This window comes from Anomalospiza imberbis, chromosome 4 (genome assembly GCF_031753505.1).
Source record: "Anomalospiza imberbis isolate Cuckoo-Finch-1a 21T00152 chromosome 4, ASM3175350v1, whole genome shotgun sequence".
Lineage (NCBI taxonomy): Eukaryota > Metazoa > Chordata > Aves > Passeriformes > Viduidae > Anomalospiza > Anomalospiza imberbis.
The window spans coordinates 21,048,306-21,323,705 of NC_089684.1; the positions used below are offsets into that span (position 1 = coordinate 21,048,306).

The following is a 275,400-nucleotide window of genomic DNA, read 5'->3' on the forward strand; positions in this document are numbered from 1 at the left end:
GGCATTGAGCTGCCAGCAGGTATTACTATGCCATCTCCTTAGGCTGAGGTCATCCTGAATGGCACATAAAATAGCTGAAGCAGTGTAGCTGCTGTAGCACAAGAACTCTGTGCCAGCAAGTTGTCCAAATATTTACCTACCTTTACAGGCAGCTTTTACAACTGTCATGAACTGCTTGCTGCCATGGCTACACTGTTTCCAGTAGCTGAGCTAGTTCATTTGAATCTAGTTTGAGTTTCTCTCTAAAACTCTGCAGATATCTCTCCATATCTCTACAAGGTTTGTGACCTTAGTTACCAATATGCAAATTTTTCTGTTCACTTTCTGCAGCATGTAAAACATTGGATTAGGATTAAATTAAATATATCGCAAAATTTTACATATAAAACACTATTACTGTGTGACAAAGGTAAAGCTGAAAACCAGCTGAATTTAAAGGTGTTTCTCAAGATGTCTTGACACCATTGACTTCTCAGGATTTCAATTTGTGCTACAGAGAGTCTTTCAGTGTTTAGAATCTGCAAGTGTAGTCTGTACTGTTCCATTTTGTTGGTGTTTGGTTGTTTTTTTTTTTTACTTTCTTGTTATGTCATGCTCCAGATCTAACATAACCCTCTCTACTACTTTAACATAATACAATTCATGTTACTATAATTAAAGCTGCACTGTTGAACTGGTGAATGGATGAGATGCTGGACATAGAGTGCTTGATTTCTGTTCACTACTCTGTACCAAACCCAACTGTTTTTACTCACCCTCCATTTCAGTGAAGCATGTTTGGAAAGACCTGCAGGAGGGAAGAGATGAATAACATTTATGTTAATTACTACAATACAAACCCCCCTATTTTTCAGTTACTTCATAAACTCCTATGTAACTTGCCTTTAGATAGATCACATTTATAAAGATAAAAATAGATCAACCTTATTCAAATTGTTATGGTTTACTCTTTTACTTAAATGCCCTATTGCAAACTTCTCTTGGATTGCCTGGTTCTACATATTCTTAATTCTAAACTAAATATTTATATATTAAATATTTTTATTTATTGTTAAATATTTATATATATACAGACAGACATTCATGCAGCTAACTCTTGAAGGATTAAAGCTGTGTTCCAAAATTGTTACTCTTCATATGAAAGAGATTCAGCCAAGCTGCAGACTATGAAATTCATCTTGTCTGGCCTGGCTTTCAAAAATGTTGGTATTTACTGTAGGGCTTTCTCTACCTAATGTAAAAAGATTGAAATTAACACGTGCCATTCAAAAGAAGCTTAGAAAAATATTTTCTCTTATCTTTCTTATAACTACAGCATAAGAGCAGGCAACTACTTTAGTTCTGATCTATTCTCAACCAAAGTTAAATGAGATGAAACTTACTCTATCAGACAGATCTGGGTTTTCTGAAGAACATGTCAAAAGCAGTTTATTTTCTTTGTCCTGAAAGAGTCAATGAGGTACAGCTTCAAATTAAAATAATCTGGCACTGAAATTAGTAAACAGTAGCAAACAGTCTCTCATTTTGAATTGAGTCTTATTTTTATCTCACAGTCTGTAGCACCCACTCAATTTTTGGTATTCAGAGGGGACTCTTGCAATCTGGATTGCTGTCAGTGGTGTCCTTCAACACAAAACATTTCTCTTGACTGTTTTTAAAGTAGTTCAGTGTGCACATAAATAAAGTTTTGGCTGCACCAATTAGCAAGTTGAGAAGTTTTTAGGTGGGATCAGTATTTGGAGGAGTATTGCATTCAAAAAAATACCTTCTTCAGCCATCTAATAAGGAACATTGAAAGACATAAGGAAAGTATTATTCCTGAAGTCTTTCTTTGAGCTCCATAGAGAGTCATCTTTGTTTCCTCTTCATAGCTACATTTATTAAAGTTCAAATATTCTCAATAATTTTAGATGGTGTTCTGATATGCAGTATTAGTAGCATGCCACAATTCCATTAATTCAGTGTTGAGTTTAATATATACATGGTATAGGGAGAGCCATACTATTGGAAAATTCTACTTTCTTCCCTGGCAACTGAGAGCTGAGAACTCCTGATGGGTATGATAAATCCTAAGGCACGTTTACAAGCACCCACACTTATGCTCCTGAATAATCTCAGTAAATTATTTGAGTAATTGCAGTTTGTTTAGTGGTTTAAACTTATTTAGTATTACTCCCTTCTTTTCTAAAATTGCAGAAGAGACAATTTTTGTGCTCTTTGCTAGCTGCAACTTTCCATTGCAGAAACACTAAACTTCAGGTTAGCTTGCCTAAAAATACCTCCTTTTAAAAAATACCATGATACACAGGGATGACATGTCTGCATGATATGTCTATCAATGCTGCCAAATACCTATGCACATTACACTAAAATTTTAGTAATTTTTAGATTCATAGTACAAATTTTACCTGCAGAGACAAGAGACTACTTGTCAGAACTACTTGAAATGCAGCAACATAGCTTCTACTAATATTAGGAAGAATTAATAAAATACAGTAGAATTATTTGCACTAAGAATTCCTTTAAACCCATAGTAACATTATGATGGAAACATTTGAAATTTACTGTTACTGCATTTCTGTAGATGCAAGGCTTCAAACAGGCATCACAAACTCATTGTGTTTTTTTCTGTAATTAAAAATATTTTCATTGAATAGCTAAATATTTTGTTCTTGTTCCAAGAACACACTACTGCAATCCAGTGTTTAAGCCAAATGTTTTCTTTTAGCTTTCCTCAAATCCTTAGCAGCCAAGCTTCACATGACTTCAGTGGATTCTACTCAAGCTTTTCCTTATGAACCAAAAAGCTTTCTTATAAATGTAGCAAAGAAGAAAAGTTGTGTCACACAGTAAATATCAAGTCCTCTCCTGCTGGAAAACTTTACCATTTGTACGAGAAATAAGCATCCTTCAGCCAGCACCTTGCTGAGATAATTCAGATTGATTAAGGTGTTTCCATAAACTTCAGTAGACCAAAGAGCTCTGAGATTTACCTCATATTGAAGTAAATATGCTGATAATATTCTAAAGTGAAATCACAACGTAGGATGTTTATCTTAAACAAGAGTGCAAATTTGCTTAGGCTGGGAACATCACAGAGAACTGCAAATGAGATAAACTGTGGAAAAAAACAGATTAAAACAGAAAGTGGGCAAGCTGAAGATTTTCTAACACAGCAACAACAGAAATCTGGTCTGCAAATATAATTCTATCAGCTGCAATATTAGAATCTGGTTTTGGAAGACATGACATGCTACAGTCTGGATCATAGTGAATTTAAACAGGGAAAGGAAAGGAAACCTTAATACTCAGTTTTGCTTTATTATATAATTTGGTTAAATTAGATCCCCTGTATCAACTGCTGCCTTCAATGTGCTCCTAAATGAGCAGAAGTACTACTAGTCTGTCTTTTTTGTGTTTTGATTTTTTAAATAATGGGAACTGAGGTAAAAATTACTTTTAAAATTTAAAAGTTTTTTGGTGCAGTCATAGGAATAACATCCAGTGTGAGGAAAAAAGGAGAAAATAGGTGTATCAGATCAAAGGTTTCTCTCTCCCCACCAAAAAAAAAATAGATTAAAAATGTATTTTATCATCCAAGTACAAGACAAAAAGTGCAAGCCAAAAATACTTGTTAGCATGAAATTGCTTTTGGTTACTGTTTTTGTAATCCAAGTAACTTGAAAATACAATTGCCCTTAATACTCTTTAGCTATATAGCAAACAAATGGATTTGAAAATTTGGTGAGGGAGTGGCAGGTGGCTAAATAAATACATAGAAATACCAGTGTTTTGTCATATAACAAACTATAATAGCACTTCAATGTTTTGGACAGATTTCCTTATATTATAGGTTTAGGGCGTAGCTGTGTGGAAAATTGTAAACGTTGTCTTTTGGTATTTACTTTACAACCCTTTGTAATCTTCAGCTGTATTTATAGCTTCAAGTGGGAAGGAATCAAAATTAAAGAGGCCAGCTTGAGCATCCTTTGTAATCAAATGCTTTTCCCATTTCTCCTTAAAATAAATGTGCAGCCTGCACATTTGGCTGCCTGAGGAGACCACCCGAAGAGTTTACAAGCCGTGACCTTGCAGTGAAATAGTTCTGTGGAAAAGCACATGTTGCTGGAACACACAGAGAGGAGTCGTGGATAAACCAGCCGATGTTTTGAGGGGAGAACGAGTAACTCGGCTTTGAGTTGGAGGCTTTAACTAGCGATAAGAAGGAGGGGGTGAGGTTCTCATTCCTGAGGCACCGCGATCGCCACTCACTCTCTTTCAGCGGCGCAGGCCGCCCTTGGCCGGGCCGGGCACGGGCTGCGGCCCCGGCGGTGCCCCGGGCCGGGCACGGGCTGCGGCCCCGGCCGTGCCCCGGGCCGGGCACGGGCTGCGGCCCCGGCCGTGCCCCGGGCCGGGCACGGGCTGCGGCCCCGGCGGTGCCCCGGGCCGGGCACGGGCTGCGGCCCCGGCCGTGCCCCGGGCCGGGCACGGGCTGAGGCCCCGGCGATGCCCCGGGCCGGGCACGGGCTGCGGCCCCGGCCGTGCCCCGGGCCGGGCACGGGCTGCGGCCCCGGCCGTGCCCCGGGCCCTCTGCCCGGCCCCGGCCCCTCTGCCCGGCTCCGGCCCCTCTGCCCGGCCCCGGCCCCTCTGCCCGGCCCTGCCCCAGCAGCCGCCGCGGGGCCGCCCAAGGCGGGCCGGGAGCAGTGGGGTCGGGCCGGCAACGAAGCCAGGTGAGCTCGGCCAGAGGTGCCCCCTCGAGCCGCTGCCTATGCCAGGACCGACCCAAAGGAGTTCTGCGTATCTTGGGCTGGAGAGGCGGGAGGAAAGGCCGTCCGAGGGGAAGTGACTCCTGTGAGGGTATGGCTGTTGCAGGGGGATGAATCCAGTGCAACTGGCAGAGCAACTGTGCCAGAGCGAAAAGCACTCAGGGAAATAAGGGCACCAAAATGCAGAGCCCAAGGCCGAGGGTGAAAATTTGACCAGGAGTTACCTAAGAATTGTTTCTGTTGTTAAAAAAAAGGTAATTTGAGAACTGCTTTTAGGTCTCGACTTTGCCCTGTTGTTTACTCAATGCTCAAGGCAAGGTTTAGAAAGAGAATTGCTTTTTATTGGACTAACTGCACTTCTTTGCAAAAACAGCTAAGCTTTGGGGCAAACAAAACCTTCAGACTTGTGCAGCTGTGGAAAGGGTTCATGGGTACATAAATTACAGGATCTCCTCTCCGTGCTGTCAAACACGCTTGGTCTAGGACTTGAAAACTGTTGCTACATGGGGAATATCCCTGGGGAGCAAAGGGAGTTCAAGGTATGCAGGAGACTTACCGAGAGAGGTTTTGGCTTTGGACTATCCGTGTAGTGAAAACACTGTAGCTGAAACAAAAGTAGAACCGCTAAGAGAAGACAAAAATTTATCTCCCTTAGCAGCTTTGGAAACATCCCAGAGCTGTAGTTGGAAGAGCAGCAGGGTATGCTGTGAAGGAAACAGAATAGGAGCATTTTCCAAAACTCCAAGTAAGAAAGTTTGCCTTTTTGCCAGCTAACTTAGGTTCAGGTGATCAGATCACAGCTACTTTTCATTTAAATTTTGTTCCTTTATGTTTGGAATGAAATGTCCATTTTGCCTTGTGCTTCCTCTGTTGCTGAAGCCTTCTCATCTGCTTTATTTCTAAACAGAACACAGGATAAGAAAATATTTCATGGACGATGGAGTCTAGTTCCTTCCCCGCAGCAGTTAAACAGGTCGTACAACCCGATTTGTAAATTTACTAAGCTTTCATCTTAAAACAGTTTTGGGGATTTTGCCCCATACTCCTGTTGGGAAGTTGTTGCACCACTTTATGTCCCCAACAACTGGAAATCTTTTGAATCTCTGTGATGAATTTTCTTGGCAATTTTGTCAGATGGTTACATGTTATGACAAAGTTCTACTTCAAGTATCTTTCCTTTTAGTGTTTCTCTTGCCTTCCTTTATCCCCAGTATAACTGAAGAGAAATAATAAACATTTTCACAGATTTTCATTAAATAATGATATTGTAATGTATAATAATGTAATGTTTGATAATGTAATGATATTGTAATGTATAATAATGAAGGAAATGAAGGGAACAAGCTAAATGAAGTAAGGTAATAAACTAAATAAGATAAATCCTTTTTAGGGGAGGGCTTCATAGCTCCCTCGTAGTATGTAGTTTTGCTGCAATGGATGTATTTACTAGGTTTTTTACCTAATTATCTTTTCTAAACAATAAAATATCATCTGGTAATAGAAAATTCCTGTTATTAATTAACTGTGCACTTTGTACACTCTAACCTCATCCCCTTTCAGTAACTGAAGTTCAATGACCTGTATGATATTCCAAGCCTTTTCTAGTTTGACACTGCCTCCAGACTTTGTCATCAGAAAATGTCATAAGCACACACGCTGTACCAAAATTAGCCATGATACTATCTGCTATTTTTAGTCTCCAAGCTAATCCTAGAAAATTCTGCTGGTAACTTTACTCCAAACATACACTTTCCTTTCAATGCAATAGATTGAATCTTTGTATTTGTGAAGACAGTAGAGTCAGTCCAACATTGAGGAATTTGTGGTTTTCTTTGTAATTTTGATCTGATTTCAGTTAATTTCCTTAATCTAAAATATTATTTTCTCTCAGAGTGAAGCCTTTCTCCCATTGTGGGCTAATATCTGATGGGATAATGTATAAATGGTTTAATAAGGTAAACTGGAAAAAAAAAAAAGGCATTGTTTTTATCTGGTAGAATGCCACTAGGTAGATCTCTCATAGTCTGTTTGACATAAAATGATTTTTTATCCTTCACTGTTTCAAATTTCCATTTCCATGGATATGTTAATTGTTCTTTCATAATATTAAAGTCATCTTAATAGGGTTGTAGTTTAATTAGTTACTTCCTTTCCTCTTCCATACTCCATTTGCTCATCTTTAGTAATATGATGTAATACTTGCCTCATTCACTTAGCTACCCCTCTGCTGTTCACCATTTCAGGCAAAGGAACACATTTTTTAAAAATTTTGTCATTACAAAAATAAGCTTTGTAAGGAGTAATGTGCCATTAGGAGCAGAACTGGGGTTCCAGAAGCAACAACCATGCAGACCTCACTTGGCTGTGTGCCAATGGTCAGCAGATTCACAGGGGTTGTATCTAAACTGGGGAGTAGAAGGAGGGGCCTCGCTGTAACTGTATCTCACTTAAGTTAATTGCTGAAATGCCTGGTTTTCCTAGTCTGTGTTACTTGAAGTCACTGTGATTTACCATAACAATGACTAATTAGTTTGGTCTGAATCATTCTTCACTATTATATGCTATGTTCTTAAAAAGTAATACTTTTTTTGGTTGTTTGTATTATCTTAACCTTCTCAAATATATTCTGTAATTAACATGACATTTTTTTCCTACACCAAAACAGGAAAGATATGCAGTGTTCTGACTGACCAGCATTCTGGAGAATCTTGTTGGAATTTCTAAGGAGCACAAGTGAAAATGAAGCTTAGGGTATTCTCATCAGCTGTACTACATATGGTACAAATCTTACTCCATAGCAGATATTTAAAATTAAATTTTCTGTGTTGTCAGACCACTGCAGAGCTCAGACATCTGAAACTGCCATCCTTATATCTTTTAATTTAATGTGAACAGTAAAACTTTTCATTTAGATTATTACAACATATATCTCAAACTTATATAAACATGCTATTCTAGGATAAAACAATAATTTCAAACAATAATAATTGCCTTATGCTGTAAAAAAGGAATGAAAAAGGAGAACTGCAAAATTTTCAAGAAGGAATCTGAACTTCTGCTCCTTGCCTTGAGAACTGGATTTTTCTTTGTGATACCCACTGTAAATGATGCCACTTAGCATTACCAGTGATGACTCCAGAGAAATCTGATTTTTGGTTAGCAAAGAAAGCATGTCAATTTAGAATTTCTAAAAATCATGTGTTTAAATTTTGACCATTATCTGGTAATATGGGAGGCCTTAGTATTTTTTACTAGGTTCTGACTCTCTCATATATTTGTCTGTCTTACTCTTTTAACACACAGATCTGGAGCTGTCTTTCCTGAAGCCAGAGAATATGAAAAGGAAGCTCTCCTGGTCTGATGCCTGCCTTTCTCTACTGTGGTGTTCAAGAAGATGCAGTAGCTTATTCTATATCTTTGAACACCATGTCTTCTGATGTTTGGTTTCTTTGGTTAATGTCCTGAAATGTAAATACGAGGTCAGTGTGTACCGTGTCTGCTATTTCAGGGACATAGCTATTAAGATGAAGAAGGCCTCTGCTTTGCTAGGCACCAGACAAATGGATCAAAAGGGCCCAAAGCCTGTGGGTTTCCTCATTGCCAAAGAATGCAGTTTGCTTCAAAGTCTCATTTTAAATCACAGTTAATCAAGGGCTTCAAATACGAGCTCTGAAGTGAGAGATTATAGATTCTGAAGAGAGGATTGGCTTGTATAGATATATCACATGAGTTGCTATAAATGTTAGGTCTACAAAAGAGCCCTTCAAGCCAGTGGCCTGAAAATTATAGTCTTAAAATGGAAAGGGTGAGGCTGAAGTGGGGAGTAAAGAACATTATCCCAATCTGCTAAACTGTATAGACTCTGAGGAGCATGGATTGTGGAGGAGGGTGTGAGTTACATTGTATGGAGACTGTTGATCTCATGTTTTACTTCAGTCAGAAGATACATCACTGTGTCACCCTTGGTACACGATGCTTGCTCTTTTTGTTCTTTGCAGTATGATTCTTATGTGGTGTGAGGCCATAAAAAACCACCTGCTGGAGCTCAACTGCATTTTTTCAGAGTAAATAACTTGAAAAGCTTGCATTGTTTAAAGTGCAGGGGAAAGTCTGTGACAAGTTGTGTTTTACATGTCGAACAAATTATTCTTCTTTACGAAAGATTTGTCAGCCAACCTTGTGGTTTGAGCCCTCTTATGTCACAGTGTCTGTAAAAAGAAATGACTGGCTTTATAGTTTGGTTTAATGCAAAGTTCAGGTTCTACACTTCCCTAAAATACACAGACACAGGACTTTCTTGGGATTGTTTAAAGGCAGGTGTGTGAGTTGCTTATCTTTGCTTTTTCCTTTCTTCTCTTCTGTTTTTGACAGGTTAACCCATTCCTCCTTAGTTATAACTTTGGGAAATTTCCCAAGAAACCTAAAAAATTCTCTGAGAAAACTGTATTTTCTGAGCTAAAAAAAGATGCATTAAACTATACTTCTATGCTTTCAAATTTTACAGGAAGATTATGAAGGTCATACTTATATTTCAGATCTGAATAAAATTTTATATGCTGCTGTGTAAATATACACAGAGTAGTTCTTATGTGGTTTCTCGTAATAGTTGCTCTAGGCTTTCATCTGGTGCAATTTTCACTGAGTGCCATAATGACAGGTTCCACAAAGGCCCCCTCATTCATTTTTAGCTCTACCAATTCAAAACAGAAAAAAAAAAAAATCGGGACAGAACAGCCACTATGTAAACCAGACTCAGAAACAAGAACTTCTGCTGGTAAATCCTTTTTCCCCACAATGGGGACTGGTCACTCTAACTCTATTGAAAAGCTGTATGTGTAGACAAATATTTAGAATGCAATGGAATAGAGATGGTTACCAGCACATTAGGCAAGGTGAATGTTGAGTAACAGCAAGAAATCAGTTAATTTTATGGGACAGGTTAGTTTAACCAGATAAAAGGGACTAAGCACAAAGGCTAAGGATCAAATGGAGCCTGCCCCATAGCAGGTAGCCAGCTTTGAAATCATGTTCTGGATGAAGTCAAATAAGACCTTTACCAAGCTAAGCAACTAAAATCATTGTGGGTTAAAACTAAGTCTAATGAGTGTGCTGGGAAATACTATTCTTAAATAAAAGAATTTTAATAAAGCAGTAAAGATGCTCTAGAGGATAAATAAAAGCTTATTAAGCAAAATTAGAATGATTCAGTTAGAAGGCACTTCATCTCTGTCCAAGTATATTTTTTATTTTTGGTTAATTGAAGGAGATTACAATCATAAACAGTAACGTAAACAAGAAATGTATTTCCTGTCACGATCCTTCCCCTGTTCATTGCAGGTTCCCTTTCTATGACAAAATTCTTCAAATCCTCACCCCCACCAACTCAAAAAAAAAAAAAGTTTATTGAAATATGCATGAAACAGTCCTGTGGCAATACTCTACCTTGTTCTAGTAAGATCATGGTCTCCACTCTGCTCTGCTAGCCAGTTCCTACAGAGAAAGATTTTAAAGCTGCCTTATTTCAAGGTGTAATTATTCATGTAAGTTATTTAAATTAAAACTCAACATAGAAGCCTTTGGCTTAGAACCTAACCAACTAATCCTCATCCTTCTGCCACTCTATATGGTAGATTGAATTTAGGTAGCACTCTATTAACTGCCAATTGATATATATAGATGATATTTACATGTGGCAAGCTAAACCTCGGTGTAACCATTTTTCCTAGTCAAAACAACTATGGTATTTAATCATCAGTGAATATGTAAACACTGGAAGTGTTGAGATGATGTTTATGGAGCACTGATGTTTGTCTCTAAAATTAGTTCAGGAAGAACAGTTTTCTTGAAAGGATGATTCTGTATATGAATACTTGCATTCCAAGTAATTTAATATTGATCATCTGCTATTATTTACAGACTAACAAGATGGGAGGGTTTCTATAAAGGAAAATTTGCATATGAATACAGATATGATTCTGCAAAAGGTACATCTTGCTTTATAAATTCAAAACTTTCTTTGTTTTTTACTTATTTCTTCCATTTTGCTTCCTATTCAAATATTCCTTCTATTCAAATGTTCTCTTTTTTTTTTCAAATTACTGTGACCTTTATTTTTCCTTCTCCTGTAACATCTTGAAAAATTGTTCTGCAGCACACTTTTCTAGAGAACAAAAACACTGTGCTTAAAAATTCTTTTTCCTGCGTGACTGTATTTTATATCATTAAAGCCAACTCTGGGCAATAATGTTAATGTGATAAATTATTCACCACAATAAATAGATCTCATGAGATTTCTCTAATTACTATTAGGCATTCTGTTGAACATTACCAGAGTCCTTTATGGGAATTAGCTCGCCAGTGAATACATTTTAAACCGTGGATTTCAAAGGCCATATATAGACATAACCTTTATAAAGATTCAGAAATGAACAAACTGCAGGCTCACCTGTCATGACCAAATGAAACACAATATAACACAGGAGTTCATGCTGCCACAAAGCAGGTCAGTCTGTCCCTTGGACACTCACCAGATTATCTGTTTGCTCCCTGTCCACTGCCACTGGGCCTGGTATGTATTAAGCTTCTGGAGTCTAAAGAGAGTCCAGGTGCTTCATTTGTGTTGGTATTGTGAGGTACAAACTTTAGTGCTCCCCTCAGAAACTGAACATACAGTTCAACAATCTGACTCCCATCCCTGTTGTTGGCTCTTCAGGCCTTTTTTTTTTTTTTTTTTTTTTTTGTTATTGTTTAAATGCACTTTCAAGAAGAATTTGACATCTGGGGCTATGTTTCTGTTCTTTGGGCATACATAGATGTGAAGGTAAAGACTTAGTGACCTGCAAAAGAACTAAAATTAGAACTCTCTTTATTTACAAGGTAGCAGATTTATTGGTAAAAAACCCAGTATCTAAATGCAATTCACTTAAATTTCAAATTATTAGAAGTCTGTCTGTTCAGTGTGACAGGACTTCTTCCTGCAATTTCTCTACCTGCTTTGGGTGAAAATGCCCATGTAGGTTAGTTCTTAATATTCTTTATGTTCTCAGCCCCTCTTCCAAAAACTTTATCTTAGTCATCACCTTAGGCAACCAGGTAATTTGTAGCTTAAATACCTCATCCTTTTCTCCTGCTGCAGACCAGAAAGGGTGCCCTGTAAAACAGGTATCTCCTTGTATAAAAGATAACACTCATAATGTTCCAATCTTAGGCCAGCTTCCCTTGGAGTTCTGCTTCAAAATGCAGGTATAAAAATGGCATATGGGCTTGCAAATCAGTGTTTTAAGTTTGAGATAACACAGTTCATAATCAGGTTACTCTAACCCTTATAACAGGTACATGAGTACAAATATTTTCCACATAGACATAGTATATTCAGTATATTCAAAACAATTTTTAACAGTCATCCAACTTATCTGATTGGATTCTATATTAAATGAACCATTTTATGTTGGGAGGAAGCTTGATATGATTAGAACTGTTTAGGGCAGAAAGATATTACAAGAAAGAAATATTCATGATAAAGACACATGATTACAGTGCTCATGAAGTGATGATTCATTTTTGCTGAGACATTTTACACATAGAAATTTCAGGAAAACTTTCCTGCCATGTATAAATATTCTCTCCTAGTTTTTGCCTCCTTTTCTTTCCATTCTTCACATGGTAATGAAAGGACCTCTTTTTATTCTTCTCCTGGCCCAGTATATCCTGAATACCTCCAAGGCATCATTCTTGGTATTATATTTTTTTTTCAGGATTTCTTCCCTCAATTCAAAATTTAAGCTTTTCTGAACAGGCAGGCACTAGCCTGGAACCATTAGCTGGTGTTAATGAATGAAATGTTAGATTCTGGATCTGCTCTACTTGTTGAAGAGTTTGTCCAAGATATTTCAGTCTTTTTCAGAATAATCTGTGATCTTTTTCCACAGGTGTCCCTTGACATCTCATTTAGCTCTACAGTTAGGGAATACTAGTGACACAAAAGATTACTCCAATGAGTTTTAAAAGTTGAAAAAGTTTGTAAGGTCTCTGTTTCCAAGACCTTTATAAAACTGTTTCTCCATTTTTTACGTTGTCTGTAGTCACAAGAGAGAATTTTTAAGGAGTTAGGGAAGAGTCAAGGTCACTATACAAATGGGTCTAACCAAAACTGACTGTGGAAAAGAACAGTTAAACTGTCAGCTCTTTTTTTGTTGTTTTTCTTCTGTTTCAATTTTGCAGGTCAGCGTAGCAAATAGTATTGTTCTTGGACATCAAAAAGAATAAGAGGAAATAAATTATTACTGTAGCATTTAGAGACTCATCTCCTGTTAGCTGCTGGGCTGAAAGCCTCTTTAAAAAGGCTAAAACCTTCAGCTCCTTTTGATTTGATTAAGTGCACTAATCATCTGTTTAGCTTGAGTCAGTGTGAGATCCAAGTACAAGCACTTCACAAGCTGTTCCCTGTGTCACTCTGACCAGAAAGCCACAGTAAAGTCAGGCTGAGACCAGCACCTGCCCAAGGCACCAAGGGGAGAAACTGCTCCTTGGGAACCAAGTCAGCTCTTGGTTAACAAACCAGACAGCTGAATGCTGCTGCTGCTGCTGCCACCTTTAACCTGAAGAGGGGACACAGGAAGTGACCAACTCTAGGGTCAAAGTATCACCAAGACAACCTGCAGCAGCTCTGCTGTAAACTCTGGTTGGTTTTGTATCCCACTGGGGATTGACGCAGTTATTCTGGGAAAACATGAATTAAAAGTTCAGTAGAGATGACTCAAAGAAAGTATTTCAGTTAAAGTTGCTTCACAGTTGCACATCTGGCAAATAATTCAATATTTTTATCTTTCAGGAAAATGTCCATAGTTTAATTAAATATTTTAGATTAGAGAAAGGTTTTCCCTGCTCTTGAGTTGCTATATTTAGGCACCTTTTAAACTGAATTAGGAATGTGTTTTGAGTCTCTGGTAACTTTGGCCTTTGGGTGTTCTCCACCAAAATACATTTTATAATTCTGTACTAGTAAATGCCACCATGGTAGAATAACTTTATTGCATATATATGATATAGTGATACTTTAGGTGTATAAGGAGTCTTTGGTTTCAAAGCATTTTCCTCAAATTAAGCAGCTACGGTAAAAAAGAATGATTATTCATATGTTACAGAAGGAGAAATTGAAACACAGGATGACAAGCCAAAAAACTTATAAAAATTAGTCATGTAGTAATTTTGCAGACCTTTTTAAAGCATTCATTTTTCAAGGATGTTTGGCATCTACATGGCTTCAGTAGTTCTGTGTAGTCCACCAAAACTTATGTCAACAAGTCTGATACTGAACAACAAATAGTGGAAGTATAATGCATAAATTACTTTTTTCCCTCCCAGTAGGCATTTCATGATCCTAGTCCTCTTTTCTAACAAGCAGACTATTATTTTCTGGAAACCTTCAATGTTTCACTTTTTCAGTGGTGATTCATACAAAGCTACATTTCAAAGTTAATGGTTCTGCAGCAACTCACCAATTTATCTTACAGTATCCACCAGTATAACACTTCTAACACTTTACTACAGAACATTTCTCCCATCATTTCAAGTTGTTGTGGGCAACATTTTACTTAAAAATTATCTTGGAACTTGCTAACTCCATTTAGAAAAAAAGTACAACTTTAAATTACGTTGTTTTTTTTTTCCAAAACTGCTAAAGGCAACTAAAGCAACCTTTCTGAAAATTTCTTTAGAATAAATAATTCCTGGGGTAAATATCAGTTGGATGCCTAACATATGCCACGGTTGCATTGACGATTAAATAGTGTGGCTCCTACAGCTCTTTCCAACAGGTGGGTGTGCATATGCTACAGTCCTCCAGTCAGCAGTCCAAAGGTCTTTTCAAGACAAGATACGTATTTTTTGTCCTAAACATATTGTTCATAGAAAGTGGATTCTCATGTTGAGAACAATAAATTATTGAAAAGCACTCTAATAATTCAGTTCCCATTTGTAACAAATCAAATGACTGAAGAAGAAATTATACTACAAATACTTCTGAGAAAGGGGTCTTCCTCATTTAAGAAAATTTGTTTCAATTCTAATGACAAAAACTATCATTAAGTTAAATTATATATGAAGCGAGTAGCAAACAAAGTGGTAGAATACTTCTAGCTGGTGAGAAAGCAATTCAATAATAGAGAGTCATTATAAATTACTTTGCAAATATTTATATACAATACATTTACTTAAATTGAAAACCATCTACTCTTGGAAGGAACTTTCTTTTCAACAGTTGGCAAAAACAGCCCTGGGGACATTATGTCCTGACATTGTTGACAGCATGAAAATCTTCTGTATATTTTCATTCCTAAGATAACAAACTGATAGCTCACATTCACTTTCATTCTCAGCTTGAGTCTCCTTGTAGAATCATAGCTAAAAAGTGCTGGTCCTTCGGCTTTAGGATAAGCACTGCCACATATAATTTCTTCATCTTTTGCTCATCTGACAGGAGCTTTAACTGCTCATTCTTCTTGTTGTCTTCCCTAAGCAACTGCAGATCTTCCTGCCTGAAGACCAGATCCTTCTGTTCCACTCCTACTTCAGAGATCCCACCAGGTTTAGCTTATTTACAGATTTGCCACAAGACTTTTTCTGCCCACCTAATGTCATGGGCAGAGATGTGGAAAAAGAAAGGAAAAAGAGTAGATTTCTTCAAATGTTGAAAAAAGGCTTTAATAGAAATAGGGAGAGAAAACACCTTCAAAGTTATACTGTCTTTAGTTCTGCTTCACTAGAGGTCCCTCTGTCTAGAGTTTATCAGTTTTACTCCTGTTTAAATAAAAAATACACATTTCTTTTCTTGCACCTGCCAAAGACAGGGTGACTATATAGTACGTAAATTCAAAATAAACCAAGTCATATGGAAAAGAGACATCTGTCATACTGACAAATATTTTTAAAGTTTTGAACACTGGAATTAGGATTTTTTGGGTGTTAATTGCATCAATACACAGAAGAGGACACAGCAAAGTATTCAGGTTTCTAAGTGTATGTCTAGTTCCCAATCAAATTCAATAGCACTTGTGAGTGTCAGCAGTGACATAGGGCTACCTAAAATCCTTGTGTACCTACAGAGCACACGGATAGTCATTTACCTTCAGAACTGTACTTCTTATCTCTCTTGAAAAGTTAATTCTTTATGTTATTAGTGATAAAGAACAAAATAAAATAAACCCATGTAAGAACACCCAACTGAAAGCCTGGATGATTTCTTAATCATTGAATGACCTCTAGTGGTCATTCATCACGGCTTTTACGGCAGTTGAAATGACAGCTCAGAACATGATGAGCATTTTTTGGTGAAATATAGAGCATGCGAATCAGTTGTGTTCAAAACTGTGCAAATTTTTCTCTGCATCTAGCACTGTCAAAATCATATTTAATTTCACTTTATACAGTGAGCCCTGGGAACTCTTCAGGAGTTTTAAGCCAGAGTTCTAGCACCTGCATTGCCCCTTGCTGTTTTCTCTTTACTAGCCAGTGCCTCCCTCAATCTTTGAAATATCCCTCAGCTGCTTTGAAATTTGTCAGAGACACCCTTCTGTCGTCCAACACAGCCTTGAGTGTATTCTGTTACCTTGATAAGCTCTGTTCAGCTTCTCATAACATCATTGTATTACCTCAAAAGGGCCACCAAGCATCACCTCTCACTGCTGGTCAAAGTAGACCACTTCATTCTGAACACAGATGGCACATGCAGTGAGCTTATCTGTCTAAAGAGCAAACTCAGCAGATTTAATACTTGCAATATAATTGGGAAGAGAGCTCTAATTCTCACTATTGTGGGACATTAAAAGAAGTCTGAATTAAACATTTAGCAATATGTCAGAAAACAAATGGTATTCTCATCACTCAGGGGTTTATCAGCATTTCTGCTGATCTTTCTGTGGCTTCTTTAAACAGTTGGGCCAGATTGTTTTGCTGGACATGCATATCAGTCCAGATATTAAAGAATTTATTAAAAGCTTTTGCAAAAGACAGAAAGTAGGTTCTGAGAAATATCTCCTCTATTCCTATTTTTCTCAACTATGGAGGTTACACAGAACTTCTTATATTTTATTTTTTATGTAAATGAGCATATTATATCTGCAATGCAAACTGCATTACAGGTGAAGTATCCACATAATTTTGTTAATCTCAGGCAGCTTTTGATAGTCATCTTTTCCACTACACAAACCTGGTAACAGTAAGAATAGCACCTCCAACAGAAGATCAGTGAATAAGGAATTTATGGTTAAAAGCCTTTAAAGATTGTTTCATAGCCCTACTTCCAGTATTGAGAGATACTTGAGAGGAACTTGAACAAAATGTTTAGTCTGTTTAAAAGGCACTCTGAAATTCTTGCTTACTAGAATAGTGTTAAAAGAAGAATGGTTTATGTGAGAAATAGAGTTTGGAAACTATGGTGACAGAACAGAGATGAGCTTTTCTATGTAGGTAGCATAATCTACAATGACCATGGGTTTTTCTCTCAAAAAAATTAAAAAAGCAAAACTGTGAACAGCCTGTATGACTGCCTGAGTTTTAGTGCTCTGGATATTTGGCAAGGAAAAAAACCAAAAGAACAGATCTGTAGATGAGCATGAGATGTCATCACAATTTATCAGAATGCTTACTAGAGGAGAGGAGCAATTCCAGTACTGAAGGAATTTCTTCCCTAATTTCTCATTCATTTTATGTAAGTGACAACAGTAGATGGATTCTAGAGAATGCTTTATTAATTTTTTTTTTCTTCCTAGAAATAAGAGAATATGCATCTTAAAGGTAATATTTATAGCTAAGACATTTCTGGGCTTGCATACCAAGTCATGTATATGTAGATGGTCAGTCTTTAATCATTAAACCAAAGTATTAGAACATACTTTGTCTCTAGTCTGTAGTCAAGTCTAATTCAGACATTCTTCTTATGTTAGAATTAATGTCTAGAAGCTACTCAAAATATTTGTTTCTAATACCCAATATTTTTGAACATCTAAAGCTTGATTTATCTCTCTTGAAATAGCTTGATTTATCTCTGTTGTATGGTGAAACACTAGTAAAAAGTATCAGACAAAATAATTTTTAGTATTGTAATTAAATATTTTTTCTTTGAAATGCTGATTTTTCCACTGAAAATTTCCACATTTCTTTGGAATATAACCTAAGAAGAAATCTTCTTGTCTTGTTCCTAATATCATCAGTTGCTCAGATTTTAGTGGAGATTGAAACTGTATGGTACCATGTGTCCTCAGTAGTTTTAAATGATACACATTGGGATTCTTACTATATGTTTGGGATTAACTAGTATTAGATAGTATAATTGGCTATGCAAAAGCTAACTCAGCAGAAAATTATGTTCTATGTAAGTGGCCCTATGTAGAATTGAAAGGATTTCCCTGAGTTGGTCTGGTCAGCATGTCCATGTGTACAATTTGCTCTGGGCTGAGAGTCCTTCTTCGGGGGTATTATGTGCATGTAAAATGCTTTGCCTAAAACTTCATCTGTGCTCAAAGACTATTTTTTTCCCAACCTTCCTATCAAAATCCAACATAGTTTCTTTAAGTAGTCCCTGTGCTGGCTATGAAGATCCTAGTATTTTGTTTTTAAGAAATAACTCTATTTTAATGTAATTTCCCTTTTTGAAGCTAAGCACAAACTCAGTGGATATTTTGGGTTTGTTGCTCCTGCAAGACATAAAATCCAAATTTATTATTGTCATTTTACAGAGTAGCTCTTTCCTGGTGGTTCTTTCAGAGGTTGAGTAGGTCTTCTTTTTGGGGGTTCAGACTAGCCAGAAGTATAGCTTATGAACTTTTAGCTCAATTCTGCCTTCATTCTCTGAGCAGAATTTAAAATTTAGCAATAGCACAGCCTTAGCTCCATATCCAGCTCTATTAGCTCCATAGAGAGGGGTTGCAAGAGCACTGTTATAAGAAGAGTTTTTGAATTCAGCTTGGATGAAGATTAAGAAATAGCAGCAATTCACATTGACCAGCATTTCCCTAAGGCTTCCCACAGAAAAGTGCTTTTGAAGTTCAGAAAACACCCAACTTGCATATCAAAATCAATCCAATCATGAAAGATTTCAGGAAAGTGCAATTGGAACCTACCCCTTAATAGCCCTGCAGAACTTGCACATTACCTTACAGAGAATTCATAGGTAAATAATTAATTCCCCAAATCTTTGTATAAATTAATATATATTTGCTCCCTATGTTTAAAGAAAGCTCTTGTAATCTCCCACTTTAATAGTCTGAGGAGGTTAAGAAGTTAAAGATGCAAAATGCCCTCCATCCAGGGCAGCACTGGATGGAGTTACATGTCAAACTTCTGTACAATAAAATTACATTTACATTTCCACTGAAACTGCTTTGACAAGAGCTGATGAAATGTGACCTACGCTTGTGACATTAGCCTCTGTAAAGTATGTAAAAGTTGGTTATTGTCTGATATATTGTATTAGGAAGAGCATTGGCAGCAGGTCAAGGGATGTGATCCTCTCCCTTTTTTCAGCCCTGGTGAGGCACATCTGGAGTACTGTGTCCAATTCTGGGCTCCTTAGCACAAGAGAGACATGGAGCTCCTGGAGCAGGTCCAGTGGAGAGCTGTTAAGTTGGTCAAAGGTCTGGAGCACCACTCCTATGAGGAGGAAGGGCTGAGGGAGCTGGGCCTGTTGAGTCTCGAGAAGGCTCAGAGAGGTTCTCATCAGTGTCTCTAAGAATCTGGAGGGAGGGTGCCGAGATGATGGATCCAGGCTCTCCTCAGTGGTGTCAAGCAGTAGGACACAAGGCAACAGGCAGAAACTGATGCACAACAAGTTCCACTTGAATATGAGCAACTTGGTCCCTGAAAGGTGTCTGTGCCCATGGCAGGGGACTTGGAAGTAGATGATCTTTAATGTCCTTTCCAACCCAAGCCATTCTGTGATTCTGGTTCTATAAGGAAGAACTTAATTATTGTGCAGGTGAACAGTGATCAGATTGCACAGGGAGGCTGGGGAGATCCTTAAGAATCATCTAGATGCAATCCTGTGCCATGTGCTCCCTGCTTGAGCAGGGAGGTTGGACCAGATGAGCCCACCAGTATTCCCTTCCAGACTTACCAGTTTTGTGATACACCTCATCCAAGTGTGTGCCTTTACTATAATATTTTATTATATTATATATGCATATGTATACACATTATTTTAGAATGTTAGTGTAATCATAAAAGGTGATTTGTTTTAGGAATTGCTGTTCAGAAATGGCTTTTTATTACCTCTAAGATTATGTCATCTGTCTGACCACTAGTGTCTACATTTGTAGTCATGCTTCACATTTCACTTGTATATATATAGTTCATTCATCACGGTTTCTTCAACAGTTTCTGGAAGGAATCTTGCAGCTTCCCACCTTCAGTGTGTTTGGGCAGTATTGTGTATACATGCTGATCAATACAGTTGCATTTTCTTCTCTTGTGGTTTTTCAAACTGTAAATACCATTGCCTAAAACTTCACCAGTGCTCAATGCCTTGTATTCTCAACCTTCAAATCAGAATGCAACATTTCTTTACAAAGTAGGTAGCAGAAAAGATCCTGTGATAGGATGGGACTTCTTGCTGTTGAAGAGCTGATGAAGGCTAAACTCCTATGCAGACTATTTTTAAAAATACAGTGTTTTGCTCCCAGCCCATGTGTGAGTATTACAGGGGAGCCAAATGGACCTGTAAGAAATCACTGCTGCATAGTTAATGGGCTGCCTTTGTTTTTGGATTTAACTTACAACTCTTGCAAACTACTGTTTTCCCGCTATTGTATGGCAGAGTGCAGAATGAACAGTACCAACCTATATCAATGCAATCAGAATAAAATAACAGTAGAATTTAAAAAAGATCGTGACCACAAATAGCACTGAGAATTACTCTTAAGCCATGTAAAACAATGTTGTGAAAGCACACTAACCCAGCACACCCTAGACATAACTGTCTAGTCAGCAGGTGGAAGCTCTCAAGTCACTGTTCCACAGCAGTGTGCTGGTTCTCTTTCCATAACTGGGAGAGCATTGCATGGGAGATTTTGCCCTAGCTCTGTCCCTGTTTGTCATGATCAGAATACAGCCAGGGACCATCAGTTGAACAGTTACTTGCAGAGCAACATGTGGTATAACATTCAAGTCAAGCCTAAATAATTAACTGCAATGTTTGAGTTTCTTAGTTACTTTGTATTAATTCCATCAGACTTTCAAATTGGCTGAGAGCATTTCTGACTATTTTTCTTGATTTCAGAGACATTATCTACTTTGCATAAGGATTTTAATCAGAGTATTAATACCCGCTATTAAGCCAACACCTTCTTTTCTTTGGAAGGATGTCTTTCTGATATAGCAGGAGTAAACACTGATCCACAAAGAGAGCTTTTTTATTTCCTGTTTAAACTGTCAATGAACAAACACGCTCCAGATGTTGATTAGCCTAATGGTTTTACAGTAAATGCAACTCCTGTGATTACAGCACCATTTCCACCCATAACACTTAAGTGCTAAAATACTTCCTTTCTGGAACTATTGTAAATTAACTTATATTTATACAGTAAATGCCACTCCTGTTAGCATGGCATCGTCTCCACCTTAAGATTAGCACCTAACTGCTAAACCAGTTCCGTTCTGGAAATAAGAACCTAAGAACTTCTAGTTCTAAATCCACTGTAAGAGACATTTCCTAGAGCGCTGAACGGGATGAGCTTTGTTTGCTGGAGAAATTTTTGCCACGGAATAATGCGACAGGCACTTCGCACATTCCCCGTCCCGAGTTTCTCCCAAGGGGCGTAGCAGCCTCTCCTCTGTGCGCTAAGTGGAGAAGGTGGGGATGACACACTCGAGAGAGAACATCTCCGTTGTGCCGGGCGAGCGGAACGCTGTAGCGCAGAGCGGGTGGGAAGTGCACCACCAGTGAGGCTGGAAAAGACCTGTGCGATCATCGAGTCCAACCTGTGACCGAACACCTCCTTGTCAACCAGACCACGGCACCAAGTGCCACGTCCAGTGTTTCCTTAAACACCTCCAGGGACGGTGACTCCATCCGTTCCCGGGGCAGCCCATTCCAGTGTCTCATCACCCTTTCTGTGAGATTCCTTCTAACGTCCAACCTACGCCTCCCCTGGCGCAGCTTCAGGCTATCTCCTTTCGTCATAGCTTAGGACTGTGTCCTCTTGAATGAAGCGAGCTGCGTTCGTGAGCGCAGGGCCGGGCCGCGGGGGCTGGCAGGGTCATGGATATGGGCAGGGACAGGCGCAAGGACACGGACACCGACGGGGTCAGGAGCAGAGGCGGAGGAGGCGGAGGCGGCGGAAGTGGCGGCGGCCGCCCCCCCGCGCACGTCACGGCGCGGCGCAGGCGCGTGGCGGGGCTGCCGTGGCTCCCCCTCCTCTCAGCCGCCTCCCTCCCTCCCTCCGGACCTCCCTCCTTCCCCCCATCCCTCCCTCCCTCCGGCCGCCGGGCCGCGGCTCCTCCCTGCACCACCTTTGGCCGAGTCGCGGGAGTGCGCAGACGGCACTGCTCCTCGGCGGCAGCGGCTTCATCCGCGCCGAGCATCAGTCGGGAAGGCGCGTCCTCCTCCCCTGCCTCCTGTTCTCGCTGCCCCCGCGGCCATGGAGCTGCCCGAGAGCCAGTGCAAGAAAGTCAAGCTGAGCAACAGGGTGCCGAGCTGGGTGAGCGGGCGGGCGGTGGGCAGGTGGGCGTGCGGGGGCGGAGGAGCGGGGAGGAAGAAGCGGCCGAGCGCCCTGGTGATGTGGCAGTGGGCGGCAGCGGGAGCCGGGGCGGGGGGCTCCGTGCGCCTCTGCCCGCCCGGGCCGGGGGCTCCGTGCGCCTCTGCCCGCCCGGGCCGGGGGCTCCGTGCGCCTCTGCCCGCCCGGGCCGGGAGGGATGCGCGGCGGTGCGAGCCCGGTCACGGAGCGGCGGCGCCGGGGCCCCGAGGGCAGCGCGGCTGGGGAGCCCCGCGGGGCGGCTGTGGGGAAGGGCAGGAAGCCCCTCCGGAGAGGACCCGGCGTCTGTAGGATTCATCCCTGCCTCTTCCGCCGTAAGCCCTCGGCTTCCAGCTTTTTGGAAGAAGCAAGACTTAAGAATGCGATGTACAATGTGGCCATTCATAAACCTGGGTTGGCCGGAGACTGGGGTTCTTTGTATGGCGGGTGTTATGTGGAGAAATGTCGAGACTGAGCTTAAAAAAATCTAACCAAAGCCTTCATTCTTGTTCATAAAGATGGGGGAAGATCGGTTTACAGCAAAGACCAAAATGCAGCTATTTAGAAGAGACATTGCAGGCCTTTGAGAACATTTGAGACCTCTGATGATGCAAGACAAGTGAAAAGAAATGAAAAAGAAAGTATGATTTCTTTCAATCAATGCAGAGTTGAAACAGGCAAGACATAAGATCCAGAAAACATTTGATATGAATGTAAGAGTGTAAATCAGTCTTTGAAGTCTTGCTGTGAGTAGTGCAGGCCACAGCTTTCTTGATAAAAACAGCTGTTGCCTGAAAAACGGGGAAGTTCTGTCATACCGTTCGGTAGATGTTTTGCCTGTCCAAGCCTCTTCCACGGTGTACAAGCTCAAACTTGTTCACATAAGAGAGTAATCAGCAATTTACATTCTTTCAATTTCCACTAGGAAAAAGCAAAATCAGATGTTTAGAAGATAGTGAAATAGACGATGTCTGTGTGGGGTTAACAAAGTGTATGCAAAAGTTGTTCTGTATCATTTCCTTAGTCATAAGCAAAACCAAGATAGATTTGTCCTGACTGGGGCAATTCCTTAATGCACATCAAGTGTTTGGTGAGTTCAGCTGAGGTTGGCAACCCCCTCTATGCTACGTGGCAAGCAGAGGAAGTCTTCCACTTCTCCCTTTTTCTTCAGAAGACCTCAACTGAAATTCTCTCTATAAACCAAGAAGCTTCACCAGGAATAAAAATGCTGCTGATTCACATGCTCCGCAGGCAAACGTTCTGGCACTTCTGGCTCTGCATCTGTTCAGCTGAGAGCAAAGTCAAAGCAACTTACCCTGATGGAATTGGCAGCCCCTAGGAGAGTAGGCAGAGCCCTGTCTTTCAGAGTTTCTCTGTGCTAACAGTGCCATTCAAAATACATCTCTGCCTGTGGAAATGCTCTTGCCAAGCCCACCTCTGAGCACAGCAAACAGTTACTCCCCATTTCCAGAGCACAGCACAGCCACAGACGCTGGCATTAAGTGTGGAGAACGTGGCTTGATAGGGAGGCGTGTGGAACACTTTCTTTAGAGTGGCTTGGATTCCTAACACGGCTGAACTGTTGTGTCAGTTTGCAGGTGACTCCGAATGAGAACTTGCTCCAATTCTTGTTTCTGAGAGCATATTCAGTAGGGCAATTTTGGCTTCATTTCTTATCCATCCCCTCTGATGCCAGGCAGTGAGTCCCCTCCAGCACTGGTCAATGAGCTGTCTCTGCCTTTGGTCATACTGGTACGCCAGCAGGTGGCAAAGCAAAGACACGCTCCTTAATAGTATCTTTAGCACTGAATTTCTTGTATCCATGGTACTGGGGAAGATTCTGGTTGATTTCTGCTGCTGTGATCTTTCAAATTGTCCCAACTTTAGGGCACTTGGCAAAGGGGAGTTAGTCTGTGTCAGTGACAGGAGAGCATACATTTGGCAGCTCGAGTGGTGCTTTATGTAGAGCTGTTTAAATGCCTTATTGTATTGGTATCACTGTGGCAATCTGCTTTCTGGTGGGCTATTGTAAGGATCCAAGTAAGAATTCTTGTTGTAGATGGGAGAAAATGTAATGCTGTAGGCTATGGCAGAATATGGATTGTGGAATTGTTATGTGTTTAAAAGCGTAAAAGATATTATTGCTCAGATATAATTTCTGGGCTTGCCCTTCCTTCCCAAGCACATTTGTCTGAATCAAAGCACAGATTTTCAAACCAGAATTTGATAAAGTAGCTAATGGAAAGTATTCCTGACAGATCTTTTAGTCCTGAAATCTCATATAAATATGTAGGTATAACCTCTGTCGTAGCTGAATTTTTGTGTTGGAGCCATGTCTGCTTTCCTTGCTTGTATTTGTATGTAGACAAAAAAGATGGGCACTGTTCCATGTGTTTGAATTGCCGTTTGGCTATTGAGCAGAACACTTTGCAGGGAATAAAAAGAAAACCACCAATTGGTTATCAGTGCTGACTAATAAATGTCATAAAAATGTGTTGTTATCAGGTAGTCACTGGTTCATAAGAGGCATATGGTGAGCAAGCTAACAAATGACCTAAAGAACTTCTGTTATGACTGGGAAATGAGAAAGGCATTGAAAGTAGGACTGCAGTTCAGAGGGGAAGCTGCTTGTGTTGCTATTGCTAGCTTATGGGAGTTCTTAGCTTGGGGACCCAACACTGTTATCTTAGAGCAGAAGGATATGGAATTAGTCACAGTTTCTTCAGTGTATATGGTTTGAAAGGAAACCATGTCTGTTTCCTGATCCTTCCAGCTTCAAGCTGTCCCAAGTTTATGATGCAGCCTGGGGAGTCTCAGCTTGCCATGGAAAGATTTACTTCTTTCCCCAGAGGTCTTGCTTTGTGAAAACTTAAAATTTGATATTGATCATAGAAGTACAATATTTTATTGTTGCTTGGAAGTAATGAAGAAGAAATTCGGCTTATACCAGTGTATGTGCCATTTGTCTGTTAACCATAAAACAATTAAGATATAATCTCTTCTTTTGGCTTTCTTTTGATCTTGGCATTGCAACTTGGGTTTGCTTTCCATTGTCTGGATGCCTATCTGTGTTCTTGCATCAAAGGTGTTTGGCACTGATAGTCTGATTTGGCTTTGGCAATAAAAAAATATAGCTGTAACTGGGCAAAACATCAAGAAAAATAAGAAAAAAAAAGTGTCATCTCAGGAAGTCTGTACATAGAGAAGTTGACAGAAGTTAGTATTTCCTTTTGACCCCCATCATCTTTCTTTCTTTCTTTTGTTCCTGTGGTTCCACGGTGTCTGTAATCATTAATTTCCTTGGTCAACTACCTGCAAAGCTAAAATTTACCTTCATGCCAGGAGAAGTAAACAGCGGAGTTATCCTTCCTTCTTTATCATTGCAGCTCTCCAGTGCGCATCCAAGAAAGGATTTCTTTAGTACCCCTTTTTTAACTCCAATACCAAGATGTTTGCCTGTTGGAGCAATTTAGATTTCATGTGAGAAACAAACCAGCATAGTGGGGGAGAAGAAAGGAGGGCTATATCAGCATTCTCAGCTGACAATACTGCTATAATGAAACACAGTGGACTGAAGCACTATTTCTGTTTAACGTGGTGAAGTAGGAGGGAAAATATTAAGATGAAGTGTTTGTCTACATAATGCAGAAGCAGTGTGTTGCAGGGTGGAAGACATATTTTTGTGGGGATGTCAGAGTGGAAATATCCAGTGGCTGTTAAAAAAGCAGATAAACCTTGGTGATTAATGCCCTTTTTTTCATTAGCCCCTTTACAAAAATGTAGTGTGTCCTTACAGCAGTGACTACTATAGTGAATTAGGCTTAGAATTTTACATCTTTTTCAAAGAGAACTTGCTCATCACATTGAGTTTTTCTATTCCATGTTTCCTTAGTTTCATTTCTTTTGACATTGTTTATATAGATCTGCCGAGGTGAGCGATGCTTTGATATAGTGTGAAAGGAAATTACTGTTCTTTATGTCTGGTATAATTTTGGTTGGTCATTTAATTTCATCAGTTTAATTTCATCAGTTTCATCAGTCATCAAATTTTATGTACAAGAATTTGAAGACTGGCTAAATAACTTAAGAGCAAAACAATATGTGCCAGTGAGTATTACTTTGTGCCACATCAATATTTGTAGTGTGTATGTCAGGGATAGTAATTAAAAACCTGGGTTGTTGAAGATACATTGTTCAGCTATTTATGCTCAGTGATGTGGGCAAACCATAGGGAAGCAAATTAATTAGTCAGAAAGTGAACATAATTTGGGAACTTCTTTTTTTTTTTTTCAGCAACAGAGACTGACTTGCTAAATTATTAACTTTTTAGAGCACCTCTATAAAATTGGTTTTCTTTCAGAAGATAAAAGGGAGGTTTGGGTGCTGCTTTGCCCAGGATTAGTACTGAGCTGCCTTGTTTGTGTGCCTGTACACAGATACAAAAGGTGGGGCAGCTGGTGACTGGAAGGTGTGTTTTTGAGTGCATGCAGACTCTTGGGGCACTTCAATCTTTAGTCTTAAGTGCCTGCTTCTGAAGTACAGGTGGATTACTGTCCCTCTGCTCAGCTCGCTGGCTGCTCCACTGCACATGTGTGCCTTGTCCTCTGGCAAGGCCTTGTCCTTGCTGTGATTTCTCATCTCTGCTAAGTGGGTATTAATATTTTTTTTCATTAAAATTGTGTCTTTTTCATAATTTCAAGAATCCCTCCAGCCTGCTTCCTCAGGGTTCCATGTGTTTTGTAAACCTAGTGTAATATGCTAATTAATTTCATCACTGCTTTTCTAGTTCCTAGTTTCCTAGAAAAGAGAGTAAGCTGATGTAACTTATGGAATATGGACGGGAAGAAGTCTTCTTGAATGAGATGTTTGACCTCCAATGTATGAGTCTGATAATAGACTCGTTGCCAGGGATCAAAAGCAAAGCATAAGTGGGTTTATATCTTAATGTAAGAGAGTTTACTGGGACAGTGGCATGGGATTTGTGCTTTGAGACTGCTGTTTATCCAGTGCCTGGTACAATGCAGTACAGCTACAGTTAATGAGAGAGAATGTAGCTCTTACTGTGTTAGTTTGAATGGCTGTGTACATTCATTATGTGCTATATAGCTTTTAATTGAAGCACTTCAATTATTTTTGTTGGTTTTAATTCCACAGTTTGCTTGCTGAGATCTCCAATTTTATGAAGTTCCTACTATAAGAAGAAAGATTTTGATTTTTTGACTTTTTGACTTTTGGTTTTAGTAAGCTGTATTGCAATGGCTTTGTGCACAAAACAGCTTTGTTTTGAGAGAAATTATTTGAAGGTAACATGATCAGCAAGGATAACTTCATTTTGTATGGTTATAAGCTGTTTGCAGATCGTGGTTTCTTCCGGGTTGATGTTCAGTGTTCATCTAATTTTAGTTGCTGGACTATCACCACTGAATTACAGAGTTATTGTGCTTAAAACCTGAACATAAATTATTACCTTGAGCTTCTGTTTGTATTAACTATGAGCCCAGCCATGTATAGAAGTGGGGACATACAATCACACAACTTCATGATTTCTAAATAAGTTATAGATAAACCTTTGAAGAGAAGAATGATGTAGCAGCAGTCCTTGAAGCCACAAGTAGATACTGTATTTTTGTTAATTCTACTTTGTGGTGTCCCTCTCTGAAACTTTGAACAGCTCTTTGCTAGTACTCCGTAGAGGAATATAGTCCCTACTTTCTTTTATTAAATATTAAATATACTATGTGTTTTCTTTTTCAACTGGCACTGATACAATGATGAGGAGAAGATAGTGCAATACGTTTGCAAGCAAGGGAAGCCAAAGCAGCATTACAGATGCCATTAATCCCTCTCATCTCCTGCCTCCCTCCTCTCTTTGTTTAAAGTCTTCTTTTTTGTTTGATTGTTCATGCATGTTCTGATAATCTAAGGTCTTTATCTTTCACAAACAAAGCTCATATAGCCAGATACCATTAAAGTCTGTGATGATGCCAAGGCTGAACTTCCTGTGGGCTCTCTCACTTTAGATTGTGAAATATATTTGACAGCAGGGTCGTCTTACTGAATTTATTTGTAGATCAGGTTATTATGATGAATAGTTTTAAGAAACTCGGTAACCAGCTTTAATTAAAATTATATTTAAAAAACCCATTATTTTAAAATAAATTCTTTAAAAAGTTCCTTGAAATAATACTTTCTTTAAACATTTAGAATCTATGATTACTATCTCCTGTCTGGAGACTGATGATACCATACATAAAGGCATTTGCTTAACTGAAATTTGGAAGAGACATGCATAGTTTGTAATGAAAAGGCCTCTAAGGACTTAAAAATTAGCCAAAGAGCCGGTGCCACCAAATTTGACAGGCATGATCTGCCCTTGATGGAGCCAAGTTGGCAGTCACAAATCACCTCCTTATTTTCTGTATGTCTTAGCATAGTTTCTTCTGCTCCATGATCTTGGTGGGCAGAGAAGAGAGGCTGGTGGGTTTGTAGTTGCCCAGGTCTTCCTTACTTTCCTATTCAAAAACAGGCTTATGTTCCTCATTTTTCAACATCCCCCGAGTGCTGTGACTTCTCAAATATGGTGGATCGTAACTTAGACACATCCTCCACCAGTTCACTCAGGAGCTGTGGATGCATCTCATTGCATCTCATCAGGTCCTATGGACCTGTGCACCTTCAGGCCCTGTAGATGGCTTCAAACCTGGTCTTCTCCTACCTTGGGCAATGGTTCTTCATTCTTCCAGTCCCTCCATTTGCCTTTCATGACTTGGGTGGTGTGACTGGAGCACTTGTCAGTGAAGATTGAGGCAAAAAAAGTCATTGACTACCTCAGGCTTTTCCATGTCTCGGGTAACCATGTCTCCCATTTCCATCCAGAGAGAGCCCACATTTTCCCTAGCCTTCCACCCTCTATAGGGTTCCTTTTTGTGTTTGAGTGTGTCTGGGAGTTCCTTTTTCATCCATGCAGGATTCCTGGCTGTTTTTGCTTGACTTTCTCTTTGTTGGGATGCATCGCTCCTGAGATTGGAGGAGATGGTCCTTGAATATTAACCAGTTTTCTTGGGCCCCTGTTCCATTCAGGTCTTTATCCCATGGTACTCTACCAAGCAAATCCCTAACATTACTTAAATAGAAGTCAAGTCAAGCAGCTCTAGCAATTCATCTCTCTTTTTTATAGTTGATTTTTCTTAAGCTAGTTTTATTTGAAAGTAATAGTTGATTAACCTGTCAGTCCCAAGATTCACTGAAGTAGCACAAGGGGTGTGGTTGTCTCTGGCTGACTGTTCTAATTTCCTCTGCCTTCTTTGATCCATGCTGCAGCTGATGGAATGGGTATTGGTTTTACTTCCATTTTTCTGTCCTCAAGTCTTTCTTTGTGCCTGTGGATGAATTTGTTTGCTTTGCCAACTCACCTTTTATCAAAGACTTAACCGACTTCTTCTTTTACAGGGAATGCAAAGGGCAACCAATGTTACCTACCAAGCTCATCATGTCAGCAGGAATAAGAGAGGCCAAGTCGTAGGAACAAGAAGTGGTTTTCGTGGCTGCACAGTCTGGTTAACAGGTACAGCCATGGGTTTCTGAGGATCCTTTTGTTTTAGTTACTCCTTTGAAAAGCTACTTAGCTGTAGCTCTTTTTTGCATGCAAAGTTGAATGTTTGTGAAATCTAAGATCTTGATGCAATTTTATTACTATTTTTAGGTAGACTAATAGGAAATTGTTTTGGAACAAGTAGTAAACTGAGAATATGTTTTGTTAGTGCTCTGAGAGGGTTGTTTTTTGATACTGTCTGCTACTTAATTCTGGTTTTCTTTGTGTGTGTTGTTTTTTTCCCCTTTTTGTTTTAAACACCTCTCTCTCTTTGTACTGTCCATTTTATCTATTTAGAAATTAAATGTAACTTTGTAAGAGTCTGTACTTCTGGATCTTTTCTGTAAAAGCCTCTTCTCTTTGGATTGTTATTGTCTCCTTGGTTTGAAATAGCATTTCAGCATAAACCTGTTGCATTGGACAGCAATTGCATGTTTAGGCGATGCATACTGGCAGTTATTTTTGAAGTCTGCTCTGTGGTTTTTTTTTTTTTTTGGCAAATAGAGATGATAAATACATTCTGGAAGATGTTTTTTGTTTCATAACAGTGAGGAAATTTTTTCTGTCTTTCAAAGTTTTTGGAAGCTTTAAAATATTTCCTGTAAAGTTATTTTTTTTTAATTTTAGTTAAACTGGTAATTAAAAAAATAGCAAAATATGTCATTAAATTGGCTTGTAAACCATTTAGAACACTGTTGTATTGCAACATAAAAGATCCTCACAGAGTATTAGGGAAACTTACTACATTTACATTAAGTAATACTGATTTCAACTAGTGTTAGTAAATGTGGGTGAAATGTAAATGTGAAATTGCTAGCAAACTGCTGAGAGCCATTCCAAGCAGATTTGCTTGCTGTCATGTATTTCTTTGAGAAAAGAATGGAGCCTTTTCTCTCCCTGTTTCCATCACACAGCTCCAGCCTCTCTCAATGCTTGAATGATCTGGTGGGCTGCCTTTCTGTTTCTTTTGGTAATTCATTAATCTAATTTTGGAAAAGGTCATGATAAAAATGTGTTCTCAGTTATCTACATGGCAACATTTTCCAGTCAATGTTCTTTTTAAACAAATGTAAAATTAATGCCCGATTTCCTTTTTTTCAGGAAGGAGGGTGGTGGTAAGATATCAAGAATATATGTGGGAAACTAGATTATTGAATATGTTTAAGCAATAATGTGAAAGGGTGAAAAGGAGTCTAGACATTCAAGTAAGCAATATTAGCCATTCTAGAACTGTGCAAACATGAGTTTCAGAATTTGAATAGGTGTTAGAATAAAAGCTGAAATATTGGTACACTCCAAGATTCTCTCACTTTGTCAGCACTCATGGAGTGGGAGTGTACAGAAAGATCTTTCAGGGATCACTTTTCATTTTTCAAGGTAACCTTTATTTGAGAGCTCCATTTTAATGAACATTGAGTCAGAGGGTCCTAGTAAAGAAAAGTGAGGAATTTATCAAAAATGTGGAAAAAACATTGCTTTCATGTGTAAAATAATTTGCAATTTTTAGAGTGTAAGTTATTTTAAAGACTTGTCAGCTTGCGGAATGTTTTTAAATTTGTTAATGTATAACCTTAACTTTTGCAATTCATTACATGTTGGAGACCAAATGATGTGTGAAAAGACAGAGTGTTTGAGTGAATAGCAAGCTAGTTGTGGGGACAAAAATGGCAAGTCAAAGACTGCATCAGTGAGAAGTAAATGATGAAGTTACTGACATCTTCTTTTGGACTATCATGCCTATTTTCTCTGATAGGGGTGTGCTTAATTGCTGCCAAAAGAAGACCGTTCGTTTCCTGCCTTGTGATCCTTCTCTTTCCTTGCACAGACTGTACCTCTTGCCCAACTCAGCGCTGAGCTGATTCGACTTAGGAAATCATCAGTGAACTTGCCACAGCCTCCCCCCAGATACACAAGAGGGAGAAAAAGGGAGAAAATCCTATGAGTGTGTGGGGGGGAGAGATTAACAGACTGAGTTGGCTGACGGGCACCAGAGGAAGCAATGCAATGACTCTGGTCTTTGCATTTTCTTTAAGTTGCACCCCAAGCTGTCAAGGTTTCCTTTGCACTTCGTGTTTTCTTAGGACACACTTCCTAGCATGATTGCTTATCATTTGTCATAGATGTCTTGGAAGTAACACTAAGCTGCTGTTTTGTGTGTTTTTTTTTTTTCTCCATTCTCTGAAAGTTAGAATAAATCTTAATCACCACTAATAAAAGCATTTTTCTTCACCCAGTAGTGCTACTCTTTTTTATACTACCATTACCCTTTTATTGCCCCCTCACTCAAAGCATAAATGTCATCTTATGAAGATCTGAGTTTGTGTTCCATTTACAAATTGACTTCTTCTTGCTGGTATAAGCAGAAGCATGTACTCCAGATAAATTGAAATCTTGTCTGGAAAAATTATTTAAATAAGTTTCCAAATGAAAGTGAACAGTGGACTTTTTAGGGCCAGCATAGGTTTGTTGCCAAAGATTCTCAATTAGACCAGACTTTGGTAGTACAGTTTTCTTTTCTTGTTGCTAACACATGCCATTTAGTGGAGCATTACTGCTGTGTGTGAGTCCTGAGTGAGTCAGTGGTGTCTAATTCGGTGCTGCTATTCTACAAGGAGTAAGAACAGAGTGCGAGTTTGGCCTGATCCCATTTCTTTTGTTGACTGAAATTCACTTCAATGTGAGATCTTCCCCTTCTCATATAAATGTAACATCTTAACTGTGTTTGGTTTCTGAATTAAGTTTACTCAGCTAGTAATAATTGCCAGCAGCACTGGGGAAAAAGCATCATCTCTATAAGAAGCAGCAGAGCTCAAGGCCATACTCTTAACCTCCTTCAATTCTACACTTAACTTTTACCTTACTGTCTATTTATCTAATGTCTGTGTAAAAGCCACTTGGCTTATATTCCAAGTAAGCTTGTCCAGAAGTCATTGCTGCTGATGCCTGTCACTTTGGAGTTTTCATGATATGCATGCACTACAATTTGCCTGAACTTGTTCCTATGCTTATATGTTTATATTGCTATTGAATAGGTCTATCTGGTGCTGGGAAGACTACAGTGAGCATGGCACTGGAGGAGTATTTAGTGTGCCATGGTATTCCATGCTACACATTGGATGGTGACAATATCCGCCAAGGCCTTAATAAGAATCTGGGTTTCACACCAGAAGATAGAGAAGAAAATGTGCGTCGTATTGCTGAAGTTGCTAAATTGTTTGCAGATGCTGGTTTGGTGTGCATTACTAGTTTCATCTCTCCTTATGCTCAGGTAAGCATGAAAAACATCTAGATGAAATGTAGGGAAAATGCAAAATATCATTCAGAATCCTAGTTACAGAAATCCATTTCTGAACTTGGCTAGAATCAAATACTGGTGGGTTTTTTTTTTTTTTTTTTTTGGTGGTGTTTGTGCTTTAGGGAAGTGATTACTCAAAACAGAAATACTGATTTTGAATATAAAATGTTTACATTAGTTCTATAACTGGAACTATCCTTCAGTCCATTAGAAAGAATTATTACTCTAATAATGCAAACAAGCTCAAATGATGTTCCAAGAAAAACTTTTAAAATTGTAGTATCTTGTTTGATCCATGTATATTCCAGTACTTTATAAATATGAAGATTAGGTGTATACTTAACCTGAAGGCTTAGGTAAATTGCTTTTAAAAGCAATTTTCCCTTTAGTGATTGAACGGTAAGGACTTTATTTTTACAAAGTGACTTAAAGGGAAAAGTGTTTTAATTGCCTGTATATTCTTTTTTACTTTATTTCATGTTGTGTATAAAACATGATATAATACTGAGAATTAATATAAATCCACGTTCACATTGTTGTATGAAGACTATTTTCATCCGTCCATAAGAACCTGGAGGGGAGAGACAAAATGGATGTGTGAACACCCAAGTATCTTGCAGAATGACCCAGGGACTTTAAGCTTAGGTGTTTCACAGCATGAGAATGTGTTATTTCTTTGTTAGAGTGATGCAAACAGTTCTTCAGATAATAATTTGGGGAACTCAAACCCTACAGTAGAAGAGAAGTTTCTAGATATGAGATAAATAACTAATAAAATAAGCAATATTTAGTAAGAGAAGATTGTAGTGATTTTGGAAGGCTTTTTTTGTTCTTTCAATGAAAGTCACCAATATTGTTCCAATGCTTGGCAAGCCATAAAAATAATACGATAAAGTACTGCAAATAATACAATATTTTGACTAAACAACTATTGTCAGATTAAGGAATGTAGGGAAAACTGTGCTTAGGAGCGAAGGATGCTTTTTCAAGAGCAGCAGATAACACCTTCTCCCTGCTGTACTCAACTAGGCAGGTGTAATTCCTCATACGTGTATGTATGAGTATAGAAAACCTTGAATTCTATTGGTTGGGTTTTGTTGTGGGTTTTTCTTAAAAATCTAGTTTAATGTAAAATATCTCGCATCTTCCGGTCAGCTTTTACCATGTGATGTACTGTAGCAAAGTGATGTAGCTTGCAGGGCATCAGTTAATCAAATCACATTTCTTTTTTCAAACTTTGAAAGCTTGTTTACATTGTGCTATCAGCTTCTTTAAAATGAACTTCAAAGGCAAAAACCAGTAAAAATATGTGGGGGCAACATTTTAGGATTTTTCTTCTGTTTTCTTTCAGGATCGTAATAATGCCAGACGAATTCATGAAGGGGCAAGTTTGCCTTTTTTTGAAGTATTTGTGGATGCTCCATTGCATGTCTGTGAGCAGAGAGATGTTAAAGGACTCTATAAGAAAGCCAGGGCTGGAGAAATTAAAGGTGAACCTAGATGTAATCACATCCTTTCTACATAAGTGTAATTATTGGTATAATTAGTGAAATTGGTGTAGTTTGACTCCATGTAAGTGGATGTGCTCAAGTCTGAGTGTATCACCCTTAAAAAGAGCATGGATTCAGGACAGGACTGAGAAGAAAATAGAAGTTGACTTCTAACTCATGGAACTGACTAGTTAAGTGTGTAGGATAGTAAAAGGGTAAAAGTGACTAACCACACACAGAAAAAGCCTCGAGCACATTAAAGGTTGCAATAGAAACCATGTAATTATTGAGGGTTAGTCTGTCTCATTTGTGTGTCCATTGGCCAGTTAAAAACAGCCTGATTCTTTCTAAAGTCTTTAAAGAACTGCATTCATAAAAGTTAGTTTCTTCCAAAAAGTAAAACAAGGCCACTGCCTGCCTGTAAAGACCATTACAAACACTTCTGAAGACACTAACTTTTACTTTGAAATCTGTGTTCTGTTTTAGTGCCCATGAACATTATTTCCTATTCTCAGCCTCAGGTCAAGACTTAAGTACAACCTGCAATAAAAAAAGCTTAGTTATGCAATCATACATTGCAAGTATTGTTTCAAATGCTGCTTTGCTCTGTTACATTATATTTTGCAGAGGCTGATGACAGAAAGCTCTGTATTTTGTAGCAAAGCAGGTTTTTTTAAAGTAATCACTTCTGGGGGTGGAGTTTGCAGATGCTGTATGAATTCACTTTAATCAGAAGTGATATAAAATTCAAGAAATGGAAGACATTCTGTATGAGTGGTTGCTTGATACTTCTAGTACTACACAGTATTTTGTGCAGGCACCAGGAATTAATAAAGCTGAACTAAGATTTGTTCAAAATCAAAGCAAGACGGCTTGAGCTGACATGATACAAAGATACAGTTCTGTACAAAATCCTTGTTTGTGCCTATTTTGTGAACATCCCTAATAATTTGTTACTTTTACAAGCCACATAATGAAATATGTTCCTGAAGAAGTGGTAGTGAAGTAAACAGTGCCTGAGCAAGATACAAGTGGGTGTAGCAGTGGCTGTATCTTATGACCTATCTGATATATGCAGAATGAAAACTAAATGAACTTGCCAGTTCACAAGGAATGTCAGCAAATGTTATATTCTTTTTCTGGAAATAGTAATGAGACACTTTCTGTTCCCACTCTTCCAGTAATCTCATCCTTGTAAAGTATACAGGTTTTGGAAAAGGCCTTTCTTTATCACATGGGGTACTGCAGTAATTGATATTTTTGTTAGATGAGGAACTAAACTACTAATTTTGAGGGTATTAAATCCAAAGGGAAAAACTGGAGTTCTAATGTTTGCATTTGCACTTGTGGAGGATGGAGATGTTGAGTTGCTGAAGCCCAGCTGATATTCCTGACACAGATCTGACTTGTAGTGCTGGTAACTCTTTGCCTTTGGGTTTGAATTTTCCTCCTTGTTTATGCACGTGTGGTAGAATCTCCATGATTTCAAAGCAGACTGCAAGCTAAGTAGGCCCGAACAAGTGTCACTGCTAGCTTGTACAGTCTGTTACAGCTATTATAATAAACACAGTCATCAATCTTACATTAGCAGCTATCTTGAGATGAGTATATTAGCAAAACTAATGTAAAAGATGTTGAAATTCCTTACTTCAGAGTACTGCTTGGTGATATGAATGTAAATTTACATCATACTAGATGTTCATAATATTTTTTCATCTTTTATTTTTTTTAAGAGAAACAATCAGCTTATAGTGGAGGACAGTGGATGCATAACTGACTATGGGTTGATGTGCACAGTTCTTCTGCCAGTGCTCTTTTTTTTTTCTTCACAGTAAAAACCAAATAGCTTCACCAACAAATAAATGTTATGTATGTACTGCTGAATGATGAAGTTTGATGCTGTCAGATACTACGATTAGCAAAGAGTCTGATAAAGAAAAAACCTGCAGATTTCCCTAAGAATTCCTGTATTAAGGAAGCTAAAACTCCATGTTCTTGCCTGTTGTGTTCATTTATATATAGAAAACTGTCTGTGAACACCGTTAATGTGGAGTCATCTTTTGGAAGAAGTCGCCTAATATTTTTGTTTTATGTTCTGTAGGTTTTACAGGGATTGACTCTGAGTATGAAAAACCAGAAGCCCCAGAGCTTGTGCTGAAAACTGATTCCTGTGATGTAAATGATTGTATACAACAAGTTGTGGAACTTCTTCAAGAGAGGGTGAGCAGAATTGGAGACATATCTTAGAAACTTTTTTCCCAAGTATTTGTACATGCAATCTGACTGTAAGTGCTGGGAAAAACAAAGACAGTTTTTGAGACATAAAGGCTTATGCATCTTTCAATTCAAACTTTTAAGCTTATTCTATTGTGTGCTTCCTTTTTAAATCTAAAAAATGCACAGCATTGATCTCCAAATGAAATAAGATTTGGACAAGTGGAAAATTAATTTATATCAATAACTGGAAGGGAGAGGAGGCTGTCTCAGTTGTTACACAACCAACAGTGAATGCTGACTTAAAAATGCTAGCACCAATTTTAAAGACTCTGAATTTTTACATTGTCTCTGTAGTATACAAATTAATATATACTGCAGATATGAAGAGACAGGGTGCACTTACACAGTGATTTGATCTCACTTAAATAGGGGCTGCTGTGCTTGTATCTGCTTTTCCTTGTTTCCACTGTTTTTCTTGTACTAGTAAAAGTAGTCCTGCAATTATGTAATGACCAGCTCAGAAAGCTGATCTTCTTGACATGGCTGAGTTGAGTTTATGGTTCATAGCTTCTGAAAAGGTAGATCTCTTTCCTTGTTCATGCCTGCAATCTACACCATCCCTTTTGAAGTCTCCATGCCTTCTCCTGTTGCCTGAGAAGTACATTTGGCTCATTACCCAACCTAAAAAACCTCATCCCCAGCAAATGCTACATGGCAAACAAATCAAACAGAAAAAAAAAAAGGCCAACCCCAACACTAAAAGTGAGGGCAGTGAGGAGATGGCTTTATCCTCTTGAAACCCTACCCCCAGATTTGCTAATCCGCATGTAGAAGAAATGTGTTTCCTTACATTCTTCTCTGTAGTAACATTCTTATCTGTAGCGACATTCCAGGTAACTATTTCTTTTTAATTGAGATACTCTTGCAGATAATAACTCATGGCTTTTTATGTGAGTTGGATGTTCTGAAAATTTTGAGTATAGTCAGTAGTTTAAGTAAATAAAGCTCCACCAAGTTTTGAAGTTGATACAAGTAAAAGATCTCATTGTCCAGCCAGTATGAGTTAATTTTAACCCTCTGTGTAAGTACAGCTTTGGAGAGATTGTACTGAAATTCTCAAGAAAATTTCTCAAGGATGACTGCTTGCTCAGAGTTGCTCAGGAGATAAGACAGGGCAGAAAACCATAAAAGAATTTTTGCCCAAATCCCCATCTGAATATTTTTTGGAAGAAAATAGGAGAGCTGTATAGGAGTCCTACCTATGAGAGGTGACAGTTCCTGACTGTGGGGTCCCTGTGCCTCCTGCTCAGAACAATTCATAGTTATAGAAACCTATGTCACACGTGCCAAGATAATGATCCCTGAAGGCTTGCATTGGTACACGGTGCTGACTGCTGACTCCTAGCCCAGTCAGCTTTAAGGCACATCTAGCACTTTTTTCCTTTTCTTTGAAGATAACAGTATAATGAATGGCAAGATACCTTAGTGGTTGCTTAGTTCATTGAGAGAGAATGAAATCAAGGCAAGGTTAAACAGGCATGTCTTGGTTTTAGACCATATTAATGCAGTGCTATCTTGAGAATACAATTTCTGTAGATTTCCTGTAGTATGAACAAGAGGACATATAAGAGGGCTAAAGAAGAACTTTTTATAAGGGCATTTAGGGAGAGGGCAAGGCTTTAAATTCACAGAAGGTAGTTTAGGTTAGCTATCAGGAAGAAATTCATTACTGTGAGCCCGGTGAGACACTGGAACAGGTTGTCCAGAGAAACTGTGGATGCCCCATCCCTGGAGGTGTTGAAGGCCAGTTTTGATGGGGCTTTGAGCAACTTGGTCTAGTGGAAGGTGTCCCTGCCCACGGCAGGGAGGTTGGAACTAGATGATCCTTAAGGTCCCTGCCAATCCCAACCATTCCGTGCTTCTATGATTCTATGAAATAAATTGTTCAGCATTATAAAAACATTTTTCAGCATTATAGAAACATGTGCCTGTGCTGCAGAGAAGACTACCTGCATGCTCTACTGTAAATAACAAGAGCATAGCCAGGAGCTCGAGAAAAGCAATTTTGCTATTTTATATGGCACTTGTAAGACCTTGTCTGGATACCTTGTCCAGGTTTGTGCCCTTCTCCTTCACCCAGAAGAAAACAGAAATTGATGTGCTTCTGTGAGCTGAGCAGAAGGTCACCAAGATGATCAGAGGCTGAAGTATGTCATTGCACAAGGAGAGGATGAGAGGAAGTAGATTTGTTAAGCCTGGAGAAGGCTAAAGGAGTTCTTGTTGCAGTTTCTGTCATCCAAATGGGAGGGTTTAGGGAAGACTGATGAAGACTTGTTTTAGAGGTGTACGAGGGTAGGATGAGGGCAGCACGCATGAGTTGAAATATGGGAGATTAAACTTAGATATCGGGGGAAAAAGCCTTTTGCTATAAAGATGGTCAAATATTAGAAAAACTTGCTTTGAGTGTTTGTGGATGCTTGTCCTTAGAGATACTAAATGCTTGATTGGCCAGGGTCCTGAGCAGCCTGCTGCAGTGGGACCAGTTTTGAGCAGGAGGCTGGACTAGATGATCTCCAGAGACAATCAGCATCAGCAAAGAACCCACCACCCCAGTGTGAGGAGGCACATTTCCATAACGCATCTAGTTTATTTTTTATTATTTTGTCATTTTTTATATGAATGCCTTGAGAAATAATAAATAGTGCAGAATATTCTGTAACTTGTCGTTTGGTAGAATTAGGCTTTTAGTAAAACTGATGCCTTAGAATGGTCACTAGATGGCTTGCTAGCCTAACATTTTCTTAATTCCTAAAATTCTTGCAGTTTAAAGATGCATGGATTTCTTTTGTTGCTGGTTTTCTTGTTTTGTTGTTGTTTTTTAATCTAAGTTGATGTTTTAAGTACTACTTTCATGTATGCAAGGGAGTTTAGGTTTACTAATCTTACAAGTTCTCCAAATGTCAGACTCAGTTGCTGGAACTGTCTTCAAGCTGTTTGCATTTGTATCATGAGGTAGATTGTTGGCAGAAATTGCTTTGTGAAACCTTTGTTTTGCCAGTTAAACTGGGACACTAAAACCAGGATAATACTTGAAGAGATCTTTTTAATTGGCACATTTATTTTAAGCTATTGATGGTTTGTAAAATTAGGACATCCTAGCCTGGTAATGAGCCAGGGTCCAGAAGGAAATCTGTGAAGCAGCATGATGTGCACTCCATCATTCTAGTGCTGCTTACAAGAGGCGATACCTTCATTTGATTCTGAGGTTGTTGTTGTGACAGGAGTCTGCTGCAGCTTTCCTGGGCTGTAATGCTGCTGCTCAGGCAAAGAAAACAAAAGGATGATTTTGCCTAACTTATAATGTAATAAAATCTACTTCCAAAATGATGTCTGATATGTAATGGACCAAGCTTTTCCTTATAAAACACCATTTCTAAGTGCTAGTTTAATTTGTCTTCTTTTGATGCATCTTTGAGGATGTGAATTATGCAACAGGCAGTGAGACTCATCACATCTTGTTACTTCCTTAGTCATTTTATCTCTCACTTGCCAGCATTCTACTGCCTATATTTTACTTTGCATGGAGGTAGTGCCTAAAGTCTGATAAATACATTAAAATTCCTGATCTAACTTTGTGTTTTCTACAAGCATACCTATTTAATCGGCCCTGCATATACTGGAAAAGTAAACACAATTTTATTATTTGTTGCTCCAAGTGTGAATTTTTCTCCAAAAGCATTATTTTACAAAGGTTTCTCAAACACTGAAAAGTGTGTTTAAAAAAGAATAGTCAGCCTCTTTTCACTGATTTTTTGCTACTGAACATCACTGGAACATTTGACTAGATTTTGACATATTACACTATCCTTTGTTGGTGGAGACTCTTAACAGTTTTATCATGATGACCTTCTCTCTTTTAATTATGTTTTTATCTTCGTGTTGATCTCTTCTAACAAGTTTAAAGTCTTAACCATTTTGGAGTGAGAATATCTTGTTTAATACACATAGAAGAGTACTGAACTTTTTTCAAATAAAAATATGTTGGTTATAGAGCTAGATTTTGGTTCATTGCATATATATGCACAGATGACATCACATTTAAATATTCTAAGAATTAGTATATAGATTAAAATACTGGTGTTAGGTCATTAGCTGTAGGAAATATTTTTAATGTGTGCTTCTGTATTAATTTTCAGTAGAGAAGGAGCTTTATGTATTTTGCCTTCATGTTACCATTTCTAATGTGTCTTGTGTAGTGAATGACTTAAATTCATAAATGCTTAGTCTCTGAATCTTTTTTTACTTCTTCAGCATGTGTAAAAGCATTGAGTCTGCCTTTCTAGTCTAGATAATGTAGGCATTAAGTTATAAAAATTTCATTCAATTCAGTAGTTAAATATTTACTAGATAAATGTTATATGGATTACTTAATGTTTACAAAAAAATCTCGTCAGAATGTTTCACTTTGGCCAATCTGCTGGCTTGAGTAACTAGCAATATATCATAATCGTGGAACAGTGTTGGCTTTTAGATGAGTAAAAATTGCATAATTAATAAATTCTTGCTGTTGTGTAGTGCAACGTTAGAATTTTACTTCTTGGTGTGTGTTCAGTGCCCAAGAGGCATTCTGAGCAAACATTAAGTTCTGTTTATTCCTTTTATACAGGACATTGTACCAGTGGATGCTTCTTATGAGGTGAAAGAGCTTTATGTGCCGGAAAACAAGCTACAGTTGGCCAAAACTGATGCTGAATCTCTGTTAACCCTGGAAATAAATAAGGTATTGTGTGTTCAGGTGTCTCATTGCTGCAGTTGAAGGACATTCTGATCTGTTGCTTAGTGTAAGTAGATGCAGTTGAAATACTTGCACTGGTTACAGAATGCACCTTGATAGACTTTTTCCCTTTTTCCTTGAGTGCAAGCAACAGCATCTGTGGTTTCTTTGTTTACTTACCAGAGATAATTAATCTTCATACTTTCATGAATAATGTCTGGTATAGTGTTACTTAGTTTATCCCTGGAGAAAAAATTTACAGTGATTTCCTCCCATGCTCCCCCCAGATCCATGGACAAAACCATGCCTACAATGTCATGTATAAGAAATTGTTTCTAGAGGGATTGCTTATAGAAACCATTTTGTTTGCTTGTAGAAACCATTTTAGTTTGCTTATAGAAACCATTTTGAATTGTGAATTGGGATTGCCTACTTCTTGATTCTTCCTGTTGGTAGTCTTCAGCTAAACAACATTAACTTTTAATATACGTACCAAACTCAAACAGTTGCAAAGATATGATCAGATCTACTTTATTGCTTTTTTTTCTGATTAGAACATACTTGTGCTATGTTTCTAGTTTCAAGCAGAGAGAATATGGAAAAACATGGAACAACTTGATCAACCCTATTCTTATTTTGGTTAAATGCATTATTTTTCAACTCAGATCAATTAGATGAAGCTGCTTCTGGCTGTGTTTTTGTTCTACCTCATTAATTTTTCTGAATAACTAAGCCTAAACACAGATGGAATGCATGAGTTTTTTCACTGGCTTTTTGATGGTATTACTAGAACTTAAAGGTAAGCATTTGATCTAGGAGTTGACTAAGCTGAGAGTTCAGCATCTGTGAGCAGACTTTGAAGGATTGGGATGACACACTAAGCATTGAACTAAGTAATTTTGAAATTTGTTTGGTCTTCTACTAGTAATGAATATTGATTCTTCCTTTCACCATGTTTTACTATTTTTTTTCACATATATCTGTTTAAAGCTATTAACTGCTTTGTTGAGGAATAAATGCCTAAGGTCACCATTATTAAACTTCAGTAGTGTCCCATTCTAAATTGCTCCCTATCTAGAAAAACAAATAATTTCTCACTCCATCCCCAACCACTGGCTTGTTAAATATCAAACAACTGTCTAATGTAAGTTCAGGAATAAACTGTGTTTTGTACTTGCCTCAGTAGAAATTAAACAGTGTAATAGAATTAGTCATGCCCTTTACAAAAGAGACTTGCACAAGCAAATCCTGTCCTTGTCAAAATCTTGACCAAGTCTTAATAATGCACTTGCAGAAATAATGGAGACCACACACTAAGTCATGGTGTGACTGAGTGCTAAGGAAGGAAATTCTGTGTAAACTGATATCTTATACTAAAATAAGTACTAGTCCAGAGAGAATTTTACTTCTGGATTGTGTCTTAGTTTATGAAAAAAAATTATTTCTCATTTGTTTAAAGATTAGACCTCTTAATATTTACACCCATAATTCTGATATTTTTGTATCAGAAATAATATATGAAATTATATGCATTATTATTTATTCTTTTTTTTCTTTTTAGCATTTTTGCTATCTTGTTTTGTTAGGTAAAGGCAAGTGGGATTCTCTAATTTTGTTAAGATGAACTTTATCAAGATTTACAAATAAAATTTGTTGTTGTGTGATTGTTGGTTTGGTTTTTTTAACACATGGAAATTTGATCCAGTGTAGGGTCTGGAAAATAGCCAAAAACATGAACAGTCAGGAACAAGTTGGTTTTTTTTTCCGTACTTTTAGAAACTTTGAATTATTTGTGATTAAAAACTGTAATGCTGAGAAATCTTCCATTTGTACTGTCCTGCATTTTAGAATTAAAGCATGATCTATTACGATTAATACCTGATGCCAGTAATTAAGCAGCAACTCTTATCTGCTCTGTTTCTTCATTTCTTTACAAGGTGGATATGCAGTGGGTACAAGTGCTAGCAGAAGGTTGGGCAACACCCCTGAATGGCTTTATGAGAGAGAGAGAATACCTCCAGTGCCTTCACTTTGACTGCCTCCTTGATGGTAGGGTAAAACACACCATTTATAAAACCAAGCAAACTAATCATACTTCTAAAATATTTTCGATGCTTTGCTGCTTAGTGGTGGTGTGGTAACACATTATCAGGCTTGTGCACAGCTTCAGGTCTGGGATAAGGGAATAGAATATTATAATAACCAGTTTTAAATGAATGGTTTTATTCTTTTTATACCTACCATCATATTAGAATTTGAACATTTTGTGGTTTTCCCTTTACAAAATTTTTTCAAATATCTTAATTTTTGAAAAATGTTTAATTCTAAAATGCACACTTCTGATTTGTTTTGAAGAAATTGATATTAGAATTTGGAATTGCAATTTATTTGTTGTTTAGCTCTGTGACCAAAAGATTTGTTTGGTGTTAGTAGTGAAGCAAAGGACAACAAACTGACTTGAGTTCTGGAGCTGTTGCAAGTGTGACATCAGAATCTGAACAACTGTCACATGTAATTGAATTACTCTGATTTAGTAATTTCCTGGGATGATTTAAATGAATAAATTTTATTTTGCATTACCAGTTGGCTAAAACTTTGTTAAGATAGTAAGTCATAACATCCTCAGATTTTGGAGTTTGATTGTGAACCTCTGTCATTTTTCATTTATTCCTCTTTGAAGGCTGTTTTACGCTAGCCTTTTTCCTATATTCATGCTTCCTTTTGCATCACTCTTGTCTTGCTAGAGACCAAATAGCAGAACAAAAAGAAGTCACTTTTCTCTCAATTCTGTAATACAGACATCACGTACAGAAGATACATGTCATCCTTCTTATATTTCTTAATTTCATTTTGTCTAGATGCTGTCCTAGACAGCATAAAGCCACCCTGTTACTTTGCAGTACAGTTTTGGGCTGCTAGTTTTGTTCTTATTTCATTTGCCTTCTGTACATCCATCCAGGTGAAAAGTCCTCTACAGATGACATGCAATGCATTCAGCTGCTAAAAAAACTTGTAGTCCTGTCCTGTAATTTTCTGTAAATCAGGATTTTTATAAGTCATTTAAGACCTTGTATAGGTGAGTGCTTCAGATATAACAATATAACAAATTTTTAAACTTCTTTTGCTGTTCTCATCTGTACTACAAAAAATACAAATAATGAAAAACAGCAACTTATTGATGGAAACAATTTTCAGTCCTAAGCTTGGATAAAATCATTATGTTCCTCTAGATGTCCTGCTACTGATTTTCTCTTTTTAGAGATCTACTACAGCATGTACATGTGCAAATCTTTTTAGAAAAATGTGATTGCCTTAAAGCTGCTTTGCTACTTGCAGCAATGGCAGCAGTTAAGTGAAAACAACATCCTCAAAATTTCCTCCTTGGTTGGTATGTTAGTTCTGGGTTCTTACAGCAGCTGTCATTTTGCAGGGCTTTGATTCTGAAGAGAGGGAAATAGTTTATTACCTGCAATGCATCTCATCCTTTGGGCTTTAAAAGTAGTGTTCATACTGACTGACTTCCAAGCTATGGAGATCAGTGCAGATGTGTTGATAGTGTCCCTTTAAAGATTAAGTTGTCTGGAAAAGTCTCATCCTGACACTGTGACATCTGTGATTTAAGAGACTTGCTTCACTCCCTTTCCTCAGTTTCTTATTTATGCAATCACTGAAGAAAAATGTAGAAGATATTATGTATTTATTTTCTGGTCATGGACAAAATAATCAACAGGTCTGACATCTCTTCATATATTGAAATATTTATTTACCTGTCTGCAAAGCAAAAGTTTTTTTTTAATTATGAATTTTGAGGTGTCAAACCACTCTCTGTGACTGCTGCCAAATTCAATTTTATGACCTAGTTGCTTTGAAAATAACTCTGGGCCCCAAGATTGAACTTTGGAGGAGATGCACAGTATGCATTATACATTTTGCATTATGAAAGAAGGGGAATCTATTTTTCTCTGACAAATTTTCATCTAGCTTTAAAATTTTTTATTTCCTAAGAAATTTAATTCTGTAATAAAAATTGTATTGCTTAAATAATAGCAAAATTAGCCTTATTTTAGAGTCTTGGCAAATGCTAAAACCTCCATTAACTTTAAAGGGTCCATGACTTTTCTCCTGGAGGCCACCCAAAAGTTTTGCACTCAGGCATATACTTATTAGAACCCAAGCCTTTGTAGAAGACTTAGGATATTTACTCCACTGGATTACTCAAATCTCACTCTTGTAGAAAAGAAAAACAAGACTTCGGCATCTGGCAGTGAAGTAGGTGCTTAAAAAGGAGGACCACACATAACCTTAAAGTTCAGTTACATTGGCATAGTTTTAGGAGGAAGGTAGCTGGTAAATTTCAGCTGAACAAACTATGCAGAATGTTTGCCTGACTCAGCAGTTTTTTCTGGAAGGTAAATGCTTGAATCTTAATACAGTTTTAAGTAAACAACAAAAGTTACCTTTTGAAATAGTTCAGTTATGTGTGTTAACTACTTGGGTCCACTTGTCTGCTCCTATTGCATGGGATTTTTTCTTAGGGGCCAAAAGTATGGCTACTGAGAATATAATTTCCTTTTTACTGATTATCCACTCCAGTAGCAACCTTGTCTGATATTTCAGATCATCTGTTTTAAAATGTTATTTGTGTATTTCCACTGTCTATATAGATTCTTAAGAAAGGTATTAATTTGACATTCCCAAAATAGTATCCTCACAGTTCAACTATTTTTGTGCAGCTCTAAGTACTTGCTGTGTATTATGCTTGTGCTGTATTTTCACTACCATGATGACTCTTTCTCAAACCTCAGTGTTTGCTCACTTTTATAGCATGTGTATCTTACGGAAGCATGAGTTCATTCTAAAAGTTGTTTAATCCCTGTTAAAATAAGTGTTTCAACTACCTGTCATGTAATGCACTTACAGCATTAAAAGTAACCTGTTAATTAGGTAGATTTTCATAACAACATTGATGGCTGTTACTGAGGATAAAGGGCTTTTTTTTCCCCCTCTGCAGGGGGAGTTATTAATCTGTCAGTGCCTATAGTGCTAACAGCTACTCAAGAAGACAAAGAAAGGCTCGATGGGTGCACAGCAATTGCACTGGTGTATGAAGGTCGCCGCGTTGCCATTCTCCGTAATCCCGAATTCTACGAGCACAGGAAAGAGGAACGTTGTGCTAGGCAGTGGGGAACGACATGCAAGGAACATCCCTATATCAAGGTGTGTGTTTAAAAGTTGAAAATCTAGTCCTACTCACTGTACTATTGTGGAGCTGCACATTTATTGAAGTGTATGTCTATGATTGATGTACTTTGACAAAAAACTACTTTGAAAATTAATTAAAATATCTGAGCAGAAACAAAGGTAATTTTTTTTCTGTGCAGCTGTTGAATAGTCTGTACTTAGTGTGAAAATCTAATGTCAATATGTACACATGAAATGAATTTAGAGTGTACTGTAGAATCTGTGCTACAGAAGAGGGAAGTTTGCCCTTCAGTGTGCCTAGGAAACACATCCCTCTGTGTCACCACATGGATCATCAAAGCTCCTTAATCAGTGGATGTATGCATTGTGAAGGATAGAAAACTTTTTTTCTGCCTGCATGTGGTGCACGTGAGACCTGCCTGCTTTAGATGTTTTTCAAACAGGCCCTGTTCCTGGAGAGTTCATCATTTAACTCTCTAGGGAGTAATTTCCCATCCGTTGTGTTTGTTATGTTTTATTATCTTGGCCTTATGTGTATGTCACACTGAAATGTTCTAATTGTAACATACTCATCACAATACTGTGCTGGCTTATGCAAGCTGATGTGAATGTTACATCTTAGCTCTGCAGAGCCAAAATATGTTTATTTCCCCATTTGTCTCTGAAGTATTTTTGTTAACAGGTATAACATAAAATTAGGTAAAGAGAAATTAAACAAACTTCAAATTATGAGCTTGCTCTCGAAAAAGGAAAGCCTTTGAAATGTTGTGAAAGTATCTGTATGACTAATAGAGGATTTTGAAAACCCTGGATGTGTTCTTGAATGTGATGTTGAAGACAAGATTATCCCTTTATTGAAAATTTAACACATCTAATAAATTCTAAGAAAATCTCATGCAGACAAAATTTGAATGACTTCTTATGTAGAAGATAAGGAACTATGTTCTTATGCTTGTACTGGGGTGTATAGTAGTAACATAACAGCACATGAATTTGGTGACTGTTCTTAATCAGAAATATTTGGGTACCTAAGAGATTCTGTAGTGCAGAGTGTTCTCATCTTCGTATCATTATCACACCTTCCCTCCACCTTGGGGAGATGTCAAAGTCTGGCATTCTCTTTGGGAAGGGGATGGTTACTGTGGCATCATTTAATTCCAGCAGGTCAAAGGAAAAATAAATTGAAAAATTCACACCTGATTTTTGCATCTTGGCTTTTAGGTTTACTATGTAGTATCTTCTGTTATGTAAAGATTTATTGTCATTTCTAAATTACATAAGGCTAAAAAAGTTATAAGAAATGTGTATGAAACTTGAAAGTTTTTTGTGATTTCATCTTCAAAAGAAAATGCATTCTTAAAAATTAAAAATTTCAGAGTAATGTCTATGGCAATTTGTAGAGTATGTTAAGCAGCTTGCCAAAATTAGTTTTTGATAAAACGTGAGGTGCTATTTAAAGATATAAAAAGAAGTGTAGTGACTGTCCAACATCTGTTACTTGGGTAAACTGCTACCATGAAACAAGTCCAAAAGCTATTCTACTTCAAAGATTCTGATTTTATTTGTAGATTAAAGTGGGTGAGTAGTTAATCAGAATTGTTTTGTTTGTTACTTTATTTCTGACGAGAATCTTGAAAACTACAGAGTGATATTGCAATAGCATTTGCTTTGACCAATAACTATAAAGTGTGCAACTTCATTGTATTGCTATATTGTAATTAAATTTTTAAATATGTTCTAATAAAAATATATGCTGATATATGCTAAATAAATTGTAATAGACAAGGCTTTCCAGATGCTATCTGTGTTTGTCATGCATTGTTGGTAAAGAGAATTGGCTATGTGCATTTCTGTATGTTATCTCAATTTTGAAAGAAAGGTATTTGCCTACTGAAGATTTGTCTATCTCTCCTGCATCATGATATATAACATGTCTGGACTATGCTCCAGTGATTTTTTTTTTCATTTTTTTAACACTGATGCTTGACTTCTGACTGTCAAATAAAATTAACCTGGAACACAATCCTTGGTAAAGATGTGTCCCCATTGCAATGCTCTTGATACTCAGGAGAAGCTGATAACTAATCCTGACATGGACTTTGGTTTTTTTTTTGGTTTTTTTTTTTTTTTTCTTAGATGGTTATGGAGCAAGGGAACTGGCTTGTAGGTGGAGATCTACAGGTCCTTGATCGTATTTATTGGAATGATGGACTTGATCAATACCGCCTCACTCCAGCTGAACTAAGGCAGAAATTCAAGGAAATGAATGCCGGTGAGTAAATTTTTTTTGCTTGCTTTCTTTCTGCAAAGACTTATCCAAATGTCTGCTGCCACCACTGTGGCTGGCATTGTTTCAAGGATGAAAATTTTGAGTGCTCTGGTAGGTGGCATTCTTTGCTTTTAATAGTAATAATTTTTATGATCTCACACATTGCATTGCATAAATACATAACAGAAGCTGGTAGTGCCTGAATTTTATCTTTCCATGCACTGTAGACATGTGGGTAGTGTGAGAAGAGATAATGTTAAAATGTGGTAAGATGTGATTTAAAGATCATGTTTGGCCAAAACTACAGAGGTATGGTTGAATGCTGAGCTTTCATGCTCTGCTATTTTTAAGTCTGTTGCACGCTGCTTCTGGGAACAAGGCTTATGAAAGTAGTGCAGGTGCCAAGTTTCTTTACAGCACAAGAAATAAACCATTTTTTTTTTTCACAAAAGTGGCTGGGTTAGGCAGATAAGTAAGAGGCTGAGGAATGTCATAAAGCAGAGAGCAAACATGCTGGCAGGCAGCTGCACTTGTAAATGTGAGGAGAGAGATTATCATTGAGAATGTAAAGCACAACTGGTCCTGAGCTCCTGTCGTTGTTCTGTGTGGTCGGTAGGTTCTGTGTAGGAGCCATATATCAGTCCTGCAATATCAGTCTTTTGGTTAACTTCTAAACAAACATATATTTGAGATCTAAACTATCCCTGTTCTCTAGGTTTCGTTGGTTCCATATTGGAAAATCTCTCGTTACAGTGATTTTGCTGTCTTGCAGGGTAGTTTAGTTCATTGGAATTTGCAGGAGACAGAAATCCTGGTTGTGGCGGGATTTTTCATTGAAGGGTTTGTAATACTCTGGAATAGCAGTTAGTCTTGCTCTGTTCTTACCGTGCTTAAAATCTACCAAACTAAGGTGAAGAATACTTAGTAAGGAACATTAAATCCCCTTTTATTAGTTTTGTTCCAAACGGGTCCATTTGTTCTCTTGATGATATATTTAGCCTTTAAGATAAGTAGAATAGTTTTATTTCCTATTAGAATGTAATACCCTTATGCAAGTGAAAAATCCAAATAGAAGTTTATAGCTCTTGGAGAAACTAGAATAATTCTGCAGAAAATTCAGAAGTTAACTGGGGTTTTTTTTGGTATGGTTGTTTTTTATTAGTTTTGCTTATTAAGTACAGTGATTTTGTGATAATTGATAATTCATTAATGACCTGTGAGCACTGCTATTACATTTGTTTAATAGAGCTTAGAGGAAAGCATATGCTGAAGATTTTTCTGTGGCTGTACAACTACTGATAAAATAACTTGCTTTCCTTATATCTTTTATATTGTTTTTTTCCTCCACAGATGCTGTCTTTGCATTCCAGTTACGCAACCCAGTGCACAACGGGCACGCTCTTTTAATGCAGGATACTCATAAGCAGCTTCTGGAACGTGGCTACCGGCGCCCGGTTTTGCTCTTGCACCCCCTTGGAGGCTGGACGAAGGAGGATGATGTTCCTCTTATGTGGCGCATGAAGCAGCATGCTGCGGTACTGGAGGAGGGAATCTTGAATCCAGAAACAACAGTGGTAGCTATATTCCCTTCCCCCATGATGTATGCAGGACCAACTGAGGTAAATACATCAAGAGTTTAAAGTAAATCAAAACCCTTGTGGTGGTGCACTAAAATATTTTGTGCTACATCTGATGTTTGTGTGTTGCGTTGTTTTAATGGAGGGACAGAGGAGACTGATTTGGCTTGGGAAAGCGGATTATCAAGTCTCTGTCACCAAACAAAACATTCTCTTCTGAAAAAACTTCTGTACTGGAGGATTTTGCTGGAAATGGTGGGAGAAAATATTAAGTTTGTAGGTTCCTTTCCTTACAGCTACAAGGATATAATAATAATTTAATCCTTCCTCCGTTTTTTACGGTGTTTTTCAGAAGGAATTAAAAGATCTGTTAACATAACGAGTGATTGTCCTGAATGTTAAAATACTTAAGTTTTATGATTGTTAAGCAAGAAGTTTGTATGTTGGAGGGGCATTCACATATTAAGAAAAAAGCAGTCTTTTTATTTTTTGGCAAACTTAATTCAGAGAGAATCGTTTCAAGGATTTTGTATGAAATAGTTCTTTGGTAACACTTTATTTAGGAGGCAGGTCTTGGGTTGGAGTCCCTAGAGATTTGTGGGAGGCAGCAGAAAGAATAAATGTTCTCAGTTGAGGACAATTGCTTGAGGGGATATTGATTCTCCATCTCATTCCTTTTTTTTTTTTTTCCTTCTTTTTTTTGTCCTCCTTGCTTGCCTCCACCTTGACTCACAGGAAGTTCAAATTCTGACCAGGCTCCAAGGTTGACTCTGGGGTAGCTTTTTTCAGAGATAGGGGATCTTTCTAGTGAAGTTAAATTAGGCAGATGCCGCTTATTTTCTGCTGGCCAGTTGACTGGTCAAACAGAGCTTCCACTGCCTTTCAGTCCAGAGAAAAAACTGCAGTCCAGATCTTGCTGAGGCATGTGGGTTCATGTGGGGAGTCTTCTGCTGCTCTCCATAGGCCTTTTGTGAGAATTAACAGCAATCTTCTACCTCATTCTTGTATGTGTGAGGAGAAACAAAATCCGCATTCCTTATTCTGAACAGGATAAAATTTTTCTCCTCCTATGACCTATGAGGTCATTTCCAGTGACCTCAGAGTTCGCCTGACAATAATGTTTGTTCAAGTAATAAGAGAGATTCTTTCTTTAATAATTTTCCATAGGTTATTTAAAAGTCGTTGGTACTAGATCTGTTTCTGTAGCACAGGTGCTTTACAGAAGAACAAGCAGCTGGTAATATGGTTATCTGCAGGTTATCTATCCAGTCTGTAAAAATCCTAATGGACAAGTCTAATAAATATCAGTTGAGCATTTTTTGTGTTTTTAACATTCCTGAAAAGTGCCTTGGAAGAAGCAGTTCTATAAGGCAAAGCTGTATCAAAATGCAATAAATTCACCTGCTTAGGAAAGTTAATCTATTACAAGCATTCGTGTGCAGTGTGCACCTAGTTTGTGTCCTTCGGGTTTTAATGTTCATGCAGACAAACTCTTAGTTCTGCCTTGAACAGCATCCTTGCCACAAGTCGAAAATGCTGAACATGGGTGGTTTTTCATTCTGAATGTGTAGGTGGTGCTGAAGTAATTTTCTGAGTACCTACTGTGCAGACAAAATGGGGATAGTATGTTTTAGCTGTAAGTTTTATGGTGATCAGCTTACCTGGTTCTTTATTATGTTGTGGCTCCATCGTAAAAGTCACAGGGAGTGACTGTCAGCAGCTCTGACTAAGGAGAACATAGTAGTTACAGAGTGCATGCCCATTTTGAGAGCTGAAGTTTTGGAGCATTTTCTTCTGTTAATTGTTTTTCCTGTCTCTGTTTTAGGTTCAGTGGCACTGCAGATCACGGATGGTTGCAGGAGCTAACTTCTACATTGTAGGCCGAGATCCAGCAGGGATGCCACACCCTGACACTGGGAAAGATCTGTATGAACCAACCCATGGTGCCAAAGTGCTCACAATGGCTCCAGGCCTCCGAGCACTGGAAATTGTACCCTTCAGGGTTGCAGCCTATAATAAAAAAAAGAAGTGCATGGATTATTATGACTCTGATCAGTAAGTTGTATTTTCATTTTAGGAAAATTTTGAGCAATAGCTGCCTCTTACCCCGACCACATTAAAAAATGTTTATAATTAAATTCATATTGCTCAAATAGGGCAACTTAGATGTGTTTTAGATCTATGTAGCTTTTAGACAAATGTAGCTTGAATTCAGCATGGTTTGGTTCACAGTGCAACTACCTGACCTAACTTTAGCTGCCATGTGAAGACTCCCCAGGTACTGGGATTTCTCTAGTTCTGAAACATAATGGCACAGATTGGTAAATCCAGAGAAAGATATTATTATTTATTATAATGGTAAGATTAACTTTCTGCTGCTTTGGCTTTCTAAATAAGCTTCTCAGGTGTCAGGTGTGCATCAGATAGGAGGGAAGAGATGCAGGGAGAGTGTGAGGCATGGAAAAGAAAGTGGACAAGATGGGGTGACAATTAGCTATTTATTTTCTGTTAGTAATAAAGCACAATGATGCCCTAAGAATAGTCTATGTCCCAGGGTTTTCAGCTGTTTTTGTTTTGTTTGGTTTTTTTTAAATCCAATTACGGAACAATTCATTTCACCTTCTGTATGCATATTTCAATGTTATTTTTCCTTTGTGTGGGATAGCAGTGTCCAAAACTTAGTGTATGTGTTTCTCTGATGACAATGAATGATACTGGCAAGATGACTTGACATTTTAATTTAATCCTCTTTATTCAGATTATTGAAATGTACTTTTGGTTTACATCAAACTGCAGCTAAAGTTGGTAATGAAATCTAAATTTCTCTGGACAACCTGTTCCAGTGCTTCACCACCTTCACAGGAATGACTTTCTTCCTAATATCTAATTTAAACCTACATTCTTTCACTTTGAAGTCTTTCCTCCTTCTCCTATCACTACAGGCCCTTGCAAAAAGTTCCTCTCCAGCTCTCTTGTAACTTCCCTTAGGAACGCGAAGGTGCTATAAGGTCTCCCTGGAGCCTTCTCTTCTACAGACTAAACAACTCCAACACACTCAGCCTGTCTGCAGAGGAGAGGTGCTCCAGCTCTCTAATCAAATTTTTTGCCCTCCTCTGGACTCACTCCATCAGATCCATGGACTTTCTATGTTGAGGTCCATAGGTTTGGATGCAGTACTCCAGGTGGGCTGTCACAAGAGTGGGGTAGAGGGGAAGAATCAACTTCCTGGACCTGCTGGTCATGCTTCAATACAGAAAGATCAAAGTGAAGTAGTTTTATTGGTATGTCAATTTTTACTAAATTAGAATAGTAAGGGAGTAGCAATGTGACAGGCCAAAATTCAGAATATTGATTCTCTGATCATCAAGACTGTACTCTTAGCGGGAGAGATGTGATTTGAATCAAGGCAAGTAAAATTATACCTCTGTCATTAACCTTAGTAAGTGATTAAAAAAACCTCAAACAACTCTTTGAGATTTTTTTATGAAAAGCAGTGGGAACAGATTTTGCCTTCTGCCACAGTCTGCATTATGTGCACCCTTTTATCCTTTCACTGTGTCTATGAGGCCTTGGTTTGGGGCACTTTTTCCCCTGGTTCTATAACTGTCATGGAAAAAAAGCCATGCTGCCACTAATGTGCAGTTCTGCCCTGGTGCTGTAGGGATGTAAGCCCATTTGTTTTGTCCTCCTCTGGATACTGTTTGCAGATGGATTGGTGTGTGGCAGCAATCCTCTAGATGGCAATGCGGACACGTGGAGGCTCCCATCACTGCTCCTGCCTGCCAGACGGAGCACTGTGGTAGGCTCCAGACAGAGTTAGAGCCTGGGTGGGTGCAGCTGGCTGCCTTTCAAGATAGTCTGTGTAATGCTGAAAATGTGGCAGACTCCTGGACCATGTGGTGTTTGACTCTGCAAGGAGGATGGCAGGGAAGAGAGGATTGCCTGGAAACATTAGATGATCAGTACTGGTGGAAGACCCTTGGATGTGAAATAGTGATGTCTGTGGAAATATTTCCTGAGCTCACTTGGTGAAAAACACAGCATGAAAATGTGCCGTGACTTGTTTTAGTAAAGGGTAATTTGGTATCTCTTGCACCTTTTTCAGTTTTCTGAGGCTTAGACACTTGACAGCCAACTAGACAATTCTAGAATTTACAACACTAATGAATGTATGAAAGGTTGTGGCAAGGGAGTTTCCCTTGGTCTGACCTATAGACGGCCATGTGTCTTAGCTGCTGGGTATAGTTATTCTTACCCTGTGTGGTCATATCTTCTGTTCTTTCAGGCCTCCTGGACTCCTGTGTTTGGGAAGGTGCTTGTGAGAAGCCATAGTAGAGCCCATCTGCTACCTTGAGTGTCTCTGTAGTTTGGTAGAGTCACACCTACACCTGGCTTGGCAGCAAAGACATGCAGAAGTTATTGCAGTTGGGCTCTTTGCTGCTATTACCTTTTGGCTTCTGAGAGAAGTCCTAACACGAGGATGGTGGTAGATGAATCTTTGGCTCATGGTGAGAGCTTACCAAAAGCTTGGTCCAGCTGCCAGAGGGATATCTGAAAAGCTGTGGCTGCAGAATTAGCAGTGGCAGAGAGTTGCTTTGCTCAGTTTTTATGAGAAAGGTGTAATGCTTACTGATAGCATTCCTTGTATGCCTGTGGGGGTGGGTGTTCAGAGGCTGGGTCACCACTGGTGAGCTGCCTACAGTAAGGTGCTGGGCAACTGTGTGAGACCAAGCTGTGCCTGAGCTGCTCATGACCTTGCTGAGAAGCACCAAAAAGCCTACAGTGACCCTGCCTCCAAATCAGTACCAAAGGCCCTCACTTCTCTGGTATGCTGTCTGTGATTCCAAGAGGTTGTTGTGCTTAAGGTCTTCTGCTCCCAAAGATGACCATACAAGCACAGTTTTGTGGAATTGGTATAGAAGGTCAGTTTGTTTCTCACTTCTGTTAGTACCCTCCAGAACTTGTGCTGCTCTTGGAGATTTTCAGTTGACCCAGTACATGCCTGGGACCAGTCTGGAGTCTGCTGACTTGGTATGCAGGACCTCATGCTGCTGGTTAACAGTGCTGAGCTGCTGTGCTGCTGCGTGGGAGCTGAAGTCACTTGGCCCCTGTTAGTAAGGAAAGGCAGAAATATCTTTAACTTTTAGACATTGTTTAAATTGTTTAAATAAACTTACCCTTTAGAACATTAAGACATATGAACAGCCAATGACTTGGAATTATTTTCATGTTTTACCTCATGAAGCCAGTACAATTTAAAATTTCTTGGATGTCTTAGAACTAGGTTTAGCACCTCATGAAACTGAGCTCTTGAAACTTATTTTTTGAAAAACAATTTATCTGAAACTTAGATCTAGGAGAGTGATTTGAGGAATGCATTTGAAGTGATGTATAGCAGCACAGGTAGAGCTAATTTCATTTTCTTGTCCCTTTGGTCAAAATGAGGATAATAAAAAATTGCCATTTTTGCTGTTGTTCAAATCCTAAGTTTGTGTGGGAAACTTGAGCGTTTCCACTTGCATAGAGTTCTGAATTAATGCATATAAAAGCTAGAATGAATATTGTTACAGTCCTTATCAAAGTTTTTGCACTTTTAGATTTCATAAGATTCTTGATCTATAATTTAATATATCCAAATGTGTTTTGGAAAAGTTTATAGTAAGAACTCTACTTATAATGGAGTAATTAAAAATGAATATCTGACCTGGTAGAGTGAAGTGTAAAGAAAACAACCAAAGAACCAAGAAACCAACAAATAACACCACTACCCACCCCCCTGCCCCCAAAACAGTTTACCCAATGCTGAAATTCCTTCCAAAAACCAGTTAGTGTGCTTCTTCAGCCAAAAAGGCCTCACAAGTTACCACAGACAAGTGTAATTTGGGATTAGTGGCTTAATAATAGAAGCTGGTTTTGTGAGCAGAGATTCCCAATTCTTTATGGAAGATCAGTCCTATAAAATGCAGCCACAGACTGCTGCTGAGAAAAAAACTCAATTAAGAAAGGAAATTAGTCTGGCAATTAAAAAAGCCACAGCAGTGTCTGGAATTAAATTACTTTTTTTTTTTTCCTTGAAAAAAAAAACATAGAGAACTTTTTTGGCTGAAAGAAACCCATAAGTAAGGTGACTGGAGCAGATTGTTCCTGCTATCTATAAAATGTAAATGAAGCATGGGTATCTGTGAAGAAGATAGATTTTAACTTTATATATTTTTTCCCAGGACCTGTAATATGGTTGTCATTACTGCTTTAATACTATAAAATCATACTTATAGGAGAGCTGTTCCAACTAAGTACATACTGTTCTCAAATTTGTTTTTTAAAGTGATAGTAAGAGGCTGAGATAAGCACACTTGACTGTTCTCCTTAATTTAGTTATGTGAAATATGATTATTTAATTACCATTAGTACATAATGTAGGATATGCTGAAACTCTGCATCAGGAGACTTAAACCCTCCTGCCAGTCAGAAAGGAAGCAGGAAAGGATTTGCTTTGCATATGTTGATATTAATCACAATATTGTGTTCTAATTTCACAAACAGTTTCTTCCTGGCTGGTTGGGATTTGAACCTAGCTGGCACTAGCTGGTTCATTCAGCATCATGGGACATTCATTCCCAAGGCAGGATGACTGCCTGTAAGAGTTACACTGTAAGTCATGACTTGATGCTACAGAGGCAAGTTTTAATTCAGAGAAAGTCTTTCTAAAAAGGGTTTAAGGTTAGAATTGGACCCCGGATAAGGAGGCTGTGATTTGTCCCAGAAATTAGTCCTAAGTCTGCCAGCTGAGTAGAACATCACAGCTGTTTTGAAGACAGACCAGGGTGAAAAAGTCATGTTATTGTTTTGTTTCCCTATTGTTCTATTTGCCTAAAAAAAAAGGGGCAAACCTGTGAAGGAACGGTCTGTGCTTTTATAATGAATCTTGTATTTAGGAGTAATTCTTTAAGACCTTGAGAGCACCAGACATTCTCCACAGAGAATGGGAATTCCTAGAAGATGATTTGCAGGGTGCTAAATACCTAAGAGGAGGTCAGGGTTCCCAAGATTATAGCTGATCTTTAGTGTTCCCAGGTGAAAAATCTACTATGTAATGTGGTCTATACTTAGATTAAATTGGTAGGGAGTAATGCTGAAGCAGAAGAAATGTTCTCTCCAGTTATAGTATCAATGCACTGTATTGACACCTCAGAGGTACAGCACGGGAGGTTTCCTGTAGGCCTGTGGCAGTCACTTCCTACTTGCAAACTAATGTCCTCCTTGTTTTCTCACAGAACATGTAAGATCTCTGAAATCCCTGTCCTCCATAAGTAAGAAAATTTCATAGTGTGTGTAGGTATGTTTTTTTCCACACTGTGAGTGTAGTAAAGTTCTAGGATGCTATGGCACAGAGCAAATACCAGTCCTCAGTGTGAAATGTTCCAGGAGTGTTTTTCTGTTGACAAATTTTTGTTGTGGTTTTATTTCTGCCTTCTTTTCCTCTTTCTTTTTAGAGAATGCTTTTAATTGCCGTGGCACAAAGTATTGTGTTAGTACCAGTCAAACTCAATTGGCAGTAAAAGGTCAAATCAATGTTACAAGTATTTAGTAGCATCCAGTGTGGCTAAAAGAAAGCTGATTCCAGCAGCTACTGAGTAAAATTTTCAAAGGCACTTAAATGCCATACTCAGAAAAGGCTTGTAGTAACTTTCATTGAGGGTAATTTCAAATCTGACTGGAATGGAATTTGAATGGCTTTGGCATTTAAATTTTATAGCATCTTTAATAGTCAAATGTTTCCCCCTCTCATATTCCACTCAGGTCTACCTTATATAGAGGACCTTAACATCCTCAAAATTCACTCTGCGTGAAATTACTTGGTGACTCCTTTTACTATCTCCTTCTACTAAAGCAAATGACTCATACTGATGTGCTTTGTTTCAAAATGCTTGTGAGTGACATCATGGCACAGTGGTCACTGTACTGATAAGGTTTTTCTCCGTAGTAGGAATCTCAGTTTCTGACATTTTATTGGAAGTTGTAAATGCAGTAATTTTTTTAAAAGGCAAAAAATACTGTCTTGTGTATATATTGCCAAGGCTCCATTTGAGTTACTTTAGCAATTACTAATTTAAGTAATTTTTTTAAAAGAAAAACCCTGTCAAAATAGACCTTCAGGATAATGTGAGGACATCATTAGTACTTTTTAAATTTTTAATAGTATTTTGGAAACATTTCTAGAAATATTATGACATGCTATGTACTATGCTTCTGATATGATGCTCACTCACTTTTTTTCTTCCATTTTAAAATAATTTCTGTAGATCTCCTTAGCTTCGTATTTCTCTCTTCCTTGGTATCTCTGCTTCTTACTTGTTTTTTGTGCAACTAGGGATAAGAAGCAGCTAAAGCAGTTGTATGTGTTATTCAAGCAAACTTCTATGACATATCTAAATGTAGTAGTTTAGTAGCATTATTTCACTACGACGGTATGGGACAAAGTTGAGTGCTTTTCTGAAAACTTAAGAAACAAGAGGGAATAAAGCCCCTTTCTTTTTTAAATGCTCCAACTTTTGTGTGGAGAAAACACACATTGAGAAACTTCATAGTACTTGCTTTACTTTTCTCTTCCTGGTCATCTGAAGACTTGGTATTTTTTTGACATAATTAATCAGATTTATCAATTCCCCACGTATATTTTATAAAAATAGGTCTTTGCAAAGAACTCAAGTTGCCTTAAGCAGTGTTAGCGAACAGCAGACATCTCTCTGGTAAGGAATAAAATTTTCAGATGTTATAAATAGCAGTGCAAACTTTCCCATGGAGCTACATCAAGTTTAAATTTTCATTTTTATTTAATTTATATTTTGCTGGAGTAAAGTACAGTAGGGTTTTTTTTGTCTTGTGACACTTCAGGAACCCACAGTCCCAAAGTTAGAGCAACAAGAAAAGAGCATGTATGACAGTGCTGGTGTGTAAATGTATACAGTCCAAATCAAAAAGTTATGGGGCTAGTGTTGTTGTGAAAGGGAACTGAGGAATGCTTTCTGCATCTTGCTGACTTCCATACCCTACTGTGCATAGACCAGTACTTAGAGCCAAGTTCTGCCCTCTGATGTGCACACTTGGCTCCTGTTTCTGTCTAAGGCATGTACATCTGAGATCAATACTTGGTTTTTATTTCAAACAGACAAGTAAAGAATGAATAATGCATGCATGTTGCAAATTGAGTGAATGGCATAAGTAAAATTGCATATTTAATTTAGAAATACGTATTTTTTTTCCCTTGGAACATTTGATAGAACTCTGGCATTCTTGTCTTGCTTCTACCATTTCAGTCCTGTGAGGAATAATTTAATTCGTTTAGCTTTTGCTGCTTATGACCACATACCTGAGAAGTTAATAATAATTTAGATTCTTACGTTAATAATGGTAAACAATCTGTGTTCAGTTTTGCATTTGTCCAACTGAATTTTGTTTTTTAGGAGAAAGGTATCTTTAGGGGAGGGTATTTTTATTTTTCCATTGCTTTTCTTTTGAACTGTATATGCCACGTTATTGATATGCATAAATATGTATATGTGTGCTCAGGGTCTTGCAATGGCACAGCTGGGAAGCTTGCCTGTAGATTCTGAGGCTTTTACTTTCTCTCTTCTCCAAACAGTCCCTCACTAAGATGTTATGCAAATTTTTTTTACACATTCTCTAGTGGCTCTGAAATTACTTTCTTGAACCCGCACAAGAACATTCAACCAGCCCATCAGGCTGGTCTCCTGCCCTGGCAAGGGAAGATGTAAATCAGGATGGATGCTGTTGCCTTAGCAGAGGGCTCCGACAGTAGGTAGAGTAGATGGTTCTCCTTCAACAGGAGTTTGTTTCCTCACAGAGAGCAAGCCAGGCTCAATGGAAGCATAGACTGAATTCAGTCCACAGTGGCTCAGTTGCACCACGCTGCTGAAACCTCAGGAGTTACCAAAGCTGAACATTTTAGAGGATGTATATTCCTGAGATTTACTGCCATTGCTGGCCTTGAAATGACACCTGCTATACAACATTATACTCCCAAGAAAAAATGTGTGAAGTATTAAGAAAGTAGAAGGAATATGAGCAACTTTGCCTGCTTTTAAAGTATGTTCTTCTTTCCCTTCCTTTTCCTCCACCCCTACTCTCTCAGCCATGAAGACTTTGATTTTATATCGGGGACCCGCATGCGCAGGCTGGCTCGAGAAGGACAAAACCCGCCGGAAGGCTTCATGGCTCCCAAGGCTTGGACTGTGCTGACAGAATACTACAAATCCTTGGAGAAGGCTTAGGCCTCTTATTAACTGCAGATCAACCTTTGACGCCTGATTTATTTACGAGAAGGGGACCACACAGTCACCATTCATGTTGCTTTGTTGTGGTGTCTGTCAGGAAGTTCTCTGAAAACAGACTCTTTCTTCCTAACTTAGCATCATTCTTTGCCTGCCCTTATGGATTCTATTATGTCCTGGCACCTAACTAGCTGCTGGTTTTAATGTCTTCTCTTTTATTACAGTTAATATTCTTGCAGTAGGATTTTTAACTCCTGTATTTTTTTATATTTTACTGCCTCTGTCCTGAGTTCTGCAGCTGTTAAATAGATGCAGCTTTTTCATATGTTATTTAAGCTGCTGGGTAGTGTCTGGTTTTAGTAGTTTGTAGGAGAAAATGTAAGAGTTAATCCCTTAAGTATGGATAGATTATCTATAAATCAAAAAAGTAAAGAATGTTTCAAAATATTTGTTAAAAGTGTCTTCATCTTTATCTCATCATTATCATCTCCAGAAGCACTTGAAATTTATTTCTGGCTATATGTAATCAAAGAGCAGCAGGGTTTTTTTATGTAGCATAATTAAAATTTTGCTTTCTTTAATTTTGGCGTTTATTGAGTTGTACGTTGATTCTCTTCTGCTGTGGACCTGTAAAGATGGCCAAGTAATGAATAAAAGAAAATATCTAGTTTTCAGTTGTTAAATTCACATATTGTTTTTGTATATGCTTACTGCCATAGGTGTCAGTAGGGTATGTTTTATTTCATTTGATGTAACTTACTGTTTTGATTCCAGATATACTTAATCAGCCTACTACAACTTTTTTAAAAGCATGATAGCCCAAACTTAATTTAATGTTTAATTATTACAAGAAAAATAAAGAAAATACTTAGATTTTGACATTTCCTGTGGTAAAAATGCTTTTTTCAGATAATAATTTTCTGTCTATTTTTCTAGGTCTCCAAAGAGTAATCTTGTGAGTCAGCTTTGCTTGCTTTAAAGACAAAGCACATGTTCTTTTAGGATTCTTCAAAAATCATGAAGAAACATAAGAAATGAAAAGTAAAACACTTCTTCACATGTAAAGTAACACTAACCTATTGGTGTCTTTTCAAGCATTTGCAGGTAATCAGTGGAGCAATCATAACCTCTCCTAGCTAGAAACCACCTCATATCCTTGTCACAGAAACTTATATTTTCTTGTTAAACAGGGTATATAGCAAGAACCAGCTCAAAATTGTTGTTTGAATGTTGATACTGGATGACGCATGTGTTCATCTAGATTTTTCTTTTTGATGCCAGGAAGGTTGTGATGAGGGGACCTGTGTAATGAATGGGATGAATGCTACTTGTGGTCTTTGTTTACTTGTTCACAGTAGCATTTAAGACAAATTTTTTGAGACAGGCTTCCTCTCTTCTTCCTCTGTGTCTGAAGAGATGTAGAATGTATTTTTTAGTGGAATTCTTTCCTCTGATAGGCAGTAAGGTGGAATTGGGAAAAAATGAGAGGCTTGTTTCTCAGCACACCACAACAATTGCTTGAGACTGTGTTTTGGTAGTGTCAAGCTTATTTCTTCAGAATCACTAGGCAGATTTTCTTGAAACTTGGCTTTCTTTTCAGGTTATATCAATATATAGGATGTATAAAATCCCGAAGAAAGAATCTTTTCATCCATGTGCAGTTGTTCATGCAAAACTTCAGGTTTAACAATGAAGGTGAACTAGAGTTGTCAGCTGCTAAAATGGGATTATCTGTTGGAAGTTGCAGCTTGGACACTTTGCTGTCAGGTTTGATTCTTTTGCTAGCTATGATGAAAGATAATATTTTGACAGAATAGCAAACACAGGTGAATGTCTACAGAAGTTAATGTTTTTAAAATGCTATATGAAGCCTGGAAAATAAATGGGAATGATGAATGTGAATTTGAATCATCCTGTGAAGTGAATTTAGAATCAGGAATGCCTTCAAGCAGATTAATACACTGGTAACAAGCAGTTCTAATTTTCTAGAAGTAACCCATATTGTTGTTATAGTGCTTCTGCAAAGCATTTCTTGGAGGGCTCTGTATTAAAGAAGCTGCAGTCTTTTATGAACTTGAAGACACAGCATTCCCAGCATAATGCTAATTGGGAACAGGAGCATCCGATCAATTTATAGGCAGGACTTGCTCTATACAACAATATTTTCCTGTATTATGTGAGTTTTCACTGTAGAGTTCAAATTTTTCCTCCTGTCTGCAGCTTCCTTGTTTAAGGAAGCCATACTTACAAGAAAGGGCTATCCCACCAAAAATTTTTCTTTTGCCAGTGTCTCTTTAGCTTTTCCCTGACTTCTCTCAGTGGATACCATTATCAGTGGACAAGTCCTAACATTCTGCTTTCAGCAGTAGGCTCAGCTTCATTAAGGGTGCTATGGCATTAGAGGTACCTCTGAGACAGCAGTTGGGATTCTCCAGAGGCAGCAGCAGGACTAATGAGGCAAGGGTTGTTGCACCAAACAAGTGCCTTCCCACCTGCTCTGGCACCAAAGAGCAGTGACCTCAGGACATGAAACAGAAATAATGTGATCCATGGATCACTATGTGATCTCATATGAGGATAGGACCTATCCTCAGGATTACATTTGATCAATGTAAGCAGGACCTAATTTTTCATCTGGAAAAATAAAAAGCTACATTGTCTTACTTCTTCATTTCCTAAAACAATATTTTTTTTTTTAACTTGAAAAATACTCATATGTATGGGAATCATGAATCTAAGCAGTTGTATAGGTGTGTTGTTACAAAGAGCAACAAAATGAGACTTCCAAGCATGTAATCTTTCTAAAGGTTATTTAGCAGTCAAGAGGAGTTTTACTCTGTTCATTAAGATGAGAAATGTCAAAAAGTGTTACCCCTGCCTCATATTTTCTCCCTCTATACTGCTTTACCTTATAAATGGTTCTTTACCTGCTCCTGAGGATATTTTATGGCAATTATCCTTTACTTGTTGTACAGTCTCAAGATGATTATTCTTTTCCAAAGGATTATTCTGATGTATTGGGCATGTGAAAGTAGTAACACTCTTGATCGCTATGGCTGATACAAACATAGTCAGCTTTTCAAATTACAAGATGAACAAGCTAGGTGGAAATTACCAAATCTTAAAACTTAAAATAAATGATACACAATTACTATATCTCCTAGATGAAGTAAATCCTGCAGTACCCATAAGCAGCTTAAGAGAATGGAAAATTTTTCTGAAGGACCTCATAGCTGAGAATTCTTTTTTTTTTTCCTTTATGAGTTCTTTTATGCCATTTTTTGACTGACATGAATAGTCAGGGTAACTTTTCACATAAAGATCTACAGGTTGTGATGTAAAACTAGTAGATAAATGCTGAGGATGCTGACTTCTGTCTGATTTTTTTTTCTTTCAATAGGGAATCTGAGCATTAGGAATTCAGTAATGCATCAGAGATGCAAAATGGAGAATGCAGACTGGGTTCCAGCTTGTTTTTCAGATGCTGTTTGGAGCTAATCAAGCTTCTATATCTGGAATAATGCAGTAGAAATCGGGAGGGGAAAGAAATGTTAGGCTGTCCTGACATAGTAGTTGTGGAAATATACAAGGCTATGACCTGTGTAGTCAAGAATGTAATTTTTCTGAATTTGACCCTCTTGCATTTCATATTTTTTAATTTTAAAAAGTTTCATAAGTGGGTCATTCAAAGCATTAAACTTCCTGTCTTTCCATGCTAGAAAAAGAAGAAAAGTTACTTTGAACATCCTAAACAAATATTAATGGTGTAGTCCAGATTATTTTCACTTCATAACAGTTTAAAGGTGATAACCAGCATATTACAGCCTTTCCCTGTAAATGTTGGCAGCTTCAACAAGTGTGTGTGTGTGTGTGTGTGTGTGTGTGTGACTTTCAACATTCCTTTTATCTCTAGTCATGAACCTTAAAGTTACCATGCTAGGGATTGTAAGAACACAGAAACAAACCTCTCATCTCTGCTTCCCTGTGAGTCAGAAGTTCTGTTACTTCAACTATAGCACTATCTCCAAAGACAGGGAAAGGTAAAACTAATCCTTCACTTAATATGGGAGAATTGATAGGGAAAAAAGAAGATGGAAACTGGATCTTCATCTAACTTTGCATGTATGTCTATAGGAATGAGATTTAGAACGTTTTTGAGAAATGCTTGGAGATGGTATTCTACTCAAATCTGACGTAGAATCCCTTCCCCGTCACCTGTAAAACGGCAGGGACTTCAGCCTGGAGTGAGTTGGCCAAATTAAACACTGCAATGAAAGCAACTGAAAGCTCAGAATAAGTATTTTGTTTGTCTTACTGAATTGGTCTTTGAAACTTACCAAAATTCTTGATTTAAATGCTATTAAAGAGAAGAGTGACTATGGTTCCTTGTTTTTTTTTTCTTTTTCCTCATGCTTAGTTTTTTACAGATGGAGCTGAGAAGCTAGACTGATAAGGGGAAATTTAAAGCCTTCAATGGCCAATTTGATGTATATGAGAGTTTCTTGACAGCAGCCAAACAAGTGCCAGGTAAACATGTGATTTAAGGGGTGACTGTGCAGAGGTTTCTGCTCATTTGTGTTGTTTTTACCTTGAAGAAAGCCTGAGGGCTGGAATACCAGCACCTTTTTAAATTAGCTTTTTTATTCACAAAAAACGTTTTGAATATGAATATAGCTGGATTTTTACTAGGCTTTTGAAGTGTCCATTGAAGGGGTTTATTTATTTCTCCTTCAAGCTCTGTGTCTGTTCTTGTGAAATAATTTTTTTTTACCTGTATCCCTTTTCATTATTTAGTCTTTATTAAAATCACTTTTTTCTTCTCTATGGAGGTTATATATGCTTATGAGCCAGAATCATGCATTCAGTATTTCCAAACCTGTTTGCCCTAGAAACCTCATCTTGATATAATTTTGAAGTTGAGGGGGAAAGGCAACTACACTGAAAGCTAGAAAACACAACTTTAAAGCCACATCTGGAATTCTTAGACTGTTAGTGGCTCCAACTTTAAACAGAGAGTACAGAGATTTTATATGCCATAAAACTCAAGTAGCTTTGGATCCAGTATAAGAGTAGTCACCCGACTGTCATGTTAAAATCCATCTACACAATGCTTTGAAGAGTGATACCTGTCTATGTATAAAATGAGGAAAAAAATATCAGTTTCAGTATAAACTTTACTGGGCTGGAAATAGTGCCCAAATCTTGCTTTTATCCTCTGCAAGCAAAGCTGTTTTTTTCTGTGGAGTCCTATGTTCATCACTATAAATTTCATCCTATGAAAGGAATACAAATATTTTGGCCATATCAATTTTTTTTCATCTCATAGCAGCAGTTACGGTGCATGTAAAAAAAACCCCTTTCAGTCCAAGCTGTGAGTTTTTATATTTTGCTGAGCACCTGCAGATATCCAGGCTTTCTACATAAATGACTTGTGCCTGAATTGTTGTGGTGTGCTGTAATGATTGGTAGTAAAGTTCATTGCAACAGTTGCAATGAGAAAGATGAGAGACACCAGTATCCATGTGTTAATGTTCCCTGAACATTGTTGATACATTTTATGTATTATAAAACAAGACAAACTTTTCAGGACAAACCTACTGTTAACATGGAAGCATTTCTCTGGTGTCAACAGTGCTTCTTAGGGAATGAGAAATTATTTAGGCTTTTGTTTTATTAATTTGATTTCATTGACAGCTTTCTCAAAGACTTAAGTGGAAGCAGAAGAAACTCCTTTACCCTTGAAGATTGGGTTCAAATGAGCTGCCTGCTGTAGAATGGAAAACTGTAGTTGATTAGTCAATGGAAGGTTATTTGCAGGATTGCTCATGTGTTATTGAGTTCTGCCTTGTTTATAGTTCATCTACAACCTGTGAAAAACAATATTTAATGATTTTATTCAATTGTTTCCAGACAATGAAGACAATTATGAGGCAAATTAATGTTTAACTTTCCACTAGGAAAAAGTTTAGTATTATTACTGCATCCTAGTTTAAATATAAACTGTCTGAAAGATACAGTGTTGTAGTTACATAGCAAAAATTTCCTGTCATACTATGTGGCAGCAGTAAACATACCATTAGAGCCAACATCGTAAGTACATTGCAAAATGCTAAGTATTATTGACACTTCTTCATTAGAGACAGTTATTTATAACTCCTTTGTTTCTAATTTCTTCAAGGAAAAATACTTCCTCTTTCTGAAAACAAGATATGTGTATTCCTTACTTGGTAGTTAGAGAAGCTCAGAATAGCAGTGATTCTTTGTAGCTTTTCTGATTTGCTGTGAGTATTTTTAATACATGGACACTTCTGAGCTGTACCATGAAATGGATTTGCATAGAACATTTAAGTTTTACAGTTTTTCTACAGCTTTTAGTAATTATTTTTGGCTATTTTGCTTATTGTAGTTTGATCATTTTCCCTTCTGTATGAAATTGTCTTCTAAACATCAATCTCATGTAGAGATGTACAATCTCATGTAGAGAATTTTCGTCAACTATTAAAACAACTCTAACTCTTTCCTTTTTCATATTAGCCTTTGGTTCAGGGATTCATTCGTGTTGTGAGGATTTCTTGTCAAATACTTTATGGGCTGGAGAAAAGTGTATTTAAAGACAGTGATTTGGTGGTAGAGGATTCCAGGATAACCTTTTTCAAGCACTGACAATAAAAACCCACATCTTGTAACATGTGGTTTAACCCCAGCTGGCAACTAAGCCCCACACAGCTGCTCACTCACTCCCCCCATGTCTGGATGGGGGAGAGAATCAGAAGGGTAAAAGTGAGAAAATTTGTGTGTTGAGGTAAAGACAGTTTAATAGCTAAAGCAAAAGCCACACAAGCAAAGAAAACAAGGAATTCATTCACTGCTTCTTATGGGCAGGCAGGTGTTCAGCCATTCCCAGGAAAGCAGGGCTCCATCCTGTGTAATGGGTTCTTGTGAAGAAAACCACCATCACTGTGAATGTAAACCTCCTTCATTTCTCTTCCACTAGCTTTTTATGCTAAGCATGCTTCCATATGGTATAGGATATTCCTTGGATCAGATGGGGTCAGATGTCCTTGGCTGTGTCTGCTCACAGTTTTTTGTGCACCCCCTAACCTCCCTGCTGGTGGGGTGAGAGCAACCAGCACAACTTCAAAAGAATATTGTGCTTTTTCTATAATCACAATTAAGGTTCAAATGTAAATTTAAAGCAGCATGTTCTGCCTAAAACGTGCACATTTTTAATGTGATTGGAAAATTAAAAATAAATGTTCTGATTTATGCAAGTGTCCCTCCTTGATGGGGACCAATGTGTTTTCTCTCTCTTATTCAACCATTTGCATTGTCTTCAGTTTGAGAACTTGCTGAATGAGAATTGGCAAAGAACTGAAAATCCTGGTCAATCTAGACCAATCCTGCACTAGGCAGATTCAAACAAGCAAACTCATGTTTTTATTTGCATATAAATAATTGACTTTTTTCACCTGTGTGCAGTAATTCCTCATTTGAGATTTTCCTGTGTAACCATGTAAGTAATGAAAGAAAATTCAGCCTCTGTATGCTGGTTTGATTGTAGACCTTGAAGTTTTTGAAGATTGTAGAACTATATGTTTGTAGACCTTGAAGTTAGTGCTAAGGAAGTAAGTTATTATCCATTGGCTTTCTGACTTTAAATCTGGAAGATATATTTGATGTTCATCAGTGTGAATTTGAAGAAAGATCTGTCTGCCTGTGAAAAAATGGATCTGACTGTATTGAGAGCCTCCCAAGCTTCTCCTTTTCAGTCTGCAACAGAATGTTGGCCTACATAGAGCTTTTATTTTGACAGAAAAGGAGTGAGCCAGTGCTTTTTTAAAAATGTGACACAGTTGGGTTTTCCAAAGAAACAGACTTATCTTAAGAAGCCAAATAAAGACAAAAATGCAGCTTACAAAATGATCAGTACAAATTAAAGAAGGTCTGCCCACTAAAACCCAGAGTTTTGTGACTGTGTATACTCCCCAGGGAGCCTACCACTAATGTCAAGAATTACAGCATTAAAGAGGATTTTTTGCAGTATGAATTTATTATGCATTTCGTGATTCCTGTGGAATTTTCAATGTCTGCTCCATCTCTGCGTGCAGTTTAAACGAAATGTCGTACATTCACACAATATTGTAACAGCGTACATTCCCCTCTTGAATCTTTTTCTTCTTCTCTCCTAAGATACTATCATTGTTTCAGGCTGAAAATTTTCTCAGCTTGGGTGTTCTGAGGGAAACATCGCAATTTAAAAGGGAACTCATGCAGTTTCATCAGTCAGCTGTAGAAACAGAGAGAAAGAACTGGAGAGTGTTCTATGGCAATGGAGTTTCTGATGTTGGGCAGGGTCAATATAAAAGGAACTTGCAGTTTCTGTTGTGTTTGCAGTCTGTTACAGATGTGTAGGGTTGTTCTTGTTTGTTTGGGGGTTTTTGTTTGTTTTAGTAAACATCAGTCAGCCTGTCATCTTGTAATGATGGTCTGTGAGCCTTTCTGGGAAGTGCAGCTCACAAGTTTTAAACCATTGTTCTACAAGAACAGCTAACAAGTTGTCATTAACTTATTGTAAAATTGCAAAGTACAGATGCATTCAAAGAAACAAGAATAAAGATGAAGAAAATAAAAATATTATAAATTGAGTAAGCAGTATTTGAGGGGTTAGCATGTTTGTAAAGAGGAACAGAGACCCTAAACTCTGGGATTGAATCTCTTGTGCACTACCTACTGATTTGCAGCCAAAGCAAATACCATTATTTCTCTGGTAGAATCTTAATCTAGAATAGTCTTGTCTACACAATATGTTGAACCTTGTCTGTGTAAGAAGAAAATGTAGAGTATTAATGTTCTTCTATTTGCCTTTCTCTTTAGAAAAGCAAGCATTGTCTGCCATGTGGTTGTGCCTTAATCTGGGCTGTTTTGAGATTATTGGTCTTGGACCTGGTGGCCTTGACCTTTCATACTTTGGGTTTACCTGGACTGTAGTGGCTCCAGGAGCTGCTTCTCTTTGGACTCATCTGCTTCCTAACTGGCAGTTGCTAAGTCACTCTCACAGCCAGAATTTTTGGGTTTCCTGAGCATGCTTTTCAGTGATCTTTGCTGTTTTTATTATTTCTGGAGCATGTCTTTGTGGTCTGTGGTTTTGAGCATGTGGTTTCCCCCTCAACGTCGTCATATATGTGGAGCTGAAAACAAGATACTGCAGTATAAACCAAAATGTCCTAATTTACCATCTCTCTGCTTCTGCTGCTGTTTTTTATGTCACAGCTTCCAGTCAACAGTGTACTTGCTGAGAAACAGTGAATGCAGACAATATCAAGTAATAGCTGGATAGCACTGGTGTGCTACCAAAGCTGTTTAAGTTACAAATACAAAATACAGTGTCATAGGAGCTACTGTAAAGAAAGGTATTTCCCTCCCAAACAAACGCAGTAAACCTTTGTTTTCTTCATAAGAGCTGTGAAGGTTGGAACAGCTTTAGCTCCAGATATCCTGGAATATTTCCATACTCGGCAGAAACTGCTCTTTTGATGTGGCCACATAGTAAAGACAGTTGCAATAGTTGTGACTGCTCTATTTCCATTGCTTCTAGTTATAAAAGATTCTGTGGAACACCAAGTGGCAATGCACAGGTGAAGCCTGCTGAAAGAACTTGTTTCAGATCTGGAAACCAAATGTTGCATTTATTTGTATTTTTTTTTATCCTTGCCGTGTTATATTATTTTTGTTGGTACAACAATCAGAATGGTTTCTCCCCAAAAATGAGGAAACACACTACAAGCTCAAGTGACATGGAAGCAGCTGAACTGAAGAAAGTGAGGAGCTCTGAATTACCTTTTTCTCTTAATGTGTCTAAATAATACATACTTCATCTTTTGACCTCATCTCTTCTTTGTTCTATATTTTGTTCTCTCTAATACTTCTCTGATAAGCAACATAGATGAAAGAGATTAAATCTTGTATGCTACTAATCTGACATAAAGGCCATGATTCCTCAGTATTTCAAGGTAAAATGATAAATAATCATGGTAATGAGGAAAGCCTTTTTGTTTGCAGTATGACATAATTAAGCTGCATCTAGTAGTAATTAATTTTCAAAATGTTCACAGAACTGTTCCAACACCATCTGTGGTACTGATGCAAAACCTAGGGAATTGTCAAAAAGTCTTTGTTTTTTACAGGTTTCATTGGAAACAAAGAGCAAAAGAGAAGCCCGCTCTTTTCCAAATAGAAACATGCCAATCCTGCAGTGAGTGCTGGGGATGGGAGAATTCAAATCAATATAGACAAAATACTAAAGGAATTTAGTGTTTTCACTGATATTGGTTTTAATCAGATTTCTTTATTAAAGAGATGATTGCATAAAAGCTGAAAGATTAAGCTTGCTCAAAGAACTGATTATCACCATTTTTTGTTTTTAAACTGATTTTCAGTTATCCAAGAGCTACTTAATTTGTTTTAATTAATAGCACTTTTAAATTGTAGGAGGATGGAAAAGTGCATTTGTAAAGTGGTAAATTTCTTAATGCTTCAGATTTTTCCTTTGTCTCTGGTACCATGACTGTTTTCAACCCAGCCTGAAAATACAACACTTAATCTGCACATTGATGGTTATTACACATGAGCATGTCTCTGGGCTTTGTCAGAGCCTCTCTGAGGGCTGTTGACCTTACACTAATTAGAAGATGTCATTCCCAGTGGGCTAACAGCAGATCTGCCCTTAGCGCTCATGCTCTGGGATTAATTTAATGGGTGAAGTGCAAAATGCTACATAGATTTCTGTGAAAACAGGCTACTATGGGAACAGCTGTTTAAGCATGTTCTTGCTTGGGGAGGCTTTCAAGCCATTTGGGCTTTCTTTATGTGGCAGTCAGTGCTGGTAGGTGCCCTCTTATGTTCAGAGGTGAATCTTGTCCCTGGAAAAGTAATTCTGTAAGTGCAAAGAAAGAGCATTGTGGTTTCACTGCAGGAGTCAGTACTTGGTGTTTTCCTGACACTGCTGAACAAGTCTTGCTGTCCTGTATGTTAGACTGACTTAATTGGAGGATTAGAATATTGTTGAAAACCTAGTGGTTGCTGAGGGATTTATTTTTCCTTTTCTGTCTTAGTTAGTAAAACTGAACATTCTCTGTTTTTTCTATTCTGTAGAAGAACAAAAATCTTCCCTTTGCAAAGTTCTGCTGAATAAGCAGGACTGTATCAATCTTCCTCAAAATTAAATACCAGCCAGACCTGCTGTTCATATGTGGCATGCTTATTTGCATTTGCTCTGATCTTTTGCCTAAATAAAAAAGCAGGAACGGAATAGGATTTAATTACAGGCTTATTTAAGCTTTGTTTTATGGAGACAGTCATGAAGTGTCATATTTATCAGAGTAGAACTTTTGAAACATGGTGCTTTTTACTCTCCATTTTATCTTCTGAAGGAGGAGATATCTGATGTGTGCTTTTTTGTGTTTTGTTTCATTTCCTTCTGACAGAAGCATACATTTAATGTAATGACATTAGGGTCATAAAGAAAATAATGCATTAAATTAATAATTTTTTTCTCATTGTAAGTACTAAGCAAAATAATTTGCATTTTCATTTTTAGAGTATGTAGTTTTATAGGGTTCTATTTCATCAGAGCATGAGTTGGATAATATTAGACTAGATTAATCTTTCTAAAGTTTGATAGAGCTTTTTATTGCTTCTCAGAAGAACATGTCCAATCTAACTTCTGTCATATTTTGGTTTATTGGTTTCTCTGGATTTCTACTAAATTATATGTATCACCCACAAACCAAACTATTTTACTTGTGGCTTAATCATTTCAATTAACATTAAAACCAGACAAAAATATTCAGCCATTTTTAAAAGAGTTTTTTTTTTCAAACTAAGTTTGCATGAATTTTTTCATGTTGGGACGTTTTTCTCATTTCCTAGAAAAGTGCACTACATATGGTGGTCTGTTTCCACTGGACAAGGTGCCTGATGGGTGAGCAAGATGTACTCAGTACAGTGAAATCATGTTACTAGATTAGTTTTATCCTAATTTGTGATCAAGAGCTGAGTTTGTTACTGATGCTTTTTGGCTTGCATAATTAGTTCTGTAGAGTTCTAGTGCTAAGTGTTATTTAGAAGAAATCACATATTGAGAAATACAAGCGACCTTCTTTTAAAATAAATTTTAATATTTTTTTAGATAAAGTGATAACTAAGCAGCATTTTTTTTCCCTTCAATGTTGTTCCCATTCAAGGAATACCAAGGTATTTTAAGTGTTTGTGTATCCATGTAGAGAGATAGAGAGAGATTGGGAAAAGAGAGAAAGTGTTTTAGCCACACCATATGTTTCTCTGGAAATTCATCTGTTTCCTTCAGTGACAGCGCCACTTGATTACCCTGTTGGGATTGCAGGCTAGCATAGCTATGGAAGAATGAGCTGGATGCCATATCGCTTAATCAGCCAAGAGGTTGGTTAGTCTAGTTATTTTGTGAGGAGGGCAGATCCCATAGTCTCTGGCAGAATTTTCAAATTCTGTCATTCTTTGCTAACAGTTGGGAAAAAGACATTTGCAAGGCAACTGAGCTTGTAGTATTGCAAACCGGTAGTATGGAAATCAGTGAAGGAAGGGCAAACAGTGTCTTTTCCAGGGTTGGAATGTTTCTTGGATATTAAGGGATTGTGCAGAATATTATTTTAAGCAATTTCAGGTTACTCGCTTCAATTGTCAAAGTTACCTTGACAAACCTAGACCTCTTAATATGACCACTACAGAACAAAGCCAACATTTGACACACAAGGAAAAAATTTTAGAATTTAAGATAGCATTATCCCAGCTCAGAGAAGCACACTCAGTGTGGGTTTGCAATAGTTCATTTTAACTTCTTGATGCGTGTACAATGACACTGAGAGAATAGATAATACCACTGAAAAAGCTTACCCTGCTAAGCCAAAAGCAAAAATCTTTCACCACTATTCAGTTTTATTATTGTTCAGGATTTCATAAACGCTTCAAGCAAAGCTCTTACCACTTTTTCCTTTTCTACACAGAATCCTGGTTTGAATTAGCTTGGTATTCACTGAGAATATGGTGAGGAAAATGCATAGCGTTAACTTTCATTTAATCATTTGTTATAATTCAGTTTGGTGTCATTTAGAGGGAGTAATTCTAGTCTATAATGCGGAGGAGTTGTGCAGGAAAGGGTTGTCAAGCATTGGAATGGCTGCCCAGGGAAATGGTGGAGTCACCATTCCTGGAATTGTTTGATAAACAACTGGACTTGGCACTTAGTCCTATGGTTTAGTTGACATTGTGGTGTTCAGTCAAAAGTTGTACTCAATGATCTTGGATGTCTTTTCCAATCTTAATGATCTGATGATTCTGTAATTGACTTTTCGAGTAGGTATAACTTCATCCCATGCTTAGAAATGGAAAATCTTGAAGACATTATGTCCCAGATGATACAAGGGTTTTCTCCCTGTCTGTTTTTTTAATTAAGTTGCAGCACAAATGAATACTCAAGACTTCATAGGGCTGGAATGTCCTTTTCTCCTATGCTAGAGATTATGTTGGCTATATTGACGTGAAATGTTTTATACCTGGAGGCAGTAGTGAAGGAGGAAATGGGAGACTGATATGAAAGAAAACTCACGAATATATGCACTTGTGCATAAAAAAAAAATCTTGATCTTTTGTTATGTAATAGAAATGTTGTTAATTGACAATAATCTATTAACTGAAATGGAAGATCATAATGGAAAGAAAAATCATGTAGAATAGTCTGTAACCTTTTGAAAAAGAAATCAATATAGTTTCCAGGAATTAGTTTATCTCTGAATAAACCCATCCATGACTTTTTTCATCATCTTTTCTTGTTACTCTTCTGTCAGTCACATTTGCCTCTCTAATTTGATCTTCTTGCATTTTGTTCTGATGTGCTGCTATGGTTCTGTGTTCAGTGCTGTTGTGGTTAAGAGCTACAAATCTTGTTTTTTGTGCAAACTTATTATGAGCTGAAGTAAAGCATTCTGCACTTGATTGTGCACTAGCATTTTATGTCCTTGACTCTACTTAATACTTTAGATTATTAGAACCTGTGCTTTGAATACACTATTTTTGCAACTATGTCATCTATTTTAATTTTTATCTATGTGTTAAACTTTGGTATTAGATAATCTCATAGGGAACCTCATTTGTTGAGCAATGATGGCAACAGAACACTTTTGGAACCAAAGTGTAGCATGACAAATGGCTGTTAGATGGAAGTCTGTGCTTTTTTATCTTTAAGTGCAATGGTAAAATCTACCCCTGGACAGAAGTTTCTGCTCACCGCTTGAGCAGAAAAGACAAACTGATGGAAGTGGGAGTTGTTGCTCTTCTGACTTCATGGGAGCATTACAAACAGGCACTTTCGGATTTGGCTCAGAATCTTGAAGTGATGTGAGTCCTTGAAGGTTCAAGTGGAGAACAGGCCTTTTAGTCTGGCCTTTGCACAAGAGATTCATACACTCTGGGTATATGGATTATCCTACATGAAAGGTCTTCATCAGTTTTTGCCATATGGTTAAAACATATATACATATTTTTGCTGTTACATCCAGGCACTGTGAGGCAGCTGGTATTAATGAATAAAAATAGCCAGCAAAATCCTGGCATGTGGTTGCTAGAAGGAACAATTTATAGCCAAGGGTCTTTTAGATTACTAGAAAGGAGAAAAAAGGAACAACCCCAAAACACATGACCTCTGAAAGTATGTATGAACTTGAAGTTTCATCTGCATTTTAGGCACCTGTATTGCTCAAGGCAATAGAATATGGAACTGATTATAAGATATTAATTCTATCTATTGCTAAAAATTATAGGAAGGCAATTGAGGAGTGTGGTGGTTTGGGTTTATTTTTTAAACACCATTGCTCTAGTTTGACTTTTAGCTGATATTAGTATCAAGACATATGAGGCATCATGAAGAGCTTGGGAGAGATACATTTCTCAGAATAAATTAAAGTTACAAGGTGAGCCTTGGAAGGTGGTCTTACTGTAATGCAAAACTATGAGTTCTAGTAATTTATTTCATAGCCCTGATTTAGATTTTTGTCTTCTAAAAAAATAAAGCTGACCTTCGTTCTCCACAGAACAGTGACAAAATGCAAAATCCTTATGTTTCAGAAAATGACTCTTTGGTAGTCCGAAGCATTTCATAATTGATAGTTAGCAAACATAGTGAAGCTCATCTTTCGGGTTTATGTTGCTGGATTTTTTTTTTGTCTGTTTGGTTATTTTGCCTCATAAGCACTGTGTTTCAAATAATGGGATGATCAATATAGCATGCAAATGCTGTAGAGTGTGATCACTAAAAGCTATTATTGTGTTGTAGTGAAAAAAATGTTGCAACTTTATTTGCAGTGTGACTATATTGGCTGCTTCAGTTCTCAATTTCCATAAACAGGTACCAGGAGCAATATTAGGATGGGGAGTGGGATTCTGGTGTTCCGCAGAACCATGAAGACTGGCATTAGATTCTATCATGGGTTAGCAAAGGAGAGAAAAATTTTTAAAAAAATCTAAACAAGATCAGAATAAATTTAAAACTGGCAAACGTGATATGGAAGTACATTTTAAGTGCTCTGTAATTCATTCAGTTAATTCAAAAAGAAACTGAGTTATGCCCAAATTATGCCCAAATTATGTTAAAGTTGTGAAGGAACAGAGATCCTGTCTAGAGAGAAACACAGCACCAGCATGCTGTGTTGGTCAAAGAAATTAAAATGAGAAATAGGAATGCATTTTTTTAGTTAGCATGATTATGGGTTGAAACAGATTACCTAGAGATGTGATGGTTTCTTTTTCTCTTGTTTCATAAAAAGGCCATAAGCCTTTGAAAGGCACTTTAGACAAAACAAGGATTGATACAGGAGAATCCAGGTGAAATACTGTAGGTATGAGGAGGAGTTATACAATGGCATAGAGCTGATCCACAGGAAGGACTCTACAGAAAATATTAATCTCTCCTAAAATTTGTCCTGAGTGAGAAGTTCCCAGATTGCTTTTGTCATTCTGACTGCAGTGACAAAGGAACAAGACTTGCAGCAACAATGAGATGTGACCAAATTTTTCTTCCCTATAAGGCTGAGGGGATCATAAGCAGGATACTGATGTAAAAAGTGGAACAACTTATTTCCTGATTATGCATCTATGAATACTCTAGAAAAAGCCAAGAGGGGTAAATGCCTGGTGGTTTTGTGGTTTCATTACAGAAAAACCCTTGGAATATGGAAGTCATAAACAGCAGGCAGGCAGTTCTAGTGAGAGCTCATTTCACAGTTAAAACCGCTAAACTGCGTTTTAGCTCTATTTTGTTCAAAAGATAATGCTGCTTACCATTGTTAAGTTTAAATTTTTGTTACCCACCATTGTTGGTAATGGCTTGTTACATGTTTGAAAATGTGCATATTATTAAAGAGTAATATCCGTTCTACATTTCTGTTTGGCAAGTGTGAAATGCACGTGTGTGGATGGTTCTAATACACTGCTTTGGCTTTGTGTTTCAAAGCTATCACCTGTATTTTTTGCTGTTTTCCAGTGACTATTGTCAGCAACCATTTGCTGTGAATATAGAAATGAGAGAACCTAGGAGAGGTACGCTTTGATTTTTCAGCAAGAAATATGTGAAGATGGAAGGTAATTCTAGGCTGGATGTTTACCTAATTCTAACAGAAAATGTAATTGCAAATTAAAAAAAAAACAAAACACAAAAAACCTTTAGGAAAATTAGTGTTTCTTGTAACAAAGTATGAATACCAGCCTTGAACAAAAAAATTTAGGTTCACTATATTTTGTAAAGAGGGAAATAAATGTCTGTGGTAGTGAGGTACTTTAAAACCTCTTAGAACAACTGTTTGTATGTAGAATTTTAGCATTTTTGCCAGCCAAATTCAATTCCAAAGCTCCCACATGTGAAGCATTTCTAATTTTACCCAGCTGAAATTTATCATGGGGGCTGCCAGCCCTGAGTGCTGTGTTGTTTTGTTGCTTGGAGAGGGTTGTAACTCTTCATTTTTGGAAAATTCTTGCTCATAAACTGCAAGTGATTCTTCATTGTGGCTGAAAAAAAAATAAAAATCCTTGAGTGTTTTATATCAAATAGTGTACTTTTAGCATACTGTTCTTACTAATGGTTTTCCATGGAACTGCTGCTTGACAGCTCCTGGTGTACAGAGTGTTTTCAAAAGGAAAGAGTTGATTCACTCCCAGAGGTCAGTGGTGCAAACTCACAGTCTGGTAGAGGAGTGATTTTATCGCAGAGAGAACAACCCTGGAAATTGCATGTGTGTCCAAGTTCTTACCTCTGCCACCTCGTGGTAAGTTACTTCTCTTTCCAAAGGAATAACCCAAGTTAAGTGTGCACATCCAGGGGCTTTTTGGAATAGTAGAGTTGCTGGAGCCATGCGGTCCAGCCCCTACCTAGAGCACGGTTATCTGGTGGTAGGAAAATGTGTGGAAAGTAAATATTTCTTTAAAAATCCTGGGATGTATGTGCTCTGTTATGCCAGTGTGATATTATTACCGAGAGTAGTAGCAGTATAAAATAGGTGCAAGACAGAGATGAGCAACAAAGTAACTCCTGTCCTTGCCATGGTCAGAATAGCTTTCCTGATTAATTAAACCAAAAGCTTTTTTTTTTTTTTTTCCCATTGTAAGCATTATTTACAAGGAACTGAAGCATTTCCATGGCTAACCTAACACTGTAATTTGAATAAATCCTCAATTACAGCTCTTTATCTAAATCCTGAGGGTTCTGAAGAATGGATTCTGATGTCACCATTAGACAGTTGTCTCACGCGCAAATTGGTACCAACTGTACTGTATAGAATACTATGATGTTTAAATGTGCTGTTAATTCTGAAAAATAAACTTATTTTGCCACACACTATTCTCAGTCATCTTAAAAATGTGGAGTCTTAGGATACATATAAAATGTCTAAAAATATATAAAAGAAGAAAAATCTATGTAAAATCTCTCTAAAAATCCAGATAAACTATTGCGTACTTTTGATGTGAAGAACTTAAAACACCTCTTCTCTGTATTCTGTATACTGGGGATTCCCTTCGTATGTATGGGTTGTGATACCTACTGGTGCCTTTAAATTGACTGCAATGAAAATAACTTCTTAAAATCTTATGGTCTAAAGTGTGCTGTTACTGCATTCCATTATTGAGGGTGATAAGAATCTCAGGGCTCTCAGGGGCTGTTTTATTGCTGGCGTACATTGCACATGCCTGCTGAAATGATCACTCTGCTTTAGAGTTAAATGGGAAGCAGTCTGCTTCCAGACCTTACAGCCTTTAAGTATCATACAAGAGGAAAACATGGCAAGATAAGAAAATGTAATGGTAATAAGACATCCTGTGATGTAAAACAAATGTAGAGTACATTTCTGATTTATAAACTTCTTGGATTCCTCTATTTTTTTTTCGTGCCTGAAAGAAAACTGTGCTGTTGTTTACCCTCAGAACAAGGCCTGAGGTGGTAATTTGATTAATTTTGATAAGCAGTGCTAGGTACAGTTGTGGGAGGAGGTCAAAGGTTCATATGAACACCACCTGGCTCCATTAGTTTTACTACAAGTATCATAGTTTTTTATGCAAGTTAACTCTGGGAAGACTTATCAATGACATGGAAAATTGAATAAGTGAACACAGGAATGCAAATGTTCAACATGTAAGATGAAAATGTTTAAAAAATACATTGTAAAGGTTGCCTAAATATTTTAATAAATAATAAATGCTTTTTCTTTTTTTAATGTATGATGAAGATAGCATAATCTTTTCCCCAGAAGGCCTTTCTGTCAAAAGAGTTTCTTTATAAATTCCTCCTGTGTCTTGGTATTATGTAAGCTAAAAGTCCCTTGGCTATAATAAATATTGGTTAGCTGACCTTTTAAATCAACATTTTGAGTAGTTTTGTTTCAGCCCAAAGTTATTTGTAAATGAAACAAATGAAATTATTGTCCTTATTTATTACTCACATTGAATCTATTCAATTTTCCATAGAAATATAATTATTAAGACACGATATTGAACTGAAAGTAAAGATATCTGATTCATTACACATCATGCAAGGTTATGGTAGAATAGCCCCAATAACACATGCAGGAGTGCTGTTATTGTAGTTTTTGTATTCTAAGTGCATTTTTGAGACTCTTTGAATCCTTGCCCAGGCATCTTTCCACAATTTCAGACCAGATACAAGCCTTTCAGGAAGAGGACTTACAGAGTTCTAAGACCCTGCTAAAGAAAAGCAGTAGGATCTTTCACAAGAGTGCCTACCTAAAATGATGAATTTTTTGGGGTTTGTTTTTGTTTGGTTTTTGTTTGTTTGTCTGTTTTTGTTGCCTTAAGGTTAAGTGATAACTATTCCAAAAAAGGACCTGAGATTCCTATGAAACATGAGGGAGGACATGAAGCAAGTGTGGCCATGCACTGCAATGAGCCCGTGGGAGGGCCACTGGTATCATTAGAGAGCTGTAGCACATGAAGCACAGGAGTAGAGAGCAGGCTTTGTTCAGCCTTTGGGAAGGCTAAAGGGAGACCTTGTGTCTGTCCACAGCTACTTGATAGGAGGGTTTAGAGAAGACAAACAGGTACATAGCAAGAACTGAGAGGCAGCAGACACAAGTGGCAATAAATGAAGGTATTAGGTACAAGGTATTAGAAAAAATCATATTCACAGCAAGGGATAGTCAAATATTTAAACTAGTTGCTCAGAGAGGAGGTGAATATCCATCCTTGGGGATATCAAAAATTCACCTGGACAAGGTCCTGAGTAACCTGCTGTGAACAGGGAGTCAGATGAACTTCAGAGGTCCTTTCTGAATTATTCTATGAACCCTGGGGGAGAAAAGGGAAGAACAAAAGGGTTTATTTAAAAAAAAAATCTTATGACTCTGATGTGAATTGTGTGTTGCAGTGTTAAAATGCAACATGGAAGAAAATCTGGACCCATGGTAGAAAATCTGGACATTTTGAGAGGGATGTTTTGGAAAAACAATTCAGATGAACTCTCCCCCCCTCCTATAATTCAACTAAGTTATTTATCTTTGTACTTCTTTACCTTTCTTAGCTGTAGGGAACATCTGTTCAATGGGAGTTACCATCTCTTCATTAATTTATATCTGCAGATGGGAAAAAAAGGGAAAAAAGATAAGAAAAAATGAACTTCAGGAAAAACCTAGGAAAAATAACATTTTCTTGATTGTTTTCTCATTGTAGCCTTTCTCACACTTAAGAAAGTTATCCTTGCAAACTGTAAGAAAACACTTTGTGACCAAAGATTGCTTTATACCTCCTATAATTGCCATAAAATGGACTCCCATGCTTTTAAGATCAAGGCAGGGTGTTACTACAATAAAATAAAAAACCCAACTAATAAAAATAGAGTAAATAACTTTCTGAGTATATGAAATATGGTTGGTAAGAAGAAGCATGACAGGCTTAAAGGTTTCCCCTGCTCCCACTCCCTCTTAGTCCTTCTGTCTGTTCTGTTTTTACAGGCTTGTCCCTACCATTGTCAATTCAGTGCCTCTGTCCCCTATATGAAGATTTGTGCTGCAACTCTTTGGCCTGCTGCATCTTGTAATCCCTCTGGCTTTCTTCCACTGATCTTGCCTTGTGTCTGCCAAGCATGGTCTTTTACACCCCTCTTCATGTTGTCCACCTAATTTCTTAGAGGAACAATGAAATGTAGAAAAAATAAAAGAAAATAATAATCTTGTCTATCATACAATATTTAGGCATAAAACCAGTTTCTCTTGTTACGAGCTCTCTGTAAAGAAGAGCTTGCAAGAGGGCATGGTATGGTTCCCATGGAGAAGGAGAAAGGATATTAAACTACTATCTTGATCTGTGGGCAGAAGAAGGAGCTTAGATTTGAGGATGATTTACTTATGTTGTTGGACAACTGAGTTTCTAGATTCTTGCACTTGTAAGTCAAGAGGGAATTAATATTTTGCTACTTCTTTTCCACTATAAGCTCACTGTACTCAAGAGATAACTCCTTTCACCTGTATTCTTATTTTTACAGGAAAGAGAACATCAAGTGTATTTTGTGCCAGAGCCCAACTGTGTTGAACAACTGTATGCATGTTGTTTTATTATTTTATTTTTCTCTTAACCTTTTTTATTATTCTATTGTTCCCTTATGTGTTCATTCTAAATAAATATCTACCAACTTTCCTTGAAGCAGTCAGAAGCCACTAATGAGCTGTTACATAGCAGCTGTGTCAGATTACTACCAGTTTTCAACCAAATTCTCTGCCCTTCTTGCATCTGCTCCAAAGCAGCACTGGAGATTTTTGACTGACAATGAACTCAAGGGTTGCTAAAGCACGCAGTGCCTCGCAGATTCAGCTTTATGAATATATCCAAGATGGGCCTTTGCTAATGTGTCTTCAAAATATCAATTATGGACACATTCATTCCACAGAACAGCCAAAAGCTTAGGTCTTGTGCAGGTTCATGCTATAGAACAATAGGTAAAATCAGAATGATCACATCTAGCATGACTGCGCCAGATTAGGATGCACTTCTCTTTTCCACTTCTGTCTGATGCTTTGAATGTCATAAATGGGCTCCTTGTTGAGCTGTCTTTGACCAACTGCTGTCATGCCTGTACTTTTTTCACTGCCACTTTCTTCTTCTCATCCCACAGACAGCTGAGCAAGTTGCATGCCAGAAGCTCAATGGGAGCTGGAAAGAGCATTAAAGTGTCCTTCTGGCTTTATTTCAACATCTTTGCCAGATCCTTATGTTGGGTGGAACCTGGAAAGTATTCACATAAAAAAAAAAACAATTGAGAAAATACCATTGATAGTACTAATTTGGTTTTTAACAAACTTGAGACTGTCTTGAAACTTGGAGTAACCTTCTACAGTTGTTTATTTGCTTGATGTGGTTACTTATTGATAATGAGTAGATTTTTTTTTTATTTTTGGCATAGGAAGTATGAAGTCTGGAACTGAATTATTGTACTTTTTAATGCTTGAAGTCTTCTGGATCAGATGCATTAGTTAAAAAACAAATTAACAGCTCACACCATTCCTTCAATCTCCACTCCCCCCCTGCTAAACTGAAGTCCCAAAACAAAAGATCCCCAAACTTTTTGGCTGCAATTATGACTGCTGCAAGGGGAGGTGGGGAACTGCATCTGTGTCCTAGCTCTCATCCTTCATGTCTCAGTGTTTTTGGTACACTGCTCTTATTCTAAATATTTATTTCTAGTAAAAATTTACTAGTAAAATAGTTAAATAGCAAATATTTAATATTTATTTCTAGTAAATTCACCCTCCAAAAGATGGGCTCTCTTATGGTTAAGAGCTAGACTGTGTCTTGGAAGAATGGTGGTGCCACTGGTGCACCTCCACCGTTGGCTGCACTGCCTCCTTCCTGTGCGATCTGGAGCAAGTAGCTGTGACCTGACTTTCAGAGGTGTCCAGCTGAGTGGGTCGCAGCTTTTCCAAAGCCTGGAGACCTCATGCTTCTCTGTTCTACCACAGCTATTGATTCTGCCTTTTTGGTGAATCCACCCCTTCATAGGCTTCTAACTCCTTCTGGTTTCATTGTTCCTAGCCTTGTATTATTTATCTCTTGATCTTTTCTCTAGAAGGAATCTTTTCCTTTCTATTTGCATGTTAAGTTTTATTGTAAGCCCAACACCACTTTCCTGTAGCTGTTAGTGAATGGTATAATACAAATAATCATGTCTTTATGGAGTTGAATTAAAAGAAATCTCTGTCAAAATTGATGCAGAGAATAAATGACTGTACTATTTCTGGCTCTTCAATGTATAATTTTTAACTTTTCTAGACTCTATTTAATTACATTTCCAAGGTTATCAAGTGTGAAGTAGTGTTGAAGATCATATCTGTTCCTAGTCTTCAATGACTCATGTTGGAATATGGGACTCATGTTTAAGCAGAGAAAATCATAAACAACATTATGGAAATTCAGAGCCGTCTCAAAAACTGTATAACAATGCAATGTGGATGACCAATGAAAAACTAAAACTCTGCCATGCAAACATGTTTAAGAGTGGTACATGGTTCTTAACATTCCTCAATGGTTGAACTGAATGAGTAAGAAATAGAGGGAAAAAAGTCATTTACTGATGATGCATAGCAAGCAGTTGAAGGTCAGAATTAATACCAGATAATTTTTGCTTTCTAATCCATTGGCCTAATAATTATTACTTCAGAGTATTAATAAAGGACATGAAGAGTAGATTAAAGGATCAGAAAGTTCATCAGATACTGAAGTGTTCTTCAGAAATTTGACAACACTATCCATGGCCTCAGAAAGCCATCGATAGTCTTGTCAGTGTTTGAGATAAGGCAGATAATCCCCACTAGTTTTTAACTTGTTATGGATCCTAAGAGCAGTAATAATTACAATCCTACTTTTTCAGACAAAATTTCCACTGAAGTTCCTCTTAGTGAAGACCAGAGGATAGGACATCTTTTGTGTTAAAACTCTACACTAAAAAATCTCTTCCCCTAATTTTTGATGTCGACTTCAGAGTATTTCTTACAGGTTTTCCTCTTAATAACATGCTTGCATCAGAATGGCAACTTTGGTTGGATAGTTCATTGTATTCATGAAAGATTATATCAGAGTGTGGACCTCACTGAAATTTTTGTACCACTGGCAATTCAGCAAATAATCATCTTTTATTTTCACTCAGTCCCGATCCAAATTGTTGGAATAAACTTTTTGTTGGAATGGCCTTTGCATAAAGACACTCAACTAGCCAGCAGTAAACTGTACTTTTAAAAAAATTCTGTCAGTGGTTTGTGTTTTAAAAAATTGTAAAAATAATCTCTATCTGTAGTCAAAAGAACTGCACTCAGATGTATTACAAAAACAATTTGCCAAATAATCAGCTGAAGCAGGAGGTTCCAGTTTTTCAGAGCTTTAAGGGCTCCTGACAGAGAGGAAAGCTGTGTTATATACATTCTGACAAGTACAAGATAAGCAAGCACTTGCTGCAATGTTGTTGGTTTAATTACCCTCCAGTGCCTAATTGTGATCCCCCCTTTGGAACTCAGTACTGAGGATACATGTTTAAGTCAGGCTCTTATACTTTCTAAATAATTGCACATTCAGGCAGAAAAAAATAGGACCTGGCTTAAAAAGGGTGAAAACTACTGTAATGGCAGTAAAACTCAAAACTCCCTCTTTAAACCAGTGTCTAAGTCTATGATGAACAAAATTCCAAAAGTGAGTGAACAAAATTTTCAAAGTGAGTTAAAACTACTTTGGCATTAAATAATTGTATGTTGTTTGTAAAATAGACAACTAAGCAAAGCTTCTTGATACCTGCTTTAATACACATAGGAACAGTGAAAGGAATCTATAGTAGTATTGAAAAATGCAAATTTCTATTAATATACATTCTACTTGATGTTCTGTGGATTGAGGCAGATTCTGTAACATTTTGATGTTTTCTTTATTCCAATGATGAAATAATATGAGGAAATGTTACTTATCTGGTAAAGTGATTAACATTTCCTACTCTTGGACATGAAGAAGTTGATCTTCTTGCACAAGGAAAAAAATGCAATCACTTTATGATATGCTAATACTGTAGATATTTACCCCTTAGGGTAGCTGACATTACATTCATGTTAATAATATATAATTGTATTCTCTCTGCCCTTGAAAAATATTGCTAATATTTATTTCAGTTCCATGTTTTCCATGTTATCACTGTCAGTAATTGAAAAGGCCTTTTAATCAGGCCCTATTTTTAATATTTTAATTATTATTGATTTCTTTGTAATTATAATATTTAAATTTTGCTCCCATTTAATTATATTTTTCCAGTAGTCTAACTGTAAAGGGCACAGTGTAAGAGCACATTGTTAACAGCTGTGACTTTTTACATAACTAACAGCAGAGGACCACCTCTTTGGTCCTTGACATGATGTAACTTTATGTCATGCTTTCCTGCTTTGCTCTCAGAGAAAGAAGTCTTTGGGGACCAAGCTCAAGCTGTTTGTTTTGCTTTGTTGTGTTTTATTTTATTTTTCCACAACTCCTAATACATTAGGGCAATGTTCTCACTGGGTCTTCCAGGCACTGTTGCAATATACTTACACAATAACATTAACTCTATTTGATAAATCCTTCTTCCAGTTGACCATTGGTGTTATAAATTATTTTTTATACAAATATACTGAGTTACCTACCATTCCCCTTCCATATTTATTTTGTTATTTGTAAATGATTTTTTGTAAATTATATCTCCATTTTTAATATTCAGAATATTTCCCAGATCAGTATAATATTTCATTTTTTTGGTGGTTTCAATTATTAAGTGTAAAATTGAGATATAAAACATTCTTATTGTCTGTGATACTTTGTGTAGTTGTTTTTTATGTTTCTTTGCTCCTTGAAAACTTCTGATTGCAGCGATAGAAACTTGCTTAGATTGTCATTTAGACTGGAAGTTATGTGCTTAAGAACAAGCCTTACTCTCTTATAATGGAAGAAACAGCATAAAATCCAGGCTTGTGATGTCTGTACCATGTAAATAATATATGACAAAATTTTTTCTCAGCATAACTATTGAGCAAATTACTTGTATTAGTCAACAGGGCTAGTAAGTCTTCGTCATTTGCTGTAAACCATAATGTAACTCATGAAAATGCATCTATGAAGTCTCTGAAGCTGAGGAGCATTAGCAGCTGAAAGCATGCTGTGGAGCAGTGTCCCAGGCTGCTTTGCTGGGCTCTTGCACTGTTTCCTTGTCCTGTGCCTGACCACTTTTGGAGACTGGGGCTCAATGGGCTGTTGATGTGCCCCCTTTTGCCTGTTCTTACACTCTACCAGAGTGCGTTTGTCCTCCGCACGCTGTCTGTAGATCTCTGCTCCCCCATGGACCTCCAGAGGCTTCAGGGACACTGCTGCCTCACTGTGGTTTGCACCATGGGCTGCAGAGGAATCCCAGCTCCGGTACCTGGAGCACCACCTCCTGCCACTCCTTCTGCACTGACCTTGGTGTCTTCAGGGCTGTTCCTCTCATGTGGTCTCACTCCTCTCTTCTCTGGCTGCAATAACTTCTGTGCAATAACTTTTGTTTCCTTCTTCTTCAACACCTTATCTCAGAGCTGCTGCCACCATCACTGGCATGGCTCAGCCTTGCCAGCAGTGGGTTTGTCTTGGAGCCTGCTCCTGGTAGCTCTGTCAGACATGGGGGATGCTTCTGGCAGCTTCTCACAGAAGCCAGCCCTGTACTCCCGTACCTCCCTCTAACACTGCTTTGCCAAAACCTTGCCATGCAAACCCAATCCATCATTCCAAAGTAAAGGATAATTTGAAGGTAAGTGAAGAATGGAATTAAGTAAAAAATGGGTTTACCAAATGTAGGTCACAGCCAACTAATCTGATAGAGTTTTTAAAAATTATAGTATTTGCCAATGCAACACACTTGGATCCTAATAACACTCTTCCTGAAGTCAAATACTGAAATTTAGTAGACATCAGACAGAGTTGAATCAGCCCCAGAGCTTGTTTGACAATAATCATGCAGTTCTTTCTGTTTGTCATTAACAAAAATAAAGTTGTCTGGACAGTTTGCTATTTTGCTGATGTTGGTTTCATTGGCTTTCTAGTGTTATGCTAATAAAACCTTTTGTCAGCAGATGCAAATTAGACCTTATTTAGCAACAGCAAAACTTTTTGACAAACCTCTTTTTTTTTCCATGCAGTTATGTTTTAGTGCTGAATGGAAACCACATGAAGAAGGCAGATATAAATTTCTTAATGCAAATCTGCATTGCTGTTTTTGCTGATTTTTTTCCTCCCTCCTGCTTTGATGTCCAGCCAGGTATGTCGTATTAATGTAAGACTAGCTTTTTACAGATTCTTAGAAAATTTAGACGAGATCTGAGGAATAAAAAGTTTGATACTTTAATTTGACTAAGGTCAGTTGGAAAGAAAATGCAAATTAATCTAAACGAAGTACAGGATCTTCCTGCAGTAAAGGTCCAAATTTGATTGTTTAGGTCCTTACTAAATGCTCTGAGACAGCTTGGAATGTTACTTTTTATGTTAAGAAAACAAACAAAATTTTCTTACTTTATATGAGAAATGAAATCTAATTTATTATGTTTATAAAGGCACAACATTACTGATATTTGAGACTGAAGTTCTGTTGAACAGCAGGAAATTATAGCTGGGCTTGGATACAACTATGTAGCTGTCACATACTGACTGGGATTCTGCATTAGCTGGAGTAGTAAAGGTTTGTACTTTAATGAAGGAAGTCTTATTACTGTATCACCATAAAGTTTTTAGTTGTAATAAATTTATTACAATAAATATGTTTACCAACATGGTGCAGTATAATATATAGAAAACTGTCATAAATGAACTGTTCTATACATGATGGCATGGTGAAAAGAATAATTCCCCTTAAATATCAGAAACTGAGCTGATGAGAAGAAGAAACATATAAAAAATGAAGAAGTGGATTCTAGTCACCACTTCTTTCACTTTATCCAGGCAAGAATAAAAAAAACACCCACCATATCTCCCTTTCATTTGATTAACTTTGTAATCTGCCACGTGCCAGAAGCACTGAGTATATACACTTGGGAAGACATCAGAAAGATATGAATATATTTTATTCTTTGGAAGACTACCAGAATTATACTAATGTATTTCTGTTCACAGAGTATGAAGTTAAAAGGTAACAGGCTCAAAAGGGAGCATTAGGGAAGCTGAAAAATTGCAAGGATTCCCACAAATCCTGTTTGAATGCACTGACTTCCTAACACAACTCAGGCCATAGGTTGAAAAAAATGATACCAAACAATGCATATGAGCTGCAAACTGCTAACATTTTCTATTTTATGCAGGTAAATCTGCCACTCTGGAGATTAAAAAAATAATCTAGAAAATAGAAATGTCTTTAAACCCCAGACAAATTCCTTAATTAGGATGTTCTTTAGTTGGTATATGTTTAATGAGAAATGAGACCTCTATTTATATTTTCTTTGCTTTCTGCATGTCAGATTTCAAGACATTTAGATTACCAAATAAATTTTAAAAACAGGTCCTGCAGTAGGAGAAGCCTTTTGTATTCTTTAAGATTCTTGTGTTTTTAAGTACCTACAGGGAATGCTTTTCATTAGCTGGAGAATGAAAGGAGCAAATGTTATTCTGCAGGCTTGTGTTTGTCATTTGTTGATAAGCAGTCAAAAAGTCAATGTGACCCATATGTCCAAACAATATGCTGCTGGACATATTTTTCCTAATGCACTGCAAATGAGATCATGCATTGTTGAGCTAGCATATGCATTTGTTCTCTTATATTTTCCTTTGTAGAAAATTATAAAATAGTATTTGGCACAGTAATGTAAGCAATTTTCTTCCTTTATTAGTCTTTTGCATGAAGGGCAGAGGTAATGCAATTGGTCCCCTTCCATCCAGCTATTCTCAGCACAATGAATGAGAAATTATCATTGGGAATTATTATCCTGGTTCATATTCTAGACTACCTGTGAACAGGGAAGCAGATGGTGGATAGCAGAAGGGATGTTCTAAGTGTAGTTGTGTCTGTGGTGTCGCACAATACATGAGCACTGGTGAGGCCACACCTCAAGGACTGTGCCCAGTTCTGGTTCTCTCACTTCAAGAAAGATAGTGAGGTGCTAGAGCATGTCCAGAGAAGGGCGACAGAGAAGGGAGAGGATCTGGAGCACAAATCCTATGAAGAGCAACTGAGGGAAATGGGGCTATTCAGCCTGGAGAAAAAAAGGCTCAGATGTGATCTTATCACTCTCTACAACTGCCTGAAAGGAGGCTATAGCCCGGTGGGGTTGGGTCTGTTTTCCCAGGTTACAAGTGCTATGACAAGTGGAAATGGCTCCAAGTTGCACCAGGAAAGGTTTAGTTTGAAGATTAGGAAAAAAATTCTTCACTGAAAGGGTGGTCAAGCATTGGAAGAGGCTGTCCAGGGATGTGGTGGAGTCACCATCTCTGGAAGTATTTAAAAGATGTGTCAATGTGGCACTTAGGGAAATGGTTTAGTGGTGGATTTGGCAGTGTTAGGTTTACGGTTGGACTTGATGACCTTAAAGGTCTTTTCCAAACGAAATCATTCTATTACAGATGCTGGCATCTGATTAAAATACTTAATTTTAATTTAATTTGATTTTACTCCAGGGACTTGAAATTGAACCTTTTAGTTAGGTATCTTAACATGGATTAGAACAAGGAACATTTAATTCCTGAACAAAGTTTGATGGACATTGTTCAGCATTGCCTTCTGGTACTTTCTGTTATTACACAAATATTTGTAAATGTGTGCCCATACATCAGCATATAGATAAGCTGTCCCCAGTGTTTTGCAAAACTTGAACATAAAAATCCTTCCTCAGTGGCAGGGATGGGCATGATTGAAGGTCGGTAATTCATTCACATGGTCAGCAGCTTTCATACTCACACTGAGAAAAGCTGAGTAGGATGGAGCGAGATCTCGGAAAACAGTGGCTAGAAGTAATGTGTGATGTGCTAAAATTGGCCAAAAATGTTGATTTATCTCTTAGTTGTATTCTACTTTGGACTAGGAAAGAAAAAAAAACTGCTTTCAGTTTTACTTATGCCTTTATGAACAATTTTGAAAAATGTAGAGAAAACATGGATAGCAGAAGAGGATGAGGTGCTCCCTTGTGCTTTGTTCCATGCAGAGCTGAGATCCTGTCTTGTCTCTCCCCTGCATTACCGTTGTAATACATCTGAAAGGCATGACAGTTTCTTAAGTCACAGCATAGCTTTGAGAAATTGGTTTTCATTGATTCAGTCTTCTCCTGATTGTTGGTCACTGTTTTCTAGGTATGGCCTGCATGCCTAGTCCAAAATGCATCACTACATATTTCCCATAAAAGAAATTAATGTAATCTGAAAGGAGGCAGGTTACTAGGAAATTCAGGACTGTTTGTCTTGAAAGCCTGTCATCCTTGTAACTGTTGTATTTTACTATACCTACTGTCATCACCACTAAGGACTTCTGGAGTCTGTAGACAAGACTTATTTGAGCATCATTTAATACTGCAGAACCCCACATGAGTTTGATGTTTTTTCTAACACTGACATTAATACTTTGCTTTTAAGCCTTCTAAGGTGCCTTTCTCTTGCTCAAGATTTAAACTGAATGTGATGTAGAATGAAATCAGAGATGTCATAAAATTCTGTATCTGTTTCATCCATGCAGTTACATTTCCTAGAATAAGAAAGAATTCTTTATGTCTTTATTAAGATTATTCCTTTCTCAAACACTCTCAACTGGCATTTGTTACCTTTGTAAGTTCAGTAGCTGTCAACTGTACACAAATTTTTAAGACAGCTTGCAAAGAGGGACTAAGAAGAAAAAAAAGCACCTTTTTAGGGTCTTAGATTCTGAAAGTCATTGTAAAATATATTTGGATATGAAAATTAGAAAAGGCAGAGGACTCCTGTTAGCTCTGTATTAAGTTAATCCACATAAGTTTAATGCCCTGGAGTCCTCTCAAGATATCTGGCCTACTGATATCTTGTCTTCTATATACTACATAGTGAATGAAGTCTTCAGGGATTTTTTGGGCACGTATCATGATCCCAAGATTAATTAAAAATATGTATATATAATTTCACTGTCTCTTGAAGGATTCTTTAGAAATAATTTTTTCTTTTTAATTCTTAAATGTTGCTTCACATTATCCTTGATTTCTGAAGTAGTGGATGATTAAAAGGCAACAGTGTAATCTGATGATAGTTTCATTACATCCATCTTTTAAACACTTCACTCTTATTTTGTTCTTTGCCCATGGCAGAAGAATATCCTTTACAGTTTATACTAATAACTCAGCTTCCAAAAGCCCCAGTTATGATATGCTGGTTCAATAGCTTCACATATATAATCTCTCTTTTGATAGAATATTACCAACTGTATTTTTCTTCCGCTTGTATACTCTTTGCTTTCAAGTCTCAGCTGAAGATATTTGGTTTTCCTTTCTTGCTTCTAATTTCCTGTTTTAATTTCTTATGACTTTATAAATAGTGCAAAATGTTTGGAAATATTAGTAGATAATCCCAAAACATATTATTTTGATTTTCATCATGGTTAAATTGCTTGTTTGATTATTTTCTAAATGAATATGTCTTATATTTTATTATGTTAAAATGTCAAAATTTAACTGAGAACTCACACCCTCCTACCCCCCACCCCCATTTAATCCAACCAGATACTAAGTTTTCAGCTGCTCAGTGATGTTTGAATAGTCACTAAAAGCAGTACCCTTGGAAAATTTGCCCATTATGACAGAGAAATAAGATCAGGTATTAGTAGATTTGGAGAGCTTTCTCATTTTTTTCCCTGCCAGGCCCTTTCTCTCACCCTTATCATCTCACTGGTATGTTTTCTCCCTCTTTATTTTCTGGACTTATACTACCAGAAAACTATTCTTTTGGATTCTCACTCTTGGTTGTGAATTGCACAACCAATTGTACTTTCCAATTTCTTTTGTGCCTGTACTCAGCTGAGGTTTGGCCTGATGGAAGCTGCTGAAAATAGAATGTTCTTCAGCTAAGGACAGTACAGCAGATGTAATGTGCAGCCCAGGAAGAGGAGATTAATGTGGCAAGAATAGAACATTAAGAGAGAGACAGAGGGAAAAGAAAGGTGAGAAAGACAAAGCAGCTGAATGCCTTCTCCAGGTGTGCCTTCATTAGGTCTGGCTAGAATTGGGTCTGGCATAAAACATTGAGTGTTTGGACCTGTGTTCATACAGCATTGGGCAAAAGATAGAAACACTGATAAAATAAAAACTATAGAGACAGACATGCTAGAGGTGAGATAAACAAGCCTCCTTCTGAAATGGAACAATGATGTGCTTTGCTTGTCCCATTCCTTAGACAGTTTGGACCTCCCAGAGATTTATTTACCACTCCTGGCTACAGTGTCCATGTTTTACAGTTGTTTTTTGTTTGCACAAAAAAAGCATGGTTTTAGAAGATGAAATGAACTCCATAATGTAGGTCCTTAGTTTAATACAAAGACAAAAAGGTGCCATGAACCATTTTCTGACTGAAACAACATTCCAACAATGAATGGTAGGAAAAAAGAAAAGCCTCTGTTCTGGCAATTTTTCGCTGCTAATAGTAAATCTGTTTGCAGTAGATATGTTAATATCTACTATCTACAGTGGCAGCACTGTGATTTTGCTTAGTTCAGATCCCACATAAAGCTATTAAAGAAACATTGCCTTTGTTTGCAGTTGCTCTAAACATTGTGTTTTTATTGTTGGAATATACTGGTTAAAGAGAGTGTAGTGTTTTTGTGGCCATCTGTTTTTTAAATGTCTGTTCTGGTGATATCTATATATAAATAAAAAGTAGTATCCTTGTAAGCTGAACATAAAAACCAAATTCAAACGCCAAAAATTATTTGTTTTCCTCCAGTGAGTGAGTCTGTTATGTCTTTTACAACACTGATAGACTTTTTTTTCAATATTATTATATTGCAGATAAATATTGATTAAGTAGCTACCATGCAGTCTTTGTCAGGTTGTTGCAATCCAGTCACTGAAAAACTCTTTGCATCCATCTTCATGAATAATTCCCACTTCATAATTTGAATGGAAGGGTTGCACCTTAAAAAGACCCATCATGATGTGCCAGATTAGTTCCAGTTGCACTGTCTTGTCTTACTGGTTTTACTTTGGAGGTGCTGAATGTAAAGGCTTTTGGTTTCGCAAAGTGATTCTGAATGCCTTGCTAAGTAAGAGTCTGCAAGTTTCCTGTGTGCTTTAAGTTTTGGACAATCAAGTCCATATAATTTCTGTTACAGACTGCAAGCACACTGAAGAATTCAAAATTGGAGAGAGTTCTTCACCTTTTTTTTATGTGAAAGGAAAATATATTTAGAAGGATTTTTGTTTTCTTTTTTTTAAATGTAACTACATAGTGGGAAAAAATTATTGGTGCTAATGAGTGTTTTTTCCAGAAAGGTGGAGAAGGGAAATCTCTGGGTGAAGAAGGCTTAGTATGAACCACAGCATTCTGAAACAATGAAGAGTGAGTGAATTCCTGCATCTATCTCTGACAATGAGTATGGTTTGGAATGTTTTTTTAAACTTTCTGCCAGGTATCTTTTAGAAATCACTAGTAAGTCACAGTCACTCCTGCTCAGTTTCTGACTTGTTGAGCAGGGTAACTGCATTCAAGGGAATGGAAAAGAGCTGAGTTGGAATGCTAGTGATTTTATGTTTTAAATTAGACACAGATCATACAGAATGCATAAGTAATTCAAATGGAGCATATACATTTGTATCTATAAATAACCTTGAAAAATAGATGTGTTTCCAGTTTTATCTGGATATTCTTCCAAAATATTTGTTTTGTGAATTTGTGAAGGAACATATCTTCATTTTGTTATGGAGTCTTAAGTTTCTTAATTGTAAAAACCCAAATTTTTATAGAAGGAAGGATTTTTCTTTATGCTATCCACAATAAAATTGGAAAGAGATCTATCCTTATTAAAACTGTCTCAGGCAAAACAATTTATTACAACCATAAAAGTACTATTGGTGCACCAGTTGTAAGGAATAAAATTTTAGAGACATGTCCTGGCTACTTTCACCAGCCACAGAGTTCAGGAAGAGGCTAATGTAATATTTTCTTCTAGTTTGGAGGTGCAATAGAAAATGAGGGTGAGTTTTATTATTACTGTTATTATTATCATTATCATTCATCTTATGAGAGGTTGAGAAAAAGTGATGTTAAGCCTAAAAAATGTTGATACTTTCTTTCAAAAGAATGAAATGCAACCAGAAATAGTCTTTTTTTTTTTAAGATATTGTTAATGGATACCCTCATGAAATAATACAAGCACCTTCAAATGGCTGTTTTTATTTATTGAATATTTAATATTGCTGAAAAATGAAAGGGAGTGTTTGTGAAATCTTCATAAAGTGAGGTTATGAGAATTGCATTGTGTTCCTTTCACAATGAAGTTCAGTTTTCTAGTTGTTTGTTTTTTAGGGTCCAGTGAAGATCTCCAAACTTTTTTAGGTCTAAACCAGTCTCAGTTGCTTTTAGTCCACTTTTACTGTACATGCAACACCTCAAGATCAAACAAATCACTACAAAATTCAGTGAGACTGAAACGAGCTTGCATGTCTGCAGTTATGACATCCCTTCTTCCAAACTGCTTCCACTTTCTTTAACAATAGCCTCCATGTCTGAGTCAATAAGCTAGCATAGAAAAATATGTCAAATTTAGATGATATAGGCATGTCTACCTTTATTTTTATAACATTTTTTTAGATCTTCAGAGCCTTTTGCCTTTACTTACTGCAAAAATATTCTCTTTGATTATGGTTAATTTTATCATCTTGGTTAGAAATAGAAGGAGAGTAAAAAACTCCGGACTGGTAACACTTTAAATGATCCAGCAAGTGGAATAAGATCACAGGAAAAAAAGAGGAATTCTGTAGCTCAAGTTACTACAGTTTTAATAAAAATGGATTTATATAATTCTTGGTCAGAGTAAATTGATGCTGCCACTAAGAAGTCACTATATTTAGACCTTTTAACTTCATACAGGAGTATTAAATAATTGCTTTCTATATATGAAGTGTCACTTTCAAACAAGTGAACCAACATCAACCCACCAAACACACAGAAAACTCTATCTCAAAACAAGTCCCTCTTTTCCTTCTCTAAATTGCTGGTTTACTTCAGAAGTGTTCTTCAGGTCAGTGCCATGCACTTGCTGCTCTCCACATGTGTGAACAAGCTTCTGGGTGGTCTCAGACCCAGGCATGTCTGTGTGGCTCCCAGCCTCGCTGCCCCCATCCTGCCACAAACTGCCCCATGTGCAGCAGGGAACAGGGCAAACTCCCTCCCTGCTGCTCCCAGGTGCACCTTGCCCCTACAGGCAAGAGAGAAGCAGATGAGAGGACAATTTAAAGGTTTTTGGATGCTGACCCACCTACCATGCTTTGAGGTGACATGCTTGGCTTAATGAGTTAATTGCTATACACCCATCTGGGATCTTGTTCTGGTTTTGAGACAAAACTAATTTGACAATTCAGCTGGGCTTTCCCCATGCCAGACCAGGCTTCCCTGTGATCCATGTCACAGAATTCACAGAATGACTGGGTTGGAGGACACTTTAAAGATCATCAAGTCCAACCCACGTCCTTAAACCTCAACTAAACCACGGCACTGAGTGCCATATCCAATCTCTTTTTAAACACATCCACGGATGGTGACTCCACCACCTCCCCGAACAGGCCATTCCAGTACTTTATCACTCCTTCTGTAAAAAACTTTTTCCTAATATCCAACCTATATTTTCCTTGACGTAGCTTGAGACTGTGTCCTCTGGTTCTGCCTGGAGAAAGAGACCAACCCCCACCTGACTACAACTACATTTCAGGAAGCTGTCCTACTTACCCATCACATTTAGCTTTGTGTTTATGTGTGTAACATTCCTTGCTGAAGCTATGTAGTGTCACATGTCTCAGCATGGCAAAATAGTGGAAAATGATAAGATTGTTGGATTTTTTAATTTAATGTTTACAGTTGAGAAATCAGAGGTAAGTGTTATGTTACCACTAGGCTAGAAAGTCACCCTGTTTCCATCAAACTGCTGTTTGCCATGTGGTAAGGACCATTGTTCAGCTCTTGGGACAGACAGGCAGTTTAAAGATAAAGCTGTCATCCACCTTCTGTCCCCTGCTGCAGTGTGTTAAAAAAATGCATGGGCAAGGTTTCTGACCATGAGCAAGAGGAAGCGTATTTAAATGGAATTAGAGTTCATCAGATCTGACAAAACTGTGTAGACCCCTAGAACTAAAGTGAGTGCAGCTGTATTCTCTGCCTTTTACCTTATGTTGTATTTCAGGGGTACACATAACAATAGGTAACAAAGTTTGTTTCAGTTATACTGGTAACACTGAGTGTGTGAGAATTAATAACATGGCGATGAGTGAATCTCAAAATATCCAGAGGTTTGTTCCAATTTGGGTAGCTGTAAAAAGTGCAGATGGTGATCTGAATGTATTGGAGCTCTCAAAACAGATTGAGGACCCCAGTACAGAAGAATTTTGGCCACTGTGAGAATGAATTTTGGAACTGAATGGAGCAATGCGCAAGGCAGCTGAAACCAAATGGTAGCAATCAGCGGCAAAGACAGTGAGAGAAAAATGCAAAAACTACACAAGTTATGTAGCTAGTTTCATTTCTGTTTAACTCTGGCATGTTTTTTCTTCTTGGCTCTGAAATCTCTTGGCATGTAGATGAAGATATCCAAGCAGTTTAAGCAGAGATTTACTCTTCATCTCTTTGAAAATGGTTTATGTCTGCAGTTAAGGAAGTTCAGCAGAAACCTGCATCTTCAAAGTGAGAAGATGGCATCTCCAATGTCAAAGTTTAGTCTGTCCCATCCATACTACTTCCACTAGAGCAGCCTGGCTCCAGACATCATGCTCCCTTCAAAGTTTGAAGGCACCAAAGGAGAGTAATCTGCTGTCCAGTGTGGAAGTCAGAACCTGGGGTGGAGAGCTGGCATAAAGAGTTTGAAACACAGTGAAGTTACAAGATGAGAGATAAGGAGCTTAACTACAGATTTCCAGATTTTTTTACATGTAAGAGATGTATATTTTAAAAAACAATGTATTCTCAGCCTTAATTCTTTTTTACCTAAGTATTTTTGTTAAGAAATAACATTACTTTTACTAAAATGCCACTTTGACACTAAAATGACAAAAATGACTGAAAAGTTTACAATTCTAGATGTAGTGAGACCTTAATTGCATCAGAAATTCAGGTGAGGTTGACAGCTCTCTAAGAAGACTACCAAGAGCCTGCAATTCAGTAAGCATGTTTCATGCCTAACTAGTCAGAGTTTTAACTTATTGTCAAAATCTAGGCTTAAAAGGCTAAAATATATTTCATCTATTCATCTAATATATTTCATTTATTTCATAAAACAGCCATTCATTGAAGAAACTCTTTCTTATTCTGTGATACTCAAGGATTTTAAATGGGGTTTTTCAATGTGGTAGTTTCTCTATAATGAAAATCAGGACTAAAAGTTCATTAGAAAATTGATTTGCCAGTATTTATCTTGTATATCTCTGCTGGCAAAATTCTTTAGCCTAAAAATTCTGCTGTTAATCTCTGGGTGAATAAGATTTATTTTTGGGTTTCAAATAAATTGATCAACCCCTTATTTTTTTATTACAGAACTCTGTAAAATTTGCCAGATGCTGCTGATGAGGGGTGGTTTATGAGGATGCTTATCAATGGTCCAAGGTAGCATAGAAGTACAAGGTCAACTAGGTTGTTTTTTTGAATGTGCAATGTGATATTTTGTGTTTCACATTTATTTTAAGAGAGATAATGGACTATGTGAGGGCATTTTAAGTCCCCAGCTTTTTCTCTTGATAGTTTTGGGTTTTTGTCTTTAAACAAAATTGCTTTGTTAGGTTTGTGTGTTTTTTTTTTTTCCTTTATTTGTTTTATTTTGTTCGGGACAATGAGCAATGATTGTTTGAAACTTGTCCTTTGTGTCTATGAGTACAGATCCTTTTGATCACACCCACTCTTCAATAAGTACTAAACATGTGGTAACTGTCCTGCAAGTTTATCAAAAAACTATAGAACTTGGGCTAATTTCTTAGACTTCATTCAGTAATGTTTGGTTTTGGTCACTTGAATCATCTGTGGTTCTTAGGGGAAATTAAAAAATCAGTGACAGGTTTACAAGCTGTGATGCTGGTTGTATGATATAATTTACTTCCATAATGAAAAGTTAACAACAATATGAAAAATTTTCACAAGGCATGGCAAAGACTGTAATTTTCACCAGTTGAGTCAGGGAAGCTCTTGAACTCTGTGCCAATCATTTCACACATATCCAAATCATTAATTTTTTTGGAAATAGCTCTCTGTGCCCATTGAGGGCTCATTTGCATAGTAAGTTTTTAATCTCTGAATTCTTTAGCTTTTGAATAGGAAAGAGGGGAGAGAAAGAAGAAAGAGAGTATAACTTTGAAACAGCATCCCCACAACTTGAAAAGTTCAGATTTTTCAGTGTCCTACAGTTAAAAATTTGGTTGTCTGATTGTTTTGTGATAAATATCATCCTCTGGGTACAGTCTAGACAAGAGATATTTTACATGGAAAGGTGCCCTTCCTTCCCTCTATTACAGGAACATAACAATCCAATGTTGGGGTTGTGGATTAAAGGAAACATTTACCTTTTGACTATGGAATTATTGGCATGACCTCCTAATAAAGGGTTGGAAAGGGGTTTTACAGTTCTTACATCCAGGAATTTTTCTGGTCCCTCCACTTTAGGGAAGGAAGTGAGGTTGCTTAGGTAACTTGGTGATTGCAGTGGAGGAGTTAGTGGAGAAAGCCCTCATCCAGTTTTTCTGGCACATCCATTAGCAGTAAAGGATGCAAAAGAGACATTCCAAGAAGAAGTGATAAATTTGACAGCACTCATATAGCTAGTCTCAATGAAGGGAAACAGACATCAGAAAGCAGAGCAATTTTATTTTGTCATGATTTAAATAATAATCCTCTAGTTCCATTAATGTAAATGTAATAAAAAAATCAATATGTACCTTTTAGCAATGTAAAGCCACCATCTACATTTTAGCTACTCAGTTTATATATTTGAGTGATATTATATAGAAAAATTCATCTGTATTAGGTTAAAAAGGGGAAAATTGTTCCTTACCTCGTTCTTTATGGTGCAAGCTGACACAGTTTAATGAAAGCAAAGGAAGTTATCCAAGGAATTCAATTTGGCTCTACACACAAAAACCAGAGAGGCAGATCTGTAGCATGAATTTCAAATCTACACTTCAGAACATCATTTATGTGCACCTTAATGAACAAGAATTTTTATTGACAAGTGGCTGGTTTTATGTCCACTAACTGCACATAGTGTTTGTCCACTCACCTGTGTACTCCTCTTGGGAGATGGCATAAAATTTCCAATGAAGCTGTTGGTTACTTCCAGAAAGTTGATTTGAAAGTATGAGACAGATAATGTCATCCTTCGAGGAACCTGCATTTTTTTACTACCGGTAAAGTAAAAGATACCATATCTTGCTTAGGAAATAGCACTGTGGGTTTTTTCTTTCTCTTTGCAGCTACCTGCGCTATATAGCTGTAGTTTATTGATTTGCTTTTATTACAATGTGGCTGTGCTTTGCCTAGATATTGTATATTCAAATTTCATCTTAAATTAAAGCTGAATATAGTTTTTTTTTTTTTTTTTGTCTGAGCTTTGACGTTTTCCACTTTGCCCAGGATTTGAAAAGGAGGGCAAATGCTATTTTATGAGAATCTGTGGTCTCAGGTCAAAAAGCAGGATCATCTCTAGAATGCAGACTGACAGCACATTTCTTTATCCTTAAATTCTGACTACTACATAATAATTTCAAATTAAAAATGGATTCAAATCCAGGTCACTGGAAATAAACAGCTAACATTTTAGTAAAAATGATCATGTAGAAATTTACTGCACTTTGTTCTGACCACTTTAAACAATCTGTGGTTGCAAGAGTCAAAGCAGCTCTGAACTATACAGATATAAATGTTGAAGCAAATCAGTGACAACATTAATTAATAAATATCTTGTTAGCGAGATGGACAAAGAATGTTTATTTTACCACATTCAACTGAACTATACAGATGGATTAGTGATTCCTACTGAAGTATGATCCTCATGTGAGCTGAGTTTTAGGATTGTGTGTTTATCTATATAATGACAGTATTCCAGAACAAGTTCAGTTAGTTCACAGATAACTAAAGTAGTAGTAGGTGCAGCATCCTGTCAAAGGATTATATTCTTGTTACGTGTTCAACAATAAAAATTCTAAAAGCATGTAATATTCAAATACATGTATGTTCAATGCCAGCACTGTAAAACTTCTGCTTTTTTTTGTATTTTGCCTTCACTAAAACTTCACTAAAGGATGATTTAATAGAAATATATTAAAACTACATTGTTATGATCTAAAATCACTGGGCGAGATTCTGTTAGTTTGAGATGCTAATTTGAGACCATACAAACAGTATGAACATGTGGATGTTTATTGACAACGGGAGATAAAATTGGAGCATTTACTTGTCATACACTCTTTTACATTTTTTAGGAGAGAAATATGCACGGCTGTAGCTTTTGAAGATGAAACAAAAGGCTGATACTAAAAATTGAGTTTGTCCAGTAAACCTGTCTGTGACCTGAAGGAAAGGTAGGTCTAGTCACAAGCAGCTGTCTTAACTGGATTTTAACAGGCTTTTGATCAAAATCCCATAAATCTTCATTGTATTCATCAGCAATTGTACTTTGTCTTGTATGAACCTGAGGCCTTTATGTACCTGAGATTAGGGAAATGGGATTTCTGTCCCACATTATTCTTGGACACTGCACCCCGCTGTGTGCTGCTGCAACAATAAAGTCTAAAGAAGAATCCCCCAAAGTTTGGTGAATCCATTTAATAAATCATGTAAAAAGGGAAAAAAGAATCCCCTAAGCCAAAGGGAAGTGATGGGGAGTGTGTGAGTTCATCTGGTCAGAGTCATGTAAAGCAGTGTTTACTCTTCATTTTACATATCCTCACTGTGTTGATATGACATCATTCTCTGTAAAGTTAGGAATACAGTGCACACATAACCATGAGTTTGTATGAGATGCAGTGAATATCCCATGAGAGAAGGAACATGACATAATTTAAAGTTGGAACCTGGAGTGATTTATGAAAGTCATTGTCTTACCGATTTAGATACTTTCCATATGCTGCTGTAAAAACTCAGTTTTGTATTGTATGTGTAAAATGTGTAGCAGATTGGTTTCAATACAACTTTCTTCCTCCAAAATGATTTGGTTTTAAAATGTTGATGTGTTTTTTATCTCTAGTCTGTGCTATACCACAGTATTTTTATGGAAAGAACCCTGTAAAGTAAAAGATTTTGAGGTGACTTTGGTAAAGTTTGGAATGGTGGACGATAAATGCTGCAACTGTTTTTGAAGCTAAAACAACCTATTGCACTGGATTTATGGCTTGACTTATGTGCCATACTTAGCTGATATGCCCTGTGTCATGCTTGAAGCCCTGAAGGTACTGTCCTAGTATGGAAGGAAGAGAAGAATTTTTCTCTTACCAAGTGCAGCCCATTATAATTCTATCTCATTTTATTTTGGAAATTATTTAAAGATGGATCTAGTTACATTAAAATTATGTGATGGTAACATGATTTCTAAAAAGACATTACTGCCTGAATCATTAAAAGGCTCAATTTATTTTACCATATCATATAAAATAATTTTATTGCAGGGAGACTTTATTCCAGTGTTTGCTTAGTAAGTGAATGAACATTTATTAATCAAATAAATCAACACCACCCATGGCAACCTGCCCCAGAAGTACCTGCTGAGGAGAGATGGATGAACAAAGCATGAGGAAAAAGTTATCTGGTTTGTGCTGTGTGTTTCTGCTTGCAATTTTCTGGAATGTATTCATTGTTCAGCATTATTCACCAAACAGCATCTGCAGAGTAGTTTGTCTTGTAGCTTGTTCAGAAGCAATTTGTAGTGAATATTCAACATACACTTCAAGCAGAGATTATTTGTCATTAATATGGGGGTCAGGTTTTTTTCTTTGCGTATGATTCTTTACTCTAAAAACGTTTGTTGATGACAAATGAGGCTCCTAAGTATTACTGGGATACAAATTAATAATAGCATGAATTATGATATCCTTTTAGCTTTGTTTTAGACCCTTCATAATGATCTCTATAGACTTCAGTGGTATTCAGACCAAGCTCTAAAGTATTTTTTTCAACACTGACATTTGGGACAGACACTTTAAAATACATTAGGCACACTTTCTGTACTCTTTTCTTATCAATCTTTGTTTTGTGTCTTTGTCTGTCATTAAAGTATTTACTAAGATATCCATGGAAAGTGGATTGCAAAGAAGACATAAATCTGCCTAAAACAAACAACTCAAATACCATTAGAAATTGTGAACTTTCTTTTCCTGCAAATGCAAACCAGGGTATATGTTTTTAGACCTTCTCCCACCTACCTATCTTGTAAGGCTTTTAAATGTGAAGTTGTGTGAAATAGCATAAACCAGACTCATACGTACCGAGAGCTCACTTTGCAATTGTTTAAAATGTATTTTTAGAAACATAAAACACCACCAGTGCTGAAAACCAGCAATTCAGTCCCTTGATTAAATGCATCACAAAGAAGCATGCAGCTGGAGCACCAACTGCGTTTCTTTGGTTTGTTTCTCTCCTTGCTGTGCAGCCACGAAGCTGGGGCGGGTGCAGGGGGCTGGCCTGAGCATGCTGGTGAATGGCACAGTAGCAATCCTTTGGACATTCTTTATTGAATCCTCTGCACTGCTAATGTGTGGGTCCCCCATGGCTCTCCAGACCCCCATGCTGCGTGAGCTTGCTGCTGGGAGGGCAGAACAAATGTGGCTGTAAAGCTTTAACATCTGCGGTAGCCAGGAGTGGTTTGCTGGATGAGCTCTCCAGCAGGTAGGACAGCCTGTTCCTCAGCTCTGATATCATTAACCAGAGCCACTGCTGCTCACCCCCTGAGGATTGCTAATGGATCTGTTGGGGCTTGGGAAAAGCTAGCCAGACAAACAAGTATTCTCAGAGCCTAAAGAGCAGGGCAAACAACTCTTTCTGAGGCAGCTGTGGAAGCTGCTTCTCCATGCCTAGGGATACAAGGCACATTTGCTTGGCAGAATGAAATTTCTCCATTGGCAGGGGACTGGAACAAGGCACATGGGATTCCTCCACTCTCAGGAGAGTATCTGAGGTGTAAATGAAGTGAAGGGACAGAATGCTGACTCTCTGAGTGGGATGAAGTGATGCAGTGCTTGTTTTCAAGCCTGTTTGACAGAGATCAAAGTGTTATGAGCATGTCAGACAGCTAATTCAAAATGAGTCTATGGTTGCCTCTTCCATCTTTATCTGGGTGCTTAAAGTAATTTATCATCAGCTGCTTTCTTCTGCCTGTAGGAGCACTGGAAATCAAGTAGGAGCACTCGTATTCTAATATCAGTCAATTTCATTTTTCTCTCCATGGGTGATATGTCTAATTAGAAAAATGGGAACTACTCATGACAGCCCTGGGAGACCCTCTTCTAAGTGCAGTCCCCCCAAGGCAAGGACTGCACCTCTTCTTGTCACTAGTTTGATCCTACCTTCTGCTCGATATTTCTGTTTAAACGAGTTCTCTGTTGCTCCTCTCTTTTTCATTGAGGCACAAAAGCATTATTTTTTCTGATGCTGTAATGAGTCTTTTCAGTGGCTTCATTCAGGTCCTCAGGCGAAATGAAAGTGGCTCCAAATGCATCCCCAGCATGGAATAACTTCAATTGTCTCAGCTGAAGAAATTGTGAGGTGTGTTTTTTTTTTTTTTTCTTTCTTGAAGGTGCTCTATTCATTCATGAACCCGGTGGTCATTGTTTGAATCTTTGCTTTGACGCTTTGTCCCTGGAAGGAAAAAACCAGTTAAAGCTGTGCAGGCCACAGAAGGTTATTTTTTCCAGCTCCATGCCCATATTCGCCCCTGAATTCGCCCTTCTCCCGGCGGCAGGGCGCGGTAGCCCCGCGGCCGCAGCAGATGGCGCCCGAGCCCCTGAATTCGCCCTTCTCCCGGCGCCAGGGCGGATTTGCGCCACGGGGAGCGTGCCCTGCTACCATCAGCGTCCTCAAGTGGTTCACGAAGCGGGAGAGATGGGGAATAAATAAAGAGAAGGAAGGAAGCCTTGGCATCAGCGAAGTTAGACTGGGGATAGATTGGTTATTCACTTAGAATGTCTGTGATCCAGGAAAGGATGTGACTACTATTCCTAATGTCCTGTTCTCAGCAGGAAGCCCTTTCCACTATAGGGAACTACATACCTAACAAATGCATTCAATTACAACGAAAAAAATTACATGGAGTGATGGAAATCCACACAAGAAAATAACTAAGCCATAGATGAGCATAATCGTTGCAGCTTTTTACACAAAAGCCAATGGTATAACTGAATTACAGTATGCTTCTTTTGATGCTCTTTTCCTTTTTTTTTTTTTTTTTTTTTTTTTTCTTCAGGAAGGGTGATCAGTTCTCCTGTGCCAAGCAGAAAAGGCTTTCAGGAACACATTGCTAACTTTTCAGTTCAATCTATCATGACTTCATTTTACCCTGTTTATCAGAACACAAGGAATTTGGCAGTGCTTTTATACTGATTTCCTCCTCTAGTGCCTAAAACAGGGTTAGGCAGCTCAGATATTTAGGGCCCTAATGAATGATTTGCAGTATTAATAATGCAGACCTGATAGGCTTTGGCTCTCTGTGCAGTCAATGGAGAAAGGAGATGCAATTCCTCAGGCACAGAACACTGTGCACCACGAATGCATATTTCATAAGCATTATTTTGGCAGTAGCTTTCTGTTCTTGGAATTAGCACTCACTGCCTCCCAGTGCTTGATAATCCCCTCCCATCTTTTTAATAAAGATGTTCTGAAATAACTGGTGGGAAGAAGTAAATGCTAATAGAGAAGTCCTAAGAGAATGAAATTAGACATCTGTATAAACAGGGTGAAGAGAGAGGGTGATCTGTCTTTCTGGGTCTAAAAAAATAATTTGCAAGCAGGGTCAATGACAAAAGCACTGACAGGAATGTCTATCAAATGTCCATTCTGGTGCCATCCCAAGCATTTACAAAGCCCCTGTAGTCATGATTCACCTGTGTGGCCCTGGAAAGTAAGGAAATTGAGTAGACTGTAAGTGCTGTAAAGATATGAAAAATGAAGTGACTCATATGACATTAGCCATAATAACAAAGAGGCTTCCAGCTATAAAAGTGCATTGCAGGATTATTCTTGCAAATCAAGATACAAAAAGAGTTAGAAAGAAGTATGTTTAACCATGTTTTGTGTGAGGGTGTATGATTTATTTGTATGTCAAAGAGATTTTTACCTGTGGTTTACATTCCTTACTGTCACAAGTGCTGGTTTCTAGTCCTATAGTCAAGTCACCAGAAAACAGGAAAAATATGTTATAGAAACATACAGAGCAGTAAGAGAGTTTCTACTGATGAGTGAAAGAGCTGTATTCAGTTAGGAGTCTGTCTTCTAGACAACCTGTTTGCAAAAATATTTCTTCCTTTCACTTATTGTTGTATAATTACTTCCCGAGAGCCATTTAAGGTCATTACACAGCCATCATCATAAAGTCTGATTTTTTTCCAGAAAGATATCAGATATCTGGTTGATGGTCAAGCATGTTTTACAAGATTTGATTAGTCTGGTATCAAAAAGTACACTGTGTACTTTTAGACTGGAGACACACAATACTTTTTTGTATCTAAATTTGCCATACTTACTCCTGTGTCCTCTCTCATGACTTGGAATGAAGGCAGCCTGGTCTCAAGACACTGGACACTCTGCCTGAAGGGACATGGTCTGAACCCCAATTTCCTGGATGCATTGTTGGCAAATGTATGCTAATGATCTTGCCAGTCCATTGAAAACAAATTATGACTTATCATTCTCCTTTTAGAGGAAAAGGAATTAATAACTTTGACTTTTCTGTATTTTAGAGAATGGCCTTAATACCTTTTCCTGGCCTTCCTTCATTGGTGAGTATCAGGCTTGATTCTCCCCTTGATTCTTCCATTCTGTATAGATATTACCTTTTGTCCTGAGAAGCTGCAATATATTACCATGTCACAAGAATGACACTTAAAATCTATTTGTTAAAAAAAAAAATAATGGATGTAACTTTGCTCAAAGTTCCTGCTCAAAAAGCACTTCACCCAGAGCCATAGTATTGAATTAATGGTGTAAAAATAATTACAGAATATACAACCCTCAAAACTAAACTCAAACAAATAAATGGCATTGTACATGTTCTATTTACTAAAAGGATATAGAATTTAAAAAAAACCACCCAGACCCCAAAATCTGTGCCTGTTTTTTGTTATCAATGAGCATTGCCAGTCAAGAAATGCTTCAGCATACAGAATGTTCTAAGTCTTAATAATTAAGTCTGTTCTAAGGAAAAAATAGTATTCTATGGTGTACAGTTGAAACTTTGAGCCTACCACAAATCCCAGAAGCTCACATTCCCAAAACAAATGCTCTCCAGCAAATGCCAAACAAAAATAACTTTTCAACAGAAGATGTCTCTGGAGTGTAGAAAAATACCAGCTCTCTTAGGATAGTCATGCAGGAGAAAGTTAGTAAATAGTCGTCATAAACTCCAGCTTCTTCTGTGAACTCAGCCAATAACCATCAAGCCTGGGTGGTGGCAAGAAGAACAAGATTATTTTCATTTTCTCTATGTGACAAATTCCTCTGTTCCCTAGATTAAATGAAATAAAGCCTTCCACTGCATCTGGTGTAATAAAATTATTCTACTACCCCCTTCTAGTCCAGATGAGGCAATCAGAAATGAACACTTTTCCCTTACAGCTGCTGCTGCTTCTTTTGATCAAAATTGCTCTGTGTTCTCAGTGACTGTAAATCTGAAAGAGGAAGTGTTTTTAGGAGACAGAATAGACGTGCATCACCCTCTTTGGTAAGCATTCAAGGCTTTCTGTACTCTGGGGATTGCAAAGAAATCTCCCAGAATATTTCAAGGTCTCAGATGTTGCTCTGTATTAATGGGATTTTCCACATCAAAATCTCCAAGCATATCATGGATATTATTCAGCCCAAATGAATTAATAATTAAGAGTTCAAACAATTCAAAATCCAGGATTTTTTTTTTTTTTGAGAATCTTAATAGATCTCACATTACTAGGCTGTTACCAGCCCAATCCAGAAAGGAATGAATAATGCTTAAACCATTAAGTCATTAGGGTTTTTGAGGAAATGGAAAGCATCCACCCTATCTAAGAAATCAGCTCCATAGAAATTGTTCCATTGTCAAACACTCTGGGAAAGCAAGTCCATAATTTTGTTGTGTTTTTTTTTTAAGTTTGCAGGGTTTCATCAAGACAGCTTCTTTTTTTAACTGTGCAGTATTATGTACAATGTTTCAACATAGGCTGAAATATAGGATGCATTCATGTCAAGTGCTGTCACATGGGCTGCCTTTCCAAATGAGACCATTCTTACAAACAATTGGTGACCATGAATTCTCACTACCTGAAACAATAACACCTCAAGCTATTTTTCTGGCACTCTGCCATCTCAGAGTATCCAGCAAGGATACTGGGTACATGCTGCATGTGAATGGAGGTAGGATCACAGGTAGACAGGAGCCTGGAAAGCTGAAGATGAGGAGACATTATAGCCTCATGGATTCATAGTGAGTAGATTGGACTTCATGAAGTCCCAGTTTAGAAGGAAATTTTAAAATATTTTGCCATATCTCTGGTTTATCACAGGAGACACACTTCACTCAAATATCCATTTTCAAATCCAACCACTTTGTATAAAGAACTTCAAACCAAGCAGGAGATTAATTCAAGGCAGAAAGAAAGCAATACTTGAGGGTCCTGTAGTGACAGAAACCCAAGTGAGCACTATATTCCTCAGTGATCTGTGAGGCAGAAGAACTTTCCCCACAGTCTTTCACAGTCCAGCCTGAGGGGAAAATAATTTTATGACATCAAACTTAGTGATTGCCCTGGTCCCAAGAATTCAATTGATATAAGTTTCCATTTGAGTCTGTAAGATCAAGTGTGCTTTACATCTTTGCCATGTGCTTGTAGATTTCTTGGCTAATGCAAGCCACTAGAAATTTCTTTTTGTGCATAAGATTCTTGGGGTACCAGCTCGAAAATCAGGCAGTACAGATGCTATTTTGTTAGAGCCTGCTAGATTTTAGACAGCCTGGGATGATGTGGAGGGAAGATGAACACATGCTAATAGGTCCAAATTCACCCAGTTTCAAACCTGCCTGAGTTTCATACCACTGGCTGAAGAATAAGTAGTTTGGTTTGTTATTATCCTTATTATCTTTAACTCAAACTATGATGAAGGAATATGCAAACAGGATATTTGAAAGAGACAATACATGTAAAGACTTCTTAAAAGTGTAGGTTGAGGAACATAAGAAAATCTCAGGTATTTTGTACCAACATAAAACCCATTTTATGTTGGTACATCTCTTTCATTTGAAGAAATTGATGTGGGTAGTCAGCAATTCTCTCATCTCAGAAAAGAGCCCTTCCTGATGGAATTCATAGCCAGTATTTTTTTCTTAAAGTGATTTAGAGGCATCATGCACATTCAGTCTCCTCTCAGTCCTCCCTCAGCAAGGAAATTGTCTCTAACTTATTCAGGAAGCAGTTTTGAAATTCCTCCCATTAAACGCAGTCCCTGTTTTTGGAGGTGTGAGTGCATTGACAGCTCTACATCTTCTGTGCATGACTGGCCTGCACCAATCATTCTCTGGCTATGATTTTCCTTTTGCTTATCAGAAGTGTTTTCATCTAGGTGCAATATTATAATTAGACAGTTAAATACTGAGGGCTTAGGGAAGAGCAGCACCCAGTATTTTTTTCTGAAACAGAAAGCGAGACTAGAGATGTACGTAAGAAAATTCCCTATTCCCCTCAGGGAACCTGGTTTACCTGACTCAGTGTCTCATCTCCGGCAGTATTCCACATCTGGTGCTTTTGATGAAGATGGAAAAAACCCCTATGCTATGGAGTATCTGGCCAAATACGTATATTTATATCACTATGTAACTTAGGACAGTGAAGTTACAAACTCTTTGAAGGTTGTGGGAAGAAGGCTAAGTGGTGTTCCCCAGGGATGAGAGTTTAGAGAGTCAGAAAGTGAGATAGAGGTTTCTGAAGAAGTCTGGGTTTTGAGAAGCATCAGACTTGAAAGGACGACACAGAATTTGGTCTAATGCCTCTCAGTGAATGTCCTGTCTCACCTGCTGTAATCTTTGTTACCTTGGAGACAGTACTTTTCATCTTTTAATAGAATTTTTAAGGCAGTTAGGTGAAATAATTGGTAATCTTTTTCATTACTAGAAGCCTTTTAAGTATTATCTTCATTACAGTATAATTTAGAACTTCAAGACCTTTAACCTGTGTTTTTCAGATGGGAACAGGATTTCTAACTCTAAGGTCAGAAATACCTGTAAATTTCCTTAAGATTTTCCATGTTAAAGGTTTTGGACTTGAGATTCTAACAACTACAAAAAGACAATTTCCATCCAAATTGTCCTCCTTTTGAAGTGCATGTCAATACTTCTGGATTTTTCTATTAAAAAAACCCCAGCTAACTATTTCTGATTGAGTCTGTTCCAGTTTCACTGTCAAAAAATATCCATATTCCATAATTGCTGTCTTGTATTCTATAAAAACCCACCTGCCTTCCAAGCAACAAAACCTCTTAAGAATTGTTTAGCTATGGATTTTGTTTTAATACCTCATTTATCTCATGCTGTCCATTTGAAAATCATGCTGCTGGGTTTTTTTCCCTATGGTTTTACAGTTAACCTCTAGTGATTGGATCTATTTCAAAATCATTCTTATGTCTAGAATACCAAGGAGTTTCCTCCCTTTTCTGTGTCAAGGAGTGATTTATACCTGTGCTTTCCAGGGAGCAGTGTTTAGGCTATACCTCCTTTTCCTGCTGCTCCAGAAAATAGGAAATTTCTACTTGTTTCTAGTCCAACATTGTTCAGGGTTAGATACGGTTAAAAACATGTATGATGGAGCAGTTCACAAATTACAGGATAGTTTTATGGATAGTCATATCATAAAAGGCAAATATTTAATATGTACTCAGTTTTCACTGATGCTTGTTAGAATCTTCTTTAGAGCAGAAGAGAAAAAACACTTTTGAAAATGACAGTGTTATTACAAGAACGAAAAATTGATCTGAAGATTTGTGGCAGTGTCCTGATTTCAACTAGGGTAGAGTTAATTTCCTTTCAGTAGCTGTTCCAGTACATGTTTTGGATTTGGAATGAGAGTGGTGTTGGTAACACTGATGTTTTGGGGTTTTTGCTAAGTCATGTTTATCCTGAGTCAAGGACATTTTACCTTGGCTTGTGCTCTGCCAGTGAGGAGGTACACAAAAGAAACTGGGAGGGGGCAGAGCTGGGAGGTGACCCAAACTGACCAGTGGGATGTTCCACACCACGGCATGGCCAGCATCAGCTGGGGGAGTTACCTGGAAGGGCAGCAGGGTCCGGGAAGGGGGCCTGGCATTGGTCAGTGCCTGGTGAGCAATTGCACTGTGCATCACTGGGTTTTCCCATTTTATTACCAATATTGTTATCATTTACCATTATTACTGTATTTTACTTTATTGTCAATTATGCTACTAATCTTATCTCAACCTACAAGTTTTACTTTGATTCTTCTTCCCAGTCCACTGAGGTGGGGGGGAGAGAGGGAGGCTGAGTGAGTGGCTGCATGGTGCTTAATTTCCAGCTGGGCTTAGACCACGACAGGAAGATAGACCAGGAACTAAGTTTATCTTGTTCAAAGCATTCACTAGATTTTAGGATTATGGTGGCTGTGTCAATTCTAACTTATGAATATGGTAAACTGGGTACAAATTGAGGTGTGTATATTTGCTTTGTTGCATCTTATATGAATGAGTGTTAGTATTTATGGAGATGTGTACAGATTTTGGAGAAAAAGAATAATACAGCTTTCATCCTTATGAGATGTGAACTTTGGACATTGAAGGAATGAGACAAAAATAATTAAGTTGCCTGTATATTACATGGATTCTAGTGTAAGATAGAGTCTCTGTATTGGAAAAACACCGGCATATTGAGCTGAGAAAGCTTTACATTTGCTATATTATTTGCAAAGAGTGTAAAATAAATAGCTTGAAAAATATGGATTAAATTAACAGGAAAAAGTCAAAATCCCCAAAGGAAGTATTTTTTATTATAATCAACACAATCAAGATTTCAGGAAAAAGTATGTACAACTGGCTGCAACTTCAAATTATAAAAGAATAAAATATCCTGCAAAATGTACTGTTAAATGTCTATTATAACACAGCACATTATATAAATGCTACTTATTTTTTCTCCTCAAAACAGAAGAGGAGCAAATATAAAATGTCTTTTTGTCTTGTTCAGGCATAATGCCACTGAGAAGATGGAAAGCCAAAGAAAGCTCAGCTCAGCTCAAATTTTATGCACCTATGTGGTGTCCTATGTTAATAATAATGATCTGTAGTTAAATAATTTTGCAGTCTTGTACATTGTGCTAGGAGAACGCTTATTATTAATGGTAATGTCTGCACAAAAATGGTTTTAAGGAAACCGTTAAGGATGATAAATGACATTGGAAACATAGAAGATAACTACTCCTTTCTCAGTGAGCAGTTGCATCTCTATAAGAACCTAGCTTGTCCTCATTGCTTAGTATGAGAGTATGGCTCAAGCATTTGTGTGTTTGGGAAAAAAAAATTGCCATTTTGCAGAAATGACACTCGAGGAAGAATGTGCCCTGTTTTACTGTTACAGTGTTTTAAACCAAAGGAATTTTCAATTTCAGTGTGATCCAGAAGGCAGACACTTTCAGTGTTAGTGGAGACTCAACAAATGTAATTTTTATATCAGAAGATCCTGCAGGTTAAGGGGATGTTTATTGGTTGTAAATGGCCATAGAAAACTGAATATGTAAGCTGGTACAAGAAAATTTATTCTGTGACAAAAGAGAGGAGTTTCTCCATTGCACTGCAGGTAAAGTTTCAGTGGTCTAATCTGAGCATTATTACTGCACAGGGAGGAAAAATGGAACTCTTTCACACGTCTCTAGTTTTCATTTCTTCCTTCTTTTTGCATTTATTTGTATTTCTGCAAACGTTTTTAATAATATTTTCCTTTTTTTGAGACCATTGGTTGAGTCCTGGAGATGCTTCTACAGTCAGAGACTTCCATCAGGGAGATGTTTCCCCCTCTGATGTTGTGAGGCAGCAAATGATGAGATAGGCAGTGGTTTACGTGAGGACAACACTGCTGAAGGCAGCAGATGGAGGCAAAGTGCAATAAAAATCTCTTATGTTGTACTTTAGTCTCCATTCCAGGGGCATCCCTGACTATTTGCTGCAGGCAACTTCTGAATGCCCCGTGGAACAAAGTTGCAGCTTGTCCCAGTGGCCAGAGACAAGTGGAAGGCTGGAATTGAAGATTTTTTTCTTGGCTAAGCAAAAAGGATACCCTCTGAATTGGCTTGAGGTGCCTGCTATCTACACATGCCTCTCAGAGGTACATACAGAGAATTTGCTGAAAGCAAGAGATGGCTGGGGGAATAAAAAGTTCATGTCACGAGTGCCTTCTTCCTATGACTTGACTGTGGAAGGACAAGCTGGATGCTCCACATGTGGAAGGATTTCAGGAACACTGGCTGTTATTTGGAACATTGCTGGAGTACACAGTCCCGAACAAGAAAACTAAGAAAGTATAGGCTAATCTGTGCAATATTTGTATTTAGAAGATACTATATATGACAAAACATATATATTTGAAAATGCCTTGTAAATGTCTTCATTGACTTTAGATTTTGCCCAGATATTGCAGGTGACAGAAAAGAGCATTGGAGCAATTAAAATAAACTTTTTTTCATTATTATTTTGGTCAGAACTTCCAAAGAGCAAAGGAAACGGAGGTTTCTCAGACCAGCCAGAGGAAGAAGGGTTGTCATCATTCTCCTTTTGCCAAATAGCTCACAGGGTAAGGAATGCTTTGAAGATGCTGTCTCCTGCAAATGTGATGTAGCCAGAAAGCTGAAGTAGACTGACTGGATTACAAACATCTCTGAGAAGCTGTCAGGGTTTCTGAAGTGTAGGAGTGGTGTGATACCTCCTATCAGATAATACTAATAGAGAAGAGAGTACCACCCTGCACTGACCTCCTTAAACCCTCCTGCTCAATCTTCTCTCTCTCTTGAGAACTCCCAGGATGTGTAGTCTTGGGTTAGGAAGGTGGGGGAAGAGAAGAAAATACCCAAGTCTGAACACAGAAAGAATCTCTAAAATGTTTACAAGACAGCAGCCAGGTGTCTTTGCAGACAGGCTGCATGGGGTTCAGCTGGGGAGGGGTGTTCCCCATCCTCTTTCAGGACTTTCAGCTGCAGCAGAGCAGAACAGTGCAGGAGGTTGAGCTGTGAGGAGGAGAGGCTTCACCCCTGTGCTGGGAGAGGTCTGTTCGTTTCCAGTGTTACTTTTCTTCACTTCCCCTGTGATTCCTGTGGGGTGGTGGAAAGGTGGCTCTCTTTGTGCCACTGAACTGAATAAAGCAGCTGTCCTTAAGACTTGCTCCGGCAGGACAGCACAAAGAGGGGCTGAAGTCTGGCCTAAACCTGGATTTTGCTATGCATTTCTGAAGTTCAGGTTTTGTCCTCTTACATCTGTGTAAATTATTTGGGCCTTTTCAGTGTTTGGATATGACACAGAGGGGAAGTTAGCTAGACATTACACTTTATTTCCTTTCTCACCCCATCTTTTGACATTTTTTAAGTGATTGACTGGAAGGAGCGTAAAGAGGATGCATTCATATTTAACTATGCTGCAACAAATAATTGATGTTTTTAAAGTTTTCTTTCATTCAGACTGGTCTGGAGCTCTCCAGCCTAGTTTATTTTTGATTATAGAAATTCATTTCACTTAAATCATTCTATTATCAGCAGGATCTGCCCACACTTGGTTAGACTAAATAGCTCTAGAAACCACAGTGTTTTTTCCAATTGCTTTGAATCAAAGTTGCATTAACAAAAAAACCCCACTTTTGCTGAGGTTGGCCTGGATCTTATTAATGCAGAATAGTCATATTAAGTGGTCTTTAATGTGTATCTGTGATGCTGTGCTAGTCACAGCGTTATCTTAGTTTTGAGAAAAGTTTAGTGAAAGTCTCTAGTGTTCCCACTTACAGTCTTGTTCATGCTCATTACTTGGAAGCTTCTACTGTTCTTTTCTTTTACCCCTCTCTTGATCAGCAGTGTCCTTTGGTCCTTTGGTGCTTTACAAACTCTTATCTTCTGGCAGGTAAAGCTTACAGGTCAGAAATGAGAAAAATCTGTCTTATTTTTTCAAACAGCTACATTTATGTTGTTGATACATCTGCTTTTACTGAATGGCTTCATACTGCTATGTAAGACATGTTACATTCATTTTATGAATCCTTCATGGGTCTTGTCTGATCTCGTAATTGTATATGCCATCAAATATTGAGGGGGTCTTGAGGGGAAGGGGTAAGTTGCTGGGTTGTAAAATTGGGGTGGTCTTCAAGTTTTTTGATGCTGTAATATTGTTTTGTGAATTACTCCAACAGTACAAAAAGAGGTACAAGTAGATTTCAAGGTTATTTTCTGTACAGCTCTTCAAGAGAAAATTGGTAAAATACCTTAGAGCCAGTGAGAGAAGGACCTCTGAGTGACACTAAAAAGGGTTTTAAATCTATGCTTAACACTACAGTCCTGTACATGATGCTGAGATGGGAAAAGGTGATAAAAGCCTTCTGTAGATTTACAAGGCTATTTTTCAACACTGGGTCATGTTCTGAATCCCTCTGCTCCTGCCAGTAGTTGCATTCAAGTATTGTGATGGATTTACAGAACTGCATCGTATCTTTTAAGAGCATTAACCAGATGTCAAAAGTCAGAGAATCCCCATGGTTGTGTTTATTTATTAGTGTATTGTCTTCTAAAGTGTTTTTGTTGTTCTTGGTAAATAAGAGTATTGTCTGTGGTCTGATCTTCACAAATCTCCCCTGTTCTATTTGTGTACCTGATTAGCTCCTGTATGAGAATGTATTAATATGTTAGTTGCTCTAGAAGTTCCTAACTTGCATGCCATGTGTTTATCCTGTTGGTGGTCTTAAGTTTGGAAATGCAGAAAGTTTTTTTACTGCTTCATGGCCCTGCAGATCATATCTTGTATCTTTTGAAATTACTCCTCCTCATTTTATACAGTTGTTCCTACTTTAATTGGCTGAAGTACTGAATTAACACACTCTAAAAATTTAAAAAATTTATTCCAGGTGAGACATAAATGACATTTAATCTCTTTGAGACTGCATCTGTAGTGTATTAATAGACTGAATTCAGGATCCTGTCATTCAAAATATTATTTATAAAGTACTTGAAGTTGTCTTATCTTTATGGACTTCTGCTTCAACATAAATAACCCTTTATTTATTTATTTACACAGTGCTGAATGTCTGAGGTTGGTGCTCAGAGAGAGGGCCATATTAGATGGTAAGTACCTAAAATAACTTGCTTTAAAATATATTTTATATTGTATATTGCTAAGTACAGTCCTCTTATCTCTGGTTATTACTTTTAATGTGGGCTTCAGGTTGGGAAAATGACTAAGAATCAATGTGCACTATACTTCATGCTGAAATGTCATGTTCTGCAGGCACTGGCTCTGTCTTAGGCTACCAGTGTAATGTGGCCCAACATCCTGGGGTTAAATTCTGCCCTCTGGCAAAACAGTCCTGTATCATGCTGGCAAATGTATTGCTGCATAAAAAAATACATGAAGTGCAGTTTTCTCTGTGGTAATCTTAACATTTCTAAGACAGGATCAATTTAGATGTGGGAAGCAGAAATCCCTGTGTTCAAGGAAATTAACTGGGGTATGGGAATATTTCTTGTGCCTCCCACCATGTAAAGGATGTGTTGTGGTTTTATTGGGAACTGGCTGAAACAGCAGCTTTTCACAAGCAAGCTGGATCTGAATTGAAATGGACAGCTGTTGGGAGAACACACATGGCACCTGCAGGGCATAGCTCCTCAGTTTGCTCTTTTGTTTAAAAGATCAAAATGGCTATTCCTTAGTTTTAATGGGAATATGCCTGTCTTCTTTACTTGTTCACACAAAGTTCTTGTTAGTTTCAGAACCTCTATCCATATTGCTGCACATTAGAACTATGAATCCACATCTTTCTTGCACCCACTTTCCCATATGAAGCATCTGGAACCAGATTTGGATTTGGTACATGGAAATTCCAGGGAGGGCAAAGAAGTAAGCCTTGGATAAAAGGGAACTATAACTGGGGAAAGCGGAACTGAAAAATTCTAGCTAAACCGTTTTTTGGGAAAAAACAAAAAGAATCCTAGTTGTAGGGGAAAAAGAAGTCCTACTGATGAGATATATATTATGCTGTGGAATAGTTTCTCCTGATTAAATCCTATCATTGAGGTTTTCCTTTATTTAAATAATAGCTGTAAAAATGTGTTTGGAAGAAATCCTGTGTGACTGAGGATATGTTGACCTGAGTTTCAACCTTGCTCTGAAATTTCATATTTAGAAAATCATCAATTAAAAAAAAATAACAGTTGAATTTTCCCCTAATTGGTAGATTTTTAGGAGTTCCAGATTGGGCTGATTGGTCCAGTTGTTCAGTTGCTTGCCATCATTCTCACAGGGAATATGCAGTTATTTGCACATGTAACAACTTTGCAAACCTAATTCCTGAGAGTTCACTGCTTGTGCGTGTTCGATGGTTAAAAGTGCTTTATTTATGCCACAGTTAATTAGCTGTGCTAATTTTCAGGACATTAGCCCCAGTGCTTGAGCTAGGAACACTCCTTTAATATGTCCTTTAATGTTATTGGGAAAGGTGAGCATAGCTCCTGGCATACATTATTAATATGCTCTTATGTAATCTCTGCAAAGGACTTTTGTTTTGACTATCAGACCTGGCTTTTCTGAAGAACTCTGCACCTCATATGTATTAATTATCTAGATGTTGAAGTGAGAAAATGTTCCTGCATTTTAACAAGAACCCTTTTTCCATAAAAAAATAGATGTTGCCTGCAGTTAAATATCAATAGTATGATCTTTCTGAAGATTTGGTTTAGGAAAACAAAAGAAAAAATAGCAGCTGTCATGGCAATAATAAGATTGACTTTTATAGTAAGGAAAAAACAGTTTGTGTCCACATTCTGTGGGCTGTGTTTTTCTTTTTCTTCCTCTCTCAGTTATGACTCTCATGCTACGTGCTGTAAGCAGTCCAACCTCGCTAACAAACCACATTTTGGGATTGATCTAGGAGTTTCTTCTTCAATGTCATTTACAATAGGAGCAGGGGAATAAAGCACACTAATCTCCAGATGAATTTGGCATCTCTTCCTCAAAAATCCTTTTATTTTCCTTTGGACCCCCTTAAAAGTCAAGTTTATATAATAATGAACTCCAGGAAGGAGCTGGAGCTCATTTACTATTTGAATAGTACAAAACCTTTCATAATAGGTTGACATTATTCAATACGCAGAAAAAGAGAACTGGTATAAAACTGCTTTTTTCCTTTTTTTTTCATAAATACTTCAGTTGTTTGTTACCATGAGAAGAAGAGATTAATTTATAAATTGTTCATCTTTCCTATTCACAATTCCAGAATTTTTATTCCACTTTTCTCTAGCTACTGTGTGCAATTACTGTGCAGGCTGCCAGGAAGTGAGACATAATGAAATAGAGTGTCCTTCAGTTAACAGTGGCAGGTTGAATGGAAAATATTACCAAGAAAGCATTTCACAACCATCCTTCTGCAGAGCACACAAGTGTGATTAGGGACTGAGACATCCATTCTGCTGCCTGTTGTAAGGCCTAGTTATTTGAAACAACCTGCTTAGGGTGAGAAATAATCCTTTACAAAATGTAGCTCACTTTTGAAATGCAAAGCAGCCAGCCTGGAACTCCTGGATTTACCATGTTCTAATAACTGACACACAGCATATTCTAATAAAGTCTTACCAGATTATTGTCTTCTGCAGTTAGATTAAATCACTTATCCTTTGTTTAAAAAAATTACACCATTTCATAAAACAAAAAGATTCCATTTGTATTTTTCAAGAAACTGTTTTAATCTGCAGTACAGAAGATTTACATAATTTTCAGTGACAAAACTAATCTGTACATAAATTTCTTTCTTTAAGAATCCCTGCACCAAATAACTTAATTATTGAAGATCCACAACCACCTCTAATTATTTATTTGATTCCTTTGGATCAACTGATGTTCCAGTTTGCTTGAATACCACCTGAAATGTGTGGAAATGGCAACATTCCAGTTTCTTCACAACCATTCTCTTAGCATCACCTGTATTCCTCAAATGCTTTTATTGTCTATAACAAACAGCTTACACAAGGGATACACCTTAGCTCTATCTTAAGATGCCTGGTCCCTGATGAACAGCTATAGGTCCATTTTGCTGTCCAATCTACCTAATTACCAGTCACGATAATGAAAAAAATTAAAACTACTAATGATTAATCAGAATTTTTTTTAGCAAAATCAAGCAAAGGCAACCGCTTAAGTCCAAAGGTTTTCATTGTCCTTGAAGCTGTTGTTTTTACTTTATTTCCTTTTTATCATAGAATATTGTATCTGCAAAGATGACAATTCAGCAAGATTCAGGAAGCAGTGAAACCTCACTTTCTAAGAAGTCTCTGATTTTCCATTAATAAATGGCATACTGTCTTCAGAAAAAAAAAATCTGCTTGGATGTGTACACATCAGAGGATATCAGTAATGAAAAGCCAAGAACAAATGTGGTTGCTTCCCTGAGTGAAGAGAATGAGTCTAACACACTTACTGATGTTTTCTTTATCTCTTGAGACCTGAATATTATTGTTATCAAATCTGTGTTCCTCTCTTTGGTTATTGCAACAGTAATAGTTCAGCAACTGAACTGGGGATTGCTTATGTTGTGTATGGCTTTTGGGGTTTTACTTTGCTTTGGGAGATCCTTCCTGGGTTTGATGTTAGTTGGAGAGAAATGCGTGCAACAAATAATTTATGGATCTGAAAATCAAAATCTCCTATATATTTCTAAGTGCAGGAGCTGATATTTGGCTTCTACCGCTTAGGATCACATCTGGTCAAATGTATTGAAAAAAATTCTTATAAAGCTAAATTTATTATTTGTTCAGATTTATGTTCTGAAATAAATGGAGTCATTTTGGTCAGTTCCATGCCTGCAGCAGTAAAATTTCCTTGAAAAAGGACCTGCTTAGTGTCCATTACTGAGGAACAACAGGAAGAAATAAGCAAGAAATTTGTTGGGACTGGGGAGCAGAAACGAGTCATGGCACAAGAAGCTGAAGTCATAGGGTATCACAAGCCTGATTGGGTGAGCTCTAGGAAAAAGAAAAAGTGGAGAGTTTACTGATATTTCAGTATTTATGGTAGAGTAATAAAATTGAGCACAGGACCAAAGTACCAGCAGTATAACTTGTAACTAAACCTGTTGTCTTGCCTGCTTATGGTTTTAGAGTAGCCCAAATTGTAATTGAGTAGCTCAGGTAAAAGAGAACATGGTCTTGTACCCTCTTTAGACATTTATCTAACTGAGTGCATTCTCTTCAACTTATCTTGGGTAGTTTACACCTTTTTTTCTTACACTGATATTTTTCAGTAGATTGATTTATTAATTTGTGTTCCACTTATCTGTATGTCAGATGACTAACCACTTCACAAGGAAAATAACACAAGTAGAATCTGGCTTTAGCAATCTACCAAAGTAATGTGCTTCCAAAAGTTTTCACTGTTCATCTAATTCTGTGTGACTGATTTGAATCCAGTAGCAGCACATGTGGTGGTCTGAAGGGTAGTTGCTTGAGTTTTTAGTTTTACTAAGTTTATGGCATTTATGGATCTGTAAATTCCACTAGTTGACTGAATAATTTTCTTTTACACATCTTTCCCATAGATGTTCACAATTCTGGTAGGTCAGGAATATGACAGGCACTTCATCCTTTACAGAGAGTTTAGAAAATTCTTATGTATGATGACTGTTCTAAATATACAGAATTTGGGGGCACTGGTTTGTCTTGACTATGGTATAGCTGAAAAAATTAGTTGCAAACAAAACATTTATTTCTGGTTTTGAGAGCATGATAAAACAGTAAGCATGGTTACGAGTGTGATGCCTAAAGGTTCCATACAGTTTTTACTCTAGCTGGAATTGATACATCCTTTGTTAAAGCTCTGGCTCCTGGCAATGGGGATTTTGTGAAAAGTGCTATTAGCAGCTGAAGTCAGACATAAAAATCCCTCACTTTCTTCTAAGCCTTTCCTCAAACTTTTACAAAACCAGCTGTTGCAATAATAGACACAGTTATTTCCCAGTTCAGCTCAGAACTCTCGTTGTTCTCCACCTATGAGCGTAGCAGGGAGGGCAAGTTAGGCTTCATTTTGGTCTTTGTCCAAGACATTTATTGCATGGAGCTCCAGGACTCTGAAGGGCAGACATGGCAATAGCTCCTTCTGTTTCATCTTTTCTGGACTTGAGAAAAATGTTATACTTCCTAGTATGCCCTTCTCCAAAGATTTTTGTCAGTTAATAGCAGCTGAGGAGCAAGTGGGTCTTCCCTCTTTGGAGTGGATTTCATGTCATTCACCATTTTCCATTGAATGTTTGTGTTTTCCCCATATCTTTGAACATGCATTTTCAGCTGAATATGCTTTACATAATTTATTAGCCTGATTCTTTGTTTAGCTGCCCTGTGGAAAAGGGTCAGCAAACACAATTGTAATGGCTCCTGAGGAATTTCTTTGACGATTGAATAGCTTCAGAGTGGCACAAACCATTCTTTCATCCCCTGAGTCCTCCTACTCTGTGTGTTTCCAGTGTACAAGGAACACAGTTCTATTGCTTCTGGGATTCAGCTATTCTCTTTTCTGAAGCAACATTATTCCATAGGAGATTTCTGCTTTTAATTAAACATTTGCAGCCTACACATAAAGGAGGATTAATTGACTGTCCTTCCCTTTCCATTTACACTTCCTAATGGATGTATATTCAGCATAACAAGCTGACACTATGTTTTTTCAATTGAATTCTATGACAGAGACCAACAGGCAGAGTGTGGTTGTACGATAGCGTGGTAAAATTCAGTTTCTGAGGAGATGAAGAAAAACAAAACATGCAAGAAATATAGGCATGAATGGATTAATTAATGAATCTGATCAAATACTGAATGTTTCCCATTCTCCAGAGAATTATAACAAAGTTTAGCTGCACCCAATACATGTATTAATAGCTTGTGTTAGTTAGTCTAGGGACATCAAGGTGTCACTGTAGGCAGTTTAGTGTGCAGCTGTGTTTTAAAATGTAAGTTATATGCTAGAATGTATAAGGGTGAAGTATCATATGGAAAATATTAAAGGCCTTTATAGAAACATATGATGCTGTATCATTTAGAATAATTCTTTGAGCTAGTTATCTTGTGGAAAAAATTACTCATGCGAGTAAAAGAAATTAAAATGGAAAGGCTAGAATTGTTTCCTTAGACAAGAGGGGAAAAGCTGCCATAAAACTGTAAAAAAAGGTTTCAGAGAGAGTAGTGCAACAAGGGCACATTCATGACAATTCAAGGAAACAAATTCAAAACTGATGAAAAGAAATAGCAACAGAATGTGTGGTTAGACTGGAAACTCCACCATAATAAGTCAAGGAAAGCAGGAATTGAGTGAGAGTCAAAAAAGGAATGGAATGCTTTATATAGATGAAAAATTAATTTTCTGAACTGGTTTTAGTAACTATAAAAGTTCTGTTTGTTCTGTTCCATGTTCCAAAGATTATTTCCAATTTTGTATGAAAGAGTAAATGGATGGAAAGATCCTGGGAGCATGAACCTTGACTGGGGCACTGCGCTGCCATCTGTATGCCCAGTTATTGTTTTTTCTTTTTGCATGTCAACCTCCTGGATGTGTTCTTTACTAAACAGAGGTCCAGATTGAAAGTGTGGCTAGATGGCACTTTTTTTCCCTATTAGCTCCTAATTTAAGTGTTTTGACACTTTGCTGGGTGATGGGAAGTATAAGTTTGAATCTTCTCAGTCTAATGAGTGGATTTAAGAAAGGTTTCCCTTTTTTTTTTTTTTTTTTGGTAATTTCTCTAACTTTTCTCCTTTATAGTGGGATGAAAGCATTCCTCTTTTATAGAAAATATTTTAAAGCTGTTAAATCGATCTTCAGCAGGAGTGGACTTCAGGTTTTGTGAATGAAAAGCCTCTGTACTGTTGTTTCAAATATCTCAGTACAAGAGACAAAGAAATCAGAGTGTAAACAGTTCCTAAGTTTAGATTCTGTCTTAGGGCAGAGACAGAGGAGCAGATGCTGCAGATATCATCTGTGACTCTGAATGTTAGGATAGAGGTCTACTGGACTGTGGGTCCAATTCTCCATTTCAAAGTCACCTGCTAAGTATATACTGCAATAAAACTGAATGTAGCATTTTGCTATTCATGTACTATGACACTAGAACTACATACAAAACCAAAGTCATAAATCAATTGTTTCCTCTTAATCAAAATCAAAATAAGGTGAAGTCCTTGGTATGGGATCTCATCCAACTTGAGTCTTTCATTTATTTATTTACTGACAGTCTTTCATTTATTTCAGAGACTGTTGTAGCACCTAAGGATACAGTAGTAAGAGAATAATTACACTAACATTTTTCAAATTAAAAATAAATAAAATCCATAGTTCAACATTTTTTTAATTTCATGGTAACAAAAGTGATTATAGAGTTGAATGATCTCAGTAGATGCTTGCTTGTTAGGCTTTGTGCAGCACAAACAAGGCAGCAATGAAAAGACTAGAATCTCAATTCACTTTTTCTTATTGCCTTTTCTAAGAACATTTATTATTTTTAAAAGTTAGATCTAAACTGTGAAGATTATAGCTCCTAGATATAAAATGCCATAAATTAAACTCTGTAGTTTACAACAGTGATATCTTTTATGTAATCATTTTCCTCCTTGAGCTAATTGTTTTCTCATGTAATAATATTGCTTAATGTCTGGGGTTGTACTTCAAGCACAAATAAAAATACTGGACACAAATGAAAATACTAGAGAGAAAAAAAAGGAACCAAACATCAAATTAATCAAAAAGCAACATGAATAAAATAAAAGCTCCATTTGGGAGTTGGCATGTTTCTGCAGCCTCAGGGCTGCAATATACATTTCTGTCAGCACTGTTTATGTGAAAAATAGCATTGATATAATGTAATTGGTACAGTAATGTAGCACTTACACAGTTGTGTATGATCACTTAAGACATAAAATGGAAAGTTTAAGATATTTTATTTGAACAATCCTGGTGCATATGATACACCATTTCTTTTTCATATAGACTTGTGTGTCTATCTGTGATCACCCAAAATTACCAGCATGTGGTGAGCCTCTGTCTGGGAATGAGCATATTGCAGGTTCATCAAGAGCAGGGTGGATGAGCAAATGACCAACATTTGCAGTCAGATTTCAGGGGTTCTAAATGTTCATCAGCTCAGAAGAAAACCAAGTAGAGAAAAAAAAAATACTCTTTGGTACAGAATATTCATAAAGTAATGCTATCTTTATGATGAGCTTATTATCCAGCTAATCTTGCATTTCTATTTCAAATTTAAATGTTAGTGAAGAAAGTGGTATGTTCAAAGATAATAAAAGTAGAGCAACGTATTCCAGTAGGTGTTTCTTCATCTGGTTGGTTTTGGGGGTTTTCTTTGTTTGTTCTGTTTGGTTGTTGGTTTTTTTGGAGGGTTGACTTTTTTTCTTGTTTCCTTTTAACTAGCACTATATATCACTATATAGAATGCAGAATAAAACTTGGCACATAAAAATAATGCTGAGAAAATAATCTCTTTTCAGAAGAGTTATTTAGCAAATTATTGTTTTTACATTTTTAAGCAACCAGTTGCAACTGGTACCTAAACAGCAAGACTTGGAGCTTGCAAAACTCTAGGTGTAAATTCTGCATCTTAACTGGTGCTCATTTCTCACTCTTCTCATTTATTTTTAATCCTACTTCATACTGTGGATTATGAGGTGTAGTTTACCACTTCAATGATATGATTCCCAGTCTTTCCTTCTTCAAATATTCTCTCAACACCAAAAGAACTGGTGGTTTGCTGTATTGTCTTTATCATTTGAAGTGTATTCCTTTGTCTGCCTTAGGTCCCTTATAACACATTTAATCTGTTTTGCACCTCCTTCTCCACTCCTTCATTAATCTTTATAAAAGTAGGCGCTGTCCCAAATATATTTACTGTTCCAGAAAAAAAAAGAAGAAACCCCCATTAATTTTTTCACAGGGGCTGTCTTTTTCTCCCATAAGAGTGCAAAATAAGAATATCACATCTCTGAAGTTTTGTATTCTTAGCGGAGTTTTTGAAAAGTACAGATCTTTTTCTTTCAGAGTCTCTTTTTCCTAAAGTTTATCCCCGGTCATTACTGAAGTACTCCAGAGATATTAAGAATACATGTATATAGTCATACTTTTTGACAATTACATTGATTTTATTGAGTACCCATGTAATTCTTATCTGGCAAAAAGAGGCATATGTGCTACTCCATTTTTTTCATGGTATCACATCTGTACACCTCCTTAGCATTACCTATGTACTGCTATTTTTGGTCCAGTTCTGTTCCACTGATTTCAGTCATTACTTGGCCAGCTGTAGAGGGATTAGGGAGACAGTTAAGAATGTTTGTCAGCTATGTTTTATTTTTGTCTATAGGAAGCACATGTGTCATTCAGCATTGTCAATACATTACTCATATTATTTAAAAATGGCTCATTATATTTACAATAGGTTGTAAATGCTGGAAATATGTTTTTAATACACAACAGTAATATATTACATTAGAAATTCATATTTCTTTCACATGCATCCTTGAGGAGCTGAATGGACACTCTATACATCAGGATTCATCACCATCCACATTCCAGTGTCCCAGTCAGGCACATATGCCTGATTTGGCTGTTTCCTATAGGTAAATGATGCTGAAGCTGAGTGAGGTGCACATATATCCAGCTGGATGTCACACTGGCATTAACACAGGTGTGTACCCACAGGCATATATCACTTTCTACTTGGATGGATGTTGTGCACTCTGCGTTAAAAACATTCTTTGTGTATTTGTTTCCATGCAGACAGTCTGATTTTTCATCCTTCCATAGTTTTCCTTGCTTAAAGCATATAAAAAGGGCTCCCTGTTCCATAAGGAAGACGCTGAAAATGCATAATAGTTCACTTTACCCTAAATCTTTCAAGTTTCATCAGGAGAAGGGTGGTCCATTTGTAGTAAGAAATATGCAAATGTTGCCTTTTTTCAGTTTGCAGTCTATTTAAGTGCAAGGCATGGATTTTTATGCATTTTTTCTTTAGTTTGAAATTGCTGAGAGAATGTTTCAAGCAAAAGTTTTGGGATTATAAATTGTTTCCAAATAATTTATTTAAATTGTCTTTCAGTATTCATTATATATGAATTGTTGTTAATTCATACTCACGTGGATAAAACCTTCAAAAACATTGGGAAGAAAATCAATGGCATTTCTCAAGGGTGTGCAACCATTTTTGGGCTGAACTTTCCCACATATGGGTATTTATGATTTTGATAACTTTGCAGAATCTGTGTGTATCTAGTGTGTTCTGGTTGACTTCATGGAGTTATAAGACTTTAATTTTTTAAAAAATCTCTTTTGAATGTGTTTCTGATGCTGCTGACCAGGGCTTAACTACATTCCCTGCAGACCAGGGATACCTTGTAGAAGTTAGTTGTTGAGACAGAAATAGCTTGTGACAATGGGCTAAGAAAGCCAAGGCTTTTTTGCTTCCTATCTGCAGGCAGGAGTTTTGAAGTAGTGGAAAATTAATAAAGGCAGAACAAAGAAGCCAGATGTTGTAAGAGGTACTAGAGGAGATTCAAAAAATACTTTCAGCAGAATGAGAGAAGATATAGTCATGCTTATAAGATGGGAGGTGGTTTTGTTGACCGAGGTCAAAGACAGTGAGCTAAAGTGGGCTGAACTCTCATTCTGAGAACTAATTCTAAATATTTGGGATGGTTTCACATTATTGGTGGACTTTCTCAAACATGTTGAAACATAGTGAGTTAAGACAAATGGTGTTTTAATCCTGTGTGGAGCCCGTTTGGATGTCTGGCTGTCTACGTGTGCAGTGCCCTCCAAAAACATAAGTGGCACAGAGGAGAATAATTCAGATTCTCCTTCAGGCATAGAGTTATAGAAAAATGTTAGCTTAAATTATGAAGTTGCCTCAAGGACCTCCCTCAGGTGAGATCTCAGGAGAGAATCTATGCCCCAGAAATGTTTATCATTTCATAAGTACCAGAGTTTGGCGTGTTATGTGCAACATGGTGATCGGCCTAACTTCACAGAGGTTGTAGCATTGTCAGCTCTACATCACCCTTTATCCAAAAACATTTGGCTAAAAGCAAGGGACCAAGGGACACAGCAAGGGACCAACACAGTAATGACTAGGATCTTCTACCTCTAGCCCAAGCTGAAAACAAGTCTAGAACAGTGGAAAAGACTGTTTTACTGTTTTTCAACTGTTGTCTGCTTGAGCCAGACAATTTAAGCTGTTTCATCACTGAATAGAGTATAAATTTTAGATAATTCCTTAGGGAAGACAATGCAGTTTTGGAACTGCAAGCCAATAACATCTATTATAGGTGCCATGGATCTTGCAAGACATTTTACTTTGACATATTAAATTATTACTTTCAAAGTAATCTATGTTTATTGGCCAAACCTTTTCATTAGGTGAAAAGCATTTACTTGTATAATTAATTTGTGCCTGAGTAATCTGTTTTTCTATAAATTACCAAAATAAGATAGCTTTAGGAACTTTTGAGATTAACCCAGTTAAGGTTTTGAACGAATAGCAGCTGTGAAACTGAAAAATGAAGATAAAAAGACCAATGCAGTGGCATGACTTTGCCATCTCTCAGGTATAATCGGTGGTGTATTTAGCAAGTAAATAAATCTGGACTAAATCATTCCCTGATAGAGCAGTAATATCTGTGGGACTCCTGTGTATTTACACAGGTTGTAACATGAAAAGAATTTTTGCCAACATTCTGTTAATGTATTGAATTGTGGGAATTAATTAATGTGTTGAACTCTGTGAATTATGTACTTTTTACATGTGTTTTAAGTAAATAAGTGGTTTTCTCATGCACCTTGCAGAAGATGGAAATGGTTCTTTCAGGCATTTATTTTTGTTTTGATATGAAAAAGAAAAGAATTTTCAAACAACCATTCATCTTTTTATGTAATTTGCTCTATTTACTATGTGACACATTGTAGGAAAAACACATTTCTGTAGTGTCAGGATATATTGTTTATTTTAATCTGAACGATTTAGTACTCTAACCACTTAAAAAACTCTGTCTCTTAAATGAAACTTGGAAAAATAATCAAGTTTGACAATAATTTGAAATCTCCTTTTTCCTACAAAAGTAATTTCTGGATATAGATAAGAACTTCTAGCTTAACTGCTCCTGTCCTATCACCTTTTTCTTTCCTACATAGTAGTGCATTTCCATTTTTTATGACCAACAAGCACTGAAGGAACACAAGGGCAAATGCACAGTAGAAATAGAAAATCCATTCAAACAGATGGGAAAGCCAGATTTCTTAGAAAAACATTATTTCTTTCCTCCCTATTAAGCAAGTCTTGAGGAGAATGGGTGTTTTTAAAACATCAAAGGACTTTGCATTCTTAAGAACAGTAAATATGTATTGTATGTCTACTTTGTTGGTATCTGCTAGTAGTATCAGCCTTCCAGAGACCAAGGTCTCACTTTTTGGTCTCATGTCCCTTCCAGTCCCCTGGTAACCTACTGCCTACTATACATTGCCTTATGGGGTCAGAGGCAGAATGTTTCCCCAACATGCCATAAAATTATGAATTGTTGAAAGTACTATCTGCTAATAATCTCTTATTAATGGGGTGAGGAAAAACCCTAAGGTTAGTATTTTGTGCTTTTCCAAAATGATTACAAGCGAGAGGGCAGCAATTCAAAGAGCATTTAGTAGACTTGGAATGTAACCTTGAGATTTTTCAATGCAAAACCTGTTGCTTATTCAGAAAAATGGTTCTTTTAAAAATACAGTTATTGTCTTGTTTTCTTTCTCTAGGCAACAAACTATGAGAATAGAGAACTGAGTCTGTGATACACAAGAATTTTGTGTTTAGAAATTACTGTGGTGCCAGGGAGAGGGTCCTAGAGTCTTTCTCTGTAGCATTCAGCATTTAGCAAGCACCACCTCTTCCACCTTCCTCTGGAAACTTGAGCTGTGAGAGGCACAGAAATTATTTAGGCTCCAGCTCCTTTCAAATGCTCATCATATGACAGTAGAGTTCCTCGTGTAGCAAAGTTGAAAAAAATAATCTGTGAAACTTGCAAGTGAAGGATAAGGACACCATATTCTTAAAGCAATAAAAAAACAGGAGCATGAAACATTTACACAGTGAACATAAACAGCAACAATTGTATTAACAAGAATAAAATATGTAAGGAATTGTAATGTTTTGCTTTATGACATGGGATAAAGGCAGCAGCAACAATGTGCGAACTCAGGATTTACCAGCATAGCAGTCTGAGGTATGTCTCAAACTGTTGTCTGCCTTGTTGGTTGGGACTAACACCCTGCTCCCGACTCTGCAGCTGTAAGAACATGTGTTAGATGCCTTGTACATGGAATGGAGTCTGATCTCCAATGCAGAATGAATTTCCTCTCAGCCCGTTTCATGCTGGGTCCCCCAGCCATGCACAGGGAAGTTAACCTTGAGATAACCATGGCTCTGAGTGACAAGGTGGGCTTGTTCTGGATGGAAAGGGCTCTGTACACTGAGCTCCAGCCACTCTCCTAAGCCATTCCATCACTAATTACATTAATGAAAGAAACCTGGAAATTATTGCTAATTTTTGGAAGTTAATAGGAGATAGAGCTGCTTACATGTGACTTTATAAGATGAACAATGTTAGAGGACTTCTTTTCTGTTAACGCCGTGTTGTCTGCAGTTAATTGCATGGCAACTTATAAACTTCTGGACTACTATCCTAGCAGTGGAAAATCACATCTACCATTCCTGTCGGGCTAATGGCAGATATACCAGTTTGTGCTTTTAAAAGAATCCACCACTGTGATATGTGTTGTGTTAACAAAATTATTTTAGTGTATGGTTATTAACCAGTAATACAAGACATAAGCTGACAGCAGAACTGATATTATGTTTTACTGAGGATAACAGAATCTCCTGTATAGGAGAAAATGCCAGTGGTTTCAGAATTTTTTTTTGTTTATACTAAAACTGGTGTATGTGGAATACAGAAAATTTCTTTCATTCTGTTCCATGAAAAAGAATTAATATTATAAGAAAATCTGCTGCTTGGAGCTTGTAATAACTACATTTATTTTCCTATCTTACTTGATAATTCTTGTATCAATGAAATTATTGTGAAATTCTATTTCTCACTCTTTTCCTACTAGCAAAGAATTTGGGAAAAATGTTTTCTAGAAAATAACAGCCTACTTCTAAAAATAGTTTTATGTGGAATGTTGGTCTCTTGGTTTGGGATCTGCAGCTGATAGGTTCTATATTGAACTGGTGGTTTCAACTGATCCTTGCTAGAAATTTCTGGAAAAAAAACTGACTTAAGTCAGTGCCCTCAACTAGTATAAAAATGGTATGAATTCAGATGCACTCTCTGTATTTTTGTTTATATTCACCTTTAAATCATGTTTGAATATGTGATAAGAGAAAGGAAATGAGAGGAGAAGAGGGAAACAAACCATCACTTCTCTAATTCTCTGGGCTCATGAGTCTTAGGTAAAAGTGAAAAGGAAAGATATTCATAACAGAGAATGTGATTAAAAGGTCTGGTTTAGATTGCAGTGTAAGCAGGAAATGATGAATCTTGGCAGAGTCTCAACTGTGAAACAAAGCAGTGAAGAAAGCTGATGCTGATGCTTTGGATAGACAGGAGAAAAAGACGACTCAGAAAATAGGAAATTACAGACATATTTCATTTTGTCAGAGCCAGAGAAATTGGTTATTATTACCACCATTGTATGAACAGTTACTTATTATCTGTCCTGAAGAAAAACAGGGGCAGGTTAATTCTCTAACCAATAGTCTGAAAATAAAACCAGTGACTTGGGGATTGAGTGCTAGCATAAAATATAGCCAGACTACTTTTTCTCTTTCTGGAGAAACATAATTTTGAGAGAAAAATCATGGACTTGTAATTAGCAGTAGGAAGCTCAGCATGGGCATTAGGGTTACACTAGACAAGTTCAGCAGTTGATATGCCTGATCCTAGTCAATCCTCATCCTTAACATCAAAGGGACACTCAGTGAAATAAATGCTTTTAAATTTATTAATGGTTAATTTCTTTTGTTTTCTCTGCTTTTAAGAAAAAAAAAAAGAGGTAGTATGCAGATTATTCTTTAAATTATTATTTAGTATTCCAGTAGAGTAGGGAGATTCTAGACTTTCTTAAAAGAAAGAAAAATCAGTGACTCCCCATATCTTCAGGCCAGCTCCATTGCTTGCTGAAACCAAAGGAAGAACTGCAAATGGTGGGAAGTTACAGAGTTGTAATACTCTAAGAGTATTTCTCTTCTTATGTTATCATATGTGAAGATTTGAACTATTTATATTCAAAATTACCTGATGAAAAATGTTGGGAACCTGGTTTTAAAACAGCAAGCTCCTTGCCTAATGATCTGATGCAAGATGAGGTACTTGGAATGTACCTGAAATATAATTATAAAATATTTATTCCTTATCTTGATGTTTCCTACTGATAAAGGCTCTCCTTGTTTCTGAATATGATCTTCTCTGAAGTTCTTTTAATATTTACTGAATGAAAGTGGCTTAGTATTATTGGTCATTTCGCACCCCTTGGGCAACTATTTTAGTGCTTTTTGACATATTTGAACTAAAATCGCCTTATTTTATATAGGAAAGAGTATTCTCAGTGAAATATTTTATGTCCAGGAGCTATGATTTCCTTCCTGATTTTCAGAGATGATATTTGTTGACATCTTCACTTTGTGGAAACCACAATCTTTCATCTTTCTGTGAAATATGAGGATGAATGGTTCTCCTGCATTGTGCAGCAGTGCTGGATTGGGGTAAATTTCTGAAATGTATGGAACTCCTGTTTTTATTTTCTTGGTGAATTGTGTTTTTGACTTGATATTAGCAGTGTATTAAATAGTTCCTGCAGTCTTGGAAAATGCAGGTACAATAAGCAAGGTTTCAAAGGAATCATAAATGCAAAAAAGTGGTGTTGTTGCTGACTGACATGTTAGAATTTTCCTAGTAATCCATAAACATTGTGTCTGTGTGCACTGGAAAAGAAGCTTAAAATATGGGCTGGAAATTTTAAGGAATTAAGAGGAATTGAAATTTTTGATGCATGTGGGATGAAGCTTGAATGAGTGTTGATGAAGTCCCATGTTCATCAGTAGTCTCTCAAATATTAAATACTAATCTGTTACCATAGGTGCAAGGTGCCCTATAGATCTGCAGAATAGACCTGAGCTGTACTTCCTGGAGCATCTTCAGTTGTGTCAGCATCACAAATGGCCAAAATATTTTCACCAATAGAGTTATCAGTTTATCATTTCTTCTTGATTATACTTGATGGAGAATTTCCTGTTGAAAATAGAGAAACTTTCTGCTTATGTATTGGCCTTTTCTTCCATCTCTGTGCTGGCCAGTGGGACTCCCCAAAAGGGAAAAGTTACCTCTGTCTAGTCCAAAGAGCTTTTTGCGGCTGACCCACTACTGTTTTTATCTTTCCTCAGTCCCCACACAACATTCATACACATCAGGGATGTTTCTTGTAGTTGCAAAATAAGTCTGGTAAGATTTAATGAGGTATTTAACTTTTTTCTTCTGAAATGTTTCTGCCTGTTTCTGAACACTTAATATACAGAAAATCCATTTGCTACAACTTAGGGAGTTTATAATCCTTGGGAAGTTTTCTGCTCTTGTTGGTTAATATCTTTAGATTAGTGCAATCATAACAGGAGTTTGAGAGGGCCTACCTTTGAACATAGTGATACTTGGGATCAATTGATCACTGTTTTCCCACTATTGTCTTAATGGCATTGCCCTGAGCTCTGTTACAACAGTATCTGACTGGGTCCTTAAAAAAAAATAAAGGTCTTAAATTCAAATGAAACCATGCCAGCTCTTTATGAGTCTCTCTGAGGTTTTATGGCTTTATGTAGAACCCTTAAAGTATGTCTTTAAGAAGCAGCTGCATTTGCCACACTTAGAAATCATTCCTAATAATTTTACTACTTATGCCAAGCTAAAATAAAACACCTCTGGTGCTCCCTCTGAAACTTTCCACTCCGGATAAGGCCAATGAGTATTTTTGGAAATGTTTCTTAGAAAGGTTGGTATAGTTAGGCTTGCTTTCTTTTTCCTTGTCTGTTTATTTATATGGCAAAAGACATTTTTTTTGCATCGATCTGAAAGGGCAATATTCCATCTGGCCTCAGACTCAGCATTCATCCCTTTCCTCAGTCTGGGCTTGAGGAACTGTCTTGTATGTGAAAATTTAACCTAATTAATCTCTCTGCTTGTAAATAGCAATTTTAAGTGCTATTTACTTGCATGTACTTGAATAGACAGTTGCCTGCTTAAGAAACAGATTCATTACCAACCCTTCTTTTGCAAACTCCTGTTGTTTGTGATAATGCTATACATTATTATTATAAATGGCTGATAGCAGTACATTGTTTCCCACAAAACTGGGTTAAAAAATAGAGAAACTGACGATCAAACATTACTTAGTCCTAGTGTCCTTGGTCTTCTGCATGCCTTTGCAGGGTCTGTTGTTGTTGTCGGGCCTCACTCCCTGATTGGGGTGGCCCAGAAAGGTGGAAAAGTCTCTCCTCCAACCCGCGCCTTCAAAGAAAGACTCAGTAGTCTTCAGTCGTCCGGTCTCAAGGTAGTTTATTGTATGTTATCTAAAGATTTCTCCCTGAGCTGCTGCGGTCCGTTCAGCAGTCAGGCAAAGGCACACTCCGACACCCAGGGGGCTGGTGCCTTCTTTTATATCATACATTACGTATTAGATGTTTTTAGTTTTTCCCCAATGCCCATCACCTATATTGAACAGTGACTTTCTACTCTAAACCAATCTGTGAATGCCAACATCACCAAGAACATGGAGGTTAGGAAGAAGAAGGAAAAAGGACAGGGCACACCCAAATCCCTCCATCTTAGAACTTCTGACCCCCATGTACAAAACTCAGACCCCTCTGTACAAGGCCTAAAACCCCCCTGTACGGCACTCAAAAATTCTTCCTTTCACTTTGTGACTACTTCTACTACAATATCTAAACTTTTGTGATTTCTTGTTCTTCCTGCAAGTTTGGTAAATTGTTCCATGGATCAGGTTCAAAGCCACAGGGGTCTGTGGCTACATTCCAGCGTCTCAAATGCTTTTGACCTGGGCCCAGAACATCCAAGAGTGTCCAAGGGACATTCTGGGTTCCGACATGCCTTCTGTACTCTCCACATTTTCACTCAGCCTTTTTAAGTTGCACAGTTCTACCAAACCCCCTCATTTTCTTCTATGAGTCTTGGAATAACTTTTTGATAGGAGAGACTAAATTATTGGAGTAGTGAGCAATATAGTGTTACAATAATGTTGCTGAAATGGTAGTTTTGAGCTTGATAGAAGTTGGTGCATGTCTCATGTAGCTTTGATTACTCTAAAATTGCTTCTGTTGCATTTTTGGGAATGTGGCTGGCCAATCAATTGTTTTCTCCACACCTAGACAAAGGGAAAGCTAATGAGAAAAGTTGAGGCTGAATAATAGAGGAAGTAATAATGAAGTAGCAAAGGACTCTGAACCAAACTTAAAAGTTGCCTAAACTCAATGTTCTAGGCAAAAGGATCTGTTGAAATGGTGTTTTGGGTAGTAATTGAGAAATACTTGACATATTTCAGTTTTCCTGGAAAAATGTATGGAAAGAGGCGGTTGACCATATTTTGGATCCAAGTAACTGCTTTTCCACATATGTTTAATCCCAGCAATTTGAAATAATTGCACTTGGTAGGAGATGCAAAGGAAATTCAGACCTTTGATTTGATGCCTTCATATGAGTAGAAGTGTCTAATGTTGCACAAGTCTGAGTAGTTTGGATAAAGGGTCTAATCTGTGACATCTGAGATTGAATCCCATATTTCTGGCAGACGCTGGAAAATTCTCCAGCTAAAAACCTAGGTGTATTTGACTTGCCCCAGGCAATGCAGAGCCACATCAGACTAATTTTTCTGTCCCTTTCTGCCACTGTAAGAATTTCTCACTGTCATTTTCTCCCCCTTGTTATCTGCACCATTTCCTCCTCTCCTCCCTTTCTCTAGTTTCTCATTTTTGCATTGCTCATGCTCACCAGAGTGCACTGCAATGTGAGCAGGAGGTGTGAGACTGACCAGTTCAGCAACAGTGAGAGTAGAAACAGCTGGGAAGACTTGATAGATCTGTTGCCTTCTCTGTGCAGAATGAAGCATTACTCTAATGAATAGTGCAAGCATTTGGGCTTGTTTTACTGAAATCTCACTGCCTCTGCTGAGCAGTGGGTTCTTAAAAAGCTGAATTCCACTTCTATTATTCCAGGTCTGTCTTTACTTATCTTATATGGCAACATATCCTTCTTACACATTAGTCTTACCTGGTTTATGCTGAGAGAGAATTAATATTACCATGACTTACCTGTATTCTTTGAAGTTGCATTACTAAAAAAAATAATTAAACAGCCAATGACTGATTTTTGTTAGCATTTAGGGTTGAAGTCATGCTCAAGATCTGTAAATCTTACTGGGCTAAGTCTCTTTGACTTATTTACCTTTGTAGTTGTGGCTTTGTTCTCTTCTTTGGTGTGCTATTTTCCACATTGTGCACTTCCTAGTCTTGGCACATGCATCCATTTGGAGAAGATACTCTCTGTTATGATTACAGCAGCTGTTCTGCAGATACCTGTTTGTCCTGGCCAAAGCAAAATCACCAGTCATGAGTGAGTAGCTTCAGGTCTGGTTGTTTTATGGACAACATGAAGATCTTTCACATTCATTGGTCATACAAATGATTGATAGACCTCATTATTTTAAAAGAACTATTGTACTGTAATGTTTCCAGATGTTTTCTAATAGAAGCTGTGTTATTACTATAGGGAAGTATCAATCAGTAAATAACCCATGTCACTCGTTGCCCTTCTATGCAATCACAGTGTTCTGATCTTGTGGTTTGGCTTCATTTACAAAGGACTCATCAATTCAAATGGATTATTGTTCTGTATGTTGCAGTGCAGAGGGACGGCCTGAGTGCAGGATATGATCAACCTACTATGAACTAAGTGCAATCAACTGTGATCAATACTCAAGTGTAAAGTCAACAGGCAAAGCTGAAATGCTGCAAAAATATTATTTTAAATGAACTGGTAGAGGAATTTGGCCATCTGTTATTCAACCTTTGCTCTACTGTTGTGCTAGAAAGCACTCTGCTCTTCTTTTCATGAAATGACTGTGATGCTTGCAACTAGAAAATGTGAATTTGTTTGCAGCAGTCTGTCTTATTTACTAACACTGCCTTCAAAACTATTTTAATAATTGTAATGTAAGAGCCAGACAGTTCTGATGTCAGTCAGGAAAAAGCATAGATGCATTGATTCTCAGTGTGAGAACTAGAGGCTTGAAGGAATTTTACTTTCTGTGGCCCTCCCAAATTAACATAGACTTCAAGGTTTCAATTAACTGAAATAAAATCAAGAACGGAAATTTTGTTCAAGAGCATGTGAAAATCTATAAAACCAAACCTGTAAACAGTGTAATACCAAACCTAAATGAGTTTGTCCAAATTCATTCAAAACAAGGATTAGGATCCCTTGCAATTTTGATGCTAAGTTCTGTGATGTTTGGTAATACTGGTTTTTAACCCTCAGTCTTTAGAGCTGTTTTTTAAAAAAAAATACTTTTAAAAATATATTGAAGGAAAGGTTCAGTTTCTGGCATAAATGAAAAGTGGCATTGGCATTTTCTAGTTATCTTGAGGTTTAGATCCAAAGAAGAAGAAAAGAAATTAAATGGGCTATGGTGAAAAAATCAGATTAATTTTAGCACTCACACCATTCAGAAGGACCTGGCCCATGAATTTGCAGCACTTGGAACGTTCTGTTCGCAGAAATTGCTTGCAGGAGGGGGATCTGCAAGGCTTCACAAAAGTTACTTGTGGAGCTGTTTCCATGTTTCCTCTGTTCTGATGGTTCTGTACCAGTTCCAATAGTTCCCACCCTCTATAAGCAGCAAAGAGGCCTGAGTAACCGTTGCTGGTAATGTCTGTATTTTCTGTGATGGGCTTTGCAGTCTTCATTCACCACTTGACTGTGTTGGCGATTTGCTCAGACTTCAGTTACTCTCTCTTAGAAGGAGAGGATAGAGGGTAAAGCAAGAGTGTCCATTCAGTAGCTCTTGGGTCATCATGTGAGAACCAAGTATTGATTTGTCATGAGGCAAAGTGTCTTGACAGAAACTTTGCATGTGTTCTGCATCTGCATGGTGGGTTGTACTGCTTTAGCACCAATGCATCATAAAGCACTATTGGAGAAGGACATTGCCCCCCAAAAATAGTATTTGATAACTAACAATGCCTGTTGTAAAAGAGATATTTTGAATATATAGATTTTTATGTTGCTACTGAGGTCTCTAACCAAAGGAATCTATTGCTGCAATTGCTGCATTAGTGCTGGTACCAGTTGCAGGTTCCTGCATGTGCTAAGTCCTCATGACTAATGTTCCCTTGATTCACTCAGTGTCTAAATGACTCTTCTGTCTTGTCTGTCTTTGACCAACCTTTGTCAGCCTGTTATTGCACTTGCCTATCAAATTCAGCATTTTTTACATGAAATTTTCACAGAGGTATGTGAAATTATGTTGCACATGCTGGGGATGGTGAGTTTATGTGTGAGTACATGGGTATTTGGACTATATAAAATATTAATGAGTGAAATTTGGGGTCTTCTTCATTGCTTTTTACAATTTACCTGAAAGGAGCTCAACTTCTTTTGCATAGGGAAATGACTGGGACAAGAACAATGTGGCTCACAACATACAGAACTGAAATGGATGAGGTGATCTTACCTGTAAGACGTCTGTCTGCATCATAAAAACATCTGGAATGCTTGCTTTTCTGCATGCAACTAACTTTAGAAAAATTGAAAAATGTTACAAAGGCTGAACTCCATAAGAAGAATTTTCATTAACAGTAATCCCTGAACAAATATTTGTATATGGACACAAACTACTTGAAACTCCATGTAAACATTCCTTCTCATTAGACCTTTTCCTCTCCATATTTCCTTTGAACTTTCTTAATAAGTATAGAATTCTGTTTCCTCTGAGCCAACTGGAAGCAAATGCTGATTTCATTTACACTGGTTTACTAATATTACTTTGAAAAAACAAATGCATTATGTTTCTTTTGCATTTTCCTATGGTACTTCTCTATTTCTAATGTGGCTGAATACACATACACCAGCAGAGCCCAATTAACTGTTCAAACATGCCAGAACTTGACAGCGTTTTAGCTTGGCAAAAAAAGTGTGGAGTGTTTCTCAGAAATAATATTGGTTTACAAAGTGCTTTCATTTTACCTAAGCTGCTTTGTATTTCTGTAAGGAATCTCTTTGCTATAGCCTTGTAGTGAGTTATCAAACTTCATTTGCCTCTTGGGAAGGCTTTGTCTGTTTTTTGAATATGCTCCATGGTTCTTTTTTGGAAAGCAAAGAATTTTAACTGTTCTACCACTAGAACCTCTATGGTTCTGTCCCTGCTTTTCTGTATTAACTTTTGTATTCCCATCTTGTCACAATCTTTGGTCCTTGACAGTGGCGATATCTTTTCTTTCAGGCATGCTGACCTCTCTCATTCCCTTTGAAGCACTTAAGATCATATCCAAGAGCTGCATTCCAGCTGTGGTGCCTTCTGAGGTACTGAATATATTAAGATAAAAAGAAATAAGCTCAGCTATATTAATAAGAAGCTGAAATGTTTATGCAGGCATGAGCTTTGAGAAATTAGATACTCAAAAATAAGACTTTAATAGGAAGGATGAAGTAACTAAACTGAAAGTATGAAGAGAGATGCTCCTTTTTCAACATGTTCTGATCGAGTCAGTGGTCATATAACATTTAGTACTACTGTCACTATTTAATATCTAAGTGAAAAATACTTTTCTTAGTGAAGATAATATGAAAAGTGTGCAAATTCTCTAGAAGTCCTTTGACTTGTTTTTAAAGTTCAGTGAGGCAGTTGTAACTGGCCTCAATTCTCATATCTCGTGTTTCTTATGCTTCATAAGAATATATAAACCCATGTGGGGTTAATTTAAATAATCATAAAACAAATGCAAGAGAATTTTTTTTCCAATTTGAGCATTGCAAAGTCTGTACTCTGCTCAGAATCATATCTGACTTCAAAGTTGATAGGTGTAGGCGATCAAGAAGAAGTAAAATTGAGGAGTGGTTAAACAAGATGGCAAATCCAGTTTTAGGGTCCCCAGTATAGGATCAAATATGTTGTTGGGAAGCATTATAACGGATCAAACTGACCCAGAATAGTTCTACTAGTTGAAATGTGCTTGGAGATGGTAACTTTACCCTGGTGGGTTTAATTTCCTGGCAGAATAGGAGAGATCACAGGTTCTTTGGGCCTGTTACTGCTGACTTGTGTGTTCAAAGAGAGCTCGAAGCTGAAAACTGCCGGTGGCTCCATTTTTTTCTGTGACATCCTGGATGGCTAACAGGAGGCTCACACACTTCCTCCAGACCATGGTAGCTCTCAGAACCCTTTTTCTTAAAGCTGCATACAAAGCAGTGATTTCTTTCTCCAGCATAGATAAACTCATTAAATAATGAGGAATGCTGCTGTGCCAGCACTGGCTGCCTTCTTTGGCCAACTCAGAAGGTACCGCCCTTAAGCACATATTTCCTGTATCTTATTAAATTGAAGTCAAAGAAGGTGTTTTTCTGACTCACATCAGAGGAAAGTTACATATACCTAAAGCTCCAGTTTGGGAATAATTCTGTGTTAAACCAATGCGATCAAATCCTGTCTTTAAAGTTATGCACATGTCTAAATGCTTCAGTGCACTGAAAACTTTCAACATTTCTAAAAACATTTAATTGGAACAGTTTTTAAATTGCTGTGTTTAGTTTCTGTTCTTAAAATTGGAACAGTTGTATTTTCATCATGGCAGGAATGAACAGAAACCAGAAATAGTGACTCCTCTGAAATTAGTTCAGGGGTGATATACAGAGCAGAGGGACTTGCCAAAGTCATATTCTGACTCTATTTTACTTGAGGGGAAGAGAGTTTTCACTGTTGATACTCAGGAAAAGAAAACCACATCTGATATAGATGAGTAATTAGATTTTATTTTTCCCAAAACAATTTTTCCAGGAGGTCAAGGAGTTAGAGAGTTGTTAAGACTTCCTTCTAAGGAAGGATCATAAATACACAAACAGGTGAAAATCCTATTGTGTATTGGTCAGTATATTCCGATGTTTCATGTCAGCTTCAGGTTCTGAGGATGTGAGCAAGGCAAATGGCCTGACCATTAATGCGGATTTTCCCATAAACAGAACATTAGTAAACAGGAGAGGAGAGCAAGTAGACAACGACAACCGTAAACTTAATGAGAAATAGGTTTGCATATCACAAAACAAGTTTACAGGGTTATTGTCTGAGGGATGTATAAGAAACCTCTCTGTTTTTTTAAAGATTTCTTTTGACCACAAAGGATTTTTTTTATGCGCTATGCAAGAATGAAGACCTTAGACTTCAGATGTTGCCTTCTTTATTTCATTAATGTTAATACAGGAAATCAAAAAAGATCACAAAAACACTATGTCTCATTATCAGGATGTTTCTTTTGATTCTGAACATGCCAGCAAAGCATGCTTGATCCAGCAACATCAAAAGATGAAGCCATTTGTGCTTCGTTGGTTTGCCTCAGATATTTTTTCTTCAAGGCAGAAGGTTTAACTTTTTTACTTAAACCCCAAGCCATGAGACTGTAAGTGTACATCTCTTATTGCATCTGTATTTTATGGGAATATCTTACTTGAAACACAACAGATGGACTCATTTTAGCCAAGACTCAGAACCTTCAAATGTTACAGTATTGATATGTGGATACATAGGGCCATACTTTTATTACTGAGGAGCAGAGATTGTTGATTTTAATGCTTCTATACCACAGAAGAATAGCCAACAAGAAGACTTGAAGCAATACTTTTGTTTTTAATAACAAAAATGATTGCATGAGGTACAGTTGCTGAATCAATTATTTACTATTTTTATATGGCTACTGCATTACAAATTTTATCTAACTGACCATGCAGATCACTTAAAATTGTTTTGCTGATTCTAGCTGTGCAGGAATTGTCAAAAATTCCATGCTGGGTTTCTGCCAATGCACGCTATACTGCATGAAAGCACAGAATAATGTTATAACTAACACATATATTAAACTTAGAAACATATTCTAACTAGCACACTTTAAATTACAGCAATACCTATATTTTACTTGAGACCATGAGCCAATGGCTGTGTTTCAAGTATTCAGAGAGCAGTCTTGATCCTATTGCAGATGAAATAAAGCAGATTTTTGCATAGGTGGTATAACAGACTGAGAACTTCCATTGGAAATTCCATTGGGTAGACTTCAGTGAGCTGGTACAATTTGCTAAATTTAACCATCCACACTGTACTGAAAGATGCACTGCAGGCTAAGTGGATGGCATACATACTGCTATGATCCATGATTTATCACAGTGCGATAAAATATATTTCTGCAACTGTAATAATATCAAAATTACTAGAATTTTTTGTTGAATGGTTGTGACCTTGATGAAGGTTCTGACAGGGTCACTGTAGCTAGCTGCAAGTCAGTATAAATGGTGTAGGGAGACACCTGAGAGTTAGTTAAACATGATGAAGTGATGCTTTGCTTATTTTGCTGGTTTGTAAGGTATATATTTCACCTCTTGATAATTTTCCCACAATATTCCACATTTGATGACAAATCCAAGGTGACAGTTGGAAGGCTCTTTCTATTGTTTCATGCTTACCAGTATGCTTGAAGTGGATCAAGGTTGTAATGAATTCCAGAAAGCCAAGAGAGTTTCCATCATGCGCAATATCAAAATGTGGATCTATACTCAACAAGAAATGCAATAATGGAACGACTAGTCCGTGGGGCTGGGGAGCATGGGGGATTCATAATAGGAAATGTACCCTCTTGTTCACCTTTCAAAATCCAGACCAGGTGAGCAGCAGCTAATAGATTTTCCTGTTAGCTCCTGGGTGGCCTTTGTGAGGAGGGAGTTGCACTCAGGAAACACACAGGTTGAGGGATGGTGGATCCAGGTGATCCCAGAGACATGCTGGGTACTCCTCTGTGGGGGCACCAGGAGGGCCACAGGTGGTTCTGCAGGAACTGGGACTGCTGCACTACACCCACCTTTGCCAGAAACAGTGTGTGAGATGCAGCCAACCTTTTAGTCTCTCATACAGCTGGTGCAGGCTCCAGGTGCAGACAAAGCAAGTAGAGGGATGATTCCCAGCAACACCAGTGTGTCGTATTTGCCAGTACCATCCTATGGAAGTCCTGTGTGTGAAGCCAAATAATGCAGGGGGAAGCTAGAAATAAGGGCATGGAGGGAGCAGCATTTCTTGATTTGCCATCTCAGCTCTCCAAATTGTCTTTCTCCCAAATTCCCACTTTGTCTTGACTGCTCCTTCTTTTTTCTGCTTTTCTCGTGAGTGCTTCTGATACTGATAATTTGCATTGCATCTAATTAAACACCACTTCACTGAAGCAAGATGCCTCTCAGGCTTTGAAATATATCACCTGTCTCAGAGTTGTGTAAGGTGCCAGCTGAGAAGTGACTGGACAGATATTTAAATACAGCTGTACTATAGAGTTAAATTCAAGTATATTCATTCATTCAAATAGCTGGTAATTTTAAAATTTTGTGCCACAATTTTTGCATCTCAGGCATGTGTATTAGTTTTCCCAATTCTTTGGCTTGAGTATTTTCACCTCGGTACATGGTTCATGTCCCTAAGGATGTGCATTTACCTTCTTTCTTTTCGGGAGTGACAAAAGAGCAGTTTTCAGGCCATTTTTTCTTGCCCTGATTAAAGCTGTTTACAGAAAGTATGTGAAATACTCAAATCAAAGTCTGAAATGCTAATGCTTTAACATGTGCTCTAGTCTGAAAACAGGTACATTTGTCTGCACTGGAAATTTGAAGCATGAGACTGATTCCAGGAGGACAATATAGACAAATGCTACCAACCAAATGCTTATCTTATTTAAACACTTATTAAGGACTTGGGATCTTAAACCAACATGGTCTTGTTACAATACTGTGCTGGTATTTTGTAGTTGTCAATTGAAGTTCTTTTTTTTCACTGGTTGTCTTGCTCTGACTTGAATGTACTTTACTGAAGCCAACTCTGTTACAGGAAACTTGGGAAAATTTGCTCAGTGCTTTTGTGGGGACATCCTGAGCTAAATAAACCTCAAACATTTTAGTTTGTGGCTTTTAAAGTGATCTTGGATTAGTCTTTGATTCTACATGAAATTATATTAAGTTTACATGATTAGGTGGCTGGGACACAAGATCTGATGTCTTGGCATTTTGAATATATCAGGGTTAAACTGTGAATTAAAACTTCTTTTTTTGGGGGGTCATGGGGGAGTGGGTTGAAGAAGGTTTGCATGTGTGGGAAGTAATAAAATCACTTCTGCAAAGAAGTGACCAAAGAAAATATTTGCCTGAGTCCACAGGCTGTCTTGCATAGCTCTGATTGCTAAAAACTGAGCAGATCTCATGATATTTTATGATACAAACTAACCAATTAAATTTTTCTGTTTATACATTGTACATTTTCTACTCTGTTTTCATCTGAAATGTCTTGATAAACAGTAAATGTAAGTTGGGGTCACAAACTCGTAATATTTTGGCAGTAGATAGCAGTGTGAGAGCAAATTTGAAAGAAAGTGTTAAGCTTTAAAGGTCTGCAGTTTGACAGGCTGTTATCTTTTATCCTTCCAGCACAAATCTTTATGCTGACTTCTCTTGTATCCCTTCATTCCCTGAGGGAACTTGAGTTCGTTCACATGTTGCTGGACAAGAGACAAAGAAGATCTGTTCAACACATGCAGAACAGATGCTCAGGGGAGGAGGAGGAATTTTCCAGTGCAGTTACTGTAATATCCATTGCTGCTGTCTTGCTCCCTGTGTAAGCACTGCTGGCCTCTCCAGAGCTGGTCTTGGGGATTTTCCCATCTTAGAGACAGCCCACCCAAGTCAACTGCTCCTGAAGACAATTGCCTATCAAAAATACTCTCAAAGAGTGTCACCTGCTTCCATACTTCCTTTTCAAGAAGGGAAAATAAAATAGATGGAACCACTGAAGGACTTGTTTCTCAAAGATGCGGCTTAAGGTACACAAGATTTAGGGTGTGAGGAGACAGCACGTGCTGCTGGTGCTCACTCACAGCAATGGTGCTCAACTTTTACTTCCCTTTTCTACGTTATGTGGTTGAACAAGTTTTGGACTTGTTCCAGCAGGAGGTGAGGAGGTGTTATGACACCTGTGCTCATCTGAGGCACATGATACAGAAGGCACACAGTGTAGGCAGATGAAGCTAGAGCTATGGCTATTTAAGAAACACAGTAACTTCTTCAGCAAGGACTTGATCCTGTGGAGAAGGGAAAGGCATTGTTATTGATGTGAAAAGAGATGACAGGCAAATGGTCTTTGCAATTTTTCTAGCACCTTTTGCAAAGATTTTTAAAGGAGTTTTCTGCCAGGGTGGTCAAACATAGATTGAGTTGGTTGTGCTGACTTCAGTCCTTGGAATAACAGCAATGAAGATGCTGTTAGCATAGACAAATGGAAATTAGTTGTTAGCATAGAAATGCTGAAGGCATAGAGAAATTACTCTTAGGTGTGAACCCTCTGTCAATTATGCTTAATTTTTTTTCCTATTGTTTCCAACAGTACATGGAAACACATAAAAAATGTATGCAGAAAATAATTTGCTTTCTTTAATCAATATCTCTAATGTTGGAGTCCAGCCCAGCCTAGCTAAAACAGCAAATACACATTCTGCTTTAGCTCACCAGTGGATCAAAAATTAATTAGAAGTAAAAATACAGCCTACTGCTATACATCACTTTTCCTCAGGCTCTGCCATTGCATCTGACCAACGAAGAATCACACTTAAAACCAGCCATAAACAAGGCTGCTATGGCATTGTATGACCACTGAATGGCTTTATCACACTGCAATAAGGCTCAATTACCACTTGCACAAACCAAACTTTGGGACCCTGATTAGAACAGGGATTTAGGGACTTGAAAAGTGCCTTTTGACACAGGACAAATATTTCTGGTATTGAAATATTTGCACAAGTTTCTAGGAAAGAGAGGTGTTTCCCCAAACATTGAAAATAAAGGAAAAAAAAACCAAAAGACATCTGGCCTCGACAGAAAACAGAAATGTCCTTGTGACACATTGAAACCTGGCTAAAATGGGGAGTGTAAAAACTTACCACCCAGCCTGGGAAATGGTCCAGGCTGCTTCCTCTCTCTCTGAGGAAAGCTGTGCAGAGCTGCATTTTCATATGTATGCAAACAGATAGAATAGTTCAATGGGTTTATTTTGTTCTTAAGGAGTGATGGAATGTGCTCTGGCTCCTGCAGACCATTTGGGTTCGTGAGTGCTCTGGGACAATTGGGACAGGCTAAGGCAGATGAAGCATTGTCTGGAATTGATGAGTTGCAGTATATGATTTCGTTCAGGTGGTTGAGACTGGAAAAAACATTCAGAGTACTTTCCAGGTAGGCACTGTCTTTCTATTTGGAGAATATCTCAGCTGGCCTGAAAGGATTGCTTGTGTTTCCTCCCTCAGTAGTTCTGCCCTTTTGCAGTAGTTTCCTGTATGATGTTGACTAAGGGGAAAAAATGGCATGTGTTCAATAGTTGTATTCACTTCTGTCAGAGACATCCCAGAAGACAATGCTGGACTCCTGCTCCTCTTTCCTCTCTTCTTATTTGCTACCTGGTTCTGTCTTGTTACAAGCAGACTGACTACAGTAGGGGAAGAACTGTGCAAAGTAGGTGCCATCTGGTCATCCTTGGCTGGAAGAGCTGTTTGTTGAGATATGCTTGTGCTAGATTAATTATTGCAGCTTCCTTACAGTTTTTTACTTTTTTTTTTTTTTCTGGAAATAAATATAACACAACCTGTAACCAGTGAGGCCACAGATATTTGGTGTTATCAACAATATCTTGAAACAAAGTTGCAAGAAATGCAATATATTCCGGTGGTTTTATTTATTTAGTTTTGTTCAAATGACTGAGGGCATTAAATGTGTGATGCTGAATGGGATTTCAGAGTATTTACTTAATTGATGTGGAATGTTTTAAAATATTTAGGCTCAGGACAGTGAGTTGTAGCTTGATATTGTGATGAAACTCATAAATGTGAACTCCCTTTACACAAATAGGATGATCAAACAACAAACCAGAATATGCTTTGAATTATAAGCTTCTTTAATGATCTTCAATTTTCATTTACTTTAGGTGGAATTATTTACCTTCTTTATTACTGAACCAGCTGGTAGTTGAATTTATGACCTTTCCAAAATAGTTTACAAAAATGTTATTGCAAATGGAGCTGATAACAAGCAAAAAACCTCAACAACCTGCATCAGGAAAAAAAAAAAAACAACCCTGTAATGTAAAAGTCATCTCAAAGTTTAGTAAAATAAAATGGTGAGAAACTCAAATTTTACAGAACATAAAGGGATCTCTATGCCATGGAAATGTGTATAGGCTTGAGCTGTGGGTTTTCTGGAATATATTTTCATAAAACCAATAACGTGGTCAAGTGGTTTTACTATTATGGTTTCCTGGGGCTACTTCTAGTTTATAGAGATTAGTCCAGGGAATATCCCAAGTTTTTAATTTTTATTATTCACACTTTACACTGTGGTTTAGATTAAACTACCCTTGCCAGTTTTGAAAGATGTTCTCTTTACTTTCTTGATGCTTCCTCATATTATTATTCTATTAGATACCATGGTGAGTTCAATTTTTGAGAACAATAACCTGCAAATACAGCATTTTCTTTTTCTTAGTCTAGCCTCTTGTTTAAATGCACATTCAGTAGCTTTTTACTTTTTTTTTTTTAAACATAGTAGAATCACAGTGCTTATTAGTTGTGCCATTTGATTTCAAAGTAAAAGTTCTTTAGTTATGGAGGCTACCTTTGAATCCTTGAACTGGCAAGCACAGCACTTGCCCAGTTTTAATCACATCAGCTGGATTTCAGCCAAATCTCTTTGAGCTTAGAGTTCCTGTGTTTAAGCATCTCAGTTGTGATTCCAGGATCAACTTCATCTGGTCCAGAATATTCTTGCATTTAAGTACCTTCTAGTTCTTATTCAAAGGGATCATTTGGACCTTCTGTCACTTCAGCTGGTTGTCTGAGGGTATGAGGCTCCTGGCTCTGCTAATGTAATGAAAATAGGCAAGTTGCACAGCTGTGGTTCATATAGAAGGATGCCGCATTGCCAATACTTTTACAGGATGTTTTTTGAACTTCTTGTTAGTCTAAGCTTCTCTCTCTTTTCCTGTGCTTATGTGGTTGGATATTAATATATATTAAAATTACTCTAAAAGTTATTTTTGACTGCAATGTGAATACATATTGCTTAGAGGAGACTTGGTATCTCATGCCTTTGGTATTACTACTTTATCTATCTTGACTTAAAAAAAAATAAGGGGGAAGGAAGAAAGGTTCCTCTGACCCTGAAATTCCAGATGCCTGAGATTAAAGAAAGAACTGGGTTATCCCATAATCTATGCTGGCACTATAGCTGCTAAGTAATTTAATGTGAATGCTGTGGAAATGATGATGTATGCCATCAATTGCTGTGAACACAGCTGTGTTTCATCAATCTCTGTTTCCCATGAGACAGAGAACTATCAATGACTTTTACACACTTGATGTCAGCATTTGGGTAGGTCTGAAGTTTAATTATTTTATGGAGTTTTACATCAGTTGTTTCTTGGTCCCCACATCTCTTATGATTTTTATTCAGTAGCTAGTGAGCCACAGTTTTTTAATAGCTAACAAACAGAAATCTCATAAAAACCAACTGCTTTCTTTGTAGGAACTGAGATAGAAAGTGACAATATCCCACTTTTTGAGCTGTTCTGTCATACATTAGATGATAGTCAAATCAGTTCCCTTCCTGACTGACAAGGTTTCCCTAGTCTGGGGTGCTCAGCCATTGCACCATTCTAGACTAAATTTTGCTTGGCTGTGGGCTGCCACTTCTCTATTTTTTTTCCTCTCACTGGTTCTTTCTTCTTCCTCTCTTATCCTAAGAGGTGTTTCTTTATTTCCACCTCTTTTTGCCTTGACACCATAATAAATTAATTTCCAGTAATAATTTTCTTTTCCTCAGAGAAAATTCTCCTAATCCTCACCTCAAATTGTGAAGTCCCCTCAAGCTGCAGTTCACTGACAGCCAATAGTCCCAGTGACAAGGTTCTCATGGTACTGCACTAAAGGGACAAAAAAATCCTAAAGGAGGTGGTTCTGCGGTTGCTACATTTTGTGTTTGTTACAGAACCAAAAAAGGAGTTTTGATTTAGTGTGAATGAGTTCAGTGATGACATGGGGCAAAAAGCTTGATTCCAATTGTTGGAAGGTCCTTGATGCAATTCTGCCTCCCTGCCATGTTTCAGGTTTTATGCAGGAGCTGCTGCCAGGTTGTAGTGCACACACAATGTGTTATGGGTGTCCCTTTGGAACCCTTGTTATCTAGATCAGGCAGGGATTTATCCTTGCTGGATGATTTAAAACATCTCATATACTTGTATATATTGCTTTATTGTGCACCAGCTCTGTTTATCAGCTTCTCATACACAAAGAAATAAAACTCTCATACACTTCTCATAACACCTTTGCAATGCATATCAGGAGTATAACATCATTTCTGCTCAAGTCAAATGTGGCCTTCCAGTGTTTTATTTACATCTACCTATTGGAGCAAAAGTAAGGTATGTTAATTTACACTTCATCATATTTTGGCTTCATATTAGACTGCATAAACAATGTGAGATCTCCACAGGTAAGAGAAAAGGAGAAAACTTCACATATTAGGGGTTTTTCCTCAGTTATAATGGTAAAGAGTCTTACCTGGAGATGTTTATTCAGGAAAAAAAAAAGTTTAATACTTTGACTATATTTAGATACTTTTAACATTAGTGCAAGTGGAAAAAATCTCTGTTCTGCTATCTTGGTAAAAATTTCTAATATTAATACTCTTGTTTACAGCAGAATGACATTTTACAGCCCTGTTTTTTTGATCACTTTTGCCTTTATGTCTCTCTCCCTCTTAGTCCAAAGTGTCTGATTTTGCCTACTGTTTAAGTGAAGAGTGCTTTTCATTTATAAGCACACTGGATATTGGGCTATATTTTTAGAATACTAGAATGTTCTGGTGCAAACCTGATGTACAGTACTGGTGGGATGATACAAACTGATGGGATGATGTGTGCAAACACAGACAATTCATTACTAAATTCAAAACTGAGCTAAGTAAGTGTTATAATGTGGGTGACTCCACAAAGCACATCTTACTTGAAAGTTGTGATGATTTAGCGCTTTGGTGAAATGTATGAGGTGAGAGGTGGATTTTTTTAGTTAGAGCATCACATATTGCATCATGAATTAGAGTTGGAAGAAGGTAGAAAAGTCAGTAAATAATATTTGGGGTTCCATTTTTAAGTATTGCTGGGCTTTGGTCCAAATAATAGGTATAATTTTACCAAGCTCTTTGTAAATATGCCCCTCAAAAATAATTTCTTCTGCTTGTCTTTTGCTAGAGCAGAGATACATGTCTCCCCAAGTAAGCCCAGAAAGAGACATAGAAATCTCTATAATATACTAGGATTTGACTTGCAAGAAGAAGTGAGTTATTAAAAGAAATAGAAGAAAAATGAAAGAAAACCTATGCCTTTAATGAACAGAATAAAGGAGAAAAGAGAATGTTGATTTAATCTATTGATTTGCTGTGAAGTAAAAGAACAGATGTTTTCTGTTAGGTCCCTGGATAAAATTCAGTAGGCGCCACTAATACTAGGGACTGGTGACTCCTGATAAGATTGAAAATTGATGTCTGCTCTATTGTAACCAAATGGAGATGGCAGGTTAGGCTGCTTTAGGTGACTCATTTCAGAGTACTTGAATACAGAAGAAATATCTCATTTTCCTAGGCTGAGACACAGACAAGAAATGTTTTGCCAACAGTTTCCAGCTCCAGAGATGTCAGCCATGAAGAGTTTAATACTTACGGTAGGCAGTGGAGCACATAAAGCTCCTTTGTTGTAGGTCTGAATCCCTTTGGATTAAAAAGGTAGAAAAATGGTAGATTATCTTTATTTGCCTGATTTCTGTTTGTCAATCACCTCTTTGAATGTCTAATCCAATAATTATCTACAGAGGTGCTCAGGGAGATGTGATTACACTGTAGAGGTGTTGGAAGCAAGTCCATTTCAACATTGGCCCAGTTTATCTGACTGCTTCTTCTTCGACAGATCCAAACATTAAACAGATCACATTTAATGGAAGTTCAAAGGCTTTCCCAAAAGGTTCAGAATTCTCTGTGATCAAGGAAAGAAAAAAAAAACGTTTCTCATTTGCCTTCTTGGAAACCACTCAAAGCAATGTAATTCTGGAATTCAGATTGTCCCGTAGTGCTTTTTGAGAGAACTGTGCAAAGATTGCTGAGGTCAGTGTGTAGATGTTCCCAGGTGTCTGGTCAGCTTTAAGGCAAGGAGAGCAGAAAATCCCTGCAGAATACACTGTGAATGCAAAAAAAGCACACATGTGGTGTGTGTGTGTGTGTTACATACATGTGTGAATATATGTCAGGCAAAGGATTTGAATTCTTGCTTTCAATATGAAATCTACCTCAGAAACTGCAGTACTAGGCAGGATCTTTCTGTAAAGTGACTGGAATCTATTCTTCACACTTCTCTTACAAGGAAGACTCGAAGGCCTACCTCCTCACCCTTCCTGAGATTTTTGGCATGGGGCTTTTATGTATTTAAATACATGCACATGCACACCCCCTCATACTTACTGTCATGCCTTGCTGCTTCTTCTGTGCCTCCTAAAAGGTGCTGTAAGCTGCATAGAGAAGTATTTAAAATAAGAGACATACAGGTTTGAAAACTATTTTTTCCTGATGAAGTGACTTCTAAGTATGTGCATGGGCTTTTTTAGTTTTACTGTTTAGTTCTTTTGCAGTAGCAGATGCCCTGAAATGGCAGACAATTCGGATTTTGGTATCATCCACAAAAAGTGTCTGTGGCAACTGTGGGACTCCTCTGCTAGATGTGGGGTGTAAAACATGGCACTTGGACTCCAGCCTGGGGCAGATTAGTTCCTACTTGTGGGTGAAATTTGTAGAGAAGACAGAAAACCTATAAAGAGCTCTAAGGCCCTTAATGAGAGACTTATGTAGAATAAAATGACGTACTCTTTAAAAGACTTGAAGAAAGCAAGAAAGAATTTGAGAAAATCATGGCATGGTTTTGATGTGATGTCTTAGGTATGAGCTAGTCAATACTGTTTATAAATCTCCCCTTTTTAATGCATCAGGTCAAAAATTATATTAACCTCTAAACATTGCTAACTAGTTGAAATGAGTCTCAAATATAATCCAGCTGATGGGTAATAGACATTACAGGCTTGGAATGAAGTCGGATGAATGGAAACATAATTTAACTTTCCAAGTTTCTTTTATTTTTAAAGTATTTTAAATGTCTGATTATAACAGACTCTGTACAGAGTGGTTTACTTTCAGCTGTTAGGCAGATCCACATCTCTAAGGAGGGTTTCCTGAGAGTTGTTGAGAGCTGGGCAATGTTCCCTATTCTTCTTGAGAAAGCTATAGGATTTTTACCTGTATGATCAACTTTACTTAGAGAATGACATTTGTAACCTCCTACGATTCTATTTGTGGTCTTGTGTCAGTATAACACATAATCCCATGCTCAAATTCAAGCCATTCAGTGTTCCTGTTGCAGTCAAAGAAAGTAGTAAAGAGAAAAGGAATTGTTCACATGCTCAGTATTAAAATGCAAAGTATTTATAAATTATGAAGGACAAAAAATATTAAAATTGTCTAGTCAGGTTCTTTGCATAATTCAGCCTGCAGATCATTAATCTGTGTTTTGTATGGTTCTTCAGGATCTCTGTGGGACCATAGAAAATGTATTTTTGAAGAATATCCAATGCTGAATTGAAGGCTTCAAGTGACAGTCATTGTGTATTTGCTGGCTAAATGGTTTACCTTCACTCAGAAAAAATACACTTCTGATTTCTAACCTGAATTTTTACAGATTCAGCTGCTGAATCTTGTATTTTATCTGGTTTCAATAGCCCTTATCCTCTTCTGCTCAAATAGACATGCAGGAGCATCAATGTATTCCTCTCTAACCTTCCTTTTGAAGAAAGCAAGCGAGCTGAATTGTGAAACCTCGAATAATTGTTGTATTTCTTTTGTTAGCCTGTTCCAATTTTGCTCCATTTCAAATGTGTTTGGAAACTTTTTTAAATTGAGAGCAATGTGCCTTGTCTGGAGGGAGAACTTTCTGAGGAGCAGCAATGTCTGATGCTCAGAAGCGCGAGAAGTTTGGTTCAGATAAGGACATAGAACTGCAGACTGGTAAACAAACCTCGTTCCAAATTCCTCATGCTAATTCAAACATGTACTATCTGTCTAGACTCTGCACGAGAAAAGCTCCCTGATGTTGCAGCAGAGATGCAGTAGAAGATACAGAAACGGGGAACAAAAATATGTGGGAATGAGAGCAGTTGTGCCCACAAATCTTGTGCTTCTTTCTAACAAGGAGAGTTGGCCCTTTGGTGCGAGGCTCAAGTCCTTTTGATGCCTGTATTCACCGTCAGCATTTGAGACCACATCACGTCTCAGAAGGCTGGGTGCTGTGCTGGCAGGGAGCTGAAACAGAAACAGCGCTGTTTTAAGCGCTAGCTGGAAAGTCATCGAAAAGGTGCATGCTAATCTGTGAGCATTCATTTACAGCCAAAATCTGTGTCAGCAAAATGCTGGTGACACAGGATCAGTCAAAGGACTTGTCTTTGGTCCAAGACATCCAGGACAAACTGCAGCATTTTCAAACTTCTGGTATCCAGTTTCTCACATGCAGAAGCCCTGTCCACCTGTTCTGTCTTTAGTGTTCGTCCCCTGGAGTTCAGGCCAACCATCCATATCAGACTTGCTCCAGGAACTTGCTGAACTGACTCAAGTTTCTTGCCAGGAGTAAGAAATATATTATCGCGAGCGTCTCGGAAGGATGTTGATCGAGGGCCGGTATCCATTCCCGCAGCTGCCGCTCCCTCGGAAGGAATCCCGGCGCCGGGAGGCAGCGCTGCCGTTCCCGCGGCCGCCACCAGGTGGCGCTGCTCACTGCGCGCTGTGGCGGCCCCGGGGCGGCGCAACCTTCCCGGCCTCAGCCGGGCCGCGACGCGCGGGGTGAGCTCCCTCTGCGGCAAAAGCAAGGTTGGACAGATACGTTCTTGTCAAACGGCATAGTGGGAGCCGCCGCTGTTGTCAGGATCCCCAGGGGCTTGGGGACAATCAGGGAAGGTGTCCGGCGTGCTGATTCCTTGCGCAGGTCCAAGCAAGGTAATCTCTTCTCGCTGGTGGCCGGTGGCAGGACTCGAGGGAATAGCCTGAAGTTGCGTTCAGCTGTGGGCAGTTTATGCTGGATATCCGAAAAAGGTTCTTCTCCCAGAGGGTGGCTGGGCACTGGAACAGGCTCCCCAGGGAAGTGGTCACAGCACCAGCCTGACAAGAGGCCAAGCAGTTCAAGGCAGCACTCTCAGGCATCTGCTGTGATGCTTGGCCATGTGCTGTGCAGGGCCAGGAGCTGAATTGGGTGATCCTTGTGGGTCCCCTCCAACTCACCTTTTTCTAAGATTCTCTAATCCAGACCCAATGAGGGACGTGCAAGAGCTGCAAGAAAGCCTTGCAGTCCTGGAAGTGGCAAAACTCAAACAAAACTGCTGGCCTGTATGATCCATTCCTATTTTGAGAACTAAAACCTAACAAAATAAAATAAATCTTCATAGATTATTGGGATTTTGATTAGCTATTAGGAAAAAGCTCTTCATCCAGAGGTTTGTTAGGCACTGGAACATGCTTCCCAGGGAAGTTGTCACAGGAGCAAGGTTGACAGAGTTCAAGAAGTGTTTGGACAATGCTCTCAGGGTGTGATTCTTGGGGCTCGATGATCCTTGTGGTCTCCTTCCAGCACAGGTTATTCTCTGAATCTGTGAATGAAGAATGAGGAAATTAGGGATTATAGTCTCATAAGATTGAGGTGTTGCTTTCTTTGAGTGATGTGAAACTGTAAATTTAGTGTTCAAATAAGTGTTTACAGGAAAAAAAAAGTGTAGCAAGCATGAATTACTTTTAGCCTGTTCACTTGAAAGTTATGTGTGTACATACTCCATGGGAAGTGCATGTGCCTGGCTTTGTGTGGCTCTGCTGCTTCAAGTGGGGCAACACAGACATAGAATTTTAATACATGATGTAGAGTTAACAGGTGAACTTTGGACTTTCACATTTCCTTTATTTCATTGTTGAAAAATTATTTGTATACAGTGTACAGAAAATCATAGCATTGTTTCAGCAAAATTTTTGCTCTTGCAATCTTTTTATTAATAAAATGTAATTCATAATGACTTATAGGTCTAATCAAGGAAAAGTGACTTAACCATGGAGGTGGTTAGCTTACTATTTGTTTTAGAAAAATACATTACTATATGATTTTCTTTGGGATGTAACAGAAATCCATTTCTATTGAGAAGAAATATATTTTACATTTAAATTATATTAACCTGTGGGCACTTATTTCTCTTGAAGGTTTTAACCCATTATTTTAACCCTTGTCCCATTCCCCTGTATTTTGGGAGACATCTTCCATGTAAAGTTGGATACAAAATTGTACAGCTTCTTTGCAAATAAACCTTGGGCCTCTAAAAAGCCCCAGACTAACAAAAAAAAAAGAAAAACCCCAAAACAAAACAAAAAACCCCAAACAAACAAAAAAACCCCAACAACAAGACCAAAAACAAAACAAAACAAACAAGAAAACCAAACAACATCACCCCAGACAACAACAATTGTCATTTTGGCTAATGTTACTGGAAAATATTTGGTTAATATTACTGGAAGTAACATAGATTTAAAAATTGGGATATATTTGCATTGTTGCTGCATGAAACCAACAAAGAAGGGATTTTCTTCTTCTTTATTCTCCCTATAGGCTAATAGTATGAAATGTGCAAAGTCCCAGCTCAGGTTAGCTCTGCAACAAGTTACTCTCATCTGCAGGGTTAAAAAATAAAATTAAAAAGCAATAGCTGCAGCCACATGGGAGCATTATCAAGCGGGAATTTCACACAGGCACTCTCCTGACACCCACTGTCCTTCAGAACAAGTGTCCACAGGGCCAAGCTTTCAAGATCAGCTTGAAATTCCTACTCATTGATTTAGAGGTCTGGCTGAAGGGCATATTGAATATTTGTCTTACAGTCTCTTTCTGAGGGCAAAATGGACACACTTTCAAAAGGCATAAATACTTTTCAACTTACAAATCAACTGTAATTAGCCATAGAATCTTATGCAAGGAGCATCCTTAGATATGCTTTGAGTTTTCTAATATGAAGAAACGCAGTATTTTCTTTAAGGTGCTTAATCCATTTAATGAAAAATAATTAGAAAAAAGGGAGACTTAACTGATACTTTTTTGTCATTGATTGTGATGGATTAAAATTGGGAATTATTGACTATCTGTGAATAGCACCCTCTCAGAAGCCATTTATTTGCATTACTGGTCTTAGTAAACAAGATGATGCATTTCTTTTGAACATGTACTTTAAAATAGTTGCAGCTCCTACTTGGAAGAGGAATATTTGTAACTGACCTTTTTTGTTTGCTTATTTCTTTTACTGATTTCTGAGGCTTTCATTGAAGACTTCCATCTCTTGCTTTTTTCTTTAGCAATGGTAATTCACATTTGTATGTGATTAATTCTGTGGTCACTCCACAGGAGGGTATTAAGTAAAATACTCACTGTCTTTCCCAGAGACCAGGTTCTCTGCAGGGAAAAGCACCATGAGAACAAGAATTAGAATGAATTTTGGTCCTGGTGGAGATTTGTAAAAGATATCTTCTGCAGGCTGTCTGGCCACTGGAAAGAGGCTCTTCATGCAAGGGTGGATGGAGGCAGCTACAAGGGTCAGTCTGGGTGCTGTGGTTTCTGATGATAGCTTCATCATCCTGAGCTGAAGCTGCTGATCAAAGTTTATGTTTTTATTCTCTTTGGTAGCTACTGCACAGAGCTTTGAAGTATCACAACTTGAAACACCACAGAGCTGTTCTCTGCCAGCCCAGATTACTTATGGGAAAGGGATCAAATAAAACCGATTTAGATACTGCAGTTAGCAATGCTGACATCATCAGTAGTCCCCTTTCAATTCCTCTGTCAGCTTTGACTCTCTTTTGCTTTACTATTTGGAAATGGCATTAAATGCTGATGAGGCAGTATATATTTCAAGTTTACAGAGTCCTGTGAATCATTCTTAGACAATCAAACCTTTTTTGGGGTACGGGTACCTGACATTAACTGCTCACGATATGGTGCCTGATCACATCCAGGAAGCCATTTCAATATTGCTGCATTCCTGCTCTGGTTGGACAAAATGCAGTATATCTTTTATTTCCAGCCCATAATTGGATCATTAAGTGAGTCTTTAGAGCTTTAGGAGACTTTGTGCATCTGAACAGAATCTTAATTGTTGGTGTGTTCTTCTTCAAAGTGAAAGGTGTCATGGGTTTAAGATTCTGAATCTAAATCTCATGGAAGCTGAGGTAATAGAGGTTCCATGATTGGGTTCTCTTTCAGTTTCTCAGAGAGTAGAAACTGAGAAGTTTTTTCTTAATCAAAGTTGCATTTCTTGCACAGGAAAGAAGTAGCTGATGATTACAGAAAGTTTACAGAAAAAGACTGAGGAAGAAGACAAATATTATTCATGACTCTTTATCCATAGTAAGTGTGCAGATGTCTGTTAGTGCACGTTGTTGGCTAAATCCATTCAATTTCCTTACCTTGTGCCACCTTGCACAAGTTTGCAATAGGGTTAGTGTGCAGCAACTCTAAGAATATCTACTCAAAAACCATTTATCATCCTGCCTCTCACAGATGCCTCTGCCTTCACTTGAAGCACTTTGAGCTGCACAACCTCTTTTTTTTTTTAAGATCTGAGATGAAAATAGATGAAAACACGTTAGCATGAAACAGATTCTCTAGCCCTTTTGTCAATTTTTTTATCAAGTGTCAGCTATCAAGTTAAGAAATTATGGAGTTTGAATGCAAATTATGTCTTTGGGTTATTTCTGCCTAATTTTCTGAAGCAGTAGCACTATTTCTTGGAAATTAACAGTAGGATAAATGATCGTTGTATTTCTTAGATCATACCACATCGGATTGGCCGCTCTGTGCACATCACTGGAAGACTGTAGGAGAATAAGATTAGTCCAGGTTCATTCACATAGTATCTTCTATTCAGTTTAGGACTTGAAGGACTTAGGACTTTAGCTTTTTCCTCCTCAGCCATACTTTTGATTGTAAAGAATATATTTCTTTGCATCTATAAAACTGACTTTGGTTGGTGATTTCTCTAAGGACTGATAACTACCTCCTATGGCAGTGTCTTAGTAGAAAGAAAACTTCAATTAAAATATGCTATTTAAACCCCTTTTTTAAGACAATAAGACAATTTTATTAAAAAAATATCTATCCCAAGGATGATTTTAATTAAGATAACAAGCAGCATGAAAAAAGGAGGATTTTTTTGAACTAAGAAATTTTATCTGCAACTAGTTTGAATGCTTTGAGAATATGTTGCTTCAGAAATCACCTCATTCTTTTGGTGGAGTGACTGTGTTTTTTAGGTATGCCTGAAATGACCAAAAGCCATTTTGGATGTAGAGAGCAGGAGTGCAGAGATCATCACACCCATCAGCACCAGGTTCTTCTTGTTTTATGTTACAGCTATGTAATGTTTAAATAAAAATAAATTAAGTGTTAAGTAGAAAGTCTTCCTGCCCTAGTGTGAATAACAACATACTCCTGGCATGACAATATAGCAGTTGTTAGCTCTGTGCTGGAGATGATCTCATAGTTGGTTTAATCAAAAATCTAATCTATGCTGTTGAGAGGGCCATAGCTTTGGAAATTCAATCTTTTATCGTTTTGCCAAGAACTTTCGTTGGTGTCCTTTGGGTCACATTGGAAGGCTCATTTTGTTGTGCTAGGGTTTTCTGAGTGAGAAATCACACAGAGTTTTTGTTGTGGGGCCTCAGAAGGCTTTTTTCACACAGGCTGGGATGCATTAGGGAAGTGAGTAAACTGGGGTCATATCATACATGCCTACTCTGTCCACTGCTGTCTGTGTTTTGATAGATGTGATGAAAATTGTATTTATTTGCATTGAATACTATTACTTTTCTTTAAAGAGTTAACAAATCCTCGGTAGATTTTTTTTTTTTAATTATTGGAAAACCACTTAGGAATCCACAAAGTCAAAAGCTTGCTTGTAAAAATTTCTAGTTTCTTAACTCGACTGCTTGTAAGTTGCAAATGCTGTTTTTAGAACAACTGCTGTTAATGAGCAGGCTTTTCCAATCAGTTTTGAATGGAATATTGAAACATGAAAGATAAACTGTAGTTACATGAGTTTTATTATTCTTATAATTTTCTGTTCCCTGTGTTTTCTAAGAGGCAGATTATATTCTGTTAAGAAAAGGCTGTTACTTCAGTCTAGAAGAAACCCCTTTTAGATGAGAAGGGAAAGATGCCTGAGATGTTTGATGTGGGAACCTCTGTCATACTGTGTTATCTGGAAATAAGAATGGAAAGTCAATGAGATTCAGCAGTTACTACCAAAGAAACTAGAGAGACAGGAAAGGAAGAATCCTGCCAGATGCAGTTTTGGGTGTCATAGAAAATCCCCTCATTTGAATCCAAATCCTATTTGCCTTGTGTACAATAGCAAAATTCCAACATAACAGAAGATTTGGAAGGGACCTTATCAGAGCCTTATTTCACAGCCTGTGACAATGAATCATCTTCCTTAAGTCAGTTTTCATGCATTTCTGTATGACCTCAAAACTTCTCATATAACTACAAAACAGCAAAGAGATATTCATTGTGCAAAGGCTAATGTAAGGCAACTGTAAAAGTAATCTGCCTGAAATGTTTTCTTCTGCTGGGCCGTGCAGTTCAGTTTGGTGTTTCAAGAGTCACACAGCAATTCTGCAGATTCATGGCTTCCCTGAGAGCTGCGATGGCAAACCCTCGCACTGCTCTGCTCTTATTGCAGTGGCTGGGCCTGTGTCCAATACTTGATAACCAGGTTATCCCACAAAGCACTACAAAACCCCTTTTGATTTAATGTAAGAGGACATTCTTCTGTCAGTCAGTAGAATTTAAAAGTCCACAGGTTCTGGATCCAAGCAGAAACTTAGGGTTCTTTTATCTCTGAGCATGCAGCCTGGGCAAGTCACAGACTCCCACAGCCCCATTGACATCCCTGGGATTCAGCACTAGTGCATATCTCCAAGGTTTATTGGTTCTTTCAGGAGGTGTAAATTAAAACCAGCCATTCAAACAAGATATTCTCAATTCCAGTTTCATGAGCTACACCTCATCCTTGTCACCTGTGAGTGTTTCTTCCTATGTGTTGCCTGTATCTCCTGATAGCGATGAACTGTAATTCACTTTGAGAGAGTTGGGAGTATAATTTCATCTCTTGGGCATACTATTTCCCCTGAATGCCATGCTAGGAATGTATTAATATCTCTTTTATTTGCCAGAGGAATGTGGACTATGCATACTGGCAGTATGTTTGGAGCCCAAGGGAGGGCAAGTGAGGAGAGAGGCTGGGCTGATGGAAATGCTGTTCCCTGTAGGAGGTAGGAGTGGTAGAATTTGCTGTGCCATGCTTTCATACTGAGCCTCTTCTCTATTTTGCCAGTGGCATCCCTACACAATGTCATATTAGCTATTCCCAGCCCTTCACCGACACCACCCTATTTTGTGTGACCTTAGGTCAACCCTGGGCAAAATGCAAGGAACTGGATGATGCAGTTTCTTCCTGAGCTTACAGGACATAATAACAAGTGTGAAAACAAGGAGGCAAGAAGGACAACACAGATCTGTTTCATGCCTCTTTCTTTCTTTCTTTAATTTTAGCTGTCATTTATGCATTCATGTTCATGTTGCTCTGGTATTGCTTGAAGCCCCATTGGTTGTTACAAGTTCTCACTAATTAAGAAGATGATATATTTTCCTGGCAATTTTTTTTAAGCTCCTTGCTTTGTGTGTCTGACTGAGAGTAAACTTCATCAGCTGTATGCTCTTTCATGTGTTTTCTATTTCTGATAAATTAAAAAAGCACCTTTTCCACTCTTTAGTCACAACCCTGGATGGATACTGTTTTTTTTTTTTAACAGGAGTATTTCTCAACATTCTCAGCATTGTTATGAAAACTATTGTTATCTTCATTGTCCTTGCAGCCCTTGTCCACTCAGAACATTTATTTAATTCACTTAATAAAGTTATAAATCAAGCCACTATAATAATACTGGAAATATCTAACTGAGGACAGGTTCCTTGGCTACAGCTGTACACACACACACACACACAAATATATGTGTGTGCATATTTCCAGTTAGTGAGCCACTAATAAGAGCTCCTTGAATACAGTGCTTCTTCTAGTCTGTCTCCCCCAGTGGCTTATGAAAATGTCAAGGAAGACAGTATTAAAAGACTTACTCTGCTAAAAACTGTATGACATCTACTGCATCTCCACTAGGCATGTATCCTCTTACAGGAGAGGAGACTGGTTTATGTGACATGGATTCATGTCTGATAAATCTATATCTGTAAAATACATTTACATTTAGTAGGATTGCACCCTTCCTTTTTTGAGCGTAAGCCTTCTACTTTAAACTTCCTGTCTCATAGCAGTTCTTTTAGCTCTCAGTGCTTGCTTTTCATTCCTGTTGAAGTATTGTGATAAGGTGATATTCTACCTTTCATGTTTCTGGGCTATGGTGTTTGTTTGTTTGTTAATTTATTTTGGTAGGAATTGAATTTGTCATGTTAAATTTAAAGCTGTACTTGTGATACTTGATCTTGCTGGAGAGTATCCCTGTTATTTTTTGAGTGTTTTTATCAGTAATAATCAGTAATAATTCAGAGGCTGAATCCTGTGCTAACAAAGACATAATCCCACTGGGGTCCATGGGAATTTTCTCTTCAAAAATGAACACACGATTACTGTCAGGATTTCTGTCTTCAGACAGTAGCTGAATGGGCATTTGGACAGAGTACTATTCCAGTTACCAATCTCAAGTTTCTCTCCCCACCCAAGTCAGGGAACTGACTGCAATTACTGCTCTATAAAGGGCTTAGCCAGCTATGGGATGCTGAACACTCAAAAATCCCATTAATTTGAGAGGGAATTGTTGCTCTTGCCCTTTCTCTGGATGAGGCTGTATAAGTTGCTAGCTAGATTGCTCCAGAGCCCTGGCAGTGAGTCTGGAGGGCATTTTCCTAGGCTGTTACTCAAATATCTGCTTGCAAATATGCAGAATATTCCCAAAGGACAACATGTTGTTGGTAACATGACACACCCTCCCACCACCCCAGAGAATAATGTCTATTAAACCATTTTTAATTAGTTGTGGTATTATAGATCCTGAGCAGTGCATATTCACAGAACTGTTGTGAAGCCACTGTCCTGTCCCATTTCTCCCTAAGAGGCCTTTGATGCTCTTGGTCCTATTCCGTGGCTCACCAGTGCTATTCAAGTCATTATTTAGGCTTTTCAAAACCTGCCCTCAGGCTCTCAGCTTCTTTGAACATGCCTCAGCTTTTCCAGTCTCTGAGTCCTTTCTTCATACTCTGTACCATGGAGGACTGTTGTGAAACACATTTTCTGCATTCCTGCCCCTTCGAGGGCTTCCATATTGAAATGTTCTCCAAACTGCTTTATTTGAGGATAAAGCTCCAAAGTTCTGAAGGCTCTGATTTTATAGACTTGAGGGGAAAACCAAGTAGGACCTTAAAGGGGATCATCTGTAGAGCTTTTTGAACAGTAGGCTTTTGGAATAGTTTTGTAAAAAATAAGGTCTTCAGTTCAATATTTGTTTTAAATGAAGAGTAGGCCTCTTGCAACAATTGCAATAACTCAATGAAAAATAGTCTGTTTCCATTGTCATCTTATTTTGGGCTTTTAGAAAAATACATTGAAGATATTTTTTCTGGAAAACAGACATTCTGAACAGCTTCTACTTACTTGATTGGCCCTAATATTGAGGTGTTAGTAAGCGTCAGAAGACAAGAGTGGCATTTTAGAGAAGAAAAAAGTTGGGTAGCTGAAACTTTTAAAATAATTTTAGTGGGAAAGGAGTTGAGGCAATGGATGGTTAGAAAGAAGACCTTGCACTTTGACTTGTTTCAGCCACAGAAGGCTGAAAAGTAAGGGGGCTGTCTTCAGCTGGAATGCTTGTTAGAAAGACAAGGATTTAGCTTAATTTGAACAAAGAATTGAGGACTGAGTTAGCTCGTCAGTAGTAGAATTAAAGTATATTTCATGTTTATACTTTGTGTTTATTTTCTTCTTGACATTTCCCTCCCTTCAGAAAACAAAATGAAATACACTGCATGAAAGCAGAATTTACCTTAGAATTTGATTTGATGGATTTTTCTGAATGAAAAGCATTTAGGTTGCTGCTCCCTTCCTCTACATATATAGCAGTACAGGATGCATGAGTATAAATGTCAGGCAGCTGGGAGCTGTTTGTTTTTGGAGAACTGGAAGCTCTTTGAAAACTGCAGGAGTAGATATGTTTCTGAAGTTTTATTTCATTGTTTAGCTTTCTGTCATCCAGAAGTGCAGTGTTTACTTAAACGTTATACAAGCTCAGTGTTGTAAATTAACAAGTACTGTTGTAAATTAGGAGTCTTGGCTTTAAACTGCTGGACTCATTGTTATAATTGAAAACATCTCTACAAACACTCAGCTGTTGAGTCCTAACTTTATAGAAATACCTTGATTTCAGAATATGACGTTCACAAACAGGTCTGAAAGGTTGTGCTGAACTAAACCTCGGGTGTACATTTGAATTTTTTATCAAATGAAATCTGCCATGCAAATATGAGAAACCCATGCAATCTAGGGTCTGATGCCCTCTTCCTGTGGCAGAGCTCCTGTCTAGCTCCTGTGTGTGTTTTTGACAAATGTGTACACAGTCCCAAGCATTAGATTTTAATTTATATGTTTTAAAGACTGTCTTTCTTTTCTGAAGGAAAGTTTATCACATTGGCATTCATGTTTCATGTAAATTTCTCTATCGTGCTGCATGTAAACAGTCACATTGAGAGAGGGAGACAGAAGCTCAGAGCAAGACAGAGGAAAATGTTGGCAGTAAGGTAGCTCTAACCCTAAATTAGGGTTAAGCAATCCCAGATAGATGTGTTTTGCTGTAGAAATGTGATGGAATAGAAGGAACACAAGTCAGGACATTAACACTATTTCAAAGAGTGCAACTGCAGGAAGAATCAAATAGGTAAGAAAAGACAAAAAAAAGCTGGGAATGTATTAATAAGTAGAAAAAACTTCAGTGTGCACTCTCCATCCTGTGATCTCTGTTCTGACTTCCTTTTAAAAAAGAATGTATACATTTTATCCATATGTGATGGAACTATTTATTTAAGAGGGTAGCAGAGCGTGAACAATGGGAGTGGAAATGGTTGAGCAGTAACAGGTTAAACATTTACCATACAGAGATCTTACTTCCAAATAGGCAGTGTGCTTTCTGTAAAAAAAAAAAAAATAAAATAAAAGGACATTTCACACAATCACAGAATTGTTAGGAAGGGACCTCTGGGTATCATCTAGTCTAACCCCTGCCGAGGCAGGGCCACCTAGAGCAGGTGACAGGGGAACATGACCGGGTGGGATTTGAATGTCTCCAGAGAGGAACTCCACAATGTCCCTGGGCAGCCTGTAGCAGTGCTCTGCCATCCTCAATGTAAAGGAGTGTGTCCTCACGCTGAGGTGAAATTCCTTGCATTTTAGTTTATGGCCATTTCTCTTTGACCTTTCACTGTGAACCACTGAAAAGAGTCTGGTACCATCCTCTTGGCACCTGCCTTTGTTATTTATAAGCATTGATGAGATCCCTCTCAGTCTTCTCTTCTCCAGACCCCAAATCTGGGTCCCAAAAAAGGCCCAGCTCCCACAGTCTCTCCTCATAAGAGAGATGCTCCAGACCCCAAATCTCTTTGTGGCCCTCCTCTGGATGTGCTCCAGGATCTCCTTGCCTCTCTTGTGCTCTGGAGCCCAGAGCTGGACACAGCACTCCAGATGAGCCTCACCAGGGCTGAGTAAAGGAGAAGGATCACCTCCCTTGACGTGCTGGCCACCTTCTTCCTGATGCACCCCAGGATGCCATCAGCCCTCCTGGCCACAAGGGCACTGCTGGCTCATTTCAAGTGAGAGATAAAAGAGAGAACTTTCTTTAAATGATGCTGCTTCATTGATGGTTTTCCTTGTTTCAAGTGTTAAACATGCGGCTTGAAATCACTTGAAATTTAGGATGTTTCAGAGAGTAAAAACCAGTCTTTCTTGTTTCCTTCTGCATGATGGTAAAGTGTGGGACTTCGAGGTTACTGAGTTTTGGGGAGTGATTGTAGGAATGGAACATGTCATGTGTTGCTTTGTTTGGTTAAAATGATGGCTCAGGCATTTTACCTCCAATTCCTCAAGGGATGAGCTCCCACAGCTGCGTACATCCCTCCATAAGCTCTGGGCAAAATTGCTGGTATTGCAAGTGTTGCAATTTCTCAAATCATGGGACAAATGCTCAGTTTTGGTTGCTTTTCTGATATTTGAAATTACAGAGGCAGCTGCTGCCCTGTTTTTCTGTTTTTGTTTAAAACCCCACCAATTTACCTACATGCAGGCTGGAACATGCCATGTAGTGTCCCTGCTGGTATTGTTCCTCGCTGTGAGAAAAGATGGTTTGTTCTCCAGCTGTCTCCTGCTTCCCTCACAACAAGAGCACTCAGCTTCCATCCTATATCTTGGAGCAGGATGTGGCTGAGGCCAAAACCACCAAGGGTGATTTTGCAGCTTGGAATTTCCCCGTGGCTGTTGTGTCCATCTTCTAAGTATAGCAGCAGAAAACCATTCAATTCAGCAATTGCTTTTGTTAAGAGCTGATTTTAAATGCTGAGCACTGCTGCTGTGAACTCAGCTTCATGTCAATTGCAGTGATGTACCATGATTTGGTTGAGCACCAGGCCCATCTGAGCTCACAAAGCATTTGGACAAGGCTTTTAGAAACATGTTGTGATTTTTGAGGGTGTGCTGTGCAGTGTTGGACTCTATGATCCTTGTGGGTCCCCTTCAATTCAGGAAACTCTGTGATTCCATGATAACTGCTCACTTTTTTGGCTTTTGCTGAGAGGTTTTTTGTGTCTCATGTAACTTCTGGAGTCTAAAACACTCTGTGTAAGCTGCTGTACAGTATTTTTCAATTTTTCATGGCAAATAAAATGCTTGTTAAACCTCAAGTGCCTCTGTTAGGATGAAGTTACAAGGCAGTATTTACATGACTTCCGCATGTGAATGAATGTATTGGTAACTTTATTCCAATAACAAATAAAGTCAAGACCTCTCAAGTGTTAGCCGTAAACATAAAACCAGACTCTTTTATATAAAAGATTGCAGAGGTATCAGAATTAAATTCTTGCAATTCAAAAGGGAAAGCATTTAAAACAGTCTTAGAAGAAACCTGCACCACTTTTTCAAGCCTCCATAAATTTGAGTATGCTTCTTATTAAAAGCAATTATATAATACTTGGCCTCATTAGAAGTCTAGTTAAGCAATTTTAATTTAGCAGCCAAGTGAAATGAGATTAGTGTGCTTTCTGTTGGCAAATTGTAGCACTCAGGTATGCTCAGTTCTGGCAGTTCTGGTCTAACACACCTTAAGAAATGCATTTAAACCTTTTTTCTGCTACCTTTTTTTTTTTTTTTTTTTCCTACATCCAGCTATAGGTGGTAGCTGACATAGCAAAGCATGTAATCAGGTGTAGTCAAAATTGCTGCAGGGTGAGGAACCATCATCTCTTAAAGCTAGAGCTACAGATTTTCATCTTGAGTTTTTCCTAAGCAGTGCTAAACATCTTCACAGCACTCCCAGCTCTGCTGCCAGTGGCATTCATGGGACTTGATTTATCAATGGTAACAAGCATAAATCTGGCTGAGAGCCTGTGATCCCAGACAGTCTTCCCTGTACCACCTATTGCTTGGCCTTCTGACTCCAGCAGTTTCTTCTGCTCCCATGCTGGCCCCCAGTACTGCTGATGCTGCTGTCATGTAGCAGGGCCAATGACATCGTCGGTCAGCCCTGGCCTAAAATAACCCTTATTCTGCTTTCATTTGTGTAAGATTAATTTTGTAAACATTTGTGTTTGTGTAAAATTATTTTCTTTTCCTGGTTTTTCACATGGTCCTATGGAAAGCTGAACCAGCTCAGCTGAAAGATGGCATAGGAAGAAGGGAGTATGAGGAAGGAGTTGTCTAAACTGGCCCTGATGCTAAAAATTGAAAATCTGGGACTGGAGCTTCAGTGTTTAGGTCTATAGCATAGAGGCTTAGCTGGCAAAGTCGATTTCTTTGCTCCTGCTCTGCCCCACCAGCATTCAGAGATTAGCCCTATCTCATGTGCCACCTGAGCTATTTCCTGGAGTTAGTAATAACCTTGTTACAGTGCTTGTGGACTTTACAGAGCATGTAAAACATGAAATTGGTCTGCATTACTTTGAGTCCTTATGTGTGACTTCTTTGTCTTAAATGAGAATTTTCTGAGTATTGGTATTGAAGGGGAGAAGTACTAGAGCTCCCTGGATGTTACGTGTCCTCCTCCTAGCTCCATTTATTTTACATATCAGTGATTTTACGTAAGAAACTACAAAACAAATGCATGCTTTGTGTGCACTGAGGAGAGCAGCAGACTGGACCTCAGCTGTAAGTGGTCCAAGCATTGCTGCATGGAGCCCTCTGGGAACTCATTTACCCTGCAATGCAAATTTGCAGTCTTTTGCCTGCAGCCTGTGCTTTGCTTGTACTACAGGACTAAATATTGACCTTCTTAATTTCCTCTCTTTGTCACACTTTGTTTATGGCTTAGAAGCAGCACATGGAGGGTGGAGAAGCATGCATTTTTTTTTCCTGCTTGTACTAGCCATTGGGTCTAGAAATATGTGATCAATGTTTATTAAACATGATCAATTGCAGACAAGTAAGTTCACGTCAGTTCCACTAACATTTTTCCATTTAACCTCTTAAATATCCCTCTGGTGACCTCAAAATGGGAATTTATCACTATCTGCTAGCATTTGAACATTTCTGATGTTATAGACAGAGATTTGTTGGTGTCCGGGGCCTAGAGGATCTCAAGCCATACTGGCAGATCGCAGATCTGTTAATGTAAACTTTAGGGATTGTTTTTAAAAAGAAACCCTCATTTCAATGAAAGCTGACTCTATTTTCAGGGTTACAGGCTGAAATGTGCCTGTACTGAGCTGTGTAACTAGCAGAGCATGTGGAAACTCCCATTGAATAAGTCAGAGCGAAGGACCAGCGAGACCTCTGGTCCCGTGCCGTGATTGTTTCTTAAGAACCTGAATCATATTATGCCTGGTGATTTGTTAAATTTGCATTCAAATTTGAGTTCAAAGCTGAAACTGTGGCCAGCCTAAAGTCACCTGGAGTTTTGCCTTGTACTTCAAAGGGCCACACTTTTTATCCAGTTCTACAGTTGCTGAGTGATTTGAAGGAGCTCTTTTTCAGCTCCTCTGCAGAGACAGGTCTATTTGATGTACAGCTCTCCACCATGGCAGCAAAATCCTTTCTCGATGACGTTTCTGTGCTCCTCTCACTTATTCCTTCTCCTGAAGTTATAAATCTCTGTTTAGGGCACCAAAATCCTTCTCTGCAACAGCTGGTACTGATTTCAAGGATGCTTCAGGTAAAGAAAAAAATACAGCAGAGCAATATAATTCCTGTTGGCAGGCATCTTCCCCTAGATATTAAAAAAAGAGAAATTGATCTTTTCTCTCTGTCATGCTTGTTATTTTAGAAGAAAAAGCATTCAAGAAATATCACTTGCATCCCCAAAGCAGTGACCAGAGACACTTGCCATCATCCTCCATCCTGTCCCTCTAGGAAATGAAGGACAGGCAGGAGAACTGCAGAAGATAGTGGTGTGAAGGTACGCAACACTTCCCTAGGGAGTGATAGGGTAGGTCCCTTTTCATGTGTTTTAAAAGTCACCTACAGTAACTCTTAGAACAATGCTGTCCCACTGCAGTCCTCATGGCTGAAATACCTAACTATGCAAATAGGCAGGATACTTAATAATTTTCCTTCTTCCTTCTCTCCCCAAAACTGTTACAGAGGCCCTGGCTGTTCTCTTAGCTCAAATAATGTTTGACAGTTCAGAAACAAGACAAAAGACAACTTTTTTTTTTTTTTTTAATGCAGATAATTTAATACAATAAAGAAGCAAAGACATCAAAGCAAGGAAACAGTATACATTGTACAAAGCGTTGGGAATCTGTTCTCTTTTCAAAATTTTGACATGTGCTATGTACTGTGGTTACAGCTATTAAGAAAATACAGACATCTTTCCATGCACTCCTCTTGCCATTTAAAACAATAATGTGAAATCTGTTTTGATGCTGCACAGAGACACACACAGAGCTTTATTGCTGGCTTTAGTCAAGGTGGGTACAATACGTTGGCCTTGTGCTTCATTAGGGCAAGAGCGTGGCAGTTCATGAGAGGATTGAGAGACATGCATTAGATTTATGACACAGTGCAAGTTTTGTGTATGCAGACTGCTTTCTTGTTCCGTCTTCAGAGCTCTGCTTAACTTCTTTTGAAGCACATTTCATTATCCTTTATTGCCTGGGAGGGTGTTTTCAGAGATTTTCCTGCCCTACACCATAAGACTTAGGCAGGAATGTTATTGGGATGTAACACGGAAATGCAGAATCTGCTCTTATGATCTCTCGTATTTCGAGGGCACCATGTAAGCCTGTGCCAGCATCATCTCTAGTCAGCTCAATAGTTCCTGAATCAGTTGGTGGAGGCAAGAAATGTTATAACATTGCTCACAATTTTTCAGAAAAGTCTCTTTTATGGACCAGGTGATGTCCAAATGACCCCCAAACTCCTATTTATCTTCAAGCAGTTAAATTATATACACACTTGAACACAAGGAGTAACATAATTTAGTCCTCTTGGGAGGAGAGGATGAGCTGCATGTTGTGTCTTCTACTGGGATTCCAAATACAACTTCCTGGCTTGTTTATTTTAGAAGTTGAGACTGAGTTATTTCAGTTACCAAGTTGATTATGTTTAATAGGCTCAGGTTGTTTTAATTATCATCCCCATAAGTGTTTTACAACTGTGGGGAGATGGTTCTAGAAGATAACTAGATATTGAATTTATGAGAAGGGCTGGGATACAAGGTTTCAGATGGGGAGGGATGAATGGTAGTTGTTGGGCTGTATTATTTAGCAGTTTATAAATTAATTATTTTGCCGTATTATGTTGCCTGTCAGCAGGTTTAGGTGAAATTTTAAATGTGAAAATAATATTTTCACACTAATTTAATAGACAGGCAGTATCAAATTCCAAAATCCTCCTTGCTGTTTAGGTAGGAAAGTGAAACAACAAAAATGATATTAAAAATAAAAAGGTATTTGTGAAAATTATGTGTGAAAACAGCAGGTCAGGGCTCTCTTGAGAAGATTTCCAAGTCCTTGGGTTATCTCAGGACCATGAAATTTCTGGTTTAGTAGGGATAAGTGGTAGATAGGAAAATTTAATAGACCATTTTTAATACAGGAGAGAAGCTATTCTTTCCTATCAGGTGTAAGTGTAGTTGTATTTTCCCCTGAACACATTCTGATCTCTGCTTCTAGGTGAAAGCTTTGGAAATAAACATTCATCTCTTCTGAAGGCTTCTAATATGAACAGCAAAACTTTGTGGGTTTTTTCCCCTTTGGTTATGAACCATGATGGGCTACACAAAGAAAGTAGACCATATTTGGTAAGGATCAGACTTTGTTGCTAGCAAATTTTATTCATATAAATAATATGTCTTATTGCTATAAAGTATTGGCTAAAGAGACAGGCTAGACATTGACTAAAGAGATAGGCATCCATCAACAACAAAACTGTGAACCAGACCAAGGGAATATAAGCAAAGGAATGGAGTTGTTTTTCATGTTGAATCTTTAGATGGATTCCTGAGATTATTTAGTGCTCTTTTGGTTGCTTAAGTTCCCATTGAACTTGGATTTGTCTTGATCTAGTCCATTCCAGACATTGTTAGTTAATCTTTTACATATCCCAAGATGTCACTTGGATTACTAACCAGACTTTTTTATGCTGTCAGCCATAATTTCCCCTGGAATAACTGCCTTGCTGCATCCAGATAAACATTTTCATATGACGAACATTTATTGTTGAACAACATGGAGAAATTCCAGCTCCTACTCCAGTTGGGATGACAAGGTTTTCAGACAGCAGTAGTAACTTCTAAGTAAACTTTTACGTAAAGGATATAGACTCATATTAAAATCATATTTATAATCTGCAGATATTGCCTGTGGAAAGGGGATTTTAGGACTGATGCCTCTCTTTGGGTTGGTGAGCCCATAATGTCAGACTGAAATACATTCAAGCCACCTGCTAAGTGCACAGCTGAACCTAACACAGCTGAAAGAGGACTCGGGGTAAATGTATGGGTCACAAGTTAATAGCTGGAAAATATGCCAAAGTCTAACAATTGGAAAGGACATTTGCTATGCTGGTTTTTGGTATGAAGCTGGTAAAATGGCAAAGGAGGGAGTAACAGTAACTTGAGTTGCATAACTGGATACAACAGTTCCTCATTTGTCACGTGAAAAATTAAATTAACATTTCAAAAAGGCATTTTATACTTTTCAGATGAGACTGGGATTCCAAATGTAATATATAATTTGTAAGTCAGAAGTTCAGTTTTCGGATGTATTATGCCATTTTTGAAGATAACTAGAGAAATAGGATTAATTTGAAATTTCCCTCTATCTTTTTATTCATTGCTGCTTTTGGTATAACTGCTCTGCGTTTTTTATTAATTATGGAGAATTATGATCATAAAACAGGAATCCCATATTCCGTGCATCTCTAATTTGTATCATGGGAATAGGATATACTTCATTATTACCATTGGCAGAAGCAACAGCAATTCTTATTCTTTTTGTATGAATCAGGCTTTATTAGCATCAGGCCAAATTTTATGGATTATGACAGAGTAAGACTCTTTAAGCATGTGGGTAATTTCAGGGGCACAAATAAGCAAAAAAAGAAACTGCAGTATACTTTGGGTAGCCCTGTGTTTTAATCCAATCCTGTAAAGTTTCCAGCACATGTTAAACTTTGCTCATGTGAATGGTGCAGCTGCTGGCTAAGAGCTGAATTATCTATCTAGAACAAGAGCATGGCTTTAAGGGGGAGCTGCCAGCCTGTGGCATAGGAGGCACATGTGACCTGTGAAAAATCTCCACATATCTGAGAGCCCCCTGAAGAAGGTGACTGAATATCCTCCGGTCAAGTGTTAGCATGGGACAAGCCTGATTGCTGCAAGCACCATTTCCTCAACACCAGCAGGGTGTTTCCAAATAGCTACTGCCTAAAAGGGGACAGATGAACCCTCCCAGAAGGACATGATACGGAAGATCCTTTCCCAGGTCCTCATGTTGGAAGACATTCAGAGACATGCCTCCATCCACTTCACTCAGTGGTGTGTAAATTTTTTTTCTTTCCAAAGGAGGGGTTTTTTTCTTTCAAAAACAGCGAAGAGCATGTCCAAGCCATGATGGTACTGTATATATTAGTACAGTTCTTACAGCTTCTGGGCATTTACTTATTAGGTTAGAAATCTTTTTTTTTTCCCCAAAAAAATCTGAAAATACTTAGGAAATGTTCTTGATATGCTGTGCCTTTGATACTTAGCTGAAACAACAGGACTTGAGTAGTTTCCAAGTTTAGCTTTGCTTTAAATGGTGGTCACTGGACGAAGTATTTCTATTCCCTGATTCAGAACATTTCCTTTCCTGGACTCAAAAAAGGAAGTCTCAGAAAACTAGAAGGTGCAGAAAACTTGAGCATAAAACAAGACGAATGCCTTTATGCAGCACATGGTCATGTAAAGAAGCATCTCTTAAACGAGGTGACCACTCTTCACCTACCGAGATGCAGTTGTTGCGTAGCTCACTAGAGGGCATGTGGCCGTGATTTATAATCCTGAAGATAAAGAAATTCTTATTAAATGGGGTGGGGGGGTGGGGGGGAGAAAAAATATATGAACTAGATATTGCTTCACTGAAAGCAGAAAATGTTAAGAATTGCACTCACTTATTTCAGTTGCTCATTTTAGTACATTGTTTGGAAAATAAGTTTAGATTAGTCTTGCAGTATGCATATAATGGCTTTTCTTTACCAGGGAACGGAAGCAGAGGTATGTGCTGCAATTTACTCTGAATTAATTTTATCTTATTCTTTTTTCTTGATATTTTTTCCTGCTGTTTCTCTGGGAGAAAAAAATGTAGGTATCATAATGATCCCTTCTTATGGAAGCTGCCAGAAAAAGCAACTCAGATATTTGCCATAAATATTTCAGAATATCTAGCATTTCTATTTGTAACCACTTAATCTTGTACACATGTTAAAGGAAATCAAGTTTTAAAAACAATTATTTTAGATTTAAGTTTTCTTTAGGCAATAGGAACTAGAGGACCTGGTTATTTTTAATATGCCCCTACCTTGGAGCTTTAAAATATAGAGGCATTTGGGTCAGTTATTTTCATTTGCTGTATAAACAACCCCTAAATCTTCTGAATTTCCTAAGTATTTCCAGTTGTTTTCAGTTTTGGGGGTAAAAAAAGGCATAATCCAAATAAGTCTAGCAGAACCAGTTTTCCCCTCATTTTTCTGTTGTGTCTTGCGGTAAGCCTGAGTGCAAAGCTCTTTGTCCTTTACAAGCGTGGCGAGTTTGCATTTGCAGAAGTAAGAGGGCACAGTATGGATGCAGAATGAAATATGGCAGAGGACATTGCTTTGGGACCCCTGGGCCAAATTCTGGACTACTTCACTTGCTTTTGTTTTAGCTCAAACTCTTACTACTACAAACAGAACTTCATTGGTCAGTGGCCTGTGTTTTGCCAACACAGTTGCCTGTGTTTTGTTCCTCATCATCTCCTAACTCTAAGACCTAGATCTAGAAAGGAGAAAACAAAGAAAAAAAAAAGTCCAGGAATTCTGTAGGTCTAGGCTGTGAAGAGCATTGTGGAGGGACTCTATTGTTTGCTGAGGTTTTTTGTTGCATCTCCCATCCATGTCTAAAGAGGCAAGTGGTGAAATGTTTGTGTGGTCCATGAGTGGCTGCTGGAACCTGGCAGCTTCCCTCTGAAATGCAGTTCAGTTGAAACACAGCTGTTAATTTTTTCTCCCTGACCCATGTTACTATCATGGCACTTCTCTGGTTTTTTTTTTTGTGTGCTCTGGGTACTAGTGTCTGGTTAGCATCCAGCCCCACCTAAGCTTCCAAAGCTCTTTAATTTGCCTTCCACCCGTGATGTATGCACTGTTATTTTTCTGAGCTCACTCCTCTGCTCAGCCACTGCGTCACCCCAGATCTGCCTTCGCACAGCTCACATGGCTTTTGTCTCCTGCACTGTTAGTGTAGCCTTTGTGAAGGGATAGCTCTGGATTTCATGGGGGAAAACCGTAGTGCATCTGAGCAGAGAATGTTAAAAGCAGAAGGGACATAAAAAGCTAAAAATTAGAATATGTTACCCTCCTTTATCATTTCTCAAGGTTCTCTATTTCAGCAGTGCCTTTCTGCCTTTCAGCAGAAAGGTGATGGATGCCTGAAAGATGCCATGGCTGAGTCAGAGGAGAGTAGATCACACTGTGGCTTTAATTGTAGCATAAAAAGATGGAAAGCACAAACATATGAAAACCAAATATCAGTGGCTATATACTCCTCTCATACCCTTCATTTTGAATGGCCTCCTGTTTGAGCCACAGCCTGTGGTGACCCCTGGACTGCAGGCTGGTGGATTTGAAACAGCAAGGTAAGGGTCACACTGGTGCTGCTAGCAACCGAGGTGGGGCAGCTGTTGGGGCAAACCACAAAGCCTTTTGGCTAGGGGCAGGTCCACCTGCTTTCTGCAGCAGCCAGCAGCAGCCAGCCTGCTCACAAATAGCTCTTGTTCGTTAATGAGACATTGCCCTGTGCTCACTTTATCACATCTACCACCTGGAGAAGGGATGTGAAGCTGGCGGGTGGCTTGGCAACAGCAATGTCAAATAAAAATCTGCTCTGGGAGATGGGACAGTGGTGGCAGAGCCTCTGCAGAGCGTATTTGTCATGTAAGAAAAGTCCCTGGGTATATTCTCTATCTCATCTGCGTTAAGACAGAAAACAGCTGGGGTTAAGATGAGACACTTCAAAATTGTATGTAAAATCAGCTAGTTGCACTAATGAAGGGCTGGTACCAACCATTTTCCAACATTACCTTACATTCTCACTTTGAGAACACAACAAACCTGATGCTGTTCAGCCATAATTAAGAAAAAAAGAGTAAACAAAAGCAGTCTCTCTGTTGAAGAAAATTAATTTGATGTATCAAAGTAGCAACAAAACTTTTTTTTTTACCCTATATTGTTTCCCTTACTAAAGAACCCATTCTGCATCTGCCATGAAGATTTGAATGGTGGGTTGAGATCACACTGAAAGTCAGGGTGGCCTACATCAGAAAAGTTGCATTTCACAGAACATTTGCTATTGATATGTTGGGAAAGTGTCAGACTTGTGGGAGGACTGGAGAGTATTTGCATGATACATTAATAAGAAACAGTTTAGTATACTAGATTACTAAAGCATGGTTAATTTTGAAGCCAAAGCCCACACATTCTTAACTTTGTTTCCCAGCTGAAGAGCCAGCGTGCTCTCATGTATTGCACAGAAACTGGAGTGTTGTTCTTTGAAAGCAAACTCAGTGTTTAGAAAATCCAAAACTGAGCTAACAGCTCAGCATATAGGCATCACACAGGATGTTATTTTAAGCTGTAACGGAGAAATGTCAGTACAGTCAGTATCTGTATTGCAGCATGTGTGTTTTGAAAAAGCAGGTTACATACGTTCTTGCTTTACAAGTCTTGTGAAACTGAGATAGTTTCATTTGTCTTGGGAGGTTCAGTATCTGACAGGCTGATGGGAGGTCTGCTCAACAGTTCCTAGAGGCTTTAATGTGCCAGTTTTAATGGGGAACTGCTTTTTGACACTGCATTTGTCCTTCCAGGAACATTTTGAAACAAAATTTTCTGAACTTCTGAATTTAACTGACTTTAACCAAGTTTGGTGTACCACATCCCCAGCTACTGTACTTGTCTTCTGCAAGCATTAATTCATCTTTCCCACCTTGAGAAAAGCACTGGGCCTATAGGAATGTATGTTTGTTTTCTGGAGCTATTTTTAAATATGGTATTGAAAACATGGTCCTATTTCCTATGATCATATGAAGAATTAGAATTAGAGTAGATTAAGTTTCTTCTCATTTTAATCAATGCAATCAAAAAACAATACAATGTCCAAGTCAAAACAGGGGTGGCATTGTTGCTGGAGAATGAAAAAGCTATCAAAAGGTACTGTGATTAGCTGGTCACCTGTAAATTTAGTGTTTAGGAGCAGAGAGGTAACAATGTCAAAGTCAGAGAGATGTTGCATGTGAGTAAGTTTTAATCATCTTGATTGCTTTTTTATTATTATTTTTGGGAGGGATTTTTCTCTCTGATAATGAAAGCATGGTAACAGTGGCTTTCGTTGGAGCAGCAGAGCTCCACCACCCAGATGCTTCATGCTGAGCTTGTGCCTTACAGTTAATGTCACTGTTGCTCTTGAGTTTGGTAATGGTGTCCCCTCAAAAGTGCCTTAGATTCTCACTCCTTTGGTTTGTTAGATTTTTTACATCCCTGTCTGAAAAATACCTAACTTTGGGAATAACCATCTGGACTGCTTTGATGGTTTCTTGCTGACCATGTGGGTTGTGTGGTAGCAAATAAAAAAATCCAGTCTCTTAGCCATTAAATAATAACTAGTACCATGCAATTTGAAAGAGTGTTTTTTCCACAGAGAAACTCCCAGCTCCTGCCCCAGAGATACTGAGTTGATGATCATCTGTAAACTGGTGGGGACAAAGATAACAAAAAACATAATAAAACCATGTGAATGTTAAATGTTAATGTTAAAAAAATAATAAAGCAGGTACATCAGTAAATCCAAATTATTTTTTCTTTGATTATGCACAGAATCCCTGTGAAGAACCATCACTTGTTCAGTTTTAGATAAAGTGGTTTTATCACAATAGTGTTCTTCTGATGTATGGAGGCATGGATATAAAAGATTTTTTCCGTAAACATATACAGAATTTAAGTATTTATGTCAGAATTGATGCTTTGCTTTAATAAGAACTATAAGTAGAAATGAGAACTTTATTTTTTTTATTCATTGTTCCCCTTGTTTCAATGTTGCGGGCTACTTACTTGTTGTTTTGTGAAAAATTCCTAACCAAGGAAGACTAAGATTTAGCATGTATCAGTACCATATTGTTTTTCATTTGGTATGTAAAATTGGGAAGATTGCATAGCCTAGACGTAGAGTATGGGGTAGAAGTGAGATATTCTTTCTCACTAGCAATCAGAGCCAGGTCTAGGCAGATACATAGTAATAAAAAATTGGAGATTTGGAAAATATAAGTTAAATGTCCAAAGTTGACCAGACTGGTGAAGAAAACCAGAGTCAATGTATTCAGCTGCAGGTTTGAAACCTTGGGGACACCACCTGCAGTGCTGTGTCCATCTCTGGGGTCCCCACCACAGGAAGGACATAGACCTGTTGGAGTGAGTCCAAAGGAGGGGCCACAAAGTGATTGGTGGGATGGAGCACCTCTCATATGAGGAAAGGATGAGACAATTGGGATTGCTCAGCTCAAACCAGTCTGTGATTCTGTGATTCTATTTAAACTCTTCTCACCCCCCCATAAGTCATACCTAGATTATTATCTGGTTTACTTTTTATGTTGACTCTTTTAGTATTTACTCAGTTTCTTAGATTTTGTCTCTTCCTAAGAATTTGAATTCCACTGTTTTAATAATTTATTTTCTCTCTACTGATACTTTATGCAAAATGGAGATGGCTAGTAGCACCTTTTGTTACAGTCAATCTTTTAATGGGGATTCCAAAGCTATTATTATTGAACTGGGTAATATGAGTGATTTTAGTACCTTTTGTGTGAGGACACAAGTTTATATTTTAGACTATGAACTAATGCTTCAAACCTCTAGGGAAGAATAAAGGATCAAGTCTGGGCTGAAAGAATCAGAAACTTGAAATGAGAATCATTCTAAAACCTAATATTTCCATGTTTCCATTAATTCATTATGTTGTGCTCTGAAAAAAAAAAGGAAAGTCAAATTCAAAGACCAAAGTCCACATAGCTTTCTACAGACAAACTAGTATTTCATCTAGATTACACATGTAAATAAAGTTGCAACTTGCTCCTAAAACATAAAAAGCAAAGGTCAGATGATGGAAATAAAGAGAAAAACATGTAAGTCTGTTTGTTCTGAATTTCTTGGCAACTAATATTCAGTATTCTGGTGCTTGTTATGTAGAAAAATAGAGCTGCCTATTGTGGATAACAGCAAATAAGGCAAAGGACCAGTTTTGTTCCTTTTGTAACTCCATCAGTGTCAATGCACTTAAACCAGGAATTCATTTAGCAGGGGTCTCTGAGTCACCTGCTGAGGTTCAAGTGCTAACTTCTTCTAAGACCCAGAGAAGTTACGCTGAGCAAAGCCAGCAAAAATGTTCAATTAACCATTTCAGCTGGAAAACTCTGGGACAGAGCAGGCTCTGGAGCACAGTGAGAGAAGGAGCCGAGCCTTGGGAAGGAAGGACTGAGGTTTACATCGTCATTGTCTTTGAATCACCAAAGGCCAGAGTGAGGCTGGGTTACCAAATGCCAGAATGGGAGTAAATTTAGATGCTCCCAGGATTATTTGTACTTTGAGCAGTGAAGCAAGCTCCCTTCTCACTGTCAAACTGTGCTGCACACCAAAGAGAAGAGCCTGCCTTTTCTTCCCCTTCTTACCTTTATTTGTCATTTTCCTACACCAGGAGTAAAATGGGGAAATACCTACAGCCAGGGAGCTGAGTGTAAATATACTCTGGCAAGAGGAAAACTGCAGCATGTTGTTCTGACCTGTAACCATTGAGCTTCACAATTGCTCTCCATCACCTCTGCATTAAGCCAGGAATGAAGCCTGCATAGTTCACTAAATGACTATCCTAATTTTACCTTCTTCAAAGATTTTAGGGAGAAAAATGTACCATAATCCTGCATTTTGTTCCTACTTTATTTAGCAGCTATGTAGACAATATCTTTAAAACAATATGGACTGAACTCATTTTTTTGCTGTCCACTTTCAGTGACAGATCAAAGAGGTTGGTGTCTTTGTTGCTACCTTGAGGTTCTTTTTTTTCTGCTATGCAAGCAGAAAAATCAAATACAGTTGTATTAGCCTGCTAGTAGAACAGATTTTCAGTCTGTTTAATGAACTAACCATTCAGCATAAATTCTTATATTGTGGAAAATTATTTTTTGCCCTGTCATATTATCTCCTGATTCAAAAGCAATATGCTTGTGGTAAAAAATTTCGGTGGGGGGTGGAGTAGGAGGGGGATATAAAGAAGCTTATTTTAAAATATTTATCTCTTTATTTTTTAGGTATTTTTTAAAATAAAGACAGGGCAAAAATTGAACAGTCATACAGAGAAGGAAGCAACCTCAATTATTTACAAAGCAGAGGGTCTGCTGTTACCTGAGAGTGGGATTATTACAGCCTCTAGATACACCATCCTAGCTCCAAACCCATATATAAGGTAGGTTTGAAAGCCAAAGCACATGAATGAAGATATTTTTACATTTGGTCTTTTATACAGTCTTCAGCTGTGACTGCTGAAGACAACATGAAATCTATTTATCAGACAACATGAAATGAATGTAATAAGCAACTATCAGGTTTTTCAGTCCTTATTATAGCTAAGGTTGCACAATGGTTTCCATTCTAACCCTTTTTAACCTCATAATTTTCTACTGCTTTCATTTCAGAGGAGGCAATTTTCCTTACAGTTATTTTTCTTTGGAAAGTTTGAGTAACTTGGCTCAATATTGCTAAAAATACTGCAAAGAGAATGGGTGTATGTAGGTTTTCTAATTATAGATATTTTTCTTGTTTTAACAACTCTTCAACATATGCAGCTGGGGGAGGGAGAGAGGCTGAAATTTCAGCTATTTCCATATCAAGCCAGCCGCCTTTCTGAGCTACCGCGGATTCATGTTTTGGTTTGTGAGTTGTGATCCTCTGGAAAACCACGTGCTGAGCATTCCCAGTGTAGCTCACTTACATCCTCCCCACGGCTCTTGGTGCTGGGGAAAGCTCTGGTGGGGCCAGCAGCATTCCTGCTCACCCAGAAAATACTGCCTGGCCATTGCTGCTCCTCTTGCTCTACACATGTAGCTGGCCCCCGTCAGCTCCTGTCGGGGAGACTGGGGGGGTTTAGCTTGTAGTCTCCCAGGGGTGGGACCTGCCCCTTCATTGTGTTTGGCTGAAACTTTCCTTTTGGAAAGAACCTCTTTGTCTGATCAGTGCTAAAATATATGTGGCTTTGGGAGCGTGGTCAGGTGGCGTTTAGTTCACTGACATGGTGAAGGTGTTTTGGAGAAAATAATGAAATGACTTGAATTAATTAAGATGACATATTATTGCATTGGCTTTTGAAGCAATGTTTATCAATGGTTATTAATTTTGATGGGCTGGGAGTGCTTTGTCATCCTTCCAAGAAGTTGGTTATTCCTGCTCCAAAGGGTTAATTGTTGTCAGAGAGGCTGATTGAAATCCTGGAGCAACCAAGCTAGTCACAGCACACTGTGTTGTGAATTAACTCTGACACCATCCTGGACTGTTTTAATCAGGAAAAGGAGTTATTTATGAGGAATAACTGTAACATTCAGTACTCATTTTTTCAAAAAATATCAGCAGGAGAAAAAATATAAATAAGGATTTCAAAACAGTTTTATTGCATCATTTGCCTTCCTGCTCACGAGGAGCATGGTGTTAGGAATTAGACCCAAAAATACAGAAATCCAAGGACGTGATATTTCTCCTCCTGTTTCCGTGCCCGGGGTTGCACGCTGTGAGCCTGCCTCTTTCCAGGCTGCGGTTGTGCCTCCTGCTCGGGCTGCAGCTGGAGCCTCCCGTCGCGACTCAGCCGGGTCAGGCGGCAATTACACCAGTGGCTGTGCTTGCTGACAGTTTTGGGGCGAGGGGAACCTTTGGAGAGGAAGAGGTGAGCTGGGGCTGCTTGATGTGGCCAGGCAGACGTCAGCGGGGGGATGCTCCGCAGCCGGGCTCCCGCCAGGGGTGTTGCGGCGGCAGCCAGCGAGCGCTGGCCGGCCTGCTCTCCGAGCTGGCAGTGCCACCGCCGCCAGCACCTCCCTGCGCCACCCCGCCGGGCACCGACAGCGTGTCCCACCGCGCTGCGTCGCAAGGGATGAAGGCGGAGGAGGAGTCTGTCCTCCTCTGGCCGTCTGTCCCAGCATCTGCAGCAGGGTCTCCACGGCGCTCTTGGCTCGCAGGGTTATGGCTGCGGCTTTCACACACCATCTGTCAAGAGGGAAAGAGGAGGAGGAGCAGGGACACGGTTCCTGGGGCAGGAGTCCCAGCTATGGACTTCAGTGCAACGTGGCATAAGCTCTAATGAGGATTTCCTGCATGGTAATATAGAAATGTTACCTGTGGAGGAGAGGCTTGTGGTGGCCATGGGTTGCATTACTGTGGATTTCTGGACACCCACGTCATGGCTTCAGGCCCCAGCTTGTCCTCCGAGGGCTTTGCTGGGGCCACAGTCCCAGACCATGAGATATTTCATGCAAGTGTTGGACTGGGGGCATCCTGTTGCCCTTGGTCCCCATTCCACCCAGTGCCTGCACGCTCTTGCCCTTCTACTACTGTGCAAAGCCTTTTCTGTTGAGAGGGTTTGGTTGCGAGCTAAGTATAAAAATGGTGAAAAAAGGAAATCAATGAACCCAAAAGTCATCCCCAAGGAGATAAGGAAGACAGGGGAAAGGAAGAGATCCTTAATGTACTTTAAAAAAAAAAAAAATTGTTGAGCTGTAGCCTTAGCAAAAACTAGTTATTGTTTGATGGTCCCGATTGAATTTTTTAGTCAGAACTTAAATAAAAGACAGAGTAGGCCCCAGAAGCAGTGCTAGGAGAGATTTGGCTATATCCAAATTGTTAGAGTTTATGTGAGGGGCAATGGAAATTCAGTGCAGCTGGTAAACCCAAAAAATAATAACAAAAACCAATACACCTCTGTGTAATAGAATGTCTTTTGTATGACAAGTATTCCTAAATGCTTTATATAGAATTAAAAACAGATTTAATTTGAAGAACAGGTAATTTTGTTTGTTTAAGGGAAAGAAAAACATAGGACATTAGAGTTAACTAAAGCTGGTGTAAATCAAAAAGGGTTCAACTAAAGTCACATGGCTTAAAGTATAGATGCTGTAAAATGCACAGGATTGTAATCGGGCCCATAATATTTTACATTTACAATGTGTAATTTTGCCCCTTTGGAGCAGGTCAGGTGAAGGATCTCCTCATTACATCCTATTTCCCTTTTGTCTTTAAATTTGGCTTATTAATGTCTTGCATTCCTTCATTTCTTGCTTTTGTCTTGACTTCTGCTAGATTCTGGCCTTTCCAAATATTTCATCTTTTAAAACTTTCAGAGTCAAAGGAGGGGGAAGGGGACAAAAGGTTGCTTTTCTTTTCCATATCTCTCCTGACACCTTCCCCCCACCAAATCCTATTCTCCCCCCAAAAAATGAAAAAAGGCCTGCAATTAACTTAATGGAACTCCCTGGCAAAGAGAAACAAAGAGACAGTAGAAAAGGAGTTAAAATATTGATATTTTTGAATGAAAATACCCCAGATTTGAATAAATTTTATGCCTTTTTTGTCAAGAATTAGTTGAATAACTGGAAGAATTACAAATACAAAACTTTTGTTTGCTTAAGGCCACTCAATTCTCTCATCAAATTTATAAACAAGTTTAATTAAAAGAAACACCAAAGCATTTGTGAAATACAAGTATGTGTTTGAACCATTTAAACCTCCAACATTTGTTCAGGGAATGAATACCAGGTTTAGAAATAAAGAGAATCTCTGTGGTGTGTGTCCTCACCATGGGTGCAAGTGAGACAAATGAAAAACCCTATGTTTCTTACATAAAGCATGCTAGTTTAGCTCGAAAGAGATACAAATGCAGACTTCTGTATTGCAATAAATATGGTTTTTATAATGAAAGGCGAACTGAACACTTGTGACCCGCTGATGTAGTTTTCAGTGTTTGCACTGGAGGTCTCACTGGCATTTAATGAGCGTGGCCCTCTTGGCTGTCAGGCTTCCGTGCCTGGGCTGTAACCAGCTCAGCCTCTCTCTCCTTCTGCCTACTGGAATTCTTCAGGAAGAAACAGCAGTTAATGGGGAACATACCCTGAGTCCAGGGATAAGTCCCACCTCTGGAGGGTCCCAGGAAGATTTGTGGTTATGTATGCAAGGGTGAGGAGCCGATTCAGTTCCTGCAGGATGGTACTTGGTGAGAGATTTCTTGTGACCTTCCCACATGTGGTGTAAGATTTGCCATTGACTCTGGTTTTAGTTGGGTAGTGCTGCTTCCATTATTCTATATGGTTACTTGCAAAGTGTATTTTGGGCACAAAATACTGAATTGCTCTAGATGAGTTCTTGATGTTTCTCAAAACCTAAGCAGCAGTGGCACAGTCATAAATCTGAAAAGCAGAGATGCTTCTTGATATTTTTGCCTCCATAATGTCTTATATAAGTGGTTATTGTGAAATAAGTCTGTGTACAGACTCTGAGGTACATGAGGGCTGCTGAAATGAGAAGCACAGGAAATGTACACATCAGTTTGGAAGTCTGTATTTGACTGGTTTGAAGTAGAAAAGGCATGGGTTGAATGCTAGTTAAAAGTGTGTGTGGGGGGGGAAACAAAACAAAAAAGTCCCCATCAGACTACCAAATAGTTTGTTTCTCTGCAAGTATCACGCTTTTGTTAAGGGGAGAAAAACAAAAGCTCCTCCCTAAGACAGATTTAGTGTCCTGCCCATCTACTTTCTGCAGGTCTTGAGCATCCTGTTGGACTGGCAGCAGCTGCCTTGCAGTGAAGTGGGTTGTTGCTTCCTCTGGAGGAAATGTCTGTCAGGGTAATAAAGCAAAACCCGTTCCCATTTCCTCAGAGATGCTGCGAAATATCTTCCCTTCAGAGCAATGAGTCACACGATAGGTCTTGCCCTGTTCTAAAGTTACCCTTTTCTATTCCCACTAAATTTAAATTTGTGCCCAGAAACTTAGTTGAATACAACTGGCTGATGAACTTCATACTTCAATAAATCTGGACTGATTGACAAAATGAGTTTGGGGCACCTGTTCTGAGATAGCTGAAAAGCTTTGATCATTCCTTCCCAGTTTTCTTCAAATTGCTAAATGTTATGGATATGCAAGGACTTTGTTATTTACATCTAAAGACTTGTAATGTGGTTTGCGTTTTCCATTTATTAATGTAAGTAAAAATTTTAGTAAGGTATGAATAGACATGTAGTTAATTAATTTAGACAGACTCTACTTACTCTCTGATTCTTTAGGTGCTGTGTGCCTCTTTTAATACTGCCCATGTCCCTTTATTTCAAGAAGAGCAGTATGATATTTGCATGAGGTCATTGTATTGTGTTTTTACTGTCATGAATTCTCTTTGCATGTCTCATCAAATTATTTTGTTCTCTGGTGGAAATACTCTAGAAAAAGAAACTCCAGAGGATAATACTCTACCACTGACTTAAAAATTTGTGTTCATTCCTGAGTAAGAGAAGCACAGGTGAGATAAAAGTTTTCCATGACATTACCTATTAGAGGTTTTCCTGTGGGCATGGATAGTTGTTTGCTTTTGGGTTTGGGAGGGCTGAAGCACTATGAGGCCTGTGTGTCAAAAGCCAAGTCAAAAACAATAAAAAAAACCTGGTTTATATCTCACTCCTATGAGGTAGCAAATTCCTTTCTGATTTTTCAGAAACATTTCCTTAAAAATGTCTTCAAGCATTACCAAGGATTAAGTGAGAAAGGTAATTTTAGTTTATTTGAAGCTGCACAAAGATAGAAAAAAAAAGGAAATGCTATGAAGTAGAGAAATTTGAGGGTCTTTTTTTCATTCTTTGCTCTTTGCCAAGCTAAGTACAAAAAAAAATTAAATTTTAATTTTGAACCTAAGTTTTTGAAATCAAGTCCAATAAAATTTCTTCCAGTTTCAAACCCAGTAAACACAAACTCATCTGAAACCTGAGTCAGAGCAAGTGCCATACTCTGCAGAAGAGTTTAAAACTCAGTCTTGGCACTGACATGTCATTTCAGTTGTTCCTTAAAAAAAAAAATATATATATATAGTAGTAATCCCCTGAAGAGATCATTTGATAAGAAAGATAAAATATCCCAAAACGGCCCCAGGAGATGGATTTAAATTCTTTCAAACAATTCTAAGGTTTGAGCTGTGCCTGAAGACACAAATGACTCCATTCTTCACAAGGTGCTCTGTTTAATATAATGCAGCCCACGGGGTTAGGACACATTGCTAGCAGTCACGTGATGCTGGCTAGACAACATTTGACAAACCTTATCCAAGCTGGTGTGGTTCCTGGGGCATTCCTGCAGAGAGCTCCCAAGTCCCCAGCAGGGCTTCTGCTCACTGCGAGGGAGCAGCGGCACTGGAGGCGAAAACGGTGCCTGGCTCCTTTCTGGCTTTTCTTGCCTTGGCAACTGCTGTTTGCACAGCGGTTAATTTAGAATAAATGAAATTTCAAAGCCCACAGTTCTCGTTCCCCCCACTTCTGCTATGTAAAGGGCTAGAGTAAGAGGAAATGATTGATAGATTAGAGGAGGGACCCTCCAGAAGAGGGGAAAAACATGACAATCTCTCCACTGTTTCCAGACAAGGTAATGTTCATGCAAGAACATGTGGGACTGCAAGAGTGCTGTTCCCTTCACCATCTTCTTTGTTCCCTCCACCCCACTTTTACGTGCCCAGGGGAAGGACAAGGGCTTGTAGCTGTTCCATGGCAGTAACTGAGTGCCTCATGGTGATGTTCTCTGCTTCGTTCTAGATCTTTTGCAGGGAGAAGTTAAGAGCTGTACTGTTCTGCTAATTTGATACTCTGTGTCCCTGTATACCTTCCTGTTTCTGAAACACGCTGTTTTGGTGCTGCAGCGAGGTGAGGTGTTGGATGGTGTGGGTGTAGTTCGTAGCAGTGGATTTTTTATTACAATCAGATGTGTGCGAATGCCAAGGAAATGGAGAAGGTGGATACGAAGAAAGTATCTTAGGTTGATGTTGGCACTGTAGTACTGAGAAGGGGCAGGTGGAAGAGTGCAGCTACTCGGCTGGACGTGCCCTTAACTTGGACATCGCTGGCTCGGGCAGCATGTTCGGCAGGGTTCGCTGGCCGGCCCCGCGCCCTCCCAGCTCTGCGGGTATGACGGGCTTTGCGCGTCCGAGCGATTCGGGGAACTGGGGCATCTCGACACACGTCCCAGTGCGGCAGCCCGGTGTCGGGGAGGGGGTCGGCGGGACTGAACCCCCGGCGGGGCTGGGCGCGGCAGCGGCCGCAGCCGGGAGCGGGGCACACCCGGCCCGGGCTGACCCCGCCGCAGAGAGGGAGAACCCGCCAGGCTCGGGGAAAGGGGGGACGGAAGGTGCTGCGCTGCGTGCCCCAGCCCGGGATGGGGATTGCGGGCTGCGGAGGGGCAAGCGAGAGACTTCGATACCACCGAGTGCGGGGGGCAGCAGCGCAGGAAGCCCGACGGGGGCTCTGCCTCCCCTCTCGGCTCCCGGCGCTCCCGCCGCGAGTGGGGCCGGTCCCGGGGCTGCCCCGCCGCCGGATGCCCAGAAACCCTCGCCCCGCACCGGCCGGGCTGCAGGAGGAGGAGGAGAGGAGGAGGAGGAGGAGGAGGAAGAGTAGGAGGAGACCGGGCGCTTTCACTCCTGCTGACTGCTGAGGCAAAAGGCAGAAAAAGGAGGAGGGGAATAAAAAGTAAAGAGGGGGGAGAGAGAGTGAAAGAAAACTAAGCCCAGCTTTTGCCGGTGCTGCTTGGATTGGATCTGGTTTGAGTTTCCTCTCTGCTGGCTTGAGCAGCAAGAGAAGGAGGAGTGGGGGGAAGTAACTCGCTCACTCTTCCTCTGAAGCTTTAGCAAACGTGCTGGTGCCTGTGCTGGTGGGGAGCTGCCCGGGTGCAGTTTCCTTGCAGCTTATTGCTCTCAGTTTCTAGAGAACTGCCTGGACTTCTCGAGGACCTGGAGGAAAAAGGCATCACAGACCTGACAGTTGCTCACTGCCTATAGACTTGTCACATTTTTTTTTTTTTTTCCTAGGGAATTCTTTTTTAAAAATATTTTTCTCCCGTGTCTCAGAACAGCAGTTCCTTGGGTGGCTCTGAAATCCGTTGCTTCCTTAACAACTTCGGGAGATATTTTTAAAAACTTTTCCCCCCGTCTCTTCTGTTTTCATAGCCAAAAAAAAAAAAAAAAAAAAAAAAAAAAAGAAAAAAGGAGGAAAAAAGATAATCCTTTTGGGGGAGGGGAGATGATCGTGCTGATGTGGAATAAGTGCTCCTGCTGTCTCCTCTTACTAGCCGCGGTCCTGATCGTGGAGAGCTCCCAGCTAGACAGCTCCAGCTCCAAGGTGAACTCCATCAAGTCCACCCTGATGGGGGAGGCTCCCACTCAGGCAACCAACAGATCTGCAGGCATCCACCAGGGACTGATGCTTGCTAGCAGTAAGAAGGGCAAAATGCTAGAGCAGATGGGAAAACCTCCCAAGCACTATCACCGCCAAGGAGAGGTAGGACATCGCTTCATTGCTTGAGTGTCTGTCCGTGTGCTGTATGTAAATAATTGCTAGTCTTCCCCCTCACATTCTTTTCAGAGCTTTAATGTGCTAAATTAATTAATTTACTTCACTGGGCTTTCCTGGGACAATATAATCTCATAATAGATGTTAAGAGCTGTGCAAGTGGGAGGTTTAAACCATTCGTCTTTCTTTGTACGGTTAATAACTGATGGAAGAAAGAGCAATTTAAAAAACTATCATCTTCAGCATTTCTTTTTTTGACTCCTTCAAAAGGCTGCCAGAAGCAAAGGAAGAAATTTCTTGTTAACTCTCAAGACAGTAAATGAGTTGAATTTGAATAGGTGAGGAAAATTTGAACATGAAGTAAAAATTCACAGCAGTGTAACAAACTTGGTTTTAGAAATCGCACCTGGCAAATTGATTTCTGGTATCTTTATTCTTGGTGAGAGTAAAAAAGCGTGCTATCCCTGTGGTATACTTTAAGATACAGTCCTTTGGGTAATAAGACAGATAACCAATTCTAGGTTCCTTGTCCAGAATATGCTCCAGTGATTGTGGAAGTTTTGTTTGGTTATGAGAGTTTGAATGTAAAGAAGATAGAAAAGGTTATAGAAAAAGAAAAGAAAGTTAAGGGAAAAAAACCTCAACACCCTGACTTGCTTGTGCAGTCTTCTTTCCTCTCTACCCTGCCTGGAAACTTGCGAGTCTGATAGAAAATAATCTTCATTCAACTGTCTTTGCACTAAACTCTAAAGCAGCATTTTAAGTCATTGATCCTGTTCTTCCCTCTCAAGTCTTAACTTGGATGGTATGAATGTTGCATGTTGTGATGTTGAAAGAGGTGGACTTCTTCAGAAAATGTAGGTTTTATTGGGTATTATTAGTATCTCTAAATACAGCTGCTTTTCATAAGCAACAGTGTAGCCGCAAGAGAGCTGCCAACATTCAGCACTAAAAAGGCAAAATACTCAATGACTGAAGGGTCTGTACTTGCTTAAATTTTCCTTATAGCAACAGAGAAGCTGAAAATTCAAGTAATCCACTGAATTTGCTAAAATGTTTCACATCAGCTTCCTAATAATTGCATGTCATAATTTGGTTTTGTGTGCAGGCATAGTAACAATAGTGGTAGTTTTGGTTTTTTTTATGTGAGAAATTTCCAAGCTTTCTTTCCCTAGCCGCTCAACTGCTTTATAATTTACCCAGAATTTGGTTGCCTCTCCTTACCTCTAAGCAAAGTTTAGCAAGAGATGCTGTGATGAGATTTCATATTACTAAAGTACTGTGCTCTTCTCTAGTTCACATTTTACTAATTACAATTACATTACTATGTTGAATCACCTTGAGGAGATAGAGGTGCCCCATGCACCTTCTTATACATTCTCCTTGGATTTTCTTTTGTTTTCAACGTATTCACAAAATGTCCAAATACAGGTCCTATTTTCCTGCTGAGTGTTAGCAGTCTCATGAGTTTTGTGAGTCTGTGCTGCCCAGCTTTTGCCTTTTGGAGAAGTCTTGCCACCTTTCCCTGTGTACAACATCCTCGGCGCTTCACTGTGTATTCAGCACAATGCTGAGACTAATTGATTATAATTCACCCAGTTCCTGAAAAACGATTTGTGCTACCCACTGGTTGTATTTGCAAGATTTGCCCCTAACTTGCCAGCCTAGACTGGGATTTTTGGGTGCTTCTAGTTACTGGTATGAACTTACAAGGCACACTTCAAGTGAGAGACAGCACTGTAAGTATCTGTAGTGGTAGAAGAGGCATCATGAATATTAAGGTTTCATGTTTGTAGCATAAGGAAAAACCCCCAGAGAATTGATGGCTGTGACTCCCAGGGAGTGAAGCCTGACCTCCCATCAAGGGCTGTCAGCACTGAATTTACCCTCTCTCCCTGAGATTCTGTCCCCAGATCCTGCATGGCCTCACACAGATGTATGTGAAAATGACACAGATTTGCTCCCAATAATTCTGGATGCTACTTTTGGCCATCTGCCTGAAGCAACACAGTTAATGCAGAATTGCAATAAAAAGAAGAAAAAAAGGGAAAAGACAAGGAAAAGAAAATGAAAGAGAAGAAAGAAAAAAAGGAAAGTGAAAAAAAGAGAAGAAAAGAGAAAAAGAATATCTTTTGTGAAAATATTTTCTCTTTGGTGATACTTCCAGCTGTAGGGCTTGTAAGCCGCTGCGTTTTTTAACCGTGGTGTCATGCATATCAACCAATTAAGACATGACATTTTCATAATCTTTTTTGAAGTACTCTCTTATTAGGTTAGTACTTAATTTGTTTAGATTATGGGACTTTGCACTGAAGTTTACCATGCCACTTGCAGAAGAGCGGGCTTATGCATTTCTTTCTAAAACAATCTGTTGAATTAGTGGAATTTGTAATGTCTCATAAGTAAGAGTATCTTTTATATCTTGGCAACATTAGATGGTGAGTTGAGTGTCTTGTTTACAACTCGGAAATAGTTTTAATAAGGACCAAGGATATGCATGTTAAAGAAAAATTAATAGAATTTTGCTGTTGTGAGGTCTCTGAGCTGTGCTTTCAGGTCTGCACATACATGTGGTGAAAATCACCAAAACTGATGAAAGGACCATCGGCTGACAACCTATTTGCTTTTCAATTATGTTAATTCTCAGGACTAGGAGCAACTTGGGAGTGTTTAATCAGCAATAAATCAAGCGATACAATAGTTCATGGCTTATCTGGAGTGTTGATGTTTTTCAGCTGGTAGTTACAGTGCTTCTGCCCAGAAAGGGAAGATCCAGCGCTCTTTTGTCAGGCAAAGTTCCAGTTTAAATTAATGAAAATACTCACATGAGCAAAGCAAATTGATCCAGCTTTCAGAGACACTGGCGGGGCAAATGTGAATTTTAGTAAGACTTAACATTTTTATGTCTTTCTGAGGAATATTATTTATTTTCTGGTCTTATTCCCTTTACTGCCTTGGATCAGCAGAGAATGAGAAGCACTGATGTGCTAAATCAGTGAGATTTCATTCTCTTCACTGTTCTTTACTGTCACTGCTGCTTTTCCTTTTCTACAATCTGTTAGTGTTTCCCCAGTTTCACAGAGAATCATAAAGTGTCTACAGCATTTGCACAAGGGAAAAATATGCTCAAAAATAGTACTGTACAATGCATGCTAATCTAGGTTACTTTGGGGGTGGGGGAGGGGGGAATCTGGATTATATACTGTCAGCTATTTATTTCCTTTCAAAACTTGACTTAGAAAAATGCTTCCAGGGACATCCAACACCTCAGTTCCATGACCTGTCTGTGAAAGTATCCTGGAGATATCCCCTCTCTAGGAAAATATGATACAGTGAACAGGTCATAATTGACAGTGAAGATAGATTAGATTTTCTGTGTGTTAGCTATAGCTGCCACTGTGTTTGGGTGAGGTCTCCCATGTGAGTGTTATAGCTCAGCTATAGAGATGCAACCTGAAAGGAAAAATAGAACATACTGTAGGGTGCTTGAAAGGCATAGCCATTCCACAGATTCCTGGTTGATGACTTTGTAGCCTCTTTAATTAATTTCACCATCTTTTAGACTTCTTGCCTCTGGGTTTTAGTCCCCTCTCTCCTCTGAGACCTGTCCCCTCTGTCAGTGTTGGGGTTTGCATGCCGTCACACTCAATCACCTGTAATGGTCTGGTAGGCTGTGACCTACCAGACTTTATTTCCAGCTGTTTTTCTTCTTTAATCTATGGGTGCTATTATCTTCTTCCCTTCCCACCTCCTGGCCACAAGCTGTCATTTCAGCTTATTCCCCAGCAAAATGTGTCTCTCATTCTCTTTGTCCCTTTGCTGCATAGCTGTTTGAGTTTGTGCTTCCCATTGAGTCTTTCCCTTCCCCAGGAACATAATGGGAGCAGTAGCAATGAAGGGAAGAACTGGGACATCCAGTAGAGGGAACTGGCACATCTGTGGGGCTGACTAAGAGATAATGAGTTCTGGAAAAGGGAGAGAAGAGTGAAAAGCTGGGACAAGTTTTAGTCCTGCAGAGGCACAACAGACAGCTATCAGATAAACCTTAGTATTCCAAATGTACTCAGTTTAATGTTAAGATGTGTTTATTTTTTTTTTTTATTCTATTGCAGTTTGAGCTAAGATGTTTGAGACCACAGGAGCCAAACCAAAGAGGAATTTATTCAAATGACTAATTTGATACTGATCTCATAACTATTAATGCATGGACATACATGTGTTTCTTGGACAAGACATAGTTACCCACAAGGACTTGCTAGAAAATGTTTGGATGATGTTTTGTAGCGAGTAAAACAGCATGAGATGTAGTAATTGAATGCAGTGCCCTGACAATGTTACAATAAAATGTACCAAAGACACCAAAAATGTAACCACAATATCTTAAATAGCTAGCAACCAAGACAGCAAAAATTATTTCTTCATGGGATTAAAAAGAAATTAATTTAAATAGCTAGAAATTACATCCAGCAATAGCTGCCTTTTATTTATTTATTTTATTTTAAAAAATACAGAATTGCTAAATCTGCAGAGGCCACCAGAGAATTAATTCTTTGCTCTTACTGTTTGGTGTTAGAAATATGGGTGACTTATTGGTTTACTGGCAACAGTCTTGCTAAATAACCTACTGCCTTCCCTCTTAATTGCAAAAAATAGGGTGCAGGGTATTATCTCCTTCCTGGGTCATGCTTGGTGTCCCCTTCAAATTGTTATTGTTATAATATAGAGCAAAAGCTCCTGTAAAGCAGCTTTGCTACAAGTATTTCCTATTAGCTTTGCAGCAATGCTTAGAAAATTTCTAGAACTGTGATGTGCTGCTGGGTGTGCAAGTACTTAGGAAGAGTCAGTGTCTGTATGGAAAGTCTGTCAGAGCTTAATGACAGCACAGAAGATGATGAAGCATGATTCCATTTTCCCCTCAGAAAAGTGAGTCTGATTAACTCATTATGTTTGATTAACTGATGCTTTGCAGATGCAAATATAGCACAAGTTTAATTTTGATCTTAATTATCTCAACACCGGATGTATCTTGCAAGCACTTCGTATCTCATGGCTTGTCAATAGAGCCTTTGGTCCTTTTACACTTGTACTTACAAATGCCTCACCCTGGAAATGTCGTTCAGGAGGAATTTAGCTCTGCAAAGGAGGAGCCCCCTGAAGCTTCTGCTTCTGTTTGGTTTTCCACCATGGCTTTCCTCTCCAGGTTTTGTATATCTGCTTATTTTTTTAAGTATATCCAAACAAGTTTTAGATATATGTAAAAATGTGAATTTAGAGAACACCTTCAAAACAGAGAGCTTTCCCTCCTGCATGTGCTTGCCAAGGTCCCTACCGAGTTCATGCTACCGCCTGTGTGCACACAGTGGTTGTGGCTGGCAGGAATCAGGGTGTGGTAGGACACACGTGGAGCCAGCAGCCCCTGCTTGGCCCATCATTGCCATGGGGCTTGTCACCATGTCCTGTGGAGTTTTGTGTTGGTTTCAGCACCACAGTCATGAAATGTTTAAGATGGATTTAAGGAGCTGAAGTCTGTATGACACCGCAGACTTGGTGGAGAAAGGTAGAAGCCACCATTCTGCTCTTCCTGCACTGGTAAAATTCCAAGTGTATTAAGAATTTTTTATTTATTCCCTTTTTTAGTGAACTGAAGATAATTCTTTTGAAATCTTTGTCTTTTACTGCTGTGTCCTAGGTGGTGTTTCTGGTACTTTTAGGTTGAAACCTCTAGGAAGTTTCTATGAGCTTAATATCCATGGATGTGAAAGGCCAATACAAAAGCAAAGAAGATCAGAAGGTTTGCTTTGCTACTCTTTTAAAATGAATTTTGCCTGCAAAAGTTTATATTTTCATTAGAGACCATGAATTTCATCTTGTCTTTTTTTCACCAAGTACAGGATGTGCACTGACAGTGTGTGTCCCCAAAACATCAATTTTATTCAGTGTAACTTTTTTCCTTTTTGTCTGAAGGTCAAATTTATTCTAATGGAAATTGTAATGAACATCAAGCAATTTTCAAATGTAATGAAATGTGGAAATAGATTATTTATGGTATTTCCAAGCTAATTGCAGAATCCTTTGCTCTAGAATGGGCTACAGAAAGTAGTGTTAGAGAGTGAGCAGCATGGCTTAAAAGGATACATATGTTTATACTAAAGAACAGCATAATACTAAATCACAGCAATCTTCAAATAAAATAATGAGTTTTGTTCATCTTGGTTACAGTTTTTTGGGGATAGGTCTTAAATCCATCGATGATTTATACATTTGTGTTCACACAAACAGAACTTGAGTTATGAAAATAAATGGAATACAAACACAGTGGGAACATGGAGTTCGCTCATTCAGCAGCTATTTTGTTCTTACTAACGGAAAGAGCAGAGCATTGCTACAGAAAAGAAAAAAAAAGCTTAAAAGTTGTTGGGTTTCCCCCCCTCCTCAAAGCACATAAGCACACAGTTCAGCCCCTTGGGACTTTCTTAAAGCTAAGCTTTGATATGATTGAATTTTCATATGCATAGTAATGAATCTTTGAGACATGCATGTTGCACATGTGTAGTACAAATGGCACTGGTTTAACATTTTTAGCAGTAAGCAAAGGCAGACTGCTCTGCACATGCTTGGGAATGAGGTGTTGCTTCACTCTGCAAGCCCTCTGCCTCATTCTCTGTGCATCATGTAAGTGTGAACCAGGCTGTGCATGCTTTTAAAAGCATATTTATCGGTCCAGTGAATGAGAGGACAGGGTTCAGTTCTACGTGTTTTGGCAGCTTGCCTTGAGTAAAGCAGTGACTTGCTGTCAGCATGATCTCCTCTCTGCAGTCTGAAATGACTACAATGGAGATCTCTTAAAGGAACTGCGAACACAATGCATTGATGTTGCAGCAGGAAACTTTTATTCTTGGAATCTCATTCTTAACTGCAACAGCATCAGGGAAAGTAATGCATCTGGTGGGGGAAGATGTCCTTTACTTTTCCTTTTGCACAGAGCAAGGTAGGCTAGTTTTTGGGGGTTTTTGCTATATGTTCCTACAGAAAATGGTGCACCTCTTCTGGGCAGTCTGAAAAGATACCAAACTGGACATTCTGCTGTGGCTTGACCTGTCAGGATTAGTACGTACTGCAGTGTATTTGCCATATTTCTTTGTTTCTTTCCTTTTGGCTTGAAAATTAGAGCCCAGAGCCCTCCCACCCAGTTTGTTATGGACTCAGGATGCTGTTTTCTACCTCAAAAAATAAAAGTTTGTGTTTCTTTCTATCTTCTGGGGTTTTAGGTTGCCCACACAGTGACTGAGCTATGAGTATTTTAGTCTCCCTATGGTAAGAGTATTGGGTGTGTACTTCCTTTCTTTTTCAAACATCATCTCCCTGTCATTCTTCAGGAGGGAGGGAAGACAGTACGTATCAAATGGTCATGTTTCACCAGACCTGCCATTCTTAAATTTCAGTTTATCATCCACTGAGGTAGCAATAATGACACCATCTGGCTCATATAACCAACCACTCTGTGTGAACTGAACACTATGGGGTTGCCCAGCAAGACTGAAAGTTGTTTTTTCAGACCTGTTCAGTTGCTCTTACTCCCAACAAGGCTAAATTTCCATTTGTATATTTTTCATAACCAATTCCTGTGGTAGGGGGAGAGAGTGTGGGTGTAGGTCAGAATTCAGGAACGGAAATTTTGGGAACCAAGGAAGGACCATGAAAACAGGAGGTTGCCATCCTCTCTCTACACTTTCTCCATATGGAGCCAAATGTTGTTGTTGCCTCATGTCATCTTACAGGTAAAGAGAAAAACTGCCTAGGCTTAGAAGTCTACTTTATAGTTTGGTGGTAGTACTAAACTGCTTAGCTGCATACAACGTTTTGTAATTGTTTAAATAAATACAGAGTTTTTAAAATGCTCTTTAGGAATGCTTGTAAACTTCTGTGCTTGGATTTGTCCCCATTGCTATCTTCCAGACATCCCACTCCTCGCCAGGAAAATGGCTTTTTAACGAGAAGAATACTCTGGAAATTACTTTCTGAGAGGGTCCTGGCCACAGCAGCTGCAACAAATTGCCACTGAACTTCAGTCCCAATTGTTTCTTATTGCTAAAAGGATAAGTGACCAAGTGAATACTTGTATTATAACTTCACGACAGCTTATTAAGTATCGAAGTGTAGTGTGTGATCTTGTCTAACCAGAAGATTAAGGTTTTCTCTGCAGAGAAAAATTTCTCTCAGACTTTGTACTGATGCTTAAGCTGCAAGAGGGTGAGAAAGTCCTGCCAGTCCCAAACTGTTCTGTGGTTAGGCTGGTTTAGGATTTTCCTCTGCTGGGGCTGGTCAGTGATGTCAGCGCAAGCAGAGCTACAACAGTATGAGGCAGCTGAGAAGTCACAGCACCGCAATCCATTACACGTTGGTCTACCTCCTGCTGAGGAAACAAGTCCATGGGGAGCATTTCCTGAGCAAGAGGGTTTTGAGTAGCAGCACAGCTTCAGCATAGCTCAGATTATGCTAACTGGGACACATTTTTGGCGTGATTTTCCAAATAAACAACACAGAGCCCAGGAAGGTCAGTAAAGGATGGAGGAAAACCTTGACATGGTACAGGAGGCATGCTTGTGTCCTTGAGCAGGATTTGCCACCTGGAAAGCAGGTGCAGATCTGCTTGCCCTCCTCTCAGTCTCTCTGCTCTGACTTTGAGGATCCCTCCTTCCCCAGATATGCTGGCCTCACTGCTGTAGCTTTGGGGCTTGGGTTTGGTTTTGTCCAATGCATTTTAAAGGATGATGCCTTTTCTTAAGCACTATCCTCTCAAGTTATCAGTGAAGAATAGATAAGAAAATCTTTATTTCAGGCACACATGTGCACTCCAGGTGTGAAGGGAACTCTTGAACTGTTTATGAGTGCACAAAGCCCCATGAACAAAGAGGGCAGAAAGAACGTTGTCATTTTAAGGAAAAGTATGTTTTAAGGCCCTGTTAAAAAATAAAGCCAAAACAGAGCTGCAAATGGGCTGCAGATTGTCTGTGTAAGAGGGATTAGCACTCTGAAAATCTCTGATAGGCTTGTGCCACAGACAGTCCCAGTTAGCCAAGATGCTATTTTGACAATGGAGGAGGTATCCACTGTCAGGCTCTTGTCTTGGAGAGTTACCCACAAAATCCTCTTCCAACAGTCATACACAGGTGAGCAGGATAGCACTGCCTTAACTCTGTTTTAAAGGTTTTAGGTGACTAGAAGACAATGACATTGTATAAAAGGCGTGATAGTGGGGTGTGAGTTCCAGATCTGGGTGCCCTTGTCACTTTTAAGTTTGGTGGGGTTGAAGTCTGTTTTACTGTTAAAGGGTCAGAAGGGTCAAGGATGGTTAAAATGAGAGAAAACACATTACTTTAACAGCCATGTGAAGATATCGTAATGTGTTTGAAACAGCTTTCAGGTACACTGAGGGTAGCATCCATAATGGTGGTGACCATTCAGTACCCAAACAAAAGTGATGTAACTCACTCCCCTCCAGCACTGTTTTCCAGCAGATGCACCAGAAAAATTTGGCCATAGACACAAGTTCATGCTGCCAGAAATGCTACACTTTATCTCTTTGCTCTGCAAAATATGCTGCTGTATTGCCCTTCTTATCCAAAAAGTGCCACACACTTCTGCACAGAAAGCCATCTCAAAGGTTTGGCCCTGTTTACTGACAGGATGAGTCTGAAATGTATTTATGTACCTAACTCGTTGAACGTTTTCAGCGGGAATTAGGTTCTGCATGAATTTAGGGAGTGTAGTCATGGTCTTTTCCATGCACAAGAGAAATTCAGAGGAAGTCATCTGTCTGAGACTTGGTGCAAGGCATGCTCAGGGACAAGGACCTCTCTTCTCTTTCATCACCTATGTAAGCTAGTCCAAGTTTGGTCATCAGAATAATTTGTTATAACCATTATTACAGAAAAGTTTAATCAGAAAAATTTATGCTGTTCCCTCAATGATGAAATAATTATATAAAAAATCACTTATAGATCATATCTAAAGTGGCAGACATGGTTATGCCGGCCCTTCTCTCTGGGTTACAGTCTTTATCCAGAGTAACTTTTTTCTTAAACCAGCTTGGGTTTTTTTATTGTTGGTTTGTTTTTTTTTTTTTTTCCTGTAAAACTGGACATAAATGCAGAGATGTTGCAAGGAGAGCTGTAGTGCTTGTCTTTAATGAGCTTCTTCCTGACCCACCCTGTGTAAAGCAGTTGACACATCATGTGTTGTGCAGCTGGGACGGCTACCCTGGCATATATCTCTGATATGTGAACGTTTTGACTTTGGCCTTCTGGAAGCACTGGTCCCATGCTGCTCTCCAGAGTCGTGTTTAAGTCATTTCCCAGATACTGTGGATATAGGGCCGGTAGGAGCAAAAGCCGAAGTGGAATTCATGAGTACAGATTTAGCTGATTCTGTGAAAACAGATTGCACAACACAGACTGACAGTTTCTGGATTTGATTTTCTCTCTTTCCTTGGTTTGACCTCCAGTGCTCCTTCTGTCAGCTGGTCAGTATTTGGTTCTGAAGTTGTAGAGTTTGTGTGTTGTGTGTGTGAATGTTTTGTTGTTGGTTTTTTTTTCAATTTTTTTCTGGGGTTGTTGTTTTACTTTTGCAATATAGCCCTTTAAATTTGAATTTTACCCCTTGATCAAAGGGCAGGCTGGTTTCTGTGAGACAGCAGCTGGAGGACTTGAAGGATGCTGAGGTGGTGAAGGGGTGAAATTCAGGCGGGGTGATCTACACCTCTGAACAATCTGAGCAGACAAGAGCAGTTGTGGACAAAGTTCATGCCCTATCAGTGGAAAAATGCACATCTCTGTCCCTGTAGTATGGGGAGCTCAGCTGCTGCTGATGCTCTTGACTCTACTGGAAGTGTTTGTTCTTGTATGCTTTGACCATTTGTTAGTAAAATGGTCGCTGCTTTTCCTTTTGATCCCTTCTGTCCCAAATGACCCTATTGTCAGGAAACCAATTTAATGAGTAGGTACTAGAGGACATTTTGAGAACATTTGCATCTTCTGAAGTTCATTTTAATGGTATGTTTCACATTAATATTTTTCAGAACAAAAAAATCTCTAATGCTCTTCTGTCCTGACAACATGTGTGAGGCTGAGGCTTCCTTCTTCCTCCCAGCCTACCTCACAAAACACTCTCTCAAAACACAGCCTTAATCATATTTGCAAGTAACATGTCAAAGTTAATATTTCAAAACAGCATTTTTTATCAGACTAATGACAGATCAAAATCAAATTACCCCACCTTTGCTCTTCAAATACTTGTGCCAATGGAGCTATAGCTCAAGTACAAAAACTTTAAAGAAACGGAATTGCCAAGGTATAACCCATTTTGTAACTGATTAGAATAACTGATATTTGATCAAAAATAAGCAGGCTTAAACTGCCCTGTTTCACTATACAGGGAGGCTATGAGCAAAGCTTCACAGAAACCTTTCAGAACTGAAGCTGTTCAACTTACTGGCAAATGTTCTGGAAAATGGGCACAGAAATTTTTACAAAAATTTATTCACAACAGTAAAAACTTAAGTGGACCACAGAGTTGTAGTAAATGCCAGTATACTGACCACCTAAGAGAAAAAGCCCATGGGTAAAATTCCATTTCTAATAGTGTAAAACAATATAATACGGCACAATGAGATGGCAATTTGGCACATAAGTGATAACCTGTAATTTAGACAATTTATCTATCTTTCATGGTGAAGCAGCAGCAGAGAGACAAAAATTAAATACTAAATACATATTAAAAATATCCAAATGGAATATCAGAAAGTGAAAATAATCCAGAGGGCATTTTTAAATTGGTTCTAATCTCATGGTGCTGAGTAACTGTTAAAAGATATAAAAACAATCAGGATTAAATGGAGAAGGAGGACAGCAGGTATGATCATAACACCAGAGCTGCTTAAACACAAGAGAAAGTAAATAGAATGCAAAGACCCAGTTTGGAAAAGGGATGCCCATGGGAGAACAGGATGGAGAGAAATAAAGTACTGAAGAGTCAGAAGAAGGTGAGTGGGGAGCAATTACTCAGTGTTTGCTGTAGAAGTAGAGCCAAAAGCAGACAGTGTGAAATTATCAGACAGCCAGGAGTTACTTTTTCATGTTGTGGAGCTCATTGGCACATGATGCTGTGAGAGCCATGTGTGGGAACTGCTCACATGGAGAGGAGACAGGCATAGAGACGAGAGATGGCACTGGTAGGTACTGAACTTCCAGCCTCAGATGTGTCTAAGTGGCTGTTGGCTGAAGCTGGGAGAATGCAACTGGAAGAAATCCTTCTGTGCTTGCCTATAATCTTATTCCTCTGAGTATTTGCATTTAGCTGGATGCTAGCTGGGCCACTTTTCTCTGATAGGTTATGGCTACTTTTGTGTACTTATGCAGTTAACAATTTTTATCAACATAAAAGTCAATAATTTTTTTTCAGTATCATAAGTAGCCCAGCTTGTTGCCTTAATTTATCAGGAATCTTAAGCATATCTGGTTCAATGTAAGCATTTGTGTTTTGTGTGCTTCTGTGAGGATGTGCATATACAAATATTATGCAAAAACTGAACTACTGAGCTGAACCCAATCCTTGGGTCTATCACAGTGGGCGCTGATTTTCTTATCCTCTCCAATGCCCGTGGACATCAGTGTTCATACTCCCATGAATGCCAGTGTGGCTTTGTTATCCACATATTTAGCCAAAATGTTAAATAGTCCAAAGAGATTGCTGCAGCAAACACAAAACATGACTACAATGAAAAGGAAATGGAAAAAAGAAGAAAGGCAAAGAGGCTTAGAATAGATTTACAAAGTATGCAGGATACACAAGTCAGGGGAGACTTTTCAAAGATTTTTGCTAGAATTCAATCAGCTACAGAAGTAAATACTTTCCAAAAAGGGTAAGACTTTCAAATCATTCATTACTCAGAATGAAGATTTTTGGGTTTAGGAGGGTGTCCTTTTGCTTTTCTTTCTAATTTCCTCAAGAATTTTGCTAAAGAATAAATCCTCCCCTTGCAAATTATCATTATAAACAGGGCTAAATATCTTCAAATTTTTGAAAATTCCAGTGTTTCCAAAGTTGTTACAGCTTTGATGGAAACTACTCTGATGCCAGGAAAGTACAGGGTTGGTTGACTCTGTCTACAAATAGATTAAAAAAAGCTGAGGACAAAGAATAACTCAGGATTACAGTCAAACTCCAATAATCTCCTGTTTTATCTTTGAAGTCAATTTGACCAGAGATTTTTAGGAGCCTGAATAGAATTCACAGTATTGTAAGTGCTGGTATGTGTGTGTTTGTGTGCATGTCTTTCCCTGCTTTCACCAGATCCTTCTCTGCATCAGGCAAAAGTTGGAGTTCACAAAATATTGTGTTCCCTGTGTTGTTTTCCCCTTGCAGCAGTCTCTGGTCACCATCTCTGACTTAATGAATATTGATCGTATTAAAATTTTTTTTTAAACCATCCTTTGATCTTCTCTTCCACCTGCAAACTCCAAAAGAGTTAAAAGTCATGGTTAACACACATGTTTAAATACTTTGGCATTCAAACTCGGATTCCAACCGTGCAGGTTCAGTAAAAATCTTGGCAGGGCTGCTGCCTCTCCACTGTGCTTAACAGCAAGGTGTGACATCTTGTGACCAGTTGATAGATGTGAAGATGTGAAGATACTTGATGCATTTATGGATAATGCAGTACATGAATTTTGATAGAGGGGACCAAGTCCAGTCTGCTTCCTTCTCTAAAGCAGACGTGGAAAGGAACTTGCTATCCTGAACTTGTCTGCTTGCTAAAATCTCTGACACCTTTTTTGCTGGTGAAAAAAGATCCCAGCTAATGGTGTGTATTTGTTCATTCTGCTGTTTTTGTGCATATGGTGTATTAGCTATCCGAGCAGAGCCTTTTCAATGGCTCTGTGAAATAGTATTTACAAGGGCCACAAATGCTTTGTTAGTTGGACTTCAAGCGTAATATTTGGTTGGCTCAGTCATCAGCTATGCTAAATTTCTATGGCATGGATTCCAAAAACCTGTCAGTGTATGCCATCTGAATTTCCCCATCATGTAAAATGATCCTCTTTGAAACAAATATATGATATTTTAAGGAAATAAAAACGTTTGGAAGATGATGACATAGATGACCAGTCCAAACATTTATGCAGTGGGGAGTATTTTTAAAGAGAAACACAATTTCTCTAAAGTTTAATAGGAATTGCACAGGTTGAATATGATCCTGCTTAAGTCAATATGCTTTTAAACAGTAGTTTTTCTAAACTTGCCTTGGAATATTTTTATTTTAAACTTGCCTTGGAATATTTTTATTTTTAAAGATGCATACCTAACATAAAAAATTCTTGGAACAAAAAGAAGATGTTTTTTTTCTGTTTAGTTGTTAAATGTATAAAAAAGGTGCCATTTTCTCAACTGGTACAGATTCTAAGCAGAACAATATCATAATTTATTGTAGAAAGGAATAATATTTGCTTTGAGAACTTGCATTTGCTCTTCAATCAGCAGGTTATGCTGCATTCATTTTGTATCCTTCTCAGCTTTCATGCTCTCTCATCCATCTCTTTCTGATATTATATTAAACTCTTGAGTGTATAGAAATTTAGGTTCCCAGGACTCTGAATTAGGCTGGAACTCAATTCATCTGACAGACTTTGGAAACTGGGACTGTAATTCCCAGTTCAGTTAGATACTTAATGATCATTCAATCTTCTGTGTTTCTACTTGCTCACTCACTTTTTACACAGTAGGAGTCAGTCAGTTTTCAGATCAGAAGCATATGGTACCCCTCCAGCAGACAAACATTTTCCATCAACATTTTGAAGAGAATGAAGATCTAAATAAATAACCCCCAAGGCTGAAAGCGGCCTATTCACCAAACAGTAATTCCACAGGAAAAATAAATGTTCAGCAAAGTGATCTTTCATTTGAAAATTGGATCCAGACTCTACAAACCGAGAAGGGTGAGCAACTGTGTCATATGTGGCGCAATGCAGTTTGTCTGCAGTCTGCTGCCACAAGGTACTGATGTTCTGCTTATGGGGAAAAGCAACCTGGGCAAAAATTAAACTGTTTGTTTGTCAGCAAACTGTTGAAATCATGGTACCGTGAATGTTATCCCTCATGAATTATAAGTGGTTAATATGTATGGACCAGCTAGTTCAGAATGATGCAATTCAGGACAGATTCATCTTTCAACACTTTGTTTTGAAAAGTGCAGATTTTTGTTCTTTGAAGAAAGATGGTAAAATCATTATGTCTGAAAAGCAAACAAAAATGAGTCTTTTAGGAAGGTCAGACACATAGTTCCATGTTTATGTTTTGCTCAAATATTGTAGTTTCTTGGTAAATTAATCATGGCTGCCTTGTTTTTTTGCAAGGAAAAGAATTCACTTCTTCCATGGAGCTACCTTTAGTAGTAGTAGTAGTAGTAGTAGTAGTAGTAGTAGTATCATATTGAGGACAGACGGAGGAAAAGTAATGTAAGGACTTAAGGGCCAGTTATCCTGTCAAAATGCAGTTTTATAAATTGGCTGCCCCTTCAAGCAGCCATGTGAATTTGAAATCTAAGGGTTCTTTTCTGAAAAGAAAAATCTCTGTAAGCTATCACAACTTAGAAAATCTCATTTTTCCTGAGTTGCACTTATTTTTTTTCCACCTGTGCAAGTCATCTGAATTGAAAGTAAATTTAAACAATACAATAATTGTAAGTTTGTGATACTTATAAGAGCTAAATCCATTATCTTTGTGCTTCAGGCTAATGTGAATTTGTGCTTAAATTGATTTAGCAAGTGATCAGTCAGAAAAAAGATTTTAAGAAGGTAACTAAAGCATTTCTACCTATAAAATACTTACAAAGTTTTAGCCAAGGACATAATTTTAGGGGTGGCATAGTAAAGACAATATCTATAATTTTCCTGCTGTAATAGCATATAATAAGTGGATATTTTTAATATTATATATGTCTTATATATCTGTAAATATATGGATATATACTAAGACCATTTATCATATGTGGATTAAGCAGGAAGTTTATAATTTACTTTCTGGGTTTTTTTCCCCAATACTGTGTTGTTATTAGAACTGCTTTTGCAATCTCTAATATCAGGAAAAGGGAAAACACCATAAAAGATGTTCAAGAAATATTGATAAAGACCCAAAATCTTCAGTTCTTGCTAGGGAAAAAAATCCTTAAAGAAATTAGTTCTTTTGAAAATTAAATTATTCATGATTCTAAAATTAATTATTCAGTCCTACAAAATGCTCAAAGCATAGCAAATTTCCTTTTCTAAATAGTTTTGAAGGTAAGGTTGGAGTCTGGAAATAAAGTAAAATTATTATAAAACAGGTTGCTTTAAAAATGGCATAATGTACTTTCATGTGTATTGTTTTCCCAAGTTTAAATTAAGTCAGTTCACAAACGGGATGAGAATTTTTCTATCTCTTGGAGATTAAACCTTTCACTTTTTCTGGTTCACTCATTACCAATAGTAATAATTTTGTGATTGCTTTTTGGTCAAGAACTTTGCTGTTTATGCACATGCTAGAGAAGATTAGTATCTGGATTCAGGTTAATAGGTGTGATAAATGAGGGGAAATGTTTACTGTGTTAAGGAAATTCAGAAAACAACTGATTTTAGATGGATCTGATGGCACAATTTAACATTATCCCTTACTTCAGCAACCTGACTTCAGGTAGAAAGACTAATTAGGACAGTAGCACAAAGCTAGTGTTTCTGTGGTTAAAGAGGCATTGTTGAAGCATAAACGAATTTCTTCTTGAAGGGACTCCTCTAACTAGGGTCCCCCCACAAAAAATAACCACGGTAATAATAAATGTAACATTGATCTCATATAGAAATGCAAGAAATGTGCATTGTTAACTACAATCTGATTCCTTGGTTCTACTTGTCATATTCCTGTGGAAATTAGTGGGAGATTACAAATTTCTATATTCTGTATTTCATATTCTTTTAATTCCTAGAATTTTAAACCACAATGGCACAAAAAAGCTGGCATTAATTCTTTCTTCTTATAAGTGTGCATCTTGGCATATCTGACATCTAGCAGTAGTTAGGAATGCCAGCCAGCCTTCCATGTCTGTCTTTATAAAGTTGTGTGTCATTGAAACTGCCCTACAAATATGTGTTGGCTTTGTCCTACCCCTCAGCTTCAGAGCCACGTTTTAAAACATGGCTATAATGCTTTTTTGCTTGTATAGATAAATCTGTTAGCTGGTGTTTCTGTCTTGTGTTTATCATGAAAACTTGTTGGAAAACTCAGTTATATCAAATTATTCCTAAACCGCTTCTTACTTGGTAAGGTAAGGATGGGATTGATAAAACAAAGTGTTCATTTGATGTGTGGTTTTGTGACTCATTGGGTAAAACTATTTATGCTGTGTGACTCCAGTAGGTTTTCAAACAACATCAAGGAGATATTTATTGGCACCGCTGTTTTTGTGGCACTGAGAAAAGAATAAATAAGTGTAAAGGAACAGCTGTTTGAAGTTCTTCTAGGAGAATTTAAATCCCATATTTTCCAACAATGTGAATGAGTGCATTTGAATGCTAAACCAGAAAGGTTTATAGTGCATATGGTACCTATTTGAATTTTTTAAATGTCTAATTTCTGCTGTGGAAATGGAGGCCAGCTTGAGTTATTTATTGTGGGATGCAGAAGGAAATCACGACCCTTTGCAGGGACACGTTAGAATCCCTGCACCATTCAGCCAGTTTTCTCCTGTCACACCTACTTAAATTTTCAAAAAGAAGCTTTAATGTATTGAGTGTGCTCTGGATCTTACTAGTTCCGAGCACTTATGACAGCTTTCAGAGATTGCTGGTGGCTCCCAGTAGATTGTAATTCTAGAAACAGGAGCCTGATGCTAAGCATCACCACCTGTTCCCCATTATTTTCCTTCAGAAGAAAACAATGCAAGTATAAGATTACATACTAATGGAACTCATTTTCACTAAATAGGTACATTTGGTCACATGTTATTTGGTGGCCCATAAAAGAACAAGAGGAAAGTAGTAAGCTGTTTTCAAAAGGGAGAAGCAAATAAAATTTAAATTCAGTTTCCTAACTAGGATAGATAAACCAAATTCTTCCACGGCAGGTATACCAATATGCAACATGTAAGTACATGCAGATTGCTTGTTGGAATAGCTGTGTTTTCAATTTGATTTGTTGTCATATCCTGAAAGGCTTTGGACTTCATTCATCTCTTTGCGAATTCCCTTTCGAGCTAGATTTGAACCTTTTTGGCATTTGCACTGAATTCCTATTTTTGCTTTGCTTAAAACAATGCAGGTCTCATCTCTAACCAAGGTTTCTCTACTGCCCCTCAGCAGAAAAAATTATAAGCAGATATGGCAGGGTTATAATGATACTTGCAAGTTAAGTAGTTGTTTGTTACATTCTGTTATCATTTGCCATACACCAACGTGGTCCCATGTTATATCTCTGCTATATGGTCATGTGACATGTATCTAGGTAAGTGAAGGAATGTTTAAAATGAACTCATCACTACTTTTCTTGTAGGTGTTAGTATGCACATGTAGGCAGTAAATTTTTGAAGCATGGAAGCATGTGTATATCTCCCTCCCTTGGACTCCTGAACACGTCAGCATTCATGTAGAACCTCTGGTAGCCTGGGCTGCTCGGGGTACTCATCAGTCCTGCTTTTAGGTGCAGACCAGCCTCTAAATTGTATCTATATATCTGCTTCTTAGCACTTCTTGTAGCTGTTTTTCCTTTTGCTAATATCTTATTCCCAAAACCATTCTAAAAAAAGTAGCATTTTTTTAAATAAGTTTTTTTCTGCTTGTGTTGCTTAGTGATTCATCTCTGAGAATCCATGTCAGACTGTTGGTAGCCTTTCAATAGTCTTGCTTCTTGCAAACTCTTCAGTAAAAAATGGTGGGTTTTTTGAGATATAGCATACTTTTTGAGGTGTGTTATTTCCTGATTTTTGTAAACAAGGTTCAGCAGTTCATTGAATGGCAGCAAATTAAGGGTGACTTTACCTACTTCTTGCACCTTTAGGGAGATGAGGTGTTATTAGCAGTTTCTTTGCTGTATTCGTGCTTGTGAGACAAACCCTTCAGTCAGTAATCCCATCAAAATTAATGGGGTCATGTGTGTGAGACACTTTGTAGCTACAAAAAGTAATTTTCTGGCCTAGGTTTGGTGGCTATATGAGGCAGCCTAAATGGAAGTACTGTCTCAGCCATAATTACCAATGGAAAAGACTTAGGATCAAGCCTTTGATCTGCTTTATTCTTTCAGATGTGTTTGTTCTGTAGTATTGGACCGGATTCTTAACTCTGAAACTGAGGTTTTGCACAGAGGAAGCAGAAATAGATTTATGAAGTGCTCTATAGCTGCTTTTTCTGAATGAAGTACTGCTCTAATGATGTATATTCAGGGACTAGGTTTGTCTGCAAATCAGGTTATTTAAGCTTTTAAGAGCTTCATTTTAGATGTACCAAATGGATTTTGGTGGAAATTGTCAGGCCATGACATTACTAAGTACATAGATGACTGAATGTGGTGTTTCTGAAAAATTGACAGACATGGTCTTAGCTTTTCTGTGATCAGAACAAAGCATTTTCTATGCCTCTTTCCAAAAGTGTATCGAAGCTGCTTTAAAATAACTGAAAGTGAATGCTTCCGACCAGCAGAAGAATTACATTTCATAATTTTTCTTCTGTCATGTATTGATGACCAGCTCTTCAAATCTTTTATCATGAACTATGTCTGTAATGAGTAAATCTATTTTGAAGCTCTGTGAAACCATGGGATCACTATGAGGACTACCCACATTAGGGAGAAATTACAAGATCATGGCTTTTTAGCCTTTTGATTTACCAAATAACTTTAAAACTTCATTCTGATTTTGGCTGGGAAAGCCCCTTTGTTGGCCAGACACAAAAGTTCCATTTGTTTACATCAGGTTTTTTCACACAGAGCAGATAACAGCAGTGCTGGATTCAACATCTAAAAGCTCTCTGGCAGGATGGGTGCCTGCACCCAGCCTGCTAAGCACTGTAGCTTGACTGTTATTCATGTAGCTTGCTAATAAAAACAGTGATCTGGGAGAGTCACGAGCAGAGTTCTGCCTAATGGAGTCTCATTTAAACTGTGGCTTGCTGCTTTTCTTTTGAACTTCTCAAAATTCTTTCTTGAGTTACACTTGATAGGAATGATAAGGGTACTGCTGCACGTTCCTCAGCAAATCTGTAACACACAGGGTGTTTTTCCACTTAGACGTGTTTGTATTTACATGGAAGTTGGGCCTAAGACAGAGTCTTGTTTCCAGACCAGATGTACTTTGACTTGAAGACTCTAAGATCACTAACTTTGATTTTTGGTACATTGTAAACAACTGTGGCTTAGCCATGGGTAAAAAGCAGCTGACACTGAAAAGAAACGAGGGAAGAAAGTCAGCAAATGTTTGTATAAATAGCTGAAAGAGGTGCTGGGGAGGATCCAGGCATTTGTATTTTGCTCTTAGCATGCACTCCCTACCCCATCAATCTACAAATGGCTGGGTCTTAGTGGTGTGACAAATTGTTTCACTGCTGCTAATGCTGATATTTGTCAGTGCCTTCCATCTTGCTTCACTGAGTTTTATAATGAAGACTTAAAACTACAGCAGAGGAATAGATCAGTGATTGCAAGGGGGTGTGTGTAGACCAACTTTGTCCTCTGTTGAAAGAAAAACTGACTAACTGCACTAGGATGCGCTTCTTCCTGTTTTTTTCCAGGTCTCATGATCATGATAAGTCTTGTTAATACAAGATAAGGAAAAATAAGAAAATATTTGGAAAGGGATGTTTTGGAGCAGAATTTATATGTTCTCTCTGAATGTGTTAGAAAATATCAAAATAGCAATGCAGTTGTATTTTATGTTCAAGAAATATTCTGAAATATACATGGACCTAACTGATAAACAGTGCACTTATGACATGTTTCTGAGGGACTACTCAGTATCCATGCTCAGGCTCTTTGATACAGTCCACCTGTAGGCTTCAGCCTGATTGCATTGGTTTAGCTGTGAAAAAAATCTCTTTTATTGAATAAACCTGGATAAATATACTTACATTAGATTAAATCCTTGGAAGTACACTATGTGCTATCTAAAGCTTGAGCTAAGTACTGAGTAATTAATATACCCTATTGTTGCAGCAGAAGATAGTCTGACACAATCAAAGAATTTTGACTGATCATTTATTTATACTGACAAAGTTTACCCCCCTAAAATATATTATCTCCTGGCTGTTAACCCTTTAAGATAAGCACTGACTTGCCTTTGGGCCAAGTCCTGAAGAGACGTGCTTAAGTGAGGGTCTTTTGATTAAAATGAGAATAGTGCACCAAAATGACCAGTTATGGGTTTTCAGGCAGAAAGTAGCAGCAAGGCTGTGCCCCAGTGCCTCAGTTTAGAGAGATCCTCTGAGTAGGCAAAGTGCTGATTGCTTCTATCTCATATAAACCTTTGAGTTGGTTTGTAGGAAAATCCACCAGATTTAGGAAACACTCTAACTTTTAAACAGTGGTACTTAGTTACTTTATGGGCTGATTTTCCTCCTTGGGAGAAACTTCTTAGGACAATGGGAATTGTGCCCGTTTTGAGAATAAGTAATCTGTGGAAAAGGGGTAATTTCTGTTTTGTTTTGTTTTTTTTTTTTTTTCCCTGTGTTTTTTACAAAATATACAAGCACTCAGGTGAATTTAGTCACTTGGCTATGCCAAGAACTGCCTAGTGGGTTTTGCAGCTCTTCCAGTAGAGCAGGTGTGTAACCACCACTGATGTAAGAGTTGGTTCAGTGCAGGTGGAAAGAGATCCTCAGGGCCAATTGCTCATCAGAGCTAAATACACGGTCCAAAGGGAAATGTGCTGTCTTGTTGTTTTAATCCCAGTGTATTCTGAGCAATTCTGTCTCCTGGAGATTTAGAAGAGCAGGAAACTGAAAGGGAATTGCTTGACTTGGGAAATACCCTTCTTATGACTAAGGAAAACCACCTAGTGTTCATTATTTTTCTGTGCTGAAGTACTTTTAATTCATGTCAGCCTGGTCTGTTTTTCTACCTCCTTGTCATGTAGGAAAATAATCTGTTGCCCAATAGGTGAATTACACTTTGTGTACAACAAACTATTACAAATGTGCATATATTGTCAGAAATATAAATATATAAATAACATCAAGGATCTGAATAACATCAATACTGCTAGTTGAACTACCCAAGACTTAGTTATAACTAGTTTTATCTGTCTAACTAAAATTATTTTTTTTCCCCTGGAGTGTCATGTGAAGTATGGGGAAACAGTAAATCATATCTTCATATCTTCCATATCTTCCAGCAAACGCTGTAGCAAAAAGTAAGGAAGGAGTATGGAAGGAAATCTTCTTTTGTCATAATTACATAGCCATGGTCAATGTTTGATTTCAGCATGAAATTTAAGGAGAACCCTGCACATAGCCATGCTCTAAAAGATTTTTGCCAGTTGTTAAATAGACTGAATTTTTCTTTAAAATATGCTTTTAAAAATCAAGTTATTTCTCTAAAATATGCTTCCATGGGTATCGCTCAAAAGTAGGATACATTTTTTCCCACTTGGCTGGTAAATGTGGCTGTCTTGATTTGTGTTTGTCTGTCTGTAAAGGAGATAATTGTTACAGTCATTATCACTTATATTTAGCACATCTGAAAAGAAGGGTAGAAATTCAGAAAAAAGAAATAATCATACAGTTAAATGAATTATTTCTGTTCTGTGTACTTCTTATGTGGCCTTGGCACAGCAAGCCATTTATACCCCACTACCTTGGGTCCATTTGCTTAAAAGAAAGAAGAAAGAAAAAATAAAAGGCAGACAAAACCAATGAAATAAAACACTTGAAATATTTTCTGCACTTGTTGCTTTTGCTGTGTAGGCTATCTAGCAGGTAAAGAACTGATCATGTACAGTTTAACAAAGCACAGCACCCAGACAGCACAGCACCCTGACCCTACCTCTGGGCAATGTTGCAATGCCAACAAGAGCAGGCCAGATACAGGATGACTCTATGTTTGCAATCCCGGGCATGTAAATGTGAAAAATGCCTGCTAACGAAGCGTTCAGTACCCTGGGGTGTGCAGCTCATGCAGAATAGAAGTTGTCAAGAAGGTGGTGCAATATTACCATGGTTCCTGCTTCTTTGCCTTTCCTAACAAGAATCAGATATACACGGAAGTTTTCACTACAATAAAGTTGCGAGAACTAAAAAGTAGTATCAGGTTCCTGCATCTGGCTTAGCTTTAGAAGTGGAAATATAGTAATGGGATAAATAAAAGGGCCACCCACTATAAAGTGTGGGTGACCAGTATAAGGAAAAAGCACCCCCCCTTTAATGCTTATTTATTCCAAAGGCTGTTAGAAAGAAATTGCTCTCAGTCTGATGTAGTGCCAAACACAGGGGATTAAACTTTTTAATGACTTTTTGTGGACCAACATCCAAGACATCTAGGAACAAAAGAGATTCTGTAACTCCACATAAAGAATATTATTTTCAGACAAGATGAGAGTGCTTGAAAACATAAGTTCAGAAGACAGGATAAAAGGTAGCAGGGAAGAAGATAAATGCATGTCTCAGCAGAAGAACAGTTTATTTTGAGGGTGGAGAACAGATTTAGAGCTAATTCCATGTTAAATGCCAGAATTCTAGATAATTGCTTGCTAACAATGACTACAATAGGACAATGTCCATTTTGCCTTGATTCAGAAATGGTGTGAGATTATTCTTTCTTTCTTTTCCCTCTCTTTTTTCTTTCATTTCTCTTAGATTAGGTGGGGTTTTTTTCTGTACAAATTAGATATTTTCTGAAATCCTACTGTTCTCTTTTGTGTTACGGTCCCTAGCACTGAAGGAAGTCTTGCTTGAAAATGGAAAGGGGCCCATAAGATTGAAAAGAGGGTGTAGCTGGAGTTCAGTGTCTGGAATGAAAGATGGTCCCCCAGTGACTACTGCAGACTGAAACTAAGAGCAGTCTCTACTAACTCAGGGGCTGCAGACATAAATGTAGTCTGAAGCCACCCTGTTCTTGCCTCCTGGACTGCATGTGCTCGCTCTCTCTTCTGAGAATTGGGGTCTGGGTTTGTTTGAATTAATAGTGAAGTCATTACACTATGTAAATATGTTAGTCTTCATCTGGTTTTACTCACAAGCTATTCTTGCCTTGCTGTGCTGTTCCTGTTTTCTTGTTTGTGCAAAATTAACCAGGAGCATTAAAAAAAAAGGGGGGGGGAAAGAGTGAATAGTGTTGAAACCTTGATTGCTACGTTATTTACCACAGGCTGAAGTGGTAGGCAGTTCCAGCTTAATCATATAATAAGAGTACAATGACATTTTTAATGGAGCTTTTAGGAATCCTTTCCCTTTGTCATCTTTGGCCTTCTTTGAGTAAACTGTGATAATTTGCCTTAATAGCCTAGTATAACAATTTTTCATTTTACTGAGGAGTCAGCTGAGCAGCAGTATGAGTCTAAGCACTTCACAGAGGTTGCCTGTGCCCTCAGGGGGGCGTGACCGAGTGTTTTCCCAGGACAGCTGGCTTTCTGCAGGTAGTCCCACTGCATGAGCATTGCTGGCTCCTCATCCAAGCACAACTGCTCCTAGAATGAGTCAGGATGAGGAGCTACACTCTCATACTGTTATTCTTCCTGTTGCAATGAAAAGGGAAGCCCCAAGCTGCATTATTGACTTGTCCTGTTTCTCAGTCTCACTCGTGCAGACCAATTGTAAAAACTGAAAAAATTCTAACTTTTTTTGTTTCTTTCTTTTTCCTTAAAACTCATGGACTTCTGTGGCAATGCCTCTGAATAATATGTGGTACAAGAGATTGGAAAGTGGGAGCTGGTGCAGGTACCCCAGAGATGGTTGGTTGTTCTGACATTAAAGCTGGACTGATGGAATTTTGATGTCTGATTTCAATTCTCTGTAGGTGCTTTCGCATTCTCAGTTCCCCCTGCAATGGAGCAGTCACAGCCATCATGTTGCAGAGGGGCTCATGTAGAACAGGGAAAGAGGGAAGGTGTTCAGAATATCAGATGACAGTGGTGGTTTCTAATGCATAGAGAAAGAACTGGAGGTTGGAAGAGGCATATGAGTCAGGTGTTCCCGCATAGATGACCATCAGGGAAGGAGACAATAATGCTGACATTCAGTAATGATGTTAGATTGTGGTCAGCAGTCTGCTGAGGTGGAGACTGCAGTTCATCCTTCTCAGACATATGTCATCTGGCTGTCTTTCCAGCTGCCACAAACTCATGTTTTCAGGGCTGCCCTTTTAAATATGAAAATCAGAGAAAGTGCATTTTGAAAAATGGTGTCTTAAATGTTTTGTATTCTGCAATGAAAAGTGTATTCTGTAAGGAATACCAAAGTCATTTCCAGGGTGAGGATTGCAGATGCTGCACAAATATTTATAACCTGAAAGCATTCTCTCTCTAGGCAGTGTAGCAGACAAAGGAGAGTTTTTGCACTGACTTCAATAAGACAGGTTTTCCCCCTCGTTTTCTAGAATCTGTGAATGTTTGAAAGCAAAGGCAGTTTACTTGCTTAGCAGGAATACTACAGAAGGTAAAGCTGTTATCTCATTTTTCTTGCTCTGTATACATGCTTGCAGAGATGGCTCCCAATAAAAGCTCCGACTTGACAGTGTGCCATGATTTGTAGATGTTCAGACCCAGGTGTTAAACAGTAACTCGCTGCCAGTTTCCAGCAGTGTTATTCTACACCCAACCACATCATCTGAGTATTTCCCTCTGGTTTAATGCCTGGTACTTTAGGAGCCATAGGGTCTGCTAGCTGTTTTAATCTGGATAGTATTTTTAGTATTCCAACTGCTCATCCATTGCAGTAAATATGTTGATCAAAAAGCCAGAAGACTCTCATGCTGAAACAGATGATAAATAGCCAATTAGAGACAAAACTAAAAAGAAAAACCATCAGAAAAGGAGTGGGGAAAAGGCAGAGATAAAAGGGCAAGAACAGTATGCTGAAAAGACTGGACATAGAACAAAGCATGTGTTAACAAACCTTCATTCTTTGAGCAGCCTTTGGTGATGCATTTGAAAATGACATAAAATCAAGACTTGGAGGCTTCCTGTCATATTGGTTTAGAACTACACTGTTGACTTCAAAGATTACCTAACATTGTTTTGATGCTCTGTTGTGATGCTGCTGCTGGTAGTTCACCAAACAATATGAATCAGACATGTTGAGACAGAGCCTGTAAGATGTGGGGTCAAAGTGAATGTTCCCCAAATTTTTGTACCTTCTTTAATCATGTCTTCTGTAAGGTCCCAGTTCTACAGTGCAGGTAGCCACCTTCAAAATCAAGCAGAGTAGGTGGCTCGTGATCTCTCCAAATGTTGAGGAGGAAACACTGCTATGAAATAATCATGGTCACAATACCAGGTGGACAGGGAAAAGCTGAGCACCTCAGTATGCACACTGTGCATGGGGCAGGAAACATAATTTGCTTCCTTTGAGAAGACAGGATTCAGCAGAGTGATGCCAATATGGACCTAAGGATAATAATTTGTCCTAAAGATGGGATAGAATAGGAAAACTCGTAGCTGTGCTGCCTCAGGGACAATAATGTATATGCTGTATCCTTGAGCAAGTTTGATGCTGTTCTGTGATAAACAATGTACATCTTTGTGCATATTTTCAGCATACTGTGCTGCCCTTTAAGTAACTTGAAAATGTAACTAATTTCTGGTTTTATCTAAATGAGGAATTGAAGGTGAATTAAGTTCCATAAAATTTTAAGGTGGATTATTCTAAGTGTGTTAAACATTTGGGTTTATACTTTTGTGACACATGAAAAATGCACTAAATTATGACAGGTTTAACTGAGATAATAGTATCCTCCCAGAAATTTTGCTGATCCACCTGCAGTCTTTCAGATTACCTTCTTCCATATGTCCTTCTGAAGCCAAGGCCAGCTTTAAATAGACGCTACCTTCTCCCAGTAGGACACAAAATGTAGGTAGTTCTGTAAGAGAAGATGTAGATTTATAAGCTGTAGAATAACAGGTTGGAGTGATCTAGATAGTCTAGACCTAAAATACTTGTTGAAATTCATTATGTGGGCTGAGAGACCCATAGGGTCACATGTGAGTGAGATATCATTCAGGAAAATCCTTGAAGGTTTGTGTCTGCACTGGGAGAGTCACTGCTAACACTGACTAGTGCTGTGTGAAATAGGGCAGCACAGCTCCCCTGTTTATTTTGAGGTGTTTGACTCTCTTCCACCAGATGCAGCTACACACTCCCACTGAGCACAGCTCCCTCCACAACTTCATAGTGCTTGCAGAACAGGATGTTGTTTTCCATGGCGTTATTTTTTGGACAAGGAAAAATTATGAGAGAACCCCTGTGAGTCTTGCCTCAGTTGGTTCAGAGGGACCTCAGTGAGGTTTGTTTTCTGGTTGTTAAGACCTGGGTTTACTTTGGCTGTAGCAAATCATGAGAGCTGGACTACTGCAGGTCATAGAAATGTTCTTTCCCTGGTGGTCTAGCAGTGGATTGAGAATTCCTTTGAAAATGAATATTTATTGTTCAATAATGCAGGCTTCTGGGACCATTATCCACACAGTTTGAAGGAATGATCTTTGGAAGCTGCAGTATATGTACCCATGATGTAGTACTCTGTGAATCAGACCTCATGTAACAGCAATGTTTTGTTAAATTGAAGAGTTAAAAATAAATTATCTCTAGAAGAAAGTGCTTATACTGAATCTAGAGGCTGAATATGGCATTTTTCTCTTTAGGTCTGGCAGAGAAATGGGTCAGAGTTATATTATTTTAACAAAAAGGAGGTTTGGCTAGAAAAATTGAATCATTAAACTTGCTATGGCAACTGAAAGAAGTAAAACTGTTTCATTGCAACTACTGTTAAGTTTTTCTTTTAGGAAGGATCTGTGCCACAGCAGTCACTGAGAGTTGAGAGTTTCTGGTTTCTCAGTCTGAGACAGGATCCATGTCTGGAGCTGTCTGAGAGCACAGCATGATTTCCTCTGTGGGATAAATTAACCATGGCTTTGTGCTTGCACACAGTGAGATCCCTCGCTATCATCTGTGCCTGTGCTGAGCTAAGAATAGAAAAAAGCAACATCAGCAGTGCTGTGGGAAAAATGCTTCACTCCAGATGGCTGCTGATAAACACTTTTCTTGTTTGGGATTAATAATAAAATAGTAAATAATGGTCATTTCTCATCCACATCTTAACCTACATGTCTGCTTAGCAGCTAGGAGAAAGTTAGGCTGAAGTCTGTCAAAGGTGAATTTTTCTGGATACACCTGAGAAGCTATCAGTAAGTAGTTTATCTATCTTGTAGGGAAAAACACAACCCACAAAGAGCTGGGAGTTTTCTTTGTTTGTTGGTTATTAAAAGGCTTTGAATTCCCCTCTTACCCCCTCCATTCTGTTTTATCACATTCATGTGGTGCTGAATAAAGAGCTATTATTTCCATTGTTGCTAAGGTTTGTATCCTGTGAGATCATGTTAGGATTTCTCTCAGACTTCTGAGAGAATCTTCACTCTGTCTCCAAAGAGGCGACTGGGACGAATCCCACATGTGAAGTATTCATTTAGCTCTACAGGCCACATGTTGCATACAACTGTCCCACCAATGTTGATATGTTAAAAGCCAAAACAAATTTGAGGCCCAACTCAGAATCAGGCCCAACTGGGGAGCCAAACAATGACTTGCATTCTTTGTAGTTAGTCTTGACAGCAGGCTACTTGGTTAAAGCATATGTTTGCATTTCCTAATTTATTGGCATGCTTTTAATTTGGATTACTAATTCTTCAGAGAAAGAGAAAAGAAAAAGAAAACATGGCACCCCTGTGGCTATTTCATATGTTTGCTCCGTGAGGATCAAGTCCTTGCTCTGAAAGATATTTCTGTCCTGTCCAAAGCAGGATGGGAAGAGAGGAGAGAGAGGAGAGACTCTCACCATGATTGAGCCAGTTGGTTGCTTCATTGTGCCTGATGGCTTTGGAATATTAAGCAATATGCCCAAGACTAAAGGCAAACAAGCTCTTTTGTTCATCTCTCAAGTGGAAGTTGGAAACTCTGTCTTCTTGCCTATAGTTCAGGACAGTTTTGATCATCCCAGCATACTGGCTACAGAGAGGTCAGCTTCCACCTCCTTCACAGTCATTATTTTAAAATTTACAGAAGTCTGATTAATTGAAATAGCGAAAATAACTTTTTTTCCTTAAGTAATAAACTGAGTTGCAGTACCTATTCAGTTGTGGTAACCTGTCTCACAGACATTGCATGAATATAAAAGATTGTGTAGATGTGCTATAGAAGAGATTTTGACAGCAGAAGATGTCTGTAGTATGTGGTAGCACAGCCTAGTGGCACAGGTGTTTGCACAGGATATTAATAAATAGGGATAGTATGTACAAGACTAAGAGCCTAAATTCATTTTCTGACATATGGGTACCTAGGAAGCAAGGCCATTCCTGGGTTAATGAAGGTGTCTATTTCTTTGAGTCCCTTGTCTCACCTTTGCAATATAGCTACTCCCTCTTTGCCAAGCTAGAGAGGATGATGAAGGACTGACCTGGTAGCTCTGGAGAGCTCTCACTTCTTGGCTGTACAACTGATTGTAGCTTTTCTCCTCTTCTGCTCAGTCCCCACTATCATCAGGGGATGATTTTATGGATCAAATCTGGCAGAGTATGCAGAACAGTAAGTGCAGTGGTACTGTCATTTCTGTGGTACATGAAACTTCATCTGTCTTACTGAGTGCTGCTTGGCATCTGCAGTGAAAGGCTAATGGACAACCTCCATGCTGTTTCTTCTGCTGGGGGTAGTAGCTGTGATTTTCTGCCAGGACTGACTCTGCACTTGGATTTTATGATGTATTTTTTAAAAAAGTTAATTGCTTCTGGGGGAAGCACTACTGATATCTGTTCCATCAAAACACCTATTTGGGCACAGCTTCTCTCAGCGTTGAAGGTGGGTCTGAAGCCAGCAGTGTCTCAACTGCTTGTGCTGGATAAGTGATGACACAGTCTAGGTAAAAATGCCAGTGGCTCTTCCTGCCTTTAACTGCCTTGATTAGCTAGTACAGTGTGGAGTACTTCAGCATAAAAACAAATGAGACATCATAATATGAGCAGATGAGAGCCTGGTGACTAAGACACTGGCTGGGAATATTGTCTTCAAATATTTGCTGGAGGCCATGCTGAAATTCAAGACCTTATCTCCCAAAGCTCAATAAAGTATGTTTGCCATCAGTCTTCTCACCCTTCAGCACATTGCAGCATCTGTCTTAGTCTCCCCCTGGAGTGCTTCTCCATTACATTTTATAGTACCAGACAGAGAGCCTCAAACTGTTTGACTTCTTAGCACAACAGTCTCACCACTTAATATTGCTACAGCTTGCAGTGAAACTCTGTGGTGCCTATAAAATATGTGTGATAGCAAAATTACTCCAGCAAAAATATCAAGAAAGTGTCTTTGCATTGAGAAAAGGGGCTAAGAGCTCCTCTGTCAAAAGGGGAAGACAAAGGTAAACATAAACCTCACTGCTGCCTGATTCTCAAATCATGGGAAAGACATTACCCACATAGCCACAAAATGTAGATAGTCAGTTCCTTATGCAGCGTTGCTGGGAAGTTAATATAAAAAGGAAGATCTTAGTGCTTGGAATGATTTGTTCAACTATAAAAATCCCCAACTTTTGTCCTCTATCCTCTGCATAATTTTCCTTGAGTATTTCTACCATGCATTCATGAAATTTTGAATATAAATTGAGATGGGAAGGAATATTCTCTTTCTCCAAGAGAAAAGTTTAATATCTCTGTGTTGTTGTGACCTGACTGGTAAAGATTAGTCTTGGTGGACTGATGCAGGTGACATTTGGGCACAGCACAAGCAACACCCATTTCAACATCTAGCCTGAATCCTCCTACATTGTGAAAATCCCTTTGCTGCACAGTTTTGGACAAGTAATCAACAGTATCCTTTATACAAGGATTGTAATGGCTAATTGGAATGGCTGAGGAAAAACCATGTCAGTAAACAATGCTCATAATCAGACAACACATTCTGAAATTGTGACTCATTATCACAGGCAAATCTAGTTCATGTCATGCTACGGGTGACTTGATTGCCTGTAAGTGGGATAAAAAAATAAGATCGTTGAAATGCAGCTTCAGGGAGTGCTATGTATTTTATCTCAGTTTCATCTGGTTTCCCATAATATCAAAGCTGTGTTTAGTGGATGGAGATTTACAACCAGAAAATGATACGTGTAGCTGAAGAATGTGAAGGGATGATGTGCCTTATAGAATTAGTTATCATTGCTGGGGAAGTAGAGCTGGTTTACAGCTTGCTTCTTCCCTCTCCATCTGGGACTGATCTGTGTCTTTGTGTTGTATATAGGAAATGTTCTCTACAATTCTCTGAACGTAAAGACTCTGTTCCAGGCACTGTGGTGCAGGAGATTTTGGAAACCTTGACTTATGCATAGATAATAGTTAACATGCACATTTTTACAAGTATGTTTTCTTTACCCTGTATTTTAAAGAAGTACACCTAGATTGACTCAACTGACAACAAAGGAATAATTACGGATGCATTTTCCTCCTGCTAGCCAAGGCTAAGTACACAATATATTATTTTGTTTTATTTTTCTGTTTCTATAACGAATGCTACACAGCAATAGAAATTATTCTGCTGAGAGCAGGAATTATGTCTATTCTAATGAATATCTAGTGACTAGGAGACAGACACAAGGCTATATAGGCATTTTTGTTTTAAGATCCTGGTGATTGATAGCCAGGCTATAAATGGATAGTGATTTTGGCAGATCAAAATAGTTGGTGGCAACAGGCATTTGCAAGAGGGTTTCTTGTATGGCTGGCTGGTAGCTGGTCTTTTGAGTGGACCTGTTAGTTATTATCTAAGCTACATGTAACAGACTTATTTTTTCATGCGCTGCAATCATTTGCCTTAGGTAGGTCAGTTTTGGCTTATTGTAATTCAGAAGTATCATTTTTATTTAGGAATGGGCTCTAGATTGGGAAGAAAGGCTGGGTTCTTTTGATTTTCCTAGCAATTTTTGAAGTTGTCTTTTGTTACTTTTACCAACTGTCAAGGACAGAGCTGACAATTGGATGCGTATCTTAAAATATCTTTTCCATGTCACTCAGCTTAAAAGCCAAAAGTAAAACAATCACTAGATATGGTATGTGAGAGCATTCATTAGCACCATTCAGGATCAGGGAACTTTTTTTTTTAAGGAAGCTATTTGAGGAACCAAAATAAAACTGCAAGTAGGCTTCTTGCTGACAAGTTGCAGGTGTATGCCACATGCCCATATTGGAAAAAAGATGCAGTTATGAAGGTCTTGATGACAGACAAGGGTCTAAAATGCCTTCATCTCCAGGTTTTAGCCAGTCCATCTGTTTTTTATTTGCATTTCCTCCAGCTAGCAGAGTTAGTATTTTCCAAATTCACTATAACCATACACAAGTCTATATAAAATTGCTTTTTTTTGCATTGTAAGATCCATAGGTTAGTAAGGCATAATTTAAATTAGGAAAGTCTTACTTTTATGGTAACTATATAATAAATTTTAAGTCAGTTTTATTTATTAGTTTTGGAAAAATGAGGGAAAGGAGTGATGGGATTGAGGAAAGTGCACTTTCGCTCCACTTTTGCTAAAATAAGTAGAATCTGCTTATGCTTTAAGAGTACCAAAAAGGTATTTCTATTTGTCTCTTATTGGTACTAGCTTAAAAGATCTGACCTTCTTTGATTTTATCCTCTTGAGGAAATGTCCATTCTTAAGGCTAAAAGACTTCCACATAGTTTGGATTACTCCAAACAGCTGCACCCTGGAAAAATTCTCAAAGGCACATATTCAGAGGGCGGAAGTAATGAGGCAACAGCACTTGGGAAATATCCAGCCACCACTTTTGGTACTGTAAAGTAAATTTTGACAACCAACTCATGAAGTCACATGAGAAATGGCATCGTTTCCCCTCCCACTACTGACATGAGAGAAATTTGTTAGGTTTTCTTTGAAGATCTCTTGTTTCTTATGTGATTCTCAACAGAATTTCATGAAGATAGATAAATAAGAGTTTCTCCATCCAAAGAAACAACTTTCAAAGTGAATTCTTAAAGATTTGGAAGTTTTTCTTTTCTGAGAGAAATATAAGTTTTGATTTCAAAAATGATTGCAGAAGAGTAATAAATTCTACACTGGAAATTAGTCAGTTGAGCTTTTTTTTTGGGGGGGGTGTGACCAATTAATTAAAATTATTTTTAAAAGCAATAGTTTTATTTATTTGAAATACTGGAGAAAATTGGTTGTGGAAATGTAAACATAATTTTCCAGGAAGAGCACAAAATTTATTGTCATCTTTTTTTATTTAAACAAATTCCTCAAGAAAAATTTTGAGGAATGGAAAACAATCTGTAATTAATTTTACAGGCAGTAAAATTAGATTCAAACAGATAGCATAGTTGTAGCTGTGTGGGAGTCAGCAGAAAGCATCCTGGAATGTGACAGTGGTGTTATTATATCTCTTTAAAGAATCCTCTCTTTTCCTTTTGTAGGAATAAAGTTTTCTTTATCTTGATGGAAGAATGCATTGCTTTTGCTTTTTTTATTTCTTTTTAAAGTCTGTTTTCCTGTGAGGTAATGCTGGCTTTGATGAATAGAGAAGAATTGTATACTCATGTGTCTGCTTGCATGGAATTATATGTGCAAGATATTTTGTACCTTATAATACATTCCATGCTGCATACCATAGGGTGTTGTTTAACAGGTGGCAAGTATAAGGAATATACTGAGACCAGAAGTGAATGAAAGGTTATCAAAGTGAAATGCTGACCAGTGATGTTTGTTCACTTCCAAGGAGTCCCACTGGTGTGGGCCAGGAATGAGTGGTGAAGTTACAGACATTTGAATGAGTGTGATGCAGATAGTCACGATGACAACACTGAGCTTATTGATAATAAACCAGTGTGTTTGACAACTGTCAAAGGAAGAATGCCTCCTCAGAGTTTAAAATTAGAGTTTTAAGCTCTTGCCTATGAATCCACAAAAACATGAATTGTCTTGTGCCCACATACGTTTGAAATAAGGAAAGTTGAAACCATGAGCAAGCAGGTTCTATCTCTTATTCTTTAAGGAACGACCAGGAGTTGTGTGAGCTTAAAAATTGCTGTGAGACTGCAGTGGAGCACCCCTAGTTGCATCTCCTAGCCCAGTGAATTGTTACCTCAGCTATTGTCTTATTTTGGAGGTTTAAGTGGTAGTTTGTTTTCTTGTTTTTTGTTTGTTTGCTTGTTTTGTTTTTTGGTTTTTTTTTTAAATGGGCTGCATTCATTCCTTGTGCAAAGGAGTGCCTCACTATGAACCTTTCTCTTCCCCACCAGGCCTATCCTTGCACTAACGACAAGGAATGCGAAGTTGGGCGGTACTGCCACAGCCCTCACCAAGCCACGTCTGCGTGCATGATGTGCCGGAGGAAGAAGAAGCGCTGCCACCGGGACGGCATGTGCTGCCCCGGGAACCGCTGCAACAATGGTACGGCTGCCAGCTCTGGGCTTTTCTGCAGAACTTCAGCCTTCTTGATATCATCTGTTTCTATGAGTGTTTGTAGCAACAGTATTTTTTCCTGGGTGATAGCTCTTCTTTTTCTAAGCCAAGAAAACTTAATTGTCTACTTTGTTCCACTCTGCCTAATTTTCTTCAATAGTATTTCTATGTTTAGGGCTCAGGTACTACCACTATTTTCTTGTATTTTGTGGTGGAGAAACACAAAAATGCTACCTAAAATCACCCTACATTCAGTGTGCTTTGATTCATTGGAAGACTGCACAGAAGTTATATTTTAAGGAAGCAAAGGAGACTTAATGAATCCTGAATCTACTCTCCCTGAGGAGATTTATAACCATACTGTTTGCATTTCCATGGAGACTGGAGAGCGATGTCTGTAAGGAGCTCTCCAGCAGCTCAGACCATAAAGCCAAAGTGACACAGGCTGTCTGACAGTGAGTGAAGCAGAGCTATGGTGAGGCTAAGTGCCAGGAGCCAGACGTGAATGTGTCATTAGAGCTGAGCTTCACTGAGGCCAAACCCCAGTGCTTTCATCATCCTGACCTGGTCAGTGCATGCCTCTCAGCTGCTTTTCCTCTTATTCAAATCTTTGAGTGGCTGTCTTTTCCTTGCAGGTATTTGCATACCAGTAACTGAAAGCATCCTTACTCCTCACATCCCTGCTCTAGAAGGGCCACGCAACAAGAAGAATGGTCATTATGCAAGCAAGGATTTGGGATGGCACAACCTGGGGAGGCCCCGATCCAAGCTGTCACACATAAAGGGTAAGATCACATTTGGACTGGACTGCTCTGTTCCTTCAGGTCATGAATCATGTTATTGCTGTTAAGATACAGCAGTGGAAACCAGAAATAGGCAGTAATTTCACAGGGAGTGAATGTCTATTGTGAGAGATCACAGCATGACTCAGAAAGTGATGTAATGTCAACTGACAGTTCCTGTGATTGAAACAGCATCTGCTTTCCTCTCTGTGTTAGATGTGGACTGACAATCATGTTATCAGCTGTGCAAGACTGCAGACATCCTCCTCTTGTAATAGCCATGTAATTGAACACTTCTAATTCTGCTTACAATCCTGTAGCTGAATTTCTCCTTTCTTCTCTTCTTACTTTCTCCTTTCTTCTCTTCTTATGGCAGGTCTCATGAATTACCCCCTTGAACCTTCCTAATTAATATTTTCTCTTGTGTTTACATCCTTCAAATAGCCACAGGTGGAAATATCACCTCTCCTTTTTCTCACTTCTATTTGCATAAGTCTACACTGAATCTGTACTTTCACATTTTTCCATGAGATAAAATAATTTAGTTGCTCTTTTTAGGACACGAAGGCGATCCCTGCCTACGGTCATCAGACTGTATTGAGGGACACTGCTGTGCTCGCCACTTCTGGACCAAAATTTGCAAGCCTGTGTTGCATCAGGGGGAGGTGTGCACCAAACAGCGTAAGAAAGGGTCCCATGGACTGGAGATTTTCCAACGATGTGACTGTGCCAAGGGTTTGTCTTGTAAAGTATGGAAAGATGCCACCTCCTCTTCGAAATCAAGACTTCATGTGTGCCAGAAGATCTGAATGAGGATTGGGAAGATATTATTAAGTGACTGTGGCTTTATGTGCTTAATGCATTATGGCATGGCAGAAAAAGGGGACTGCAAATGAAAGTGGAATGGCTAAAGTAACAGAGTATGAGTAGAAGTCACACCAAATGCATTTCTTTTTGAGCTGGTGGTAAACACAAGTGTAGCTGGAGTTCACCTACCATGCAGTTCTCCTGTAAATAATTCTACAGTTTGTGGGAAATGCTAGTATGCAAACAAGTAGAGTGGAAATGAATGTCACTTACCTTGCTGTGTTGTCCCATGATGTTTCAGGGGTTCACTGTTAGGGCTGCAGTGGGTCTACAGCGTGGTAAGGATTTTCTACAGAAATTGTATACATTGTACTCCTATAGGAAGCAGTGCATGCCAGGAAGACTCATCTGTCAACACATCATTGCAGGTATGAAAAATGGAAATAAAGTTACTGTGAATGTCTACATGCCCTCATTATTCAGGGCTGACATTCAGCAAGGAAGCACTCCTGCAGGACAAGAGTGCTGTTTTGCAGGCCCTTATGAAGAAGGCGAAAACTGGCCATCCCAAAATTTCAAGAGAGCAGCAGTTTATCTAAGAGGAGGCATTTAAACAGAGTTTTGTTTCCTATACATGGGTAAATTGAAATGCTTTATATAGTTCAATGTCATTGTAAGGTACTTAATTACTGTATTTTTCTCAGTTTACTGCTAATATACGTTGGGTTGAACAGATGAAGCAAATATGTGTGCATGCTGAATCCAGAAGTATATACAGGCAGTTCCTCATTAGTCCTAAATATACTTTCCTTGCCTAAGCATTCTTGCATTATAGACATTTCCAAAAGGAATAGCAGAGTGTTGAAGTGCTTAACACAAAGAGCTTTGAAGTTGTTTCTCTATTGCTGTTATAATATAATATATTCAACACCTCAACATTTCTTGAGGTGTTTCGAGCATACTGCTACAAACTCAAATTTTTACATCTTATGGCACTCTGCAGCAGTACAATGGATTTGTTCTCAAGACAGCAGAGAAAGAGGAGTTGAGTCTTGTGAGCATCTCCTCTCCTGCAGAAGAGGATGTAAGAAGATGGCATGACCACAAATGACTTGTTAAACATCATGTGATGTCACAGCATACCAGCCTCTAGCATGTATTCAGCCTGAAACTGATGTCCTGTCACTCTGGAGTGTTCTGCCAGGAATGACAGAAATATATAGACTGTGCAAACAGCTGCCAACCCTATGTTGTTCGTGTACTGGTTAAAAAAAGGACAGCCTCTCACCTGTGACTTGTCTCCCAGGTCTTTTCAAACTTTTAAAATTTTACTTATTTTCAGATATTCCTTTGTATAAACTTTGGTAAAGAGACTGATATTACTTTAAAGAAGTCTAATTCTATTATTGACCTACTGCTATGTTGTAATTACCCATTTATAATTACCCATTTTCATGTTCTATGGTACAAAGATAAAAATATACTTTTCTGTTTATTCAGTTCTGCACAACATGGGTAGGCCAGTATGTAGTTTTACTTTGAAGACCACATTGCCATTACCTGACACATTTTTCCACCAGTGGGATGCTTTAAAGCTTTAGCTTAGCTACACTACTTGACTCAGCCTTCCTAATTAGAACACAGACCTCATCTTCAGTGCCCTTATCTTTCATAAGAGTCTAAAGCAGAAGAGTATTTCACACACCTCCTTCCCTACTGGAAACAACTCTTCTTACTCTAGCATTTTCCAATGTCACTGAAACAGGAATAAGGCTCAGAAACTGCAAAATACTAAAAAAGTCCAGGAACCAATTTTACAAGTTTTATTTACACAGATACAGCAGATACTCAGAAAAGGAACTCAAGTGCTCTCATTGCTTAAGTAGTCACTACATATAAAAGAAAATGAGCAGGGGGGGTTGCAGAAATGGGGTCCCAGCATTTTTAGCTCTTCTTATTGGCCTACCCGCCATTTTGCTCTTGCAAAACACAGTTATTTGGGATAATTTATTTACAGGAAATGTTTAATGAGATGTATTTTCTTATAGAGATATTTCTTACACAAAGCTTTGTAGCAAAATATATTTGCAGCCTGTTGAATTTAATGTAGAAAAATGTATAATAAGATTAAATATATTAAATTTCTTTTCACATTCCTCCCCAAGTATGTTACCCATATTCTTTTCCTTACCTGCTGCTTAAGAAGAACAGTACTTTACAGAAAGACATGCAAATCAATTGAGAAAACAATCATGTATCTTAGCTATGCAAGTAAAGACATCTGATTGTACTTGTCTCTGTGTGTAGGCTGAGTTCTGGTAAAGAACATGAAGGTCATCTTAAAATCCCCAAACATAATTTCTACAAAACTGGTTTAAGTGACAACTACCTGTATGTTTCTCTTGGGTCGCTTTAACCCTAAACACTCAAGAATACGTCTTGAAAATAATGCACCTGGTTGTGTATTGTAAAATCAACCAGGTTAAGTAGGAAAGGTATCCAGACACATTTCCTGGATAGTGATACATACCAGAGGGACTCATGCTGGATGAAGGTGGTATTCAAATTACATAGCATTTTGTTAGAGGCTACAGCGTGCAAATGCACTCCTGCAAAATCTATAACTAGCAGTTCTGAAATGGCAACTTACAGCATTCAGCTCTAATAACATGAAGCAATCCATGTGACACAACTGTGAATACCGTTAATAAAACCAGCCAAGTTTTGATCCCAGGAAAACTCCTGCAGAGCACAATAAATATTGCAAAATAATGCCTGTGGTTATTGAGCAATGGTCTTGATATCCCTGTTAGTTGTTTCTGGTAACCCTTTGCTCCAACAGATGTACATTTGGGGGATGGAATGGTCTCCAAGTCACACAAGTGACTGTATGAAATGAAAAGGTTTAGCTACTGTCATTTGCAATATTTGGTTGGTAGGCCTTTGAAAATTCCAACACTTTTAACATCAACACAATAAAGTTGTGAGCATTTTCAGTGCCCAGTGACTTCAACAAAGATTGCCAAAGTCTTCAGAGATTTCATCTGGGAACAAAAACAATAGGCACAGGCAGTTCCTTGCACACCACAAATGCTGAGCCACATATCTGAACGGAGTAGCATGCAAGCAGTTTCAAAAGACTGAACTTTGGTTGTTTAGAAGACAGTCAGTCAATGTTTTGTGGAAATATACATCAGTTTGAGAATAAAAGAACAGTTAAATTTTAGGATAATTGCTCTCACTTGCTGTGTCACTCATCACGGGAATTAAGAATGAGTTTGGTTCAGTAACATTTCACAAATCTGCTGTCATAACAGAAGTACACAAGATGTTATTGCTGAACAATTCAAATAATTTCCCTATTAGCCTAGAATAGCCTCAGCAATGCAACATCTCTTTGGAAATACTTAGTAACTTTCCTAAAAATAATGGATTTCTACTTTGTAACTACGTATATTTGATTTACAGTATAAATGTGGGTATCTATTACTGTACTATTTGCTTTGTCTCAGTTTGTTTGCAACCTATAGTATTTATGATTTTAAACATTTTTTTTAAATGAAAACAATTTAAATGATTTATCTGCTTCTATAACAACACTTTCAACAGCACACATCCAGCATCTGCCACCTAAACCAGAATTCACTGAAATTTAAGCCATCTTCTGCATATTCTGACTTTCCAGCTCATTGTCTCAGCAACAGCAAAATAGCCCTCACCAAACACCATAAAATATTTTGGGCAGAGGCTGAGAAGAGACATTCCTAAACTATTCCTTCCCTCTCTGCTTTCACTTTAGAGCTCTGCATCATCACCCCCACTAGCAAAAGTAAGTGCTATCAAAGAAAATTTGTATTTTTCATCCCTTCCAGTTTGCTTTCCTTCTAGGAAAGCCATTTAAGAAAGAGATCCCAAAGGTCAAACCCACAGAAACTCATATAACAGAGGCTCTAAGCTCAGGCTTTTAGGAGTTTTGAGATCTATACTCTAACTTTCAAAAACTTAATTGCTAGGAGAATTATGTAATAAAAAATAAAAAATAAAGAAACCTTGTTCTTTGGATTGTCACTCACATGTTCTGAAAATAACTGCCCACAGTGGTTGAGTAAAAGCAAGCACTTCCTCTTCACCCAGGCAACCTTACCTGTAGTCCCTGACAAAGGGAAAGCAGTTGTTCTGTATTTCTTATGCTCTGGGCACAGTGTACACAAAGGAATCATTAATTTTGTTTTATAATAAAATTATGGTTTCTTACCTTGCTTACCAGTCTGAGGTATGATATCTCTCTTTTGCTGCATTAGACAGGAGTGAAGAAACAGCGTTAGCTTCAAGGTCTGTGCTTCCTCATTTAAATCCTAGTGTTTCACTGAAATAAACAAAGACTTTCAGCTCAAGTGCCTTTTCAGCTAATACAGTTTTTCACATACTCACCACTACCAAAGAGTGCTTACAGTACAATGCAGACCCTGTATCCATTCTTACCATTTGTTTAGGTTCAACTTTACCTGGCTTCTGTGAGTTACTGAGAAGCCCCAGATGTCTGCTGCAGCCCACTCTCACTGCTCTGCCAGCTTTACACAGCTCTGCTTGTGGCAGAAATGCGGGAGGTAAGGGGAAACCACTGAAAAAGCTGGAGGCAGCAAGGGTGGGAGCCAGCCCAAAGCTTGAAACGGTGGGTACAGGGGGCAAGCTACCTCAAAAAGTAGTTAGATGCTGTTGCAAATACTGTGAACATTAATGGTATCCCACACAATAATTAAGAGCAGGGAAAGGCAAATGCCCTCTCTTTGTTCCTGAGCCATGACCCCACAGTACTGACCCAAAGAGGGGAGGCATGATTTAGTGACTCAGGTCCCTCAAAAGCTGAAGTGTTCAGCCTATTTCCCCTGGAAGTAGTATGCCTCTCACCTTGGTCTTCTGTGTATCCAAATCATGGGAATTCCAGAGGCTTTGGATTCAGGCACATTTTTTGGATAACATTGCTATAGCTCAGAGCCTGCCTGTGCCTAGGGATCCCACTGAAAGTCTGTGCAGAAGGAAGGAAGAGGCAAAAACAGAAGACAACTGCTCTTTACAGAGCTCCAGCTGGTCCTGGAGCTGTTATTTTGACCACCACTGATGGGACTGACCTTGATGGATATATAGCATTGGATAGAGCTCGTTGCAAATTTGTTTGTTCTGGCAGCTCCCTGGGTTTTTTTTGGAATTGCTTATTGTTATAGCATGAGTGTCAATTACTTATTTACAAATGTCTGGTACCAATAAACTCTGCTCTTTGCAGTACCAGCTTGCAGCTTGATTTAGAAGTGGTTTGCTGTCTGCCAACTTCCTGAAGCAGAGGAAATAATCTTTTAGAGGAAACTAAGATTTGAATAAGCACAGGGGTGGGTTTTGTTTAATTTTTTTCTTTCCTTTTTAGGAAAAAAAAATTAGAAATAAAAGAAGAAACATCATTAACACACACAGATTTCTTGACACAAATAGTAGTTTCAGGGTCTTTGGCAAAGTTTGTACTGTAATTCTCCACTGCTGTTATCAGTTGGCTGAAGAGTAGGTAACAAATCAGAATTGTATACTAGTGTGGTTGCTATGGTATGGTTGTTCCAATTTTCTATTCCTCATAAGCTATTTATTTCTGAGAGTATCTTATTCAGCAATATTCACTCTAACTTGCAAACTTTTTTTTAAAAATCAAGTATTAAACATTTAATTATTCAGCACAATTTTAATTGTAGGGCTCACAAGAATTGTTTCTTTCCTTAATGAAGGTAATTTTTAATGGAACCATCAAAGTATATAGATACACTGAAAGTACTGAATGACACAATGAGTTCTGGAAGAAATTTGCCAGGAATTTTGGAATGCAGCACTCTGATGAATCCAATGACCACCCAAAGCTTCAGAAAAATCCACCTCAAAGTTATTTGGACAATGTCTTTTTGTCAATATCTGAGCGATTTTGGATATTGCAACAGTGCTTAAAAGAAAATCCTAATGTATGTCCTCTCAAAGGGCAGTTAACTCTTCTGTTTCAAGAAACATTTCACTCTTCTGTGAAGTTCAGAAGAGGGTGATAACTGTCCTTGCCAATGCAGCACACTGACAGCTGGTAATACTGTACATTTGGAGACCTATTGGATTAAGCTATAAAGATTTTTAATTACTTGAAAGCCAGTGCTCTTCATCCTGGAGCTTCCTTCCAACCTGTGTGGAGATCAATGGTTATGGAGGGAACATTCTGCGTGTCATAGATTAATTTCATTAGATGAATAGAAATAGAATTTTCATTAGAAATTCATCAGGATGGCTGTAAATAACTCTGGAGCAAGAGGCCTTCCCTCTGCTACCACAGCTTCCAGAGAGAATTCAAAATGTATCAAAACCTCTGAATTCATCAGCTTAATTTTGTTAAGCTTAAATTTGTGCATCTCTGGATTTTGTGTTTTGACAGAGTCAGATGTGAAAATGCCAAAATACAAGTCTCATACTGTCTCCAGCCTGACAACATTTAGAATCTCACAATAATAAGTGCCATTGCAGAACTTGTTTCCATGAGATTTGCAGCTCAAAACACAGACCCAAAATGTTCAGAAGCTTTGAGCAGAATACAGAATTCCTTATATTTATTCAATTACCAACTCTTAAACGTGTTGGGATTCCCACGTTAAAAGCTCTTGTAGAAATATATCCTTACGTGATTGAATACCATATTGTGCAATGCACAAAGTACATACTCAAAAAGCAGAAAAGATCAAATTAAGAAATTTTCTTTCCACATCTGATGCTGCAAACTAAAAGTCACCCATGACAGAGTGCAATTATTCAGCACTCAGCTTGTATTGTACAGGGACTACATTAATGATTCAAACCAAAAATAGAGAAGTGAAGTGTCTCAGCACAACTCACCTGAATGCTAGAGTGGCACCAAGACTGTAATATTATATATAATATAATATAAATATAATATATATTATATATAATATTATATATAATATAATTATATATTATATAATATATAACTATATACATATAAAAATATATATCTAATAACTACTCTTCATGCCCCCCTCACTAACTAATCATTGCACTGCTGTATAGCATTTACAGCAACAGGATTTCACCCATGTGGAAATTACTTACTGAAAATATTTGGTTGTAAACAGGCAAATCCCATCCTGGTGCCATAAACCTGTCCATTAAGCTTGTGTGCTGACAGTCATTACTATCATTAGGGACAATCTCTCTAATTAGGCAATCAGGAAGATACTCATATGAAGAAATGTTGCTTTGCATACATTCATTTAAACAAAAGCTGTAATTACTTACCTAATAATAAGAGTCAACTTCCTAGGTGTTGCCTTTCCCATCTGGGCAAAGAGGTTCATTTTTACATGACCAAACATATTTAATGAGCTTCTCAGCTGTGTTATCAGAGCAATTTTACATGTCCTAAAAACAACACAGGAAATTAGTTTTCATCTATGAGCTCAAATCTAATTTTATTTTTGATTATACATTCACATATCTGCATTTAAAAAAAAAGATAAACTGTTCTAATTTTCAGACTGTTTCAGGTTTATTCCACCTCTGACCCAGTTTCAGAATTTAAGTCAAAGTAATTGCATGGAATGTAGAAGTAAGCAGAACTGAATGATCATTTCTAATTTCTAGTGAACACTAAAAAAGTCAAATAGTCAAACTGTCAGGGAAATGTGAGATGAAGCCTGCAACAGTTTGAAATAAATGCTAGAATTCCTGTTTATTTCAGTACATTCTGAGTGTTTCCTTAGATACATCTCTGATATACAAACACTTCGAGTATATAGAGGCTGATTTAGCAACTTTTGTCTCCCTTCAGTGATCAGGATTAACAACATTACAGGAACAGAAATTAGTTGCAGGAGAAGATTCATGGAGGGGAATAAGGAGGTTTGGTTCAAGGGTTGAGGGTTTATTGACTTTTTAGAAAGAAAATTACAGTGAAGATGATGATGAAGTGCTATAAAGTAATGCGAGGTAGAAAGAAGGTAACCTGATGCAATAATTAAAAATTCTTCATGTTAAAAAGAAGCAGTATATCATCATAATACTCATGCGCATAATGAGATACTTTATTTTACCTACTTAGCCCATTTAAACAGTTAAGATTACTGTCCTGAAGCACAGCTCACACATGATATCAAATAATATTTCCCTCAAAGTCATTTCAATTTGAAATCACTAAGGTAGAAGGTGGTTTGTTTCATGTTTAAATACATTTGTTTTATCCCCATTTAATTTAAATTGGATTTTGTTTTTTTTTTGTCTGGGTGAAGAAGACACATCTAGCCACTCACATTTCAATTAATCTAGGGAAATTGGTGAGACTATTGAAACATGCACAGAAACTGCTGAAGTGATCAACAGCTCAAATCAACTTCATTGACACATTAGTAACTGTGGAGACACTCAAATACTGTAGTTTAAAGCTCATCAGAACTAGAACTTGTGGCAAAATCTATGTGGGAAAATATTTTTTTTTTACTCTTTTACTGCTTCCATTTGAGGCAGTAAGCAGGTTTTTTTATTAGTGATTTTTATTTTTGAATAGCTCTAGATAAAAATTCCTTTTGAGTACTCCTTCCTGCTTTGGGGCCCCAACATAAGAAGCACATGGACTTGTTGGAGTGAGTCCAGTGGAGGCCATGAAAATGCTCAGAGGGCTGGAGCACCTCTTCTCTGCAGACAGGTTGAGAGAGCTGGAATTGTTTAGCCTGGAGAAGAGAAGGCTCTGGGGAGACCTTACAGCACCTTCCAGTGCCTGAAGGGGGACTACAGGAAAGCTGGAGAGGGACTTTTTACAGGGACAGGTAGTGACAGGACAAGGGAGAATGGCTTTAAACTGAAAGAGAGCAGGTTTAGTTTAGATATTAGGAAGAAAGCCCTTCTTATGAGGGTGGTGAAGCACTGGAATGGTTTGCCCAGAGAAGTTGTGGATGCCTCATCCCTGGTGGCGTTCAATATCAGCTTGGATGAGGCTTTGAGCAACCAGAACTCATGGAAGTGTCCTTGCCTGTGGCAGGGGAGTTGGAACTAGATGATCTCTAAAGTCCCTTCCAAGAAAAACAATTTTTTGATTTTATGCTTAACCAAGTGTTTAATATTGATGTTGCATCTTTTTTTTGCAACAAACAACCCACTACAGCACTGACATTTAGAAAGTTTTCTTACATGATAGCAAGAAATGTAGACTCCATGCCTCCCTAAGTCACAGGAATGGTCTCCAGTTCTTAGCAGGGAAATATTAGCAATGAGAAATTAATTTTAACTTCCCTTCTGTTTGATATAAGAATTGGAAAACACATTTTCTCTAGAAAAAGTAGTTTGGATTATCGCTGGGAACTTCAGTGAAAAGGTTTACTAGAAGACTTTTGTATAATGTATTAACAATAAAAATAACAAAAACAACAACAACATAATAACAGTAATAATAATATTTTTCTAGTTTGCTAGAAGATTTTACTACATTTTTAAATCTGTTATTTTTAAGGCTTACAAATGTACAGGACTTAATAAAGGATTTAGCCAAAGAGAAGACCTGGCACAGGATTCCTTTTTTGTCTGAAGGTTAAAGTGTCATGACAAGATTATACAGACAAGAGACAGTGAAAAAATAATTCACCTGTCCCATGTGAGAGCCTGCTTCTGTAGAAGACTGCCCGGTGCTTGGTGCCTCTATTTCTCCACTGAGTAGAGGGAGAGCTTCAACACTGAGTTCATACCACACCTGTAGCTTTCAGATGAGTAAGGAACAGAGAATGTGAATTGTACCCTTTGTGCAGAGGAGGGAAAGGTTTAAGCAGTGTATGCACAGCAGGAAGAGTGGGTCAAATACTGCCTAAGATCAATAGATCTTCAAGATCTATCACTAGCTATATTTTAACCTTCCCATATCTCACATTAGCATGGTGCAGTTTTTGCACCCACCTAATGAATATTTTATAAAGTGCCTCTCATTGCATCTGGTTCTTGATCTGTTCTTCAAACCTCTAAGAGAGTACAGTGCTGCCTTGACCCTCAAAGGACATCTATTATGCCCTCCTGAGCATCCCTCCCTCCTGGCTCTGCCTGATGATGCTCCCCTCACAAACTAATCATTAAATTTGCAGCCAGAGTTTTGCCTCTCATTAACCCCTTGTTTCTGTAAGACACTCCCTGTAGACACCAGGACATCCACAGGCATCTTTGACATCAGCTGAACCACCAGCATAGCCCTGTTGTTTTGTTTTAAATTATTCACCCATCAGTCTGCAGCCACCTCTCTGAAGTCTAAACCTTTTGGCTGAATTTTTCTTCTGTATTTGCACAGCACTTAGCACAAGAGCATACAAATTCACAGACAAAAGTCTATTACCATCCTTATTTTTACTACTATATATATATATATATATATATATATATATATATATATACACACACACATTTACTACAAATTTCAGATGCAATTATTCTGTTAACAATTCTTAGAGCCAGATGAATACACAGCATTGTCCTGCCTCACACTACAAATTTTCAAGTTGTTTCATGACCCCCACCATGTTCAGAGACCTTAAAGTAGGAAGTATGCCTGTTGTCAGTTACTTGATAAAGAATTAGGAGTTTTCAAACCAAAACGTAGTGTTAAAAAAAAAAAAAAAAAGAAAGGAAAACCTCTTACTCATACTCTGCATAAAGGTGATCCTAATACAAGCTCTAGGAAGCTTTTCAGTAAGAATGTGAATCAAGCTGTGGCTATCCTGGAAGACATGCTGCAAACACAAGCAAGCTGATGGCAGTTCTTCAATGTCTTCTCCCAGGGAGGTAGAATTGCTGGTTCTGCATCTGAACGTTTCCATCTACAACAAAAATGCTTTAAAAGTATTTTGCCATCACACTTGATATCATGCTAACTGCAGAAACTCTTACTATCTGCTGTTCCCATCCCATGAAAAACATGACTTCACTATACTGGGATTACAAACTGCTCCTCAAGCAATGTGGTAATTTAAATTCCATTTCCCATATGGACAAGGCAAACAAGCTGTAGATGGACCTTCCAGCTATTCTTTCTTTTTAATAACTGACGCATGATGGTCATATGCTAAACTCATTCGTCAATCTTATTTTTTTATCTATTGCCTGGAAAATACAGCAACATAACCCTGGATGGATGGAAGGGAGACTTCAGGGCTGTGAATTAAAAACAGCCTGCTTGGAGAAGTGAGGACAGGTGCCGGCTTTGGCCAGCGGAGCAGGTGGAGGAGCTGACTGGGAGCAGGAGGGTGATAAGAACAGGGCACTGTGTAGGCAGTTTCAAACCCCGTAACCTTTCACTTGAAGCACCCTGTTCAGAGCTCAGCCATGCCCAAGGAGCTCCACCTTGTCCTGGTGATGTGCTGGTGAAGGCTCTGCACAGCTGGTGGTCACTGGTCTTGGACCTATTCCCAGAGACTTCGAGTTCTCAGCTTCAGTCCAACTGGCAGTCTCAGTTTTGCTCTAATGAGACCCAAGATGGAAATAAGCTAGAGAGGTGCATGCCTGCTTTCCTCCTGACAAGTGCCTCTCAAGGGAGCTGCTTACACACTGCTGTGGCCTTGTGAGCTGAGCCATCAGCTCACACCACCCTGGGACAAGAAAAGTGACACAACCCAGCCATCACACAGCACATGGGGAGGGGTCTCCTCAGGAAAGGAAGAAGCCATGTGCACCTGTGGTTTTATTAGGAAAAAAAAACAACAAGCCTTAAGGACCATGTTTCTATATAATTAAAAAAAAATTCAACCTCTTTTAAATATTTTCAAACACTGACATCATGTTTCTAACAAAAAATAGTGTAGTTCTACTTGTATTAGTTTTGTCCCTCAGAGACATTTTTGTTGTATTTCAAACACATCTGAGCTAGGAAAACCAAAGACAAATTTAAAAAATCTGTATTTGGAGACACAAATTGGGAAACAGTATTTTGGAAATCGATTTGATTGGTGAAAGACAGCCACTTTAACACAATATGTAAAAATGGGTTTGGAAAATACTGGACAATAAACAGGGTGAAGAAAGATATTTACACTACTTAGCAGTTTAGAACAGCTAAGTAAGGCATGTTCTTACCAAGGCATGTTCTTAGCCAGAGTTTAAAAAGACAGATCCAACAATTTTATTTATGTATTTTGAGCTTAATAAAAAAGGCTTAAGCTTTTAAATTACTTTAATATTATAGAAAAAATTTCAAGGGCTAGATTTCTACTGTGTTTTTTTCTGTATATACAGTAAATTAAACTAATCTTGTCTTTGAGTGATACCACATTTAAAATGGTTACAATGATTTAATTCTATTTACAATTCTAGGAAAACAAGCAAACTTTCCAGTACTTGTTTCTACAAAGTGAGTGTTTTGCAGAGACAAAACACTTAATTTAGTATTCATAAGTCCTAAGATACCCGTCCTGAGATGGGAGGCATTTTAAATTTGTCTAAGATATCTGAAGATGATTAATTAAGTGACACTTGCAGAAACATTAACCTTTTAGTAATTATCCTGGCTTTTAAGCTGAATTCTTCAATAATGTACATTAAATATTTTTTCTTATGACTGCTGTAATTGTTACATTGCTGTTGCAACCCTTGTACCTGTTGCATCATTAGCAGATATACCTTCAGAATTGCAACTTGAATTTAAATCCTATTGATAAACTTCTAATAACCTGGGTATAAAAAGAGTCCATTTACTTTTGTAACACTTATAAACCCTGCATATCATGCCACACTTCCTACTCAAGTGCAAGATACACTCTGCATGCTTAAAAGCCTGACTCAGGTTGGGAGAGCAGCTTAAGGGCTCGGTCCGCAGGAAAGGAGAGGGGGGGAGTCCTGGTGCCACAGCCCATTCCTCACCTGCAGCACGCTGTGCCAGGGGCTTGGACACCCTCTGTTAAGGGCAGCGTGTTCCCCTCAGACAGGATTTCCTCTGACTCAAGCCAAAGAAGCTTTGCAAAAGGAACTTTGTGGAGTCAACAACCAGGAACCGACACCAGCAGAGAAGCTGTAGAAAAAGCTAAAGCAGGAACTGAAAATATTCTCACTATTCAGGCTGGGCTTAAGCCATTCTTGATGCTTGATCCAAGCTTGTTCCAATCTCATCTTAGTCCCTCCACGTCTGCAGTGCTCCACAGCCCTTATCTTCTTCTCTTTCCCTACTGTTTACTACAAATTTCCCCTATTCCTTGTCTTTCTAATCCCTAAACAATATTCTTCTGCCAAAAAGGGAGAATTAACATGCTATTTATCATCACAACATTAATAGTTATGTATTACTGTTCTCCCCCTTTTGTCTATTCCTATACTACTCTCCAAGGCAGGAAGATTGCCTCTTACCCTACCCCTTGTATCGTGTCCAGCAAAATGTGCCTGGTTTTGGTTGGTCCCTCATAAATAACACAATCAGTTAAACCTCTGCAAGAAGAAAAGCAAGGAAATTTCCTCACCAGGATTTTTGATGATGATGAGATATTTTCTTAAGCTGTACTCTGACAGAAAGTACCATGGTCTCACTAAGTAGAAAATTATATTTTTAGTCATTTGACTTAAATAGGTGAGTTGTCTATACTCACAGCACAGGCTATAATTCTTTGCTCATGGCCTAATAAAATGCTTCAATTTCTGAAGTTTACCACCTTTTCTTTTTGAATTTATTTTCACTACTCAGATAGTACAGCTACAATACTTTGTTTCTTGCAAACCTAAAAACTAAAGCAACCCAGACTTCCATTTGTCCCAAACTCCTGCATGTCATTTTTCTAGGACATTTTTGAGCAGAATAATTACAACAAGACCCAGATAATCTATGTAACATAATGAGAAATCAGACAGTATGAGAAGAGTGCAGCATTCTGGAAACCTGTGAAACTTCTTCCGAAGAAGCTATAAAAACAAACTGCCAGCAGTGCTTGCCAGGTTTCCTAATGTTCTTACCCATTATCTCTCTCAACAGGCACTTGAGGCTCTTCAGAGCTTCCATTTGCCCCGACCCTCGTTCCTGTGCACGGTCCTGCGCAGCGGGGGACTGAATTGCCCCTGTGGGCACGTCTCACTGCAGATCCATTGCTCAGCTGCTGTGCCTTCCCTAAGCCATGACTGAAGCACGCAGCAGAGACCATCTGGCTCCTCAGCCTTCTGCCTTCTTGACTTGCCCTTCCCTGAACCGTCTCTCTTACCTTCCTATGGACACTGTCCCTTTGTTATTACCTGCAATAGCCACAAGCCCTGTGGGTTTTATGCTCCTGGCCAGGCTTCAAGTTCCAGCGCTTCCCTTGCTTCTCACCCTCCGCACGCTAATCAGGGTTTCCCAAGTGGGGTCTGGGATGTAGATGCCTGTTTAACTTCTGTCCTCAGCATTTCAAAACCATTAGTCAGGGCCTGGACTGTGGCCATCAGAATACGAGTACTGTAAGGTAAACAGTAACTCCCATATTTTCCTCACCCCCTGCATCTGGAAGACAAATAATGAGTCCCACAGTGTATTGTTTATTCTCATCCCATATTAATTTTAGTTATAATGGTCAGCTACTAGCCTTTTCCTGGATATTAAGTGGAGCACGGCAAGGTATCACAAAGCATGGAGATGGGTACCATGAGATGGGAGGATGGCCAATTTGTCCCTTCACACACTTCACCATATTCTGAACTTTATCACCGAGTAGCAATCATGGTCATTGTCACTCTAATGAGTTACTTGTGACAGTCTGTATAACCTGCAAAAAAAAAAAAAATGCTTGTTCCAGACCAACCTGTGGTCAGAGCAAGCTTCTCTGAGTTAAACCCCATGAAATCCCTGGGTGATCGTGCCTCTACCTGCATTGCTATAAATAACATCCAGCCCAACTGTTAAACTCATCTGCAAGCACCGTGCCTTCAGCTCATCGCTGTTAATTCGTTCAGGCTCCCCTCTTCTTCATTTTAGGTAATGTCAGGTTGCTTCTCCCCTGGGTGAGATAATACTGAGCTTACTAATTCCCAGCTTGTGGGAAGGACAGACGACAATGGGAGCTTGTAGAAGACAGAGACAGTAAGAGAAAACTTGAAGACAATCTGCAGTTCCCTTGTCAGTCTCAGGCTTGAGACTATTGAGGTCTATTGGTTTGCTTAAATTTTCTTTTGGCAACAGCCCTTTCCTAAAATGTCCATAATTTCTCTGATCATTTACCAAATCACTTTACTTCTATATGTGCAAGTTGCAATGCTTTTCTTCATTTTAACTTGTCCCTTTGCTTACCAGTATCAACTGTTATTGAAGTTCAGCTTTTAAACTGTGCTTACATTTATATTACATAACTTGCATAAAATATACTATAGTTTAACAAACTATATTAAAATACAGACAGGTCAAATTACAAAAATCTTAATAAATATCCAAACCAAAGCTTTAGGGTCTCTTGTACTCACATCTGTTCACCTAACAGACCCACCCCCCATCTTCATCGTAATAATAAATCCTGGTCCTCAACAAGTGCCAGTGAGACTTATGTGCATGCAAATTGATTTGTTTTCATCAATGCAATACCTAATCAAATTCTGGTACACATTAATGGTGGTCTTCATCATTAAAAAAAAACCAAAAGAGCGAACATGTGAAAATGGAAACAGATGTTTTCCTAACTACCATAATCAAGAAGACCAATTTGAAGAGTAGAAATAGTTATTTGTATGGTCATCAATGATGTAACAGATCATGTATCTTCTGCTACATGTTATAATAAATACCTAATTTTTTTGCCTTAGGATAAAGGATAAGGCTCTTACCCAAAAAGACCGGGGAAAGACCAGTGAAGGAATTGTGCAAAAGCATGATTTTTTTCAGTTTTATGCTTACCTTGTTTTCAATATTGCAATCTTCATCATGTACTGGTAAAGAAAAAAGAAAAAGAAAAATGTTATAAAGGATGAAATGGTATTTTTGACACAATCTATTGCTATTAAAAAAGTTATAAATCATAAAAGCACTGGATCTTGATTTGTGCCCATACTACATGCAAAAAATCGGCTTTGAATGCAATGGAAGTCAATCCCTTCTTGGAATAATATTTTTATACACTATGTGTTCATTTGAATCATGATTTGATACTTGAGGGTATCAAATTTTTATGGAAAATCAAAGAAATAAGAACTAAAAGGAGCAGAGAAGTGTAACTGTATCTAATATTTCAACAGGAGGCAAGATAAAGATTTATGCCTCAAGACTCCATCGTCTAAACTACTCTCACATCTCACTCACTAGATAAAACATACAATCTCTCCCTGTTCCCAAAGAAGTATGAACGTAAGACCACAGACAAAAGCAGTTTTACTAGGAGAGGTCTGCACAGAGAAAAGTTGTTCCAAAGAGAGGTTTGAATGACACAAAGAGAGATCCTTGGTGCTTGACAGATGGAGAGTGGGACGGCATCATAAAGATGTTAAGCTATGACAGAGAGAAAATAATAAAATCAGAAAGAAGTCACTGGCAGTCAGCAGGGAAGAGCGAGTAAGTGCTCTCTGGGGATGTGCACCCCAAGCCCCTAGAAGTTAACAGGAGATTAAATTCATCTTTGTGTAACTGGAATATAGACTGAAGCCAAATAATTTTGCCCTTAGCTTCAGCACTGTCAGGATTTCCACTTACTTCCATGCATCATCAGCATAAGAATACATTTAGCCTTGGTGCTAAACTGCAGTCCACACGAGGACATGTCATCCAGAATCAAGCTTGATACTAAACTATGCTGATTTATGACATGTGTAGATCCAAAATTTTCAGAAAGAAACCTTCAGCTCAGAAATAATAGAGGAACGTGTAATTCCTGTAAAGCATCTAAATCAAGCACTTACACGAAGAAGCCGGGGTCCTGACAGCACTGGGGGGAGGCTGTCCTTAGTTCAGGTGGTCTGAATCATCACCTGGCAGGTCCCCTCCACTCTGCAGGAAGCACCAGCACTGAGGCTTGGCAGCCCCTCTGCCATGTCCTCAGAATGCCCTTTGCCCAGATAAAGAGGTAGCAGAGGAGATCCTCAGGTTTTACTGAATGCTTTGCTTTTCCTCTGAAGATTACTTTCTCACTCTCCCACAATAAAGTTTAAACATATTAATGAAGAAACCTACATAAGTTAATGTGAACAGAACTGCAGTCAGCTCTCAATTACACAGTTCTAGTGTTACATATTTTGTCCATGGAGCACAGAACAGCTCTGGCACAAGCATTTCACTGGATTTGCTTCCCTAAGGAGCAGATTCACTCTCTCTCTATACTCCCCACAAACGGATGTAGTAATGAAATAAGCTATCCCAGGCCAGAAAATGCAGATGTGCTGCTCTGCGTGCTATTGACACCCAATGCCGCGTCCAGCAAGAATGAAGCCAGAAATGTCCACCACACCCAAACCGTCCCTGAAGAATCAGACATATATGCCCTTCCTCCACCAGATAAAAAAACCCTAAGAATTATAGGTTTTATTAACTGTTTTCTCAATTTTTTCCTTCTTGCCTGTCAGCCCATTTATCTGAATGAAGGCTCCTCTGAACACTGTTTCTAACAAAAACTTCTCAGAGATACTTTACATTTTTTCAAGAATCACACTTTGGCTACTGCAAGGTCCACCTTCTGTTTCACACACTGCTCATCTTAGAATACAGCAAAACTCAATAATGATTGTGGAGAAAGGAATGCTAGAAGAATGATAGAATAAGTGATTTTCAAAAAGTAAAATAAACAATTTCTCGAAGTACAAGTCCTGCCGCTCCTCTTCTCTCCCTCTCCCTCCCTACCTGCTTCTATCTCATGCACAAACACTGTACTTTGGATAAGTTACAAAGTTTTGCACAGAATGAAGAGCAGTTATTCTTACTGACAGTACTATATGAAGCCAGTAACTAGGAGTAACTGGGGCCAGGTCCTTTGGGAAAAAGGTCAGCAGAATTCCAAGGTATTTTTTCTGTCAGCACTAAGCAATCCACAGGGAGTCGAAATTTATCATTATACCGGACTCATGCTTGAGCCTATCAACTTTTTCTTCCAGGAACTTTGGTCCATATATAAATATAGACTAAATATATTCTTACATGCTGAAATGCTTGGCTTTTGTTTTTGCCACAGGCATTCAAATATAGTTATAAAGCAATGAACACGAGGAAGGATATATGGACAAATCAGAAAGAGTGCTTAAGACATAAATCTATGGTCTAAGGAAAAAAAGTTTTTCTTTAACCATGTGTAACAGATTATGAACCTGATTTTACTGAGAAATTTTGTTCTCTCATTTGATGTTTGCATGCAGTATTATACAATTAATCTAAGTTTCTGTATAAAATAAATATAAATTTTCAATAATATGATTCTGTGAATACAGATTTTATGGAGACACACAGAACAAAAAAAATAATCAAAATTCTGTGTAGAACTGCACATGGTCAAAAACCTACCGTCAAAATGCATACAGGGCTTCATTGCTAACAAAATAATGTGACAATTATTATGAAGCCTGTGCTTCCCTTCCCCCAGAAGAGCAGAAGAAAAGACAAACCTGAACTTTTGCAGAAACACCTGGAAAACCACCTCAACAACCCTGTGGTGGGTTAGAGTTAATATTCTTCACAGTGGCTGGTATGGGGCTGTGTTTTGGATTTGTGCTGAACACAGAGTTGGTAATGTAAAGATGTTTTTGTCATTATTGAGCAGACAAAAGAGCCAAGGCCTTTTTGTACGGCCACGCTGGCAAGGGGACTGGGAGTGTGTGGGACTGGGAGGAGACAGAGCCAGCACAGGTGATCCACAGTGACCAAAGGGATATTCCAGACCACATGACATCACGTTCAATGTATTATGCGGGAGAAAGAAATAGAAAGGGAGGGGTGTTTGGAATGATGGCGTTTGTCTTCCCAAGTAACTGCTGCATGGGATGGGGCCCTGCTCTCCTGGAGATGGTTGAACACCTGCCTGCCCATGGGAAGCACTGAATTCATTCCTTATTTTGCTTTGCTTGTGTAGGCGCCTTTTGCTTCCCCTATTAAACTGTCTTTATCTCAACCCACGAGGTTTTGACCTTTTACTCTTCCAATTCCTTCCCTGATCCCACTGGTGGGAGAGTGAGCGAGCGGCTGTGTGGGGCTCGGCTGCTGGCTGGGGTTAAAACACGCCAAATCCATACATTCCCATGGCATAAGGTAACCAGCTCCCCTGTGTACAACTTCCCCTCAAATTCACTATGTAATTCTTTTTTCTCCAAAAATGATAAAAACTTCAGCATAGAGAAGAAGAGACTGAGGGGAGACCTTATTTTGGTTTTTATTGTCCTCACAAGGGGAGACAGGCACGGATATCTTCACTTTTGTGACCAGTGACAGAACCTGAGGGAATGGCATGAAGCAGAGTCCCAGGAGGTTTAGGTTGGACACCAAGAAAAAGTTCTTCGTTCAGAGGGTGGTTGGGCACTGGAACAGGCTCCCGAGGGAAGTGATCACAGCACTAAGCCTGTCTGAGTTCAAGAAGTTCAGACAATGCTCTCAGGCACAGGTTGTGATTCTTGAGGTGTCCTGTGCAGGGCCAGGAGTTGGACTCGATGATCCTGATGAGTCCCTTCCAACTCAGCTTATTCTGTGATTCTATGACAGACTAGCTAGAAACATGGAAACTCAAGGATAGCTAATACATCCTCTTCCATTTTAAAACCAAATCAAGAGCCACAAACATTCTCAGGTCCTCAAGCACTTGCTCTAAGCCACGGGCCAGTCATATACTTTTAGTTCGGCATCAGTCCAGCAAAGCACTTACACATGCACTTTGAGCACATGAGCAGTCCCATGGATTTCAGTGGGACTTCTCACAAGTGTGATGTTAAGTGAGGGCAAAAGTGACTTACCTGGACCAGTGCCATAAACTGGAAAGCTCGTACTGCTGAGACTGAATATTTTCATGCATGAAGTGCCTGTCCTATTTTGTGGGAATGGATTCTTAAAGATAATGCTAATAATCACAAGGACCTCTTATTTCAGGTACAGGAGGGAATGGAAGATTTTTTTGGACAGAAAAGAAACAAACATCCATCCAAATTGGTACAACAACCACTGTCAGGTGTTGCGTCTGTGTTTCCTAGGACGATGAAAATAATATTATTGTGTTTCCACAGCAACACAAATGTGTATGCCATGATGCAAAATACATTCACAGTATGCAAAGGAAAAAAATGTCTTATATATAGTAACATAACAGATGAAAGATCCCCATCCAGCTCAAGGACAGTTTTTCTTCCCAGTAACCCACATAAAATAAAATCAATCTAGAATTTACATTTTTCTGTTTCTATGCTGTGCACTGACACAGATCTACTGCACATCCATGAAGCAACCCACATTTTTTTTTTTTTATTTCAAGCCCAATAGGTGCTTTACTTTGTATGGTTAATAAAGGACATCATCCAGGAACCGTTTTCTTCCTCTATTTCCAAATGTAAATTGGAAATGCTTTCCTGACCCATTTGTTATTTTTAATTTGAGAAGTGTGGAACACTATAGAATGGACAAAATAAATAGCACCATGGGCAAAAAATTAAGCTTGAAACTGTAGGCACAGTGATGATTGACTGGGTCTTGGCTGCCAGACTCAACCCTAGAGGATTCAGCACTGCTCAGGTACAGACCAGCACTGTGATTCACACACAAGTACCCAGCAAGGTGTGAGGGGTGCAGCACACACCAAGTTTTCCAAGAATCAACACCTGTGGTGTGAAATAGACTCAGTCCTTGGTTGGATTTGTTGGTTTTATTAGAACAGCCTTACAGGGAAGATTTATCTGCACAAAGGCTATGCCATGCATATGCAATAACTCCTAAACACATCATGTACACAAAGGTTGCTGTTCATATCCCATGTACCACATTTTTCTTCAGGATGACTCTGGCAGTCATAGAAAATCTTTATCCATCACCTATGAAAAACCACAACCAAAACTGTCACTCAATCCTTAGCAGAGGTGCCAGTAACTGAAAGGTATGGAGATGAAAGAAGTGATTTTTCCCTACAAACTCATCTTCCTGATGGTGCATGCTGACACCCTGTTACTCTAAAATCTGTGAAGAAAAGGAGAAATTGTTTTCATTACTACCAGACTACCCCCAGTTGTACCTGTGCACCTACAGGATCTTATAAACTGTGAATGAGATATAACTGAACCAAATTTATTTCTGCTTTCAAAAAGTCATAGCCAACATCTTCTAGGAGTCAGTTCCTCACAGCTCTGTTCCTGATTTTACTATGAAATGTCAGCCTCAGGTTACAGCAAAACTGAAACAGAACTGTGGGACAACGTAGGAAAGGTTGGCTGGATGAACTATTTGTGAAATATAATTATTTTATTTTTGATGAGAAAAGAGTGATCAGGGTCACAGATACAAGTATTTACAAGTGCAAACTATTATCCTAAGAACTCTAGGATTTAGCTAGGGAAAAATACATTTACTGGAATGAACACTGACAAGTAAAATATTTAATCCCTAAAGTTTTATTTCCCCCTAACATAAAATAATATTACTTTGAATGGTCCATAAATAACATTAATGGAGAGATTTTGAATGGTAAATCTCTAATGATATACGAGAGAGGACTTAAATAGGTTTAACTGGGCTCTTTCTCAAACTTGGCAACTGCGTTACAAATGGTTTTAGAGTTTTTTAAGCAGCATTATAATCTGTTATCTTTTTGGATCAAGTCCTAAAAAAGCTTTTTGTTCCAAATTTGCAAACACCACCAATGCAGAAGCAACGGGAGGAAAAGCATTTTTTAGTGGCCCTACCAAGTTCAGAGAAAACACCACTTTAGTGCTCTGTGGTGTGATGGGAGCTCTCTACAGATGCCAATGAGTGGTCATGCAAAGCCTTGACTGGGCTTCAACACATGGAGTATGTAAAGAAATGGACATGGAAACACATGGAGTATGTTTTTGTAGCAAACTTCTGCCAACAGAGCTGCTACCTGAGCTCACATCTAGAGCCCAAATGGGTTAAATGCTGCTTTTTTTAAATTAGTGTTCCAATACAGCATTACTCAAAAATAGTGTGAGATAGTCAAGGGTTATTGATCACATTTTACTAAGTTAAATAAGAGAAGCAGAAAGATGGGGAAAGTTTGTCCGAATTAGCATAGGAATGCTTTCCTTCCCACCCTGTGCTGAGGCCCTTCTAGCCCTCATCTCTGCGCCTCAAGCAAAGCTAGTAACACTGGGACATAAACCACAGGTCACAATTTGAGGTCATGTGAATTGACAATATTCCCCCCACACGATAATTTTAAGCAAAATAAAAATTCCATCAATAGTGAGTCATCTACAGAGGTTCAGTCTAAGATCAGAAACAGGACTAAAACTGTGGCTGGAGTAGGAAACAGCCCAAAGCACTGTCTTAGAAAGCGTGCAATGAATTTATGTGGAAAAGGCTTCGGCCGCACACATTCGCAGCAAAATTGTGCATTAATCTATAACCTTCTCTGCTTCACATGCTGAACAATTTTGAATGCAATAAAATAAGAGTTAAATTTACTGAACTGATGATATATGTATGCCAAAGCTTACCCCTCTGAAAATATAATACTGTCTCTAGTATGATTTAGAGAAATAATTCTGAAAAAGCATGTTGCATACAAATAACAAATCAAAATCCCTCTAACTAGCAAGCTTTTAAGTATATAGAAGAAGATAATTGTTCAAAAGTATAATTACAGAGGGAAGTTTGGTTTTAATTTTTGTTTTTATATTTATTTTGATTTTGGTTATGTGTCACAAAAAATATGAAAATTATTTAAATTTGTATTTAGCATGCATTACCTTGGTTAAAATGCCATACAGAGGATTTTACTAAGTCAACATTAAGATACCTTAATTCCAGCATTAGAAAGAAACACTATTTAAAAATACAATAACATTTCTACTCTGCTGTAAAATTTCTGAGCTACCTAGATGTTATGCTTTACAAATATTTCTACACTGTAAATACAAATTAAGAAAAAAATCCACAATCAGAAATTCCACCTCTCCCCCTTCTTACAACATACACTTCCAGAGTAACTTTCTTCATCTTTATCAGCTTCTGTATCTAAATATTTTTTCCAAAAGGCTTCTACAGTATGACTCCCTAAATTGTGCATTAATCTCCTACAGATCACATTTTCAGTCAGATATTGAAATGAAAGCATTTTTGACAACTTAAAATGATAGTCAACTGAAATCCATGGTTTTAGTGCTAATAAAGATATTACGTTAAGCAAAACTTATGCCTTTCAAAATTCAAGGAAAGAGGTATATATTCAGAATTTAAATTGCACATTTATACAATCAGAATTTCTATACAAATTAAACTCCTGGCCAAGTTATTCTAAAATAACAACAATAATAGTCAGCTCAAATGAGATCAACTTGTGTTTTTACTTTCTCTGCCTCGATCAGTAGTATTTATTCCTTTTTTATTTCTATGTAATTAATCATCTAGAAAAACTAAACTCTGTCATCAATGAAATCAGTTCTAGCAAAGTCAAAATATTATTCAGAGGAATTTTTTCTCCAGTTTTCTTGTACAAAAATTAGGAATTCCTCCACTGAATAGACTTATCGGCGTACATAGTCAGCAAGAAAAAAGAATTCAAAGCCCGTGGCTGAACAGACTTTTTGCAAATGGGCGATCACTGCTGTTTATTTTTTTCACATCATGAAATGAAATTTTCAAGGCTTGTTTTTCTCTAATGGCTATTGTAGAATAGAATACCTTCAGCATCATATTTTTTCCTTATATTTAAGTGCAGTATGGGAGAAAAACAATACTGAGGCTGAATTACATCTGTTAGTGATCATATAATTTCATATTCATATATAATCTTCGCTACACAAGATTTCATCAGTGGCTGTGCTTCATATAACAAGGACAGCAATTACTAAGAGAGTTTTAACACCCCTCCTAAAATCAAAACCTCTTTCAAAAGCCAAATTAGATATATTGGAAAAAAATGTCTGCTACAAATATTTTTATCAAAAAGAAAGAACTTTTTAAATAAGTTTTCTTCTAACTTCTCGATCTACTTTTCACTTTACTTTTCATTTCTGTATTTTCTGTGCTTTCACCAAATTCCTTGTAGTCTTGTAGCACATAACGATTCCTTTGCTTTCAGATAAGGAAAATAATTCAGTATTTTTTGCAAATTTAGGTGTCTAAACCAAAAATGCAGGCACGTGTCCAATCACTCAAGGAAAAAAGATATCTTCAAAGCCACTCAAGTAAAGGGGAGGGAGCCATGTATGGTAATCCTGAACGGAGTATTTTGAGAAAGAATGAAAGACAATAAGACTGTACATCTTTTAGGCAGGGTATGAAGAACGCAGACAGGAAAAGACAGCAGGCAGCACACTATGTTGAATGAAAGACTCATAGAGCTACTGAGAAAAAAAGGTCACCTAACACATTTCTTCTTCTATTAAGGAAATTATGCATCCTTAAGGATGATTTAACGTCATTAATTTTGCTTCAAAGGTCAATCTATTAAATAAATATTCTCTCCTACTTAGAAAACTTTATTTTTTACTAACTCAAAAGAAATGAAGTTGCTAAAATTAATGTGCTGTAATATAGATGCTCATCATCTGATATTTTCCTCTTCAGTCTCCATGGTGGAAAATATGGATACTTTATTTGGCTATTCATGGCAGTGATCTTAAAGTGAAATACAACACACTTCTTTTTGACACTGCTTCAATTAAAATACTTCAGCAGAAAGAAACTATGAAAAAATATATCCCAATGCTGCCCTTTAAGCCTTTTTGAACACCACACTAAGTTATTATCCCACAAGTCCCCTGAATTACATTTGCAAGACTCCCTGCCATAATAATTGGTATGATCAAAGCAGTTCAAAGCCATTTAGTAGAAAAATTAATGTCTTGGATTTAATACTGAAGAAAAAAAAAAAACAAACAAAAAAAACCACACCAAAACAACCCACAAACACAAAACAAAACCCAATTTATTTAGGTTTTCACGTAAACAAATAAAAATAAACAATCAAACCCATTATGTCATGTGTAATTTTTGATCAAATTTATAAGACATTGCCATAATCCTGATGTTAATACCTCTACTGAAAATCTCAATGAAGTAACTTTTCATGGAATAAAGAAAACTGTTCTGCCAGAGGAAAAATATCAGAATATAGCTTTTTTCTCCCAGTTCAAAGTCACTGTTCAATATTTGCTGAGCGTTCGATTTTGCAACACCTTGAGCCTGATTCAGTTGGTGCCAAATCCCATGGAGCTGTACCTCTTCCTTCAGTTAAATATTGGATCACATCCCATCACAAGACAAACTATTCCCTATGATTAACACTTGGGAAACACAGCACTCTCGGTGCCACAAAACATTTGTAGAAAGGATTAAAATGCTTTCAAGATGTGAGAAGTAAAATTAAAAAATGAAGCTTCAAACAGGGCAAGGTTACTTTTAATCAAATACATCATGCAGATAAAACCTTATTTTTATGTATTTGTTTTCTTTAATCAAGAAATACTGATCTGGTATTCCAGAAGATTAAAGTTTTCTTACATCTAACTATGGCAATAAATCATCTGTATTTTTAACACATTTAAAAGTGTTGAGTTCCCTGTGCCTCAGTCACACAAGTGCAGAATTTTCCTACATTTAAATTAAGATCTTTGTCATTTCCAGATTCTTCAGGAATCTTTTCTCATAGGTCAGATTAAGATGTTTCTAGTGTGCCAGAATCATCATCTTTTTCTGTTTGTTTGTTTAAATGAGGATTCCTGTAGGAATTCTGTGAAATGTCAGCATAAAAATACCTTTATTTCTGTCCTTTGACTGGAATAGGGCAGATTGAAAATTCCTAAATTCAACCGCAGCTAGCAGTTCTCGTCCTACAGGGATTCCTGCAGTTCCTGTATTCCTGCTTTCACTTCATTTTTAAGCTGTTACAGATACCTTTTTATGAACTGATATATCTTCACAACTACTTTACAGGCATTTTGTGCTTCAGAATATTTTGCAGACTGAGTCTTCATCTTTTGCTCAAGCTAAGAAGTTTATCACATCTCCTTGCATATCTCTTTATTTAGTTTCCCAAATATATTTTTGAGCTATTTAACTGGGAAAAAGCCCTAACACCACACCCCACAATGACCAGAGTGTGACCTAACTCACACCATATAGATCATAGATAGTGATACCAAAAAGCTCAATATAAATTCAATTAGATAAAAATGGACTCTCTTCATATACTTAGACGTAGTAACTCTCTTGTTTTTCTAAGGCTTGCCTGTTAGTTGATGCTTCAAACCATACTTTGCTGCTGCCTTGTCTTTCAAGAAATCCTCCTTCACTTGCTTTCCCCTCCTCTATTTTCATTCCTCTGCCTGCCTATGAGGCACACTGTACTTACAGGTATCTTCTGAGTGTGCTGATGAAGCAGAGCCTGGAACTCACATTGTGTGAGAGAAGCAGGGCTGATAATTCCAAATTGAGAGAGCCACATTCAATGGAAGTGGTCTGCTCAACCTGCTGATTTTTGATATTGGTCCCAAATATCAAATATTACAGCATAAGTGGTGCACTTTACTCCAAAAAAGAACTTTTTCTCCCGGCTCAGATCCGAGAACTTCACATCTGGTTTGAAATAGTGATAAAAAAGAGAAAAGAAAGAAGAAAGGGAAAAAGAAAAGAGGAAAAATGTGGAAGCCAGGGAAAGAAAGAAGGAAAGGGGAAAACAAAATGAAATGAAAAAAGGAAAAAATGAAAAAAATAAAAGAAAAATTGAAAGAAAGGAAAAAAGGAAAACAATACAAAACAAAGTGGGGGGCGGGGGGAAGGAGAGGTTCACAGCATCCAGCTCCATTTTCCAGTCTGACACAGTTGTGGGTTTGGACTCAGAGTCACAGAGGCTCCAGGAATGTTTCTCTCCCTGTTTAATCACCACACCTCAGATAAGCACTTGCATTTAAGGGAATGAATCTCCCTTTGCAAAGCTATAAGAATCTTTCCAATTACACCAACAGGATCCTGGTCAGCACCTTTATGAGGATAACTACTAGAATTGCTAAAAACATCCTAAATTCTATCTCTACATGAAAGTATTCTAAATTAAGGTACTTTTGCTGCCTTGCAAAAAACTTGCTCAAACTTGTGTAAATCAGCACAGTCCTTGGCTCACACAATTTTAATAAGACCCATGTGTATTTAACCAGATTATATGACACATGTTAAGGTTCATGTTTGATATCAAATTAAGTATACAGATGATTTATGGAAAAGAGTTCACCTCCCTTTCCCCCACGTGAGGTTTAAAGACTAATCTTCAACCAGATCTTCCAACACTTTCTGCATTTAGGCCTTTCCCACTTGAAACCTTCAATGTTGTTTTTATTATCACAAGAGACCGATACCCAGACTAGCATCTGTTATTATTCCCTTACCTTCTCTCCCTGAGAGAATGCATGAACCTAGCACATATCACTATGATTACTGGATGCTGCTAAATTCCTAGAAAAAGTGCAGCATTGCTTTCCTTGTAGAAGGATTTGATAGCACTATTACTCTATGCACTAATGTGCTGCTTGGCTATAAAGGGAATTGCTGAGTGGTTTCTTTTAAAAAAATCTAACATACCAATAAAACAAGTTCCATAAAATAAATGAACACCCACCATTAGCTCTTACCCACAAGGATCAGCATGACAGATGTATTAATAATGACAGGCATTTGGCTGGAATAACTTTGGGAGGCAAAAATGTGAGTTAACGCCTCTCTCTCTCCAACAAGATGCTGAGCTTTAGCATCTGCTATCAAAAGCAGACAGGTGATGCTATAGGTCATTCACTACTTCTTGTCATTTCCACTGACAGAGAAGCTTCACAGGTCACCAGGGACATTAACAAAAATTATCTCCTCAGACTGAAACACAAATTCCCTGCTTCACCAGACAGCCCTTGGGCTTTCACTTCTACTCTTTCCAGGCAATCAATGCCCTGCTTTGAAGTGTACTTGGTCACTGTGACCCTAAAAACTCATTTCCATTTGTTCGTTTTTTTTTAATACAACATTTGTTCCATTTGTTCTTTTTTTTTTGGAATACTGGTGCCTGTATTTGGGGCTTCCTACTCACAGCCCTGGCCCCATTTCCCATCCTTAATACTTATTTTTGCAATGTTTTCCCCAGTGCTTTTTTTTTTTTATATATATATATATATAAAGAAATCTCTCTGTAGGTATTTAGTCAATACTGTAATGAAGTATCATTTTGTTTTTATAACATATGCATATTTTTATCCTACTGCTTACCATCTTTCTTCAGAAGGGAAACTAACCTGGTGAGGACTGTGATGCAAAAATTTCCTTCTTCTTTAGAACATGGTGCAAATGGGTACATTCAGGTATGTTGTAAAATCCTATAGGCAATGATGCCATTCAGAGAAAAATTTTCAGAACAGTAAATACTTCTGAATATAATACAGATATATTCATGTTTATATATGATCTTGCCTGATAAATTTGAATGAATGCATAGACCTGGAATGAATTAACTGTGTCTTGTTGCTTTCAGCAGACCCTGTCCTCAGCAAAGGACAGCAGTGTGTAGTTCTACTTATGGTCTGATTTCTTCCAGGCCAAAAAAGATGTCCCTCTAAGATTTATTGCCTGAATAGCCAGGCTGCACTGAAACCTTGGTATTTACATGGGATTTCAGTACATGCATATCACAAGGCTCATATCCCTCTTTTACAGATGGCTCTTCCAAAATAATTTGACAAGGGTTAAATTCCTTGCATGCTGAGACCACTTGCTGTCCTGTAGACAAATATACTTCTATTACTTTCCTCTACTGTGTACATAGGATTTCTCTGCAAAAATGATATATTCATAGGGTCACAGACTGTCTTTTTGTGCTGCATTTTACTGTACTTCAAGCAATGGGAGCACACTGAATAACAAGGGTGAACTGACTAACCAAATTACTAATAAACAGAAAATTCAAATTACTTGACAAAAAAAACCCCACAAAAACACACAGGAAAACCTAGTGAAAATGCTGTGACAGCAAAAGACCTTTATCTGTGTATATACACATAAACTGCTTCTTTCCACCGTGTATCTTGAGATTTGTGTCCTCTGTTTATTATCTTAGAATGAATTGATCACAGACTGATTATATAGAAATTGTTTACTCCACAAGATATCAGTAATGTTTCAACCTATGGGACCACTTTAATGGAATCCTGAACCTTTAGGTTTATCTACTCTACAATGTCTATGAATTTATTGGCTTAAGAAAAGTTAGGAACAGCCCAACAACATTTTAGAAACCTTCATTATGTGAGTTTTGCTCACATATCTCCATTAAAAGCAGATGCACAGTTAAATACCTTTTCTGGTCCTGACTTTCATTTGACAGATAAAGCCATTTTAGAACAATGCCCTATTAGTGCTAGCAATTTTATTCTACATGCTTTACTGATAAGACCTTAAATGGAGTACGACAGTGCATATAACAGGCAATATATCCAAAGAATTACAGATGACGTTTTATCTGTTCACAGAATGCTGTGCACATTTCTTTAAACTATCTCTGAGAATCTAGTCGTCATCATACAAATATTTTTCAAAATCTTATTTTAATGAAACACATTTAGAATCTTGTTTTAATGAAACACATTTTACCCTCTCATACACTGAAATGAAGTAAGAGTTTGCTGTACTTCTTGCTCCCCTTCAAGGAATCAAAGGCACAAGACAGTTTCATCACAAAACCAGTAGAACCACCTGCAATTCCAGTTGTCTGTCTCATCCCTCTTTCATTTCCTCTGCCTGACAGCAGGCCACTTGATATGCCTCCAGATGAAAAAAAAAAAAAAGGTAAAATGTTTTCATCCTTAGATATCAAGACTTGATTTTTCCCTCACTCCTATGAACTGGACTTTCAAAGCCTGGTCAGCTGGCTGAAGTTTGCCTTTCTCATTGCTGCCCTTCCAGCAAACAGAGGAGCTGTAGGAGTTTAAAATTTTTAAATCATAGTCACAGCTGTGATGAAGCCATCTGTCTCCTTTTGTCATGGTTTAGGAATAGTATTTCCCAATTTAGTGTATCCACTGAAACACTCTAAGCCATGTGCCGCTTGCTCCTGCAGTGGCTAAAAAGGAGAACTGGAGGAACAAAAGGTAAAGAGGACAGATTGACATAAGACCAATTTACTGAAAATGGCAATGAAATAAGAAAGTGATCAGTGACAGCAACAGTGTTAATAATAAAGAGTACGAGAGAGGGGAGTGATTTGTTCTCCACACAGAGCCCTAAAACACCTCATTGCTCACTTCCCACTAGGTGACTGGAAGGGCACCCTTTCCCCACCCCCAGAAAATAACTTTAGGTGCTATGGAATAACCTCCATGTCCTAACTATGCCCCCTCCTGACTACTGCAAAAATTAACCCTGTTCTGGCCAGAACCAGGACACCTTCCAAGCCTGTCAGCCATAGAAGAGCTGCTGACCACGTCTCCTCCATGAAAGCTGTGATAAGGAGGAGGAAGGCGGCTGTCCTTCTCTTTTGGGGACCTCACACTTAAACTCTCAGCTCACACACAAATGCAAGAAAGACAAGCATGACAGCAGGCTCTAATTCTGCAAATGCTTTAGCACTTTTCCAATAAAGGAAAGGCAGCTCAAGGTTTTGCAGAGCGTTGCAGGTTACAGTAAAAATGTGATCACAATCTACGTACAAGCAGCGTGCAGAGGACCAAGCCTACCACAGCGTGAACAACGTGCAGCCACTTAATTTCCCCCAGCTCATACCCAAAATACAGATATGGCCTGGAGGACATACATTGTCTCTTCCTTTATACAGCCTGATTAATGAAAGTACAGCCTGAAATGAAGTAACAATAACATATTTGAAACTTTCTTGTTCCAGTAAAATGCCTTTCTGTTCAATTTGCGACTTATTATGCTTGAAGATGACAAAACTCTAAACAAAGGTAGCGGGAGGGTCTAAAAGATAAAAATAATGAAAATTTTTTCCAAAAAACCCCAATATCAGACATAAATTTTTTTGTAAACAGTCTTCTAAAAACCTTTTTTACAAATATTTTGTAAAACCCCTACTGCCATGGGGACATCATTCAATGTTCACAATGAATAAATCTATTAAAAGATAAAAACTAAAATTTAAAATTAAAAAAGATAAAAGAATGAGAAATAGAAACTTTACAGAATGCAATAAGATATATTTTATATTAGTCAGACAAGATTTGAAAGAAGAGTACACAGCATTAAAATCAATTTAAATAGAAATAAAATCAGACACACATGCAGCAGTTTTACTGCTCTGCAGATCCAACCCTCTGCAGAAATTTCTCAGAAAATTATTTCCTTCCGAGGCAGAAAAACAGTCTTTGGTAAACTATATACAGTATGTGTCACTTTGGGACAGTTCTCTTGTATAATCTTTGTCTCCAGGCTCTAAATATAAAAAATGGATAGATCTAATTTATAAAGGTCACTCTATTCATGATACCCATACTTTAAAATATGAACCTATTAATTTTTGCAGCAAGCCAATATTATAGCTTCACTCAACCTTCATTATAAAGTCTTCAGTTTCCCTTATTGCAGGTCCAGAGGACCTAATCAAACTTCAGGAAAGAAAGTTATCAAATGATTCCTGCAAAGAATTTAAAAAAAACCTCCCAAACATCCAAAAGCTCACTGCTGAACACAACAAATGAACTAAATAATGGGAAACACATTCACAATGTCCTTTAATGGTAAGTCTATCCAATTTGTGATTTAAGAGGTCAAGCTATTGGTTATTTTTGCATTCCTGGTAATTTAAGAAGAAACAGGCTGGGAAATGTGTACTCACAGGCCTTATAAAACTGCCGGCCTTATTTTGAATAATGGACAGCCATTGTAAAAAGCTTACTGGTGGAAAAGCCCCCCTCCATGACTGGAGAGCCCGCTGCCCATGAGGCTCACAAGGAAGATTGAGTGCTTAAAGAGACAAAAGAAGTCGGCCACAAAAACTTCTGCCACCCATGTGTCCGGAAAATATGAATTGCTCCAAGAGTTGGGACAGCAAGAACTGCTGACACCAGATGGTAACGCTCCCTGCAAGAGTACCGTACCATGATCTCGTGCTGGGAATGAGGGTTTTTCTCAAGGGCCTGAGGCTAAGACTAATAATTGGGCAAGCAAGAGGAAGGAAAGGATGAGATTGAAAGACTTCTACATCTCTCAGATGGGGCAGCCCCAAAGACTTGCACCAGCACAGGCTCCAGCCAGACCACCCACAGAAATCATCAGCTTGGTTTTACCTGGGCTTATGATCATTTTATAAGAATTGAGAGCTGTTACATTGATGTCAGTGGAATACTCGCTTCTATGTGAAAAAAATAAAAAAAGCAAATTGAAGCAAATTAAAACATATCTATAAAATAAATTAAGATTTTAAAGTGTATGAAAAACTTCATTTCTTTCCCTATTCAAGGTGGACTACAGAAATAAGTCAGACAAAAGACAAGCCTGTATGCTACATTCTAGAAAAGGTAGTTGCAGACCTAAAAAAAATCTTGCACAAACCACTGAGCAGTTCTTAGGGAATGGAAGTTGGCTGGGGAAATCAAGGAGCAATTAACAGGTTTTACTTACCCTTCTACTGTCAGGTTAGTGCTGATTTTATATATCATTGTCAACAAGCATTTAATAATTTCACAATTTGGTTATACAGCATTTCTGCTCAATGATTAGTGCTAACTGGAACATTTCTAATTAAATTTCATTTCATCACAGCCAAATTGGGCCTTGCTTATTTGAGGTTTTCTATTCCTGCATGAATGGAATATAATAGGCTGGTGGTTAGGACACTAACTTGAGGTGTGGAACAGTGAATTTCAGTTTCATTCGCTGCCTGTGCTCATCCAGCTCCACAAGAAATAATCTGCCTGAAGCTAGCCAGAAGCAGCAGCAGGGAATGGAGCTGTGTTCACCCTGAATCTACACAGCTATACATTTTTAGTCAGTCTTGTTCTTCAAAAAATCATGCCAATGGATTTTTTGTTCATCTTTAATTCATTTGCAGGCCAAGTATCAGGATCATTTTTCTGTGATTCCAGATGAAAAGGAGACTTTTTTTTCTCTTCCACACAGCACTAACCTGGTTTTGTTAAGCATCAGGAGGAAATAAATTGAGCTCCATGAATTATTTCCAATTGCAAGGGCAGTGAGCAGGAAGCTGAGACCCACAGTTAATATTCAGCAGTAAGCAGGGCTCAATGTCAATATATCAGCTGCTCCAGGACAGGCAGAAAGAGAAGAATATTCCATGCCTGTACAGTGGAGAGCTGGACATCATTTTGTGCTCTCAGTACACCTGATCTGTTCCACTTCCTCTGACCCCACAAAAATTTACAGTCAAAGCCAGCACAACTTTAGGTATGATAGCCTTCTGCAAGCTGTGTCTGCAGAAATTAAATTAGCAGCAATATATGCTTTGCCTCAAAGGACTGTATGGAGTCTTCATTAGTCAGGTTTGTAGAAGGTTAGAGATCACTGGATGGGAGTTCTTCATAAGTACAAGGCATTACAACATTACATACTGCAAAACTTTGTAGAGCTACAATTTTTGTGGTAGCATGGGGATTGTCATGGTCAGAATCAACTATGTCACTCTGCAGTTTTGGTTACTAAGTAAAATAAATAGATTAAGCTATTTGGTTTCAGCAAGGTACATATGTTTTACTAGGTCATTTTGTTCACCCTTTACTTGCTGTCTCTCGTTCTTTTGCTGTCCTCACTCAGGATCAGAGCTTTTCAGGCTGGAAGGGACTCTGGGAGGTCATCCACCCAACCCATCCTGACACACAAAGCAGGCCCAGGTCTGGATTCAGGCCACACTGCCCAAGGCTTCCTCTAACTTGGTCTCATCCAAGAATGGAGACCACATGGCATCTCTGGTCCAATGCTTGGCTGTCATAGTGAAACTTGTATTTCTGTGTCAAATAGAAACGAGCCCTCTCTCAACTTGTGCCCTCTGTCTCTCCCCCTCTTGCCTTGCAGCTCCTTAAGGCAGCTGGTGGCATTTCCTTGTAGCTTCCCCGTAAGGCAGTGGCTGCTGTGGGGTCCTCTGGGCTGCCTCTCTACCAGGCTGAAGAAAGCCAGGTCTCTTTGCTGCCACTCTCAGGACTCCTGCCTCACTGCCCCAGCTGTCCTGGTGGCCCTCAGCTGAACTTGCTCTAGTCTATTAACACCTTTCTGTCCTGAAGCCCAAAGCAGGACACAGTACTCCAGATGTGGTCTAACGAGTACTATGTAAAGTTTTCTCTTTCAATCTTCAGCTCAAAAGCTCAAAATCTAACATTTCCAGTGTTGATGGTCCCTAGATTCAAAGAGAAAATTGCAGAGATTAGCTGCAAAAATTCCCACTGAAACAGTTTAAAATACTTCAGCCTTTTAATGAACTTAGCCCTGGAGAACTGTTTTAAACTCAATAGGCTGAATTACTGAATATCATTTGGAGTTAACAACTTATATGCACCATGCACCATGACAGCTATGCCAGGAGTGGCAGAGCCACTTATACAGAGCACTTTTAACCATCTTTGCCAAGTTTACCAGCTAGAAGCACCTCTGCCTCTCCTGATCCTCGAGCAGTGTTAATCAGTCACCATTTCTCATATCCTGTCTGATTTATGGTTTTCCTCCAGGGCAAAGACTTCAACAATTGAGTTTGGGTTTGGACCTACAATCTGACATATGTTAAACATTACCAAATTTTCAGGTGTTGTGGGGTATAGGAACTGTGCAAATAATTACTTTTTTGGAAACATGACTGAAGTTATTTTTAATAAGACTTTGTTTGATTTCTCAGCATTTTGGACTATTTGCTTTCATTACACTTGTAATACATTTCTGGCAACAGCACTCACCTTCCTGTATATGACAGGAAAGCTATGAATGGCTTGATCATACAGAATGATTTATAAATCTGTTAATTAGTACCATGGATCACTTATTTTAATCCTAAGGCTTAGCTGAGCTGTATATTGGCACAGTGAACAAAGGGAACAAATGTATCTCAAAATAGTAGTTATGTTACTTATTTAGCTTTAATATAAGCTGAAATTAAAACCTTGTCTGCTCCCTTGACAATTTTTGGACTAATCAGGATGGGGCACAGTTGAGAATTCAAGAAAATGTACATACCTAACTGTGATTGATTTCAAATGGTGTTAGGTGCCTTTTAAGGTTCAACCTGAGCCTTCTTTCTCTATACCTCAGAGAATCTTTTTAATTACATAGGCCCATTTATAAAAGTCATTTAAAATGGCAAGGACAGAGAGGATTTCCAATAACATGTTGTCACACTGATACATCTACACAGCAGCCTCTTTCCCTTGCTGAATTACAAAAGCACATTAAAATTTCCTGCCATTTAAAAATAATCATTAGGAGTAATTAAGACAATATTCTTTCTACCCAGAAGCTCTGTCTCTGTCTTGCCCCTGACTTGTCTGTGCTTCAGTATAGCAGTTTGTCTTCACTGCCAGACTGCTGGGGTGTCAGCAGAGAAAATGTTTGCTAGTTCTGCTTTCATTACTTATGTCCAATATCTTCTCAAAAGATCACCAACCTCAGGAGCTTGGTTGGCAGCGGAATCAATCATTTTAGCAAATGGTAAATGTGTCCTACCTTCATGTACCCTTGAAAAACTTCAGTCTTGAAAACTTTGGATTAAGTTCTGAAAAAACAATTTTTTTTTTTTTTTTTTTTTTTAGCAGAGAGGATGGAAGGCTAGAAATGAGGAAAAGTCTGGAAACTCCAACTCAAAAGTTTAGCAAAGAATCAACCTCCTTTGAAAGGATCTTTGAAGAGGAACACTTAGCAACATTAGGCAGAACAGCTTACTTTCTCTACCTATGCAAAATTAAATAGAGGTGCAGGAAACTGGCTATTTAGCCTATTTTCGTGGTTGATACATTGTTTTTCTTCAGATTCTGCATATTTCCTTCTCCTGAATCCTCAACACCTATAGTATTTGAAGAAATCAATTTTTCTTTAACATGCTAAATTTCATATATGGTCGATATGTAAGTTTTAAAAACCATTTCCTTCATTTTCATGTGCAGAAACTGGCTATGGACAGCCCATTTGACAGGCAGGCATGTCTATTTACCACTCTAACATTACACTAGGAGTGTCAAGAGAAAGATTCTTTTGTACCACTTGAAACTGCCTAATTTATTTCCTAAATGCTGGGAACTGGTGATGAATTTTGATCATCAAAAAGCAATTTGGCATGCCACATAGTGTGTTCAATTGCTTTATTAGGGACACACCTGGAAAGCACATTTTCCCATAAGATTTAACAAAAAAAAGAATAGTGTGATGCATAGGGTAATGTTTTATTTAACAGTAGTTTCCCAGGCTGTATAATGTTTAAAATTTTAATGACATTTTCTAGTGCTACATGAAGGGAAAGTGTATTGAGAACTCTTAGCGTTATCCTCCAAATAAACCAACTTTATCTAACAGCATTACAAGTTTTTTTGAAGGTGTGAGTGGTAGCAAAGGGCTACAAACCTTCAAGAATCAGTTATCTAATCTGGCATTTGTAAAAACAGAGATTAGACTGTCAAGCCAAAGAATGTGTCAATCATGATACTGGAAATATAGCAAGTTAACTTTTTAATCCACTGCACATGGAACCTCTTTACAGTGTGTTTCATATCATTGTTTCTCATCCCAATTATCAAAAATCTTTTCTTTCCCTATTCACTATAAGCATGAACAATATAAGCACAACTGCAGGTGGTTGCCAAACAAGTTACTTCATTGTGGATATCAGTTCATAGTTTGAAAATTAATATTTTCTTTGGCTTGCCTTTGGCTTTTTAATTTTTTTTTCCCCTGACCATTTAAGACAGAGTAGTACGGAGTTACCTCAAGTTAGCATGCAATGCTGATCTTAAACTACAACGGAAAAAAGAAAACCCTATCAATGATAATTAGGTTTGCTTTATAAAGAGCTTTCAGGGTTTGTTTTTGTTTTGGGTTTTGCCCCCTCCTGTCCTCTTTGTCCCATATCAGTTCTTGAAGCTCTTATGGTACAGCTGGGTGCTAGTGCAGCTATACATTAAGAAGCTAAAGATAACTCCTTGACTGACAATTGTGAAGTGATTTGAAGGTGAGAAGATTTCATTTGTTTGCATATGGTGTGGGAAAATGATAAACATTTATTATAAACATGTGGGAGTACAACATAAAACATTCTTCTGGGTCTCTCTAATCAGAAAACATCCTGATTTTTTGCTTTCATTTTTGAAGTCTGTAGTCCATTGGATAGTCACATATTTCAGAAATTATTAACAACATCAATATATTGCTATAATAATTTTGTGGGTTCTGGGAAACTATTGATTTTACTATTTCTAAAATACTTGGACCACCAATTTAGCAACTCTGAATGCTTCAGCCACCTCCTAAACCACCAATGTAGCATCAAAACTAACAAATCCCCATTTACCCAAATTTCCTTTAAATAGGTTTAGTCATTGATACTATTGATATCAATGTTTTCAGAGTAGATAAAACATTGGGTGAAACCACAGCCAGATCTGGAAAGAAGCAGGGTGTAGCTACCCATAGCTTATGTCAGACACCCAAATAATTTGGAGAAGGTCTTTTGGTCATTCTGCTGCTGTGTGAGGACACAAAGAAAGCATCTCTTCCTGGTGATCACCAGGAATAATGTATTTAGTAATTAACCCTTTGCTTAGGGGACATTTCCTGATAAGGAAGTGTTAATGTCTCTCACATTAACACATACAGTGAGCACCCATGAGTGACGGGCAAGGCAAGGGTTAAAATTCATTTCTCTCTGCATATGGTTCCTGTCTCAGCTGTGAGATCAGTTATAGGTCCCCGGCCAAAGATAACAGCTAAAATATAACAGATGCTGGTACTTCCACAGCCGAGGTGAAGTATTTCCTTTCATCCTCACTAGTCACTGATAATGTCCCAATTCTCCATTCACTGGAAACGTCAAGGGCACGAGCAGGTTATTACAACGTGAAATGAATGGGCTGTTTAAACTGAGCCCATGCCTGCACACGGTGTGAAGTTTCTCCAGCTCTAAGGGATTAAAACTCGGTGGGGAAGAAAAGGATGAAGTCACAAAGGCAATTGCTGGATACTGAAAGCTGGGGTTCTTCTAACAGGGTACTGCTGGGGAAGAGGGGTCAGCTGTCCTCATCCCGTTCTTCCTGGCAGAGCCAGATCAGCCTGCACATCAGTGCAGGGCTGATGTGCAAATACTTTCTGGGGCTATCACAGCTCAGTCTTGGCCTGTTACTTCCTTGTCCCAGTCAAACCAAATGTTTAGGAGGAAGTAACCACCTTGTATGGATGTAAACAGTGCATGAGGACCCAAAGCAGCTTCTTTGAATTCAGACTTTCCTAAATATTGTCAACATTTTATACCACAACCTAGCAGTCATTCATATGGAACATTTTGGCAGCCATTTGAACATGTCTTAACCTGTAGGGTTGTGGGTTTTTTTTGTGCTTTAAAAACTACCACCAACATCTGAAACCTAGTCTCTACATATATAACATTTTCCAACCAGAGTTAATGAGTTTAGGCATGTATTAGTCCAGCAGGTAATTTTACTGACAGTCAAGTTGGTTTTCATCAGTATAGCTGAAATAACTTCCTAAGATACAGTGCTGGCATCAGTGCTGAATCAAAATTGGCAATTCTACTACACTATTACAGGAAAAAAAAAAAAAAAGAAGAAAAAGAAAAAGAAAGGTGCAAGATGATCCACAGTAAAGGAGGGTGGAATTGGTGTGAAGGGTGAAATTGGAATATTTCTGTAGGAACAATATCCTGGGAAAATGTGGTTTCCAGTTATGCTCATGCATAAAGCTCCAGAGTGCAATCATACAGAACTGTAATGCCAGGAATCAAGATGACAGGAGAACACTGAGGTAAATTTAAAAAAATAAAAAAAGGGGAAAATTACTTAAAGAGAAAAGGGAGTCTATAAAGAACCAAACAGAAACAAAGAGGTTATGGTGTCTATTTTCATTTATCAAAGGGCACTTTCAGAAGAAATACACAGATTGTAAAACCTAGATTTAAGCTCAGTGTCTTCCACTCTGAAATCAGTTGCCAAAAATCCAGAGTTGCAGTGATGATGTGTACAATTCTGGATTTCTCAACACCATCTGGCCATAGCTTTTGTACATATCTCAAATTCTGTTTTTGTAAAACAGGCACCTTGATTGCTAACCCAAACTAACAGAAAAATTATACTTCCAGATGAACCAAACAAAACAATAAGACCAGGAAGAGTCACTGTAAATATGAAAGAACAAATAAGGAAAATCTTGAAATTCACTAAAATTAAGAAAATATTATATCAAATGTAATCTCCTGTCGGTAGGAGAGGACTGTGTGAGCTGTAGCTCAGGGTGGATCTGTGTAGATACTCCTTGTCATTAGGATCACCTGTGTAGCTGCTTTGGAAATTGACACACAAAAACTAACATTGTCAGTGGAGAAATATTCATTCAGCCTTAAAACTCTTGCTGTCAGAAGTATGTTTTTCCAAGTAATGGACACATTTCTGCAAAAACTATCATCTTTCCCTGGGAAAAAAATACTGACAGGTCGCTAGAAAGCATATAAAATTAAAATCTTGAAGTAAAATGTACTGGTAAAATATTATCTTTTGCTCATATATATGTGACTGCGCCCTGTGGAAGTTGCCAGCCACACTCCTATCTAGGCTGCTCTGCACTCTCATGGTAAATCTCTTCTTCTCACCTAGAAGAGAGGCTGTAATTTGCTCTAAATGCTGTATGACCAAGAAACTTCTTCCATAGAGAAGGAGAGCATGAGACATGCAAAGTAGATTTGTCCACTTGGAACTGGGCATTATTTCAGAAAGGCCTATTAGTCAAAATACAAAATATCCTCAGCTTTGGTACAGTATCTTCTCTTTTGGCAATAAAATATCAAACTTCATTTTTTGGACAGTTCAGATTACTTTATATGGTTCTAGTTTGAGAAAATTTTTATTCAGAAGAGTAAAATTTCAACTTTCTTTCAGGAAAAGATTACCATTAGAATTGCTCATTAGAAATCAATCCACCGGGCAGGAAGTCTGCCTGTAAACTTAGAATTTCTTAAAAGCATTTCAAAATAAAAGGGGAAGGACAAGAAAGAAATGCAGCAAATATTATTGCCAAAAGTTAAATAAAATATCAAAAGCAAATAAGGTCAGAAAGATGTGGTTTTTTCCTTCAATATTTAAGCCAGCATCTTGAAGAGAAGTTGTGTTTCTAAAGAAGTACTTTAAAAGAAAATCTCTATTTGAACAGCTGTGCTGAGGTTGACCTGAATCTGGAGGGGGAACTAAGCTCTAAAAAACAAAGTTGAGCAGCCTTTTTTTAAGAATTGTAGCTAAGATGACTGATAACAAAATTTGACTTTTGTTTTTTTGTCCCTTATTGTAGCAAGGCAAAATAACACCCTTGCAGCTGTAATGATGTTGTTATATATGAGACCATGCAAGCTGTTATGTGCCACATATTATTATGGTGCTACTACAGGATATTTTGTCAATAGTATCCAGATATCAGAAAGGGAACAGTAATCAGTAATTACTCATTGACAATGGCATGGCATTCTGCTTTCTAACATACTGAGGACAGCTGAGGAAGTTAGACACCTGCAGATCCAGAGCTGGCACCTGAAGCAGTGGTATTTCAGAGTGGAAGAAACTGTTGGCCATCTTTTCAGCCTCTCTGTTAAGAAGTATTGGCTACTGATCAAACACTTGCCAAATAATTATAACAATATTGAATTTCATTCCATCCTTTCAAACACAAGACACAGCAATAACTGCAGTTATTTTTAATAAGACTTAATAAATTTAATCAGTTTTATCAATAGCAATTGCTGACAGCAAAATTCAGGGTCTTAAGTACAAAACATCCTTTCCATGTTCCCATTGACACCTCCTGTTTTCCCTATGAGTGCCAGATTGTTAGCATTTGGATCTCACAGTTCCATTAGGCTCACTGAACAGATTCAAAAGCGCTCCTTGCTACCTTATGGAAATATCAAGTAAAATAATTTCTTTTCAAAACCTGGGAGAGCAACTGTAGGTCTTCTGAATTTATTTTTGATAGAAATCTGTTATAGCAGACAGAGATGAACTGTCTTGTCCTTTTTTTTTTTTAAAGCAACATGTGTTAAAGGTATTATTTCATAAAATACATGTTTATTATGCAGTTATCTCAGCCCGAAGGCTTATGGCTTTCCAACATGTATAAAACAGTACATAACTATAATCCATAGAGACTCTGGGTTTATTTAGATCTCTTGACTCTCAGCAAAAATACCAAAATAGCATAAGTAAATAGAAGGCTGTCTGAATGTAATAATCTTAAAAATAAACAAACACATCTTGTAAGTGAGCACAGATCAGCAATATTGTCTAGTTTAAGTTCCAAAGCTTACTGTCTCCATCCAGAAACTGGTAAGAATTATTCACATAGTTGTAAACTTACTAGTTTCAACCATGCTTTCCAAATAAATCATGTAACCATATAAAGATATTTTAATAGCCAGATGTACTTTGGTTCCTCAATCATCTGAGGTAGTAAGAAACATCTGGCAAGGAACCTGTCCAGAGAAGTACAATTTGCCTCCCCATAACAAACATACACAGACATATGCACAAGAAGATACCTTCCAGCCTCAGATATGCAGATCTACCTCTAAATATTACATCTGCTCACGTTTAATGGTTCTCTGTGGTTCAATATTTAACTATTTTAGTGTTTAGTCATATGGACAAGTGCATGTGCTTTTGTATTCAGCAAACTACCACTAGGAATAAATGATAAAGAATAATATTCTTTACTGATTGTATCTCAACCAAACATTCGGTCAAGGAACCAAAACAGATGTCAGCTTCTGAATCTCAAGAGGTGGATCTAGGGGGAACCTTCTGCAAAAGCCAAATAGGTTTTCACACTTAACATGTGTACAAGGAGTTTCAATGTTCCCTTTGCTGAAGCTGGTGCACACACAGAGTTAAGGGCTGTGTTTGCCAGAATAAATCTATTGCATCCAGTTTTAGTTCTCTGGGCAAACCATTACTGTTTTCCCATGAAACTGAGAAAGTAACTCAAAAAAAAAATGTAAGTTTTTGGAAAATCTGACAGTCTTTTGAAAAGGTATTTGGCAGTTTGAAAAATACTATATCACTTCATCATGGATGAAAAAAAAGAGATAATCACTGATATCTAATTTATCCAGACTAATTTTCAACAATATAGCAAATTATTCCATTCTTCTTCAGAAAATCACTGCTGGGTCTTGCACATTAGCAGTATCACAATAGCATTAGCAAGCAAAAGCATTATTATATTTGTGACTGAAAATTGTTTCTAGTCACAGGGCTGACTTCAGTTTGTGGGTTTATTGCTGTAAGAAATAATTTACCTGGTGGCTATTTATTTAAAGGAATTTTTATTTTGTCCATTTGAAGTGTGATAGAATGTTTTCTAGGTTTTTTGTTGTAGAAAGGATTAATATACTTGCAATATTCCCTTTATTGGCATTATGTTACATGGACACAACTCTGTTCAGATCCTTATTAAAAAACCCCTTGTTTTTCAAAGAATAGGCAGTATGATATTTGGTTTATTGCTAAGCTGATAGTTGCAGGCAGTTACTAAGAATACCAGATACACAGTGGAAATAAGTTCTTTTAATTTTTCAGTAGAAGTTTTCTTGATATTCCCTGTTAGAATGCTCTGTTAAAAGGTTGAAAGCAAACACTTGCCTCTTAATGAACACTTAAGCAGTAAATTGTGTGGTATGATGACTAGACTAGATGAATTAAAAGCCACACAGAATATCTAATTTTTAGAAAGAGTATCAGAGAAGCTAAACCATGAGATTGGAACCAAGTAGTTTTTAGTAGTTACTTTATAGTTCAAATAATAATAAATAAAGACTTTTTCTTACTGCACAGTAAACTAAAGCAAGCTGTTCTAAAAATGTTGCATATTTTTCCTCCATTCAACTAATAGTTACTATCATATTGGCAGTGGCTATCCAAATTTAAGAACTCCATGAAAATCAACTCAAGAAGATAACCAATATTAGTAAGGGTAAAATTTCAATAATGTAATAAAAGTAGATTACATGTACTGTTTAGGCAATAACAAACAAAAATGCAAAATATTCTACTTGAGCACACTTCTTATCTAAAAGTCAAAAATAACTTTCCCAAATCAGTAAATCATAATCTCACAGATGGTAGTACTGTCCCTTTAGCTCCTCAGCCAAGCTTATAAACATGTTTGAGACAGCTAGCATACTTCATCTTATCTGATAAGGTGATTTCTTTCCTACAAAAAAAAACCTTAGAAAATGTAATCCACTGGACTTCACTGAAGCATTTAATATGTTGCCATATGGGAAGTTATTAATTCAGCTGCTAAAAATGGAGATTAGCACCAGAACTATAAAAGAGATAGTGGACTTTACTAGTAATTGTTGGGAAGTACTGAAATTATAAGCCTAAAAAGAGGTTTACCAGTGTAACTCCTCAACAGTTCAGTCTTGGAGATGACTCTTTTCATTCAGTGACATTTTCATAAACTGAAATAATTTGCTAGTGAGTCTGCCAATTACATAAGTGTGGTGGAGGCCTGGAATATCCCATGGGAAAAAACAGTGATCTTAGGGATAGACATGATACCAAAAGGATTAAAAGTTTAAAAAAAAAACAAAAAACAAACAAACAAAAAAAAATCAGAAAACCAGGAACAGGATTACTAGATTTTTCTTGGATGGCTCTATCAATGGAAATGACTGAGGACAGAACAATTTGGCTACACTTTCCAGAGACAGGGGGACTCTCACATGTTTATGCCATCTAACCCTGGATATATCTTGAGCATTTTCCAGCAGGGACAAATATTTGTGTTTTAGTAGAAGACACTGGAAAGACCTCTTATGGAAGACTGTGTACGCTTATGGTCAGCCAAGCTCATAAAAAAATTATTTAAACCAGAACAGAGCTACCAGAACAAATAAGAGCACTAGAATGTTAAAAAACAGGACAGCTTATTCAGCCTCTAAAAAAAAAATGTTTAAAGGGACTTCAGTTTTCCTCTGCAAGCAGTCAGAGTGATTAACACTAACAGGGGAGAAAAGCTTTCCAGGATCCTCTTGCCATAGGCAAATATAAGTGAAAACATTCCTCTCCCAGTGCATATTCCTCTCACTCCATGTGAACTCCTCTCCTCCAGTTCCAGCAGGCCTGGGACTGGGGCTGTGCTGGCACACCCAGCCAAAACAGCTGGATGGGGGCATTGAGGGCCTCATCTATCCACATCACCTGCAGGTTGCTGAGAAGGGCTTTTCAAAGAAAATCAGAGAAAAGACACACATTCAGAGATCCTCTGTGGAGCAGGCTCCTTGAGAAGCTGCTTCCTTGTCCTGTGTTTTTGTATTTATGGAGGCACCAATGTCCCATGGACAGGGACATCTTTTACTGGATCAGATTACTCAGAGCCCCATCCAACCTGATCTTGAATACTTCCAAGGATGTGGGCACTCACAGCTTCTTTGGACCTGTTCCAATGTTGCACTATCCTCACCATAAAAGAAAATTGACTATGCAGTCATAGTCCAGGTAAAAACTGGAAACGTCCTGCTGAGAAGAAAATTGTGCATCTTCAGGAAGCCTTCCGGGATCTCTTCACGTTCTCTCAGTCCTTTTTATATCCAGCTAGCGTGGCTAGGGACAAACTCACAACTCAGCCCTACTTTCATCACTTCACTGTCATTCCACATCTTTGGCTCAAGAAGGGTTTTCCTGTCAAGCCCTAAGAAAATGTAAATTTTTTCCTCTTTTTTGACTGTCACATTCTATCCTCTTCCCTTTCAGTCTTACTGTATCTATCTAGCCCAAATGCACAGAATTTGGTTTTACAGTCCTGTGTCATACAATATTCTGCTTAGATGGTAGCAAGTTTAGATGACCAAAGAGATGAAGAAGCTGTTCAACAACATATATTTTTTTCTATATCGTGTCTAATCAGTCTGTTGGATTTTTTCATTATTTTAAAAAACAGAACCACAAATGCAAAAAAAATATTTTTTGAGATTTTGCCCAAATGAGCAAACACACAGTTTCAATATAAACACTGACAGTTTAAGCAGTCTCAAGAGCAAAGATTTAGTGAGTCAATGGGCACGAATTTCTAAATGAAGTTATTGGGAGATTTGAGGGATGCCAGTGCAGAATGATGGAAATACATGGCTAAATAATGCATGCTTTGAAGTCACTATCACAAATATGAAGTCACATTTTCTTGGTTATCTAAAATAAAGCGTGTTTTAACCCAGATAATATATATAAATGAACTTTAAAATAAAATTCCTCCAGACTGCAGTGACACAGAGATTAAGAGATTTTGAAATACTAGAATTAAGTTTGAATTACATTGAGATCTCTGACTAATAAGATATTCTAGATCAGGTACTTAAAAATCTAAATACTACCTAGAGGGCAGCAAATACCGAATGATAGTACTTGCAGGAAACTGAAAAGCCCTGTAATTAAAATCTATTTACGCTTTGCTCCAAGTGCTTAGAACTAGGTTAAGGTTTTTGATTTAACTGCTGAATAATACTAAGCTTACATTACTATAACACACTATAACCTAAAAGATGAGAACAAATGCCATCATGGTCATTTCACAAAACAAAACAAAACAAACCTAAAAAAAACCCAACCAAACAAACAAAAAAACCCACCCCAAATCCCACAGCATAATAACTTTTAAAATGTTGGGTTAGATGTACTACTATTATTATTCACCAGACCTAATCTAGGGTACTTTGGGAGGAAAAGACAGCCATAAACCTCTCAGCTCACCTGGCTATAGCAATGCAAAGAGCTGGTTTCACAACACTGAGCAGCTGCAAGTCAACCATACCATGGTAAAGAATCCAGCCTGACAGCCACACCTACAGCATGACAATGCCATGCTTAGGTGTGATTTATACCTTGTCCAAGGGAAAAAGATTTTTCAGTTCCAGGAATTTTTATGTAACCATGCAAAAAGATCACCAAAGAATATATTTAGTCATAGGCTAATTAAGATAGAAGAAACAATTGTACAATCATACTCAGCTCACCCAATGATTTTGTGGAGCATCTGGGTGTCATTAGGTTGGCTTCTTTTAGTCTGATCATATTGCCAGCCGAGTGGTTTCCCCATAACCTGAATTAATATAGCTCTTTTGCCAGCTAATTGTTAAAATCCAGAATCACAGTATCAAAACATGGTAATTGGTCTACTTTTTTGCTCATTACAAAACCCTATTATGGACAAAAACATAAAAGTAAATGATGATGGAGTATCGTGCCTTTATTATTTTCATTACCACTGAGCCCTGGAGCCCCACCACTAGAGAGGACCCCACTGTGCAAGGCATTCTACAAACAGAGTAAAAACGGCACTGGACAGAAAGCAGAGCTCTGCAGAAAACCAGAGAGGGCACTTAAACAATAATAATTTGCATTGGGATGAAGCAGACCCAAAGAGCAGGGCAAGCTAAAGAAAAACAATGAAGAGTCTCTAGAAAGAGAGTTGCTCTACTGAGAGGAGACCATGAGAGGTGGTGTAGAAGGAGACTAGGAGAAATACAGAAGTCGCACTTAGTCAGACATAGAAACATTTCTAGTTTTGTCTATTAGTCCTAATTACTCTGCAGTTACTAGTTTAGTTCTAGTGCTGTTTCTTTTAGATGAGGCAGAGAGAAACTCCTTGTATTTCTGGGCGAGCAGCCCTGCTCTGTGAGGAGGCCTGTAATGGCTTCTTCAGATCCATGTACCTTCCAGTCGGACACAGCAACCAGTGTGACTAATGCCAATCATATGCAATTCATTCCCTCTCTCATCCTGCTGCCAGGGGAACAAGTGAGTGTGCAGGGAATGTTTTGTGTTAGCATCATTTGGGTTTTCCCACCCTTGCACACAATGCAGAAGACAAAGCCAGCTGAAGAATTGCATTTTTCCTTTGCAGCAGAAATGCAGAGGGGCTTGAGAAAGTTTCATGTTCCTGTGAAAGTGTATTAAAGTTCATGCCCTAATGCAATTACAAATGGCTAAAAATTCTGGGTTTGAACGTGGCTTTTTTGTTTAATTGGGAATTACTAGATTATCTCACCTATAGAGACATAACCATGATAGACATGATTCAAGCAAAACAATGAGAAAACAATATTTTCTATGTGTGCATGCGTGCAAATGATCTAAAAATTAAAAAAAAAAAGATCTGAATGCTGTTTCTCATGGAGCCAGTAAAGGAAAGGTGTCATAGAAATGAAACCAGGGCTACAGGCAGACCCTGGAAGCCGACAGAAACACTGCTGATTGCTTTCAACAGATGAATAAACCTGGTGCATCAATAGACAAAGCCTGCACTCTCAACAGCCCCTGCAGCAGTACAGAGCACACAGTGATGGCCCACAAGTCCTTTCACTTTGCCTGTGGTAGGTGACTCCCACCTCAATTCCATGATGAGCAGAAGCAAAGTTATATTTGGGCATAAAGGCACAGCAGGCAGCCATGGGCTGTGATGTTTCTCAGTGGTTCAGTAGGTGAGGATACTTGCTCAGGGAACATTTCTAACCCTGTGCAACTCTCTCTCCTAAATCCATTTTTAAATGGGTTTGTAGCTGCCACATTGCTCCAGCCCTGATGAGCGAGGCAAGACACATATGAAGAGAGGTACCAGCAACGCTTTTATTAAACCAGTAGATGCAGCTGAATACCTTATCTTAGCCATTCTTTCATTTCCTGTTGTTTCCCTCTCACAGCCTGTTTTGATTTAAAGCTGTTCATTCAGGCAGGAGTACTTCACATAAGTAACACAAAGTTTACAAGACACGAAGTGTGTGTGTGCACACACATACACACTTGCCCGTTATTCCCACACCATCCATATCTGTAGTCTAGACAAAGCTACAAGAGCCAGAAGTGGGGAACAGGAAAGGGAAATAAAAGGTGAAGATTGCATCAGTGTCACCAGAGCCTAAACTGGGAAAAAAACAGAATGAAATCTTGCATGTTTCTCAGTGAGCTGGGATTTGACCTTCCATCAACCCTGGTCCACACAGACCCAAAAGATATTAAATCACTTCTGTGGCAGGAGCACAGTAATCAAGCCCTCAATCCCATAAGAATTAAGTTGATGCACTAATTTGCCTTTGAGCTGCAGAAGGACATACTTTCAACTACAGGGTCTGAGTAGCAGCTGATGCTGTGCCACAAACAGCTGTGACAAATCTACACTAGAAAGACGGGGTGCTAGCAGGAGTAAAAAGGCTTCCAGAGAATGTTTTAAAGTCCACTAAATCAACTGGCCCCCAATTTCTCTGCTCCTTAAAAATAGGACAGAGCAACAAACCCCACAGGGGATGGATGGAGGGCACAGTATTAGGGCATACTCATAAAATACTTTGAGTACAACCTTGGTTATGAAGAATTAAGTTTAAAAAAATCACTTATTTTCTATTTATTTATTTGATTTACCCTGCTGGAAAAATAAAATAGGCAGTACAGTTTCCTAAACCACAAGACTTCACCACAGACCATATCATCTTTCTGCTGGTATCCAAACACAACAGGCGTGGGATATACCCCTTCATCTCCTTGGGTGGTAAATTGTTACCCAGTCCATGGAAAACAAAAGGAACAGATGCACAAAACAAAACCGTGGTCCTCAGTTTTGCAGGTTGCAAGAGGCAGTCCCATCCCCTCGGCAGCACTGCTAGCCCTACGGAGCAAACCCTTGCCATGAGGGTGTTGGTGTGAATGACTGACAACTGCACTGCGGTAAATGCACATTAACACTTCTGGGTTGAAAGCAGCCAGGTTGACAAGAGCTCCATGGTAACAGATGAGTCAGCTTTGAATGCATCCTAATTGAAGCCAGCAGCGTGGCTGGACATTTTGCACCAATGTGCTGGCCACCTGCTCCCAGGGCAGCAGAAACACTCGGCATGGGCTGGGCGTCTTGAGAGGGGAATATTTTTCAGATGCTAAGTAAGTTCATGGGCTGAATGATTTCAACTAAGCACAGTCACCACAACTCAGGCACCTTTTAACAAAATACAAACCAGAATATATACCAGGGTATAAACGCTGCTGCTGTTACAGAACACATAATCTGTTATGTATGGGCTTAAGTAAGGGGGCATAAGGCTTTCTTGAAACCAATTTAAAATCAAGGCAACTCATAGCCAAAATCTAGCCATTATTCTGAATTTGTTGGTTGCTTTGTTTTTAAACAGAACTTTAGGAACTGCATAACTTCAACGTTTTGGCTGTTGTTCATTTAATGGCAGAAGGATTTGGACTAAATTTGACACAATGCCTTACTGTCTTGTTCAGCCATTTGTAGTGAGAACGTTATTGGTGATACTTCAGACGTGTTCCAGATGTCAGAGAAATGTTCACTCATTTCTAAGATTCTTATGTTATGCCAAATACACACAAATAGAATTCATACCAGAGGATGCATAATTTATCATTTTCCAGACCAAGAGGCAAGAAAAAATGAAAGGCATCCAGCACAGATACCACTATATATATTGCTAAGATAAAATATAGTCATTTATGAGACACACCCCCAGTCTCATAAAAAGACAAATGTAATCTTGATGCGTCTACCTACTGTAAGATTCTTTCTTTTCCTTTGAATTCCATTCTTATTTATTCTGTAAGTGTTCAGTCAAGGCATTGTCTTTTAAATTGCATTGTCTCATTAATTTTATTATTTGAGATGTGTTGTTCATCAGCACTTGTGTGCTCAAACAACTAGTTTCATGTATATGGAAAGAGTAATGTTATGAGCAAATAAAAATACAATAGCACACACTTATCCTCAATTAGACCATCCCATTTGAAAAGAGATCCAATAAGCATACTGTACAAAATGAGCCGAACTGTACAAAAAAAAGGATACCTATTTTCATTATCTGTTTACAAAAATGTTACAACTACTAATTTCTTTGTTCACCATACTCCCCATGCTGAATGAAATGCAGTGCTTTAAAATCACACCACAGAAGTTTTATAGAGCTTTGCAAGTCTCTTCATATGCATTCAATATATGTTTCAGTGATGCAGTTTCTTCATAAAAAATTGACCTGTAGATTGCTCTCCCTAATTCTTTCCTCTACATCTCACCAGGATGTCCTTAAATTCATCAGTCATCCACAGACAAAATCTTTCAGATCTGGAATATGTTTGAGATAATGATAATTTGAAATAGCTAACGAAGATAAACCCTAAGAAAACTAATTGCAGAATTTTCATGTACTGTACATAAATCTTCAAAAATATTGTATTTAAACGTAGCTGAAAAATCAGTGGTAGAGAAGGTAGGAGAAGGAACAGAAGGAGAAGGCCATGGGTTTTCACTTAAGGGCTGGGAGGGGAGTTTTAGTTTTAATTTATTTTACTAAGGCATGGTAAGTTTAATTAACCAGGTATGGTTTCAATACACAGGTAATTCATTAGACTAAAGCCACATTTGCATCCAGATGTTCATTTTGCTTGTTAATACTGAAAGACTTGCTCATGTACTGAGCTTAAGACCACCTGAAATCCCATGTCAAATCTGTTTTGGCCATGATGGTAATTGGTGTGTGACCTCTCCCTGTCCTTACTCATGATCCTTTTGTTGTATTTTCTTTCCCCTGTCCAGTTGAGGAGGGAAGAGAGAGAGAAAGGCTTTGGTGGGCACGTGGTGTCTGGCTGGAGTTAACTCGTCACACAGAAAATTTGGAAAGGAACTATTTAGAAGGGCATGTAGTGGTAGGGCACAAAGGGGGAATGGCTTTAAACTGAAGGAAAATAGGTTTAGATTAGCAAATAGGAAGAATTTCTTCACTTTGAGGGTGGTGAGACAGAGGAACAGGCTGCCCAGGGGAGCTGTGGGTGCCCCATCCCTGGCTGGAAGTGTTCAAGGCCAGGTTGGACTGGGCTTTGAGCAACCCAATTTAGTGAAATGTGTCCATAGCCATGGCAGGAGTGTTAGACCTAGATGATATTTTAAATCCTTTCCAACACAAGTCATGGTTCTCTAATATTAACAGCATTGTCAAGGGGTTTATCACAAAGTTGCCTATTGCAATAAGGAGCAGACATTCCCAATACATTAACCTGATTAAATACATTAGTATTTAATACTAATTAATACATTAGTATTAATACACTATTTTTCCAGTAAGGTGAGAAGAGAGGAAAGGTGCAGAAGGAAAGGCTACAGCAACATGCAAACATGTTTTTTTTTTTATATCCTATGTATTACAGGAGGGGTACCCATGAAATCCCTGAAACAGCTGACAGCAGATGGCCTTCACCACATCCTCCTCTGCAGACATCCAGCACAGCATAAGGAAAACATGTCACGGGCAAAGGTCTCCAGAAAACCAGTGCAATCTGTTGGCATCCAG

The 275,400-nt window shown here is 38.2% G+C and overlaps 2 protein-coding genes and 2 long non-coding RNA genes across 17 annotated transcripts; 3 read left to right on the forward strand and 1 right to left on the reverse strand.

Annotated features, from left to right (window-relative positions):
* Window positions 1-10,720: 10,720 nt before the first annotated feature.
* On the forward strand, window positions 10,721-62,069 carry PAPSS1 (3'-phosphoadenosine 5'-phosphosulfate synthase 1). 2 transcript variants are annotated; one of them, XM_068187420.1, is made up of 12 exons: window positions 10,721-10,750; window positions 29,939-30,053; window positions 33,113-33,348; window positions 34,727-34,865; window positions 36,967-37,085; window positions 41,749-41,862; window positions 43,794-43,905; window positions 46,868-47,073; window positions 49,195-49,330; window positions 50,678-50,946; window positions 52,730-52,959; window positions 61,058-62,069. In XM_068187420.1, exons 1-12 carry the CDS (start codon window positions 10,724-10,726, stop codon window positions 61,194-61,196), a joined length of 1,842 nt encoding a protein of 613 aa, XP_068043521.1. In that variant the 5' UTR covers window positions 10,721-10,723; the 3' UTR covers window positions 61,197-62,069. The 2 variants fall into 2 exon arrangements, with proteins under 2 accessions (XP_068043521.1, XP_068043520.1); XM_068187419.1 differs by lacking the exon at window positions 10,721-10,750 and adding an exon at window positions 22,204-22,456.
* A 36,402-nt stretch (window positions 62,070-98,471) lies between these two features.
* Window positions 98,472-102,726, forward strand: LOC137473372 (uncharacterized). The gene is made up of 3 exons (XR_010998733.1): window positions 98,472-98,561; window positions 101,405-101,503; window positions 102,587-102,726. It is a non-coding gene; the product is annotated as an uncharacterized lncRNA (long non-coding RNA).
* Window positions 102,727-111,381: 8,655 nt separating this feature from the next.
* On the forward strand, window positions 111,382-228,016 carry DKK2 (dickkopf WNT signaling pathway inhibitor 2). 13 transcript variants are annotated; one of them, XM_068187436.1, is made up of 10 exons: window positions 113,502-114,408; window positions 124,353-124,444; window positions 125,898-126,060; window positions 138,972-139,051; window positions 179,250-179,404; window positions 183,056-183,187; window positions 187,285-187,493; window positions 222,011-222,161; window positions 222,809-222,958; window positions 223,514-228,016. In XM_068187436.1, exons 6-10 carry the CDS (start codon window positions 183,139-183,141, stop codon window positions 223,762-223,764), a joined length of 810 nt encoding a protein of 269 aa, XP_068043537.1. In that variant the 5' UTR covers window positions 113,502-114,408; window positions 124,353-124,444; window positions 125,898-126,060; window positions 138,972-139,051; window positions 179,250-179,404; window positions 183,056-183,138; the 3' UTR covers window positions 223,765-228,016. The 13 variants fall into 13 exon arrangements, with proteins under 13 accessions (XP_068043541.1, XP_068043535.1, XP_068043542.1 ...); XM_068187440.1 differs by lacking the exons at window positions 113,502-114,408; window positions 124,353-124,444; window positions 125,898-126,060 and adding exons at window positions 111,382-111,464; window positions 167,531-167,641; XM_068187435.1 differs by lacking the exon at window positions 124,353-124,444.
* Window positions 228,017-244,552: 16,536 nt separating this feature from the next.
* On the reverse strand, window positions 244,553-253,821 carry LOC137473373 (uncharacterized). Its single transcript, XR_010998734.1, has 3 exons — window positions 253,500-253,821; window positions 252,123-252,229; window positions 244,553-244,729 (listed from the first exon to the last, which is right to left on the reverse strand). It is a non-coding gene; the product is annotated as an uncharacterized lncRNA (long non-coding RNA).
* Between the last annotated feature and the right edge of the window lie 21,579 nt (window positions 253,822-275,400).

Bases quoted from the DNA above. Each gene is read 5' to 3' on its own strand.
- PAPSS1 (XM_068187419.1), top strand. From the start codon at position 22,397: ATGGAGCTGCCCGAGAGCCAGTGCAAGAAAGTCAAGCTGAGCAACAGG. The intron at 34,866-36,966 runs GTGAACCTAGAT...TATGTTCTGTAG, and splicing joins CAGGGCTGGAGAAATTAAAG to GTTTTACAGGGATTGACTCT. The intron at 47,074-49,194 runs GTGTGTGTTTAA...TTTTTTTCTTAG, and splicing joins AGGAACATCCCTATATCAAG to ATGGTTATGGAGCAAGGGAA.
- DKK2 (XM_068187440.1), top strand. From the start codon at position 183,139: ATGTATGCAAGGGTGAGGAGCCGATTCAGTTCCTGCAGGATGGTACTT. The intron at 187,494-222,010 runs GTAGGACATCGC...CTTCCCCACCAG, and splicing joins ACTATCACCGCCAAGGAGAG to GCCTATCCTTGCACTAACGA. The intron at 222,959-223,513 runs GTAAGATCACAT...TGCTCTTTTTAG, and splicing joins CAAGCTGTCACACATAAAGG to GACACGAAGGCGATCCCTGC.